Genomic DNA, 269,662 nt, shown 5'->3' on the forward strand with positions numbered 1-269,662 from the left:
TCCTGCCTGTGATTCATCTGTTCAAAGCATGCAATTCAGCCGGGGGTGGTGGCACATGCCTGTAAACCAGAGACCCAGGAAGCTGAGGAAGGAGGATGGCGAATTCAGTCAGCCTCAGCCACTTGGCAAGGCCCCATGCAATTTAGCAAGACCCTGTGTCTCTAAATAAAATATAAAAAGGGCTGGGGATGTGGCTCAGTGGACCCTGGGTCCAATCCCCTGTACCAAAAAAAAAAATAAATAAATAAATTATATATATATATATATATATATATATATATATATATATATATATATAAAGTGTGCTGATCGATGGCTTTATTATATTCACAATGTTTTTGGCAATCACCACCACTACCAGCTTTAGAACATTTCATCAATCCCAAAAGAACCTTGCAGCCATTATGACTGGCTTCTTCCACTTTGCTTAAGGTTGTAGCATGTATCAATACTTTATTTCTTTTCATTGCCGAATAATATTTCTCTTTATGTGTCCACCACATTTTATTTATCTGTTCATTAGCTAATAAACATACAAATTGTTCCCACTTTGGGACTCTTATGAGTAACACTCCTGTAAACGCTGTGTACACATTGCTGTGTGAATATGTTTTCACATCTCCTAGGTACATACCTAAGATCGGAATTGCTGGGTCGTGTGCAAACTCTATGTTGAACACTGAGAAGCGCCCACACTGCTTTCCAAAGTGACTGCTTCACTCTATATCCCCACCAGGAGCACATGACAGTTCCAATTTCCCCAAATTCTCATCAACACTTGTTATTATCTTTTAAAAAAATTATGGCCATCCTAGTGGATGTGCAGAGGGATCTTAGGATTTTAGTTTGCATTTCCCTAATGGCTAACGAAGTTGACCATTTTCGTGTGCTTTTTTAGCCTTTTGCATATCTTCTTTAGAGGGATGTGTATTCAGATATTTCACCCATTTTACAAATTCAGCCAGTCATTTTTTATTATTGAGTTGTAAAAGTTCTTTCTATATTCTAGATGCAAGCTCCTTATCAGATGTATTACTTGCAAATTATGACATTTGAATAATCTTCATTACGTTGTTTGCAGCACAAATGGTTTTAGTTTGATGAAACTAACTTCATCTGCTCTTCTCGGTGCTGTTGTTGGTACTTATGCTTTGGGAGTGTCTATGAGACTATGACCCAATCCACGGTGATAACGATTTGCTCCTGTGCTGAGAGCCATAGCCAAGTAGGAATGACGCATGGCAATTTCCTTGTCAGCCTACCCAATGTTGCTTAGAGGGAGGACTCTCCGTTGTGGAAATGGGCTTGCCTTGGACCCAGGTCATTTGCAGTGACATTGCATGAATGTTTGAGAAAGGTGACCCTGCTCAAGGACCAGGGTGGATCCGGGTTTAGGGAGGATCCTGCTGGATTAGGGTGGGTTCAGGTTTAGGGTGTATCCTGCTAGGAATAGGGAGTATCCTGCTGCCTCAGGCGCCCGCCTGCTCCTTGAGTTCCCGTTGAGTTTTCGCGGGATTCAGAGAGTATTTTGGGATGCAGAGCCCGGTGGAGGTGTGGATTTTCCTAGAACGTGAGTGTAGAGTGCCGGTGACAGTTCGGGAATAAAGAGTTGCTGTTTGAATCTACAAGGCTGTGTGGTGGTTCGGTTATTTTGTGCCCAGCTAGACTGCGGCACTCCTGTGACCTCTTCTGAGAGTTTTAGAGCTTTCCATTAGGACCATGATCCATCTTAAGATGATTTTTGCATATGAGGTGAGGCAGGCTCCAGTGTCATTCTTTTGGATGAGCATATTCAGTTGTCCCAGCATCATTTGTGAAAAAGACAATTTTATCATCATTGAAATTTTTGTTGAAAATCAATTGACCACAACTGTAGGAGTTTACTTCTGGACTCCTGTTTCTATTACCTTGGGCTGAATGTTGCTCACATACCACACCATCTCGATTACTGTGGTTTTGAAGTAAGATTTGAAATCAGGAAATGGGACTTCTCTAACTTTGATCTTCTTTTACAAGATTGCAGTGTCTGTTTGGGACACTTTGCAATTCCATATGAATTTTAGGATCATTTTGTTATTTTCTGTTTGAAAACATCCAGGTGGAGTTGTTATAGGAACTTCACTGAACCATAGATCAATCTGGGGAGTATTGCCATCTTAAAGATATCGTTTTGGGATTCATGAACATGGGATACCTTTCCACTCATTTGGTTTTGTTTAAAATTTTCAACTATATCTTGTTGTTTCTGTACTCCAAGTTTTGCACTTCTTTTGTTGGATTTATTTGTAAGGATTTTTATTCTTTTTAAATGCTATTATAAATGGAATTGCTTTCTTAACTTCAGTTTTGTATTGTTCATTGTTAGAATACAGAAATATAACTGATTTTGTATACTGATCTTACATCCTGCAACCTTACTTAACTCATTAATCAGTTACAATTTTTTTTTATTCCTAAAGATTTTCTATATGCAAAATTATGTAATCTTCAAACAGAGATAGTTATTACGTTTCCCTTTCCAATCAGATGCCTTTTATTTCAGTTTCTTGCCTAATTGATGTGGCCAAGACCTCTAGTACAACATTGAATAGAAGTGGTGAGAGTAGAGATGCTTGTCTTGTTCCTGATCTTAGGAGGAAAATGCATTTGGTCACATTTAAATATGTTAAGTGTATTTTTTGTAGATGACCTTTATCAGATTGAGAAAGTTCCTTTATATTTCTTGTTTATTGAGTTTTTTTTTTAAGTTGCAGTTGGACAAAGTACTTTTACTTTATTGATTTATTTTTATGTGGTGCTGAGGATCAAACCCAGAGCCTCGCACCTGCTAGGTGAGTGCTCTACCACTGAGCCACAACCCCAGTCCTTTATTGAGTGTTTTTTTTTTAATCATGAAAAAGTGTTAAATTTTCTCAAATACTTTTCCTGCATCTAATAAGATGATCATTGGTCCTTTATTTTATTGATTTTTATATTAGTGGATTTTTTTTACATATTAAACCAACCTTGCATTCCTGGAATACATCTCACTTGGTCATCATATGTTCTTTCTATGTGCTGCTAGATTTTCTTTGCTAGTATTTTTAAGATTTCTCATCTATATTTATGAAAGAAATTGGTTTTTTTTTTCTTGCAATGTCTTTAGCAATCTTTTATTTAAAGCTACAACACACTGTTGATAGGAATGTTGTTTGATGCCTGCAAGTCCCTTCCCGTCAGCCAAGATGTTGGGAGTCCTGGCTCAAACTGGGACCAATGTTAACCCATTGTACAATGCAAACTTGAACTTGTGTGCTCTGGACCTCACAGTCCTCTTCTGTAATCATGAGATTACATGATTTTTGCATGTAAAATCTTCAGAGGAGTCTTATAGCTGGAATGGACACCAAGTCCAGTGTTATTTTCCTGGGACCAAGTCTGAAAGCATCTTCATTGTCCTGCTGACAAATAAGATAGATTAGTGTTCTTAAAGCCATGTGTGTCCATAATAGGGAATCTTGATAAAATGCAGATGCTGATTCAGCAGGTCTAGGGAGGGTCCCAAGATTCTGCATTTCTCACAGGCTCTTGCTGCTGTGATCAATGGACCACTCTGTGAGTGAAAAGGAATTCAAATATTTTTTCTCAAACTTTGGTCACATAAGAGCCAACCTTGTATTTTTTTTTTTTGCCATATTCTTCTTTCATCTGTAAAATTAAAAATCTTTTTCTTTTAATTGACTGGAATTAAATACAGCCTTTGGGCAAAATTTAGACTTATTCTAGGCAATAATATGCATTAAATACCATGTTTTATTTCTTAGTTATATTTTTTCCTAATCCACCTTAAAATATCTGTTCGATTTTTAAAGAGTTCATCTGTACACCTCCAGGGAGACTCTCAGGCACCGCTGGTCCCTCAGCCCCAGGGGCGAGTGCGGTATTGGAACTCCTAAGAATGTGGTTCTTGCCCTTTAAACACCATCATGCTTTAATTGGACACTTTTGACTTGCATCTCATGATTTTGCCCCATTTTTCTCTGCTGCAATTTGGCCAGCGATTCCTGTCTTTTCCTCTATTATCCACTCTGATTAACTCAGCTGCACCTGTCAGCCTTTATTCGTTCGAGCGGGTGGAGCGCAGCGTGCGGAGAAAGTCATTAAAATGCATGAGCTTGATCGCTTTCACTCTTTCCTGCCCGGAACACAGGGGGCTGAGTCCCTGGGACCCTACCTCTGCACTTCCCTTGGCAGGCCTGGGGCTCTCGGCCCTGGGCGAGGATGCCTGTGGAGACCTGTAGGACCAACCTGCGGGCGGCCCCCCTGGGGGGGCGCTGCTGGGAGCACAACCTGCCCAGCGCTCTGATCACCTGTGTGCGTCCCCCAGGCTGCCTGACACCATGGCCACATGGAGCAGGGAGCAGGGAGCAGATGGCTTAGTGAATTTTACCTGTGCTCTGCAGAGGAGGCGCTACAAGGACAGAGCAAGGCTGGTTTTGATAACTTTGATTCCTCTTGTCTTCATCTGTAAAATGGGCATAAATACCCATAAGAGCTGGGAGGTGTCCTAGTGCAGAATCCAGGCTTTGATCAAGGGGACTTAGGGAGGGCTGAGCCAGTGACTGGCCTGGTGTGCACTCAACAGATGACAGCAATTGTCATCACCAGTGTCATCACCATTATATATTATATATTTGGGTACTTACAATGTTTCCTAGTCCTCCTTTCTTTCCTGTCTTCCCAACCTCTTCTCTCTCTCTCTCTCTCTCTTCTTTTTCGGTATCAGGGATTGAACCCAGGGGCACTCAACCACTGAGCCCGCTCCCCATCCCTATTCTGTATTTTATTTAGAGACAGGGGCTCACTGAGTTGCTTAGTGCCTCACTGTTGCTGAGGCTGGCTTTGAACTCATGATCCTCCTGCCTCAGCCTCCTGAGCAGCTGGGATTACTTAGAGGCGTGGGATACTGCACCCAGCGGCTCCCTTATCTTCTTTTATTCTTCTTCTCATCTTCCTACCTTCATCTGACCACAGGCACCCACACTGCCACGCTGGATTGTGGTCAGATCCTAGAGGGACTGGAACATCAAAGGAAGGAGTGCGATCTTCAGTCTAAGGGTGAAAGTAAATTGGTTTCAGGGCTGGGGCTGGGACTCAGTGGTAGAGCACTTGCCCTGCATGAGCGAGGCCCTGGGTTAGATCAGCACCACATAAAAATAAGTAAAATAAAGGTATTTTTAAAAATTATTTTTTTTAAAAAAATGTGAATCGTTACAGGTTGTGGAGCAGAAAGAAGGTAAGCTGAGAGCCGGGGAGGAACCTGGCAGCAAGATTGGGATGGAGGGGTGAGGGCAGAAGCTACAGCCAGAGGGCTGAGGCACCTGGGGGTGTCTTGGGGGTCAGGTGACACGAGTGGGGAGCAGAGGCTGCCTCTCTGCCCGGAGCTTGTCTGGGAGAAGCAGCCTCTCTCCACTTTCACCTTGCCCACAAACCCAGCCCAAGAGCCCTGCCTCCCTGTGTGACCTCAGAGGACAGCATAACCTCTCTGAGCCAGCAGTGAGCGACCCCAGCCTCGGTGACACCTCCTGCTTCCCAGCCAAGACTCTGCTGGTCCTCCAGGCTTCCACCGTCCTGCGGGCTGCTCCCCGCCTGGAGATGAATTTGTTTACTCCCTCGCCTGGAGATGAACCGCGAGAGCTAATCGTCCATCAGCCTCCGCTCTCCCAACCTCGCGCCGCCCCGCCCCGAATGTCCGTTTTCTGGCAAAATATGTCCTTGCCACAGCCAAGGCTGCTTGGAAAATGCTAATTTTACCCTCGAATTAAAATTTGTTCCCTTTTCCTCGTTTTAATAAAAGCGAAGCGTCCGGAAACATTGCCACGGCACCGAAGAGAAAGAGCCGACATGATTTTAAAAATGCCTTTAATCACGCTGCCCCGTGGACGGTCTGTCCTCTCGCCCTGACCCCCTCCCCGCCCCCGCCCCCGCCCCCTGAGGCAGCATTTACATTTCTTAATAACCCCTCATTAATATTCATGAGAAGGGTTGGGTAATAATGGCTGAGCGCGCTGCACTAATTCAATTTCCACCCGCCTCGGCGTGTTTACTTAATCATCAAGGGACCGGGGTTACTCAATACAATTATTTATTCGAAATGAGATCTGGAGGCATCTGGGCTGGAAACGGGAACCAGGAGCAAAGTGGAAATCCAATTCCCTTTGTCCGGGCCTCCCAGGCGCCTCCTCCTGACTGTCTGCCAAGGCTCCGGGTGCCCAGCCGCCTGGAGGACAAACCCGGGGCTGGCGGGCAGCTCCTGGAGGAACAGGCGTGTGCGCTGGCCCAGGTAGCCATCTCTCATCAGCTGTGTCCATCTACACCAGAGGTGGCGCCTCCCAGGGTGCTGGGGATCCTGGCAGACCTGTGTGTGCACCTGGCAGAGACCTGACTTCAGGCCCTGGAGAGGGGAGACTTCCTGAAGTGGGGTCCAGATCATGCCTGCCCACCCTTGATCCTGAGTTTAGTGAACCTTTGCCTCCTCCAGGCCCTTGACCCCTGAGACTAGGTCAGGTTCTCTTATCACACACCTCCTATTACAACCAGGAGGGGCTTGCCCACTGTAGGGGTCACATGGTCACCAATAATTAGTTTTTCAAGGTCCCTTTCCCAATAGACCACCAGCTCCAAGGGAGCCAACCCCATGACTGTCCTGGTCATCCCTGGGTCCCCAGCAGCTAGCAATGCCCACTACAGAGTCACTCAGCAAGTTTTTGTGGACTGGCTGCCTGATTCCTGAGCCTCCATTTCCTGATCTGGAAAAGGAAGATAAGAACATGCACCTTGTAGGAGGCTGTGAGGATCCAGTTTTCAGTGTCAAGAGGGCCCAGAGCATTTCGCTGTAGCACGCCAGCTGTTGAGCTCAGTACCTGGCATCTGGTAAACTCTCGGTTAACACACAGCACTGTTTGGTTGCTGTGGTCATTTCCAGTGGTGGCAGGGTGCAGAAGGGTCAAATAAGAAGGCCACAGCAGACCCAGAGGACCTGGGCTGGGACTTTCCCAAATCACACACTAAGGCCAAACCTCAATCCTGGCTTTGCCTGTCATGTTTGAACTAGATGACGTGGGCAAGGGGCTTAACTTTTCTGACTCAGTTTCTTCCTCTGTACAATGGAATGATTGTGGGCTCCTAGGAAGATTCAGTGAGGTCCCTTATGCAACTGAGCCCAGAAACAGACTCACAAATTTAATAAAAAGGGCAACTGTGGTGCAGATGTGGTGGGTAGAATCCAGGCAGTGGGCATGGCACGGGTGTGTGTATCCAGCAACCCCTCTGCCCATCCATCCATTGTCCGTTCATTCAGCATGTCTTCACCAGTCCCTGCGAGGTCCCTGGCCCAGTACCAGGCCCAGAGGAGCAGAGGGGCAGGAGCCGCAGCTCCCTCAGCCCAGAGCTCCCGCCTGCAGGAGTCAGGAGGCAGGAAGGCAAGTTACTGGCACTCAGTTAGTACCCAGCTGGCGAGGGCATGGGATGGTGGCTCCAAGGGAGACTGGAGGGGTGACATTTGGGGCAAGAAGAAGAATTTGGACCAGAATGAGGGGGAGGAGGGTCCAAAGAAGAGGAACCACCTAGTGATAGAAATTGTCTGTTACCTTGACAAAACCCTGTTGTTTTGTTTTGTTTTGTTTCGGGACTGGGGATTGAACTCAGGGGCACTCGACCACTGAACCACATCCCCAGCCCTTTTTATTTTGTATTTAGAGACAGGGTCTCACTGAGTGGCTTATCACCTCACTGTTGCTGAGGCTGGCTTTGAACCCTCAATCCTCCTGTCTCAGCCTCCCAAGCCACTGGGATTACAGGTGTGCATCACCGTGTCTGGCTCGGATACAACTTTTTACACTGTAGTCTTCCCTTACCTGTGGCTTGGCTTTTCTTGCATTTAATTACCTGAGATTAACTGCCTGAAAATATTAAGTGTGAAATTCCGGAAATAAACAGCTCATAATTAAATATTGGTGCACAATTAAGCGTGCCCTGTCCTGAGCAGGGTGATGAACTCTCCTGCCTTACTACCCTTTCCCACGAGGACATGAATCATCCCTTTGTCCAGCGTATCCACACTATATACATTACCTGCCTGTTAATCACTTGGTAGCCATCTCAGCAAAACAGCTGTGGTGATATTTTGTGTTTGAATTTAAGTAACCCTTATTTGACTTTATAAAAAGTGCAAGAATAGCCCTGCTGGCAACTTTATGACAGTACTATCATAATTGTTCTATTATATTATTAATTCTTATTATTAATCTCTTATTGTGCCTAACATATAAATTAAACATTATCATATGAATTTATATATAGGAGAAAAACAGTTCCCATAAAGTTCAGTACAATCTGTGGTTTCAAGTATCCCCTGGCTTCTTGGAACATAGCCCCTGCAGATAAGAGGGCACCACCATATGCCACCCCGACTACCTGGACTGCAAGTCCTTGGGGCTCACCCAACTCCTGCACATCCTTCAAGGTCCAGCCCCAATTGCCCTCTGCCTTATGACCGCTCCTAGAGAATGCGGGGCTCCTCCCGTGTCCTCCAGTGCTGTGCTCCTCCCCGAGCTGCCCAGGTAGGGTCACCTGCTCCCCAGTCTGTCTCCGGCTCTCCTCCTTCTGCTGCTCTGCTCTGTCGTGCAGGGGGCCAGTGGGAGGCACTGGCAGGAGAGCACAGGAAGGAGGAAGGAAACCCCTGGGGGTTTCTCCTCCCGGCCTTGGCCAGCATCTCCAGCCATGAGAGGCTGTGACCTCCTGTGTCTCAGCGCCCCTGTAGCTCCATCAGGGACGCCACGTTCTGCCAAGTGACCCTCTCCTGGACAGGCAACTTGACTTCCTTCCTCTGGGCCTCCAGACTTGGGGTGGAGGCAGCCTCCTGCTCTCCCCAGTCTTTGGGCTGCTTTGCCGTCCCCCCCCCCCCCCGTCGTCTTCTTAGAGCCAAGTTCTGTACATCCTCGAGGGTCTCCCGGCTGGACACGGACCCGATGGGAGGGGCTCCACCTCGCATCCCTTGAACCCAGAGAAATGGCCCCAAGGTGAGCGAGTGGACGAGCAAGTGAGAGGACTTTGGTGGCCTGACTTTTCTCGTCCACCTCTCCTCTTGCTCAGCAAAAGCCAGGAAGCCAGAGGAGGCGCTTCCCGCTGCGGGGCGCAGCCATTTGTGTTAAGACCACATCAGTAAAACAGTAAGCCCCGAAGTGAGGTGTGACAGGACAGGGCCGAAGAGGGGCTCTGTGGACGTGGCGGAGTCCGGCACCCACACTCAGGAGGCCACAGGACGGGAGGCAGAGGAGAAGGAGGTAGGGATTAGGGGGCCATGTTCCAGCCCCAGAACGACAGGCGGGAGGAGCAGGGCAGACAGCAGATGATTTAATCATCGCAGACTCATTTAGAGATGCCCTTCCCTCCCTTCCTGCCGCCAAAGCACCTGGACCCTCCGGTGCCCGGCCAAGTCCCTTCATTACAGTGTCCTGGAACCGGGGCTGGGTTGGAAGCACATCAAGGCCCCCAGCTTGCTGCCAGCTGAGGCGAGGGTGCGGGAGGGGGCTGGTGTTCCCCAGAAGTCAACTCGGAGGGGTCAGAAGGACACTTGGGCTTCCAAAAAGGGAAAGGACCCGAGGGGACTGTAGAGAAGCAAGGGAGTCACCCGGCCTGTCGTAGGCTGGGTCCCCCCAAAGCAGCCCCTGAAGCAAGGACTTGGGGCCAGGGAATTTGCTTGGGAAGTGCTCCCAGGAGGCAGAGGGAGAGGCCCGGGGCAGCCAGGCAGGGAAGGACAGGCCGTTGCTGGCTCATTGGGGTTCACTCCTGGGCGGGGGCCGGGGGGCTCTGAAGATCACACAGAATGGATCTCAGAAGCGTTGCCCAGAGGATAGCAGGGCCAGGCCACAACCACCAAGTCCTGTTGTCCCAGGAGCTCACCCCAAGTGGGGACCAGGGACAGACATTAACTCCCCTGCACCTGGGGCTGGGCCTCAGGCTTCCCCCAACAGTGCCCCCTCTGTGGGTGCTCCCTTGTCCTCCTCCCCTCACCCAGGACCCACAGCCTTGGGGGGCTGCAAGCTCTTCCTAGAGGAATATGGTCCTCACACATGGGCTGCTTGGTCTCACCCTGGGTTTAGGGAGACGGAGGGCTGAGCAGGGAACAGGGCTTCCCAGACAGCATGGGGGTGGGACGCTGCTGGGGTGCGTGGTGGCTGTGATCCGACTGCAGCTGAGTTCAGAGGCTGAATGAGGGGCTGGGGCACAGGGGCACCCACAGCATCCACTGCAGTAGACAGCCCGGGGTGTCCTCTAGCCTGGGTCCCCAGGTCCATGGCCCATCCTTCCTTCCATCCTTCTTGACTCCAAAAATACTTATCAAGCCCCTACAATGTGCCAAGAATTGTGCTAGGTGCTGGGGAAAGTGTGAGAACGAGATGGACATGGCCTCCGACCTCCCCTGCAAATGTACTTGCATATTCAGAGCGCAGGCAATAAATAGGCACATATGCAAACAAACCAGGTGCTGTCTGAGTTCCCTTTTCACTGCTGTGACCAAAGACCTGACAAAAACAATGTTAGAGGAAGAAAAGTTTACTTGGGGGCTCATGGTTTCAGAGGTATCAGTCATGGATGGTGGACTCCATTCCTTGGAACATCATAGTGGAAGAGTGAGAAGGAGCAAGTGGCTCAAGACATCACCAAGAAGCAGGGAGAGACTCCACTGACCAGGGGAAAAATATATACCCCAAAGGCACATCCCCAACGACCCACCTCCTCCAGTCCACCAGCCTTCAGTTCCCACTCGGTTACTCCCTGTCAGGGGATCAATGCACTGATTGGATTAAGGCTCTCATAACCCAATCATTTCACCTCTGAACCTTCTTGCGCTGTCTCACAATTGCTAAGGCTGGCTTTGAACATGCGCTTTTGGGGAACGTCTCACATCTAAACCATAACAGATGCTTTTAGACATGTCACATGTTCCAACAGAAAGAAATAGATATAGGTATAATGGGGATCGCAAGTTCAAAGCCAGCCACAGCAAATTTGCAAGGCCCTAAGCAACTTAACAAGCTCCTATCTCAAACTAAATTTTTTTCCAAAAGATTTTTTAAAAAGGGTTGGGGATGTGGCTCAGTGGTTAAGCACCTCTGGTACCAAAGAAGAAGAGGAGGAGGAGGAAGAAGAAGAAGAGGAGGAGGGGGGCAATAGAGAGAAAATGATGTGGGGAGGGAAGGGAGAGAAACTACCTTCCACCAGGCTGTGAGTGAGGGTTGCTCTGAGTCAGACCCCTGAGCAGAGCCCGAATGAGGGGACCGAGTGACTGTGCCCATCTCCAACCACCCATGGCTTCTGATTCAGGGGCTGAAAATCTGAGGTTTCAGCCACTGGTAAAACATAAAACTTTCATTTTTGAGAATCAATGTAAATTTACTAACTTTTTATTTTTTTATTTTTATTTGGGTTTTTCGTTTTTTGTTTTTGTTTTTTAATTTTTGTATTTGGGTACCAGGGATTGAGCTCAGGGGCACTCAACCACTGAGCCACATCACCAGCCCTATATTGTATTTTATTAGAGACAGGGTCTCACTGAATTGCTTAGCGCCTCGATAAATTGCTAAGGCTGGCTTTGAACTCTCGATCCTCCTGCCTCAGCCTCCCAAGCCACTGGGATTACAGGCTTGCGCCACCACACCCAGCCTACTATAAACTTTTTTTTTTTTTAATGGTGCTGGGGATTGAACCCAGGTCCTTGTGCATGTGAGACAAGCACTCTACCAACTGAGCTATATCCCCAGCTAACTTTTTATTTTGGCCAGTAAAATCTTAAAAAAAAAAAAAATCCAACCAACAAAGGCCATTTACTATCACCATTATTTCGATATTGAAAAGACACTGAAATACCCCCAACATCAGAAGAGCTAAGCTGGTGACAAAAAAGAGTCCTGCAGGTGAAATAAATTTAACTTTATCAAACACTCCTTTATTTTCATCACTTTGGTCTCGGCCTCTTGAAAACTCCATCAAAGTTGAACTTAAGTACAGGACATATTATTATCCCCTTTGTTTTCTTGGCTTGGGGACTTGGACAGCCAGAAATAACCGTGAATCTTGCATGGATATGTCCCTATCCTTGCATTTTTCCATTTGTAAGGTTGGGGTGTAGTTGCTTGAATTCATCTCTAAGATAAGGACTAGAACGTCAGAAACCTTAGAAAGTCACTGAACAGGCACAGAAAGCGTAGAACTCCCTTCAGCCCACCACCTTCTCCACCTAGTGAACGCCTCTCCTCCTCTCAAAACCCAGTTCAAAATTCCCCTCCCTGGGCTTCACTCTGCAAAAAGTCATCCATCCTCTCTCTTCCCACAGCGGAGTCTTGGCTTGTATAGTGCACACATCCCCCAAGATTGTGAATTCTTCCTGGGTGGGGGAAATTGCTCTTGTGTCTCCCTCCTGGATAAACCATTTTCATCTACCCCTTCAGGGCAAATGTGAATAATGAAGAAATACAAGGAACAGCTGGATACGGTAACACTCGCCTATAATCCCAGCAATTTGGGAGGCTGAGGCAGGAGGACTGCAAATTCAAGGCCAGCCTCAGCAACTCAGTGAGAACTGTCTCAAATTTTTTAAAAAAATTAAAAGGGTTGGGGGTGTAGCTGAGGGGTAAAGCACCTCTGAATTCAATCCCCAGTGCCAAAAATAAAAAAGAAGAAAAGGGGGGTGAAGTAATGTTTATCCCCAGTGCACATGTGTTTACGTATTTTCATTTGAAGTCCTTAAACAAAAACAGTCCTTCCCATAATGACTACTGCTCCTTGCCCTGTCCCTGTGCACACAAAGCTCTTTCTCTCTGTGACACTTCTGCTCTGAGACACTCCCTCCTAAGTCCTTCCCTCCCACAGGCCCTGGCAGCCCCGGGTGGGGATGGGGTTTGTCTGCTCTGTGTAGAAGAAGGTGGGTGTCACTCTCAGGGCGTGTGGTTAAGGTCTCACCCTGAGTTCCCTTCTGGCCTGAAAACAGGGATCATTGAACCAGAGACTCAAGACTGGTTCCAAGACTCAGGCGTTGTCTGCAGCTGGGAGTAGTGGTGCACACCTATAATCCCAGCTACCCAGAAGGCTAAGGTGGGAGGATTGCAAGTTCAAGACCAGCCTGGACAACTTAATGAGAACCCGTCTCAAAATAAAATGAAAAGGGCTGGGGATGTAGCTGGGTGGCACAGCACTGGCCTAGCATGCAAGAGCCCCAGGTCAATCCCCAATACTGGGGGCAGAAACAAAGATGGGAGAGACAGGGAGTGGTCAGCAGCTTAGTGATGATGGCTACCCCTGGATGCTGCTTCTCCCTAACATTCCAGAACTCTCAGATTCTCCAAACAAGGGAAGTGGCTTCGGCTTTAGGACTTGAACTCTCCGTCATCTTTCCAGGAGCTACCTGGCCTTGGGACCCTAGCTAGGACCCTGGGTCTGGCACCAGCCTAGAAGGAAGCCTAGCTTGTCCCTGTCTTCAGGAGGCCTCATTAGAACTTGATCCAGGTGTTTGGCAAACGGGGGGCTGCAGGTGACTGGGGCAGAGAGGATGCCCCCGAGAGACGCTCCTCTCCCCAGGAGGAGGCAGCTGCTCCCCAGCCTGCAGGCCCCTTCCAGGACTACAGGAGCTTGCCCGCTGGCCATCCCCATGCCAGCCTCTCCCCCCTGGGCCCCGCTTTCCTTCTTTCCTTCTCCCAAGCAAGGAGCAATTCACCCGGCCAACTTTACCAGCTGCCTCCTTCCTACCAAGCACTGGGTTAAGCCTTTGACACCTGTCCCAGATTAGGGGCTCATAAGCAGAGTTGGGGTGCTAAAGAGGAGGGGAAAGCAGGACTGGGTAGAGGGCGAAGTCCAGGGTGATGCAGGTTGAGCAGCTCATCCAGAGCAACTTCCAAACGGTGGGAGCCAGACCAGTACTTGAACCCAAGGGCTGTCCGTGGCCAAAGTTTCAGGGTATTTTTATCATCTCACGGTGTCCTCTGCTCCAGAGACCTATTTTTGTCTGCTTCTTTTGTACAAATGGTAACCTTGGGGACTATCAAGGGTCATTTCCCCCAAGCTGCACCTCCAGAAAGTGTCCTTTGTATCTAGTTCCCTTGTTCCCCATTTTTCCTTGGGAGGCCCCCCAGCTTTCAGGCCTTGGGGTCCAAGCAAGGCCCCACCTCTCGCCTGAAGGAAGCACGTGACTCAAGCCGAGCCAATCCTATCCCCCGGGCCCTATGATTGGTTCACAGCCGGCACATGAACCAAGGAGAGCCAATCAGAGTGGATTCCAGGACATCGGGAGGAGCTGCCAGAGAAATCTCGCTCTTCCTACCTGAACTTGAACCTGTACTTGAACAGTTAGAAAGGGAGCTTCCGGGGTGTTTCAGGTATTCCTCTCTACATGACAAACCCTCCTAAAACCTAGTTGCCTAAACAACAATGACTCATTATTTCTCATGATTCTGTAAGTTGACAAGGTGGGGGTTCCTCCTGGTTCAGCTGGTGTATTTCTCATGGTTGAAATCAGCTGCTCTGGCTGGGCTGGATCCAAGGACAAAGAAGCAGGTGTGTGTGTGTGTGTGTGTGTGTGTGTGAGAGAGAGAGAGAGAGAGAGAGATGGGGGGTCAGCAGGGGGAATGGCCTGCTCCAGGTGTAGGCAGTAGCAGGTGCATATTTTGTAGAGAGCTAAAAAATGATAGTAACACCAACTAAAAGTTGATTTGCTTTCTGTCATCAAAGACTGCCATCTAAACTATGAGGTCCAATCCCCAGTACCACACATACAGAAAAAAAAAAAAAAAATTCTAAGCTGTTAGTGATCAGATACCCCAGTCCCCTAGGGCAGCTCACCATCTCCTTAGCTGCAAAGGCTTTTCTCAGGGCCTGGAGCTCACAGTGACAATTAGCTGTGATATCTCAGTTCTCCTCCCATAAACTTATTTTCCTCGTGGCACCTCATCTTTCAGGTCCTCTGCACAAGGTCTTTCTCTTCAGCAAGGAGGCCGAGCGTCCCTACCCTGTGTTGCAGGGTTCCTAGCGGGAGCAGTCCAGTCATCCAGCACAAGTACACAGGCTCAGCAAGCCTCTTCCTGCCTCACCCGTGCTGATATCACAGGAGACAAAGCAAGTGACAAGCCAAGCTCAACGCAGGAGAGGACTGGAAGGACACAAATCCTGGGAGGCACATGTGGAAGGCCACCAATGTCACCATCTACCAGGTGGTGCTAGCCTACCAGGAGAGGAGTCTAGCAGATCCTCGAGCTGCCAGGGTGGACCACGCAAGGTCCCTGAAGGACTCCGATGCACTCAAGGTGGTCATTTCAGAAGAGGGTAATTCAGGACTCTTTACAAAGGTGTCAGGAGAGTTTCAGGAACTCAGTGAAAGGAGATGCGGTTCCTCTAGGCTGGTAATAGTGGGGAGCCTTTACTGCACCCCCCCTCCCTGGGACCAGAGGACAAAGGCCGGGAAGGAATGGTTTCCAGAACCCAGAGAGTGGTGACCTGAGAGAGCCTCCTGTCAGGAGCTGGGCCTGGGGACAGGGACTGGCAGGGTGGAGCCTAGGGTACCTCCACTCTCTCCCTCGAGAGGGCTGCCATTGCTTTCCACTGGCCAGGGGAGCTGCTTGACCATGCCAGCCATGCAGCCCAGTCTCCAGCCACAGAGCGGGGGGACAAAGGCAGAGAGCAGAGAGGCACAGTCCAGGGGCATGCTCAGCACCCAGGCCCACCCATGGGCGGCACAGCACAAAACACAGTGGCTGGGCAGGGAGCAATGGATCCTGAACACACCACCTGGGCCCCTGAGTCCAGCAGAGAGCAATTCTATTCTGAGGCCTTTTGATACATAAGCTGTTTCAGTCGCCATTTCATTGCTGTGACCAAATAGAGGAGGAAAAGTTTATTCCGGGCTCATGGTTTCAAGAGGTCTCAGTTCACAAGGGGCAAAGTCCATTGCTCTGGACCCAAGGCAGGCCCATCATGGTGGAATGTCCATTGGAGGAAAGCTGCGCAGTTCATGGCCGGGTCAAGAAGCAGAGAGCAGGAGGGGGGAGGGGCCATCCTTCTGGGGCACGCCCCCAGTGACACTTCCTCCAGCCACGCCCCACGTGCCCTCAGTGACCCCCAGTCCATTCTAACTGGGATGGACTGATTGGATTACAGAGCTCACAGTCCCATCACTTTACCTCTGAACATTCCAACATTAACACGAGAGCTTCTGCGGGATACCTCGTCCCCAAACCATAACTTAAGGTAACAGTTGCTGAGGCCAATTTGGATGGGTTTCTGTCTCCTGCGACTGGAAGTTCCTTGATGCCCATGCTCCAGTCCAGGAGCTGGCCTTTGAAGGCAGTGACAGCATCTCGGCCTCAGAGAACCACATGACAGGTGAACAAAGGCTCAGGGACAGCCAGGGCTCAGTTTAGGTCATCAGGCTCACAGTGGCAGAGAAGGGATCTCAACCTTCCAGCCACAGTTAGCCACTCTCTCCCCTGAATACGCTCAATCTACTTGCCTCTGGGTCCGCGGTGGATTGATAGTGTCCCCTCCCCCCAAATATGGTCAAGTCCTAATCCCAGGATCCTGTGGGCGTGATCTTATTTGGAAATAGGGTCTTTGAAGATGTGATTAAGTCCAGATGTGATTATCTCAAGATGAGATCATCCTGGAACTGGGTGGGCTATAGATTCCATGACTAGACGTTCTTATCAGAGAAAAGAGGCAGACGTGAGACAGCACAGTGGCCACGTGAAGAGACAAAGCAGAGTGCAGGGGCAGTGACCTGTCCACAGCACGGTGTCCAGGGAGCACCTGGCTTGCCCACCACCACCTGAAGCTGGGAAAGAGGCAGGTTCTTCCTGGGCACTTCCAGAAAGAACCACCTGCTGATCCCTTGCCTTTAGAGTTCTGGCCTTCAGAGCTGGGAGTGAGCACGTGCTGCTGCTTTAAGTTGTTGTTTGTGGTAATTCATTGCAACAGCCCCGGAAAGGAATACGGAGCCTTTCTACATGCCATTCATCCATCTGGAACATGTTCCTCTTGCCCTCCCCAAATCTCTCCTCACCTCTGTCCTGCAGACACACTTGCAGAGAAGAAAGGAGACCTTGCTGTCCCTGTCCCCACTTTGCATGGCTTTCCTCCCTGTCCTGCAGGCCTCAGCTCAAAGGCCACCTCCTCCAGACCGCGTCTGCCATGCTGGGCTGGCACTGTTGACCTGGTTTGCTGTCCCTCTCACACTGGACCAATGTTCATCAAGGGCAAGGGCTGAGCTGGACCTAGACTCCCTGGGGCTGCAGAGGCGCCTAACAGCTTCAGGCTCAGTAGGGACCTTTGCTAATGTTTGCTGAATGAATCAGCAAAGGGACAGTTCCCTTCCACTCTGCTCCACCTGGGGACCCCTACTCCACAGGGGAGAAGCTCACAGGGAACAGCCCAAGATCAGCAGTGGCAGTGGGGGTGGGAGGGTGGGAGGGACACCCACCCTTAGGTCCAGTCCTGCCTTAGCAGGCACTCCTGCCTGCATTGCCAAGGCCCTGTCAGAGGCGTGACAAACAGCTTGGCTGATGGCTTATAATGTCAGGGATGATGGAAACAGGGAGACGACGGCTGAAAGAATGGGTTGGGGACGCTTGTCACAACTTTATTTGTGGGAGGTGAGTTCCTGCTGGCCACATGATGGATGGTGGCAGGGCAGGCACGACACAGACCCCGCCACTGCACCTCTGTCCCCTCTCTCTGAGCCAAATGACTTTGGGGATGAAAAATGACTTTCTTGGAAGAGCCCGGGGGGGGGGGGGGATGTCACCAGGCGGGGGCTATGTGGTTGGCACCTTGGAATGACTTCCGCTTTCTTCTTGCTGAGAGTGGAATTTTAGCTAATCTGGCCTGAGAGTTGTTCCCTCCACCCCATCCGGTTCTTCCTTCTGTCCAAGGAGGTTATTAATAATAATGTCAGACACACTGTCTACCTTAATTCTCAAAACTACCTTTCAGAGATTACACTCTTTTCCAGATGAGGAAACCGAGGTTTTTAAGTTCCCCGTGAAGGAAGTGGATGACCTGGGATTTGAACCCGGGGCCCAGTTGCTCTGAAGCCTGACCCTTCTCCACAACCATCTGATAAAGACCACAGGGGAAACATGTGCCAAGTTCCTGAGGGGCAGAGCGAAGAGAGCTACTAATCTGATGAAGGGAAGTCAGGGAGGGTCTCTCAGAAGAGATGACATTTGAGGTAGTCCTTGAAGTGTGAATAAAATGATGTCAGCTGGTAGGAAAAAAAAAGAAGGAAACTGCGTCAGTCAGCTTTTTCATTGCTGTGAACAAAATACCTGGCAAGAACAAGTTAGGGAAAGAAGCACTTATTTGGGTTCAAGGTTTCAGAGGTTCAGTCCCCGACTGGCTGGCTCCGTGGCTCTAGGCCTGACTTGAGGCAGAACGTCATGGTGGGAGGGTATGGTGGAAGGAGGCTGCTCTGTTTATGGTGGCCAGGAGGGAGACTGGGGAAGGACCCAGGGGTTCAAGATGTAATACCCAAGGGTACGCCTCCCATGATCCTCCTCTTCCAGCTACATCCCACCTGCCACATTTATGACCCAGTTGTCTTTTTAAAGTATCCATCCACCAAATGGATTAACCCACTGATTACATTCCAACTCTCACAGTCTAATTGCTTCACCTCTGAACATGCCTGCCTTGACCCAGGAGCTTTGGGGGACACCTCATATCCAAGTCAGAGCAAGCGACTGCTGGGGGAAGAGGATATTGGGGAGCGAGAAGATAAAAACAGAGGATTTGCATATATTGTTGTTTGCTTACCCAAAACAAGTCCCTGGCTCTTTCTCCTTTTGAACCCAGGGCACTCTACCACACCCTTAGTCTTTTTAATCTTTTATTTTTAGACAGGATTTTTAAAAATCATTTATTTTGCCAAGGCTGGCCTCAAACTTGCAATTCTGTCTCAGCCTCCCACGTAGCTGGGACCATAGGCATGTGCCACTATGGCCAGTGACTCTCTTCCTCTTTCCTAACAGAACCTCAATTTCGGGGCACAATTCATTCTCCTACAATGATTCTGGGTTTCACCAAGCTATTCATAAAGTTCCAATTCCCTTGTGAGTTACTGGTTTGGGATTAGGAATGGGAACGTCTGTCCAGTGAAGTGTGAGGAGTGTTTGCTTGAGGGGTTCTGGAAAAGATTGTTTCCTTTTGTTCACAGAAAGAAGAAAAAAAAAAAAAAAAAAACCCTCCTCTGTTGCAGATGGTCACATGTGTACCTGTCTGGAGGTAGTTCTCTGTACTTGTGATCTCGACGACAGGATGGGCAGGCTATCAGGGAGTACTGAATTGTTGACTCCCATAGCCCTCACATCTCAAAACTTCATCTTTTAATAGATTTTTCTATTTTTCTATGGTTAATAGGTTTTTCTCATTGCTAGCCAGTTAGTGATTTCTTTTCCTTCTTTCAATTTTCTTTCTTTCTTTTCTTTCTTTTTTTTTTCTTCTGTAAAGAAGTCAAGAGGATTCCAAACCCAGGGACTGTTCCAACAGCTCAAGTTTGGGGAAGGGATTAAATAAAAATAAAAGCTGTGGGTCAAAGGTACAGGCTTCGCAGTCAGACTGAGCTGGGTACAAGTCCCGGCCTGGCCACTTTGTAGCTGTGTGATGTTGGGCAGGTCACTGAATGTCTGTGAGATTCGGAGAATAACACTCTTGTAGAGGACCTTCTGATTACATGAGATACTGCATGGAAGGTGGGGCTCAGAGACATGCAGCTGCCTAAGAACCCAGCGCTTCATTGTGAGGACAGCTGTTGCCATCACCACTAGTGCACTTTTCACTCCCGTGGAAAGCTCTGTGCTGTCCCTGGGCCCACTTCAGAGCCATGCTCGTGTGGCCCCACTTGGCCAAACCCCGTGCCCAGCACTGGCAGCTCAATGGGGGCTGAGGTCTCGGAATTGCCTCCTTACCCGGGAGGAGAAAGGGGGCATTGCAGAGCCAGGTCAAGGTGCTTGCTGCCTCAGCCTCGGGATTCCTGGGAGTTGTCACCGTGTGAACGACAGTCTGGGGCCAAAGTGCAGCCAGGGGTGGATCTACACAGAGGACCTCCCTCTTGGGCCTTTGACATATCAAACAACCAAGTTGTGCCTCCCAAGGTCCTTGATGGCGCTAAGAAGCAGGTGCCACCAAAAGAGAAGTTCACAGCAGGCAGAAGGAGCCATGCACTGCGCCCCTGGGCCTTACCCGCCATGTAGCAGCAGGCAGTACGGCTTAGCCAGGGCCAGGCCTTCGCTCTCTGGGGCTCTTTGGGGCTCTTTGGCCCAGCTGGGGCCTTGGCCCCCTTACTGTCTGGCTCTCTGGCTGTCGCTGTCGGTTTGCTATTTCCCAGGGGCGCTCCTTGACTCATGCTGAGCGCTCTGCTTCCTGCTGGTGGGAAGCTCCCTGCCGGGTTGGGCCTACCCTCACCCCTCCATGCCTACCCCTCTCCCCACCCTGAGCCCACCTCCTTCCTCTATCCCTGTGACCCCCAAGGCGTGGGCCAACTTTTACTTGGCTTCATCTCTTTGGCCATAGTTAATTGGGCCAGCGGTGGACACCTGATCCACCAAATCCTGCCCGATTAGAAAGCTTCCGCTGGACTTTTAAAGATAGGGGCGGAGCCCGTCTCTTCCCAAGGCACAAGCGAGGTTTTCCTCTGGAAGCTGCAGGTAGTCACGTTCCCCACCACGTGGAAGGTGTCAGGATGCAATGAGGAGGATGAAGGGAGGTGAGAATGGGGAGAGGTGGTCCTGGCAGCCTCTGAGTCCAGGGTGTCCGGCTTCCTGAGGTCAAAGGGCACCACTGCCCTGCTCCCGCCAGAGGACGTACTGGTTCTTAGACGCCAGGAGGCAACACATTCTCCTTTTGGCCTTGATTGATTCAAGTTGAATTTCTGTCCCAATGACAAGAACCTGAGCAGCACCTTCCCAAGCCCCCTCCCTGCCCAAGACCTGACTTGTCCTCTCCGTTTGTGGTCTCTATTCCGGGGAGAGCTTTGTGAAACCCCCCCCCCTGCCCATTTCCAGCCCCAGCCAGGGCACTGGACGGGTCTCTGATCCCTGTCAGGGTCTCTGTGCTTCCCACTCCACTCACTTTCCCTGAGTGACCTTGCTCCCTTACGTGCGCAGACTCAACCTATAATGTACCTACAACTTCCCGATCCTGCCTCCATCAGGACCCACGTGAGCTTCCATCTTTGAAACATGGTGGAGACAGATGACGGCCTTCATGAGGGATGCCTGAATTCTTCTTGAAAACTGCTCTTTGGGAGGGTGGATGGGGGATACCTTGATAAACCTCCCCGGGGGCTCCCTTGGCCTTCTTTTAAATGGGGGCAGTAATCTTGTTCATAAAGGCTCTGCCCGGATGGCCCAATTACCTCCCAAAGCCTCCATCTCTTAATACCACTATAATGGGGGGTTAAGTTTTACTATATGAATTTTTGGGGGGGACAGAGAGGAGCACAAACTTTCAGACCAAGGCAGAAAGCATATGCAGGGGTCACATGACCTTGATCTGAAATTAGGTCTCTCCAGTTGTGTGATCCTGGGCAAGTTCCCTAACTCTCTGAGTCTTGGAAATAGAGTGGCTGTCAGGATCCCATAAGGCGAAACATGGTGCTGGAAGATTTTAGGTCTTGAAGCAACAACAATAAAAATTGAAATTCAGGTGTCTCAGGACTTGTCCAAGCTCTCAAAATCCACCAGAATGGTGGAGGCAGGTTGCAAACCCAGGAATGCCTGACCTCAGAGCTACCAGGGAACCTCTGGGCTCTCCCTCCACCAGAAGGCCGATCATGGAGCTGGGCCTGATAATGGGCCCCAGCTCAGGGCTGGGTTTCTCCCTGGTGCTGGCTCAGCCAACTGTGGCAAAGAGTTGACTTTTCTTCCCCCGCCTTCTGCTTCCCTTTCTCCCCCCTCTCCTGGACGGTATTTCCCTGGGGCTCCCGTTACCAATTTGCAGAGCAAAAGCACGCACAGGCAGTTCAGGGGTGGCGCGAGCTCAGCGGCTCTGGTATTGTTTTTAATTCAATATTTTGTCCCCGTGCGCCAGCCTGCTTTATTGGATGAGAACACTGTTATTGGATCCTGCCCTGCAGGAGAAAATGCAGGCTTCCCTGGGACGATGGCAGCTGGGTTGTTCTAGAGTCTGATGAGTCAAAGCAGGGCGAGAAGACAGCAGAGAGTTCCAGAAAATCTGGTGGTTACAAGCTGTTCTGTGACATGCACAAAAATATTAACATATGTATTCTTGACCTTTCCCCTTACCCCTCCCTGTGAGGGAGGACAGGCGCTCTGGAGGCAGCCTTCACACTGTCCTCTCCCTTTCTCTACACGTCCACGGCGCCTCTTGGTCCTGTGATTTAATCTCTACTCTTCTCCCTGCTCAGGAGCATCTCCTGCCCGTACAACTGGTCTACCTCCATCTTCCCCAGCTACCTTCAAACTCATTGTCCTTATTACAGACCGTCTTGTTTGGGATCCCCTCAAAGCCTGAGATCAGGATGTAGTATATGGAGTTTGCGTGTCAGGGGAGATCCCAGGAAACCCCTGGAAGTAGGCGAGTGGGAAGGTAAGAGGCAAGGGAAGGTGGCCGGTAAGTGCTTATTGATCAGGCTGCACTGTGGACACATGGGGCTGGATCTCCCCAGAGACCTCAGGAGCCAGAGAGCAACTCGTGCTCAGAGTTCTCCCACAGAGAGCGAGGGCGCTGGGAGTGTACCTACTAAGTGTTATCAGACTGAGGCCATTATTGAGTGTGTGTGTGTGTGTGTGTGTTGGGGGGTGGATCCTTTGACACCTCTGACCATGGGCAGGTAAAGGGTGTACCAGTTGTAAAGAAATTCAGGCAAAGAAACGCAGGTTCCGGCCACTGAGAGTCTGTGCCTTGTATGTTGAAATGCAAGGCCAAGGGGATGTACAGGGGAGGCCCTGACACCCATCTTCTCTCAGAGGCATTCTTTAACTTAAAAGACCCCTGACGGCTTCCCTCTGCTCTTGGGGGTGAAGATCAAGTCCTTGTCCCTATTCTGCCAGGCCTCTGTGGCTAGTCCTGCCCACCTCTGCTTTCTCGCCTCACCCAATACCCCCTGCTCCCTGGGCCCCAGCCAGCCTGGCCTTCTCTCTGCTCCTCGGATGTGCTTTCTCTCACCCCAGGACCTTTTAACATGCTGGTCCTACTGCCCAGTCCTTCCACTTCACCCAAATAATTGCTACACATCCCTTAGGTCTCTGGGCAGCCCAATACCATCACCCAGCCGGGGTCACATTCCCTCTGTTCTCCACTCAGAGCTGAGCTCCTTCTCTTCTGATTCTGTGCATGTGATTCATGTTGGCTTCCCCACTGGACTCAATCTCAGAGCCCAGCACACTGCTTGGTACCTGGCAAGAATGCAATAAATATTTTATTGAATGAATGAGCGAATACATTAATAGATGGGGATTCTGTGGGGTCTTTCTTGTGCCAATTGGGATATAAGGTACAGAGATGAATCCAAGAGAAACAAGATCCTTAAATGATTCATACAGGAAGAACACAGGGCGTGAAACAGATTACAATTTAAGAGGGATGGAAAAGACATTTGGGCTGTTGATATGCAGACAAGAGTATGAGGCTTGTGGCTTGGATACAGAATGTCCCCCCAAAAGCTCATGTGACAATGTGGGAATGTTTAGAGGTAAAATAATTACATTATGAGTGGCTTAATTCATTTGATGGATTAATAGTTTGGATGGATTACTGGGGGTAGCTGTAGGCAGAAGGGGCACGGCTGGAGGAGGTAGGTCACTGGGGGTGTACCCTAGGGGATTAAATTTTGTTCTTGGTTCCCTCCCTGCTCTGCTTTCTGGCTGCCACCAACTGAGTAGCTGTCCCCTGCCATGCTCCTCTACCATGATGTCCTTCCTCATCTTGGGCCCAGAGCAATGGAGTTGGCCCACCCACCATGGACTGAACCTCAGAAACTGTGAGCCCCAAATAAACTTTTCATCCTCTAAGTTGTTCTTGTCAGCTATTTTGGTCACAGTAATGAAAAGCTGACGTACAGGGCTGTAGATAGGCAAGAGAGATTGTTAGGACATTTTTATGCTTGTTACTCAACCATGTCCTTTTACTATTTTGCCAGAAACTTCTCAAGGCTTGTTTTTGTATGTTCCCTCCGATGTACTTCTTCACGAACTGGCCCAAGGCGGCTCACAGTCTGTGATCCCTGCCTGTGGATTCTGTGATGTTCCACTGGTATCATAATTCGGTGAAAAAGTCACAGGCTGTTGAGTCACACTAACTTGGGTTCAAATCTCGGCTCTGCTCTTGTTAGCTGTGTGGTCTTGGGCAAGCCCCTCACACTCTCTGGATCTTAGTTTCCTAATCTGTAAAGAAAGGGAAATCTTTTGGCTTTGTGTAGGTGTTGGGAGACTTAAGGGATGGACAGAAGCCCAGTGCTTAGTACATGGTTTGGGTGCCAAATCATGAAAACTACTATTGATCCAACATGGTATATTAGCACCAGGCCCTAACATTAGTGGAGCATCTACCCTAGGCCAAGCATATCCAGCCTTATTGAGTCCTCTGGCCTCACTGTAAGGTAGGTGCGAGAGGCAGACACTGTTCAGACCATGCTCACTCCCACCCATCTTCTTCATGGCCCCAGAGAGGGACACATTTCCTCACGTTTCTTGGACTTAGGAGCAGCTCTGTGCCTGCTTTCTTGGGAATGGGACAACGTGGCAGTGAATGCCACGGCTTATAGGCTCTCCGCCCCCCCCCCCCAAGATCCTCCATGCACACTTCCCACCCACCAACTAGAGGCAAAGGTCTCCAAGGCCCTTGGGGATGGTGAAACCAGAAAGTGAGAAGAACCTGGAGGCCCGAGTCAACATGTAGAAGGCCACATGCCCAGTGTCCTCGTGAGCAAGAGACCAATATCCATTTTGTTGTTTATTACAGTAATCAGACTATTCCACTGTGGCATTTCTGTACATATTCTACAGATGATGGAAAGAAGGCTCAGAGAGGTGAAGTGTCTTGCATAAGCTTCCACAGCCAAACTGTGGCAGAGCTGGAATTCTGACTCCAAAACATAGAGAGAATCCAAGTCTGGCTGCTCTGTGCTTAGACGGCCTTCAACGAACACTTGTTGAATGAATGCAATTAGGAATCTTGACCCCCTTGGCTTCCTGTTAAGCATAAAGTAATTCACAGATAAATCAAAATGACACCTCCCTCTCCCCCTAATTAAGACGTATGGGTCTCCTCCACTAGATTCTAAATTCCTGGAAGATATATTTTTTTGTACTCATATAAATTTTTTTTTACTACATCCAGCACAGTGCTTGGTACAGTGTGGGTGTTCAGACATGGTTGAACTTCTTTTTTTTTTTTATAAATATACCAGCTTCTCTTTGAAAAAAATTATTTATTTTTATGTGGTGCCAAGGATCGAACCCAGTACCTCATATGTGCGAGGCAAGCGCTCTGCCACTGAGCCCTGATCCCAGCCCAGTGTTGAATGTTTATAGATAGAAGGGACTGGGTGTTCATAACTTTTTCAGCTGGTGGTGAAGTACCTTGAAATCATTGTTCCCCTTGCAGAATACCGTGAAAGACAAATTCAATTACAAATGAGTAAATAAATGATTGTATGCAAAAAGTCAAATACTATCATGTATTAGATTCCACTGTAAAAAGAGGCAATAAGTGTCAAATTTGGGGAAAATACAGTGGGGTTTTATTCACAAATGAAGGTAATGCCCCCTATTCATTCTTTCCTCCTGTGAACTGGCCCATGACCACCAATTCTCCACAACTGGATTTGAGTGGTAGAACAGCTGTGTCCAGATCCCACAAGTATTCCACGGGTACATTCATTCCAAAACCACTAAATGAGCTGGTTGGGGTTGGAGGGATCAGTTTTAATTAGTGGCCGAGTTTCCGTTTCCATACTTGTTAGTTAGCAGCGTGAAAACAACCCGTGGCCTCCCCAGAGCGAGCCGGGCAGGACTCCACCGGCGCTTTCCCATTAGCTCTGTTTCTGTCCCTGTTTTACAACCTTTTCTATGCCTTTTGCTTTTTCTCATACCTTCTTTTAATTTATGCTGCTGTGCTGTGCTTCATGCATCTTTGTAAGTCACCTGAAATCCTTTCTGGAGTAAGGTGGTGATATAAATAAAAACGTATAACATAAATATAAATAAGAAATGTAACACGCTCTATAAAAGTCTGTTCCTAAAATACCAACAGTGGCTGTTTATCACAGAGAGAAATAGGATGATCAGAGGCGGGTGGGGGTGGGGAGGTGGTGTGCCTCCAAAGGGGACAGGGGTGGGTAATTTTACAAAGCCCAAGGTAGGGACATTACCATGCACTTTTAAAAAATATGAAGATTAAAAAATGATTTTTATTATTCCCTTTTATTGATATTTATTTTACTACATCTGTAATACTGGTTCAAGATAAGAATTGAGAAAGTACAAATATGCAAAAAAAAAAAAAAAAATAGCATGAAAGCCTCCATCTCTTGCTGCTCAGAGAACAGCACCACCGACAGGCGGTAGCAAAAGCCTTCGCATCTTCTCTATGTAAGGTTTTGAGAGAGGGTCCCTGAATGTCCCGCAATGGCTTAGAGTCTGGTGGCCTAATTCTACTGTCTCCCAGAAGAGGGGATGATGATGAAGAGGAGCAGGAGGGAAGTGAGGAGGGAGTGGAGAAGGGAAAAGAAGAGGAGAAGAAACGAGGAAGAGGAGGGAGAAGGGAAAGAATCTTTGAGGTTCTGGGTCGGCATCTGGGGATCGGGAGGGCAGGACAGGGTCTGCTGCCTGGCCTGGCCCAGAGAGGACACCTGACTTGCAGAGGAAGAGATACTGTGGACCACAGAGCTGAGATGCGGGGTGCAGGGGTTTTCATTGTGGCTGGTGATCATTCCACTGATACCTGTTAGGAATGACTCGGGGCATCCAATGAGTGTTAAAAAAGATGCACAGTCGATCAATGGGTCACAAAGGCTGCTCATGATGGGAATGGCATTCTCTGGTTCCTAATCTGCTTGGACTTTGTGGTTTTCTTGCTTACACAACACATTACCTAAAACTTTAGGAGGCTTAAACAACCAAAAGCATGTATTAGCTTGCTGTTTCTGTGGACCAGGGAGGTAGAGGTGTCTTGGATGATTCTTGCTCCGTGTGTCTGTCAAGGCTGTGGCCCTCAGAAGGCTTGGCTGGAGTTGGTGACTCCATTTCCAAGGTGATCCCGATGAATCTCTCTGGTATTCAAGCCATGTGAATAGCTTGAATCTATCCAAGTCCCACGATGGATAGATCTGACCTGTGAACTCTGTGGGACGTTGTGGAAGTGATGGACAGCGAATTTGAACACTAGGTCACTAGAGACACTGTGGTTTCCTCCCTGCTCCCTCTGGGATCACTTGCTGTGGGGGAAGTCAGTTATTTTGTAGGAACACTCAGTCAGTCTGATTTAAAAAAATAAAGACCCACTCGGTGAAGAACTCCAATGGGGCCTCCAGTCAAGAAGCAGCATCAACTTGCTGGCCACATGAGTAAGCCATCTTGGAATGTGACTAACATCTTGACTGCGACTTCACAAGAGACCCTGAGCCAAAACTATCCTGCTAAGCTGCTTCTAATTCCTGGCTCACAGAAATTGTGTGAGACAATAAATGTTTCTTGTTATTTTAAGTCACTAAGCTTTAGGGCAACTTGTTACACTGCTGTTGATCACTAATGTACATCCTCGGTGCTAAGCTGGATTAGTAAACAGCTGGTGCAGCTCATGAGCTAAGGAACCTGCTTATTTCCTGACTTTGTGCATTTTCTGTTGCTGTAATAGAATACCTGGGGTGGGGTCATTTACAAAGAAAATAAGTTTATTTTATTAAATAAGTTTATTTTATTAAGTTTACTACAATCATGGAGGCTGGGAAATCCAAGTTCAAGGGACCACATGTGGTAAGGGCCTTCTTGCTTCCCCAAATGGTGCAGAACATCACATGGCCGGAGGCTCTGGAGTGACAGTCACACTAGTTTTTTATTACAGACCCACCTGTGTGATAACTAACCTACTCCCTTGATCAATTATTGATCCATAAATGGACTCATCCATTCATGAGAGGCAGAGTTTCTGTGACCCAATCACCTCCCGAGGATCCCACTTCCAAACACAATTCCTAGGTGGCTTTGAGGATTAAGTTTCCAACACATGAATTCTCGTGGAGAAACCACAGTACTTCCCAGGTCAGAGTGGTCTGGACTAACGTGGATCCATTGATTCCCCAAGAAGTTCCCCCGGCACCGTATCATTAAAGCATCTCGAGAACACGGGACACGTGAGGGTCACTGGTGTGGGGAGTGGATAAGAAGAGCATCTCAGAATTAGGGACTTAATGAGACTCGTCACATCCTGTGAGCCACTGCCAGTGCTAGTTCCGTAGCTTTTCCAGTCCAACACACTTGACCATGGAATCCTTCCATTGTGCAACAGACCCCACTGGCCCCCACCAGCCCCTCTCTTCCTTCTCCTTCCTTCCAGAGAGAAGCAGAGCCCCAGAAAAGATGATTCCTCTTTGGTGTTGTTGTGCCTGGAGCTGCTGTTACCATCCCGTTGCCACCAGGAAAAGAGCAAATTGAGCTCCAGCGAAGCCATTGCCCACCTTCAGCCATAAAGTCACCAGAACCCCCTCATCTGTACTTGACCCACGTCCACACCCACCCCAGCTCCCATTATTTTGAAGTAAATTCCGCTCCTCAGATCGTTTCATACATACATGTCAACATGTTTAAAAGGTGAGATCCTTTTACAACGTCATCCCAATTCCACTGTCACATGCCACCTCCCCGCAAAATAATTATTATTGAATATGCACGGATATCGGCTCTTACTTGGATCCCAGTGTATCTGAGAACATCCGTTCTCTGTGTGTCTTTTCGAGACCAGTGCCTTCTGGGAGAGGAACGACCCTTGAGGACTCAGGAGTACCCTGTGCCTGGATCACAGGCGGGAGCATTGTTTGAAAAGGCAACGAGTCCAAATCCCTGCCGTGAAATGCCAGTCTTGCCAGTTACTAACCATGACTGTGGGCAAGGACTAAGCTCTCTACATCCCAGATTTTATAATTATTTTAAAACATTAGAGTACAGAGCATCCACGTATATGGATCTTGGGAATGAGAAGCAGGGGGAACACAGACTTGTCCCTCTGAGCCTCAGAAATTGCATTTTGCTTCCCAGAAATCATATTTCTCTTTTCCTGAGACTCTTCCCTACCCAGTTGGCGCCTAAATGGAGGGACAAACTTTCTGTAGCAATGTTGTAATGTCTCAAGTCAGGCCAAGATTGCAAGGTAGGAGCTCGATATTGGTAAGAGCTGGGCATGATGGTGCATGCCTGTAATCCCGATGGCTTGGAAGGATGGCGAGTTCAAAACCAGTCTCAGCAACTTAGTGAAGCCCTAAGCAACTCAGCAAGACCCTGTTTCTAAATAAAATACAAGAAAGGACTGGGGATGTGGTTTAGTGGTTAAGTGCCCCTGAGTTTAATCCCTGCTAATAACAACAAAAATTTGGTGCTAAATATGCTTCATGTGTTTTTTAGAGTATATACTTAAAGGCTGTTTCAATAAATAATTTACCAGGGCAATGAAAGATGAAAGGGACTGATTTTATGGTGAGGTACCTAATGTCTGACTTAAGGGACCTCATTTAGCCCACAGCTTTTTAATTCATGTGGATAATTCTTCCCCGTTACATTTTTTTTTTTAAAAAAAGGACAGAGTCCTTTTGTCACAATGAATCCCACTATTATGAATAATTATAATGAATCAATAAAAATAATTTTTAAAAGGATATAGCCTAGCACCTGGTCCCCAGGGATGCCCTCCTTTCAACCTCCTTGTGGCTGGCACTCTGAAGTCATCATCAGGACATGTTTCTAGATTGCTTGGTACATGTCACATAGCTTTTTGAATTTCCATGTCCTTATCTTTAAAACTGGAATAGTAGCATTGCTAGGATTCAGGGTAGGGGTCTGAAAGTATCGGATAGTATTGGGGCCAGGAATGAAAGAATCAGTGGATTGGTTGGCTCTTATTAAATCAACAGCTATTCAGTGGGTGTTAAGTGCCAGGGATTGTGTTAGATTTTTAAGGTTGTCTTGGTGAACAAGACAGCGATCTCTAGCTTTCTGGAGCTTGAAATCTGGGAGGGAAAGTAGATGACAAAAGAGAAGAAGCAAATAAATGGAGAAACACCCACGATCTTCAGATAATGGTCAGGCATGCTGATGGAGAAGCTTGAAGAGAGGGGCAGAGCTGTCTTAGAAGGATGCGTGTCCCTGGAGGGATTCCCAAGGAATCATGAACGGCCTTTCTCATCAAGATAAAATAGAAATACCTTAATATAGTGTTCAAGATCTTTCATTGATTAGGGTTGTCAGATAAAGTGCAGGGTGCTCTGGGAAACTCAATTTCAGGTAAGCAACAAGAAAGTTTTGAGTATGTTCTTAAATACTGCGTGGGACATACTCATATGGAAACATTCACTGTTTAGCTGGGTGTCCTGTATTTATTTTAAGTTTGAATCTGCTAAGCCTGTCCCTGAGCTTCCCCAGCCACTGTTTCCTGACCACGTGCTCCCGTTCCTTCTTCAGGAGATGGTCCAACTTCCATGTCTTTGCTCATGCTGTTCCTCTCTGCTGGGCCTCCATTTCTGCCACCACGTCCTCTTGGAGAACTCCTCTCATCTTTAAACTCCAGTTCAAATGGCACCGGCTCTGGCTGTCCATCGTCCCATTTGGCAAGCCTGGGTCTCACAGGATTCTGCCTTTGGTTCTGTGTTTAAGACATGTAGACTGAACACCTGAAGGAAAGGGATTGAGGAATGCTCTCATCCTCGCCCCCATCTCACCTGCCCCATCCCACTCGTCTCTGTATCCCATCAACATCAGACATGGACGGAGCACTTTTCCGTGCTAGGCACTGTGCTTAGTGCTTTGAACACAGCATCTCACGAGACCTCTGAGATAGATGCAGTTGAATCCTCACTTTGAGGCCAGAAAATCAGGCATGCAGTGATGAGATTGCTCACTACTGTTTCCCCATCTCTTTAAAATGAGACTCAGAACAATATTTTCTCTATGAGGTTTTTCTCTGTGGCGAGAATGTAGACTCCAAGAAGGCAGGAACTTTGTTTTATAAGCTGCTGTATTCTCAGAACTCAGAATTGTGCCTAGCATTGAATAAGCTCTCAGTATATACTGAATGAATGAGTCACTTTACAGATGAGGAAACTGCAATTTAGGGAGATAGGAAGTAACTTACCTGAGGGCAAATACCTAGATGTCTAGAACTTTGACTAGCACCCAAACCAGGGGTGTGGCGGTAGGTGTTGAACAATTGGGTCTCTGGAAGAGTGAAAATAGTGACAATCCCTGTTTATCCCAACAGACAAATCCTCCCATCATGACTGATTTCAAGCTGAAGTCAACCAGCTTACATGCAAATGTCCTAAAAATGTAGCCATGAGTTTTTGCAAACCTGTCTATCCAAGCTGGTCTGTGTCTAAAAGTTATATTCTCACATTACTGTGTCCTGCCTCTCAGAATGATGCAAAATCTATATTCATATTAAGTAGGAGGGGAAAAGATACCCAAATAGACTGAGTTCAAAGTAGATCACCTAGGTCATCTTTGAAAAGCATGAACCAGATCACAGAACTTCCCTGGTTAAAACATTTCAACAGCTTCCAAATGCTGTTAGCATAAAATTTGTTCTCCTTTCCCTGGCCCACAAAGTCCATTGTGAAAATGTCTCCCTTCCAGGCACTATACTAGGCTTTGGGGATATAGCTGTCAACATGATTTACATAACCCCTGCTTTTGTTGGGCTTGCGATCCAGTTAATGAGGCTGTCAGTAAATGAGAAGGCAAGTAAAAAATTACAGACTGAGATCTGTAAGCAGTGGAGAGGTGCCAGGCATGAGACTAATGAGGAAAGAGATTCCTTACTTGGAGGAGAGGATTTGGCATTGAGGAGTATAAAGAATTTCTGTATAATTGGAGACAGTTGAGATAGGATGGGGAAAGTGATTTACATACGAATGATAATGGCAGAATGACTTTTAAAGATGTTCCTCATTTATGCCCCAGAAGATCAGATGCACTCTTTGAATCTCTTCCAACCATGGGCAACTTTCTCCTCCAGAAAACCTTTTTACATAGCTTGGGAAGACACAAGATCATCCAGTTCCCACTGGGCCTTGCATAGCTGAGTAGAAACTCAGACCTTGGACAAGTCATTTTCTAAGCAAGCACGGTTCAGTGAAGTTATCATGGGGACCACAAATGACATCCACATGTCCAAGCACATTCCAAAGGTAAAAGGAAAAACAGTAAAGAGAACAGGTGAAATTGATTTTATAATATATTTTATTTGATTCAATATATCCAATGTATTATTTTAACATGTAATCAGTATAAGCTTTAGACATCCAGAGTATATTTTATTTACATTTGTTGCACATCTCAGTTCGGGTGCCGTACGGTTCTGAGTCTCAGTTTCCTTATTTGTGAAACGAAGATAAAGTTGTCCAGGTCCCTGGAATGGTTTTAAGAGCGCACGGGAACCGGCACTCCACCCTGCACAGAGGGGCGCGCAATAAGTCTGCTATCCTTTCAGTCCTTTCTCCCGCTCCGTCTCGCCCCTCCTAGTCTCCGCCCACTTTTAAAGGCTCTAGGCGGAAGAAGTACTGTTACAAATGCAGCGCGCTTTACGGTAGCACTGTCTTTTACCGCAGTGTGGCCGACTCGACGGTCTCGAGCGCTTTTACCCCATTGGCTCTGAGGCACCTCTCTTGCTACTTCACGGCTGTGTGGCTGGAGCAGCTGCTGAGCGGCCCGCGGTTTGGTTGTGAGTGGAGGGAACTCTTGTAACCGGCGTTGACTGGGCCAGGAGCCATGGACGTGGGCGAACTTCTGAGCTACCAGGTAGGAGGGGCAGGGAGTGCCGGGGGGTTACCCTCACCCGGGCAGGGGTCCCTGGGCCAGAGTCCCTTCAGTTCACCTCCTTTCATTCCTGGGCCCCTCACTTGCATGCCACCTGGGGTTCCAGCCTCTCATTTCTCTTCACTGGAAGATCTCCTGGGCCTTTTGGGTTCTTTTTTTCTCTGGGCCTGAGCCCCTTCTCCTTTTCTCACCCCACTCTCGGGCCTGCTTCCCTCAGCTCCTCGGAAGCCCCAGACTTTACTAGGTTCACAGTCATCTGCTCCCCCCCTGGACTCCGCATTGAGCTTGAGGGGAGTAGTGGTGGGAGAGCCCTGATTTTGCTTGGACTTCCCTGCCTGGGTGACTTTTGGACAAGTGATTGCCCCCTCTCTGAGCCTCAGTTTTTGCATCTATAAAGTGGAGGCAGTAGGGTTGAGGACCAAACGAAGTGAGGGATGCGAAAGGTGATTTTAAAGCATGTGCCCTTGTTAGCTGCGTTTGTTGGGAGATGTTTGGAATTCTGGCGTGGGAAGGGTCCCTGGGAATCTTCCTGCCCCACCTAGCTCAAGGTACTTGTGGGGAAAAGGTGGTCCAGAGGGTAAAAAGACTTGGTTAAAGCCACTCAGTTCTGTAAGAGCTAGGATGGAGCTCAGCTGTCCTGGCTGTCAGCCCCACTGTTTCCCCCTTCTTTTGAGTTTATCTAAAGAGGCTGATTGTAAGAGGCAGTAGGGCTGGGCTGTCTAGTCTGGTGGTCAGTAGTTAAACATGGCACTGCAACGTGTGAACTGTGACTGTCTGACTTGAGAAATACTGTAATTGTAAAAGCACACTGGATTTTGAAGACTTACTGTGAAAAAAATCTTTTTATATTGATTATGTGATCATGATCACATCAGCTGCATTGATCATTTGACTCAATGATCATTTTAGTTAATGGGTGAAATGAAATACATTTGATGCCAATCTTAGTTGTTTCTGTTGACTTTTAAAAAAATGTATCTACTAGAAAATTACAAATTTTAGTGTGTACATTTCATGGATAGTTGGCCTCATGTTTTTTACTGGATAGCTCTGAAGTCAAAAGTAGATGGTTAAGGACCCTGAGTCTGGAGTCCCAGGTTGCTTGCCATCTCTGTTTTGCTACAAACTTGCTGCTGTAACCTTGAACTAAAGTCTGTGCCTTGTTTTCCTCATTGTAGATGGGGCAGTGATGGTACCTACCTCAAAGAGCTGTTGAGAAGCCATTGAGAAATGTAAAGTGGTTAAACCGATGCTCATGAAGGAGTAAACATTCAATAAACATTAGCAATGATTTTTGTGCCACTCCCTCATGAATTATATATATATAAAAATAACCCTGGAGACTACAGACATCCAGGGGAAAAAAACCTATAAGCAGTATGGAGGTAAAAGGCCAAGATCTTTTTCTTTTTACGAGTGTAACAAGAAAGGAATAAGTGATTGTGTGCTTGTTTGGGAATTGTGGAAAGGCTAGTCTATGGATTCATTCATAGAATGTTATTATTAGAAGAGGTTCATTTGTTTGTGCACAAATATTCTAGAACACATACTGTGTGCAAAGTGCTGGGTTCACTAAGTATACAACTTTGTTATGGTTTAGCTGTGGTGTCCCCCAGAACTCATGTGAGACAATGCAAGAAGGTTCAGAGGAGACCTGATTGGATTGTCAAAGTCTTAACCCAATCAGTGATTTAATCTCCTGATAGGGATTAACTGTCAACTGAAGTGGTGGGGTGTGGCTGGAGGAGGTGGGAATTAAGGCGTGGCTTTGGGTATATATTTGTATCTGCCGAGTGGAGTCTCTCTCTGCTTCTTTTTTTTTTTTTTAAAGAGAGAGTGAGAGAGAAAGAGAGAATTTTTTTTAATATTTATTTTTTAGTTTTTCGGCGGGTACAGCATCTTTGTTTGTATGTGGTGCTGAGGATCAAACCCGGGCCGCACGCATGCCAGGCGAGTGCGCTACCGCTTGAGCCACATCCCCAGCCCTCTCTCTGCTTCTTGATGACCATGATGTGAGAGTTGTTTCCCCCTGCCACACTCTCTTGCCATGATGTTCAGCCTTCTATGGACTAAGACCTCTGAAACTGTGAACCCTCAAATAAACTCTTCCTCCTCTGTATTTGTGCTGATCAGGTCCTTTTAGTCACAGCAGCAAAAAAAACTGACTAAAACAAACATTAAATGAAACAGATAAGGCTCTTGCTTTTATTTGAAAGAAAAGTCTGATGGGGAAGTCACAGATAATAAATAAGCAAACATGAAATGTGCTATGAAGGAAACATCCAAGAGTCTGCCAGAAAACTGTGATTTGGTGGCTGCTAGGCACATATGACTATTGAACACCTGAAGTGTGGCTAGTCTGAATCGAACTCCGGTATATGCATAAAGTACACACGGATTTCACATATTTAGTATGAAAATAAAATCTTACTTTTTATATTGGTTACATGGTGAAATGATAATACTTAAGATATATTGAGTTAAAGAAATTAAAGTTAATGTTACCTTTTTAAAAACTTTTTCAATGCAACTACTGGAAAATTTAAAGTAAATTCAGTTGGTGGCTTTTGTTATATTTCTTTTGGACAGCACTGTTGTAGAAGGCAATCCCTGAGAGAGGGGGACAGGACCTATTTAGATAACGTGGTCAGGAAAGGAGCCTGAGGAATGGATATCGACAGACTAAAGGTTGAGAAGGAGCCAGTCATGTGAAAGAGGCAGAGGGAGCACGAGAACAGGCACTGGCTCTAGGTAGAAGCTGGTGCAGCTGTTAGAGGAGCCCTGTGGCTGGAGCCTGGTGATTCTGCAGGGAGGGGAGGTGACGAAGTTGGAGATGTAGGCAGATGGCAGCCCATGGTTGGGCTTCTGTGTGGCTCATGATAAATTTGAAGTTTATCTGAGAAGTGATACAGATTTCTTCATCAAGTCACTTGTTTACAGATAAAAAGTGAATCCCACTATGATAAGGGACTTGGTTATAGGCCAGGATTGTGGCTGATTTGAAACCTGGACCCTTGGTCTTCTTTCCAGCCTGCTTCATTGCCTACATGCGCTATTCATGCAGTTTCCCCTCTAGTATGGTCTGTGTTCACTTCTGTTTGTAAAGGATGGTGCAGTCTGGAATCTAGTCCACACCAGCCAGATGGACTCATGCCCTTGTGGAAAGTCATAGAGACCAGATGAATTTATGGATGTGAACTTTTTGGAAACAACACTTTCTATAGACAAGAAAGACAGATGGCTTACCTGCATCATCTCTAAATTCTCATAGCAAACCTATGCGGAAGGAACTGCTTTTAATCTCTGTTGTTCAAAGGAAGTGCCACCTGAAGGTAGCTAGCCAGATAGTGCTAGGCCAGGGTACTCAGTCTTATTCTGTAGCTGGAGCTCCTGACCGTTGTACTATACTGCCTGTCTCCTATGTGCCAGCTGCTGAGCACTGGTGCTTTCAGATAAGTGGTCACCTTTGATTCTCAACATGCCCTGTGAAGCAGGGGGCATGCCTGCTTTGTAGATAAGGAAGGTTAAGCTTGGGAGGGCAGCCAGGAAGGAGCAGAGTCAGAACTGAAGCCCCCTGACCACCCAAGCGAGTTTTCCCTTTTGTTTTCAGATTTAACAAACTTTTAAATTTGATGTATATAGTACACATATAGAAGAATGCGTGGATCTTTTGTTTTTGGTGATGCTGGGGATTGAACCCAGGGACTCATGCATGCTAGGCAAGTACCCTATCATAGAGCCACATCCCTAGCCCTAAGAATGTGTAGATCTTCAGTGCTGTTGATTGTAGTTATCATTTACAAGTAAACTCAGATGGCTATTGAAGTTTACTTCTTGCAACATAAGGGACTGAAGCTGTCTGCTTTGAACATGCCAACCCCCAGAATTTGACTTAGTAAGTCCCCTGTGGGAACCTAGATTTTGCATTTCTAACTAGATCCCATCTGATGTTAAAGCTGCTGGTCCAAGGCCTATACTTTGAGATCCCCTGGTGTAGAATAAAATACATTCCTTTTAAGTTTTTCTCCAGCCAAGACATCCTTTTCTTCTCCTGGGCATTGGTTTGCAGATTTTTCAGCTTAAATTATGCCTTTCCCCTGCCATTCAAGATATCGTGAGCAAATCTCTTAATCTTTCTGGGCCTCAATTTCCTCATATGCCTAATGAGGGGATTAAGTAAGATGCTCTCTAGGCTCCTTCTAGCTTTAAAGTTCTGTGGTACTAATTATTTTGACTAAGGGCTCCAGAGATTTCAAGGGATAAAAAAACTTGATGAAGTAGAAGAAATTGGGGCTGAAAATCTGGGAGATTTGGGTTTTAATCCTGCCTTTATCATTACTTATCTGGTTGACTCAGGACAAGTCACTTCCCTTCTCTGTACATCATTTTTCTTATCACTTGCAAAATGAGGAGTTTGGGCCGTAAGATATCCGGGTCTTTCCCTTCCTAAAATTCGGGGACTAAGGTGAGAAGAAAAAAAAATATATATATATATACACACACACTCACACACACATGTATACACACACATATGACATATATCATTAAATGTCAAGAAAAATGTTTATTAAAGCTATTTAACTTTTTGTGTGTGTGCTTACTAAATTTCATTTTTGGGGCAACTTGGTGGGAAGATTCCAATTTTCTGCTGAGATTGGTTCTTCTAGTAATAGAGTTAGACACGAGGTGTGCCTTATATCCTTGACATATGTTAACTATTCATTTGAGAAGACAGGAGAATTACAATGTGGACAGGAGGTGCTGGAAAAAGTCTTAAAGAGGAAACCGTTATGTTCCCAATATGGAAATGTACTTTTTTGATGCCTTCGGGCGCAGACATCTCATCAAGAAGTGTGCCCAGCAGTTGCTTGGCGGAGAAGTTTCTGCTGCATAGGCGCAGCTCTGAACTCCAGGGCACTCTCATTAATACTAATTCCACAGATGTCTGGAAAAAGTTCTTACCTCCGAAGTTTTGCAATAAAGAATTCACATTTAGTGTAGCTTGGCTCAGTGGGAATGACTTGCTTTGTGTCATGAGAGGTTTTCTCTTTGAGGCAGATTGGGGTCAGGGACCCCAGTTTTGGCAATATTGCAGACACCCACTCCTCTTGCCCCCTGTCAGTAATAGCATAGCATCTCCTTGGACTGAATGGGCTTATAGGAATTTCTAATCTTGTTCCTCTCCCACTCTTATTTCTTTCTTTTGAAATAAAAAAATTTAATGATAATAAACTGACAGGAACAGTATTAAAATATTTGAGAAGAGGAAAACGGCCACCCTAATCCAGTCAACATTGTGATATTTCTACAGCCTTTAAATATTTTGCATGACTGTAACCATTGCATGCAGACTGTTTGTGTTCTGTTTTTAACTTAACGTTGCCAGAAATATCTTCTGTGTTTCCACATAGCCTTCACGTTATTTTTAACATTTGCATACTTATTGTTTGAGTGATAGACCATTTTTACCTAAATTATTTCTCTATAATTGGATATTTAGGTGGTTTCCACGTTTTTGTTCTTGGAGATAATATTGTGGTGAACTTCTTTGTTCATGTGGCATTCCCCTGCCCATCTGTTAGTGGGAAGTATTGCATGTATCAAAATTATTAACACATGATCCTGGGCCTTAAAGAACTCATAATTTGAGGAGTGAGAAAGCCATTTAAGCAGCTCGGTGTATGAATGGCAGCACTGTGGGAACGCGGTGGGAGGAAGGAGGGCTTGTTCTTGGGGAGGGATTGTGTCTCTGAGCATGGATTTGGTTGTTCATTGAAGGAAAGGGAGATGATGGCATTGGAATCCCAGCCTTGATGAGGGACTAGGCATCCTGGGGCTGACAGAGGAGGCTAGGGAGAGTCGTTGACTCTGGGGTAAGAGCAAAAGCCTGGTGGTGGCGGGGCATTGTGGGGCGGGGGCCAGAGATGAAGGGGTCTCCTCAGCTGCTGGTGTTAAGCAATACCTGGTACTCATACGGAATCACTCCTTCATCAGTTTGCAGTGTTACCAGCAGTGTGTGTTTCAATTTTACTGCAATCTTGATAGTACTAGTTGTCATAATTTATTTTTTCCCCATTAATCTAGCAGGTATATAAAGTGTTAGTTCAAGGTCACTTTAACATGTATTTTTTTTTCTTGTGTGCGTTTATCATTTGTATTTCTTGTTATCTGCCTCTTTCTTTTAAGGCAGTGGCTGTAGTTTGTGAGTTTTGCTGTTGGGTTTTGTGGTGTGGTGTTAGGCACACTATTGTAAGCCTGAGTGCCTGTGCTCCGATATAGCTGTCATTCCCTGGTGGTCTCATCTTACCTTATAACCCTAAGAATATTACTTTAATCCTGATGTCATTTTATAGCATCATGAGCTAGGCTCCTTTTTGTATGACAATTTAGTGCTTTTTGAAGTTCTTTTGTTAGTAGTGTGGCTATAAATAACAGATAAAGAGCTGTTCTCACTGATAACTCCCATTTCCGGGTGTTTTCGATTTTGTCTCAAGTGATTTCTTTTCTCTTAATTTCATGTCTTCCCTCTACCAACCTTCTCAAGCTCTGTCTTTCCTCTGGCACATTTTTTTTTGACACAAAACACATGCCTATGTGCCTCCCTAACCTTCGAGGTGGGGACAGCCCCTTGCAGCAGCTTCCTCTGTAGCTGATGTCCAATAAATGGCTGCCCAAGGATGGAGCCAGCGCGTGCCCTCAGGTGTGCCCTCAGGTGTGCCCCCAGGTGTGCCCCCAGTTGTGCCTTCAGGTGTGCCCCCAGGTGTGCCTTCAGGTGTGCCCTCAGGTGTGCCGGCTGCCTCCCCTCTCCCGAGGCGTTTCTCGGTGCCCAGTTTGCTTGCTGCCACAGATGCCCTGGTTTTCCTGCAGTCTTCAGGAAAGTTTGATCCAACCCAGTTCTGAGTTGCTTTCCTCTTGTTTCTCATCTGGTCTTTCTACTCATGCCACAAATAGATTGTGTTTTAAAGCTTTTTGTTTTGAATTAATTTTAAACTTAGAGTAAGTTTATAAACATGGTAGAGTTTCCGTGTTCACCTCCTCCAGCTTCCCCTAAACCTAATATTTTATATAGTATAATGATCAAAAAGGAAGCATTCACATAACACCAGAGACTAAACTGCAGGCTTAATTCAGATGTCGCCTGCTTTTCCACTAAGGCTTCATCTTGTATTTGAGGATCCTCCCAAGGAGCCTGCCTCACAGTTAATTGTCATTGTTCCTTCTCAGTCTTCTCTTTGTCTTTCATTTTTGAAGTATACTTGGCAGTTATTTTATAGAATGCCCTCTTTTGCTAAAGATTTTTGTGGATTTTGCTATTCTTGACTCTACTAGATTTTGACTGTGTAGCCCTGTTCTCCATCTTGGAAGACCTCAACTTTTCCTTTTGGCCCCTTTATGTAGACAACTCCCTGCCCCTTGACCCTGACTTATGTCTCATGCATCTCCTGAACATTCTGGCCAGATGTTCTGGTATCACTTACTCTGCTTCCTCCCACCCCCATGGCCAGCTTTGCAGTTAGTCAGGGTGTTGCTGCTCAGCAGACTTGGGAGAAGGCTTAGAGACCAAAGGGCTTAAAGATGAAAGGCAAGCGTCTGTTTCTTATGAATTGTCCAAGCTCACACTCAGAAGGCCAGCTTTCGACTCAGGACCCAAGGTGTTAGGATACAAAAGTGTCCAACTCTCATTCTGGATACGTAAAGAAGTATGTCACTGTTCTTGTCATCTAACGGGTGGTCCCAAGATTTGCAATCCATGTACGGAGCATCAGGGCTGGTATGCAGGCGATATGAGGGCTGAGCAGCTCCCCTGGGGAGCAGGCAGTTGGAAGAAACTTCATAGGGAAGAAATCTGTCCCTCCTGTTCTATTCTGGCCCCCACAGATATAGTTGACACTCTCAAGGCTTGTCAAATAGATAGCCTCTGGGAGGTCTTGCTTTTTATCATGTGTCCCTCTACGGGCTTGAGGGTGTGGGTCTGCTTCCTCTACAGGTTAACAGAGAACAAATAGCTTCTCTGGTCAGACTTCAGGCCCACCTACTTCCACCTCCTTGAAGACAGGTTTTATTGAGCAGCCTCCCTAATTTTGGAGGAAGACAGCATACTGGGATTTCTGGGATCTCTCATTAGGTGTCATTGTTTAAATGGAAGATTTAATTTATAAGTTTTAATCCAATAGGGAAGTTTTCCTAGATAAAAATGACTACATTAGAGAATGTGGGTAGTTCAAAATAGCTGTCAGCACTGTCGGAGAAAAGAATTCAAAGCATGTGCCATTCTGCCTGCCTGTTAGGGGTCTTTTAATGTCTAATAGATGAATACAAATTCTGGGTCAGACAGCCTGTGTTAGAATCCCAGCCCTGCTGCCTTCTAGCTGTGTGACCTTGGGTCAGTTAATTAACCTTTTAAGGCCTGGTTTTCATCTTTGAAATGGAGAATGTATAAAAGTGTCTATCTCTAGTCCACTGTCTTTTTAAAAAAGTCTCCACTTTATCATTTTTTTTTAAAAAGAGGATTAAATGAGACAGTATGGGTAGTATAGTGCCTGACACATAGTAAGTGCCTTGTGAATGTTAGTTATTTTTATCATTGAAATCATTCTAAACAAACATACTACAGAGTGTGGGGGGTGGGGAGGTTTGTCTTGAATTCCACAAAGCTGCCTCAGTATTCTCAAGGTCTTTGGTCCCTTGGAGATTAAGGTTTAGAATGCAATAAAATGAAATGAGAACAGTTTGTCACCCACACATGCCACAGTGTAGAATGTTCTCAATAGGTTAAAGCACAGTCCCATTCTGCCACAGTTAGCAGTCATTGATATCAAGAATTATGTCATCAACAAAGTCATTCTTTTCCCCAGGTCTCTTTCACATTACTAAGAAATCTCAGTTTTCCTCTCATCTATGCCAGGAATCTCATTTACAAATTACTCCTTTCTTCATCTCTCTCTCTCTCTCTCTTTTGTTCCCTCCTAATCATCCTGAGGGAAGTAGTTGGTTTTGATCTGAATCTTGTCTGTGGTAGAGAGATTGGAATCAGGAGAAGGTGTAGCGGGAATTCTGATACTTCTCTTACCTCCTCCAAGGTCAGCCATTTGGTTCTTCAGTATTTCTGCTGAATTGTTCAAAGCCATTTCCTTTTCCATAGTTTCAGAAGTGTCTGATCTCAAAGCGTGCTCCTTTGTGGGTTGGTAAATAGAAACTGGGTTATCTTCATGCTGGAGTTCAAAGTAAGATCTAGAGAAACTCCCGCAGTGCATTTCCATCTCTTACTTCCTGTGGGATTATCAGTTGCTGTGAACACATTACCTTTCCCTTGGCTCTTTGGGCTTCTCTTCACCCAACTACTCAGCAACGTCCAGAGTCACTGACTGAACTGAGAAGGATTTAAAACCAAGCAGAGTGTCTTGATGCTTCTGTCTGGATATATTTGACTTTATTCCAAAAGCGGGTATGATTGATTATTGAACAGTTTGTTTGGCATTATTCATGTGCTCATGCTGTTAATGCATAAAATTGAAGGTTGATTACATTACATTACTTGAGCTCCTTCTCAGTCAAGAGCATCTGAGTTTAAAATTTCTTTTTGGACTTTGGATGGATTCTAATATTAGCATACATCAGTTCTGCTGGTGTATACTGTTGGAACGCTATTTTCTGTGCCGCTTTTGGTTTTGTCACCTTATCTTCTACTGCTAGCCTCTCTGAACACTAACGCTTCCCTTCTAACAGCTATTAGCTTCTCAAATTAATGGAGGGGGAAACTTTTTGAGCATTTCAAGGTTACATAATTACAGAGTGAGCTGAAACCTGGTGTGGGGGCTCTGGCAGGGATGACTTGGTTGGGCTGGGAAGGTGGCAGTGTCTCAGAATCAACAGAGTGCTGAAGCTCAGCAATAAAGGACCAGAGAAAGATATTACCATCGATTAGTTGGGGGTTGTCATGGGAAGGAACCCATAATCAGGTTTCTTTTTAAAGGTGTTGTAAGTTGTATTGAATTGTGCTAACTTCTCTTTTATTTGGAGTCTTTGGAAAATGTAGTGGTCTTCATAAACCGATTTTTTAGATTGCTGAGGTCAGTAAGTGAGGGGAAAGTGTGGAACAAGGAGGAACCCAAGATGGTCTAGCCTCTTCTTACAGAGGGGAAGCCAGAAGCCAGAGGGGGAAAGTCACTTGCCTCAGGACCCCAGGTGCCTGGTACAGTGGGATTCAGAGCAGTGCTTGTCCATGGTCATGCCTCCTGTGTTTTCCAGCATTTTTTAATGCCAGTCCTTCTAAAACACAGGCGTTCTGGCCTTTTCTGTAGGTCTCACTGTGTCTCAGAATCATCATCATGGTGCACGTGGTGTCCAGATTCTCTGCTGACCTTTTTGAAGTGTGGAAAGCTCTTACCCCTGCGTGGTAGAATGTTAGGGATTTTGAGTTCTTGTACCTACTTTAGCACTTTTTTATTCTTCTCCTTGGTGTCAGCTGACCCTCCTTGTGCTGTTTCTTTGATGGAATTCTCTCGAACCCTCAGGCCTTCTTCGGCTTTGCTCTAATGGTGTCATGAAAGTTGAGGTTGTTGGGTGAATGAGGCATGCATATTCTTGGAGCTCTTCTCCTACACCCAGAAGTCTGTCAGATACTAGAAATCCCAGCACGGTTTGTTTTTATTTTCTGTAGAGCTTTTTCTCTAGCATCTCATTGCCCATACAGCCATCTTGGGGACCGGAGAACATCTTAGCAATTACTGTTGGCCACTGGTCAAGAGAATCAGCATCCCAAATAGGGCTGACCCCGTCCTTCTGTGGAATGCCCCTTTCTTTCATGGCTGCTTATCTTCTTGGAGGGTGTGTTTGCCTGTCCGATGTCTTGGTTTTGTCTTTTAACCATCCTTTTAACCAAATTCACACACCTACTGGCCCTTGAAGTCTAGCTTATAGCAGCCATCTGAGACCCTGTGTCCTTGTTCTTGACCTCATTTTGCTTTTCCCCAGTACCTTTTTGGCACTCTCCCTCTCATACCCAACCTTTCCTTTTCCCCTGCCCTCCCAACACACACACACACACACACACACGCACACACGCACCAGTGACTTTTAGACTTGGTATGTACATGTGCTCACTGGCTCCCAACTTCTGACTTGCCATGACTGGGGACTCTGGGTGGCAGGACCTGGAACTGTCTCCTGTGGTGTATCCTGTCCTTGCTGGACCTTCCAATGACCCAAGTTTTGGGCCCAGCCCGTGTGACTCTTTGTGAAAGGGCAAAACCCTACCCCAGAGGCCAGCAGATTTTTCAGTTCTGCAGCAAGGATAGTCCGCCGTTCTCCACTTTGGTTTTGTCTCTTTGCCATCGGGTTTTGCCCAGTCATTTACCAGAGGTTGGCAAAGAAAGAGCATGTTGTTTACCGTTGTTGGTAGGCCCTGTGGCATATGCTTGCAGTCAGGCTGTGAGCCAATCCAGACTTGGGGGGTGGTTAGTAAATTCCATTTGGATTAGTGATCCATGTTGAACCTTTCATTCTTTAATCAATCCACACGTATTTATTAAACGCCTACTAAATGTAAGGTATTATCCTAGACACTGGGACTAGAGTCATGTGCAAGACAGCTGTAGGAGTCCCTATCTTGATGGAACTTATATCCAAAATAGACAATAAATGAGAAACACAAATGCAAATAAGAGCTCCTAAACAAGCCAACACATACCAGATAAAAAGATAATTTCAAATGCAATATGAAGGAAAAACAGGAGGACCGTAACTGTGATGGGGAGCTTTTACTGTTATTTACTTCAGACAGTTCCAGAAGGCCTCTCTGAGGAGGAGGCCTGTGAGCTGAGGACTCAGACCCTGTGAAGGGCTGTGGGAATAGCAGTGCAGGCTGAGGGGAGAGCCACAGAGGCCCTCAGGTGGGAACAGGCTTGTCACATGTGGGTTAGATGGTCAGAGCTTGTCAGTGAAGACGGGACCATTGAGATGAGGACGGAGAGGTGAGCTGAGGGAGGAGGGAGACCTCTTAGCAGTATTGGGGGAAGCTCTTAGGGAGTTTAAGCTGTGGAGTGACACCACTTGGTTTATGTTTCAAGAGATCACCGTGTCTCTGACATGGAGGCTGGACGGCAGGGGGGCAGCCTGGCCAGCTTTACTGTAAAGGGGTGTGGCGCTCCCCCGGGAAGCTGTGCTCGCCCTGGGATAATTGCTTTCCCACCTGGGTTGTTTTCAGAATCTCCCAGTTCTAAACACTTAATCTGTTCTGGCTTAATCAAGAAGCAGCTCTCTCCTAATGCCAGGCTTGGCGCAGGAAATATGGGCATGGTGCCCTGTGTTGAGTACCCTGGCCTGGAGAGAGTGAAGGCAGAGCCCCTGGTGGACCCCAGGACAATGCAGCTGACCCTCGGCACCTGGTGACTCATCAGAAGCTTTGGAATCCTGTAAACTTTATGTGCTTCTGCAAAACAGTTGCAGATGGCCTGGACTGATGATTAAATATCGTGTTTTGCCCAGATCTGCTGCGACTCTCCTCTCTGTGTCTGGTTTTACTTTACAGTGGGTAATTAAGGGGGCACAGCCAGTTCTGGTTACTTCCAGCACATCTTTCTCATTTGGCTTGGGGGCACATTTCCATTTCTGCCAGTTGTGTAAGTGACTGCAGTGAGTGGTGTCCAGGAATGGCTACTTTTTGTTTTCAAAATTTTAAAAAGCGAACTTAAAAAGAACAGTCCCTAATGAAAGGACATAATTGCCTGCCTTTGCTGTTCCACTGGTTTTCCAGTGGGAGTTCTGCCGTCAGAGTTGGTTGGCAGGGACTTTTCCTCCTGAGTTAGCACGGAGAGATCTGAAAGGGCGGCGATAACACAAATTAGCAAGGATACAAGCGTATCTGCACAGGAACAGATTTCCTTCTGACCAGAGGTGCCATTGGTGGGCACCACCCTAATTCTCCACGCATCTCCTAGCGCCGATGACAGAACTGTTCAGTAAATGAAAAGAATCGCCTAAGCACCACCTGAGCTGGGCGTTTTTTATAAGACTTCAGAGTTTCAAAGGGCCTCAGGCTGCTTAGCCTGCCAGTGTGAAGTTCCTGAATATTATCTCCCTGGCTTCTCTGGGGAGCCTCACTCCTCCCTCAGCATAATGAACTAGGGGAGACAGAGATCCTGATTCTCCTACTTATTTTTGCCAGACTTCTTCACTCTCACAGACCTTGCAAGGACACAGAAGGCTCGGTGGGGGAAGAGAGATGACATCTGCCTCTGGCTGACACGACTTGTGCCAGTGGTCGCGTGGGGATTCCATAATGAAGATTGCAAATCGCTTTCCGTCCTCTTGGAGCCTGTCCCATAATTAGAAGATTAAACATTTTGTTTAAATTAGTAAGTTTCCCCCTCCCTCCTCAGAGTGCTTAAAGGCACCCTCAGAGCAGGATGGAGACTGGCTAGTTGTCTGATGTTGGACTCCACGTGTTAGTTGTGATTGTCAGCTGGAGGCTGAGGAAGTCTGATTTTAATTAAAAAAGCAATTTTTATTCCTGCTTCACCTTGTGCGAGGCAGAGGCACCTCAGACCACGTGAACTTTGTGATGGCCCAGAGCAGCTAGTGCAGATTTTCTCGGAGCACAACTCCGAGTCTAACAGGATCATGTCGTGGGGTAGGTGTGCCAGGCCTGCCCTCCAGTGGGTAGACTATCTTTGTGTTTAGGGGAGAAGGGGTCACTATAGGGATGGTGTATTCCTGATCTGAAGCGGATAATGAGCAGCTCAGAGGAGCGCAGAAGCCCCCCAGCCAAGAGAACAAAACAAAGACCTGGACTTCTAGGTATTGAAGCCCACTCAGAGCTGTGCTCTGTGCTGTTTGATATACATATTTTATCCTATCTCATCTTTAAAAACTTGCCTGGGTTGGGTGAAACTTACCTTAAAAACATTGGATGAGCAAAGGCATTCAGTCTGAGCCCCCTGGGCTCAAAATGCTCAGTCAGCATTTCTGTTCTTATTTTGCAGGCGAGCAAAGGAAGCTCACAGAGGTTTAATACTCTGTCCAAAGGCACCCAGGAAGTAGATGGTGGAATCTGCTTCCTAGATGAGGGCTCTGATAGATAAAGGCAGTTTAAAAAGAAGAAGAGGGAAGCCAGGTTCAGTGGCACACACCTGTAATCCCAGTGGCTCCGGAGGCTGAGGCAAGAGGATACAGAGCTCAAAGCCAGCCTCAGCAAAAGGCACTAAGCAACTCAGTGAGACCCTGTCTCTAAATAAAATGCAAAATAGGGCTGGGGATGTGGCTCAGTGGTCAAGTGCCCCTGAGTTCAAGCCCTGTACACCCCCCCCCCAAAAAAAAAAAAAAAAAAAGGGAGCTTGGAGTAGAATGTGGCAGAATGGTCCCATCATTTGGCCTTGCTTGAACGTGCTTCCCTATACCATGAATACCGTTCTTTACTGGACTTGATTGGTTGTGTGCCTTCTCATAGGAGTGTGAGTTCCTCAAGGGCAGTGACCAGATCTCTGCCTGCCAGAGAGTGAATGCTCAATAAATGTCTCTTTGATTACAGAAAGGTCGCAGTGGTGAGTGAGTGAAACAGCATATTGATTTGGTGACTGAATTTGGTCCCTTCTACCTATCTTTCTTTGTTGCAGTTTAGCATCTCCCCAGTTGCCCTCTTTTCTTTGCCTTTTTTTCTGGATGGAGAGTAGATTAAGTTGTATTTGTGAAGGATCATGGCCCTCCTCCTAGGAAACTCGCTTGGGTTGGGTGAAAGTTACCTTGAAAACATTGGATGATCTTCATAAAAGCCCAGTTCTGTTCCTGTAGTAACCCAAGAGTTGATTGGCATTTCTTTTAAAGACTGGATTTCTCTCTGACCCTAAAGCAAAAGATCGATTGCTTCATTTATTTGCCAGAGATTTACTGTAAGTCTACTGTGGGCTGTAATTGCTGTTTTCTCTTCGCCCAGCCATGCAGGCAAAAAATAAGAGATCATACAGAACAAGATTAGTTTTTATTTTGTGTTGGTTGGGTCTGGCATATCCATTTCCATTTTGATATATATATTTTTCTTTTCTTTTTTTTTAAAAACTCTTATGGAGTACTTTTTTCAGGTTAGGCACTTCCACATATTATCCCTCAACGTTGAGAAAGATTTTTTCCAAGGATGAAACTAAGGTTGAAACTGGTCATTTGTTCAAGGTCAGCACTACTAACAACCCAGGTGGCTTGGTAGGTGACTTGGTCACCAGAGTCCCTTCTCTTCTCACTGCATGTTTCCCTTTTAATGGGACTAATTTTAGCATCAATTTCTTACATGTTTTGTGTTTTGTATAGGCTGAAGACACATGTGGGCTTCTAAAACATACTGGAGCCTCTAACAGTTTACTCAGGTGTTAAGAGTCAGACAACAGATCTGTAGTAAGCACAGAAACCAGACGGACAGGCTGATTTCCCAGCCACGTGTTGGTAACATGATGTTGTCAACTTAGGCTGCCTGTCCCTGGTTGAATCCGTCTACCATGTCCCAGCTCTCTGACCTTTGGTGATTTGCTAACGAGTCTCTTGCACCTTGGCTTCCTTGCTTTAGAAATGGGGAATGGTATTGCCTACCTAGAAGGGTTGTGAAAGGATTAAAAAGAAAATGAAATGTTAACTTTCTGGGGCAGAGCAGGCACAGTTGCAGTAACCGTGTGTGGTTTGGGTAGTCACTTGGCGAGGAAGCTTCAGGAGGAATTCTTTATGTGCTCTTTAAATCCCACAATTCTGTGACATTAATGCCTCCTGTTGTTGAAATTTGTGTCTGACTTTGCCTTTAAGGTCCAGCCTGGTTTACAGGTGCATCTTGTTTGGAAGAGGTGGCCTGATTCCCTTGTGTACAGGTGTTTCGGGCAGTTGTGTCTCTGTGCTTTTTGGTATGTTTACTGGAATTCTCAAGTTTCTAAGTAATTTCAGTCTGAGACAAGTGAGTAGAATTGATGTCAGGCTGCCTTAACACAGGTGTTATAAACAAGATTAAGAGGTTGTTGAAAAGATATCAGGGGAGCTCTGGGGCTGGCTTTCTGAAGTCATTCTAAATTGACAGCTAATGGGTAGCTTGCCTTGATGGCTCGCTCTGAGTTGGCTGTAACTGACTGGAGATTCACCCACAGAGGAAACTTGCTTATGAAGATTCACGTTCCTTTTTCATGAAGTGAAGCTATAGTAAGTAGCATGTAAAACTTTCTGCATCATGCCCCACATATTTGCTTTGCACTATTTAGTTACTTTTTTCTAAAGGCTACCAGTTTCAAATTTGGTACTCTAAGCCTGCTAAGCTGCAAAGAAAACTTGGTGGGGGGTGGTGGTGGTTCAAAACAATTCTTTTATTCCATTATATATGTTTTTTTGTGTGTGTGCATAAGACATTTCTTTACCTATTTATCTTACCCTTGGTAGAGTTCTTCTTGCCCATTTTGCCTATTTGATTCACTGGATGCTTCTGCCAGGAAATTGAATAATTTAAAATGTTCTCAAAGTGAGCAAGTTATTAGTTTAAAATCACTTTGAAATTGATTTTATATAGCCTCCCTGAGAGAGAGATGTGGAGGGGTGGGGATAGGGCTTGTATGGGGAATTTGTAGGTGCTTAGGGCTACCAGAGAATTTCTTTGGATCATCTTCCACATGGTCGGCAGACAGGGTTCTCTACTGTTTTCTAGTGGAAGAAGCATTTCTGACACTGAATTGTCTTATGTAAGAATAATTCATTCACCATCGTTGTCTTTATTGGGAATGGAGGTATTTTGCTAACTCTGTAGTTTATATAGCTTCTAGAAATGGTAAAACCTTTGAGTTGAAGAAAATAAAGTACATCTGAGACAAAAGCAGGCACGAAACCATCTCTTTTCATTGTCTGTGATGGACTCATCAGCAGGCATGTATTGAGGCCATAACACCAGGTACTTCATTCGGGCTGAGAGAGGTAGGTAAATCAGCACTCAGGTACTGGAGAGTCTATTATATAGTCGTGTTATGTTTTCAGACTCCACAGTATCACCCATAACGTTGAAAAATATTCTTTCTTAACAAGATACTCAGGATAAAGTTCCATCTGAGTTCTATCTTCCTTGAAATAAATGTGGCAGCTATTGTGTTAACAGCGTTATGTGGGTAAATTCTAAGGTTTAAAAGAAGTTAACAGTAATAGCTAAGATCCTAGATTCTCAAGACCAAAACTGGGTCAAAACCCTTAAACGATGAATGAGACTTATTTATAAATGAAAAAAGTGGTTGGTTTCTCACTCATGACCTGGTTTGTACTCACCCAGGCCTGGATCATTCATTCTACCTGCTCTTTTTCTCAAACATCTTTACTTTTCTCTCTTGTTGTTCTGTCTTTCTGGTAGTATATACCCTTCCTCCCAATAACTCCTGCTTGAAAGAAAAGTGCAATTTTGAGTCTTGGCATTGAACTCAGAGGCACCTTATAGATAAAGTAATTAAAGGTCTCCTTGCCCCACTTTAGTCTTAATGAAATCATCCATTGCTAGAGGCAATATCCCACTGGCTGGAGGCTTCTCTGGCATGATTGTATGTAACAGGTGTGTTGTGTAACTGGTAGAACCACTTTGTGCTAAATGTGTATCACACTCAGATTCTTATACAGTATCGGGTCTGTGTTATCCTTAAAAGTAAGGTGAATTTGTTGTATCTTAGCCTTGGTTTAAAACTAATTTGAAGTAGCATTCCCATATTAATTTGTTTTTTTAATGTTTAAAAGTTCTGAATGGAGTGGTGTTAATAGTAGGTAACCTGGGGCTCCATGTGGGCTTCCACAAATGATCTGGAGGCAGGTTATGAAATGAAATCCCCCTGTGGATGAATGACACTAAGTTCTCCTGGGTATCAAAGTGCCAGCAAGCAAGGAGTAACTGCAGAAAGAGGTCACCTGTTTGGGCAGAAAAGCAGCAGAAGGATTTTAATGCTGGCTAAAAGATGATGGCAGCAGGCAGAGATGGTGAAGTATGCCTTTAAGAGCGTTTCTGAGGTGGTGACTAGGAACGGGGTCTGGATGGAGCCTGTGTGTGCTGAGAGGGGAGAGAGAGAGGTTTCAGGCCCATTTTGGCTTCAGGCTCGAGTCTGTTCACCGGTAAGTGGTGGGGTCAGGCTAACAGTGAATGTCTGAACCTGAGTATTACTGTGTTACCTTCCGATTATCAGTTGGTGCCACCATTAGAAATATAAGCTATAATGTAAAATATTGACTGGATGGTACAAAGTGATTAAATATGTAGGTGCAAAACAAGTAAGTTCTGTCTGGAGTCACTGTTAACTGCCGAAGAACTGTGAGCCTTGCTAATAATTATGATTCCTGGCTGGCCCGTCGACGGCTATCTTCTCCCATTGAATTAATTATACTGGTTCCAGTTGGGTGTAGATGTCCCTGTCATGGTCTCATTGTTTCTTGCACATACTTCAGCCACAGTACTAACCAAAAGGTTTGGTGTCCCTCCATTCACTTTTTTTTTTTTTTTTTAATATTTTATTTACATTTTAGTTCTCGGCGGACACAACATCTTTGTTTGTATGTGGTGCTGAGGATCGAACCCGGGCCGCACACATGCCAGGCGAGCGCGCTACCGCTTGAGCCACATCCCCAGCCCCACTCCATTCACTTTTCTATGTTGTTTCTCATCAGATGGAAAGGTCCTCGAGGACAGGAGGACTCTGTGTGTCTCTGCTGTTTTTAAAGCTTTGTTCTCCAGCCTGGAGCTTTGTAGGTGTGTAGTAAGTCTGCCCTGGGAGCTCCATATGGGTGGCTCCTTTCTCTGTCTCCCCATTGTGTTCTCCACAGGTTATTGATCAAGTGGGATTATCTTACTTTTTAAATTTTATAACCCTGGAAAATGTTAGCAAGTATTTTATTATATTTGACATAGAATATAATCTGTAGACAAATATTTTTTGATTCCTACATTTATTTGTTCATGGTTGGTATTTTTTTAACAACTTTGAAACCTTATCAATACAATGGATAAAAAAATTACTTTTTAAATTTAAAAAAGCAGTGGTTATTATCATTTTGAAAAAGTCAGAAAAGATTAATTTTTATTTAAGTTGGGTTAAGGCTCAGAAACAGAATGTCAGAATCTTAGAAGTCTAGAGAGTCCAGCTGGAGTGGCCCATGACACATAACTCAGGCTCTCTTGGGACACTTGCAGTGAAGGGGGAGCCTCCTGTGTTCTTGTTCACTCTAGTGGTGTGTATGTGCTAACAGTTAAGTGAGCACGGCGTAGTGAGATACTGTTTATCTGCAGCAAGAGTCAGATGCCAGAGTTCCTATCCTTGAGGATTTAGTTCCTGGTTTACTAGAGGAGGTGGACATTTATTAATGCACACGTTGTGTACTAATAAAGATCTAATTCACTGCCAAGAAAGCTCAGAAATCCTTCTGGAGTCCTTGGGAGAACTCTCCAAGGAGTTGATGTTCTAGTTGGGGTTCCAGGCTGGGTAGGGTTTCTCTAGCTGGGATGAGGGATTACAGGTGTGTGCCACCATGCCCAACATGTAATGCCTCTTTTAAGGTGCTGGAGCTAACTCAGTGTTGTGGGACTATGACTTTGGTGGATGTCTAAAAGTGCAACCTTAATAGTATTAGCTTTTTTTTTTTTTTTTTTTCTTTAAACAAAGCTGGTCATCCTGTTGTCTCATTGAATTTGACATTTATGAAAACTCTCAACTCTGAATGAACTGTTTTTGAGTCACATTCACCTGGAAGGTACTTTTATATGTCTACTATTTTGAATTTAAAGATAATTGCACGTTTGGTTCCACCAGTTATGGACCTGCCTGTCTGAGCTACTATGCAGCTACAGCTTTCCAACTGTTGACTTGAATAACTTTGTAAAAGATCTTATTGATTTTCAGGGACCCTATAGATATTATGGGCCCTTAACCTTATTCAGTAACACTATCAAAGGTCCTCAGGCTGTTGGGCATGACTCTTCTGTGGCATCCTCTGCTAGATTCTGGTGGTTCCCCTGTCTTTTCTCCTCAACTCTGTGTAAAACCATACATTTTGCCAAATTTATTTCAAATCTTTTTCTAATGAATAGAATATTAAAAGTCTCCTATGTTCTGTAATTCCACTTCATTGTAAACCCCTCCTGAACATATTTTCTCTCTGTATGCCCACCCCAGAAGCAGTTTTTATTCTGAATTTGGTCATTATTGTTCCCATGTAATTTTTTTTACTGTTACTATTTGTGAGGAGCCACAATGAATAACCACACCCTTCCAGTCCTGATGCCTCAGATTCTGACCAACCACTGCATTCCATGTGGCTTGGGCGGGGTCTAGCTCCGATAGCAAGGGGTCTTCTTTGTGGGATGTGCCCCTAGGGTTGAGTTACACTCACCTGTCCCTTAGTCCTGCCCCTTCTGCCCTTTTTTGGATAGAACTTTCTGCTTCTGCTGCTGCTGCTTCTTCTCCTTCTCCGTATATTTTTAGTTGTAGGTGGACACAATACCTTTATTTTATTTTCATGTGGTGCTAAGGATTGAACCCAATGTCCCACGCATGGAAGGTGAGCGCTTTATCCCTTGAGCCACAACCCCAGGCCCATTGGATAGCACTTTCTAAGAACAAGAGTCCCCCCAATAAAAGCTCACTTCCAAATACGCTCTCTGTCTCGCCAGCCTCTTACGACTTTCTCTTGCTCTCCCTTTTGGGGAGCCTGAGGTCGAGAGCAGGGAAGCCGTCCTGAAGCTTGTGTAAAGGTAAATTTTATCTGTGTTTTATTTGGTGTCCCTGCAGATTCACACAAGCAATCTTAAGTTCAGCTGTCCACGCTGGTTGGGGGCAGCAACTACTTAGGTGTGATCCATTGATGATGATTTCTCCCTTATTACAAATATACTCCAGTGAACATTTTTTAACTCTCGGTGCATGCGTGTGAGAATTTCTCTGATGAGTATATATACCTTGGAGTAGAACTGCTGGGATAGTCGTAGAATATATGCATTTTCAGTGTTATTAGGCATCATCGCGTATGTTTTCATTTTTGTCAATCCAATGACATGATTTCTAGTGAGGTTGGGCCACTTTTTTTGTGTGTTTATGGGCTACTCAATATTTTTCTTTTGTGATCATCTGCTTTGTTATCTTATTTAATCTTACTGTCTTATTAAAGGCAGTCCTCTGAGGTAGCAGCAAAAGCTGGCTATTTTTTAATAATGTAGCACTGATTATCTGAGTTGGTGTGACTCTTAAGTGATTCACTAGAACCCAGATTTTTCTAATTATTACTCTGCTACTTTTGAACCATGTTACATCTTTTAGATTAATACTATTCTGTTGTTATTGTTGTTGGATTGATGTCTAATATTCCTTCCAGCACCTAATAGAGTGATGTTGAGGCTCTATTAGCTCAGTAAATACTTCTGAATGAATGAATGAATGAATGAATGATGATGGTTCTGGTGTAGCTGACAAAACATATTTGTAATAATTCTGCTAAAATGGAGATGGTTTACCTTCCAATGGTTTTACAAGTATCTGCCTACGGTAGTTTTGATAAATAAAGAAACCAAATCAACATTCAGCTTTCTGAGGTAGCTGCAGAATTAATCAGAGAAGATGTCAAAGTAAATCATGGACATAAAAATATAGTTTGTACTTCTAAAAGAGAAATCTGTGCAGCTTTTGGAGGTGAGAGGAATGTATATTCAGGCTTTAACAAGGAGTAAGAGTTGGGGGGGATTGATGAAAGTTTTCATGACTAGTGATTTAAATCACAGAGGTCTTACCTGTCAGCCAATCAGATTACAGATTGCAAGTGAGATTGCAGTTTTGATTTCTGATATATTGATATTTCCCTTCATTGTGGACATTATTGAAAATCACATTTAAGCTGGGCGCAGTGGTGCACGCCTGTAATCCCAGTGGCTTGATACGCTGAGGCAGAAGGGTCACGAGTTCAAAGCTAGCCTCAGCAAAAGCAAGGCGCTAAGCAACTCAGTGAGACCCTGTCTCTAAATAAAACATTAAAAAGACATAAAAAAGGGGTGGGGGTGTGGCTCAGTGGTCGAGTGCCCCTGAGTTCAATCCCTAGTATCCCCAGCCCCCTGCCAAAATTACATTGGCCTGTAATTACTATGATCTCAATATTTATAATTAAAAAAAAATAAAATTGGGAATATGTTGAGATTCTGTTTTATATTTTGTTGTGACTTTATTTTGGGGTTTTAAGAAGTTCTTGGTACTTTTTTTTCCCTCCAGCAAAAAGGTAGTAGGTTGCCATGATTCATTGATTTTTGTTTGTTTATTTTTAAGGTTAAGCCTTATAAATTTGCAAAGGCATAATATATAATTATATATGAATGTCTGAAATGTTCACTCAGATGTTCCCTAAAATATGATTATGATAATTCCTTTCATTGGTGTAGCACTCTATGGTTTACACAGGACCCCTTTGTGAAGTGTTCTGTTTAGTCATCACAACAGCCCTTTGGTGGGTGGAATTTTCTGTCTCTGATTACTTTGATCTCTAATTACGAATTTTGGCTGATGGTAGTTGCAGCATTAGAGATCATGAGCTTTTTCAGTTGTGCCTTAAGCAAATTTGCAAGAGAGTCCTGATGTTAACTTTGGCAGGTTTCAAGCCTGCAAATATTGATTGAGCCAGAAGTCCTAGTTGTAAAATGTCACCAGTGAATGTGCAGCCAGTGAAGGCAAGGGAAAACTCATTACTGCAGCTCATCTGTAACTTCTGGGTCAGGCCACTCACTACCATCTGGCAAAAATGAGTGTTTGAAAACTCCCTTTTATTCCGACAAAAGGTAATCAGGAGAGGTTAACAACAGATGATTTCTGAGCATTTCACATTGGTTAGACCATTCTGTCCATAAGCTTGGGAGACATTCCATATGTCTGATTATCTCAAGAGGTATTAGAAAGTTTAAAAATGATGAAATCCCAATGTAAGGGTAGGAAGGAACTTAATTAAGTGTTTACTTCCCTTTCTTCCATGAATTGCATCCGCTTCCCATTGAAAGTGCATTCTGAAAAGAGTAGGCAATGGGAAAGGAAGAAGTAAATAGGATTGTGATCTTGAAGTAATACTTTATTTTTTTTTTCTTTTTAATGTGAGAGCAAGACTAGACCTGTTTTTTAAGGAGAGGAATTAGGGACCAGGGAAAGAAAGTCTAACTTGATGTGGCTCAAGCAGTAGTGCGCTCACCTGGCATGCGTGCAGCCCGGGTTCGATCCTCAGCACCACATACAAAGATGTTGTGTCCACCGAAAAATAAATATTAAAAAAAAAAAAAAAAGAAAGTCTAACTTGAAAGGTTTTCCTCCATGTAATGAACTCTCTGAAGGATCCAAAGGTGGAGGGCACAGATTAGGGAGGAGGGGAGCGTCTGGTCATCGCAGGTGTTGGAAGGTTCCTGTCTATGCCTGACCAGAGAAGCTTTAGAATGGATTCAGATTTCAGGTGGTTGATTGATTTAGATTGAGGCTGCCTCTAGTCTGGACTGATTCTAGTGTCTTAGAAGAATTATGGCAAGAGATTGTGAATCTACATGTACACAAGCGTTTTCTGTAGAATGAATACATAGCCTCTCGTCGATGTGGATGTTAGAACACAAATCAAATGAAAACACTGCCAAATAGATATTACCAAATAGAAGTTATTTGTTGTCATCTTGTCTGTCCTTGGTCATTGGCTACAAAAAATGCAACAGGGGCGGGGGCGGGCGGTGTGTGTGGGCGCAGTGTGGTGGTATCTGTCAACATTTTGACACTAAAAAGGATCCACAGTGTAAAACTAGCTTCTAATGGTCAAAGCCCTTTCTAGCCTCAAACCTCATTAATTTGGAATCAAGTGTGACAGAGAGAGAGGGAGAGAGAGAGGGAGCTACCCTCCATGTCCTGTCTGTTGTGGGCCGAACAGCCGTCTGTGTTTGGAAACGTTCTCTGCATGCACAGGTTGATGTATACGGAGGTGTCTGTGTGACTGAGAAAACTCAAACCTGGAGAGGGAAGGTTACCTTTCAGGGCTGTTAAGTAGAGGGGACAGGATTTAAATTTAGGAATATCAAACTCTTCATTCATGGACATTTTCCATTTCCTCAATAGAATTAGACATCTTTTTTTCTTCTGTTGTTGTGAAAACGTTTTTTTATAAATTATCCCCTTTTTACCAGGTAACTTGGAATGTTGAGCTATTTAGACACACACTCTCATACACTTACCTTGTTATATCCTGATACAAATGTGCTCTTCACATTAATAATTGCACTGTGTGTTTTCATAATTTATCATAATGATACCATTATTGCTTATTATAGAAGTTCCCTTTCTTCCCTCTACCCCTAAGTCTAATTGAGGTCAGGACAGACCATAAATGCGATAATATAGATTGCGTGCTCAGAAGAAATGGAGTTGGTTTCATAGTGGAGTTTAATTTAGGTTTCGTTCTGGTGATGTAGCCTCTTCCTATGGTACATTACTTTGAGCCCAATATAACTGCATGTTCCCACAGCCCCTCATTATAGCTACAGCTTCTCACTGCTTTTTAATTAAAAAAAAAAAATAGAAGGGAAAAATGAAACCTAAAGCTTAGGTTGGATATTGTCTGGGTATGCAGGGAGTATCCTAGGCAGATTGCTTATTAATTTTTTTAACTCTTTCCAAGCTTTCATGGAGACGTCTTGATTTCTCTTTCTAGTGGGATGGATGGAGGTACACACACGCAACAAGATCATTCAAAAGCTAAGGCATCGTGTACATTGTCTCGAAGCCCACTGTGGGCTTTGAATAAGCAGGGGCCCATTGGCATCCTAGAAGGACTACCAGCTCTGTGGTTGGGTGGTGGCAAATGCTTTTATTCCACTCGCCATGTTTGGGGAGAGGCAGGGAGCCTGGAAGGTTGAGTCCCTTGAAGGCTGATGTTCTGGCATATCAGAAGTTAAGAGTTTTTTCTCTAGTCCTGTGGGCACTAGCAGCAGAGGAATGACTTTATTAAGAGTGGTTGCTTTTGTCATTCCTTCATCTTGAAGGATTCCAAATACCTTTCAGAACCCAAACAAATTAACCTCCAGAGGTGACTGGTAAGAATGGTTTAAGCCTCTTGGGATTGGTTGTATGCGGCAGGAAGAGCTGGGCCTCAGCAGCTGACTCTGGAGGCTGTGTGATGTCTTGTCTGTCTGGTCAGCAGCCCTTTCCTTGGCTCCCCTGGAGTGAAGTCGTGGAGTGCCATGCTGTTTCCGCCCTCACAGCTCTAGTTTTGTTTTGTGCAACCAGTTGTTCTCACGGTGAATGTTGTATAAATATAATCAAGAAGTGTTTTTCTGGGAGAGGATGTGGAGTCAGCTTCATAATAGTGCTAAGAATCCCTATTTCACTCACTGTTGCCGGAAGGATGATAATAGTTTGGTTTTATTAGGGAGCGGGAAACTCTCCAGACCTGTGCTGTTCAGTACTGTAGCCACTAGCCCCTAATGGTTGTTGAGCACACAGAATGGCTCTACTCTGTATTGAGCTGGTCCTTACTTGTAAATGCTACCAGCTTCCAAAGACCTAGTGTGAAAAGGGTAAACTATCAAATTAGCAATTTTTTAATATTGACTGCATAGTGAAGTGATAATATTTGGCTATATTGGAGTAAATAAAATACATTATTAAAATTAATTTCCCCCTTTTTATATTTTTAAAATGTGGCTACCAAAAAATTTCAAATTACATCTAGGGCTTGCATTTTATTTCAGTTGACCCCTCTGTCTTAGACTGAAGAACTCTGATAGCAAGTGGTGTTCGTCTTCTTCACACTCTGCCCAGTACCCAGAGCAGTGCCTTAGATGTAGTTGGCATTTGATATTTGTTGAAGAAATGAATCCTTTATTACCCAGAGTGGTGAAATCTCAGGAATGAGTATAAACTTTTCTATTTGGATTGTTAGTTTTAGAGACAGTTGAAGGAATACAGAGCAAAGTTCTCTAAATTTTGCCTTGGGAGAGAAGAATGTTGAAATAAGGTACGCCAGGACCTTTCACAGCTCCTAGACCCTGGGAGATGGAGGTGGGAGCAGCGGCGCTGGCCCTGGAGCCACATCAGTATGCCCTAGAAGGCCCTGCCCTGCCCTGCCCTAGCCTCATGAGAGGGAGGGGCTGGGGACACCATTGGACCTAAAGGTGGCTTTCTTGGGATGTTGCCATAGGCTATTCATAAATATTATGAGGTCTGTTCTTAAGAATCTTCACTAGCCTGTTCTGTACCTTTGACCCCATTTAGACATGGCCCAACTGGAAGCCTGGGACTGCTCCTGGGCCAGCTGATGACTTGATGATGCTTCTTTAATAACTTATTTGTGAAATTAATGAATTAACAAATAATTGTTTTAACTTAACCACAGTCTTGTGCAACTTATGTTTATGGCTATATATAAGTCCCTCAGATCTCTGTCATCAGGGTCCTAGAATCATGGGAGGTGAGCAAATGTTCCAGAGGTCAGGTTCAAGTTTTAAGAAGGAACCCAGTTGTCTTTGCAGGAATTTATGAGAGGGTCTTAGGCATCCTGTCTCCTTGCTTATAAAGCAGAACTGTTAACTACTTCTGGTCCCCAGAGATGTGGTGGAGATTAAAGTTCTGCAGAAGGAAAGTGCTATTTCAGTGAAAATTGTTAGATGTGAAAATGAAACCCCTCCCCTGACCTCTGCAGTGTTTGTTTTAACAGGGAGCCGAAGAGGTTCAAAGAGACATCGACAGTGTTATTTCTGCTTTCATTTCATGACTGTGGCAGTATTTCGCTTTCTCCTCTTAATTGTGGGTACTGCCTTTTCTCCCTGCCCTTGGAGATGAACCATCAGAAATCTCCTCTCCATGGAGAACTCTGGAGCTCGTGCCTTGCCTTGGCTCTGCAGCAGGCTCTTGCTAATCAGAATCACAGCAGGGCTTGTTTTATGAGCCTGAAAGAATTCGTGTTCCCAGGGGGCTGAAGTTCTTACCTGCTGGTGAGCTACAGCTTTCTAGTTTGAAGCCTGCCCCCCTTCTGGATGAAGCTACCTTTTACTTCCCCTCCTCACATGGAAACTGGTACCTCCTTTTTCTTGTAAACTGTAGTTTCTGAAATGTTGGTTTCTTTTTTTCTTTTTTAGGGTAGAGTAGTAGTGATGATATTAGATTTTTGGATTTAAGAAAATAGAGTTCATATGAGATTATAATCTATCCCATGGAGACTAGGAAGAAAATGAAAAATAGCAGGTGGTACCCTACGAACGAAATTGTCTCTAAGCAGTGTCATATGCTCAGACTTGCTAAAGCACCTGGTCCGTAGAGCCAGCAGGATACACGAATATTAGAGGGAATGACTTTCCACCCCGGCATAGTGCAGTTCAGGGGTGGTTGTCATAAGGCGAAATGTGTGATGTGCATGATAGAAATTTATGTTATTACCAAACACCTTACCAGGCTGGCAGTGGACATGGCATTTTCTTCTGTTTGGTGGTAACATACCACCTTGCACTAGCACACTGTTGGTGAGGGCAGTTGTATCAGGTAGAGAGAAAGAAGCTCAGAGAGGAACCTAACACAGTGTTTTGCTGGGGGAGACACAATCTCTTGGATAGGCTCATAATGATAATTTTTACATATTTGTTTAGTACTGTTATTATTTAGAGTTTTTTTTTTTTAACTTTAAAAGGAGCTTTCATGAGTCCTTAAGGAAAAGGGTTATTACCTCCATTTGCAGTTATGAAAACTAAGGCTTGGTTAGAAGCATGCTCCAGTCGCACCAGTAGCCAGTGGAGCTGAGTGGTGACATTGGGTCTTTTGATGTCTGCTGTAGGATGTTTTCCCTCAGTCCGAAGCTCTTTCAATAGTGCCCTGCTTTATTCTAATTCAGTGGAAAGCAGCAGTAAGAACTCCATCATGGATTGTGTTGCAAAGGTAAAATGAGGTCCTATCAGAGCGTTGGAAAGAGCCTCAGAGCAGGAGTCAGGAAGTACCACTTCTGTCTTCCAGGATGCCAGTGGTTTGTGACCTTGAGTGCCACCTGGCCTCCAGGTCTTTTACAAATTCTTTAAATTTTTTAATTAAAAAATTTTTTAATTGACCATGATCGTTCCAGGGTAGAATGTGATCTGTGTGTGTGTGTGTGTGTTACTAGGGATTCAGCCTTACTGCCTTGCACTGAGCCACATCCCCAGCTTTTTAAATTTTTTATTTTTGAGATGAGGTCTTGTTAATTTTTTGAGGCTGCCTTTGAGCCCTTGAATCACCTGAGTAGCTGGGAATTAAGAGGCATGCACCACTGCACTTGACTCAATCTGATATGTTTAGAATGTGGAATGTAAATCAGACCGATCAACAAAATCCATCACCTTACATCCTTTTCTTTTTTTGGTGGAGAAAACACCTGGATTTATTTATTTATTTACTTGCAGTTTTGAACTAGGCAGTACATTGTTTTGTATTGTAGTCACCATTCTGTGCAGTGGACTACTAAAGCTAATTCCTCCTAGCTGAGGCTTTGTACCCTTGACCAACATCTACCCTCTCCCTTTGGTAACTGTCCTTGTGCTCTCTACTCCTGAATTCAACGTATGATTGCACATATGAGTGAGATCATGGGATATTTGTCTTTCTGTGCCTGGCTTATTTCACTTAGCATGTTGTCCTCCAGGTTTATCTGTGTTGTTGCAAGTAACAGAATTCCCTTATTTTTTTGGCTGAATAGTATTCCATTTTGTGTGTGTGTGTGTGTGTGTGTGTGTGTGTTTCTTCTTTCATTTGATGATGGACACCTGGGCTGTTTCTGTATATTAGCTACTGTGAGTCATGCTGCAGTGGTCATGGGAGGGCAGATATCTCTTTGGCATAATGATTTCACTTCCTTTGGATATATCTCTAGACTGGAGGGTCACTGGCTCATATGGGAATTCTATTTTTAGTTTTCTGAGGAAACTCCATAGTGGCTGTATTAATTTACATTTCCATAAAAGGGTTCCCTGTTCTCTATACCCTCATCAGCAATTGAGGTGATAGCTCTTTGTGGTTTTCATCTGCATCTCCTTGATCAGTGCCTATCAGCATTTTTTCATGTACTTTGTTGCCCATTTGTATGTCTTGGTTTGGGGAGTCCGCCTGGGTTGCCTGGCCTCTGGCTGCCTTCTACTTTGTATAAAATAGAGTTTGAAGTATAATAGATCTTTGGAAGTCACCTATGTAATATCTTGTTTGAACTACTTCTGGGTAACTATTAAAAAGACTTTATCATCTTCCTTAGACATGAGTTAAAACCGTGTTCTAAGGGGTGGTTGTTTCTTGGTAAGTGAATCTAACCCAGTGTCCCCGACTCAAGGTGGCTTTTTTCTTTGAGATTTCTGAATATACAGGAATGTGTGAAGTGCTAAAACTCCATATAAAGAGTTCTGTTGAAAAGAAAAAAGAGAAAGCCACTGTTCCTGGTGTATTTGTAGAATCACAAAGGACCTGAAAAATAACCGCCTGGAGCTTCCCTCCCTTCCGGAGAGTGTGCTCCTGGCTCTTCCCATCAGGAGTCCTGAGAAGTTCTTAGGATGTTTGCCCTGGGTGCCTGTGTCCATCTCTTCCGCTCTAACATCCTGTTTCTTTTCTCTCCTTCTCAGCCCAACAGGGGCACAAAACGCCCCCGGGATGATGAGGAGGAGGAGCAGAAAACCCGTCGGAAACAAGCTGGTCCTCGGGAGCGTGGCCGCCATCGGGAGGAGGAAGCCGCTGTGGTGGAGGAAGCCGATGACGACAAAAAGAGGCTGCTCCAGATCATTGACCGGGAGGGCGAGGAGGAGGAGGAGGAGGTAGTCCAGCAGGGCCTGGGCGGGGAGCGGGCCTGGCCCTGTGTGTGGCAGGGCCACATAGTCCTCGAGCTTCTCCCTTCATCTGTAAATGGGGTTGACACTTCCTCCTTTACAGTGCTGATGTGAATGTGAGGGGAGAAATGGAGTTTGGGAAGCCATTTGCAAAGTGTAAGGGCAACGCAGAGAGAGTTTCTAAAAATTATCCCAGATTACATGGGAACAGAGAGGAAGGCGATTGGGTGGCTGGAGGGGCCTGGGACGCTTCCTAGACGGCTGCTCCGAGGACACCCAGAAAACACTCGCAACTCTGAATGTAGCCAGGAGTCTTTGAAAGCAGAGTCAAATTCTGTCACTTGGACAAGTGGAGAAGGGCTTTTGGGGTAGAGGAAGGAAGTGGCATCAGCAAAACAACAAAGGTGGAGACGTTCAAGGGTGTTCTGGGATTAGCTGTTTGGATGTGACCGGAAAAGCAGCTTGTGGCCTGGTGTGGTGACGTGGGTGGACCTTTAGTCCCAGCGCAGGTCGGGGCCGAGGTCGGGGATCGCGTAGGCCCAGGGCCTTTTATCTCCCAGTCCCTTCTGGAATGCTCTTCCCCGAGTGCTTCGCGGCTGGTTTCCTCCCACTCAGGTCTCAGGTCTGGTGTTTCCTCCAAGAAGCTGCCTTGCTCTGAGGTAGCCTGCGAGCCATCCTCGCGTCCTCTGTCACTTTCCTCGGTGTATTGTCTTCATAGCAAGTGTCAGGGTTTGAAATTCCTATCTGTTTATTTTATTCATTGTTGCCTGTCCTCAGCCTCCCATGGGACAGGGGCGGCACTGTGCTGTCATAGTGGAACCCCGCACTCAGGACGGTGCCTCGATCTGGGTAGGCCTTTACCAATATGTAGTGAATGAATAAGTGAATGAAACTGAGAAGAGTGGAGGCAAAACACCAATGATTACAAACAAAATGACCTTACCGTTGTGCCTTTTTAAATCCCGAGCACTAACTTCTGTGTTATTTCACTCTGGCATTTTGTTCACTATGAATTATGGAAATAGATTCTTAAGAGCCAGCTGTTTTCTACTTCCCTCAAAGACATGATGCTAAGTTTGGATTTTAAAAATGAGGCTGGAGTGTGAGTCGGAGGGAAAAAAAATTGATTCATATTCCAAAAAGGTCTTTGCTGTGTTGTGACAATAGCTCTCTCCTCATTAGGATTTGTACCAGTGCTAATTTGGAAATCAGCCCTTAAAAGATGGTGCCACTTTGGCAATGTGTGGTGGGGGACGGCGTGAATTCTGCTTCCTGTCTGAGGGCAGCAGCCTCTCTAGGGCTTGCACCCACAGTGCATGCACACACGTCCCCTCCCCTCTGCTTCTGCCCAATCTGTTCGCCCTGCAGCAGCAGTTAATTGGCAGGTATAATTCCCGTTTAGAGCAAGGCTGGTCCTGGAGGATTAGGACAGTAGCTGTCATGGGTAAGTGGTTTCTAGCCCGGGAGACAGAAATGTAATGTGGGACCAGGCCTTCTGTTAAGGGACAGGGAAAAAGAGATCGCTTTGTAAAAATGACACATGGACGGCTACAGGTCCAGGAGTTATTTTCTCACTGCCACCAAAGTCCCATTTGATGAAAAACAAGTGATGCTTGCCCCTGTAAAGTCACGTGAACTTGTAAAATATTATTGTCCTTTTTGTGCTATATCACCAGCATTCATCTTTCTGAAATCTCCCTCCGGTTTCTGACATTGAGCTATTGGAGATACTGCTGTGGCTGATGACTAAGACTGATAATCCAGTTTCCCCCAGTGTTGGAGAGAAATTAAAGGGGGGAAGGCCAGACCCTGAAGGGGCTGGTGTTTGGGAATCCCAGGAGAGCTGCTTGGAAACTGACACGGTTTTCCACAGGGTGGGCAAGGGGTTAGCACAGGGAAAGAAAAGCAGTGGTTATTGTTTGCTTTGTTTTAAGTTTGCTTGAAAACTTTCCCCGAAATTTTGATTTTTGTAGTTAAACCCTAGTGGTATGATATGTTGGGTACACTGAGCTTAGGAACAGCTCACATCAGTGTGGTTCACCAAAGAGTTTTCTGTACATAATTTCTGTAGGCCATCTCTGTGACCTTGAAAGATGCAGGAAACATTTTCATTTAGCCCTTCCTGCCTCCCTTCCTCCCTTCACTGGACCTTGCCTGGGTAACTTCTGTAAGCTGGGTACTGGAGAAGCTGCAGTGAACCAGGAGACGAGGGCCAGCAACTGGTACTGCTCCAGCGTGGGGTTGGAGAGATTATCTGGGCCAGGTCTTGCCTGACCATCTTACGCAGGCAATGTGAAGGATTCAGGATCTTATTGTAGGTGCAGGTGGATGAATTCGGAAAAGACTTATGAGGGAGAATCGTTTGGTGTTAGGGAGGGTTTGAGGAGTAATTCAGCAAAGTTACATTGCCACGTGGCTAGTAAGAAATGAAGGGAGGCTCTCAGTCTTGGCTGAGCTAGGACAGTCACTTTACTTTCTGCCCTATCAGGGAATCTCTCTTGGAATTGTTGATCCTAGGGAGAGGGGAGAGTCCAAAAGAGTACCTCAGGATGCTGGTGTCATTGACACGATCTGAGAAATGTGTTGTGCCCAAAATGTATAGGTATCTTTCACTTAAAACCCAGTATGTGAAAATTGAAATTTACTAATAAAATAAGAGCTAATATTTTCAGGGTACTTACAAAATTATGGGATAATTCAGTGCTTTCCAGAAGTATCTATTTCAAGTTCTCCTAACAGCAGATTTCTTTCATTGCTTTTAGGTGTGAATTATAGTCAGTGACTACAAAGCTTTGAAGCTGGGAGTTGGGTGCATGTTAGAGAGGCAAGATGCACTGCAGCTCATTAATTTAAACTGGAAAGTAAACTGAAGAGAAAACATCTCTGAAATTTTTGTGTAGATGGCTTTTGGCAGGGAGTTTTCAATTTTCAAATATTCACTTTATTTACCTTTGTTGGTATTATTACAGAGTATGAAGTAAGACAATTCTATATGGTCTAGTAGCTTTTTGTTGTTGTTGTTGCTTACTTTGGGCAAGATTACTAGATTCTTTCTTTCTTTATTTTTGGTACCGGGGATTGAACTCAGGGACGCTCGACCACTGAACCACATCCCCAGCCCTATTTTGTATTTTATTTAGAGACAAGGTCTCACTGAGTTGCTTAGAGCCTTGCTTTTGCTGAGGCTGGCTTTGAACTCATGATCCAATCCTCCTGCCTCAGCCAGGATTCCAGAACTTGTTCTCAGCAGCTAGTGAAGACCAGACACAGTAACATGGGAGAAAGGTAACACAGTGGCTCTATCCAATTAACCATTCTTTGCTGTGGGCTGTGCAAAAACAGGCAGTTGGCCAGGCACGGTGGCACATCCCTGTGATCCCAGCAGCCCAGGAGGCTGAGGCCTTAGGATCACAAGTTTGAGGGAAGCCTCAGCAATTTAGTGAGATCCTGTCTCAAAATTTAAAAATAAAAAAGTACTGGGGATGTAGCTCAGTGGTAAAATGCCCCTGGGTTTACTCCCCATTACCAAAAACAGCAACAACAATAACAATAAAACACATAAAAACAGTAGGCAGTGGGATGGATTTGTTCTGAGGATAGTAGTGGGCCAATTCCTGGTGTGGGCAGAAGATTAGGAGCCACTGTCAGTGCCCCTGGACTTGATCTTGAACAAGTTCTTTTGAACTTCTTTTTTAAAATTTTTTTCTTTAGTTGTCAATGGACCTTTATTTTTTTTATTTATATGTGGTGCTGAGAATCGAACCCAGTGCCTCACATATGCGAGGCAAGAGCTTTACCACTGAGCTACAGCCCCTGAACAACAACTTCTTTTTTTTTTTAATATATATTTTTTTAGTCGTCAATGGACCTTTATTTATTTTTATGTGGTGCTGAAGATCGAATCCAGTGCTTCTCACATGCCAGGCAAGTGCTCTAACACTGAGCCCCAGCCCTAGCCCATGGAACTTCTGAATCTTACCTGTACAACAAAGGCAAAGAACAAGATAAATGTTAGATAATGATATCTAGTACTATTGCTTACTCTGTGCTATATGGTATGTTCAAGAAATATTTGTTGAAAGAGTCTCTTTGTGCTTTAAACTGAATTCCCTGCATTATACAGACTGGGCTTTAAGTGAGACACCCAGAGAATACATCTGATGTGACCCCTCAGCCATGATCCTCATGGGGGAGAAAAAGTGTATACTGTCCATCAAACCCAGGAGAGCCAGTGGCAGAGTGAGGTGGATCATCAGAGCCACAGGAAAGTGGTGACAGTAAATGTGAAATTCTTGTGCACTGAAGTTGTTGTGTTCGTCTCTTTGAACCAGGAGGAACCGCTGGATGAAAGCTCAGTGAAGAAAATGATCCTCACATTTGAGAAGAGATCCTATAAAAACCAAGAGTTGCGGATCAAGTTTCCAGACAATCCAGAGAAGTAAGGCTCTGTTTGGCTGATGCCCTTCCTCCTCTGCCGTGTTCTGTTTGCTGATTTTGTGTTTGTTTGTTTGTTTGTTTGCCTTGGCTTTTTGGTCTGGATCAGGAGTCCCAGGATGACCCCCATATTTGGGAAATCACTCATAGGACTCAGAGGACTAAGAATCACTGTTACTTAGGACTGTGGTTTATACAGCGACAGGGTACACGACAGGATACTCGACAGGCAGAGTCTGGAGAAATTCATGTGCAGGCTTCTCGCCACGGGAAAGGGCCAGACAGACACACTCCTTTTTCCAGCAGTGAATCGCCTCAACATGGTGCAGCGTTGCCGTCCTGGGAAGCTCGTTTGAGACTCCAAGTCCAGAGTTTTTAATTAAGATTGGTTATGTAAGCATCTCTGGCAGGAACAACACCAGAATTCCAGACTCCCAGAAGGAAAGCAGCTGTTCAGTGCCCCAGGCTGGCAAAACAACCTTATTACTTAGGGAACATTTCAAAAGCCAAGCTCCCAGCTGCCAGCCGTGGGCAGCCTTGCAGCAGGCCCTTCTGAAGATCAGGCCGCTATGTTAATTCTTTCCTGCATCATTCTTCTCATGGCTTCCAGTAGTGAGAGCTCTGCTGCTGAGAAAATGTCAAAAGCTTTGGGGTTAGACAAATATGGATGCGACTCCCAGATGATCTTAAATAAGTCACTTCCCCTTTCTTGGCTGTAGCTGTTTTGTCAATGTAAAGAAATAATAGCTTCCACGTGGAGTCGCTGTGAAGAGGAAGTGAGAGTGATCGTAGCATTCCACTCAGTGCCTGCACGTGCTAGATGCTCATGAAATGCCCTGGTGTGATTGTCACCATGAAGTGCCAAAACAACAGATCCTGTGTCTTTTGGCCAGTCTTGAGTCTTCACTAAAAGCTCTTTCATATTTATAGAGAATTCAATGTGCTAAATCTCTTTCCCTCCCTGTCTTTCTCCCTTACCAGATACACAGTTTTAATGAATCTTATATGCTCAAAGCCCCTGGCGAGTTGAACAGTATGGTCTTTGCACTCAGGACCGTAGGTTACCAGGGATACTGACTACAAATGCAAGGTAGAAGGTCATACAGTCTTTTAAAAAGATAAAAGTAGAGAGCTCTGGGAGCACAGGGGAAGAGACTGGAAACTCCAGTTCCAGGCTATCGAGGACTTCACAGAAAAGACAGTATATGAGCTGGGCCTTGAAGAATGACTTTAATTATATTAGGCAGAAAAGAACACAGAAAGGCACACAGTGTAAAGACAAAACACCCAGGTGTCAGACTGAAGGCTTCACTGCAACCCGAGGAGGCCAGTGTGGTCCACCCTGCCAGGGAGCAGAGGAGGGAAAAGCTGGTTACCAGACCAAGCCCACTGCGCTCTTGGACAGTAGTAGCTGGATCAGAGCTCTGCTGCCCAGCACCTATCAGGTTCTGTGCTGACCTTCACCATGTGGTAGCACTTAGGTGTGTGTGTTTAATTACACAAGTAATGTATAAATAGGTTGTCATTGTAAAGAATACCAACAGAGCATAAGTAGAAGGAAAAAGGAAAGTTCTCCTGCACTGCAATGACTCCCTTTTCATTCCCCTACCTAGATATAACCTGTGAACAGTTCATGAATATCTCTCGGATTATTTTCTGTATACTTAGTAAATGTGAGAATTTTTTCCTACATAAATTACAGTGGGGCTGGGGTTGTGTGGCTCAGTGGCAGAGCGCTTGCCAAGCATGTATGAGGCTCGGTTCAATTCTTAGCACCATGCATCAATAAATAAAATAAAGGACCATTGACAACTAAAAAAATATTTAAAAAACAAATCATACTGTATGTATTCTGTACCTTGGCATTTGAATTCACATATCAGGAAATGTTTTCATGTTAGTTTTCTGCATATCTACTTTATCTACTTTTTGTTTTAACTAGTGCATGATATTTTGTGGTTGGGAAGTATCATTATTTATTTAGTTATTTTCCAATTGATGGACATTTGGTTATCTTAATTATTGGCTTTTATGAACAGTGCTGCAGTGAATCTTCTTGTACATTTGTCTCTTTGTATGTGTATCTTTTTAGTGTAGATACCTAAATGTTGAATTCCCACATTGAGGGATGTGTACATTTTAAACTTCCATAGCTCCTGCGGGGTCTCCCACTGTATCTTTATTCTTCCTCCAGCCGCCTCTCTCCCTGTGTTCTTATGCACAGTAACTGTGATGGGTCTTTAAACACCTTTGCCATTTGTTTTATTGTTATTTCTCTACTCAGTGATTCCTGCCTGAGACTCTTCCTCTAAATACTCCTCCTGCTCTTGGCTCTGTAGTGCCAGCCCAGTACCTGCCGTGCTGTGGGTTTTTGGAAAACATGAGGACTATTGTATGATCCATTCCATCTTCATTTTATCTCCATCACTTAGAACCTAAGACCACATTATGAAGAAGCTATGCTGTAAACTGTTATCACTGGAAGTGTAAGAAATCAGTTTACTTCTTGGAATACCGATATTCCCTTTGGTAGATATCCTGGCAATTCAGAATAGTGAGTTTCTCTAGGCTGTGGTCACCTTTGGAAGCACTGTGCTTTGGTGTTACAATTTATAAGCTGTTTTTAAGAAAATGTTTTTTAAAAAATTAACAATGCTTTCTGTTCAGACAAAATTGATATACTATTTTAGTTTTAAAATCTGAACATGTGAAAATTGAAATTATGCATAAGGAAACCTTTTTGTTGTGTCAAAAAGCAATTAGGAAACTGTGTTTCTGACCTTGAGTTCTTGGATTCTTTCTGGTGTGGTGTTTTTCATAATTCTTGAGACTGGCAATGCTCAATTAAGATGAAAATTGCTAGAGCATATTTGAATGAAACTTTCCAGATGAGATCAAAAACATTCCCATTTATTTTCCCGTATGTGTAGTTGTCATTTTGATCGCATACCCCAAACGCCTATTCATTTGGCTGCATTTCAGATTCGATTGACAGTCCTTCCACTGCCTCCGCTTTGCACCGAGCAGTGCTTCTCCCAGACACCCCTGGAATAGCGTGTGCTGTCCCTAGGAAGTCCTTTCATCGTTCTTCTCTTCATTTCTGCAGAGTCATAATTATCTAGTGTGTGATTCTCTGGCTGTTTGTACTTTTAAATTATTGAGTACCCCAAAGTGCTTTTGTTACAAAATTCTCAAAAATAGAAGACCATACAAGCACATATGCCATTAGCCATCAGGATATTGTGTAACTGTCTGGAAAACCCCACGGGACACCCTCGAAAGAGAAAGAGTGACGAAGGCAAGTAACAGAATTACTATAAAATAGTTTCGGTCTGACAGACCCCTGGAAGGATCCCCCCCCCCCGCCATCTCTGTCCTGTGTCCCAGGACCACACCTAGAGAACTGCTGATTTAATTGGTGGAGGGAGCATTGCGCTCCCCCACTGTAATTGCCGGCTGTGTGGTTGCAGGTTGCACTCTTTGGTTTCTGTTGCTTTTCTGGTCCAGTGGTTTTGAACTTTGCTAATGTTCACTCTGGTGGTAGAAGGTGAATGTCCTGTCTGTCTGAAGCAAATGTACAGCGGGAGGATAGGAGAATGTTATGTCATGTCAGATGGAGTCCATGATCCCCTCTCAGCCTGGGTTACTGTTTAAATATGTTGCTCATTGCTTTCCCATGGCCTCTTTCCCCAGCTAGGAGTCAGTTATTGCTGAAGGTGTGCCAATTCCCCACAGTAAATAGTAAGTCTGTGCTGTAAAATTTTCTTCTGTCAGCAAAACAGAAGAAAATTGTCTTTGTCACAGCATGGCCAACTTGAAGGTACACAGATTTGTTTGCCACCTACTCTGTGACAAAAACAATATGCTTAGGCACTTTAAATAGAGTATTTATTTTAATTCTCACTGTAATTCAGCTAGGAAGGTAAGGAAGTTGAGGTTTAGAGATAAGTGGTTAATATTCTGCTTCCTTGACCAGGTTGGGACCCTGTGTTCTGTGTTCCAGTGGCACTTCTTCTGATAGTACTGGGTGTCCTTACAGTTAATTGTTGTAGATTGTTATATTCATGCTAGACGGGGACTCGATGAAGCCAAAAACTGGGATTATCTTATTATCTGTTTTAGCCAGTACCTAAGATGGTGACTGGCACCTAGTATGTGCTTGAAATCCTTATTTATTTACAGCCAGTAAATAGTATGGCTGGGAGAATGACCCAGGCGTTTACCTCCGTAGCTCATTACTTACATCACACTGGACCCAGAGGTAGTTTTGTGATGTTTTTTATCTTGTAGTTTTGTTTCTACTGGTTTATTTTGTTTTAATAGTTTTCTGACTTTCTAAACTTAAAAATTTGGGTTAATACCATATATTTGGAAGAAGAATTGCAAAGTTGGAAGAAACCATTTAGGTCTTGGCGTGTTTTTTGTTTGTCTTAGTATTATCCTTAAAAAAAAAACACAAAACTACCCTCAGTCGCAAGGATCTTGCTTTCAAAGAAACCTATTCCATCATTTGGCAGTTCTGACTCAAGATTTCAACTGAAGAAGAATTTCTTTTTTTTTTTTTTTTAATTTTTTATTGTTGATTGTTCAAAACATTACATAGTTCTTGATATATCATATTTCACACTTTGATTCAAGTGGGTTATGAGCTCCCATTTTTACCCCATATACAGATTGCAGAATCACATCAGTTACACATCCATTGATTTACATATTGCCATACTAGTGTCTGTTGTGTTCTGCTGCCTTTCCTATCCTCTACTATCCCCCCTCCCCTCCCCTCCCCTCCCCTCTTCTCTCTCTGCCCCCTCTACTGACATTCATTTGTCCCCCTTGTATTATTTTTCCCTTTCCCCTCACTTCCTCTTGTATGTACTTTTGTATAACTCTGAGGGTCTCCTTCCATTTCCATGCAATTTCCCTTCTCTCTCCCTTTCCCTCCCACCTCTCATCCCTGTTTAATGTTAATCTTCTTCTCATGCTCTTCCTCCCTACTCTGTTCTTAGTTACTCTCCTTATATCAAAGAAGACATTTGGCATTTGTTTTTTAGGGATTGGCTAGCTTCACTTAGCATAATCTGCTCTAATGCCATCCATTTCCCTGTAAATTCTATGATCTTGTCATTTTTTAATGCAGAGTAATACTCCATTGTGTATAAATGCCACATTTTTTTTATCCATTGAAGAAGAATTTCAACAAATTTGAGAGGATATCTAAACTATTTATAATCTTGGTTGCTCCCAGGGTCAGTTTCCATATCCCCTCAAGTAGGACAAATTTTTACAGAATTCAAGGTTGTCTGACTGGCACGAGAGCTCGTGTCTTCTTTTAAGCGTTCTAAAACCATAGTGGCATCTGTGGTCACTGCTTTCCTCTGCTCCTTCCTTTGGCAGGTGCCTGCCAAGTCTCTGTGGTGGACGGTAAGTAGGGCAGGTTCTGGTGGCCAGAGATGAGTAGGGAGTAGGCCCTGTCCTGGCAGAACCACCTCATGGTTCTGATTTGTGTTGCAGTTAGGGTTGGCTGAACCATCAAGTCCTTTCTACCCACACATACTCCTGTGAAACGTTCCTTTCCTATCGCAGACACTTATACTTGGCTTTTTGGTTCAATGCTTCAGTTTTCTTCATGGATCCCAGGTAATTTTCCCCCGGTTGGATTTGCTGCATCATTATTACCTGTCTGGAACTTGGGAGTTGATTCTGTTAACTGGTGTGTTCTCTGTCTCTTTAAATTGTGTTAATATGACATTTGTAAAGTTCGTCTTTTTTGTATGTTCATGTTCACTCAATTCACTGATCAAAGAGTAACGATAGAATAAAATCATTGATCTAAACAGTTCCAAGGACAGAGCCCCACAGGAGTTTTTGGAGGCTTCCCTGAGTCTGACACTCATTTCCCGATTTCCACCCAGATCCCCAAATCTTGTCTTGTGCTCAGCACAGTTTTGTTTATTGTTATCTAGGGCTCAGTCTCCTTCACTAATTCTTCTGGATGGACTAGAAAACATATTTATATTAAGTCAGCTTACTATTTGAAGTTGTTTTTGTTTTTTCTTAAATACCATGTAAGACAAATAAGCCTTACAAGTTTGCTAAGCCCATTGGGTTCAGGGATTATGCTGTTTTGCTGCCCTGGAATAGTTGAATCCTTCTGCACCAGCCTTTTTTTTTTTTTTCTTTTTGCAGTTCTGGGTAGGGAACCCAGGGCCTTGTACGTGCTAGGCAAGCGCACTCTCCATAAGTTACACCCCCACCCCCGCTCCTGACTCACGATTCTGATTTGGCTTCCACATTTCAGGTGATGGGGAATAGTGACTTTAAAAAGTACTCTATATTTATAAGCACAAAGGAAGGAGTCTTTAAAATTAAAAAAAAAAAAAAAGTATTGGGGGAGAATCTTGATTTAAAAAATATGTTATTTACTTTGAAGAGCAAGCAGGTGAGAGAGAAGGTAAGGAAGCATTGAAAAAGTTTATCAAGGGAGTGTTTTGCAATAAGAGACATTAAACATACTCTAAAGCTATAACCATGTGGAGGTGTGGTCCTGGCTTAGAAATTACCAGATAAACTGGTGATGTGGAGTGAAAAGTTCAAAAACAGACTAAAATTTGCATTAAAATTTAGTGTGTGATAGATGGCATTTCTTCAAATGAGTGGGAAAGGATAGAGTATCATATTGGGGTAGATGGCTAAATACTTGCAGAAAATGAAATTTGACCTTTGGCCTATATGATATATTAAATTCAGATAGATTAAACATTTAAGTATATATAAACACAAAAGTAAACCATAAAATCTATGTGATCTTAGCATAGAAAAGTCTTTGCTCGAGGTATATGTAAAATAGAGTTCATAAGGCAAAATTTGACCACCTGAACTTTTGAAAACCATCATGTCAAAAAGTAAGCAAGTAAGTAAATAAATAAATATAATTATGTCAGAAATCATAGAGAACAAATTAAAGGGTAGTACTTTTGTTTTTCCTTTTTTGCAACATATGACAGAGCTTCATTTCCTTAATATAGAGAGCATTAATAAATCATTAATCAAGATGAACACCCTGATTTCAAAATGGACAAAGAATAAACCCAAATAGTAAACATTAGAAGAATTTTAACCATTTTAGTGTGTGAAGTGCAAAAAGTTTAAAGAGCCTTTCTGATCTTGTACTGGAGGTGGTTTGAAGTGAGTGATGCTGTCCCGTGGAGAGGGCAGGGGAAATGGGCTCCTCACATGCGCTGCCACCTTTCTTGCAGAACATGTCAACATCTGTTAAGTCATGTGTACTCTTTTGCCTTGGCACTTGCCTTCCTGGGAATTTATCCTAACACATTCATTAGAAATGCTTGCCTCTAAGTGTCATTTGTTATGGGGGAAAAATTAGAAGCCTCGCATGTCTGACAAAGGGGGATTGGTTAAATAAATTATGGTACACCAACACAAGGGGATATACTACGTAGCTATTTAAAATTTATGATTTAGAACAAGAATTGCAGATAAACTCAGCCTCCGCTGCGCTGTGTGGCTGACTGCTAGACTGTTCTTGGAGCACTGTGGCGAGGGCTCTCTTCTGCAGCTGTGTCTGGGCTCTTCAGGGAGGAGCGCTTTTGGTCAGTGCGAGGTTTTGCCCTGGGAGAAAGAGAGCCACCGACAACAGTTGGTCAGGTGGCCTGACCTGCTGTCAAAGAATGGTTAATGAAGGGTAGATTTTTCAACCTGTGTTACCAACGACAGCAAAACTCGAGTTTAGAACTATACATGCTCTGTAACTTTGGGGGAAAAAAAGGCTGTGAGTTGAGAAAATGACTTAAACACATAAGCATGTTGTCAATGAGAATTTCTTATTTATAGGGTCATGAATGATTTCCATGTAGTGTGTATGTGTGTGTGTGTGTGTGTGTTTTAGCAGGGTTTGAACCCTGCGTGCTAAGCAAGTGTGCTGCTACTAAGGTAACCCCCCAGCACCATCCCCCTTTTTTTCTTTTTTTTTAAGTCAGGGTCTTGCTAAGTAGCCCAGTCAAATTTGCGACCCTCCTGCCTCAGCCTCCAGAGTAGTTGAGGTTACGGGTGTGCACTACCACATCCTGCTTCTTTTGACTTTTTGAGATTTTGTCATTCTTTTTCCTGTTTTCTATAAAAAGTAGTACTTTGTAATTAGAAAAAAAATATAAATGTTATTAAAAATAATGGGGAAAAACGATGGTAAGGGATGTCATCTAAAATATGGGCAAATTTTGAAAAATTATAATCTCATATTTTGTTTCTTATAGAATCTAGATGTCTAGATTCTGGTATCTGCCCAGGCTCAGTGTCTGGTCGCTGTTGAGTCTCATATGACTTTAAGAGTCCCTGCTTATGTTCTCTTTCTTTTGGACCTCTGTTAAGTGAACGTAGGCATTTGTACATATATGTACAAAAGATAGGGTTCCTGACTTTAAGAAGCTTATGTTCTAGAAGAGAAGATGGATGTGTTATGATAATAGCAGTAAGTGCAGTGTAGTCGCAGGGACTCTTCTATGCTGTATGTCGTTGTAAGTGCTTTATGTGTTTTAACTTTTATGCTTTACAGAAGCCCTGTGACACAGGTAACAGTATTGTCCCCATTTATAGATGAAGAAACTAAGATGTAGAGAGGCTGAGTAGGTGGGTAGGCCAGGTTCAAACCCAGGCAGTCTGGCCCCAGGCTCTGTGTAACTGCTGCTTCCTCTGGTCACTCTCAATCAGGTATCGTTTGATTGCTTTACACGGCTCTGCTCATTTCCTTCTTAGAACAGACCTTTCTGCCTCGTTCCTCTGAGGCTTAATGATGTTCCTTGTGTGTCAGGCACTAGGGGAGGGTGTGCAAAGTGAATGCAAAGTAGCTCCATCTGAGAAGTTCCCGTGTAGAAGTGTGAGTGAGGAGCATGCTGGGTGGGTGTGGTGGTGGTTACAGATGCCCGAGATGAGGTCAGCCTCAATTAGCATGAGAAAAGAGGAACTTTGGGGGAGCTGCAGAATCCCACTGTCCTCCTGTGGAAGAGGGGAATAATTGACTTCTGACCTGAAGAGGGGAATAGAGAAGTCCCTTTGGATTGGTGGGATAGCTAGTTCAGGGCCAGAGTGAATTGCCACACCAAGGGGTGTTGGTAGCTGCTAATCCATAGCACTGGCGTGCAAATCATTTAATGCTGCAAAATGCTTTGAGAGCCTCTAAAAGGCAGCTTGTGACCGCAGGAGTAAGGGGGACCCTGTAATGAGATCTGAACCCAAGATTGATTTTTGTAATGAGGAAATCGATTTCCCAAGGAAATTGTGTGACAGTATGATGTTTGGATGAGTGTACTTCTTGGTTGGTCTGTCGTAGACACTTTGACAGATTGTCTCTTTGTCTGGATGTGTTGCTGTTTGCTCCTCGGCGGCAGTAGTGCCCCTTCCTTTTAATGACGCTGTCTTGTTCTCCCCTCCTAGGTTCATGGAATCCGAGCTGGACCTGAATGACATCATTCAAGAGATGCACGTGGTGGCCACCATGCCAGACCTGTACCACCTTCTGGTGGAGCTGAATGCTGTGCAGTCGCTTCTCGGGTTGCTGGGACACGATAATACAGATATCCTTTCAGATCTGTCCTCAGTAGAAGGCTGACTCGGGGAGGGGGCTGTTTACGCTCCTCCCCTGTCTGTCTCTGCTGATGTGTGCTGTCACGTCTGGTGTTCTATTTCCATTCTAATTATCTTCCATCTTGAAACACACGCTGCTCTTTACTCATTTGAAAATCCAGTTTTTATCTGTTAACAAACCTTGGGCAAATCCTTAATTGTCCTATTTGCTTTTATTAGTACTAGAATTCATAATGATGTATCTGTTCAGACATTAGCAGCATTAATTTTCAGGAACTGAATTTGGAAGCCCCTTATTGAGGCAAGGCCAGACAGATTTGAATGTGTTGATCTAGACATCATTCCACTAGCAGATGGCCCAGTGGATCTGACCAGGGGAGGCAGTGAACCGTGGTGGAAAGCACACTGGGATGGCCTGAGGACAGGGAAGCTCGTCTGTTTTGTCCACTGCTATATTCCAGTTCCTTAAAGAGTCTGTGTGCCCAATAAAGAGCATTTCCTATTGGTTGGAAGTGCATTAGACCTAAGCAGACAAGCTAGGTCTGACTCCCAGCTTCCCTTCTTAGCTAAAGCATGGTGCCTCCCCTCACCTGCACAAATAGTTGGCTCTCAGTGTTAGTGAGAGGACCAGAGAAGCTGTCAGAGTGCCAAGTAGGTTCCTGTTGCTCAGTAGGCACTTGGTAAATGTTCCTTGTAAGTGAATTTGAGTCATGACTTCCAAAACCATTTCATACTTTGTCTTTGCCATCAAGTGTGCAATAGCTTTAATGTAAAAGATTTTTGATGTGTCTGTGGACAAGGCTATGTTCATTAAACCAAAATTTCCTCTTAATAGTTGTTCTGTTTGACTCCAGATTTCCAGTGGTAAGAGACAAATATAGTTAGTCTGCTTGAGTGATATTCATGGGAAATCCGCTGCTGCTTCACGTTATTTCATCCTGCTGGTAATCTCTCTCCTGAGAGCATGTCTGACTAGGTTCTTTCTTGCTTGATAATTCTCATAGAAATAAATCAGTGAATAATTTTAATGCCGACTTCTTGAAGGGCAATCTGAAGACATTTCTGATGCTTCCATGTAACGTTAGACAGTGTTAAGAATTGCTCTGCTGGTCCCCAGGTTGAGGACTGTGTTCACCAGGGGTTGCTGTGGGGGGCGTGGATTAGATAAGAGAGCCATGGTCAGTTAGCTTGTGTCCATGAGCTCCGTGGAAGGTCTCCTGGATTCATTCCATGGACATGCTTTGATGCCTTGACGTTCCAGGCACCATGAGCTGCGCTGGATGCTCAAGCAGTGTTGTACAGTGGGCACTGTCTTGGTCAGCTTGGGCTGTATCACCAAATACCATGAACTGGGTGGCTGAGAAGTAGTGGGAATTGGTTTCTCATGGTTTTGGATTCTGGGAAGTGCAAAATCCAGGCACTGGCAGCTTTGGTATCTGGTGAGGGCACCTGTCCTGGTTCATAGACAGCCTACTGTGTCCTCCTGTGGGGAAAGGAGTGAGGGAACGTGCTGGCTCTTTTATGAGAGCACTAATCCATCTCATCCCTGAGGTCTCTGCCCTCGCAACCTGATCACCTCCAAAGGCCCCGCCTCCAAACTGTCATACTTTGGAAATTAGGCCACATACAGATTTTGGAGAGGAGGTAAATAATTATTCTGAAGCCATTACCTGCCATATGAGGGATCCTTTCAGGACAAAGTGGTTCTCAAAGATTCAGCGATTGGCATTTGAGTTGTGACTTCACTTTCAAGTCACCTATAGAATGGAAGCTTCCAAAATCCCTTAGACCTTAGCAGTAATTTAGCCTAGTGCCCTATTTGTTTCTGTAGTGACAAGTCTGAGGCCAGGTGCTGGACGGCTAACTGTGGAGGCAAGACTGGCACTCTAGGTGCTGATGTCCCGTCCAGCGTTCCTTCCTGCTCTGGCTGGAGTCTTCCCTGTGGGCTTCACCGCATCTCCAACAGAGACGCTGAGGCACACCTCATCCTGTGAATGAATACCAAAGTCACCTGCTATGTTTCTGGAAACACAGCTCTCTCCTGCCAACCCAAAATAATAGTAGCAGCTTTCCCAGGATACTGACATTTTGCTGATTCACCAGCCAGTTCCCGCTGGGGAGAAGACTGTCTCCGTCCCACGTAGGCATGCTCGGGAGAGGCAGGGCGCAGATGTTCTGCTTTGTTAAGTCCTGGTCTTTAAAAAGGAAGAAAACACATCCCCCTATAATATCTCTTGACAGACTGCCATTCCCTCCTGTTTTCTGAGAGCTAATCTGTTCCCCACTCTTGTATGCTAACCTTCACCCAACTGCCCTCACGATATTTTTAAAAATCTAATTATGCCCTACGTCACATTTAAAGTGCATTGAAAATTTTTAATTACCTTAATTTTAATTAGATGCAGCAATTAGGGTAAATGTCATCGTCCTCACAGTTCAGTTTCCCGTGATTTCAGGGAAGGATGGGCCCTCTTGACTCGCAGCTGACACATCCTCTGCCGGCGGAACCCCATCTCCCTGCCCGCTGCGCTCTGCTCCTTGTCTTCTCTGTGATCTATAATGGAAATTTTTCTTCAGGAAATGGTTGTTAACAATTTACTGTTGTACAGCTGTAACTGCCCAAAACACTGTACCATGAATAAACAATTTCGTGGCAGTCATGACTTAAATTTTTAATTTTTTTTAACTCTTCATCTATCAGCCAGCACCATACCCTACTGGTTGTGTTCCCAGCAAGCTCGTGGGTCATCTGTGCTTTGTCCTTCTCGGAGAAAACATGAACTGGAGGGATTTTAATTGGATCAGAGGCTGGTTTGTTGTAACCTTCAGAGGCAGAGGATGCGAGCAAACAGCTCGTGCCTCGTCCTTTCAACCGGGAGATGCTGCTAGGAGTCGCTATCTCTGCTCGGCTGCTGCGGTATGGTGGTCAGTGCTCCTGGCCAGCTCCCCAGCCCCAGCCCCAGCAGGGCCCAGCCAGCGCCCTAAGTGGATGCAGAATGAAATTGTGGTCTGCGAAGAGCTGGGGGTAGCACAACCCCCCGGCATTGAAGGGTTGCTCAGAGGGAGCATAAGGGGTACCCGACAGCTGCTGCCTTTTCAAAATATTGCTTTTTAAAACAGTTTTCTGTAAAGCAAATCATTTAAACATGTTTAGGGCCCCTTTTTAATGAACTGTTTAGAGTGTTTCTACAGAGAAAATAAAACCAAAAGTACATCGAAAGATGTTTTTCTAAGGTATCACTCAAAATGCCAGTTTTTGTGGCCTGGCTTAAGTGAATTTTTCTGTTTGCCTAAAGGAACGAGCAGGAATAAAACAAATAGGGGAAGGTGAAACTCCAGATGGTGGCGGGTCACCCCTTCTGCTACAAAAAAATAAGTAAAAGTCACCATGGTGCCATATTCATGAGTGTCCTGGTTTGGTCATTTTCCATGTTCTCCTCCTGCATGACAAGTCGGCAGAGTCCCCTCTAGTCTTCTTTGGCAGATCACTGGCATTTTGGAGGTTCCTCCTTTGTGTAAGTGTGTTGTGTGGCACTAGGGAAACAGGAATGATAACTGGAATCGAGAGCAAAACACACAGGTAAACCACCCCTGTGGCTCTAGCTGTTAAAGTGCTCAGGAAATGTCATCAGCACTCTTAGGAGGTGTAGGTCACTTCTGGCGTGGGGCTGGTCAGGGAATTGGGATTGGCGATGGAAGCCTTTGATAGATGTGGAGACTAGAGGGCACTTCCGGTCTGTTTCCACGGGCTCTATGTTTGCAAAGGAAACTGCCATTCTTCATATGTTGGAAGCTGACATGGCCTTGCTGGCCGCTTATGTTGTCTTTACAAACCTGTCAGGGCATCGGGTCCATGGTTTTGTTTTTGTTTTTGCTATTTGTTTATTTTAATCATACTATGGCTCCCTAGCTAAGTGCCTTATTCTTTCACTTAAAAAGAAAGAAAGAAAGTAATCTAAATCATATTTCATTCAACTGCTTTCTCTCCACCCTTTGTGATTCAGAAAGATGAGGTGTCATTGTAGTGTTGACTTAAATCATCGGTACTGTGTGTGCATACTAATAGGCAGGAAGAGAGAAATTGTATGTCAGTTATTGAGATCATTGGTGCAGGTGGTACAGCTCCTTTTTTCTGTGGAATAATTTTAGGGAGTGGTCATAGCCAGTATTTTATAAATTACTGTTTAGTTTTCTCAGACTTTAGAAATCCAAGAGGACTTGTAGATTTTTTCAGTTGGATTTTTTGAAGAATTACCGCGGGAACTTAGAAAAGAAGGAGCAAACGGTTTGTTGTTTTTTAAGGCAAAAAGGGATCAATTGAACTTTGGTAGTTGGGGTCTGATAACGCTAAAGTGGAACAAGCTGACTAAGGCATGCCATAGCATCCCAGAGGGTGTGTAGGGTAGAGCAGAGCAGGGTGCCTCGGTTACAGACCCGGTGATAATGAGCAAGATTTGGGCTGGGAAGGGTTTGAGCCTCCTCAGGGGCTTTTTCCTAATTGGACTGGGGAGGGGGTGTTGCTGCATTGCTTTCCTGCAGGCACTAACAAGACTTGTATATCTTGAGCTGTTTTGCTAGGAGTTATTCTCGTTTTGATAATTCCAGAATCAAAATTGCACCTTAAAGATTAGACTTCTTTTTCTCATTTGCCATCTGATGCTCTTCATAATATGTATTGATAAGCCACTTCTCCTCCCCCTTTTTTTGGATCCAGTTAAATATGCTCTGAAGTAAGGCAGATTAGATAAAAAGGTGCCCAAATGGCAATTTATCGATCTTGTTTATGGGGTTTAGGTGATATCCATGTCTCTGGAAGGTTAGCCTACCTTGGGCATCTTCCCTGCATCATAATAGTGTCCATTAGCAGTTAATGGTACTTAATGTTGAATGAATGCATCTTCTTCATATTGGTTTGATCTAGGATTGGGATAAAATTAAGAGTCCAGGTTCATTATGGGTACCTTTGTGCCACCTATTTTAAGAGGAGAAAAAGACCACCCTGTGTTTGAAATTCATCTGCGTCAGTTAAACTGTATTTAATCACTGTCCTATCTAAGAATAAAAGAAAAACAGTTTTAAAAAGCCCACATTTGTTGCATTAAGTCATTTATATTCTCTGAATCTACACTGGTTCATTTTCTTAAGAAACCCTTTTTGAAATTACTTGTAAAAAGCCATCTGCTGAATTCCTCTTCCTCTTTTTTTTTTTTTTTTAAATAACTTTATTCTTTGTGGACACATCTCATTGGAGATTACTAAGATTAACACTCAGTTTTTGTACCAAGGCTACAAGTGGTGGTAGGCCAAATAACAAATATGCAGAGCCAAAAAGTAGAGGTAAACACTGTTCTTTCCCCAAGATCCCTTGTGTTATGGACCATTTTGTGCCCAGCTGGTCTTTTCTACTTCACTGTTATTGTACCATCTTACTGCCCCAATAGTGGACAGGTACAGAAGAAGTGAATTGGGGTGGCTTTTCTGCCCAACGTGACAAGATGGGCTATCAGAAACTGTGTTTCAGTAATTCACAGAGAGACAGGCTCTCTGTTCTCCTATTATACTTGGTGAGAGAACCCTTTACTTGTGAAATGAAATTATAACTACTGTGGAAAAGCCTGTCACCCATGCGCAGCCTCTGCTTGTGAAGAAAGGCTAGGTGGGTGGCAGAGCGAAGCTGAATTTCCTCATCAGGATTGAGAGTTCGTTTGTCTGTGGATCTTTAGTTCTGGTTCTCAGTCCCCTTTCTGGTCTTCAAATGATCTTCTGTCTTCTGGGTCATATTACATTACCTGAGGGTTGACGATCATAATTAGGGACTCTTTACTGCCTTGCTGAAATGGTATTTTTGTGAAAGGCGGGGATTTATGTAAAACCACAGGTAGGATTGATGAGCTGTTTGCCAGGCCTGGTGAATAGGTGATTTCCTGTTTGATTTCTCCACTGAGACAGAAAAGTAGAACATAATCCACTGGAATGTTATATCAAACCACTTTTCTTGGTAAAAGTTAAGACACTTATCCTTTTCCTATATAAGATCACCACTATTGTCAAAAAAAGTCTTTCTTCCTTTTTTTTTATTTTTTATTTTTCAAGTTTCTAGGTTTAATGTGACACATTGTGAGCATGGTATAAGTCTAATCAAAGAAAGAAGTGGTAATTTGGCCTGCAGGACCTCAGAGACTGAACGAGGACTCCATCCATCTGAATGTCTGTGACGTGGCTGAAATAGAAACTCAGCTCTTCAACCCACGGTGACCCAGAAGTGAGGGCCACTCTGCTGTTAGCTTGAATTTTAGATTTTAGAGAAATCTTTTGGAAAAATGAAGGCAGTAATGAGGGCTTTGGACATCCTGTGAGAAGACTCGACTCACAGTCAGTATTTAGGGCTTTCATATTTTGTGACTCTCTTTATCTGGCCTTTGACGGACCTGATGATTTTGTTTCCTGTAGGTCTGCAGAGGGCTAAGCTGGGCAGAGACCATTACCCCCATTTTACAGATAAGGAAATAAGCTGCAAGGATGTAGAGGGGCTCACACAGACTGCTTGGCTAATGACAGTGATGGCAGCGTTCAGCTGACTAAAGATGCAAAGCAAAATGCCGTGACAGGACCTGTCCTCAAGCTTGCCCTGGCTCCTCCTCTGTTGCCCTTTCAGATATATAGTTGCCCCTTCGCTTAGAGAGGGGTCATATCCTGAAAAACCCACCAGCTTGAAAATTCACGTAATGCCCCTGACCTGGCGCACACAGCTTGGCAGCGGTGCACTGCAGAGTGTCTGTGTGGCCCGTCATGGCGGCCGACTGGGAGCTGCAACCCGTTGCTGCTGCCCTGCATCCCCACAGAGTATCAGGCTCTGTGTCAACAGCGTGGGAAAAGGTCAGAATCTAAGTGTGGTTCCTACTGAACACTATCGTTTCTGTACCATGATAAGACCAAAAAAATCGTAGGTTCAACTATCACATGTTGGGAATCATCTATACTCCACTTGTCTCTTGAAATTACTTAATTAGTAATTATTGTATACTAGTTAGTAAGTACTTAATCATGCCTGGTGCTGCTCAAGGGATGTGATGATAATACTTATTGCATGTCTTTGTTCCTTGTCCCACAGCTATCTGACACTGTAGTGGATGATGGATGGACGGATGGATGGGGTCATACACATGTGCATGTGTGTGCACGCGCTAGATGAAATGTTGCCTCGCATATCAAATAAGCATGTGAATGGGTTTTTAAGTGTTTACAACTCTTAATGTAAGAAGTTGTCAAGAGAACAAATATGGGAGTTTCTCAGATGAGGGGGAAGAAGGGGAGATAATTAACATTTTGCTCATTTTCCTAGGAATAATTAATGACTTATGTTGGAAGTAAGTGACAATTTTTTTCCTCTGTGATTACAGCAACATCAAAGCTAGAATTTACCTGAGTCTCGCCACATTTAATCCTGACATCTGTGCTCTACCCCGTGCGTTCATATGAAGTGGAGTGTGCTAGGTGGAATCAGGTGGACCTAACATTCTCCCTTAACGGTCGCAGTGACTTTAGTTAGCTGAATCACTCTGAGCCTTGGTGTTCTGGTCTGTGAAGTGGGGATCCCTCTTAACTTTCTAATACTGCTTGAGAACTCGGTAACATGGCACTTGGCTTGATAATGACTTTTAACAAGGGCCACTATTATGGTGGCTTTCATTTTTTAGAGAGGGAGATTACTAATGCCTGCCAAGAGGGTAGTTCAAGGGCTTTTAGGAGCTAGTTTGATAGCTCGTTGAATTTTTTTAAATTGATTTGAATGGTTTGTGTGTTTTGGTTTGCTGTATGTCAGATATAACACACGGTCTTTTGGGTCAACAGCTTTACTAGTTACTTGGAATTTTCATTCCAAGACCTTTAAGCTCTTTTTGCTCTTTTAGCACTCTTATGGTTTGGGTACATATCTTTGAGAGTGACAGGAATAGGACATGGAAGGCTTACTTACTCATCGTGGTCAGCTGGTCAGTTAGAGATGAGGAAAGCAAACCAAGTAATGTTTTTTTTCAGCAAAACATGTTCATAAAATTCCCAGAACAGCAGTTAGCCATTAGCAAGTCCGTGGTACTTGTTTATCTATCCTGCATCTTTTATTTTTTTCCAAGTACAGGTAAAACTGCCCTGCTTCTGATCCCTGTCGCGCATTTGGATCCCACCTAGGAGGCAGCTTTGGAGCAGGACGTCCCCCTTCAGACTCCTCCTACCCTCCCCAGCTACCCAATATGTACCCACTCTCTGCCCAGCCGCCAGCACTCGAGGTCATAGTGCATCTGCACAAGCTGAGGTTATTCTTTCAGAGTGTCAATCTTCACGTGATTATGACTTGCTCCCTCCTCTGGGTCCTCTCCCGTCCTCTGCAGATGCCGTGGTGTATTCTGGTCTCTTTGCTTTTGATCCTGTGGTTTGGCTTTCTAGCCTACCTACCAGCTCTCGTCTATAGTTGCCTGTTTTCTGACCACTCTTTTTCTAGTAAGTTATTCCTCATCTCCCAGCTCAATTCAGGAGGCCTGCAGTCCAAGGTGTCTGTTTTCCTTGTTTGTCACATGTTGTTATTATCTTTGCTGTATGATTTTTAAAAATTGGCTTTGATTTTCTAGCTTCATCATTTCATAGATGAGGAGACTGAGACCCAGAATGAAGAACAGATTTGCCTTTATCACCATACAGTGCCTTATTTATTCAGGCAGTCACTGAATACAGGTTGATGGAGCGAGGGGAGAGAGTGTGTGTGTGTGTGTGTGTGTGTGTGTGTGTGTGTGTTTCCAGGTCAGGGAAGGGAAGCTTAGTTGGAAGTGCAGTTTGCCTTCCAGGTTCCTGATATAACTCCTTTTTTCTCTCTTTTGTGCTCCTTTCCCTTATACTTCCCTCTCTTTCTCCTGTTTTTACCTGGGGCCTGGTTCCCATGTTCACCTTCCCTTTACGTTCAAGGTGGTGTGGAATCTGAGGGGAAGACGGTGGGGAGCCAGTGCTGCCCCTGTGTAAACCTTTCTTGCTGTTTCTCCAACCCATTTGTCCTGCCTGATCTCTGAGAATTCCTTGGAGAGTGTCAGCCACCTCCGCTGCCTTTCAAGGTGAATAGTACCAGGTAGTAAAAATGACACTGAGCTTCAAGAGTTTAGATTATGAGATAGGGTTAAAGATGTTGACCTGTTTCTTACTGGAAAAGTGACCTCCCAAGTGATCTATTTAAAGTTTGGAAATTCATGAAAAAACAGTGAACCCTTGGAAGAAGTTGCCAGGAAGGAGCCTGAGCCGGTCAGTTAACTATCGACCGAGCACCCCCTGGGGGAGGATCCTTGTTGAAGAGAGGCTAATAAATCCAGAGTGTATTAAAGGTACATGGTGATAAAGCAGCTGATGAGGAAACGGGGAACTGCAGATTTAATAACTCATCATTGGGTTTCATTCTGTGCGTGATCCCTTAACACTTGCCACATGTGTCCATCGCCGTGGTTGACTTGCTTCAGGAACTGACAGATATTGACACCCTCCACGAGAGCGAAGAGGGAGCGGAGGTCCTCATTGATGCGCTGGTAAGTTGCATGGTCCCCTGGAGTTTTGCAGGTTTGCTGAAGGCACAAGTGGCATCCCCCCTGTTGTGTCTGAATGGCGTCCCTAGGGTTTTGTGGCTGGGCTGGTTGGAATGAGGTGAGTCGGATATGGAAGTGCATCTTGGAGGGGACCCGTTAGCTGAGGGCCATGGAAGGCCAGCATTTGTCTGCTGTAGGCAGCCGTTGCTCATCTGTTCCCTGTTTAATCCCTGCCTCATCCTGCCTGATGGGTTTATTCCTGAGGCTTAGAGAGATGGACGCCTTGCCTGTGGTCACAGAGCTGGATTTGAACCTGTGCTCTCATTGACTCCCTGCTCCCCACCCCCTATGTGCCACCACTGACCTTTGTACTAAGAGCTTCCACTGATGTTTGTTTTCTCTTTGGGGTTTTATAATCCCTGGTCATGGAAAGGTATTGTTCTTACTTATTTTGGAGATGGGTCATCAAAGAGGCATTGGAGAATGTGGAAGGAGAACAGACCTTAGCACTCATCTGCCAGGGTTGCATCTCCAGCCTCCAGCAGATAGGGCCTCGTGACTTCTGTGTTCTTTTTGTGGAGCGAAGCAGGGCCTCGGACTCCTCAGCCTTTGGGTCAAGCAGCAGCTAGTGCAAGGTCTAGGTACATGGGGTGAACCCCGTCGGCCCATTCCCCTCTGTCTCATCACCCGGCACTGAGGAGACCCCAGAGGCAGATGTGAAGCTTTCCTTTGGGCCACTTGGCCAGTCCTTTGATCCCTGAGACTGCAGCCTGCACCCCAGGCCTCTTCCACCACACTAGACTCCCTTGTCAGAGAGGGCTCCGGACTGAAAAGGCACCACAGTAGGCCTGTGGCGGAGGAGGGTCTAGTCCAGTCTCCTGCCCTGATTCTGCCCATGGAGTTCTGGCCAGCTCCCACGTTCTCTCCTTCCTCTGTGGATCTCCCTTCCACTCTGTCATCTTCTCTTGCCTTTTTTCTCTGGTACTGAGGTAAGTGCCGATTTTGGAGCAGTTTGCAGAGTTTATCTAAGATCATTGCAGCCGCTTGTGTTGAAAGCACACAGGTACTTATTAGGCTGCTTTCCGGCCCCACCCAAGACCACTGAAGCAGAACTGCCTGACAGGGGGCCCAGATGGGTCTGAGGCGCACAGCTGCATGACCCAGCCCTCCTTACCCTTTCTCTTAAGGTTCTTGACACCAGAAGTTTCCCCTGTGCTGTGCTGGCTGCTGGCATTTGGTGTGAATGACAGGGTCGTGAACCCACTGGATATGAAGAACTGTCTCTCCTGGAGAGCAAGGCTGCAGTCCAGCACTGCCATGTGAAACTGTGAGGGAGATTTCTGTGGCCATTTTTCTTACATGCTCCCTCCTGGAGGGAACTGCCACTTTGGTAGGATCAGGGCCTTTATTTTTCCTTGGGAGCACTGTGCAGAAAGCAGGGGACGTTGCTGGGGTGTTCTTTTGTTTTGAGGAGCAGCTGAGGGGAGCTGTGGCAGCTGCTCCTGCACTATGTCCCCACAGTGCCATTTGTGCAGGCTTACCTTCCAGAGGTTAATTACAGTGGCCCTGGACGAGCCTTCCTGCCTGGTCCCTGGGCTGATTTTAATTACCTTCCTTGCCCGTGTGAATGGAGAAGACAGGGGAGGAACAGCTAGCCTGGCTGCTGCATGTTGAACCTACCCAGAAGCAGCGGTTCACACAGAAGCCCCTTTTGTGCTTTCTGTGTCGCCAGGCCCACCAACAAAGGCTGGATCTTGCAGAGTTTATTGTCTGTGTGGAAAGAAACAGTTCATCCTCAGTCTGGGGAGTCATTAGGTGGCTGCTATACAGGGTTTTCTGTTTGTTTAGTTTCTTTCTGATTATATTATTTTAAGATTTTGATGCTTACAGCTTTATCCTGGTGGGGCTGGTGTGAATCACAAACACTGAACATTCTAGACTCCAATACATTATTTGCTCTCCTGCAACCAGTCAGAGGCAACAGTAAATATCAGAGGGCAGAACCGGCAAGTGGTGTTCCATTTATTCTTCGCCACCCTTGTGCCACATTGAGGGAGAAGTTTGATAAGTAGTCTCATATTACAAGGGTTGAGTTGTCTTCGTAGTTTTAATTTGGGGCCAGTGTCGGAAGCCTGGAATTGCTTGAGCAGAGGCTAGAGGGCATGTGGCAGGATTTATTGTGGAGTGCAGTTTGCAGTTATTGCCTTGGTCTTTTTTCCCAGTTGTAAGTCTCAAGTAATAGAACAGCTCATTTGTGGGGAGAGCGTGCTGTTCTGGCATTCTTGGGGCTCTGCACAAGCTTTCCATGTTGGCCACACCCACCGGTGTTCCTCATGCAAAAGGTGAAGACATGTTTGTGCTTTGGAACAGGTGGATTTGGCAAATGGACTCCTTTCTAGAGAGTAGTAATTGTGAGGGTATATTGCTTTGATGGCATTTCTGTGGCTTACTCCTCCGAAGGTGGCTTTGGAGTAGTGATTAGACTGCTGTGATTTCTCTACTTACTACTTGGCATGCCTGGCTTCTCCAGGTCACCTGGAGCACTCCTGCTCCTCCTCCTCCTGTGAAGCCCAGCTTCAACCTCAGCTCTTCTGAATTTTTCCAAACTCATCACCTCAGTGGAATTTGTGTTCCCCTAGCACTTTGAACATCCTGGAACTTGTCAAATTGCATTATAGATTTCTAAGTTTGTCTTTTTTGAGTTGTGGTCACTGTTGGGAAAGCAGTCAGAGTGGTGGCTCTGTTACTTACCAATTGTGTGTCCTTGGGAGAGCTACCCCACCACTCCATACTCTGCTTTTTTGTCTGTAAAATGGAGATAACAGTAGGCCCATTGCATAGTGCCAACGTGAGGGATGACTGAGATATTTAAGTCTCTAGGACAGTCTGGCACAGAGTAAACACCCGATAAATGTGGGTCATTATTGTTGTAAAGGTATCGAGCCTGGCAGATATTAAGCAGTTAGTAAATGTCAAGGTAAAATGACAAGTGTCATCTGCCACACAGAGGGATATTTGTGAAGGTTATTAAACTCAAGTATTTTTTCAGTTCAAAAAATGTTTCAAAAAACATTTTTAATAATTATTCAGAAACTGTTCGGATGGCATAGGCCTAAATAAGACATGCAAAGATAGAGGTTTAGGGTGTGTGTGTGTGTGTGTGTGTGTGTGTGTGTGTGTTGTGTGTTTGTTTTAATGGAAAAAAATAAGCAATTCGAGGTCGAGTATCGAGAAGGGCTGAGAGAGATTCAGGCTTCTGTGAAATGAAGAGGATGCAGTGGTCACGCCTCATGGAGAAGAATCAGAGTTGGCTGCAGAGCTCAGGTTCTGGCCACGGCCTGGAGGAGGCTTATCCACGAGAGGGTATGGGGGTGTCGCAGCCAGAGCAGGTGCAAGTATGGCAAAACTGGCTTTGATGTGAAGAGCTGGGGACTACCCTCCATACCGTTCTTGCCCTTCATTGACCCCGTGTAAAGGTTAAGCTTGGAGCTCCAGATTGGGTTGGCTGGAACTTGGTTGGTATCGTATTTGTGCTGCTCAGGTGAGACCCAGCTTAGCACGTCTCATGTTGCTTTACGGGGGCTCGCTGTCCATTTCTGGCCTGTTCCTTCCCATTTCCATTAATGTTCTTGCCTTCATCTTTGTTCCTAAGCAAAACTCGCTTGTTCATTCATTCACTCAGTGCTTACTGAATGCTCGGCATGTTCCTGATCCTAGGCACTCAGGTGTGTAATTGTAAGAATGAAAAAGTCTCTGCTTTGGTGGAGATTATGTTCTGGTCTAGGGAGAAACAGTAAATAAATGAACAAGAAAACTATCAGAGTGATTGTCTGTTACGCAGAGAATTAAAATAGAGTGATGTGATATTGGGTGACAGGAAGTCAGGAAAGGCCTGGATTCTGGGTGACAAGAAACCAGCCACTCAGAATGAGCTAGAGCAAGGTGGAACAAGGGCAGAGACAGACAGGAATGAGCGTGACATAGTGAAGGAACAGAAAAGGGCCATTCTGTGGAGTACAGCCAGGCTCGTGGGGGAAGGTCGGGGCCAGTCCACCTGGGTGCCAGAGGCATTATCCGTCATGAGGCCAGCGTGCACAGGGTCATAACAGTCTGACCAACACTTCAAAAGATCACTGTGGCTGTGCAGATAGTGAATCCGAGGGACAGGAATGGAAAGGGCACTGCTGTCAGCTGCGGTACAGTAGGCCTGAGTCCTGCCTTATGACCATGTCACCATGTGTATCGTCAAGATTTGTTTGATCGAGATTCAGTGGGTGTGGGGTTTTATATTTATTATTATTTTCTAAATCTGAAATTCCTAGTAGGTGGAAAAACTCTAGTCTAACTCTGGGGAAAGCTTGTTGGCAGATTGTACCAGACAGAAAAAGAATCCTCCCTCAAACCCTCTCTTCTGCCTCTCTCTTTATTTTCTCCTCTTCTCTTATATCCATCCTCTTTGATCTAGTGGAAAACAGTGCCTGATCATGCCCTTGAACTTTGTGTGATTAAGACCTTCTGGAATGTTGTCTGGGAGACCTGCTGATGGGCAGAAATAACCTGGGACTTATCAGAAAAGGACAGGTGGAGAGTCCTGATTTTCAAGGCCAGGGTTGCTCTGGCTGATGCTTTAATCCCGTAGCAGGATCTGTTTTTAGTTTCAGACTTCGTCACAGGTTCCGAAAATTGAAGGTAGACCCAAGTGGTTAGCGGGAGTAGGACAGAATGCTAATTTGTCCTTCTTACTAGGCAATATCCAGAGCTATACATAATATAAATACTTTTCCAAGGGTTTTCTGAGCTAAATGTATTTTGACTGCTTTTGGCCCTTCTGCAATCAGATAAAATTGCATTTAACCCAACTAAACATAAAGTTTCACACTTTGCCAAGCTTAAAAAGGCTGCCTGTTAGAAGTTAGATTTCCGCAACAAGAAAAAAGATTTTCCTCCAGCCAGACGCCCATTATCCATAGCCATTCAGCTCTAGGATTTGAGCGCGTCGCTCACTGCCACTGTCCCCGCCACTTTGCAGACAGCAGAGATGGGAAGCATAACTAAGAATCAAGGAAAAGGGGAAATAATGCAGATAAAGAGCAATAAGCAATTGAAGCCCGTGAAGCAGTTTGCAGAACTGACAAGCAGTTTGATACACAGCGGAGTCACAGTGTCTGCTGCTTTAGGATTCAGAGAGATTATAAGTCAATCAGGGTGATTTAGGGAAAAGCAAACTGTGACATGGTTCATACTCTTCCCCCAGATGTTTTTCTGTTTTCTCTCACATACCCAAATTGTCCAATTAATTAAGAAAAACATTGCAGTAGATTTCTTCGGTGACGCTCTTGTGAGATTTGAGAGCAAGATTGTGTGTCTCCTGGTATGTGAGGGGAAAGCAGCTCTTTCCTGCGTGTGGGCGCCTTCAGCTCTGTCATCGGTGTCCCCTCCAGGAGTCTCTCCCACTGCTGCGCCCACCAGGCACAGAGGAGAGCCTAGAAAGGTAACTCGCTTGTGATTCAGGTGGCGCAAATTGGCCAGTCATTTCAGGTTTTTTTCTCGAATAGGTGTTTCCCTGGAGTCTCACCCAGAAAGAGCGGAGTGGCCTTGTTCCACGTCTGTCCCTCTTTCTGAGCTTCCTTCCGCAGGCCGAGTTTGGACCAGGTCTGTAGAGTGCCTGTCTTCCTCAGAGTGCTCAGGAAGCGCAGCTGAACAAGATCATTTCCTTCTCTCTTCTCACCAAAGTAATAGGATATAATAGGAAAAAATGGTCTTTAGAGCTGGTCGTCTCTGTCACCGGCTTTGTAACTTTGGACCAGGCCAATTAACCTCTCCAGGCTTTTGTTCTCTTATCTGTAAAAGCGAGAGAGGACTCCTTGAGGCTAAGTGGAGCGATTTTGCACAGAGCAGGCGTCCGTCAGTGCTCCCATGTGGTGAAGTGTGTGGGAAGGGTGGGCTGGACCCAGGGTGTACCGAGACTAAGGTGAGGAACCTGCCTTTGAGGTACTTGGCTTTCACCTAGGGAATGTGAGCAGGGAATAATCAGGCCTCAGAAGGGGTGAGGGCTGGATTCACACTCTCTACTGAGTTTCTCAGCTGCTGCCTTACACCAAACCCAGGGTAAGGCCTGTCATATTTTCATTTAATCTTTGCAATTTACCCCCATTTCCTGAGTGAGGACACTGAGGCTCTGGGGATGAGGATACACCACCAGCATGCAGCAGACTGTGTCCTCATGACTGCCCACTTGGAATGCTGTCACCCGGTGGCTAGTCACTTCTCCTTTTTAATTTTTGTTGTTTTGGTTTTTGAGTGGTTTATAGTCCTGGAGATTGGAATCCAGGGCACTGTACCACTGGGCTGCATCCCCAGCCCATTTGTTTATTTGTTTATTTTTGAGACCATTGTTGAGGCAGTGATCTCAACCTGCAGTCCTCCTGCTTTAGCTTCCCCATTACACTGCCACCATTCCTGTTTCTTCTTCTCCTTCTTCTTCTTCCTCCCGCCTCCCTCCTCCCTCCTCTCTCCCTCCTCCTCCTCCCTCCTCCTCCTCCTCCTTTGTCCTCCTCTTTCCTCTTCCTCCTTCCTCTCCTCCTTCCTCCTTCCTCCTCTTCCTTTTCTTCCTTCCTCCTCCTCCTTCCTCTCCTCCTCCCTCCTCCCTCCTCCTCCTCCTCCTCCTTTGTCCTTCCTCCTCCTTCGTCCTCCTCCTTCCTCTCCTCCTCCCTCCTCCCTCGTCCTCCTCCTTTGTCCTTCCTCCTCCTTCTTCCTCTTTCCTCCTTCCTCCTCCTTCCTCTCCTCCTTCCTCCTTCCTCCTCTTCCTTTTCTTCCTTCCTCCTCCTCCTTCCTCTCCTCCTCCCTCCTCCTTCCTCCTTTGTCCTTCCTCCTCCTTCGTCCTCCTCCTTCCTCTCCTCCTCCCTCCTCCCTCATCCTCCTCCTTTGTCCTTCCTCCTCCTTTGTCCTTCCTCCTCCTTCTTCCTCCTTCCTCTCCTCCTTCCTCCTTCCTCCTCCTCCTTCCTTCCTCCTTTAAAAAAAAAATTTAATTTTTTTTAGTTGTAGATGGATACAAGTGCCTTTATTTTATTTATGTATGTGGTGCTAAGGATTGAACCCAGTGCCCCGTGCATGTGAGACAAATACTCTACCTCTGAGCCACAACCCCAGCCCAAGAAAATTAGGTATTTCCTCAGTTTCCCTCCGTGGCATGGCTTGGGATCCCCCAGGGCAGTCTGCCCACATTACAGATTGTGCCCAGGAGGAGACAGGGTCGGAGAGTGCTGCTTCTCCCAATCTGAAGGGAACCCGGCTTGTTCTTTTGTTGCCCCTGCTCTCTAGCTCTGAGGTCCTGGTGAAGTCCCCAGCTCTCGTGAGTGGCTCTATCTACCGCATGGCTGCTTCAAGTTTCTTATTTATCTCCAAACATGTTAATCAAGTAAGAGAAGCACAGTGGCGTTTCTGTCCATTAAATGTGGTTCAGATACCACACGTTTTGTCCTGTTAAGATTCTTCTTTTTAAGAAAGAAGTAGAGAAAGGCAGCAGAATACAACAGACACTAGTATGGCAATATGTAAATCAATGGATGTGTAACTGATGTGATTCTTCAATCTGTATACGGGGTAAAAATGGGAGTTCATAACCCACTTGAATCAAAGTGTGAAATATGATATATCAAGAACTATGTAATGTTTTGAACAACCAACAATAAAAATTAAAAAAAAAATAATAAAAAAAAATAAAATATATCTATATTAAAAAAAAAAAAAGAAGTAGAAATTCTTTCATAAAAGCTTGGCATGGGAAGAAAGAGTGTTTTGAGTTTAACCCTAAATTTTGCGGTCAGTGGAGTGTGGCTGGTGAACCTGCCGACTGCACAGCTCTGCGCTGTGCTCCAGGAATGCGTTTGGGCTTGAGTGAGCCATTGGCCTGGCCCCAGCTGGCCCTCTGGTGAGGTGTGGAAGCGCCACTGAGGAGGAGAAGGGCACCGGCTTGGTGTCAGGTCTGGGTTCCAGCACAGCTCTGGTCAGCATGCCTTGTGACCTTGACCTTCACTTTGCCTCCTTCAGCTCCAGCATTCTCCTGAGTGAGAGATAAGGCTGCTGCCCTTTCCTTGCCTCAGGGCACTTAAGGGCTCACAGGGAAGGGGTGGGCGAGCACCGGGCAGCGCAGGCTGCTGATTAAGTGCTTGCTGTGTTCACAAAGATAGAGGAGATGTGAGTGTGGGAGTGGGAACATGTGGGGCCTATTTGTGACATGTGTCCCTCTCTCCTTTTGCTTCCTTGTTCCTGCAGGTGGATGGGCAGGTGGTAGCGCTGCTGGTGCAGAATCTGGAGCGGCTGGATGAGTCTGTGAGGGAGGAGGCGGACGGCGTCCACAACACGCTGGGTAAGCCGGAGGGCCCGCTGCGGGCCCTGTGCTCCTCGCCCTTCCTCCCTTATAATCGAGTCAACACGGAGTGTTTTCTTTCCTGCTCTTCCCAAACTGCCTTTTCAGAAACGAAGACTCGTGTGTACATTTCATATAACTGTAGTTTGGGTTTGGCTTGCAGGTAATAAAAGCAGAAATCCACTGAGGAGGTATATACCTTCCAAGATCAGAGCATGGGCTCTCTTTGCAGGCCTTTGCCTCCAAAATAGGATGAAATCTACTAAGGATTCCATCCCCCACCCTGGAAAAGTGTATATTTAAAATTTTTAAGTCATTTTTTTTGTGTTGGTTTTTCTAATCACTCTCCTTCAGTGGAACTAGAAACTTTTGGCCAGCTGTGTACCTGTAGAGGAAGGACAATTCTTTGAAAAGAAAATTCTTTGAAAAACAGTGTTTATTCTTCTTCTTAAATATAGATTGCTTTGTAAACTCTGGGTTGAAATACTGCTGCTGACTTGGCTGCCCCTGTATCAGATGAACATTTAAGTGGATTCCTCTGCAGTATTTCTCCTCTTCCTTACCCTCCTCAAATCTCCCAGTCCTTTCTTTTGCAAAGTTGCCAAACCAATAGCCTATTTAAAAGTGTGCTTTTGGGTTGTCCTCTTTATCACTGGTCCTGCCATATAAGACCAGAGGTGACATATCTGTGAGCCGAGTTTGAGACACGAATGAGGCCCAGTGGAAGCAGGAATTTTGATGAGGTTAGATTTTCTCTCTGCTCCTTTGTGTTTGTCACAGATTTCTCTTGTAGTTCTAGACTTTCTTCAGTGAGGATTATCATAAAGCAGAGGGGAGATGGGCACCCAGGGAGTAAGAGAAGAGAGAATAAGCGCTAGTCTACAGCCAGAATTTGGCATCATTCTCTTTTATCCTAGTGCTGGATTTTATAGAATCCTAAGCTTACCAAAAGAAAAGTCAGCTTACCGTTAATAAAAAGGGCCTGGTGTAGTGGAAGAGGCCCCAGCCTGGACGTCTACAGAGATTGTCTGCTTTCAGGTTGGGCACCTGCCAAGAACTGGGAGGAGATCATCCCTGTCTCCTGTCCTGGGTGCCCCACAGGCACCATGCTAGGCCCTGGGTAGGCATGGCCTTCCTCCTTAAGAGGTGAACTGTTAGGAAAGCCTATCCCAGGAGAAATGGTATAATGGGAGCCAGAGGAAAGTTCTGTGGGCACCACAAGGAAGGGTCTCCAAATTGCCTCCTAGGAGCAGGTGGGGACCAGGGCTGAGTAAGAAGGGAGGTGCCTTTGAGGAGCGGGGCAGGGCCTCTGAGTAGGAGTGTCCTCTGCAGTCATGAATTGGGGTGGGGGGGGCTTTGGGAACAGTTAGATGTGCACTTGGCAGTGGGAGATGGAAGTGGTGGTGGACATTTTGTCCAGGTTTTGGGGAGACCTTATAAACCTGCCAAGAAGTTTGGGTGTTTGTCCCAGGGGGCAACGGAAACTGTCTAAAGTCCAGGAACAAGATAGAGCCAGGAGACTGAAATGAATGAGTTGATTTTCTTAGAAAATGTGAAAAAGTAATCGAGGGTATTGAAATGACCTCACTTTCAGGCTCTTGTTGCTACTCTACATCCATAGTCTTGTGTTGTGTCACCCTCCCCCAGGGACCGTCTGGCCTTTCTTCACTTGCTGTTGGTGAGGCCAACCTGGGCGGAGGAGTGAGCAAGAAGTAGGGGTGTGGGGATGTTTTGAGCCTTTTTCTTTCAAACTTCACACCCAGTATAGTGTGTCTGGGCATTGTGCTTAGAAAACACGGAACTGCGTTGCTTAGTGATAGTAACATATTCATAACATAAATGAAGCAAAAGGGGCCCTGAAGGGAAGGGAAGGAAAACATCTGATGTATTAAGGACTATAGGTAATATTTTAAAAAATATCATAGTCATACAATACCTTCTATTTTTGCTTCTCGTTTTTAATTTTTCTGTGGTGAACATTTGCTGTGGTAGGAGATAGCAGGACTGATTATTTGCTTCCTAGTACCTGGAAGCTACTTCTGCCAGCCTGGCCTTTCCCCTCTGTGCATATTACTTTGTTCAATTAAGAACATCGTGCTTGCCTTTTTGTAATGTCCTGGTTCCCACGATGCAGGGGAAGAGAGCTGAAAATGGGTGAATCCTGCTCTGAGTCCCCACCCCTGGTTCTTCCCTGAGGTTTCTGCCTAGCCCTCTGCCTGTGGTTCCAGGTCTCGGGGACCCAGCATACCAGCAGCCACAGGGCCTTCCCAAGCACACAGCCACCCTTCTGTGGGCCCCATTAGTGCAGAGCGCCTGTCACTCTCCCTGTTGTGAGTGTCATCATTTTCAGCTGTGACTTTTGCTTGTAATGTAACTTGAAGAAAAGACCCGCAGCATCTCCCTAGTTAAATCTGAAAATGACAGCACAGCATCTGGCTGGGAGGAGTATAGGGAGGTGGGAAGGGAATCCATGCCTGTCCTGGGAAGCCAGCTTGTTGCAGATGGAAACAAAGTTGCCCAACCCCGCCCCCGCCCCCCCAGTGATTGGTGCCTGTCTCCTTTCAGCGATCGTGGAAAACATGGCTGAGTTCCGGCCTGAGATGTGCACGGAGGCCGCCCAGCAGGGGCTCCTGCAGTGGCTCCTAAAGAGGCTGAAGGTGAGTGTGGCTTGGTGGCACTTGCTGTCCCGCCTCTCTTTGCTCTGGGCCTGGCTGACCCTGGGTTGTTGATACAGATTATCTTCCCCAAGCCTTAGGATCTAGTTTGGGAAGCTTCTAGTGCCTCTTAGCCCTTTCTTTGCTTATTTTCTTCTTTTTTTAAAAAAGATCCCTTCCAGTTCCATTTCGCAGAGGCAGCTACTGTTAACAATGTATATCTGTTCTTCCAAAAATTTTCTGTGCTTATATAGGAGATTGTTTTATGTGTGTTTCACAAACAATTCTATAACGTCTTCTTTTAAAAAAAAAAAATATTTTTTGTAGTTGTAGATGGACAGAAGGCCTTTATTTTATTTGTTTATTTTTATGTGGTGCCAAGGATTGAACCCAGTGCCTCACACATGCTAGGCAAGTGCTCTACCACTGAGCTACAGCCCCAGCCCCAGCCCCTATAATGTCTTCTTAATGTGAATTATTTTTTCACTGAACTGATGGTTGCCAGGTATTCCATTGTACAGATGTACCAAAGTTAATTTTGCCATTCCTGGTTGATAAGCATTTGCCTGGTATAAACAGTGATGCAGTGAAATTCCTCATATACACACACTCATTTTTTTTCTTACACACTTGCCTCAGCTTATCTGGGTAATAAATTTCTAGAGTGGAACTGAGCCCAAGGGTAAGCGGTAAGCACGTTAATATTTTTCGAGGTATTGCAAAATTGTCCTCTGTAAAGACTGCCCCATTAATTTGAGAATTCCAGCTACCTATAAACCCTCGAGTATTTTTCTTATGGTTTTGTTAATCTGATGAGTGAAATTGGTATTGTTATTTAAATTTGGAACGTGAAAATCAAGTCAAGTATTGGCTTTGTGTAGTGTGTATCAGGCATTTGTATTCATCTCTTTTAGCGTCATATTTATATCCTTTATCCATATTGTGGTAGGATTGTTTATTCTCTTTCCTTGTTAGCCATCAGAGCTGTCCATATAGTAAATGGGGAGGTCAAAGGTATTTCAGATTCGCCTTGACCACAGGTGTGTTGGTAGGTAGTTTGGAACAGCTTGTATGCTACTGCAGGCAAGGATTTCAACTTTTAGTAAGCAGGAGGTACTTATTTGTAGCAGGAGTGAAAGGTGGTCCTGGACTTGCTGTGGTTCAGTGTTGTAGAGATCCAAAGACCGGGGTGGACCACCTCCACTGTCTAGGCAGGGCCAAGGATGAAGGTTAGCGTATAGCCACCATTCCCTGCCTCTCGGGCACCCTAAGTCTTCCCCAGCCCTACTTATTGGACCATTGGTCCCCATGACCTCTGTCACAGAGACTTATGCGACATGTGGATGAGGATACTCGCTAGCCTAGCTCTCACCCTGGCAGGTGTGGGTGCATCTGCCTGGCAGGCTCAGTGCACTGAACCCCTTGACCCCACTCCCCTTTCCTTTCAGCCCTGCACTCAGCGGGTTACTGATCCGTGCATGGACATCTCCTCCAAGTCGGGACTTCCCTTGGTTCCTGAGTTGCATTTGTTTCCCCATGAATTCCCTTCCATCTCCCTACACTCCCGCCCTTCTTTTCTCAGTATTCACATGTCTTCATTCTCGAACACTTTGAAACCTTTTGGGAGTCAGGGGTAGGGAAGAAGGAAGCAGAAACCAAGTTAAGGGGAGAGGACAGCTCTCAGTGACCACCTAAATTGGAGCAGCAGCTGTGGGTCATGACCCCAACCTTAAACATGTAAAATCCAATAGTTTTTGTCTCTAGGAAGTCAGGACAAATTTCTCTGTCAGATGTTGAAACTTGCCGGTCTTTTTTTTTTGGTGGGGAGGAGGGACTGGTTATATAGGGAGGTAGATTGAGACCTTTGGGCGTTTACCTTGGATTTCTTTACCCTTATGACAGTAATAAAGAGACCCATTTGATATTTGAACAAGCTGTTGACTCACGCCTCACAGGCACAGTGTTTGTGTATTCCTCAGGGCATACATAGTCACATCGCTGTCTCTAAAACAGGTTTTCAAGGTTTCAGGGTATTTAAACATCAAAATGCTATTTGGTTATGTTACTAGTAAACAAGTTTTCTTAGAAAAACCCTGTGTTTCCCAGAACATTAATGAAAGAAAGTCTTCCCGTCTTTAAATGCAGTGCCTTGCGCTTACATTTTTTCACACTCGGGGAAAGTGCTTGTTATAATCTTCTCCGGCATCAGCATCAGATGAGTCAGAGTGAGTGCTGGACCTAGATCCTGATTTCCCTTATTAGCCACGTGACTATGGGCCATAGTCCCTTCACTTATCTTGTCCCTGTTTTCTCTTTGGAGAACCCAACTCACAGGATTAGGATTACACTGAAGACCAAATGTGATGATAATGCTGAATTGTGAAAATCCAGATGGCCATGTGTTGCAGCTGGTGATTGTGTTAAAACCACTTGTGGATATTTAAAACTTACAGATTTCTACACTACAACCCCCACTGTCTCAGTCTCAGTCATGTTGTCTCAGTCTACGTTGGTGTAGTTAGAAGAGTTCCACATGTGTTTCTGATGTACCACCCTCGCTAAGATCCACTGGTCTCTAGAAATGTAACCCTCTTGTTACCTGTCCTAGTTCTGCAGACTGATGTAAAACTCCATTTTCAGTTGCCATCACTATAAAAGCTCTTCCTCCAGCGATGCTGATGCCCCTACACCAGAGCTCACCTCTCCTACCTACTTTTAAGGCCCCTTAACCTGGCCCGGGATAGCCTTTTCTTTTCTCAATTTTGAAACCTTTTGACCTTTGTAAACAATTTGATAACTTACCCCTCCCCTGCTCTGCAAAGATCAAAATGTTTTACCCTCTGCTGGCTCACACTCCAGCAGACATGACCCTTGTCTTCCTTCTGTGTTTCTGATTGAACACGGCCTTCAGGACACTGTTTACACCCCTGCCCTTCCATGGAGCCTTCTCCCTTTTTAGAATTGAAAGGAAATTTTTATGTTGTAGATTTAAAAATTCAGAATTGAGACCTATAGATATCAAGTGCCTTGTCTAAACCCAGACCTCAGCTCTAGCCCTAGAGCTGGAAGTGAAGCCCCTGCCCCAGCGCGTCCTCCTGCATGCTTTCCATGGTGGTGCTCTGCCCCAGCCCATGCAGCCCTCTTTTCTGAAAACCAGCCTCTTCATTTTTTTTTCCCTTATGTTTTTTGGTGGGAGCTCATAGATCTGGGTTCCATTGTGTACCCCTAACATGTGACACTCACCTCAATGGAGCACTGCAGCACCTGGGAAAATTTCATGTTTTGTGTGCTAATTTTCTTCCTGCCAAATATCCATGAATTCCATATGAAGGTCTGGGTCTCTGTCTTCTCCTAGATGTTCCAAAAATGTGGCTTCTAGTCAGGAACTTCAGTATCACCTGGCAACTTATACAAAATGCAGATTCTTGTGTCCCCCCAGAACCTGTATCTTCAAGGCTGGGAGTGGAGCCCAGCATTTTGTACTTTACCAAGCCCTTCTGGTGGCGGGGATGTGAGCTGAAGCATGAGAGCCAAGGTTCTAGAGTGCTTATGTCTAGATTGCTGGGTAAAAACCTTGTTCTTTGATCATCCCATATTATTCAGTAATCCTTGAGTAATTCTTAAGTGAGTGACACATTGCATTTTAGTCTTGGATATCTCCTTTTTAATGGTAGCTAAGCTCTCAGTATATAGAGATATTCATGGATATTTTTTCATCCACCAAATGAAACCTCACTAATTTGTTCTGATGAGGATAAAGCCCATTGCACATGATGGCACTAAATGGATTAGTAGGTAAGCAGATCACTAGTGGAGCGACAACTGCGTCACAGCACTTTTTAAAATGGGGAATACAAACTTAGTAGGATATTATGTGCTGTTGAAAATGGCACCAACCCAGAAAGTTTTTTCTTTTTTAAAGAAACAAAATTAAGATTCCCAATTTATTTTCCCGTTAAATCATGCTCCAGAAGCAGTTGTAGTATTCAGCATATGTGTTAATGACTTGAGAACTACATGTACAACTGGTTGATGCAGAAGTCCTTTGCCTCTGATGACCAGAGGTGGTGATTTTGCAGGGCCCAATCTGCTTCGACAGTTGTACGGAGCTGTAGATGTGTCTGAACTTGCCCCATGTGTTCCAGGTACCAGAGGTGAACTGCAGATATAACCTACAGCTTCTGACTGCAGGTGGTAGCATAATTGTTTTGTACTTTCCAAAAAAGCAGCAGTTCCCAAAAAGGTGAAGTTTAATTTTATTCAAGGCTAGTACATGCTGAGTACAGACCTATGCTTGATTCAGTAATTACTCTGACAGCTGAAAGATTTAGGATCACCAGGCTCCTGGATAAAGAGAGCCCTACACGCTCCAAGTCCCACTGGTTAGCTTTGCAAAAACCAAGAGTCTGTACCTGCCACGTTCATTCTCCTTTCTCCTGGTTTTGATGAAATGCTTTTGTAATTTGGCAGTTTGGTGTTGTGTAATATCTGGCTGAGATTTAAACAGAAATAAAGTTTTCTTGATAAATTCATGGCTAGACATGAAAGAAAGGGTAGACTCCTTCCTTCCTTCCTGGCTGGCCTAGATTCTTTTATTTCTTACTACTAGATTAAAATGTGGTTGTCATCCTCACCATTACTAGAAGTTTCCCCCATATGATAATGAGTTTTATGTATTAACTGCCCTCTGTGTGCACAATGTTTCTCTGGATCTTGACATACATATTTCTAATCCTCACAAATAGCTCTTCCAAGAGCATGAAGCTGTCCCCAGTTTACAGATAAGAAAGACTCCCAGAGAGGGGGAATACCTCACCCAACCTCATGGAAGTAGATGAGAGAGCCAGTGAGAGCTGGGCCTGGTGTGGTCACTTGGTTTCTCTGGAGGGGCCTCCTCTTACCAAGCGGCTTCCCAGCTGGTGCAATGCTGAGAGCTCAGTGTTGGGAGTCGTGGGGCCTCATCATTTTGTTTCCCTGATCAGGTTTCTCTTTCATGCCAATTTTTCAATCAGAGGGCTTGTATCATAAGAAAAAAGTGGTGAACTGGGCGTGTTGGTGCACACCTGTAATTCCAACAGCTGGGCGTGCAAGGAAGCTGGCAGAGGCAGGAGGATCACAAATTCAAAGCCAGCCTCAGCAACTTAGCAACACCCTAAGCAACATAGCAATACCCTGTCTTCAAATAAAAAATTAAACAGGGCTGGGTATGTGTCTCAGTGGTTAAGTGCCCCTGGGTTCAATTCCTGGTACCAAAAGAAAGAGCACTGGGGTTGCAGCTCAGTGGCAGAGCACTTATCTAGCATATATTAGGCACTGGGTTTGATCCTTAGCACCACATAAAAATAAACAAATAAAATAAAGTCAGGCATTCTGTCCATCTATAGCAACAACAAAAATTCAAAAAAAAAAAAGTTGATGAATTTTTTGGTTTTTAAAATGTTATTTTGGGTAAATCAGGAACTCCTTATATGATCAGACCACACAGCTGAAGCTGGAGGTGTCTTGGGCAACTAGGAATCCTCAGCAGAGGGCAGCTCAGCCTTGAGTGCCTCTTATGTATGTGCCATTTCACTTAATGCAGCCACCTCATAAAGAAGATCTTATAGCCCCAGAAAAATTAGGTTAGAGAGGCAGGGCTATTCGGCTAAGACCACATAACAGGTGACCATAAGAGCATTTTGGGGTCTAGTTACTGGAAGAGCTTACAGTATATACTATCTGTTGGGTCTTTCATCTTTTATCTTATTTAATGCTCATAGAAATTCTCTTAAAGAAATGTTATTTTTAATTTCCATTTTTCAGATTAGGAAACAGACCAGGAAATGTTGCTTGGGTCATAGATTCCCACTCATGGTGCTTTAAGTACTCAGTAATTTTGTTTTTAAAGTGCCTCCATGCCAAAAAATTCCTCACATTCTGTTTATTAAGTAGTTAGGCCCAAATAATTTAACATATATGCATAATCTAATAGTTCAGTAACTATTTGAAAAAAGAACACACATAAATTGAAAGAAATGTTTTATTTCATTCTGTGTGTGAGTGTGTGTGTGTGTGTGTGTGTGTGTGTATTGTATAAGGACACAATACATTTATTTATTTATTTATTTGTTTACTTATTTATTTAATGTGGTGCTGAGGATCAAACCCAGTGCTTCACATGTGCTAGGCAAGTGCTCTACACAGAGCTCCAACCCCAGCCCCTTATTTCATTTTTGTTTGCCACGGTTACTAAATGGCTGAGTGTGTGCCTTTTAGATCTTGTCATCAGGTTGACTACCACCACCCTTGTTCCTGTTCCTTGCTGATTTTCACACAGTTCTTTTATCAACTTTCAAAATCTAGCTCCATTAAGGTATAATGTCATAAGAAATGTACTTCACGCTAGTAGTTAGTGCAGTGCTCAGTAGATGTCATGAGTTACCATATTTTTCTTGAAAATTTCAAAAATACCCCGAGGTGAATTCAACATGGCACCCCATCTACCTGAGCACACAGTTTGTAAACTGTAGACTTTGTGGCACATAAATGATGGCACATTTGTGAGTAAATTCAGGTGTATATCAGATACATCTCTCTCTTTCTTTCTTTTTGACTGTACTACTTAATAACATTAATTTGAATTCAGTGTAATATTTTTAAATGCTCTAATAGAGGGGAAGGTTCACATTGTTGGCTGTTGTGTTTAATTCTGTGCCTTGCATGTACCAGGTGCCCAATAAATGTTTATTGAAAGGAAGAGAGAAACTCTAACTCAGAGATAGGAGTTTATAAAGTCAAATGAAAGATGAGAAGCACTCAACAGTCATCACAGATAGGCTGTTGCTGTGGTGGCCTGCATCTTCAGGCTTCTTCAAGTCAACTGCATCTTGTTCAAAGAACACTGGCCCTTGAAAAGTTGCGTATAAGTTGGTGTGGCTAAAACCAGTTAAAATATAGTAGCAGTGCTAGGGATTTAAATAATTTGAGTGATCTTTTAGCAAATCCTTGATTCTAATGGAGATTCTCACTCCTTGGCTTTTCACCTTAGTGTTTTGATTTTTATAAAACCATTTTTCTTAAACTGAAACACCGCAGAGTATATTTAAGCCCTAGCTATTATACAAATTTTTTGAAAGAGAGCCTCCAGCTTGCCCAGGGAGCATCCTGTTCAGTCAGCACATGTAAGACTTTGCACTTAACAGATCTTTTAACTTACGCTGGGTCAGACCTGGTCATCCTTCTGCAACCCTGTGGGCTACACTTTGGCTCAACAAGGATAACGTGTATAGAAAACTGAAATGGTGCTGGGTGATGCTTTATTAGGTGCCACTCTTCCTTCCTAAGTACAAAATCAATGTCCAAACATAACTGTAAGTGGTGTGAAGGTGATGGAAGTGTTAACTCCAAGATAAACACTTCCTCTGTCCTTTGCAGGTACAGAAATTTCAAAAAGCCTGGATACATAGCAAAGGCTGCTGCTGATTAACAGTCATTGTCTAATGTGCTGCATTTTGAGGATCATAGATACCATAAATAAAAACATAGCAATAAGCTTGCTGCTCTCTGCACCTTTATCTAAGGGGCATTGTTAATGGGAAGATATCTAAGTCTCACTATTACTGAGGCAACCATGTGGATAGCCATCAAAGACAGTCAGTGCGATAGATGTGTCCCCTCTGAATCTCCAAGTAGCAAAGCACTCAGCATGGAAAGAATTGTGGGTAGTAATTTCGGTGTTAAAATATTAACACGTTTTTGCATATTTAATGTGGTTTCCTTTTTAAATAGTAGGCAGATTATGGCATACAAGCAGATAGGTTTACGATTTCAAATTAAATTCCAAGCATTAAAAAAATCCAAAGGAACTACTTTGTTATAAATACATTCAGCTAATCTAAACAAGAAATTGCTTCCTTTTCAACTTCTATGATCATGTATCAGCTAATTTACAACCTAATTTTCTGGTTCTAACTTGTGAATGACACTTCATGGGCTTTAGTCTTAAAAGATCAAAACTTTCTGTGTTTTATCTTAGACATGTATAGTCTCTGGACTCAAAAATGAAGGGTCTGGGAAGGCTTCACAGAGGAGGTGACATTCAGGCCTTTGCAGTAGGGGTGGAGAGTCATTGTGTCTGTCCACTGTGTGCTGTTCAGCACGTGGGTTTAGGCTCTGGAGAGCAGAGGCAGACTTTTACCTTTAACCTGCCTTTTCCCTAACTCCTGCTTCTCTCTAATGTGTGAAAAATTTGTCCTGGGAAAGGAAGCAAGACCCCTTAATGGTTTTCTCATTTCTCCTATTTCCCCACAGGCAAAGATGCCTTTCGATGCCAACAAGCTCTACTGCAGTGAAGTGCTGGCCATATTGCTGCAGGACAATGACGGTGAGGCTCCCTCTCAGTATTGATATTCTGTTAGGATAGGAGCCAGGCTTGTTTCAGATCATGACAGCAAGCTCTCTTGCCTTTGGCATCCCCTGGCTTCCCCTCTCGCTCTCTCTGCAGCTTTTGTACTCTGTCAAGCTGTATTGATTTTGTTTGCTGATGTATCAGTGTTAGACGGCTGTAAAATCTGACAGTTAGCTTCATTTTTTTTTCTTCCTCTATTTTTTTCCTCTTTTAGAAAACAGGGAATTGCTTGGGGAGCTGGATGGAATCGATGTGCTTCTTCAGCAGTTATCCGTGAGTAATTCTTATGCTTCCTGTCTGCCTTGAAGATACATGGCCTACTTTAAATGGGAGGCGGAGCTGGAAATTGCCGGACGGAGTAAGCCGTGGTTCAAAACACGTGGGTCGTGTTGGCAGGTTGGAGGTCACCGTGCTGGCGTGGGGTTTGCCTCCTTTTCTTGGTCATTCGTCTTTCTAACCAGGCATCACTGGGATCTTGGTCCAGCCTTTCCCCACCTCTGATAACGAGATTGCCAGTCCAGAGGAGATGAGCTTCCTACTTCACGTAGGTTCTTGGACCAAGAATATCACATGACTTTCACTTGAACCATTCCCACGATTATTCACCTCCTTTCCTGTCAGTCTGCCATTAAACATTCATTTAGGAAAGAGGTCACCGAGGATGGTAGGGGCACTGGAGGCTGGAGTGAGAAATCAGAAGCTGCCATTTGCTCACTGAAAGAAATGTAAATGCAGTTGAAATGCTATTCTGCTGGCATTCTGAAAGCACTGTTAAGATTTCTCCTAACAAATCTCATCTGTGTTATTCCAAAAACAGGACTGAAAATAGATCATTTGGATAAAATCTGAAGAGTGTTGGGAGTGTCTGAGATGTCAGTTTGCATACAGCTTCTATCTTGGTGCCAGCAGCCTGAGTGGCTTGGCCTCCACCCCAAAAATAGAGCTTTCAAATGTAAATCTGTTAGTCCCTTTCCTGCAAGATTATCGATCATCAGTAGTTGACTGTATATACATACACTGCTGGAAGGCTCTCCTCTTAACATGCCCTACAACTCTGACAAAGACAAAACTCCAAGCCCTTTCCCTGACTTGAGCCCCGGCTATTGTATGAAGCTGTTCTATGAAGCAGTTCCGAAGCCCTGTTAGGAAACTTCCTTTCATTAAGCCAGGATTTGCCCCACTGGGTTGCAGCTTTTTAAGAGGGGGGAAAGCTTGATATGGTCAGGTTGTGCCACTAGAGGGTTTGAGGGAAGTGAACAAAGTTGTTTCTATTATATTTCAATTAATGGGTCTTGGGGTTTTGTTTTCTTTCCTTTTCTTTTTTAAAAAAATCTGCCCCCTTAGAACTGAGAGTCACTCATGGATCCAGTGTGTGTTTTTGCATGAACTGGCATCCATGTATTTTAATACCAATGAATCGGAAAGGTCAGTTTTTCCAAAATGGAAACTGATGAGATTTAGTATGGTAAATTTGTGTCCTCAGTGGTGGGGTTATTGTGATGGCAGGCGTTGGAAGTTGGTGGGTGGTGTGTGATGAAAAGACATTCTCTTAGGACTCTGTGCTTTCTGCTGTCTTTGCTTGACAGGTGTTTAAAAGACACAATCCCAGCACAGCCGAGGAGCAGGAGATGATGGAGAATCTGTTTGACTCACTGTGTTCCTGCCTGATGCTCAGTTCCAATCGTGAACGTTTCCTGAAGGGCGAGGGCCTTCAGCTGATGAATCTCATGCTCCGGTATGATTCTGATCTCCTAACTCTCCCAACTCTTTTACCAACTCCTTACTGTTAGCCTGAATCTAAAAACTTGTAGCTGTGGTTTTTTAATGCCCTCGAGTTTCCCATCTGTACAGAACAGTCTTCAGGTATGGGTGAGTTTGGGCAATCCTGTTAGAGCAGATGAATGAATGGATTTTGGTCTGTTGGTGCCCCGTTGTGTGGTAAGATGTGTGGTAAGGTGGTAAGATGACCCCTGCATTGAAGGGTGATTTATATTTTGTGCCTTCCCTTACTGTGTTGGTTTTGGGAAAATCTAGCCATTAATTTTTAAACATTTCTTTTGTTCATTCTAAGCTTAGTACCATTTTTTGTATATCCCACATAGACCTATCTATGCCATGTTGGTTTTATTTTTGTTATTGACAACAAGTCATTCATATTTTCATTTACACATTTAATAATGGGTTGCACGTGTGCTGTGTCAAAGCATAGAAGTATGAAAACGTGTAGGACAACTCTAGAATTTTTGTTTGTAATACTTTCCTTGTATATTTTATTATGTATGCCCAAATTCCTTAAAGAGGACATCATGCTAGTTTCTCAGTAATTTCCTAAAGTTGGAAACAAAAGAGGAAGATCATTTATATTGATAATTCTTTTCAAGATCTCTAAGAAGGAGAATAGAGAACAAAAGGTATGGCAGGGTAAGGGATGGCAGTAAGAAGAGTGTTGTTCAGGGTCAGGGACAGTTTCTTAAGCTGAGAGACACTGAAGCATGCCTGAATGGTTGAATGCTCTCTAATCATTGTAGAGTTATTTTTTAAAAATTGAGCCAGAGTCTGCCATCTTGAAACTACCATTCATATACAGTGAAAAGTCTGTTGAAATTTTTTTCAGTTTGATGTATATTAAATATATATATATATTTAATTAATGCTATACATTAAATATAATTTAGACTATAGACATGCAAGCTTGGTTAAAATATTGATAAGGTACTATGTTAAGGGTCAGGCTTACACGGAAATAAAAAGGTCAGGATTTCTGTATCCAGAAGCTAAAAAGACAGTTCTGTCACCCATACAAAGGTTTATTTATAACAAACTTGACAATGACCGTTTTGTGTTTAAAATTATTTTATGACTATTGAGATGTGTTTTTAAAATTTCTTCTTTGGGTATATATTTTCTTTTGCTCTTTTTTTTTTTTTTTTTCTTGGTTTTAAGCTTGCCACACATAGAATTTCCTATAGTGTTTCTTACAAACAACCTGCTGTTTCCCATACCTTGACATTATCTTCAGGAGAGTTCAGTAACTACTTAATGGACTCTAAGGGAGTTTGTATTCTATTGGTGATTTGAGGTTTATTTATAACAAACTTGACAATGACCATTTTGTGTTTAAAATTATTTTATGACTATTGAGATGTGTTTTTAAAATTTCTTCTCTTTAAAAGACTTGTGAAGGGTTGGGGGAATTCTTTTGCCCAGCACATTCCAGACTTCAGATTGACTGAAAATCTTCCTTCGAGAAAAGCTTTTAAAAATGAATTCTTTTTCAATGGGCAGACAGGAATATGGGAAATTAACCAGAGGCCTTTTCTGTTCTGCTGATGCATCCTACCTTTGCTCTCTTGAGTGCTGTGTTTGTTTACCTGCTTTACCCTTCTAATTGCCTGTCCTTTTGTTGAAATGACCCACCTTCTCTCAAGCAAATAGCATATATAGAAGATGCTTTTGGCTTTTTGGGTCTTCTAACCTTAAAACTACACTCTGCAGGGACTTTCCCGTAAGCTTCTTAAAGGTCTGAACTGCCAATGTCTTTGGATGGTTGAGTGCAAACATGAAGTGATGTATTTCTGTAGCATATGGCTTGGTAATGTGTAGCAGTGGGGAGTTGAATAAATAACCAGAAATATGGATTATTCAAACAGGAATGCTGAGATTCTGGGAGGCTAATTAAAGAAGAATCCAAAAGACATAGAAACTGTACCTCTGTAGGATCTTGCCTCACTTTTCATTTTTGAATGCTGAAGTTGCAATTAGATCCTCCTTTGGCATTAGTTAGCTATATTAGCAGATTCAGCATTTCCTTTTGTCTCTTTGAAATGCTCTTTGTTCTGCATTGTTTTTCTTCTTCAGAATCCCAACTAAAGTTTAATTGAGAGGAGAAGGGTTTTTTTTTTCCTACTATATTTACCCTTCCTTATCTAGTAAGATCTGCTCTGTGTAGAGGGAGCTCATCCAGTGAAGCTGTAATATTAGAAGGTCAGGAAATCTTCTGTGGTTCCACTGCCCCCAAATACAAAATTTTACTTTGATTTGGTCATCGGTCAGGCAGTTGTGAACTGCTACCTGGAGAGGTGGCAGGGTAGTAGAGAGTGAAGAGGGTGCTGTGGAATTGAGGTGAATGGGAGTTTGGAATACAGATTTTTGCTTATTACCTCTGGATATTTGGTGAGTTACTTTAACCTTTCTGACTCACTTTTTTCACTTGAAAATGGGGTAATACTGCTAAGTTTGCAGAGATTTGAGGGAATTGGACAATATAAAATGAGGCAGTCTGCAGCTATTAAAACATTGATAAGGTACTATGTTAACTTTCTGTCTTAAGTGTTAGGCTTATATAGAGATGAACAAGACAGGATTCTTGCCCTCAAGAAACTCAAGAATAGTGAAGGCAGCAGATGTTAAATAACCAATATAATTTAATATGGTGACTATCAAGTGGAACAGTTAATTTTGCATGTAGATAGCCTGTGAATTTTTCATTTCTGATTGTTGACAAGGAAAGGTCACAAACAAGATAGTTACACATACACACATGCAGTCTCTTATACGCACACATGCACACACAAAAAACACGTATATACTACCAATTTAACGTTTTTACCAAGTTTATTGAGGCATAATTCATATGCAATGAAATGCCCCAAATTTAAGCTGAAGTTTTAATTTTAACAGACATACTCTTTTGTCTTTATACCACAGACGACATCACAGAAGAGTACTGTCTAGTAGAAATGTGATGCAAGCTAGATATGTAATTCATATTTTCTATTAGCCACATTAAAGTGGGTAAAAGAAACAAAAGGAAGTTAAGTTTATTTCAATTTAATTTAATAATTAGCTCCTAATTATTAGCTCCTCGTTTGTATCGGCTACATTTCAAATGCTCCATCGCTATACATGGCTACTGGCTACCATATTGGACACTGCATATATAGATCGTTTTAATTATCCCCCAAGTTCCCTTGATTGCTTTTTGTAATCAGTTCCCACCCATCCATCCCAGCCCCAGGCAACCACTGTCATTCTAGAATTTCATTTAAGTGGAATTATAGGGGATGTTTTTTCTCTAGCTTATTTTACTCTATAATAGACTGTTTTGGAGATTCATTCATTTTGGATCTATCAGATGATTGTTTTCTTTTCATGCTTAGTAGTAGCCCAGTCATCTTTACATTCCAGTCTATCTCTTTATTACCTATTGATGAACATTTTGTGTTGTTTCCAGTATTTTGCATAATAAATAAAGCTGCCACAAGTCTTTGTATAAACGTACTTTCATTCCTCTGGTAAATGCCTAGGAATAGAATGGGTGGGTCATATTGTAAGTGCACGTTTATTGTTAGAAACTGTCAAGCTGTTTTCCAAAGTGGTTTTGTGATTGTATATTCCCAGCAGCAAAGTGTGTCACATTCAGACCAGCAGTATTGTAGGACTTTGATTTGGGCTCTTAAGTGGGTGTGTATTGTGACGGTTTGCAATTCCATTTCCCTAATGATTAATGATGCTGAGCATCTTTTCATGTGCATGTGACCTTTCTGAAAAAATCTTGAAGTTTTAAGTGTTCTTTATTCTACATACAAGTCTTTGTTAGCTATATGGTTTGGAAATATTTTCCTCCTAGTCTGAGGCTTGCCTTCTCACCTCTTGGCAGTGTCTTTTAAAGAGCAAAAGTTTTACTTTCAAGTCCAATTAATACATCTTTTCTTTAATAAATAGCTTTTGGTATTATATATCAATTATGTTTATCTAACCCACAATCTAAGAGTGTCTTCTATGTTTCCTTTCGAAGTTTTCAATTTTAGGTTTTACATTTAGGCCTGTGATCCATGTTAAGGTAAATTTTGTATATGATGTGAAGCATGAAATGAGGTTCGTGGTTTTATTTATGACTTATTTTTACATATAGATGGCTGATTCTGGAACCACTTAATGCAATTGCTATCCATGTTCCATTAAATTGTCTTTATAGTTCTTGTCAGAAACTAATTTATCATATATGTGTGGGTTTATTTCTCTGCTTTCAGTTCTGTTCCTTTCATCCCTGTGTCTTTTTTGCCAGAGTCGTACTATCTTGATGATTCTGACTATAAAGCTGAAAGTTTGGTTTTGATACCAGATAGTATAAGTCCTCTGACTTTTGGTCTTTTTCAAAATGGTTGAAACTATTCTAGTTCCTTAGTTCCTTTGCCTTTTCTTATAAAATTCAAAGTCAGACTGTCAAAAATCCTGCTGGGATTTTGTACAAAAACCCTGCTGGGATTCTGATTGGATTGGGCTGAATCTGTCATTTGGGGGAGAATGAACATCTTGTAATGAGTTTTCCAATCCATGTACATGGTACATCTCTCCATTTATGTAGGTCTTTGATTTCTTTCATCAGTGTTCTAATTTTTCTTGGCAATTTGATGTTTTATATGTTCCTAGACATTTTTCAATTTCTTGTAGATTTGCAAGTTCATTAGTATAAATTTTTCTTGTATTATTAACATTCTTTTTCATTTTCTGTACTTTATGTCCCTTTTGTATTTTCTTTTCTTTTCTTTTTTTTTTTTTTTTGTATTTAAATGTATCTACTTTTCTCTTCAGTCACACTTTTCAGAAGTGATTGGATTTTTTTCTGTTGTTTTTTTGTTTTTACAGAGGTCTTATTATTGTAGAGAACTAGTTCTTAATCTGTTTATGTATCTGTCAAAATATAGCTGGCAAATAAAAATAGCATATTCTTGTGATCCACAATGTTTATATTTTGATTTAGCCTATTTTTTGCATCCTTGGGAATTTTTAAATCCCTTTTTTCTAGATTCTTTTCATTTACAGTATTGCCCTTTTCCTAAATTTCTGAGTTAAATGCTTAATGCTCTTAAAAATAATTCTATTCTTTAAAAACAAAAACAAGCCAGGAGCAGGGGCGCATGCCTGTAATCCCAGTGGCTCAGGAGGCTGAGGCAGTAGGATTGTGAGTTCAAAGCCAGCTTCAGCAAAAGCAAGGGGCTAAGCAACTCAGTGAGACCCCGTCTCTAAATAAAATACAACATTGAGCCAGAGATGTGGCTTAGTGGTTCAGTGTCTGAGTTTAATCCCCAGTACCCCCCAAAATAAAAAAAAAATACAAAATAATAACATTCAGCCTATTGCAGTAGCAGATGCCTATAATCCCAGTGACTTAATAGACTAAGGCAGAAGGATCACAAGTTCAAGGCCAACCTCAACAACTTAGTGAGACCCTGCCTCAAAATTAAAAAGTAGTAGAGTAACCTGGGTTCAATCCCCAGGACCAAATAAATAATTTTTAAAAAGTGTTTAAGGTTAAAATTTTTCACTTTACATTGCTTAGCTTTATCACGTATGTCCAAATTCAAGTTGCCTTTTCTTATTACAGTAACAGAAAAAATAGTCTAAAATGTTTGCTTTTCTAAATTTGGGATTGTTTATTTTTAATGGCCTCATACATGGCAAGTTTTTAAAAAATAGCCTGAACATTTGAATAAAATTTGTTTCTGGGGTATAAAATGCTATGATTATTTCCTAAATCAGCTTTGTAAATATAGCCAGATTTTGTCTTTTTAGCTATTTTGTTCTTTCTCTCACTATAATTGTGGATTTTCTCACTATTTCTTTTTTAATTTTTTTGTGTTCATTATGTTCTAATTTGCTCATTCAGCAAATAATGCTGTTTGTTTATCTTAATCTTGATTTGCATGTTTTGTCAATGTGTCTCCTTGCTGTAGGTGGTGAACTTTTGTTGGATTCTTTTATAATTTTATATTTATCTATTTTATTCCTTTTCATCATTTTGTCCTTATTTTATCATGTCATTTTGTTATGTGTAACTGTTGTGAAAAACTGATGAAGTACTCATTTAGTCCAGCGTAAGTTCAGGTCTTGCAATGATCTTGACCTATTTGTTTTTATTGTAGTGACTCCATGGTTCGCCCTCTTCCAGTCTATTTTATTTTGATAGTTTCATTGAGGTTTTTATTTTGTTTTGTCTTTTCTTTTTTCACTTGTTCATTATTTTCCTTTGTAGATTTTTCCTATTTTTTTCTATTAATGATTAGCTTTACTTTTTTTTTTTTTAAATTCTGCTTTTTTTCTTTGCTTTGAACATTTGATATGGTACCATGTCTCCTCTCCCCTTTCCATACCTTTCCATTCTGTTCTCTAAACCAAACTGTCTTAGCTCTCTTAACACTCACCATTGTTTTTTTCTGGGGGATTACCCCTGGATATTGAGCCTTAAAGGTCTCTCAGCAGCCTTCTGTCCCTGTCACCTCTCCCAGCTCTGTCCCCAGCTGTCTTCAATGTGGGGGTTAAATTCTAGCAGCCATTGCTCATCTTTGCCTGCACACTTACCACCCGGTGTGGTGTGGTACCACCCGGTGTGGTCACAGCTGTGGTCCAGATCTCCAGCTGTATCCTAGGACTTTTGAAAGCAGAGCCAGGGCTTCCTCTTTGCCTCTCTGGTGCCCAGCAACAGATACACACATTGGGCTTCCTGTAAATCTGATGAATGAGAAAAATCTGAAAAACATTTTTGTTTTTTAGAATTATTGATTCATACAATTTCTGGCAAATCCCATAGATAGACCCAGGAAAGAACATCTCATTAAAAGCTTTATAGCTGAGAACTCAGTCTCTTGTTTGAAGATATTGAGTCCTGTTTTTTCTTATTAAGAGCCAAAAAAGGGCCATCAAGTGGTTGTGAACCTGATCCTCAAGGCTCAGGAAGGCCTGGATGGGAGGCACCTGTAGTCCTGGGCTTGTGATCATTTAGCCTGTGCCTACGGGGTTCAGAGCAGAGGCCACCATAGGTGTCCACGCTGTGTAGTCCTCTTTGGGTATTTAAACTCTCCTCTTCGTTCCTCATAGGTATCGCAGGGTTACGTTTTGTGTGTTGAGTTCTTATAACCTTTCGACTCAAGGTGCACAGAGGCCCCCACACAGGTTCCTTGCCGCTCGGCTTTTATTTTCTGGGTCTGAACACTAGCACCTTCCTACCCTCATCTCCCAGGCCTTTCCCCTCTGTCCACCGCCACCCTGGGATGAGTTGACTTGTCAGGTAACTTTTTCTCATTCCTGTGTTGACTGTCTGGATTTCGCAGTGCTTGACAGAATCAATAAGAAAAGACCATTTTTTGTTTTGCTTTGTTTTTCTCTCTGCCAAAGAACAAATGAAGACATCTTGTAGAAGAAGAAAAGATTGTTGAGGTGATATTTAAAAGTGAAATCCATGCTGTGATAAAAGAAGCAGGTAGCCATCCTGGAGTACAGACCAACCCTCCCGCCCCCCTTGGCAACACACACACCCATATACTCAAAGAAAAGGAAACAAAAACTTTAGAAAGAAAGCAAGAAAAAGGAATTTCTCATTTGGTCAACCTAGTGTTTTATTTATTTTTTTCTTTTTAGTTGCCCATAACAATAGAATGTATTTTAACATATCCTATATACATGGAGTAGAACTTCCCATTCTTGCATCACCCTAGCGTTTTATAAGGAAAGGAACACTGCGGCGAGATGGAAGGTCAGACCTCTTGGGCAGGGGGAGAACCAGTCCCCTCGGAGAAGACACTGCCCGTGTGTGTGTGTGCCGGGCAGCTTGGCCTCATTCTTTCAGTGTGATAGTTAAGAAGGGACAGAGAAGCTGTTTGGAGGGTCTTCAGTGAGTAGCAGTAGAGTTAAGATAGGAACATGAGCCAGGTGGTATTTTTATAGTCAGGGATGGTTGAGAGGAAAATAAAATTCAGGGAAGACACAATTAATTGTGCAGTTTAGAAGAGTGATCCCATTCAGAAATTCCACTATGCAGAATAAGGCTAAATTATACTTACCCGGGCGGGGTGGCCATTTTAGAATTTGCAGGAAATGAGGATGGTGCTATTAACAGTGCCCTGGGTGGGGACTGGTTTGCCATTTCCACGTTCTTGGTGACAGATGTCTCTCTTTGGTAAGATGGTTGCTGCAAATAGAAGATTCCAGTATCTCAGGTTTAATTTTAGCCCAAATCATCTGCTTCTTGTCACCACAGAGCACTTTCTAACAGTATGTCCTTGTATCAGAATAGTTCCGGGTTCTTTAAGAAGCAGCAAAGCCAGTGGGAGACAGAAGAATTACGTTGTCAGTTTCCTTGAAAATGTTGACATGAAGCTTATTACTTCTGTTGTAAAACCCAGTTGCAGTTAGAAATAGAAGAGACCACCATGATCCCAAGGGATGTGTACAAATGCAACCTTGGGTCGTGAAGCAGAAATGCAGTGAACGCATCTTGGTTATTAACTGTAAAAGCAAAAGAGAATAACACACAGTCACGTCCATTCCAGGAACCAGCAGTGTTTGCACTGGTCTGGAAGGTTTTTCAATAAGATTTTCCTTAATCCAAAGAAAAGTTTCTCTAATAAAGAAAACAAATACAAAAACAATGACATACCATCTGCAAAGAAAGTCTGCAGGCCCACGTCTGGGTTGTGGGTTGTGACAAAGCAGGCAGGTCGATGGGCCAGCATGTGGAGCTCTGTGGTCTTATTCTCTAGTTTTTTGACTTGTTCTACATTAGTTTTGTTCCTAGTGAAAATCTGAAAGTCCAAACTGTTCTGCATTTTCATTCTTGAGGTCCTGTAAGATTTTCAAGAGCCGGAGTCTTCCAGCCCCTAGTCTCTTCCAGGTTTCAAGTGCAAAAGCCGAGGAAGGGTGCAGACCTTTAAGGAGTCAGCTGGGTTTCCAAGCTGCGCACAGTTCTTGTTTGTGGTCTAACGACAAACGTTGCCTTCCCCACAAGCTGAAGATTACAGTTCTTTCTTAGATGGATAATAGTAGTTTGCACCTGTTCTCTAGGAACCCGAAAAATGCTTCAAAGGCACAAAGTAATCCTTCCAACATCCCCCAAGGCTGATGTTACCACTTCATAAATGGGAAAGTGCTGTGTTGGTGGAGAAGGCAGATGAACTGAATCAAGATTACCTGGCAGGAAATGGTATAGAACCTGTCTGAGCCCTCCAACCGACTTGCTAGCTGTTCATCATCCCAGTGTAGTTGAGTTGCACACCTCTGCAGTATACAATCCGATGAGTTTTGCAGTATGTACATACCCTCACTGGCAGCATGGCAATGAATGTATTTATCACACCCAAAATGTTTCCCTGTGCTTCTTTGTAATCTGTAACTCCTCTCCTCTGCCTCATTGTCTCCAGGCAACTATTGATTTGCTTCCTGTTCATTTTATTTTAGTTTGCATTTGTAGAATTTTATACATATACAATCATATGGTACCCCACCCCCCGCCCTTTGGTCTGGTCAGTTTGATTCACTGTAATTATTTTGAGATTTGTCCATGTTGTGATCAATAGTTTTGTTTCTTTCTCGTGGCTGAGTAGTATTCCACTATATAGACATATCATTCCACTATATATAGACATATCTTGATGGACATTTGAGTTTCTAGTTTTTGCTCTTGAGAATAAAGCCTGCAATAAATATTCATGCCCAAATCTTTTGGGCAAACATGTTTTTCACTGCTCTTGTGTGAATAGGAACTGAACAGCTGGGTCACATGATATGTACATGGTCAGCTTGCTAAGGCTTTGCCAAACTGTTTGCAAATTGATTGTACTGTTTTTAAATTCCACAACAGTGCTTCAGAATTCAGTTGCTCTACATTCTTGCTAATACTTGGTGTGGTCAGTCTTTCATTTTAGCAGTGACTGTGGATGGGTAGGGATCGTCTTCTGGTTTGGATTTGTTTTCCACTTGTGACTAAGGGTGTCTGGTGTCTTCATGTGCTAATTTGTCATCCATGTATCTTTTTTGGTGGTGTCTGTTCAAATCATTTGTCCATTTGGTGATAGGCGGTTGTTTATCCTATTACTGGATTGTCATGGTTCTTTCCATATCGTAGATACAATCTTCAGATAAATGCTTTACAAATATTTTCTCTTAAGTTCATGGCTTGCCTTTTCATTTTCAGAATAGATTCTTTTTTTTTTTTTTTTTTTTTTTTTTTAGTTCGTGTCTTTTATTATCTCAAATACATTACTTGTCTTCTGGTTTGTTGAAGCAGTAAGTCAGACAACACTTGCCACAATAGTGTCTGTCAAAGTGGCTGGTCATAAAAACTCCAGCAGCATATTCATCTGAAGGGCACTTATGGTGAAGGCGGCTAATTTTGCCATTTTCATCCTTATAATATTTCAGGACAGCCAACTTAACCTTCTTTCTCCTAGGCTTATTCTTCTTGGGAGTGGTGTAAGACGACTTCTTCCTTTTCTTAGCACCACCACAAACCCTCAGCACAAGATGAAGGGTGGACTCCTTCTGAATGTTGTAGTCCATCTTCCAGTTGCTTACCAGCAAAGATCAGTCTCTGCTGATCAGGAGGAATCCTTCCTTATCCTGGATCTTGGCCTTTACATTTTCTATAGGGTCCGAGGTTCAACCTCGAGCGTAATAGTCTTCCCACCGCAGATGGCGGATTGGAAAGCCAGAATGGATTCTTGGAAATTTTTAAATTCTGATGAAGTTGAATTTATTTATTGGTTTGTTCCAGTAATCTTTTTCTGTTTGAGAAAATTGAATCATTTACATCTTTTAAGGAATTTGTTCATGTGGACTGTTGCCGCATTCAGGGCAGAAAGTTGCTCGTGACTTAGAATCTGGAGTGGTGCGCTCTCTCTTATTCCTGATGTTTGTCATTTGTGCCTTTTTCTTTTTGCCCCTGATCAGTGTGGCTGGAGGTCTGTCGGATTTCACTGATTCCATCGGGGACCAGTGTCCGTTTCTCGATGTTTCCTGCCACTTTGCTGCTTTCTGTCTCTGTGGGTTTTGCTCTGGTCTTCATTATTTATGTTCTTTTGATTTTGGGGTTTAATTTTCTGTTCATTTTCCTGATTTCTCAAGACGGGAATTTAAAATTATTAACTTGAAGGCTTCTATATTTTCTAATACAGTTTCTCTACTATAAATTTCCCTGTGATTGCCACTTTACCTGGGTTAATGCATTTTGATATGTTGTATTCTCATTTTTATTTAGTTTGAAATACTTTATTTTAATTTCATCTTTTGAGTTATTTAGAAGTATATTGTTTAGTTTCCAAATATTTGAGGATTTTATTTCTGCTTCCATACCATTGTGATCAGAGAACATACTTGGTGTGATTTGAGCCCTTCTAAATTAATGAAGACTTCTTTTTGGCCTAGAATGTAGGTAGGTAGACGTGTTTATGTGTGTGCTGCTTGGATGGAATATTTTATACATGTTGAGTAGGTTCATTTGGTGATCATGTTGTTCAGATTTTTATATCTACTTATGGTATCAGTTATGAGAGGGGCGTTGAAACCCCTGACTAATTGGGGGTATTTCTGCTTCTCCTATAAATTCTATCAACTTCTACTTCATGTATTTTGAAGTCATTGCAGGTGCATAAATATTTTGGATGATACGTTCTCTCGTCTATTTGACCTTTTGTTGGTATGGAGTGACCTTTTTCATCCCTGGTAAGGCCCTTTGATCAGAAGTCTACTTTGTTTCATGCTAATGTCACCCCCACGGCTTTCTCTTAATAACATGGTGTATCTTTTACCATCCATTTTCATCTTACTCGTGACATCCCCTTCTTTGCCTTCTGCCCTGCCCTGCCACGTTCATATACTGAAGCCCTAACACTCCCCTCCACCAAAGTGATTGATTATATTTGGAGGCAGGGCCCCAAGGAGATGGTCAGGCTTCAGTGAGGCCATGGGGTGGTCCCTGCTGCAGCAGGACTGGAGTCCCTAAGCAGGTGGAGAGATGCCAGAACTGCCTGCACACACTTAGCGCTGAGCCTCGCCACATGACTTCCAGTCCTGCTCCTGGTTTAGTGCTGTGGTTGCTGCACCTTTCACTCCAGCATGTGTTACACGTCCCACTGGGCACTGTTTGTTCTCTTTAGGCAATCACTTACCTTTTAAAGAAGAAGAAAGTCTTTCATGTTACCTGCACATCTTCCATTGCCTGCTCTCCATTGCTTTGTGCAGGTGTCTGTCTGGCTTCCATCCCCTCTGCCAAGTGGCTTTCTCCAAGATCCTGTGGTGCTGCCTCCTGTCGGCTCGTGCATGTCTGAAAAGGTGTTTGCCCACCTCTCCTCAGGTGTGGGTTGACAGAGTGTTTTCTTTGAGTGCCTTCGGGCTGGCTTGGCTCTCAGCAGGAACTCTACTATGTGTGTTCCTCTGTGTGTCGTTTGCCGCCCCACTTTTTCTGTTTTTAAGGTTTTATCATTAGTTTTGAATAGTTTGATCATTATGTGCCTTGGTAGAGTTTTCTCCATGTCTCTTGTGTTGAGGGTCTTAGAATTTCTTAAGACTATGCCTTTATAGTTTTTATCAAAGGTGGAAATTTTGGGGGTTGACATTTTTCTAATGTTTTCTTTGTCCCCATCTGCCTACAGGGCCTTTAATTACATATATATATATATATATATATATATATATATATATATATATATAAAATTTATATTTATGCATACAAAATATAGTTATATTTTATAACTCTGTGTACTTATAAATTATCATATAATCATATATTATAAAATATGACTCCATGTCTGTTAGGTGGTTTGCAGTTGTCCAGCCGTAGCTCCCTGAGGGTCGGTGTCAGTCTTTTTCTTTCTGAGTCTCGTCTTGGGCAGCTCCTGCCTGTTGTTGCATTGTCAAACTCACTCTTTTCCTTCTGCAGGATGCAACCTGTAGTTAATTGCCACTGTATTTTTTTTCTTTACCAGACGTTGTCTTTTCCTTCCTGTGGTTCCGTTCATCTTTACAGTCAATGTGCTGAAGATTCTCTCTACTTCCATTTTACATTCAAAACATAGTTATAAGAATTGTTTTAATGTCCTCATCTTTTAATTTTGTCATCTGTTATTGTTACTAATGATTTTTCTCCTCTTTATGGCTCATATTTTTCTGCTTTTCAGAGTGCCCTGGTAATATTTATTGAGATTCAAATATTGTAAATTTTACCTTGTTAGCCCCCGTTTCTTTCTTTCTTTCTCTTTAGGTAATCATACATATACATATATATTTAAATCTCTGTTGTAGGATATTAAGGTTCTTGGAAATAGTTTGGCTCTTTGGGGGCCTACTTTTCAACTCTGTTGGGCAAGATCAGACTCATCTATAGTCTGGCTAATTTTGTCTCATTACTGAACTAGAGCTTTTTGAGGGCTCCTCCTGGTGCCCTGTGAATTTCTAAGATTTTTGTACTGTAACCAGGGGACTATGCATTAGTTAACCTTTTGGTTGCTGAGACAAAATGCCTGACAAAATCAACTTAGAAAATGGAAGATTTATTTTAGCTCCAAGCTTCAAAGGTTTCAGTCCATGGTCGACTACTTCATTGTTTCTGGACCTGTAATGAGGCAGAGGACAGCATAGTGGTCGTGTAGAGGGTAGCAAAGCTGTTACCTCTTGACAGCCAGGAAACAGAGGCTGGGTCGGGGGGCAGATTGAAGGAGCCGGAGACAAGATGTGCCCTTCCAGGGCACACCCCCAGTGACCTACTTCTTCCAAGAGGCCCTACCTACCTTTTGCAGTTTCCACTACTTCTCCCTAATGCCATCAAGTTATTTATCAATGGATTATTTCACTAATGAGATCAGAGCCCTCACGATCCAGTCACTTCCCAAAAGCCCCACCTCTGACCACTGCTGCATTGGGAACTAAGCCTTCAACACGTGAGACCTTGGAGGACATGCCAGATCCAGGTCATGACAGTAGAAACTTATTTCTGGTTCTCTGTAACTCTAGGGATTGTTCCCCTCCTCCCTCCAGGTGGTTCCTTTCTGCAGACCTGGTTGGTGTCCTCACCTGTGTGTGCTAGTCACACTCAAGACGGGAAGGCCCTGCGCACCTCTCTGCAGCTTGCCTTGGGAATTCTGGCGGCATTGGTCTCCCAGACTCCCATCTCTGTCTCTTCTGGTCTGAGCCTGTTCTCGCCGTGCCCAGTTGGGCCCATTGCAGCATTACCCTCTCAGAGTTCCCTGACCCGAGCTGCCTGCTGTCAGGTGTCTGAAAACCATTGTTCTGTATCCTTTCTCCATTTTTTCTCCCTGCCTTGTTACCAGAAGGGAGAGAATAGTGTAAATTCAGTCTCTGTCATTGCCATTTTAACCTGGAGTGGAAGTTCAGTAGTATATTATACTTTTTTCCTACATTTTCTTATTCTTTATTGCTGGTGGATACTAATACAATTAACCTGAAAGTATTATTATTAAACACTGAGCAACTTTTCAATATCGTGGATTTCATCAGTCAGGTTTCGTTGAAGCAACAACCTCAAAATCTCAAGGACTTTCAATGACAAATGTTTATTTTTTACTCTTGGTATATTCATCACCTGCCACCAGAAGCTCTGTGTTCCACCTGATTTATTTGGGGACTTAGGCTGAAGGAGCAGTGCTTCTTGGGACATGCCTCTCATCGGGCAGAGACTGCTTGATGCAGTAAGCCTTCCAGCTCTTTCTCTGAGGATGCCTGTGGGGCACTTACATTGTGTTGGCTGTGGAAGGTCACGTGGCCAAGCCCAAGGTCTGGTGGGAGGAGCTGTGTTGAGTGGTGCTGCCTGGGCTCACATAGCCTGGTGAGGACTGATTGGCACCTCTCCCCAGCCGACATTTAGGGCGTTATGTCAGTAACACGAAATTGGCTATGATTATTGCTTTGGTTTGGATGAGTGACCCCAAAGGTCTGGATGTTAAAGGTCTGATCCTCAGGGTGGCACTGTTTGGCGGTGATGGGACCTTAGGCTAGAAGACCTAATGGAAGGTCCTTGGGTGCATACCCTTGAAAGAAATTATGGGATCCGTCCTCTTCCTCTTGCTTCCTGGCTTATGGATATAACTGGCTTCACTCTTCCACATGCTTCTCACCGTTGCCATCAGCACCTCCACCAGAGACCCCCAAATGGAGCTACTTGATCATGGATTGGAACCTCCAAAACCATGAGCTAATAAACCTTTCTTCTTATAAGTTACTTGCCTCAAGTGTTTCATTATAATGACAGAAAACTGACTAATACAGTCATATTGATCCCATTGTCTTAATTCATATGAGTCCTAGGTTCTGTAATCTTTTATTTTGGAAGCTTTAATGGAACTGAACCTTAGCATGTACATTATAAAGCAAACAAAAATGATCTCATGCCATCATCCAATTTCATGCCAAGATTAATTTATGATTCACAGTATTCTTTAAAGAATGCCTATCACTTTATTACTTTAATTTTTTTTTTTAAATTCCTCAAGCTCCTTTGGCCCAAGAGGGAAAGAACTTTATCTCTCCCACTTGTCCTCCAGAAAGTTTCCTCTAGGGTTCCATTCTTCTTCTTTTTTGATTCTTTTTTTTTTTCTTTTTTTTTTTTTTGGTACCCTTCATGGTAGTCTTATACTTCATTACAACTCATAGATTCAATGACTTCTCTGCACTTTCTGCCATTGCTGACTTCCTTCCTGGACTTGAGACAGTTCATTCCTAGCTGGACGTCACTGCCATTTTCCAAAGGCTTCTTGGCTCAGTGGGAGCTCGGCCCTTTCCGTCCTGTTCCCTTTCTGCTGCCTCACCCCTGCTTTCCGGGACACTGGCAGATGCAGTTCTTCAACACAAAACCAACAGGCTCCGTGTGCTGCTGCTGCTCGCCTGCTCTTCATGTTCTAGCAGTCTCGTGTACCTCTTCCCTGAGTGATCCATGCTACTCACGTCCTTGCACATGCAGTTGCTTCCTTCTGCTTGAAGCACCTTTTCCCTCTTCACCTGACGGAGGAAGACACCCACTGACGCTCAGTTCAGGCCTCATCGCCTTTGTGAGGGCAGACAGCCAGCCCTCCTTCCTGCGTTTCCCACCAACTCTGTATAAAGGCTCTGTGTAGGACTCAGCTTTTCCCATCTGCCCATTTTCAGTATGTCTGTGTGCCCTATGAGCCAGACTCCCCAGAAGCAATGAGCTGTGCCCTGTCTCTGCATCCTTGACATAATGTCTCACACCTGTCTGGTAAGTCGTAAATGTTTGATGATAGAACAAATGAGCTAAAAAATCATACTCAGAATCCATGTTCTTTGCAAAAGTGTTTTTGTGTAATAAAGAAGAATAAGCTAATTAAAACTACAACAGGAAACGTTTTGCCCGTGTCACAAGGCTCTGTCACAAGGCTCACTTGAGCAGATTGGTAGCAGTAGAGAACCCCCAGTCATCTCCCACAAGCACCCCGTTTTACTGAGATTGGCGTTCACATTGGTCCCAGCATGATCGACAGCCCGATGAACCCAGACAAGACTAAGATAAACTACTTGTCCTCCTGTAGAATAAATATTTCAAATAAAGTCAACCCAAGAAAGTCAAGCCAAACAGCTATTGATTGCTAAAAGCCTGAACTTAAGCCCAATGAATATTCCAAAGTTCACCTCCATGCAGCTTGCCTAAATGGTGATCAATATGCAATTACTGCCCCCTTTAAATGTGTCTTATGCTGCCTACCTGAAGAAGGGTTTCACTTTTAAATCCTTTGTTTCTTGAATTTGCTTAGGCAGGAGAAAAGAGAGAGGCTGCGCTACTCCAGAGGCCTTTGCCTTTAGTATATCAAACAATTCTGTCTTGTTCGTGAGATGGTTTCAATGTATGCTGAATGGTAACTGAAGGTGCTCTGTGCTGTGACCATTCATTTCAAGAGGCCTTTTCCTAGTGACTAAACAATGAGTATTTTGTATCTCAGTTTCCTAATTTCTGCCCTAGTCATCACCTTTGTAAATTCAGATTTGTAAAGTAGGATGCTAAAGTCTAGCTACAGTGAAAACAAATACATTATTTGTCTAGTTTCCTGTTAGAATTTCATCTTGATGCACAAAATCCTTTCCTGCTGAATTTGGAACGTTGTTTACTCTGCTCCCGATGTTTAAGATTTTTCTGTTCCTCTCAAATGCACCTTTTTTATACAGATGCCACACTTAGAACCGTTTGCCATTTCTCACTTGCACTGTTGCCACAGTCTCCTCGCTGTCCTCCCTCCCCCAGACCCCGTTGCTGCAGCCCCTTCATCTCGCTGCTGTCAGGGTGAGCCTTTTAGAATGTGTCCATCTGCGGTCTCCCCCACTGACGCCTCTCACACCTTCTCAGTACCTATGGGATGAGCAGGTTCCCTGGGGGCAAGTCTAGAGGCCTGAGGTGACAATGTTCTTGCCACCTGTCCTCAGTCATCTTCTTCCTCTGGCCATTCACATCCACCTCTAATTCCCAAACCACGTGCTGTGTATCCACCACTTCCCCAGTGTCACCACTGTCCCTTCCCTTCCTGGCAGATATGCTTTAGATTCAGTGCAAATGTCAGGCACCTGCCATTTGACACGTCTACCTCTCACCTTCTTGGACTTAATTTCTATTACTAAGGTTATAGAAAATTACTTATATTGCTAAAAGACAGGGACCTTGTAATCCCTGGCAGCTGGACTAGTTAGTGTCTGCTGGGTAAACATGCCTACTAGTAGCCTTCTTTTTCTCAAACTCAGAGACCGAACTAAAGGTCATTTGTGAGTATCTGTGAATTGTTGTGATTAATCCATAACAAGGAGAAGAAATGTAGGACTGTTAATAATACACCCTGTTTTATTTCCTTGACAATATTTCCTATCAAGCACTTTAATTTCTCTTTGTCTCCTGCAGTTAGAACATAAGGTGCATGAGATCTTTTATCTTCACAGGAGAGGTAGCCAGTAAATATTTGTAGATTGAATAATACAGGAAGATAAATTATATGTTGATTTGTATTTTTCCCTGATTATTTCACATTAATTTGGTCTCCCCAAATAGATTTAAATTTTTTTAAGCAGAAGCCATGTCTTTGTTTTCTCTTGTATCTATCACAATACTGAGTAAGTGCTCAGTAAACATTGTGTATTGGCTTGGTTGATTGATTTGCCATCTGTACCAAGATAGGAAATGACTGATTTGCTTCTTTCTACCTCAGAGTGTTAAAGGAAAAAAACTAATGTTATAGAAAAGTATACTCCTGTTATGGTTTGGATCTTAAACGGTCTCTGAGGGCCCATATGCTAAAGGCTTTGTTGCCGGTACTGTTGGGAGGTGGTAGATCTTGAAGAGGTGGGGCCGAGATGGGCATGGCAGCCCACGCCTGGGATCCCAGCTACTCAGAAGATTGAGGTTGGAGGATCATAAGTCTAAGGCCGGCTGGCCAACTTAATGAGACCCTGTCTCTAAATGAAACTCAGAAACAAAAAACAGCTGGGACATAGCTCAGTGGTAGAGCATCTGCCTAGCACATGCCAGACCCCGAGTTCAATCCCCAGTACCACAAAAGAATAAAAGGGGTGGGCCTAATGGGAGAGAGTCAGACCCCCACCCCCGGCTGCCATGAAGCGAGCAACTCCTCCATGGGCCCCTGCGGTGACATACTGCGCCATCACCGCCCCAAACATGGGTCCAGCAACCATGAACTGAAACACCTGACACCATGGGTCTGAATAAGTCTTCCCTCCTGATAAGTTATCGAGGGTTTTGTCACAGCAGTGGAAAGCTGGCTACACTTAGAAAAGTGTCTGCAATCGCCAGTGGTGGGATGATTATCCTGTGATCTTTGGCTTCAAAGGAGGGATTCCCTTTTATTTTTATTTTTTTAGTAGTTAAATTTTTCTAATTTTAAAAGTATTATATGTTTATTATGGAAAAAACATAATAAAATAGAAAAGAGATAATATACCAAAGAGATATACCAGTAGCTGATAAGTGCATGAAAAATTGCTTGATATCGTTAGTTAGCGGAGAAATGCAAATGAAAAGTGTAAAAGATACCACTTCACATCCACTAGGATGAGTAGAACCAAAAATTCAGATTAGTGTTGGAAAAGTATGGAGAACTCAGAATCCTTACATGATGCTGATGGGGATGTACACGGTGCAACCACTTTGGAAAACAGTGTGGCAGTTCCTCTAAAGGTTGAACAGAGTTCCCACGTGTCCCAGCATTTCTACTTGCTCAAGAGGAATGAAAACATGTCTCCATAAAAACATATACACAAGTATTTATATCAGCATTGTTCATAAAAGGATAAAGGAGGAAGCAACCCAAATGTCCATCAGCAGATGATAGACAAATCCTGGGTTAGCTGTAGTGGTCAGCCAGAGAAAGGAATGAATCACTAATGCATGTGCTACAGCATGGATGAACCTGGACAATAGTATGCCAAATGAAAGAAGCCAGTCACTGGGCTCCAAGTATTACATGATGTCATTTACTGGGAATGTCCAGGCAAATCTGTGTAGACAGAACGCAGATCAGTGATTGCTTAGGGCTAGAGAGAGGACCGCTCAGGGTGTGATAACTAAGGAGGATGTGGTTTCTTCTCAGGGTGATGAAAATGTTCTATAATTGGAATAATGGTTACCTTTATCTGGAATGGACTGCAGTCCATTGAGTTGTGTATTTTAAATGGGAGAATCATATAGCATGTGAATTATATCTTGCTAAAGCTATTAAAAAGAAAGAAAAAGGAATAATAAGTCATCTATAATACCACCATCCTGAAATAATCTCTCTTAGAATTTTGATCACTTTTCTTTTTTTTTAATATTTATTTTTTTGATTATAGGTGGACACAATGTCTTTTTTTTTTTTTTTTTAACGTTATATGGTGTTGAGAATCAAACCCAGGGCCTCACACATGCTAGGTGAGCGCTCTACCTCTGAGCCACAACCCCAGCCCATGATCTCTTTCTTTTTAACACACCTTCCATATAATTGTGGAAATGCTTTGTATGAAATTTTAAATATTACCTTTTGTGTTTACTGTAAACTGTAAGAATTTATTTGTACTTTTACAGACTCTTGATTGTTAATAAGTGTGTAATATTCCATTTCAATATAATATAATCATTTTCTCACTTTGGGCGTTTTTTTTTTTCTTTCCTTTTTTCCCTCATTTATGAGACTGAAATAAATACACTTTTTTTTTTTTTTTTTAAACATTGGAACTTCCCCTTTAAATGTCTCACATGAAACCTCTTCTTTTCCAGTGAAAAGAAGATCTCCCGGAGCAGCGCCCTCAAAGTGCTGGATCATGCCATGATCGGACCCGAGGGCACGGACAATTGCCATAAGTTCGTTGACATTCTTGGCTTACGAACCATCTTTCCTCTTTTTATGAAATCTCCCAGAAAGATCAAGAAGGTGGGGACCACGGAGAAGGAACATGAAGGTAGGAGGAGTTGGCGGGAGGGGTTGGCCTTGTCGGGGCTTGATGAGGAACTGGGAAAATGGATGTTACTTTGAGAAACTGCAGGCATTTGGGAGTAGAGTCTCGAGGGGAAGAGCTCTCCTTTCCCTTTCTGTCTTCTGATTTCTGTACACGTGGAGCAGCAGCTCAGACCCGGGCCCTCACATCACACGTTGGGCTGCTGTTTGAATCCTGGTGGATCCAGTTGCTTCCGGCCTGTTAATAAGTCTGTGCGGGAAGCTTTGTTTTCTTCACTGCAGTTCGTAGCGAGGTGTCTCTCTGATGGAAGACCCTTTTGAAAAGAGTAATGAGGTGGCAACACATGTCACCTCTGGAGTGGTGCTTTCATGTATTTCTGTATTAAAGTATGATTCAGCCAACATCAGGAATTGCCGAAATAAACTATTTACAGCCCAGGTTCCCCTTTTTATGTTTCTCCTCCCTGATGGTGCACACTCCCAGCAAAATGCTGCCATGAATTGCGACGCTGTAACCAGAGTAGTTACTGCTGGGCCAGTCCCTTCCTGCAACTGTCTAGTGGCCTGCCACTTCCCTCCCCCAGTAAAAAGCCACAGTGCAATCCAGAAGGCCAGGATTTATGAGCGTTGACAGCTCCTCTGGAGGTTAGCAGACACTTGCACCAGGCAATTTACATGGTTGGGTGGTTATTTTAAAGTGTGGGAAGGGCGAGGAGGGGCAGAGGTGGTATGTGAGGTGGGAGGAGAACGCACCCAGCTCGGGAGCTTGGTTGTCAGAAGCAACATTGGTCGCGTGGTTGGGTGAGCCGTGTGTCAGTGACTGGTGGAATTGGCATATATATCTAGTATCTTTTGCATTCTTTACCCTCCTGGATAAAAGTTTGAGAGCTCTTGTCTTTGTCTACTCAAATTGACTGTGTTTTGTCTCCGCCATCTTGGAGTAGCTAAAGGGAAACTAGTGTGACCCGTCTTCAGAGATCACCTCTAGTGCTATCCTCTGTGATAGCTCTCCAGAGAGCGGAAAGTCTGGCAGGGACAGGGAGGAAGGGGCAGAGTGAGATCAGGTGGAGACTGCAGCGTGCCTCAGATCACACGTTGACCAGACACTGCCTGGAACAGCCTAATCCTCCGCCAGCCTTTTTCCTTTCCCAGTGTAACTTACTGGGGCTGTGGGGCAGGGCATGGGGTATCTGGGAGATGTAGGAGATAAAATTGTGCCCTTCTCGGCAGACCTGCCACCTTCCTGCCCCGCTGTGTAGGCCCCACAGCCTGTGCAGTTGATCCCTGTTCCTTCAGTTGAGGAAGGAACCAGACTGTGGTTCTGCGCTGGCCAACTGCGTGGCTTTAGAACCTCTGTTTGCTCCCTGGACTGCGTTGTCCTTCCTGATCGATAGAAAGGGAATGAGACTAGTGAATGGGGAGCTCTGCTGTCTGCACTTTCAGACTGTGAGGCCCAGGCCCTACTGTCAAGTTCACTCTGAAAGTCCAGGTGACTCCTCAAGGACTGTGCTGTGACTGACCTGCTGGCTTCTGCTGAGAGACTCGTGCTGCATCTGAGCATGCTTGAAGAGGGTGTGAAGGAAAACAGCCCTTAGCTGGCTCTTGCTCTGTGTTGCTGGTACTGAGAAGAAAAAGAAGTGACAGATTCAGTGAGCAGCTGTTTTCTTTCTGAAAAACGTGCCCGGTGGCGTGCTGGTAACAGTACATTGGCTTTAGAGTACCCACATTAGGAATTTGATAACATTATATTAGTGAGGGCAATGGCTTGGCGAGACAGCTCCTGGAAGGCGTGTGGACGGTAATGCTGTGAGGCTGAGCTCTGCATCCTGAATGCACCCCACCCCGAGCAGAGCGGGCCTCTAGGAGAAGGCACAGCCCCCGCCTCTTGCCACCTCTTCCTGCTGCTGCTGCTCCTGGCAAATTAGTCCCCAGACTGCAAATGGTAGGGCGAGAGGGAGGCAGAGCCGGACTGGGCACATCGAGTGAGGTTTCTTTGTTCTGTTGTGTCCTCTAGAGAAGTCCTGTGCTCCGTACCTGCTGGCCATGCTGACGTTAGCACACCAGGATCGTGTGCTGGTCTGGAGAGCAGTCGCCTCTGGCCAGTAGGAGGACTTGTGCCCTGCCCAGCTTATCCCGCCCAGGCTTCCACTGTGCTTTCCTCCGCCTGCAGGGATTTTCTCTGACCTGTCTGCCTGGTGCCTTAGTCTTCCCTCATTCCTTAGTTTTGATGTCACTTTCTCTGGAGTGCATATCATGTGCCCCTAAACTAGGTTAAAACCTAGGACTTTATCTCAATAGCAGTTGAGGTTATAGAACCAGCGGCCTTGTTACTTCTGGGTCCCCTTGCCTAGGACCATGCTTGACATGTAGTAAATGCACAGAAAATGTTTACTAGGTGCACAAATGAACAGCTACTTCCCCGAAGGATTGTCCCCTGAGGACAGACATGGGTTTGGGACTCTTCCCCAGAACCACACAGGTCGACGTCCACACGGTTGACTTTAGTTTACTGACAGTTGTCCGTCGTCTGCCTGGAGTAAGTGGTCTTTTACCCGCTTGCTTGGAAGCAAATATGAGTAGGTCGCTAGCCCTGTTTGCCTTTGTCACGTTGGTTTGGTGGTGATGATGAAGGCCCACTGGAAGCCATGCCCTTGAGATACCTGCCATGCGCAGGACCTCCCTATAGCTGAGGCTGTCTGTGTGGGACTCCTTATTTCCACAGGACGATTCTTCGGTCTACCAGCCCAGAGCTCTGCACAGCTGCCCTGCACGCTTCCTTTTCCTCATCAAGCCTCAGGGGCTCGTCACCCATCCTGGTTTTCCTTTCTGAGTCCACTCTGGTCCATTCTCAGCCCCTGTAACCTGAGGACCTTCCCAAACTTCTGCAGTAGCAGCGCAGCCCACTGTGGCACAGAGGGGTCTACTGCTGGGGAGCAGCGGGGTCCTTGATCTCTAAGCTTCAGTCGCTCCGTCTGTAAAATAATGAGGCTGAATCTACCACACAGGAGTGTTGGGAGGTCCAGGCGACACATACAGCTGGGCCACCCTTTCGGTCATCCATGTGTTGATTTTTGACTAAGGGTCAAAAATAGTCGGGAAGAAAGAGAATCGTGCCTGCTGGGCGAGCCTGTGCTCCTCCTCTCCTTATTCCCTGAGCACCAGGGCAGCTCAGCTATTGACATAGCATTTACATTGTGTTAAGCACTATAAATAAGTAATCTGGAGGTGAGCTAAGTATATGGGAGGTGTGCCTAGGTGATATGCAAATGTTCTGCCATTTTACATAAGGGACTTGAGCATCCAAAGATTTTGATATCCGCAGAGGGTCCTGGAGCCCGTTCCCTGCAGGGATGACTTCATGTGCTTGTCATAGACCCACAATAAAACAGGTACCTTAAGAAGTGTTACTTCTGTAGCAGAACTGCCTCCATCCTGGCCCGAGTCACATCCATTCCTTTTTAGAGGTCAAGGGGAAGGCTTGGCTGTGGGAGGTCTGGAGAGGGGCTTCTTGCTCCATGATAATGTGCGGAAATGGGCAAACTCCTCCTCCAGAGCAGCGTCAGGAGTCATACCATGCTAAATAGTGAGGTGACATAAAACAGCTAGGTTCCCAAGGCCAGCAAAAGGGCTCGAGAGAGGAGAACTTCTAGATTAAGGTGACTCTAGAGAGGAGGAAATAGCACAAACTGCCTTATAACCTAGAATTGCTGCTGATTTCGTTCCTCTTTTGTGAGTTGGGGTAGAGAAGGAAAAGAATTATTATAATTGAAATCCATTCAGGTTTGCATAATAAAACCTTCAGAAATAGATCAGGGGAGGCACTTAGCTTGGGGGATGGGTTGGAAAGAAGTCATTTGCCCTTGGGTGCAGGAGCGCGACTGGCTGCCTCCTTGGTTTTATAAAGAAGGCACAGTGTGTACGCCTCCTTGGTGCTCACTGCTTCAGAACAGGAGGGAAGAAGAAAAGAGCTGGGATCCAGAAATGGCATCTGACCTTTACTTCTCGTCTCTTTATAAAATTCTTATTAAAATAGGTCCAATTTTCCTTGTATTGCCTCATTAGGTAGGTGAGTTATTGAGTTTGTAGCAGTTCTAGTTAATTGCGCTGTTTTAACATGGTTCCCCTGGAGGCTGTTAAGAGCTTTGGGGGGGTGAGCCGTGCAGCAGCATGTAGGTGTGTGGAGTGCCCGCCAGGCGCGTGCGCACGTTTCTACCTTATCAGCAGTGACAGCAGTTGATAACAGGTCAGTGCTTTAAAGAATACTTTTCTGTCATCCGCCGAGAACTGTGAGTGAGTCTGGGGGGCCCCACGTGTCAGGAAGCCTATAGTTCCCTGGTGCTTCTTGGACTCCGAATGTGCACCACCCACCAGGGTTAGAAGAGAGAAATGGCAAAACCTTCCCGAATCAGAGGAGAGGGAGGTTAGCCAGTGCAGACGGAAGAGAAACACTTTACAGGTCTCCGTGGTGGGTTGTGCTGATGACCTAGCATTGTTTGGGGACAACTATTATCTGGGCCCCTGCTATGTTCGAGATAGGACAAAGACCCAGGGTGTGGCGGGTCCTGTGTGTACAGGGAGTAGATGGAGTGTCCGCCCTGGGAGGATGCCCTTCCCAGGTCTCCCCCTCTGGATCCGCGTCCTCCTGCCCCCAGCCCCTCGTTGTCACGTGAATCAGTGGTGTCTGTCACTCCACACGCTAGCACGGAGGTCTCTAACCTCCTCTGTGCTGTTGACTCCCAGCTCTTCAACCCCATTTTCTTTGGCATAGCTGATAACCAGCAGGTAGCGCCACACATACTCAGACTCAGCCTGTTCAAGGCCTTACCTGTCCCTTCACTGTCCATCCTTTTCTGCTTTTCCTGCCCTGGTAAGTGGCACCACCCACAGCAGAAATCAATGCACTGTGCTTAATTCTGGTATTGCCTCAGGTCCCCGGTCTTAGGCCCTGTGGTTTCTGCCTTATAAAAACCTCTAGGTCCCATCCTCTCCTTTGCCACTGTCTCTGCCCTCATCATCTCTCTGAACTTGACTTACCAAGTCTCCCCGCTGGCCCAGTCGTCATGCACTCTCAGAGTCTCAAAGGCACCAACCTGGGTGAGAAAGACGCTCCCTCAGCAAATTTACGGTTTAAGGAAGGGGGAAGGTGGACATGGGAGAAAGTGATTTGGGGGATACTTTTCACAAAGCTGCATTAGCAACTACAAAGACGTCAGACTGTGCTTGGTTGTTCAAGGCGGCAAGGAAACAGGGCTGCCGAGAGCAGAAGGTGCTTCTGGTGGGAGGGAGACGTGACGTGAGCTGACCCTAAGGGCACTTGGCGTTTCCAGAATGTCTCTACTCATCTGGTCACATTTGAGCCTTACAACAGCCCTCGAGGTCAGAGTTCTTTCTCATTCTGAAGATGGGGAAATTTTGAGCCTCAATGAAATCATGACTCTAGATCCCACAGTGGGTAAGAGGCAAATGGGGACTCGGACTCCCTCAGTTTCTGATCACTTCAGAAAGACTCTGCCATTGGTCTTTGTTCTCCTGGGTCCAGACCAGCTTGCTCCTCTCTGAATTGCTGAAGACTCTCTGATCCGAAGACCTTGGTTCTGATGTTGGTACTGTGACACGTCATCATGGCGGTGGAGACTCACTTATCCCTTCAAGTTGCACAGTTATTAGAAGCAAATGGCAAAGTGACTTGGTGAAATTTTTGTTAGGCATTTCCTGTGTCATAGTGCTTGGTTCATGGTAGATGCTTAGTCAACATTGGATGAATTAATATATACATTTATTTAGCACCTGTGGACCATGTACCGGGATTGATGGGATTAATATCTACCTTTGGATATTGTGAGAATTAAGTCAGTTGACTTCTGCAAGTCTGACGTAGCATGGGAGTTTGTAAGCATTAGTTTATTACAGATCACTGTTTTATTTATTTACTTACTTACTGGGCAAAGAACTTTAGTATTGCTTCAAACTTTATTCCTAGGCTTCTTCAGCTTAGTTAGCTGCAAAGACTAAATTGTGTATAAGCAAAAACTGAAAAGACTTGCAGTGTCCAACGGGCTTGGGCTTAAAAATATTAGAGATCTAGATCTTATCAGATCCATAAACAAAACAATTTTAAATGAAGGACTTTGGATCCTTCAGAGAATTCTGAAATATCAGCTGCTCTCATAAGCCTTCCCAGAATTCCTAGGACACTCCTTCTTCTGGGATGCCACAACCTCTAATGTAACTTTGTCCCACCGTGATACCTGGGGTATTAAAACTGATGCAGTGGCCATCCTGCATCCCTACGTGTGCACCTGATCTCTGCTGGTCTGCCTGAGACTCCCTGAGCGTATAAGATAGAGCTCCCGGCAGCAACTTCTTCAAATTTATCTTCCTCAGAAGTTAATCAGCTCGGTTTGCCTCATTCTTAGAAGCCTCAAGAGAATTCTCCACACGATCTGGATCCTCCTCCTCTTCCTCCTCCCCGTCTCCAGTGCAAGTGGTGCTTTTCCATCCACAGATGACTTGGGCAGAGCTTCAGCTGGTGTCCTTAAGCTGGTCAGACAATCTGCACCAGCTGCTTTAGGGCGCTGGGTCACTTTTCTGTCAGTCCCTTTGTCCCAGCATGGCCTGTGACAGGGAAAGTTCTGCCAGAGGATGCAGGATGGCCACTGGATCGGTAGGGTGGTCACAGTGGACCGCTGTTCCTCTTCAGTACCAGGGACACTGCTCACCCCTAACTGCTTTAAGGAGAACTGAAGTTCGTACTCGTCTTCTGCAGCTGCTCTGTGAACGCCGCCCTCCGTCGCCAGCGGTTCCTTCCCACGGTGCGCACTTGTGCCTGCGGTCTGGCAAGCTTCTCCTGGCTCACGACGGTTTCTTTCATCTTATCAGTGCAGAAATGGGACCGTGCCGGGAACTCGGGTTGGCTCTCAGGGAGTCTCAGGCCAGCAGAGATCAGTGCATACTCAGGGATGCAGGATGGCCACCGGATCAGTTTTAATACCCCAGGTATCACGGTGTGACAAAGTTACATTCGAGGTTGTGGCATCCCAGAAGAAGGAGTGTCCTAGGAATTCTGGGAAGGCCTATGAGAGCAGCTGACATGTGAGAATTCTCTGAAGGATCAAAAGTCCTTCATTCTTACACCATTGAGGGAGTGGCAGAGGGGACACGGGCAGTGGTGGAGACGTGTTTAGCTAGTTATTGTGACATGGATGATTAAGAACATGGGCTTTGGAGAAAGATGGGGCTCGAGTTTGTGTTTTGGTCCTGTCATTTACCAGCTCTGTGACCCTGAAAAGCTGCTTAACCTCTCTGAATCTATATTTCCTCAGTTGTAAAACTGGGATAACCTTAGAGGATATATCTCATAAGGGTGACATGGAGACTAAATAATACAGATCAAATGTCAGTACAGTCCTTGTTTCACTAGTGTTAGTGGCTAGAATAAGGATGGGTTTCCAATTTATATTCCTCTTCCTTCTACCACGTTGGCAGTTGGAAACACAAAAAAATGCTCTTCCTACCCCAAATCTGCTAGTCTACTCTAAACCAATAGTATATGGAATAGAAAATAAAAACCTTATCAGGGAGGATATACCAGGGAGATCCCTGCTGCTCTGTTTAATCTATAACAGAGATTTCAGGGATTTTTTTCTTCCTTTTTTTATCCCTCGAGCTTGAAAGTCACCGAAGTTAGTTGTAGTCAGAACAATGAGCAAGTGAGGAGTGAACGGTGTCTAATTTTGAGAATGGCACTAAGCTGTGTACCAGCGGACACTTAATGTTAAACAGGGGTGAAGTGCTTTGCCGTTGCTTTTTGTGCGATTTGAAAACCTCATAATTGAATAGTTTGTGGATCAGTTCCTACATTCTGCCTCCAGCTGCTTGTCTCATTCCCGATCTCACACTACAGAGTGAGGGACGCAGCAATCACAGAGTGTTTGGATTTGGGGTTCCTGTCATCGGGCTGGAGGCGATGATTCCCATTGTGGCACATCTGCTTTGCTAACTGGCCCAGGTCATTAAGGGCTTACCCACAGGTCTTTCCAACAGAGCGTGGCATACTTGTTTGCCACTGAGGAAGACAGTGAGACAGGATGTATCTGCCATCCTAAAAGCAGCTCCTAGGGCGGGGAGTAGACAGGCCAGCACACATTTATTGAGCATCTACCAGTACACTCCTGCTCTGTGGATTAGGCATTTCTGTCTTCTTTTTACAGATGAGTGTTAGGTGGCCACTTATCAAATACTTTTAGCAGGTAAATGACACAAGCAGAATTTGGACTTAAGTCAGCTTCTAAAGCTGCTTCCAACAGCAAGTGCCTCCCGGGATCTTCTGGTTAGTAATCCAGAGGTCACACAGGGTCGTGGGGGGATTTATATAGACAGGCAGACCTGGTTTCGGATCCCATCTCTACCCACAAACTGGCTCCTAGCCTTGGGAAAGTTGTTTCTCTCCTGAGATCTTGAATTCTTCAATCAAACAGGTCTGATAAAAACTTCCCAAGATGTTGTTCAGAGTATAAAGAGTATGAGTGTCCTATATGGTCTCTAGCCTGGACACTGCATATTAGCTTCCTTTCAGGAATATCCTTCTCTCTCTCTCCAGTTTCCATGTTTCCATGTGGGGTCCAAACTCTTTTGCTTTTGTGGGTGTAAATCCCAGCTGTGAACTGGGACTGTAGGAGAGCAGCCTGGATCACCCAGAGAGAGGGGGCAGCCACTGTTTATCATGATAGCCTAGTACTATCAGTTAAGATTCTGGCTATTGTTGCCCTGTGAAAATCCAGCCCTACCTCGATGAGGTACCAGACTCCTTCTGTTTCAAGTTCCCATTCTAGACAGCTTTCTCAGAGAGTCTGTTTCTATGAATATGTACCCAAAAGGATGGTTAGTGAGGCCTCATTCATTCTTTTATTAGACAACCACTAGTCCCTGCCTTGTCCCAGGCTTAGAGTTCTAGGTAGAAGGTGACCAAGCTACCTGTCCAATAGGGAGGCATAGAAACCCACATTTGTATTACAAGGTAAAAATGGAAGATGAACGAGCTCACAGCCCCGCTAGGAGACCAACACAGGAACCTGCATTTCTATTCAGGGTAACGAGAAGGGAGCGTGCGGCACCCTGTGAGGTGTGACACCAGAACAGCTCCTCATCTAATCTGGTAGCTATTGGAAACAGCCCCACCCGGGGAATGTGGTGTCCTGGGCCAGACCTGTGGCAGAAGGTAGCCAGGCGAAGGAGTGCCAAGTGCAACAAGCAACACCTATAAAAGTTGGAGGGGCGGGCTTCAGTGAGCCTGACCCCCGGCTGCCCATCAGCGTCATGTGGAATCTCGTGGGCAGCGCAGTCTTTGGGACCTGTGCTCAGAGGGCCTGACTCCACCAGTCTGTATAAAGCCAGTGGGTCCGTATTTTCCCTCAGCTCCCCAGGAGTTACCCTCTGAGACCAGCCTGGCACCAGGCCTTGGTGACTAGATCATGGAGTGACTAGGTGATAAGCAGAAGAACCCTGCAGGGCTGAGGACTGACCGAGTTAATCTGCAGGGGACTCAGGACAGTACTGGCAGCTGGAAGCACCCAAGGTGTCAGTAGTCATTGATGTGGGGGTACTTATTTGTTTACTTCATACTAAAAAAGGACTATCACATTTTTACAGGTCATAGGTATGACACTAATTTCAGATATTCTGACTGTTTCAGCTAATTTAGCAAAAATTCAATTTTGATATTGAGAGCCTGGGTGGGAAGGGTGAAGGAGAAGCATTTATTACTCCTGTTTTTCTTTCACATTTTTCATTTTGCCAGGTAGAAGTATAGTTCTATAGCGCAGCATTAGCAGAATTCTTATTCTGGAAGTAGAAATTTCTACTGATGTGTTTGTTATTTTTTCAAAAAGATTCTTGTTGATTTTCATTTATAGTCTTAATAAAGTTTTATAGAAGTGGCTTAGTTTGTAATTATCTTCTTTATGCAAGTAAAACAAGTACTAGCAGAAGAGAAGCAACAGGACATTTTAGGTTATTTCTCTAGCCTTTTTAGGTGGTGCCAAAGTAGAGAAATAATGTAGGAACTAGGCAGTGATTAACTGTGGGCCATGTTTTATTAAAATTCAACTCATAATCTCAACTAGGATGTGCTTCCCGATGTTACCATTTGGGGGCCGTTTTTGTTCTTAATGCTCTAATAGACATTAACATACATTATCTTATTTCACCTAATTCGCACAGTGACTCTGAGCTGTCTATTATTACCCACACTCCGCAGGTAAAAACCCTGAGGCACAGAGAACTTGTCATTTTTCCGAAGGCTGCAGATATGCATGGACCTGCTAGATATTTTCCTGTGGTTTCCAAAAACTGAATCAACCGACAAAAGTCTTTTTTTTTTAAATTATAAATGAAGGTTGCTCACTTGTAGTGAGCCTAATTTAAACTGCTTAGTGTCTTTTCCTATATAATTAGTCAGTAGTCCTGCCTCCAGTACTGCATATAAATAACCTCCAGGTGGACGTGAGGCTAAGGCAGGAAGATCTCAAGTTCAAAGCCAACCTTAGCAACTTAGCGAGGCCCTATCTCAAAAAAGGGCTGGAGACGTGTCTCAGTAGTTAGCGCCCCAGGTTCAGTTCTTCATACAGAATAATAATAATAATAACCTCCATGTCTGAGTCCCAAATACTTTGCCATGATGTAGTTCAGGTCTTCAAGATGTGTGACGTCTGCCCACTGTATCCTCTCTGCTCATGGCCATGGCCTTCCATGCCCAGGCTCAGCACTGTTACAACTTCAGTTTCTGCTCCTAACAGGCCTTGTCTGGTTACCTGTTACCTGCCCTTCAGAAAACATGTTCCTGACACTGGCCTCTGCCCTCCCTCTGTTGGCGCCTCTTTCATTTTCAAATGAGACATCCGTCTGTGGCTCTGCCACCTGCCTGGCCACTAACTCCTAAGGAGCTTTGACAAACTGCACAGGCCTGAGCCCATCTCCAGAAATTCCAAGGACTGGGCATCATATTTTTTTTAAAGTCTCCAAATCTTATTGTTCAGCTGATGTTGAGGACACTGGCCAGAATGCCCAGTGCACAAGCCTTAGTCAGCCTCCCTTTTTACTTTGTCTCTCTGCCAAGAGATGCTCGACATGTGGGTCCTTTGGGGAGGCTTACTAAGAACAGCTTTACTGCTTTTGCTGAATATGAATAAAATTATATAAAAAATTCAAATACTGTGGAAAAAGGATGGAGGAAAAGTAAAAATCACCCCCATGCCCCCCATCCAGAATTAATTACTGAAAACATCACGAATGCCATCCATTCAGCTATGCGCTGAGGGTGGGAGTTGTGTCTGGGCTATTTTGTATAAATGGAATCATGACGTGTATGCTCTTTTGTGACTCCTGTTTTTACTCACTGTTTGGGGACATCAGGCAGGAAAGAGCCTTTTAATACAATTAGCAAGCTAGACCAGATTTTTAGAAGGCAAGATAACTTTCAGTTGTTAAAGGATTAGGTTGTGGAGGTGACAGCAGTTGAGAGAGGTGATCTCTGCTTGGCTGGTAATTGTGGCTCTTCTGAGTATTGAGAACGCAGAGACTTCAGGGTGGTAAGGAAATGAGTTGAGGACTGAAGGCTAATGTGTCCAGGTTCATTTGGTTATAGCATAAGAAGAGGAAGTGAAGATGCCTCTCAAAGGGTATTTTTTTTAACGTGTGAATATTCCAATGTGTTAGACATGTTGGCATCTAACAGAAGATGTAATGTGGAAGAGAGAAAACAAAATAACTTGTATGCATTTCACTGCTCATAAAGAACACAATTACATGTGTGAGACGTTTGTTAGTGTCCTTCTTCCTGGGCTCCTGTAATATTGGATGTGATTTTTATATGCAGCAACCTGCAGGTTGCTGGGGAAATGCTCTGTGTATTTAATCATGTTGCAGTCTTCCTTGTTTGTTTGTTTTTTTTATAGTAGGAAAATGTCTTTGGCTTGCTTCTGTAGCCAGATTGATTTTGCTTGTGGGTGTCCAGATGCTGATGAGCTGTAATTAGCATAAGAAGGAGGCTGGAAAGATGTTGAACATTCTTTCCAGGTAGCCAAACAAAGGATCCCCAAACGGAGATTATTCTGGAGATTATTCTTCAGTATCAGATTGGAGAGAAGCAGCCCTTTGCTCTTCTAGATGAGTCTACTAAAGGATATGCGGTGGGGCTGACAGGTCCCCACTGAGGCTGGGGTTGGAGAGCCCTGCTGTGAACTGGTATGGGCTGATTCTCCACAGCTGAACTCCCCTTGGTGAGCAGTAACTCTGAATCCCCTGAGGAGTGCAGGAAAGAGGAGCCTGGGCTGGCTTCGGAAGACTGGGCTTGTGTTTGTGCCTAGACTCTGTTACTTGGAAAGTCATTTATTCTCTCTGAACCCCAGTTTCCTCACCTTTAAAATGGAGACAATGGTGTTTCACAGCGTGTGAGATTTGAGTAAGATAAGTCTGGGGAAGGGCTTGTATCCTGTAAAATGATGTGGAGGTGCAGCGTGGCCGTCCTCGGTTTCCCCATTTCTTCTACATCCCTTACACTTTTCCTTATAACACTTTTTCCCCCTCATCCCTGACTCCCAAGTAGAAAGAAAATGATTGTTAATTTGTTCCCTGTTTGCTTCAGGGTTACCATAAAATAAATAAAGCATATCATTTTGATAATCACTAAAAAAAAAATATGCCTACAACTTTCTTAAATGTATTGATTACTAATAAATCATGTCTATGTTAAGTATGCCTGCTGGCTGGCAAACTCCGGGAACAACCACGTTTGTTCGTCTGGTTAACAGGGTGATTTTCCTACTAATGACACGTCTGCTGGTCCAAGGCTGCTATTGATGGTAGCGGTGGTGACTCACAGTTATTGACCATTGCTTTGTTCCAGGACGATGACACAGATGTCATTATTCCTTACACCAGCTCCTTGTGGGATGTCTTTCTCTTGTATTATCACTGAGGAAGCAACCCCAAAGTAATAAGTGCTGTCTCAAACTCTACACACAGTTTAAATTAACATCTATGAGAATGTAAAGGCTTAAATTCTTATACTGTACTTTGTCTCTTAAGGAGACATTGAAAACCAGACGGTTAAATGACTTTTAATCACCAAGGCAACAATCCAGTAACTAGCTATTTCTAGAAATAGCAGAGGAAAATTTATGATCCTGGCATGGCAGGGCAGGAAAGCTCTGTTGCCAAGTTTTTGGTATTGGGTAATGTGGGATGTGAAGGGTTTTTTTTTTTTTTTATGACTTTATTCTTAATTTTTGGAATAATGAACCATGTTCTGATCCTTTTTTCTATATACATTAGATGTCATATTACATTAGATGTGTTTTTCTAGGCATTAGCTTGCAGGAGTCTTGGTAGCTGGGGTGGGAAAAGCACAGCCTTATGGAGCGTACAGACCTGAATTCAGATCTCAGCTCCCGCCAGCTGTGTAGCCCTGGGCATGTTAGCGCTGGCTTCTCGGAGCCCAGCTTCCTTATCCGTAGCATTGCTTCTCAAAACTTATTTGCAGATCAGTCACCTGGGATCTCGCTGAAATGCAGGTTCTGCTTCAGTAAGTCTGCAGTGAGCCCAAAATTGTATTTTTTTTTTTTTCCTTTTTCCTTTTCTTTTTCTTTTTCCCAGATAGGGGCTTGCTAAGTTGCCCAAGCTGGCCTTGAACTTGGGATTCTTCAGCCTCAATCTCCCAGGTAGCTGGGAGTGCACACTGTGCCCAGGAAAATTGTGTTTTTAACCAGCCCCCAGGGGGTGCCAATGCTGCTGGTCCTGTGACCATGCTCTTTTAAGTGTCAGGGAGTGTGAGATGGAATTCTGGTATCCATGTCTCAGATTTATTGTAGCTTATGGTAGATGTTTAACAAACGTTAGCTCTCTCCTTTCAACATAGCTAAGAGTCTCTTAGGGTTGGCCTTGATTTAAGAGGTGAATATCTGTTCCCAGCATGTCTTTTCTCTGTCAAAATTCCCAGACAACTGAGGGCATTTTGAAAGCGAAGAGCTGAGGATTAAGCTTTGGATCGAGAGAGGTTCACACCTGAGTGTCCCTCCTAGGTTGGGAGGATCATCTTAGGGCAGTAAGCCAGACGAGGAGGCACGGAGGAGGTCTCTGTGAAGACCTCTGTGAGGGGGCTCCGCTGACCTCTCCCATGAGTCCCTGCGCAGTCTGGTTCCCCTGCAGTATTTGTTGAGCACTCAGTGGGCCTGGGCAAGGTGTTAGACCCCAGAAGCCGGATGAACCCCTTCAGGCCTGCCCTGGAGGCACTCTCTTCTGTGGGGAGACTAGGTAAATAATGCTCATGACACAGTACCCTAGAGGTCCTGAAGGAGGCAGGTGGAGGTCGCAGTTGAAAGCACTGAGGGAAACAGTCCGCATCTAATCTACTCGGGGAGAGCCCTGGAAACCTTTGCTGAGGAGACTCAAAAGATTGAAAGTGAGTAGGGATTTCCCAAGTGGACATGAAATGGAAGAGCTTGCAGGCAGTGGAAACAGCACGGACGAAAGGCACAGCGAATGCAGTGGGACTCTGAGGTGGCAGTATTCCGGGGTTCGAGCACAAGGCAGTCAGCCACACTGCACAAGATACTGTGCCGAGACTGGGAGGCGTGACACGGGAGGAGAGGACCTGGAGCAGGCCGGCCTGAGCAGGCTCTCGGAGCCACAGTGCCACAGCTCCTGCATGTACCCCAAACCTTTAAAATGCAGAGTCGGGAGGGGGCTACAGCCACAGACTGTTGACCTGCTTGACTGTCATCTGCAGTGCCACCAAATTCATTTTATCTTTTAAGATCTAGTGTGGATTCTGCTGTACTAATCCCAGTTTGGGTCTCTTTAAGGCAGATCTCTCATTTTCTTTCCACTTAGAAGTTCATTTGATGGTGTCAGTTATGACGGACACTATAGCATGGATGTCCCTTGAACCTGATCTCCTTGTGGCTCCTGTTTCACCCCCAAGGGCCCCTGTGGCCCTCAGTTCCTTTCTTAGTTCCTCTCATTGGCATTCTTGCCTCTCTCCAGGACATACTTGGCTCCTTCCAGAATCACAGGAGACGCAGATGAACTGCCTCTGCAGGTGTCTCAGAAGTGGGGATCCAGACGCACTTCAGCTATAATCCTCTGGTGCTTTCTTATTGCAGATCTAGAATAAAACCTAGCCTGGAAGACCCGCCCACTTGGCCTTCTGTCTTCCTTGTGCCTCTGCTGCCCTTTCCAGCCGGCCTGAGCTGTCCCGTTCCTCCTAGTGCTCCTCTTTCCCACCTCCACACCTCGACATTCGGTGCTTTCCTTGTCTGATCTACTTTCTTACCTGCTTCTCTGTAGGACCCGCTACTTATTTTTTCGAAATTTTCCCCACTCCTGACCTCCTTGAAACCCGTGCTGACTCTCCACCTCCCTCCTGGACTGGCCCCTTTCTTGCACTCCCAGCAGCACCCTAGGGTGCAGTGGTTGTTGGCTTGCTGTTTCTACTTGTCTGTGTGTCCTGCCAAGAAAGGACGAGCCTTATGCTTGGCAGGGTGAGCGGTGGGGGTAGGAGTCCTTTTTATCTTTTATATCCCTTCAAGTAGCTTCAGAAGGAATAAATATACTTTATTATGGAAATTGTCAAAAATATACAGAGGCAGAAAAAATTACATAGTGAACCTTTCAGTGTACTCATTACTTGGCTTGAGGATCAACATTTTGTTAATCCCCTTCCCTTCCTTTTTTCCTAGAATATTTAAGGCATCCCTAGACATGTAATTTTCCCCCATATAGATTTTTAATTTACAAAATGAGTAACTGATATGAACGAGAGCCTGGAATTTAGGCATTTTTCTATGTTAACATTGAGACCTTTTGGCAGTTCAGCCTCATGCAATTAGATGCCAGAAACAGCTCAGGTCAGGGTTTCCCAGCCTTGGCACTATTGACACCCTGTACTGGATAGTTCTTTGTGGAGAGGGGCTGTCCTGTGCACTTTCCTCCCCGGAAGCCAATTGTAAGCCCACGTCTCCACACACACACACAGGTCCCAGGTGGAAGCACACCTTCTGATTATGGCTGTGCTGATTAGTATCATGCCAGAGAATAAAGTCTGTTTCTGCTCCCTGTGTCAATACATGCCCTGCTCTACCAAACAGAGTTTCTGGGAGCTACCAGGGTGAAGTCAGAGGCTTCCTAGGAGCAGAAAGAAGTCCCCTGGTCCCTTGGGGAGAGGGGGTGTCCCCTAACAGGGAAGGCAACGTGGCTAGGCCGAGGAGAATTCTAGAATAATGCCTCCAGCAAGGATGCATGCTTCCGGTTTGTAGCCATGTCCAGCATCTGCCAAAGCTTTCATCACTCCCCATTTTCCAAATATTATGATGAAACTAGCTAGGGAATTCTTCTTGGGAATGCATCTTGGATTCCACAGTGGTAAACAAGGAGGATTTGTGTCACAGAAATTACTTTGAAGTCAGTTTTCACCAGAAAACACCTGTTTTGTATAAAGCAAAGGGACATTGGAGTTTCGTTTTATAGCTTTGTTCAAAATGGGCTCTCCACGTATTTCACAGCTCAGCTGGTCAAGCAGCGCCCTGGAAAGGTGGGTGTTAAGGAGCAGTTCACCGCAAGAAAAGCAGCTGAGGGCGATGGGAGACAGGCTGTCCTGTGGAGTCAGGTCCGTCACTCCTGGCTCTTACCAGCTCTGCACACACGGGCAAGGCACATCACCTCTCTGGCCTTATTTTTCCTCATCTGTAAAGTGGAGAGAGCAGTTCCCTGCAAGGGTTGTCACGATCATGAAGAGAGAAAGCAGGGCAGGGATGTAGCTCAGTGGTAGAGCACTTCCCTAGCATGTGCAAGGTCTTAGGTTTGATGTCCAGCTCCGCAAAGGAAATTTTTAAAAAGTGAGAAAGGGTGGGCGAAGCAGCTAGCGTGGTAATTCGGCACACAACTCCAGGAAATATTTTTTCCCCTCTTAAGAAAGACCCATTGGGAAAGACATGTGGGTCTCACAGGCTCTTAGTGCTAGTTCTTCACTTGTGTCCCTGTGAGATGTTCTGGGCAGATGGAAGACCGGCCTGTAGGAGAACGATGATGGCAAAGCCCTCCGTATATTTGCCAATATATATTGTGGGTTTCATCCTGTTAGTAAAGCGAAGCGTGGCATCATCTCTCTCAAATGCAGGATGTTTTTAGGACTAATAGGTTCTTTTATCTCCTCCCACAAGAGTTCTCCTCCCTGTTAGAATGGGATCCCAAGGCATTTTCACAACCAAAATGACTGCCTGTTTCCCAGTAGTTTCTGCATGTGAGGATTTCAGAATGGGTTAGTTCCATTTGTCTCAGACCCGAGCTCTGCTGGTGCAGCTCTGGCGTCCCTTCCGTCCTTTCATCCCACCACATGCCTTGCAAAAGGAACAAGGGTTAAGAAGTCAGACTTCAAGAAATGGAACAGAAGGCCACCTTGGGTCTGTGCGCAGGTTTTCCTCATCTCTGAGGCAATCAGCTGAAGCCCTGGAGCCTGGAGGAAGTGTGTGTGGAACTCAGTGGTTGGTGTGGCCGCGGCAGCTTGAAGAGGACTTTGCTGCTAATGCAGGAAGAACAGGAGGAGGGGACTGGCCGTGTGGACAGCGCCAGGGCAGGTGCTGGATGAGATGAAGTGGGGCAGAGGTGCTCACATCATTCTCAGAAGGCCTCTCCCTCCCCAGCTGCGCTGTGTCCAAACAGGCTTCCAGGGAGGGTCACATGACTCCCCGGCTTTGGGGCTGATGATCAGCTCTCCTTTATGATGCTGGGAAAGTGGGTGGTTGGGAGGGCGGAGAGATACTGGTGAAGGAGAAGATGGGGTCACCCTGGCACCTGTGCCTCGCCTCGGGAGGGAGGTGGATCCAGCCTGAGTGTGTCACGCCCTGATGGCATTCTGGGCTGGTTTCCCACCATCTAGGGCTGTTTGAGAACACACTGAGCTGGCCATTGAAACCAACCCCACAGAAGAGGAGTCATAGTACAAATATCCAGGCTGCCTCATTTTAGGATCTAAGGATTTTTTATATATATATATGTTTTGTTGGAGAGAGAAGATTGGTAACCATATAATGTACTTTTCAAATCCCGAAAGAGCTTCTAGGCCCCAGAGTCAGTTTAATTTAGATGAAATACCCCTAAAAGCGATGGGCTGAACGGAACCAGCCTGACAGACAGCTGTCTTCATCAGAGGACACCACAGGCCTCAGCCAGGGGAGCAGGAAGCTGCCACTGTCCCGTGTAGCTGCTCTGGGGAGTGTTGGTGGGGTACAGAGAAAACAAAGGTGCAAAACACTAACAGGAATTTCTGCCATTACAAATTTGAGGGTTAATTTTAAGAAGCTGTGTGTATCCTTCCAGTCTCTGCATGTAATAATGGAAATGTGTTCTAAGGAGACCCTTCGAGACAGTGCAGGGAAGGAAGAGAATGTGCCTTTGTGCCAACAGTTGCTGCTTGTCCTCAGACTTTCCCCGCTGAGATGTGTTGCTGCTTGCAGAAAGGAGTGAGGTAGTACCCTCCCCTGTGCCTGGGGGCAACACCTGGACTCTGAGGACTCCCAGTCTCTCCTGTGGCCCCCCCGAAACTTGTTGGAAAGGGCCTTAGCAATTTGCTTGTCGGCTAGGAATTGTGGGTGATGGCAAATAAGACGCTAGAATAACAATGGTTAAGCAAAACAAAACACAGGGGTTTATTTCCCTCTCAGGTAAGACAAGTGCAGGGGTCCGCGGGGCTGGAGTGGCAGCTTCACAGTGTCTTCAGGCACCCAGCTTCCTTTTGGCTTTCTATTTCCATCCTCACCACAGGGCCAGGGATGCTTCTGAGCTTTTAATGTGCCCCAAGCACCAATAAATGCGCCTGGCTTCTATTTTCGAGATTGCCTTATGGTCCCAGATGACTACTAGAGCTCCGGTTATTGCATCTCTATTCCAAACAGCAGGAATGCAGAAAGGGCAGAGGGAAGGGCAGAAGGGGCCGTGTCCCCTCCTGGAAGACCCAAATATCAGTTCCTTCTAGATCTCTAACCTGAAGTTAGTCATGTGGTACTACCTAGCAACAAGGGAAGCTGGAGGTTTTTCTGTTTGGTTTTTAAGCTGGTCAGATAATATTAAAACGTGTTCTAGTGCCAAGAAATCAGAGGAGAGCCAGTCTGGTCACTGGCCCTTGATATGCACAGTGTCTCTCGTGCAGAGTTTGGCCAGGCCTCCACTGAGGTCCTGAAGTCACGGGTGCCCCAGTTGTTCTTGGTGGTCCCAAGAACCAGCCCCATCCCCCGTGGCCCCCTGCTGCTGCTGGAGTGGTAGGGTTGGTGTCACTGACAGCACGTATTTTAGGTGCTATGGAAAACAAGGTAGAGAAGTAGGTCGGAATCATTTTCCAGGGAGGTTGCTCTGTGCGCATGTGGCAGGCGGCTGAAGCCACGCGGACTTCTTCAGCCCATCTGAGATGTGGGCCTTCCTGCTATCTGAGCACTCGACCTGCGTGGTCCATACCCTTCCCGCTCCCTTCCCACGAGGGCGTGTTGGGTGCCATGCCATTCTGGCCTTTTCCCTCAGGCTCTCAGAGAAAAGCGGTCCAGCACGCAGAGGCCTTGCCTGCGCATCGCATCCACTTCTTGCTGCAACACACGTTTCCCACAGTTACAAGGCTGTAAATTTGTTAAGATAGCACTTAAATGCTTTTTAAATCCATAGTGCTGCTGGAACATTCTGAAACGAGAAAAAGGAATCCCACGAGAGTGGTGCACAGGGTGAGTCATCACCGCCCGGCACCCAGTGGGTGCTCTGTCAGCGTCGGAGCCTCGGCACAGCTGAGCAGCAAGACTACTAAGTTAATTTTGGCTATATTTCAGGCAAAACAGGTTTCAGTGGGCCTATTTCAATGGAAAAGACATTCAACACTTCAAACAACAGACATATAAAAACTGCTTTTTGGAAAAAATCACCTTCGGGAATCTCATCATTTATATTCCAAGTTCACATCTCTCTTACTTCTTTCTTGCCTTCTCAACATTTTCTTAAGAAAAATCTCAAGCATACAGAAAAGTTGAAGGAACTGTAAAGCAGATACTCATGTGCCTACCACCTAGATCATAACACCAATGTTATGGTTTAGATACAGTTGCAGAGTGAAAACACACAGCTCTCACGGGTGTCATTTAATAGCTTTTGACAAACATGTAGGCTGTCAAGATGTAGAACTTATACTCCCCCAGAGAGTTCCCTGGTCCCCACCCTAGTCAGATCCCTCCCCCTACCTCTCAGAGGTGACCACCATAACCAGGTTGCCTTACCCAGAACCCAGCTGGACAGGCTTATACATAAGGTACAGACTTTTAAAAATATATATTTATGTATATTTAGTTTTTTAGGCGGACACATTATTTTGTTTTTATGTGGTGCTGAGGATTGAACCCAGTGCCTCATGCATGCTAGGCGAGCACGCTACCACTGAGCCACAATCCCAGACCCATGGTGCATAGTCTTTGGGGGAGGTTTTCACTGAGCATTCTGTGTTTGAGACTTGGCTGCGGAGTATGTAGGTAGTCTGTTCTTTTTATTGCTAAATACATCGAGTAGTTTTCCATTGTTTGAATGTATTTTTCCATTCTTCCTCTTATAGTTTGTTTGAGGGTTTGGACCATTAGGAATGTGAAAATTCTTGTACAAGTCTTTTTGTGATCATGCTTTCTTGACATCTTGGGGGCCAAGAAAAACACCTAGGAGTGACATCGCTAGGTCACTTAATAGTTGTTCACAGCTTTTGATGACTAGCATCTTGGGGGTGGGGATTGCTTGGGATTAAACCCAGGCTCTCTGGCATGTGAGGTGAGTGCTGTACCACTGAGCTATGTCTCCAGCCCGCTAACTAACTCTTACTAAGTTTAAGGAGGACCTTATACGTTCTCTAGTCCTCATCATTTAGACAAGGATGTCGAGACCCAGAGATTAGGTATGAAAGAGACCTCTTCAATCCCATAGAAGGTTTTTCTTAAAGTGCAGACTAGAATCCATTCAACAAACTCCTTGTGGTCTTCTTTATATCATGACTTCCTTCTTCCCTTGAGAAAGGGGGAAAGGAACTGGTACTCTTTCTGAAAGGTGGTTAACTGTTTCAGTTTTGCTGAGGGTCGTGTAACTATTAGATACACGCAAACGCAATTTGCTGTGTGTGTTGCCGTGTTTCTGTGAGATCTGGGTCTGATCCTGCTCCTCCTCCAGTGTACATCCCTGTCCCTTTTCTAGAATGATCTTTCTGGAACACAGGTCCAATCACAGTGCTGCTTCTCCACCATCTGTCCTGTAGGTCCTTTGGTATGAAGTCCAGATTCCAATCAAGTGGGCAGAGGTCTTGTGTGCTTCTCCTGCCTCACCTCCCATCCCATCACCCCGTCTGCAGCCTACCCTGCAGATTGTCTGCATGGCACTAAAGCACTCGGGCTTCCTCTGGGACACCTTCCTCCTTGGTGTCTCTTATGAACTCCAACTTCTGCAGAATTTGGCTCATCACAACACTCCCAAGAGTCAATCTTCCTCCTGTCCTTTTTTATCAGGTAATCAGTTATTCCCTTTTTATATGCATGAGCCTCTAAAAGCTAACTTTCACCATGTGTTATGACGTCAGCATTAGTGGAACTCCTGGCACAGGACCAGGAACAGAGATGACCAAGACACCGGCTGGTCTCCTGAGAGGCGCGGTGGCAGCAGTTTGGGTACAGCACAGCAGGCACACAGACAGGTAGCCTGCCTAAGAGTCCACCTCCAGTGTCCTTCCAGGCAGGAAGTAATTTGAAAGATTCATCACATTCACTGTGTCAGGATTTTGTTTGCATTACTAGTGAGGTTGAATGCTGCCCCCGACACACACACTGCTGTCCCATACTCCTGTTGGAAATTCTTTTAATTGAGGAAAATGATCAAGATTTATTATTTACTGAGAGGGGGCTTCCTTTCTCTGACCCAGTCTCTTATTTCTTGTCTGTAAAATGGGGAGGCTGATCAAATGTGATCCACAGGATCGTTGTGAGAATTCAGTGAGGCAGCGACACGTGCCGAGCACATGCAGGCACACGGAGGGTCTGCAGTAAGTGTTGTCTCTGCAAGTCCCGGTCCCTCGCCCACTGCTTGCCACATAGTGGATGTTCAGGAAGTGTTTGTGAAGAACAGGAACCCGTGTATTTTGTGTATGTGTTAAAGGGGGCTATATATAGGTACTCACACAGTCCCATCTGTCTTGAGAAGAACGTTGGATCTGACTTGCATCAATATTCAGCTAGAGTGGCTGAGCACACACGCATGACTCTTCTTGGGTTGCCACATCCCCTGCTAGGCAGATGTCCATTATCATGAAATATAAAAAGAGAAAAAATAATAATAAAGGCAGAGGAGTGTAATGTTATGGCTTGATTTGACAGGGCCTCCTGCTTCGTCAGCTGCCAGGGCTGGGCATGGAACAGATTAATCTGTATTCCAGCCGCCGCCGCTGAAGTCAAGATCCATCTAATTAGGGTATTTTAAACATCCTGTTTGCATCTCTAGTCTTACAGAAACCAGGATGTCTGTCCATCTGGGGAGTTGGAGGGAGCTGGGCAGTGAGGTTCTGCAGTAAAGAGAGACTGTTGGAATCTTAGAAGTGTGAACACTGCTGTGTGATTTCCTTAAAACAAAAGAGCTAATGGCCTTGGATGTTGCACGGAAACAAAGGTAGCTCTGCGGTATGGCCTTGAATTTTAAATGGCCCTGCAAGATCCTGCCGAGATATGGGTCTGATGAGTGAAGTACAAGGACCATTTCCATCCTAAGAATAGAAATCTGGCTGACCCATGCACGTCTCTCTTTAACCATTTGGGCTACTGGAACCAGGTACGGGCTCTGAGGCTAGCTGAGCAGAACAAGAAGCCAGGCTAGGCCGTAGTCAGATGCCAGGCTGTCAGGATGGTGTTGGTCTGCCTTCATAGCCCAGCATTCAGAGTATCCAGTCTGCCTCCGCCTCGTGACCTCTCGTCCTTCCCTTTCCTGCCATGCGATCTCTGCCCAGCTCTTTGTCCAGATCTGTGCTCTCTGTTTGGTAGCTTTGCCTCATGTTTACTTTTTATTTTTTAACAACTTTGAGATGTCAGTGTTTAAGAATGTTATATATTGGGGCTGGGTATACAGATCAGTTGGTAGAGTGCTTGCCTAGCATGCACAAGGCCCTGGGTTCAATCCCCAGCACCACACACAGAAAAGGAGTGTTACATATTTAAAGTATATGGTTTGATATTTTAATATAGGTAAACATTATAAAGTAGTCACTATGTCAGACTATTTAACATGTCAATCACCTCGTGGGTACCATTTTCTGCCATGTAATTTATGTGTAATAGACCACTCAAGAGCCTCAAGGGCAGAATCCATGTCTGGTGACCTCTGCTCCCAGACACAGTGCCTTGCAGTGCCTGTATTATGAACAAACGAGCGACTCCGGTGCCCGTTGTGCCAGCGCCTCTCCTGCGGCCCAGCTCTACTGTAGCACCTTGTCTTCCTCCTGGTGACCTCAGGCTCCCTGCCCACCAGACTGAAATGCCAGCAGATTCTGAAGCTAGAGTCCCTCTCTTGATGCAGAAGGATGAGGAAGTCAGGTTTAGGAACTATCACTGTGCAGTTGTCCCCTTCTTCTCTGCCCCCCACCCCACCCCATCCTACCCCCATCTTCTTGATATAAACAGCACTCCATTCATCCCGACTTTGGAAACATGATCCAGGCTTGTGGTAAGAGAAGTAAATGTGTCTACAGGATCCAAACTCCTGCCTCTGTCTCCCAGCTGCACCTCTGAGCAGGTGAAGCTGCACGCTCACGGCCACTCGCTTGCCAGAGGACACACCAGCTCTGCCTCTTCCCAGAAGTCTGGAAAATGTTTTCCTTTAGTCTCAGTTCTGACCCCCGTCCTCGGGTCTGTTGAGTCACTCTTCCCTGTCCCTCTTTCCTACACAGTTGAATGCTGTGCATATGTGCCATGTCCCCTTCATGTCAGTTAGTTATGTGCTCTGCTAAGGTGGCTATTTCTCAGCCCTTCCTAAGTGGACCGTCTCGCCTCTCCAGTCCCAGTTCTCGCCTGGCGTAGAGCGGGAGCTGAGAATTTTATGTCGGGAATTACTGGTAAACGTACCACTCCATGCCCTGTGATTGTCCTGAGGTTACACAGCTCAAAAAGCAGCAGCTGTTTTTCATTTCCTCTATAGATCACGTGCTGCATTTTCAGCTTTTGCAGCAAGACCAAAAGGTAAATGATCATCGTGGCCAAGTACATTTATTTTTATTAAAAGGTAGGACCATCACTGCGTAGATGTGCTGTGTCCTTCAGCCCAGTAGTAAATAGCCCCTAACCACCTCGGGCTGTCTGCCGGTCTCCCACAATCTTGTATTATTTGGCTTTATAGGCAGCCACGCGCCAGCACTTTATTTTAATTTACTGTCAGATTAAAGAGTCTGAGTGAAGTTGGCCTTGCTCCATTTTAGGGTTAGAACAAATCTTGAGTTATAGAAAATAGCTGTACCAGCCGAGAAAGTCAACCGATGTGGTGCCTGCTTTTCTTAGCAGGGCGAGTGGTTGACCCTGGCCCACTGAAACATGCTTGGGGTCAGGATGCCATATGGAAGGAGGTGGCTGGTTTCTGGCAGGTGTGGAGGTGAGAGACTCTTTCATGCTGCCCTTGGTGGCTGCAACAGGTCTCAGACTACCGTCTGCTGAACGCTGTGGGTGCACATATCTTACTCGAAACCCTGGGTTCCGTCGAGGGGCAGGATGGTCCCATTTTACAAATAAGGAGGTGGACTCGGCACCACCCCAAGGTCCACCAGCCAGTGCGCTCCAGAGACAAGACTTGAATTCACACCTGGCTGAGCCTAAAGTTCACAGAAGGTTGAATCTTCACTGTTGTCACATCTGGAGTAGATCCAGGAGGAAGTTCCCTCAGTGTCGTGTGTCTTCTTCAGCAGGGGACCTGAGAGGCCACTTGTGAGCAGTCCCATCTTAGGAACGGAGCTCTCCTTACGGAAGGAGGTGCTGCTAACCCAGCGCCCGTTGGGATTTGGACCATGCTCATTTTTAAGAGTAAGAGGGCAAGACGCTAATCCGTGGCACACACTGTGCATCTGGTTGCAGTCACTGCCACCGTCTGGCTATGCCGTTCTGGAGAGACCTGGTCTGGGTGTAATAGATCAAGGGTTCCCTGCTGAGGAGACATCACTAAGACGCGAGAGCCCTGGGAAAGCATGTTTGTTACACGTGTTTTGCGGGGCATAGCTCACAGCAGCATTCATCAGATCCTCAACATTGTCTGTCACGACTTGAGGGAAAAAAATGAAGATTTTAGATTCGCAGCCCCACAGAGGTGCTTTTAATCCGAGGCAGATCGCGTGCCTTCCCAAGGCCCTTGTTGCCATATTCAGAACCCCAGAGGAGGTGGCCAAGGAGCCTGACTCCCTTCTGGCTCTGAAAATTGGGAGGCTCTCAACTGCCCCAGTCCCCTTGCTCTACACAGGCTAACCTGTCGCAGGTCACCCTCGAGGCCCCGAGGAGACTGGAGCCAGTGGACAGGTAGGCCAGAGCCACCCTCAGGTAGGGTCAGTAACTGGCGTCTGAGGCAGGCAGGGACAGTTCCGGCTTTCTAACGCCACCCCGCCCTGCGGCCCACCGCCCTGACTGGCGGGTTGAAAGTCGGCCCACGTTGCCTTGCCCTCTGTGGAGCTGCGGGTTCAGGGATGTGTTTTCTCCTCCTCTTGGGCCCTGCCTTGAGCTCCTTCTCTGCTGTGGCGCTCCCCCTCCCCCTCTGCATTGACAGCTCCATGGCCATCCTTCACCTCCATTTTATCCTGTCGAGATGACAGAGCAGCTGAGCAGTGCTGGCCAGCAGATAAACCTGTTATCTCCTCTGCTCTCTGGGCCAGCAGCTCTCCCCATCTCCTTGGTGCATGAAAAATTGACACCACCTTGGGCTGAAATCTGTTCTTAGGGAAGCTACATTTATTAGTAGCTAATGAAACTCTGTATGTGCGTATATGTGTAAAACTTGGGGTGGCTGGAGTGCTGCCCTATCTGGCGTCCAGTCAGAGAGGTAGAAGGAACAGAGGTAGCTGAGGTCTCCCGAAACCGACAACCAGTCCTTCACTTAAAATCCCCAACAAGTAAATGTCATTTGTTCTTAGGACACCACCACCGTCCATCAACAGATCTCCTGCCCTAGGCTGGGATGAGCTGTGGAAATGCACATTGAAAGGATCTGGGTGTCAGAAACAGCAGTTCTTTATATATTATATTTGCCTCTTTGAAAAGTACAGCTCCTGATACCCACTCTCTGCGCCATCAGCACCACCCCCTTTTTGAGGTATATAAAGAACGTTCTCTTGGAACTTTCTCATCCATCTTAATCAGCAAGATTAAAAGGGAAAATTATTGCAAAGTTCTGGTTCAGTATTTGTGGAACTGCCTGAAATCCAAAGTCTCTTCTTTATTTAGACTCTGGAAGAAATCGCTTCTGGAAAGACTAATTTAGTAAAATAGAGGAGTTGTTATTCATGTCTTACTCCATATGGCCTTTTGCTTCGTTTTATTCTCATTAAAACTGTTGATTTTTTTTTAATCCACATTCACTTCGTGCCTGTCTTTTGGGCACACTGAGCCCCACATGAGACATGTTTTCAGGCTTTGCTGGTTTAATTTCTGATCTCTTTTATCTTTCTTCTTTAACAGTGTTGATTATTGCCTTTTATAAGTGGGAAACATTTAACATGGTAGGAAAAGCTAACAGTTTGGAGACAGACAACTTGGATTCAAATCTAACTTCCCACCACTTACTCAAGCATGTGAGGAAGTCAGTCAGCCTCTCTGAGGCTCACATTCCACATTCATAAAATGAAGCTGAGAATGGCATCTTTCTTGAAGCTTAATTGTCAGAATTCAATGAAAAATGTACATACAGATTCAAATAGGCCTACTCTGAGAGATAAATGATAAATGTGTTGACACTTATTATCATACACTATCTACTTTAAACAGGATGTTTTCCCCCCTTTTTGTCTGGGCTGAGGCTCAAACCCAGGGCCCCAAACTTTTTTTTTTTTTTTTTTTTTTTAATTATAAGGCCTTTATTATTACAAACCAGAGCAACATGAGGAAGTACTTCTCCAGGCTAGATGACTTGGGAGGCTGAAAACATCCATTGAAATTTCAAGTAAAAGCTAGGCACAGTGACATGTGCTTGTGATCCCTACTACTTGAGGGCTGAGGCCTCAGAATCATTTGAGCCCAGGAGTTCAAGGCCATATTTTATGTAAGATCAACAATGTCCATCATGAAAGAAAACATCTGAAAGCCACCAGAGATGGGTCATATTCACACCCACTCTAGTCACACAGAAGGGAATGAGGACCCTCTGAACTCAGATGTCCCACGGCTCACCCTGGGCATTGGAGAGAGTTACAAGTGCTACTGTCCCTGAAGATGTTGGGTAACTAAGCTGGAGAAGTTGAGATGAGTTCAGGCATGAGTTCTGGCAGAAACTTGAGGTGGTCAGGAAGTGCAACACAGACCTGGAAAGCCACTGAATACCTGGCAAATAAGGTATGTCCCTGTGTGAATGTTCATGTGAGGCCTGACATCTCACTGGCGAATCCTGCTGTGTGAACAGCTCAGCTAAAGCCTGCCTGCAGCATGTATTTTCTGGTGCCGAATGAGGTGGGAGCTTAAGCTGTAGGCCTTCCCACACTCACTGCACTCATAGGGCCTTTCTCCCGTGTGCACTTTCTGATGCCGAACTAGGTGGGAGGTCCTGATGAAGTCTTTCCCACATTTACTGCACACAAAAGGCCTTTCCCCTGTGTGAACCCTCTGGTGTGCAATAAAGTCAGAGCTTCGACTAAAGAACTTGCCACATTCAGTGCACTCAAAAGGCTTAGTCTCAGTGTGAATTCGCTGATGTTTAATAAGAGTATATTTGTGGCCAAAGGATTTCCCACAATCACTGCAATCATAAGGATTTTCCCCTGTATGGATGCTTTCATGCTGAACAAGTGTGGATTTGTGTCTGAAGACTTTCCCACAATCATTGCACTTGTAAGGCCTTACTCCATTGTGTACTCTGGTGTACAATTAGGTTAGAGTGATGGCTAAAATATTTTCCACATTCACCATACTTATAAGGCATTTCTCCTGTGTGGATTCTCTTGTGCTGAGTAAGATTGTCTTTTCGACTAAAGGCTTTTCCACATTCACTGCACTCATACGGTCTTTCTCCAGTGTGGATCCTCTGGTGCTGGACAAGTGTAGCTTTGCGACTGAAAGCTCTCCCACATTCACTGCACTTGTAATGCATTTGTCCAACATGCAGGATCTCCCTGCTTGCAGTTCTCTGGGCTGTCTTCCTCTTGTTTTGGGTGATCTTTTGTTGGCAACGGCCCAAGCTAGCCTGGAAGTTCTTCTGCTCCACCTCACATTTAGAGGGGTTTTCTAATAAGTGAGCGCTTCACAAACTCTGCAGTTCTTCACCAATGAAGTCTTGCCTTCATCTCTTTGTGAAGGTTTCTCTACACTGTAATGCTCTAAGTTCCAGTTAAAGTCTGTAATGAACGACAACTGTCTCCCATATACCCCACATGTGTAAATTTGAAGTCCACAGTGTGTGCCTTCCAGGAACAAAATATGTTTCAAGATGGGGCCACATAAATCACAAGGGTGAGCTGCTTGCATGGCTGCACCTAGTAGATGTAGAAGTACTACCATGCAATACTCCTACTACAGAAATGCTCTGCTTCCATCCTTCACTCTGCACAAAAAAACCCCGTGGGTTGGCGCCAGCAGCCCCTCGCCCAACGCTCGGCCGCACTCCGGCCCGGCGCTCCGCCCGCGAGCCGTGGTGAGAGGAGCGCAGCACCCACCCACTCTGCGGCGGGTACAGCGTCCCCTCCTAGTCTCCCTGCATCGGTCAGCGCGGAACCGCCCGGCGCTGCAGAGCCCCGCCTCCCACGGTCCGCTGTGTGCCCCACAAGATGTCCGCCCAGGGCCCCAAACTTGCTAGGCAAGTGCTCTAGCACTAAGCTGTACTCCCAACCCCTCTATCAGCAATTCGAAGCACTTATAGAAAAACAATATGGTGGTACTGCATCTCAGCTTTGATTAAGAATTTGCCAAAAAAACAAATGGAAAATTAGGGAAAACATTTGCAACATATGTGGAAAAAAAATACATTCTTCATTTACAAAGAGCTCATAGTGTTGTGGGGCAGGTCGCTCAGAAAACACACCAAGTCCCAATTTTGTCCAAATGGAAGAGTCTTTATTTAGCTGGCTAGAGACTGCCCCTGCCCAGGACCCATAACTGTCTTTGCAAGGAACAGCCCTGAGCCTGAGCCTGAGCATTTAGGATATTTATACAAAAACCACATCCAGATTGACTCAGCCGCAAGCAAGCAGGTACAGAAGCTGGACTGGGCAGTTAGCGAGACAATGCAATGGGTACCTTGGTATTTCCCATGGGACTCTCCAGGTTGGCATGGCAGCAAGCAAGCAGAAGGGAAGGGGGTCAAAATGACCCTAGTTCAGTATAAGTTAGAGAATGGTCACTAACGTCTGGACAGTCAATCTCTGACAAAGTAGATTGCCCAAGAAAAATGGAAACCAAAGAGAACAATTTTGTACTGTATCAGAATTGCTGTTTTGCATTGCCAAGTATGTTATGCTAGGTCACTATTAATGGGTACAGAGGCAGGGCTTTCCCACCGGAGAAGCATTTCTTACATGATATGGAGTCTTAGGGTAAAATGGCGTCTGTTTGGTAATTGCCCGTATTAGCCTGGCCCATAACATTAGAAATCAAAATTAGACAAAGGATAAGCTCATGGGGAAAAGCAACACAAATGGAACATAGTGTAACCCAGTATGATGGTACTTACCTGTAATCTCAAAGACTCAGGAGGCTGAGGCAGGAGGTTCTCAGGTTTGAGGTCAGCAAGTTTGAGGTCAGCCTCAGCAACTTAGTGAGGACCCATAACTGTCTCTGAAGGAAGAGAGACCTCATTTTAAGTGAGGTCTCAAAATTTCAAAGGGACTGGGATGTGGCTCAGTGGTTAAGCCTGGGTTGAGCCCTGGGTTCAATCCCCCATACCTCCGACCTCCAAAAAAGAAACAAAAAATAGCATAATGGTTAATTTTATGGGTTAACTGGGCAAAGGGATGTCCAAATGGCTGGTAAACCATTATTTCTGGTGTGTCTGTGAAGGTGTTTCTGGAAGAGACTGGCATTTTAATCAGTTGGCTGAGTAAAGAAGATTGCCCTCACCCAGTCTGTTGAGGGGCCCAAATAGGACCATGGAGAAAGCAGGGCAAATTTGTTTTCTTGTCTGGGACAGCATCTTTCCCTGCACTCGGACACCAGTGCTGTACTCAGACCTTCATATCAGACAGGCACTCACACCCCTGACCTTGAATCGTGGATGAGACCTAGTTCCCTGGCTTTCCTGGGCCTTCAACTGCAGACAGCAGACTGTAGGACTCGCCAGTCTCCACAGTCTCACAATCCCTCATAACAGATCTCTCTCTGTCTACACATCATACTTGCTGTCTGTGTCCAGAGAACCTACTGCTGTGCGTAGCAGAAAGAGTGCTGAGTTTTTACATGACAAGAAGAAAACTTGCTAATCATAAGATCTCATTTCCACCCACCTCGTCCTCACAGTTTCTCCTGGGTAATATGCAGTTTGATTGGGGTCGTGGGTAAACAGATATTCATGTATACTGAGAGCAAAAGTGTAATTGATACAGTCTTTTTGGAAGACAATTTATCAGTGAGTTTTGTTGTTTTGTTTTGTTTTTATACTGGGGATTGAACCCAGGGGTGTTTTCACCCCCAAGCCACATCCCCAGCCCTTTTTATATTTTAGTTTGAGACGGGGTCTCGCTGAGTTGCTTAGAGCCTCACTAAGTTGCTGAGGCTGGCTTTGAACTCATGCTCCTCCTGCCCCAGCCTCCCAGCCGCTGGGATTACAGGAATTGTCAGTGAGTTTTAACAATCTAAATGCAAATTCATTTTCATCGCTAATTCTACTAGTAGGAATATGCTGTAAGAACAAGCGTGCAAAAGTATACCAAAGCTTGTAAACAGTAGTGTTTCTAGTAGGAAGACAGACAGCCCCAGACTGGAAATGAAGTACATTTTGTGTGTTTGGTTTGCTTTTGTTTTGGGTTTTTTGTTTTGTTTTGTTTTTTGGTTTTTTTGTATAGTTTAATTTTTACCCTGTGCACCCATTGCTTTTATTGTAAATTCCAGTGCTAGAGGATGAGGGAATCAGTAATAAAGCAATGAAAGGAACTCCTGTTTGTGGTTGAGTGTAAAGTCATCTTTGAGCTTCCCGATAGCCCAGGCAAAGAGGGAACCTTGATAAGGAGATACAAAAAAAAAAAAAAAAATCATCAGAAGAGAGAAACATTTTCCTGATGTTGATCTCAAAAAGGACTGTAGCTGCTAAGGAGATTGGTCTAAAGGCCATCTGATCTTGTCCCTCCCGGGCCAGCAGAAAATGCACTGAAGGGTCCTTACCACCTTCTCTGTGATCCAGATTGTGCCCACCTCCTGTCCTCCCGTGCCTCCCGCGTGTGTGTGACACTCAGGCCAATGATGGCCTTTGTGGGGATCACTCCTTCTGCTCTACCTGGTTCTTGGCTTCGGCTTCTTTTGTTTCCCCCAGTGGGGGTCCTCCTAGGGCCTATGGCCCTCCTCTGTGCTCCCACAAGCCCCCGGGGCCTACTTCAATGATGGAACTTGTCACACAGCACTAAATTGTTTTGTTCTCTCTACTACACAAGGTTAGGGGTACCTGTTGTTTGGGCCCCAGCACCCATCTCCTAGGCACAGAAGCAACTGTCAGTGAGCGCGTCTGTGGAATCGAGCCCACCTCTTCCACCAGTTGGCCGAGTGGACAAGCCGCCTCACTCTGGGCCTCCGTTTCTCCATCCATACAATGAAAAAAATGGCTCAGATAAATCTCTGAGAACTCTGGCTCTTTCTTTTCCCCTCTGTGGTTGTCAGGTGTTTCCCTCTCTGTCTCTCTCTCTGTCACACACACACACACACACACACACACACACTCACACACACTCTCACACACACTCTCACACGGAGGTTGTTACCAGCTGTCATGCTAAGTAATTTCAAAGTTTCAGAACTGAGCTTGTTAGAATCCCTGCTTCATTACGGCCTGCCTCACACCTGTTCACAGCCCCAGGGCGCGGAGCCCGGCCCACCTGGCTTGGACCAGGACTGCAGAACTGGCGACCCGTCTTCTGGGCGTGCCTAGAGGTCAGAGGGCTTTCTGACGGCCTCCAGCGACCTCCCCTCTTACCCTCCTTCTCAGGCTGATCTGGAACTCCCTGGCCTGCTGCCCTCCCCCGCGTTCCTGGTGCTCCTTGCCTTCCTGTTGGGGTGGGTCCTGTCCCCTCCACTTCCCATCTTACCCCTGCTCCCCTGAAGTCAGTTAAGGCAGCTGAGGTCACACCCTGCAATCCCAGCTTTTCAGAGAGTTGAAAGAAAGATGCTAGAGGTGAATCTGGGATTTTTTTTTTAAATATATACTTTCATTTTATTTATTTATTTATTTTTATGCGGTGCTAAGGATCAGACCCAGGGCCTCGCCCGTGCTAGACAAGTGCTCTACCTCTGAGCCACAACCCCAGCCCCGAACCAGGGGTTTTGAGAAGGTATATAATACCTCTGTGCAAAGGGTATCTTAAGAAAAACATTGTATTTTTTTATACTTAAAAAATTGAATCTATCAATTAATTGAAACTGACAGCTCCTCAGGAAAAAGCCACCCAATTACTCTCAAATGCAAATACCCTTTAAGGATCGTTTTTTAGCTGAAGGTTCTGAGAACATACTAGTAAAACAAAGGTAATATTCTCCTGAATTTAGGATAGATACTGTATACAGAAGCGGGGAAGCCATTTGGAAGATATCCAGAAGTCAAGAGTAGTCTGTCTGGCCCTGCTACCTAATGCGAGCCTGCTTTCTTACCATTCATTCAGCGGGTTTTTTCTCAGCTCCTGCGAGGTGCCAGACATTGTTTTAGAACTGTGGATGTAGCAGTAAACAAAGCAGGCTGAGACCCCTCCTGTGTGGAACTTGCCTTCTAATTGAAGGGAGGTGGTGAGCAGGGTGAGGCAGTAAGAACGCGCCTTGAGAAGGTGGCGCAGGCTGGAAAGTAAAGCAGGTGAGGCTGAAGGGCAGCCAGTGCTGGGCAGAGCCTCGTGAGACAGGTGGTCCTAGGACAGGTGGTCGAGGAGTGGGCCCAGCAGGTGGGGGGTCTTCCAGGCAGAGAAGACAGCAGCCTGCTGGGGGGTTTTACCCAGATTTGACTAGGTTTTAACTGAAGACTCATTCCGGCTGCTCTGGCGATTGGGCCAAAGGGGGCAAGGGCAGAAGCCGAGAGAGTCGCTAGGAGGCTCCTGACCATCCCGAGCAAGAGATCAGGGGCTGGGGGTCAGAGTAGCAGCGGCAGCGATGGCGAACGAGCTGGAATTCTGGGTATAATCTGCCAAGGTTTCTCCCTCAAGGACATCACCGTGTGGGCCTTGGGCAGTGGGAGAGCCTGGTTGCCACTAACTGGAGGGAGAAGACACGGGAGCAGGTTCGTGGGAACTAGCTTTGGGACCGTAAGTGGAAGGAGCTGCTCCATGGCCAGAGGGAGTGAGTGAGGGGTCGAGTGAGGGGTCGGAGGCCAGCCTGACCTCCAGGGCCCCGCTCGAGTCTCCCTGTGGGACAAGATGAGATCACCAGGAGGCGACTATAAATGAAGAGAGACACTGAGGCCCGGCCCGGGAACCCGGGAATTCCGTGCTCAGAGGCTGGGGAACCAGGAGGCAGGGAGGCTTATGGTGCAAGTGTCGAAAAGCCACAGGAGGGCAGAGTGACACCTCCGCAGTTGGGGAGGTGAGAGCGCTTCCTCGGGCCTCCCTTGATAGTCAAGAGGCTCTCCGGGAGCGCAGGGAGCTTGGGCACATGAGGATGCTCTTCAGTCTTCAAATAGAATCTGTTGTTGCACTCTGAGTGTTTATTTCAAAACAAACTGCACCATTTCTCCTTGAGTAGACTCCTTTTCAAGGTCACTATTGAAGGATTTTTAAAAATTCTTTTTAAAGAAGGGGTCTCTGCGTGACTGAAGCCTACACTATCCCCTTCAATTGCCCCTTTTCTCTGGGTAGAAAAGCGTTTCATGAGAGAGCCGCCGGGGTGCGTGGACTCGCTGGGTACTGGGGGGGCACTGGTTCGAGGCCCTCATAGCCCAGCCACCTCACGTGGGAAGTGGGGGTTTTAGCTGCATCAGAATGCAGGTGATCATATGGGAACCCTATCATATTTCTTATTTAATTGGGGGGCATTTACTTGGGAAAGTTATAAGGAAATTTGAGAATTCTGTGGAACATTTCTTATTCGTGATTTGCTCGTGTCATGGCTGGTATTCATATTCTGTTCACAGGTTATTTCTGTAAGTGGGGGATTAGTTTAAGGTTCTGTTGTGGACAATAAAAATCAATTAATTCCAGGCAGGGTTGAGATTCTTTCTGAGCTTTGATTCACTTGTGAAGTCGTCCTTGAGGATATCATCCCTCTTGACGACGTGTCTTGTGCGGGGAGTGCAGATCAGTTCAGTTTTCCAATGACACAGTTGAGGTTCTTGTCTTATTAATCAATAGCAGCAGTCAGAGAAGGCCTACTTATTCCTCCTTCAATAGAACCAGGCCAGGCTTGAAGAGAGGTAATAATTACTGCTCTGATCTCAGCATGTTCTCTTTTCTCCTTCCCAACCCAGAGCATGTCTGTTCGATCCTGGCTTCCCTCCTGCGCAACCTGAGAGGGCAGCAGCGAACCCGGCTTCTGAACAAATTCACTGAGAACGACAGTGAGAAAGTGAGTGACTGGGATTGTGAGGGTGGCAGCAGCACTGGCCTGGGTAGAGGGCTCCCTACCTAACGTGACCCCTTCCACGGATCTCGTTTCTTGTGTCCCAAAGCTCTCCTGAGGGAGGGGTGGTAACCTGAGAGTGAGAGCAGGGAGTGAGTTGGGGTTGGGGCAGGGCGGGGCGGGGCGGGGCGGGGCAGGAGCGTAGGGCACAGCACAGTGGTCGGCAGCGTGGGCTTTGGTTCAGAGGCCTGGAGTTGAGCCTGGTATTTTCTGCTTTCTGAACCACTCTGAACCTCACTTCCCCTGGCTTTAAAATGGAGCCCGTGGTTCCCGTCTGAAGCGTCAGTGGGAGGTGAACTAGATGAAAACAGGTCATGACAAGGGCCCGCCCTGGTGGGCTGTGGAAGCTGGCAGTGATCACTCGGTCAAACGTGCTTAGGTGGATGTTCTATGTTGTTGTCACTCCTGCGAAACCTAGAGATTCTAACCGCCCCGAGCTGCTGTTTGTGGAGTGGCCGCTGCAGAGAAGGTAGCCGAGTCTACATTCCTGCATCGGGTAATGCTCTATTCATGCTGGATGGACGTGCACATTTTTAGGTAGGGAAGTTGAAGCTTAGAGACATCATATGACTTGCCCGAGATCACACCACTGTAATAGTAGATCTGGGACTTGAACCCAGGCTCCTGAGTGCAAAAAGCCTGCGTATTTTATCGCTCTGTATGTAAGAAGGCAATTCCAGGTGAGTAAAGGATCAAAGGCCCCTTTTAACATGCAGTCTCTTTCCTGCCACAGTAAGGCTGAAACGTTTTCCTCCCTGGGAGAGAGGTCTAGGACTGTCTCTTTGAGCCCACCTCTGGCCATTTTGCTGCCCTTACTAGCATGGCAAAAAACTATCGGTTTAGAACAAAAAACATTTTAGCAGTCACGTGCATTGTGACATTTAACATCTGTGCTCCTGTTTCCTCACCTTTAAAATGAGGGTTGCTCTTCAGCTCTTCTGCTACCTTATGAAGTTTTTTAGTGGTTTTAGAAAATAATGGATGTGGAAATACTCTGTAAACTGAAGTACACAAAGTCTTCAGGTCATCATTGTTAGCTGCGGAGCATTTGGACACCGTCTCCCTGGACAATCTGAGGCCATATTGGAGACCATCTCCAATTGACCAATATCAGCCCCTCCGAAAATAAATGCCAGGTTGGCAGGAGCCGTGGTGACAGATCAGAAGTCTGGGCTGCTTCGCTGCACCCCTTCAGTTGTTTGGAAGTCTTGGGGGAAAATGAAGCTTCTTCAAACCCAGGGAGTATTCCTTAGGTCATGCTTGAAGCATGACTTTGCTCAGCCTAAAACTGATTTTTAGGTTATTCCCTTGCCAAAGTCAGGGCCTGTTTTCAAGTTGCTGAAGAAGTTTTTCTAGCACTGACTCAAAAGCAACTAAGGAGATTTTACTCAGACTTTTTTTTTTTTAAGATCAGCTCTGGGGCAGAATCTGAACATGAAAGGTTTCAGTTTGAAAAAAGGAATTTCTGTAAAGTTCTAAGTGAATATCAAGTATATAACTTCAAGCGCCTTCTCTTTGCAAGAAGAGACATGAATTTTTACTTATTTATTTGTTGTTAACAACTTGACCACCTGGGAGTCCTAGGGGGGCGCTGGGAGAGCGCAGTCTCCTTCGGGGAGTGGCCCCGTGTGGCTTTGTTCCCCTGGCTCTTCCTCATTCTGCTGTCTCCCTAAGCAGAGCTCGTCTCCATGTCAGAAGTGGCAGTGTGGCCCCCATGCAAGCGGTGGCGTGGGATGAGAGGAGCCCCACCGTCCTCTCGCTTTCCTTCTACTCCTGCCTGTGAATCTCTCTCTCTTTCAGGTTGACAGACTAATGGAGCTGCATTTTAAATATCTGGGTGCAATGCAGGTGGCTGACAAGAAGATTGAAGGAGAAAAACATGTACGTATCCCGCCTGCCTTGGCCAGCTATTGACCAACCCTCCATTCGGTCCCTGTGTACCTCCCCTGTCTGCCGTGTGCCACGTGAGGTGTTGTAAGAGCAAAGCAGATGACAGTCTGCCAGCGGGTAGAACTACTGTCCCAACAGAGTGACAAGCTTTCAGGTCTGCCCTGGACACGAGAGGGTAACACAAGCACCCTAGACAGGAGCTTCTCTCAGAAAGTCTGGCTGGAGCAGAGCTGAGTCTGGGTGCCGTTGGCAAAGTTGTCTTGGTGCCCGGGCTTGCCAGCCATCGTGACCTGGAGGGAGGCGGTCTCAGGAAGGGCGGTCTCAGGAGGTGATCCCGGGCTGGAGAGTGGGAAGGGAGCTGAGAGCTTACCCAATCCAGTCCCCCTTTTACAGATGGAAAACCAAAGAGCTAGGGAAGGGGGTCCCAGGGGCACCACAGCCGAGCTCAGCCCAGGGGTCAGCACGACTGGTTTTCTTTCCCCAGTGCTCGCAGGGGGAGCGACACCGCCAGGTTGTTTCTTGAGGGGCTGTTCTTCCATGTGACTTTCCTGCCTTCTGTATTTTCCACCAGCTTCCATTCCATCCCCTGCCACCTCTGGCCTCTGCACTTCTTAATCAGGCTAAGTTTTCATGTCTGCTGTGCAGTGCCCAATTTGCATGCTGGCCCCAACAAGATACCCCTCAGTCTTTGGTCACATTACAACATGATCCCTTTCTTGCTTTTTTCCCCAGCCTGTAGGAGACCATGTTTTCTTGTGATCTTTATTCCCAGGAGCGCCCCGTTCTTTTCCCAATGTTCTCGCTTTAAAAACACATTTGAGGCTTTTGAGCCTCCTGGTCGGAGAGCCCCTTTCAGCATCGCCGCCCCCAGCTGTGGAGATGCCCCTGTGCCCTGGGCATTGTGCTGACACCTACTCCCCCCCAGGTGTGCAGGCCGGGGTGCCAGACTAGAGCTAGGGAGGCGCCTGCCTCCCCCCAGCCCCCCGTTTCACTTGATGAAGACCCGTAGACAGCAACTGTGTTTCCGTGCTTGTGATTTCCCTGTGATCTCTAAACCTAGTAAGTGCTCAGATGTTTGCTGATTGATCGGATTGATCGGCTGGGACTTTCTTCTTTTACACAGTGAGACCACTGCAAGATAAAAGGCAGAGTCTCTAAAGCCTGAGCTGGACTTGAGAGACGAGCATGTCCCACACACGGCTCTTTAATCCACACCCCCACCCTCTCTGTTTTGTTCTTTGATTACCTTTCCTTTGCCATCTTTTCTTCCCTGTCCAGTAACTCGTCTATCCAGGGCGCCAAGCAACTGTTGAAATGCCAGAGTAGGATGTCCAGGAACAAATTTCAGTTCCCCCGGACTTGTGCAAGCAAATAGCCACCAGACCACTGGAACTCCAGCCCTGACAGGATCCCTGATGGACTCTGTAGGAGCAGAATCTGAGAGGCCTGAGGAGGAGCACCTGGGAGGAAGGTGCCTCCATCTTGAAGTCACTGCCAGTCACAGCTGTCACTCTGCATTGTCACGCGGCCTCAGTTTCTTAGCTATGAAGTGATACTTGCCAAAGGCTCTTAGGTCCCCTCAGGCTTGATCTTTTCCTTAGATTCAGTTGAACATCCTTTAACAGTGGTTTGAGAAACGCAGTGAGGAGTGGTGCGTGACTGGGCGGTAGCAACAGTGAGGGCAGCACACTCGGGAGTCAGAGAGCCCAGGGCTTAGGGCCAGCTCTGCCACTGCGTCACGCAGAGCTCTTGGCCAGGTGAGCTGGCCTCTGCCAGCTTTGGTTTTCCCGTCTGTTAAATGGGGATAACAACTTCCTTGCCTGTATTGTGAAGGCTAGATGTGAAGTATATAAAACACCTGACTCAATAAGCAGAGGCTGCTGATCCTGGTAGATTTTCTAGCTTCCATTGCATTTCTTGTGTAGCCTTCTAAGTAAGCCAGGCCTTCCTCTCCCCAAGCACATCCCCCTTATCAGATGTCCCAGAAGGAGCCGCCCAGCGGAACAGAACGTTGGCACCATCGAGTGCTCTGTTTGAGGGAAGCATAGACATGTTCTGTTTTTCTGGGCTTGGGCTTTTGCTTTTGCCTGGCTGGGGGTGGACTCAGGGTCTGGCTAGTCAAGCACTCTACCGCCGAGCTGCGTGGACATGTTGAGGGAGAGCGAGTCAGCAGTTGGACCTCAGGGAGTGGCTTGCAGGTCGCTGTTGGGAAAGCTGGCCTGCTTCCTGCAGGATTATCTATTATCAGCACTGAAGAGGGCATGAGATTGATCAGCACTGATGGAGGGTGAGCACGCAGCCGCCCCCAGCATCACAGAGCTGCGTGTGCCACAGGCACTGGCCCTGCCATTCCCTGACAAACATCTGTCTCCTTGATGCCAAGGCCGTTTTGCTGGGCACTGGCAAACATTCCAAGGCCATTAGTGCTCAGCAGCCCGCCGTGCTGCTCAGGAGCCGGGTGGGCGGGGGAGGGAAGCCTTTGTGAGCAGATTGCTGGCAGCCTCGGGCTCCGCCTGGCCAAGGATGCCCCTGCACGGGGAAAAGGGCTTAGAGCAGCATGGCTCCCTCTCACCCCCGCTCCTTGCAGCACCTCTCTGAGGCCCAACTGGTTTGTCTCCTCGCCCTACCCCACCCATTCAATTTAGATGTCCTGCACCAGTTAGAACTCGGCAAAAGAATGACAACTTGAATTGAATGCTTATTTCTCAGGCATTTTGGTGACATTGACAGTAAGATCAGTGATGGAGAAATACCCACTTTATCAAGTCTGCCAACAAACAAAACAAAACCAAACCTAGCTGACAGATTCAGGCATTGATATTTGTAGTGTCCCAGCCACCCACCTTCCCATAACCCTCCATTGCTCTGGACATGATGCTAGTGTCTCTGGTTCGCAGTTGACCAAGATTCACCAGGCAGGATCTAGTCATTTGGCAAATGTTGATGAGCACCTGCTCTATGCAAGGCACTGGGCCAGGCCCTGGTGGGGGGCAGGAGGCCAAAGTGCCAATAAGAGAGGGGGCCCAGGAGGGTGCTCCTGCTGAGGGCCAAGGGCCTGGGAACAGCTGGAGGCCCCAAGTAGTTTTTCAGGTGGGTTAGCAAAACTGCTGATACCAAACCTTGAAAGATGGAGACCTAGGAGGCATTTCCAGCTTGGGCAGGGACAGCCGAGGAGGGGCACTGGAGCCGAGGGGAGAGCATAGGAGTGGACAGCGTGAGAGGGAGCGCGTGCCCTCTACAGCCAGGCCTTTCCCAGGTTCTCCAGCTCCTGGCGAATAGCTTAGCTGCCCCAGCCTGTTTCCCTCCTTGGGGGCGTTTTAGTCTCCTGGTTGGTGTACTTTGAGAGCTTGCACGGGCAGCGATGGGGAACCACGAATGCCATACACGGAAGCTGCTGCTGTCCCGGCTTCTCACCGGCCCTTCCCCCTCATGTTGGTTCAATGTCCAGAGCCTGCCCCGCTTCTGACTGTCGGGAGTAAGACGTAATTGGATAGGTGCTGGGAGGGACTTCTGATGGAGGAAGGGGGAGAGCCTCCGAGAGGCTTTTCTTTTTTAGTTCCTTGGAAAATTATACTCAGCAGGTTTATTCAGTAACGTGTTCTCACCACATACTTTGCACCATAATGACTTACAAATTGCATGCTAATTTTGCCACAGTTAAATCATTGCAGGCTTTTTTCCTGGAAAGAAAAAGATGGACTCTGTAATGAAACAGTATCCACAGGACTTGATGTCTTAAGCAGACTTTGACCATTTCCTCGGCATTTTGAGCTCACTCAGAGATTTGTGTGAAAGGGGCTGAAGTGCGGGAGTGAATGGGGGGGTGCGTGTTCCTGAAGCACCAGGTGAAGATGCAGATAGTGAAGTGTGAGGCTGCCGTCAGTTCATCTGCTAACTGCGCTACAAGCTTCCAGGGCAAGCTTTAAAAAAAAGAGAGAGAGAATCCTGCCGAGAGGTCCTCTCAGCTCTTCTTTAAACCAGAGGTTCCCAGACTCCCATCTGATGAATTTGCCAGAACATAGCTTTCTGCCAATAGATGCAGGGGAGAGGGAGTCATGGGGTGTCTCCTCTTCTCTCCCTGCTTCTCTGTCTAGGACACCTGCGGTTTCAGCCATGCACCCCTTCATCCTCTGCCAACCCCCTTTCTTCTAATCCTCCTCTTTCTGTGATTGGAAGAGAAGTCAGTTGACCTGAGTTCTGGTCCCCCACCTCTGCCTCTTGCCTTGCAGTGTGGCCTTCAGCACTCCATTTGGCTTTTCTGACCTCTGTTCTCAGTCAGGGGGCTATTAGCTCCCCTCCCCCACCAGCCTCCCAGGCTGGTGGCAGGGTCTGCTGTGATGATGGGGTCTGGGTGACAGACCCCCCCACCTCTGCAGACACGAGCCAGCCGCAGCTGAACACCACCATGGGCTTTGCTGACTCAGTGAGTTCAAACCCAGGCTTGTGGCCCTAACCCTGGATAATCTGCTCTCCTCTCCCTCACACCAGGGCTGTTCAGTTTGACCAGGTCAAAAGCCTGGGTGTCAGCTGCCTGCTCCTGCCTCCCGCCACACCACCATCTGGTGAGCTCCGCCTGCAGAATCTCGGCTGCCCACCTCCTTTCCCTCCCTTCGCTGCCAGCACTGAATTGCAGGCTACCATTATCTTTTCTTCTTGTGCTAATGCAGCATCCACACTGCACTGTGTTGACTTCGGCGTGCTCTCTCTGTCTCCCTTTAAACTAGTTCCAGGTCTTCAGGAGTCCTGCCTGAAACTCTGGTGGCATCTCACCCTTGTGGTGTGCACAGGCCATTCCGCACCCCTGGTGCCTCCTGAACCTGTGCCTTCTCCCCGTTTGCCCATTGCCCTTTACTCTGCCTGGAACCCTTCTCTGTGCCCGCTTTTCCACATCCTTTTTCAGCAACTGGCCAGTCCCTCTGATTCCCTCAGGGTTGGGGCATTCAGATTGGTCAGTCAATATGCACCGAGCGTTAGCCACACACAGGCATGCTGCCCAGTGCTTCACTGTCGGTTCCTGCAGAGAACCCTCCTTGAGACCCCTGGAGCCCCTCTAGGTGCCCAAGGGCACCCTGTGCACCACAGTCTCGGGCTGAAGATCAGGTACTGGGACAGGACTACATAGTCATCAAGTCTGGCTGTGCCTCCACCAGCCCGATGACCGGAGGCAAGCCACTGAGTCACTCTGCTTCAGCTTCCCCATCAGTAGAAGGATGAGACTAGCGGTGCTTACAGGGTTGTGGGGAAGAGTGAATTAGAGCAGCTCCTGGCACAGGGGAGGAGGCCACACATGGGAGCTGCTGGCACAGCGATTTTGGCCTGCACTCCTTTGGTGGTTGTTGTTCTTTTTAGATGTATATATGTCATCAGAGTGGATTTGACATATTATACACACAGGGAGCATAACGTATTCTAATTAGGATCCCATTCTTGTGGTTGAACATGACGTGGAGTGTCACTGGTGGCATATTCATATATGAGCATAAGGAAGTCATGTCTGATTCATTCTGTTATCTTTCCCATCCCCCTCCCTTCCCCTCATTCCCCTTTGTCTAATCCAGTGAACTTCTGATCCCCCCCCATTCCAACCCTCACCTTATTGTGTGTTAGCATCCACATATCAGAACATTTGGCCTTTGATTTTTGGGGGGGATTGGCGTATTTCACTTAGCACAATAGTCTGCAGTTCCATCCATTTACCAGAAAACACCGTAATTTTATTTTTCTTTATGGTTGAGTAACATTCCATCATGTATATGAACCACATTTTCTTTATTCATTCATCTGTAGAAGGGCATCTGGGTTAGTTACGTAGCTTTGCTGTTATGAATTGAGCTGCTATAAACATTGACGTGGCTGCGTCACTGTAGTATGCTGATTTTAAGTCCCTTGGGTATAAACCAAAAAGTGGGATAACTAGGTCAAATGGTGGTTCCATTCCAAGTTTTCTAAGGACTCTCCATTCTTCTTTCCAGGTTGGTTGCACCAATTTGCAGTCCTACCAACAACATATGAGTGTGCCTTTTTCTCCACATTATCTTGTCCTGTACTCTAGTCTGTCTCCCTCTAAACCAGTTCCGGGTCTTCACAAGTGGGACTGCTCTTATTCGCTTTCTCTGCTCCTTCAGGGGATCTGCATTTCATGGCCTTATGTTGTCCTGTCTACTGTTGTGGAAGCTGTGGTTCTCTCCAGACCGGCTTGTATGTTGTCGATATTTAAATGAGCAATTCTGGCCTTTTCCTTACAGGGAATATGTTAAGTAAATTAGAAACACAGACCCCTGTGACAGGCAGAATGGCAGGGCAGAAGGAGCCGTGGCGTCACGTGGCTCAAGGTTAAGTGCCAGCTCTGCTGTGCACGAGCTCTGTGCACTTGGGAGATGCCTCACCTTACATGGTTTTTCTGGGTAGCTTTATTCCACGGTCACTTTGAGGATTAATGAGAGTGTTAGTGGAAACCTGGCACAAGCTCTTGTGCTGAGGTGACCTGACTTTTAGTCAGTGTCTTCTCAGGAACAGAGCTCTGACCCGAGACCCTTGGATGCTTGTTTGAGCTGCTGTCAGCTAGCTGCCTCCCCCTTACCACCTCCCCAGCCTCAGTTTCCCCAGCTCGCAAAGACATGTGGTCTCTAGGACCGCCCTCCACAGTCTGCCCTATTTTAGAAGCTTTTGGAGGAAGGTGTGGTTTTGCTGGTGTTCGTGCTCCTAGTCTCTGTGCGCCTCTCTCTCTCCTGTGGTTCAGGTTTCTCCCCTTGCTTTGGAACATACAAAGGAGTAGGCGTTTTCTGAATGGTGGGGCGTTCTTACCCATGAATGCAAACAGTCTCTGATGGTTGGGGCTCCCTGTTCCAGCAGTGAGCTGCGTCCTCTCTTATTGAAGCAAGAGGGATTCCTATCAGCTTCACAGAAGCCTCTTTTGACTGTCCCCTTCTGTCAGCCTGGGGTAGTTTGCTGCCTGTCAGGGGCAGATTGGAAATGGCATCAGCGTGCTCACTTGGACGGCTTGCAACTGACTGCGGAGAGATGGAGGCGCGCGGGAAGCCGGCGATTTGGTAGTGCTCCCAAAGACAGATTAACATTTAAAGTGAAGATGTGCTGGGAGCGGGAGGCAACACAACCCTGTGGAAATGGCACCTTGATGCTCCACATACCACCTCCCTGTGTATCTTTGGAGATGAATCTGTTTATTTTAGCAGCCCCAAAACAGGCTTATGCTGCCGTGAATTGCAATCTGTTCTACTTAATGCGCCATTCACTGAATTACCATCTAAGTTTTTATTCTAGCCCTCTCTATGGAATGAACAAAACAAAACCTATCAGTGAGTTTTTTGGTGTGTTTTTTGTTTTGTTTTTATTTATTTATTTATTTTTAACACTTTCGAATTGCATGCAGAATTTGCTGGCTGAGCGATAGTGGCTTCCCCGCATCCCCACCCCCTGCTTCATTTTAAATTTCTTCAATTTATAGGGAAATGATAGGCCAACAAGCTAGGTGAGCTTACATTTAATGCTACTGGTTTGCATTAGTTCCCAGATATGGCATAAAGAAAAAAAGCCCACTTAACCACTCATATGCTAATACTGAGAAAGGTCCATAAAACAAAGACTCTGTCTCCCTTTGAACTGTGAAAGTGAGCCCACACTTGGAGTCGGATTTGTGTGAATTTCTGTTCTTCCTCCGCCACTTACACCATGAGCTTTGTGAGCATAGGACGGACTCATCTCTCTGATCCTCAGTTTCCAGTTTGAGAAGTGGAGACAGTAATCGTTCTTCCTCTGGGGTTTTGTGAAGAATATGAGAAATCCATGATGGTGCTTCACTTGGTGCCGGCCGGGCAAGGGGCTCAGGAATATCACCGTTTTAGTCCCTCTTTACCGCCCGTCCCTGGCCACAGTGAAAGGACGAGTATAAAAGGTGTTGGGCTAGGGAAGCATTTTCCGCTCAAGTCTCCAGCTGGAACTCAATGACAGCCGTGTGATATCTGTCTCCATCTTTCCATCTGAAATCAGCAAATGATGTTTGCCATGCACACTCAACACGGGCAGGTACCGAGTTGAGAAGTGAGCACTGCTGTGTTGTCACCACTTCACAAAGAAGGCGGTCACCTTCCCTCTCCTCGCAGGGGAGGTGGTGGATCATTCTGTGGAGGTCTCTCTGAAACCTCAAGCCTCCTGTCTTGTTCCAGATGCAAGCTGACGTGGGTGGAGGTTCTCGCCCTCAGTTTGTGTGAGGGGAATATGTCAACCGGGCTCTTGGAATTTCTCTGTAATCCCCTGTTGATCATAGTCCCATTTGAGAGCACTTGAGTTGCAGGCCTGTTTTTAAGTGGCCTGTCCAGTGGAGCAGCAGATCCAGGGCCATGTCTCTGTTAGAGGGAAGTTTAATTGAGGAGCTGAGCTGACTGCCAGCGAGGACCATCACGTCCTGTTGGTGCTGGGTTGCTCCAGCTGGAGACCTGTCTTGCGTGGCTGTCCTGACGGTCATCGGCTTAATCCATCTGTACACCCAGTACAGGAAGGAACCCGTTACCCGTGAGGTGCCTCGTCCCTCGATTTGCCACAGATCATCTGAGCCAAAAGGAACCCTCTGGAGCACCAGACCAGGGAGACCAAGGTGAGGCTGGCTGCCTCCCCGCTGTTCTGCAGTCAGCAGGCAATGCTCACTGACCTCAGGGCTCTTCCCCACTGAGTCCCACTGCTCCACACCCTCTGCCATGTTGTCCTCTGCAGCCTCTATGGTGGGTTAGAGTTGACACTCGGGACAAGCCCGCTCTTCTTTGCCTGGTCCAGAACAGGCTTCTCATTTTCCAGCAAAGAAGCTGAAGCCAAAAAGGTTGATTGACTTGCCTAAGGACACTACGAAGTCAGTATTAGAGTTGGGGTCTGATCCCATTGGCATAGTGTTCTGTCCCGCCTTGACAGAGGAACTGGTTGTGGAATTTATATATTATATTTCCAGGAAATTTTACCATTTTACTTAAGTATTTTTGGTACTGTCAGAGGGTCTCTAGAGACAAAGAAAGGGGGTGGTCTGCGACCTTCTTTAGAAAGGGGTATTTGTGCCAGGGACAGTGGCCCACACAGCTTGGGAGGCTGAGGCAGGAGGATCACGAATTCGAAGCCAGCCTTAGCAAAAGCGAGGCACTAAGCAAATCAGTGAGACCCTGTCTCTAAATAAAATACAAAATGGAGCTGAGGATGTGGCCCCTGAGTTCAATATCTGTTTACCCCCCCCCCAAAAAAAAGGGGGGGGGATATTTGTTATTTGTTAGCTCAGTGTCCATGTACTGAGGAGGCTGTGCTGCCGGATGGGTCTCTGAACAGCCAACTGGCTGCACTCTGTTGCTGGTCACTTTTAAAACCTGCTACCTCAGTCAGCTGGGCTCCTCCCTACCATCACGTAGGAAAGGAAGCGAGGCCGTTTGTGTATTGCTAGTGCATAACCTTTGGAGTACCTGAGCTCACACTTCTTCAGTTTGGGAACCTTTTACATGGGACAGAATAGGGTGGCAAGAAGCTCATGATGAATTTCTCTTTGATTCTTACAACTTTTACGTTACTGAATCCTAGCCAGCTGCAGGAGTTGAGTTATACCAGCAGCCATTGGGAAGCCTCAGATACCTTAAAAATTGTTTCAGAAGTCTAGATCAGCTTCACCATACAGAGAAACCCTAGGGACCACATCAAGTCCTTATCCCAAGGTCAATTTTTGTCTTAGGAACCCAGAAAGGCATTAGAAATTCATTAATCTGTTCATAATAAGTTGGCTCTGTGCGTACATAGTAAGGAAAGGGTAAAAGAAAAGTGACATGCCATCTCACTTCCTTTTAAAGATACCAGAACTTGAGAAGATGTACCTCTTAAGAACTGGGCCCAGACTTTCTCACTGCCTTATTCTGCATCACCTCCTGCTTCTTTTTTTCCCCTTAAACAGCGAGTGTGCATCTGTGCTCAGCTAACTCGCATCCTCCCGGTAGTAAATACTCCGTGCCGCGGTGTCGGAGCCAGCAAGATAAGGTGCTGTCCTGACAGCACTCATCTTCCCTGCGTGCCATCTCCCCAGCGCTCTGAAACTGCCAGGGCAGAAGCTCCGTCTTCAGAAGCTGATCTGCTTCTTGCGTGCTTCCCGCTGCTATGGTGAAGTCTTTCTGGGAGATGAGCTATCGTCCTATCTCAGATCTACATTCGAAAATTTCGCTTTCAAAACATAAGGCCGTACATCTCAAGTAGAATGTCAAGTTGAATGGTGTCAGGGAAGTTCTGAGGGAAGAGGGAAGAGAGGGGAACACGGAGCTTGGCATGGCTCTCATGCGTCCTGGGTCCAGCCTCTCTAGAGGACACAAGTCAGAGGGCCCAGTACAGCCTGCCAGGTTAAAGCGTCAAGTTGGTGGGAAAGTGCGAGAAAGGAAGAATTGCCAGGGTACTTCTGACCTCAGGAGAGAAACTGGAGGTTGCTCACTCCACTCCTGAGCCTTCCATTACTCTCCTTGACCTCTTCCTTTGTTCTCTGGCCAAGTCTGCAGTTAGTAGCTGCACAGACGTGGCAGTGTAGGAAGAGTTTGGGCCAGGTCTGCTGCCCCAGCATGGCTTGAACCATATTCTTTGCTATCATGGGTAAGAATTCCCACCTCGCAGTGATGGATTGTGGGAAGCCCGGGAGTGAATATACGTAAGCCCTGTGCCTGACGCAGAAGCAGTCCTCGGGGACGCTGGCTGCTCCCTTCGGTGGGTGGGTGAAGGTAGCAGCCGTTATTATTCACTCTGCCTCCCACAGTGCCTCCCAGGTAGTCATCAATCAAAACTAACATGATCTGCCGATAGCACAGCTCAAGTAAGCAAAAAAAAAAGATCCTCCCTGCTCCTTCCTAATGTTTGTGTTAGTGATAAGACAGTCCCCTGCTTTCCCAGAGTTGACTTCTCTCTGCCGTGATTTCCTGTGCTCCGGATGCCCTTTTCCATCCCTGTCAGACTCAGGGCCTTCCATCTGCAGCTCCAAGGTTGCATTTCTGGAACTCTCCTGACTGCCCCCGACAGGACAAGCCCGTCTTCCTGGGGGGTTCCCACAGCAGCTGGTACAGCTGAGAAGTCCTGTGTAATTGCAGCTATTTTTTTCAGAAATTATTTATTCCTATTTGTTGACCTCTCAGACTTAAGCACCTTGGTTGTGGGAACTTTCATTTGTCTTTGCTGTCCCTGCGTATCACACAGCGCCACGGCACACGCGGCGGTTCAGGAAGTCCTTATTGGGTGGATGTGTCCATGGGTTCCGCTCTGGGTCCGGTGTTTGCAACTCCAGAGGCCTCCTCTCTTCTCTTCCTCCTCCTCCTCACATGGGCTGAGGCTGTGGCCTCCCAGCCATGCCCTCTACCAGCTCCCCGTGCTCTAAGCCGTGTGTCCATCATAGGACCGTGGACATATTCTCAAGACATTTTCCTACACGGTGCTGACATTCTGCAGTCCCTGGCATCTAACTTCTGGCCAGCACTCCAGCTCCCACCTGCGCCCCTCCCAGCACCCTCCCTCACTACGTCCTGGTCTTTCTACCCCGACCACTCAGCTCTTGCTACACCCAGCTCGTTAAATGGCTTGAGGCAGTGCCTGCCTTCTTTTCAGCCCTCTGACTGATGCTCTCCAAGAGCCAACTAAACCCAAAGTCCTTTGCGAGGTGCTCCCCAGCACCCACAGCTCTTGCCTTCAGGATCTACAGGAAGGCGGCCCGCATGTGAGTCGCCAGCACAGTGGGCCACGGGAGGTGCCGTGACAGGTGCACTCCCAGGGCGTGGGTGTCTAAAGCTGGAAAGTCGTATCTGCTTGGGGATCTCAGGAAATGTGAGAAGTGTCACATTGTAGACGTGGGTATATCATGGGGTGGGGAGGGTAGGACCAACCTTACAAGGAAAGGTGAGGAGACCAGAAAAGGGAAGCAGGCCCAGCTGCGTGGGTTGGGGAGTGCTAGAGGGCAGGAAGCATGGACAGCTGGAAGCATGTCCCCTGGGGGTGGGACACTGGGAGACTGTGCCTTTAAGGCATTTGCTCTGCTGTCTGCCCACCGGGTGCCCCAACTTGTCAACTGAGCTTGATCAGCACTGCCAACTTACAGCTGTAACTTGTGTGTCCCTTTACTTTATGTCATTTCCTGTCTCTATGACCTCCCTAGACAGTCTGCTCCTGGGTGATCAAGACCAGGGCTTCTCCTAACCTCCATTTTCCTTTTTTCTTTTCCTTTTTGTGCTTTAACTCAGCACTTTGGATTGTGTCCTTGCTGCCAAGCTCTCAGTAGGGCCAGGAGTCTGAATTCTCTGCATCCCGTAACTCATTTCCCTTCAGAAATGAATCAGGGAGCCCCGTCCCCAGGGAGTGCATATTCTAGTAACTGGTAATTAAGTAATTATGGGCAGTTTTGCCTCTCTGCCCTGGTTTCTGGTCCATACAGTGGGATCAATAATACCTCCCCGCCATCTTTACGTTTGCTAGTAAGGACACGTATGTGTAATGACACTTTAAACTCTGTAGCAATACAGAAATAGGAAGTGTTAGCCCCAGATGCTTTTCGTGTGGTCAAAGTCAGAAGAGATTTGCCTTCCTGGGCCCAGTTACTGAACACTTTGGAGTGGAGGAGCAGGAAATTAGGATTCTGAGCACACGAGAAGCTAGAGCGACTCCTCTTCCTTTAAACTCCTCGGCCGTCAGGCCAGTGCTCCATGACCACCTTGTGAACGTGGGCGGAATCACCAGCTTACCAGGGAATCTGCTGCCAAATGGAGCCAAGAGTTAGTGGCAGCGACTGGCAGGGCACAGTGGCCCTGGCGGGCTGCGGCCCTCTGCCTCAGAGACAGGCCTTCAGTGGGGAGATGAAAAGTAGCCTGTGCGGCTGCAGGCGGCCCCCAGGCAGATGAAGAAGCGGGTTACCGCGCGTCAGTGGTCCCTGAGGGGTTCTTGTGGAGATGGATGACCACAGTGCTGAGCCCTTGCAGTTCGTGGGAGTGGAAAACAGCGTCCCCAGGGCTCTGTCAATGACAGGAGCTGAGCTGTCAGAAGGAACCATGGCCATAAAAATACCGCTGGAATTAAGTAATGGGTTGTTGTCATGAGAAGTGTGGGCAGGCACCTGCCGTCCTAAGTGTCCACTAGAAGCGTCCACTAGTCATGTGACCGAGGCTCTCCTAAGAGCTCACAGACTGAAGTACAGATGACATTTTTCTCTCATTTGCTACGTGAAAGTTTACTGATCTGGGGACAAACCAAATTCAGGCCCGCGGTCTTCCCACAGCTCACAGTTGGCAGGAAGTAGATAGTGATGAAGTCGGAGTGTGTGTCCCTTTACTTCATGTCATTTCCTGTCTCTGTGACCTCCCTAGACAGCCTGCTCCTGGGTGACCGACCAAGACCAGGGCTTCTCTTAACCTCCATTTTCCTTGTGTGACCATGGTGGGCAGCCAGAGGCCTCAAGCAGTGGCTCACCCAAGGTGCTCAGGGATTTGGGGAAGGGCCTTGGGTGAGGCAGTTGAAAGGTCGTGTGGGCTTGAGCGACACCCAGGGTCCGTGGCAGGAAGGTGGCGGGGGCTTGAGCTGGGGAGAACAGCTCTCCCAGGAGAAGAGCCTGTAACCTCCTGGGTGGGGGCGAGGGTGACGGCTGCAGGGGTGACGGCACAGCTCTGAGCACACTCAGCTGACTGAGAGCACGCTGTGAGCGGTGGATCTCCTGGTGTGTGGACTGTAGTGCTATGAAGATGTTTTTAAAAAGAATCCCCTGGAGAGGAAGAGGGGCGGGGTTCAAAGGACTGGGAAGGAGACCCACGCACTAGGCCTGTGGCAGAGAGGATTGTTGGGTTGTGAGCTGCAGTGGCAGCGCTGCACCCTTGGCAGTGGACACAGCGTGAACGAAGGATGCATGGGCACAGAAAGGCTGCCTATACCTCGGCTTCACTAGGCACCCAGAATCATGGAGAAAGGAGGCCTTTCTTCACCGCCAACCTGACTGGGAAGGGGAAGGGTTAAGGGAGAAGTTATATATGGCCGCCCAAACCAAGCATCAAGGAGTGGGCCAAGAAGTTAATTTCCTAGTAGGAGAGGGTAGAATAGTGGTCACCAGAGGCGAGGAAGCGGAGCAGACCAAAATAGTTAGATGGGCTTGAGCTCCAGTGTTCCACAGCACAGCGGGCGACTGTGGTTCACAATTTATTACATATTACATAGAGAACTAGAATAGAGTTCAGGGTTCCCTACAAAGAAGTGATACATGTTTAAAAGGAGGTAGAAATGCTAATTATCCTCATTTGATCATTATACTTTGTGTACATGAATCGAAATATCACACTGTACCTCATAAATATGTATAATTGTTATGTGTCAATTAAACATCTTCTAAGATAAAATAAATTTTTAAAAGACTGAGTGGAAACCAATACATAGCTTAGATTTATATCCCTTCAGCTTGTTTTTTTAGTTTTAATATGTGGATAAGATCATTGTGGCCCTCATTCATCAGATAGAAAAGAAATGGGGGCGCTGGGGCTGGGGCTCAGGGGTAGACACTTGCTTAGCATGTGAGGCCCTGGGTTCGATCCTCAGCACCGCATATGAATATATGAATGAAATAAAGGTCCATCAACGTCTAAAAAACAAATTTTTTTAATGGCTTTAAACTTGACTTCTGGGGCCTCTGCAGTCCATTAAATGAGGAGCCAAGAAAGACCCTTCAGGGCAGTGGGAGAGGCGAGTCAGGACGAGGTGGTTTTCCTGGGCATTGGAGTTCCTGTTCTTCACATATTAACCGTGGCCAGGTGGAAACCCACTCTGCGGATCCACTCACCGTCCAGCTTTTATGCCCACATGCCCATTTGATTCTAGGACATTGTGCGGCGTGGAGAAATCATAGACAATGACATGGAGGACGAGTTCTACCTCCGGCGCCTGGATGCGGGGCTCTTCGTCCTCCAGCACATCTGCTACATCATGGCTGAGATCTGCAATGCCAACGTCCCCCAGGTAGCAGGGGCCTCCCAGATGGGCCTGACCTCCCTCCCTCCTTCCTGGCACCTGGTGGGTGGAGACTTGCAAGGAAAGAAGTGGGTCGTGCTCTCCTGGGATTCCCTCCCTCCGTGTGTACCCTTGTTTTCAGGGGTGGGTGAGGGGATCGAGGTGCTCTACTCTGGTGTTGCTGGGACAAACGCCCCCTTTTCCTTCTCTCCTTGCTCTTACCCCTCCTTTCAGATCCGCCAGAGGGTCCATCAGATACTAAACATGCGAGGAAGCTCCATCAAAATTGTCAGGCACATCATCAAGGGTGAGTTGGATGCGCCTGTGTCTGGGCTCTGGGAGTCACGCTCCACTCGCTTCCCAAGCCTCTTCCGTGTCCCTGGTGTCTGGCACTGAAAGCATCAGTGGGTCTTCTTGTTCACTGTGTCCAAGTTGTCTTCATCAGAACTCTGTGAAGACTAACCCTGCGTGTCTCTGCCTCTGCCCCTCCAGTTCTAGAATGTAAACACACACCAAATAAGAAGCAGAGGGCTCAGAAATATTTGTTTAAAAAGCAAAATGAAGGGCTGGGGCTGGGGCTCAGTGGCAGAGCCCTTGCTAGCACTTTTGAGGCACTGGGTTCAATTCTCAGCACCACATAAAAATAAATAACAGTATTGTGTCCATCTACAAGAAAAATACATATGTAAAAGCTAAACAGGCACTCTAGTTTCTGACTATATAGTGGAATGAAAGAAAGCAAGGATAAGACGAGAAATAGCTGGAAACATGCAGGCCAGGAAGCAGACTTGGGGCAGCGTGGTGGAGTGGGAAGGGTAGTCTCATGTCCTTTGCTGAGTGCACTCACTCACTTTTCCTTGTGAGAAGAAGACATTTTGCAAATGTTGCATAAGGTACTGCCTAATGTAAAGTGAGCACTCAGTCACTTTGAGTTGCCCTCTGTCCTCTGTCACCCCTTGGACTCCCCGAAATGCTAGACCTGCCCCAGCTGGAGTGGCTCTGAAGCAAGCAAGCCTCGGTCAAAAGCAGGGCCACGTGTGTCCTTGAGCTGCACAGACTGACACACCTGGTGGTCGGTGGGAGACACTGCAGTACGGGTGGCATCGGGGTTTGTAGAGTCAAGCTGGCCCGGATGACCAGAGTCTCCTTCTCTGGCCCTTGTTCTGGCCCATTTCTAAGATGAGGGACTGAGCTGGGCTTCCAGGATTGGCCTTGAAGTTGCTCCTGGGCCTGCATCCTGACCCTGCTACTCACTGGGATGCCCTGGACAGGAGCCCAGGTGCTCTGTGCCTGGCAGAGTGGGCCTGAGGTGTGGGTGAGGAGCTCGAGGGCTGCATGGGCCGTAACAAGCTCTCAGCAGACCCTAGCCTGTGGCACCATGAGGCGTTGTGATGATCCTCCTCCTCATCATCATCATCAGTGAGGTGTAGCTAAAGTCCTGTGAGAAGCCTTTTGAGAGAAGTGGCACTGAGCTGGTCTGTGGGTCTGGGACAAGGACATTCCACAAAGATGGAACAGTGTGACTGAAGGCACAGGGCTGGAAGTCGTGTGCTCAGCACCGCCCTGCAGGCAGGCCACACGGCAAGGCTGTGTGCCCGTGGTAGACAGGGCACGAGTCCTCGGGTCTGTTGTTCAGAGAGGGCAAGCGGCGAGCCTGCCCTGCTGTGGCTCTTGTCGGGACCCAGGGTGCTCTCTTCACGTGGGCACCAGATCCACAGAGATTCTGCTGCCGCCTCCCTTGGGTGTAGCCGCAGTGACGCGACTACAGCCTTTAAGTGGCATTTACTTTTAACACCCACGCGTGCAATTAGAACTTTCATTATTCCGGGCTCTCCTGTCTTGCGTGGCGGCTTCTCCTGCACTCCATCCCTGGGATCCGAACAGTGCTGCCGGGGGGGGGGGGGGGGGGGGGGGTGGGGGTGGGGTGCTTTTTCTTCCTCGACCCCTGCTGTGCGTAGCTGAGGTGGATCAGAGCTCCCCGCTGCCGGGAGCCAGCCCCCCCCCCCCCCGCCGGCTCATTCCCCTGGTGCCCACTGAAGTGCTGGCACAGCTGGAGGCTGAGTCTGTGTTTTCCATGGGGCAAGCGGGTGAGGGGCCTGCACGGACGCCGTCTCCCTTCCCACTGCCCTGCTCCACCAGACCCTTGTATCCCTCTGCCCCGAGTCCAGTTCTCTCTCTTTGAAACCAGCCCCTCGGTTCTGCCTCTAGACTCAGGCATGAATCTAAGCGCTCCTGTCTCTACTTCCCCATTTATTTCCTTCTGAGCCCTTATCACAACCTGTGATGGCTTTATTTAAGTAGTCTACTCACTTGATCTGTCTCTTACATTACAATGTAAGCCCCGTGACGAAGGGACACCGTCTGCCAGGTTCACCCCGTCTCCTCAGCTTCTGGGGCCATAATGGGAACCCAACAGATATCTTAAACATTGTATGGATGTCATTTGGCCAATGTTCCCTGGGCCTCCTCCAGACTAGCCAGGTGCAGGGCTGGGTGCTGTGTTTCAGAGGGTCTGCCCTCGGGTGCTCAGTCTCCTGGGGTGTGTGATAAAGGACACACTCCAGGAGCCTCTCAGCAGGCATTGCTCAGCGCCAGGTGCTGCATCCAGTGCTAGAGACACCAAGATGGTGCTAGAGACACCAAGCCGTGCAAGCGAGTCCCTGTGCTTGCAGCGTTCACAGTCTGGTAATTATAAGGTGATAAGTGTTGGGTTGGAGTTGTGAGTGGTGCTAAGGTAGCAGCAGCAGCTGAGGAGCAGAGGCTCAGCAGGACAGGACAGGACTGGCGGCTGTAGTTAGAGCTCTAGAGAGGGATCAGGAGTGTGGCTGGAGCATTGTGGGAGGGGCTTGCTGGGCAGGGATGAGTTTGGCGGGTGCATAGGGGGTCTGGGGTACAGGTAGTGACTGTGTCCCCTTGTTGGCAGCAGCCAGTAGACATTCTCATTAGAGCTCAGGAGAGAGGCTCTCTGGGACATTTGAAGTCATTACAGAGAGGTGATATTTAAAGCTAGGGAATTGAATGCCATTGCTGGGACTGAAGTGGCCCTCAACACGATGCTGACCATTACAATAGTTCTCCACAGCTTGAGGGTTGTGATAAAGGGTTCTCGGCCCCCTCCCCCTGGCATGACCCTGACCCATGCCAGGGGAAGCCTGTCTCTGGTGCCATACGGTCTGGACCCTGTGCATCGAGGCTGCCTCAGAGCAGCCCCTGGACACAGCAAGCGAAGACCCTCAGGACAGGTGCCTCCGCCATGGGAGGGCCGCGCGGGGGTCCAGGGGTCTGGCTCTGCAGGCCCCCTCCAGCCGCTCTGGTTCCTTCCCCTCCTCCACCGTCCTCCATCAGAAGGCCTGAAAAAAACAAAGCCTCATAAAGAAAACCAGCTCGTCAGCCTGTCCTCTTTGATTTTAATTCTGTTTTTCAGTTTGGGTTGCTTCCTTTTTTTTTTTTAACGTACTAATTAGATGCAAGCTCTTTTCTTTGATTTTATGGCCTACATATTTCCTCAGTTTTGCTGGCAGGATGACAGCTGATGTATCCCTTGAGGTCGCAGGAAAACGCTGACGGGGCGGCCCAGCAGGGGCTTTTCCAGGGTTTTCAGTCCCCCCTTTCCTGTGGGGCTGCCAGAGGAGCTGGAGAGAAGGATGGACTCAGTGGGTCCCTGTCTCCGCAGCTGCCCACATGGCTCCTGAGATGGCCCTCCTTGGAACAGGTGGCAGCTCTGGGCCTCAGGACAGTGGGTCTAGGGACTGAGACGCCCACCAAAAAAGGGATGGCAGGCTGGGCGCCCCCAGGACAGCGCAGGCTTCCTGCCTTTCCCTTCCCATGCCCGGCGCCGAGCGGGGCTCAGGTACTGCTGAGAGCGGCACATGCCCAGTAGGACCTCAGGCTTCCCGTTGTTCCTCCAGAAATGCAGGATCCCAGTAGGCAGAGTGGACCCTCACTGAGTGCCTGCTCTGGCCAGGCTTTCGATGTCCATATTGATCTCCATTTTGCAAATAAGGAAACTGAGGCACTCTGCAGTTAAGGGATGTCCTCTGCATCACTAGTAGTGTTGGAACCTGGGCACAAACGCAGATAGGTCTACACAGTGGTACTTCAGTCTTGCAGAAAGGAGGGCTCCCGCTGTGTCACCTGCTCACGTGTGCCTTAAGGGCTTTGAGAAGGAAAAAAAAAACGAGGGCATCCACCTTCAGAGAGCACCCCTTGGCATCACGGGCAGGAGGGCTGCCGCAGTGAAGGAGACCCTTAGGAGGCTGTCCCAGAGGGGCTTCCAGTCCCCTCACAGGGTCACAGAGCAGCAGGAAGCCAGTGCCGGGTACGGAGCTGTGGAGAGAGGAAAGCGTGGTTGTTCACTGTGGCAGCGCCGTGGCCTGAGTCCTCTGCAGCTCCCCGCGGTCTGCGCGGACCTTTTCATCTTGCAGACCTAAAGCTCAGGGTGGAGGCACTAACCCTGCTTCCCTCCCGCATTCCCCAGCCCCGTGCCACTTGCTGCTTTTATGATGGGATGACACTAGGTCAGGAGGTGGCTATGTCGCGGGCAGACGTGAATGTACGTGACTCCCGCAGCACAGGAGCTGTGACCTGGGAAGCCTTGTTAGTGTCAGTGATTATCAGTGGGCGCCCTGGCCAGTCTCGCAGGTGCCTGAGTCCACGGGTGGAAGTTGTCCACAGCCCTTTGACCTGCTGGTGCCCTTATGGCTTAAAATCCCTCAGAAGCCCATAAACCTGCACTTCCTGTTGCCTTGGGGCTCTTGGTAGCCCCAGCCTTGCCTCCTGGTTTTAAAGCTGCAGAAGCTGGTAGAATTAATCTTCTAATGACACGATGTGTGTGACTTGTGCCTGGACATGGCTCCTGTGGCCACCAGGTCTGTAGAGGCAGGAGAGGATCCTGAGGAGAGGCCTGTGTCAACCCTCTAGCCAGCTGCCTTGACGGGACTGAGGCTTTTTAGGGACGCCTTAAGCCTGCTGCCCCCTGGACCCTCCTCCCCCCAGTCCACCCCAGAGGGCTCCCAGATGCGCTGCCTTGGACAAGGAGGTATGGTGTGGAGGAGGGAGGGGAGGAACCCCCCAAGAGCCAGCCTGGCAGGACTGTAGGGTCTGCCTGGCTCCCCAAGCCCCTGCTTCCTGGCTGGCTGGTCCTGGGCAGCTACCTGCCCTCTCCCAGCTGCAGTTTGTTCATCTGCAAGAGTCACGGGGAGAACCAGGGGAGCACCCGAGTGTCAGATGCTAGCACATGGGCCAGCACCCGGGAGCTAGGAGAATGCCAGCCATGTCACTGTTGAGTAGATGTCCCCACTCACCTGGTGGCAGTGAGCACAACAGGGACACACAGCCCAGCCTCATCTCCATCTCTGTGTAACTTCAGGCAAGTAGCAGATGACATGTCTGAGTCTTGGCTTCCTTCTCTGTTAAAAAGCAAACCTAGATGCTGCCTCTCTCAGGAAGGCCCTGAAGCTGGGTGACGGGGACCCAGGACCTGCTCAGCAAACACTGTCCTGCCTGCCTCGGCCAGAGCTGGTGGGAAAGCCATGGGCCACCATGCAGGCCAGACTCGGGGGCTTCATGGGGGCTGGCTGTCAGTGGGTGCTTACCAGACAGCTGACATGTCCTCAGGATTCTGGGGACATGACCCTGTGAGCACTGTGAGCCAAGAAGGACCTCCCATAGCCCGCAGAGTGCTCTCTCTCCTAGAGAGGCGCAGCCTTTCAACCTTGCAAGCTTGTCGTTGTCATCCAGGCCCCTGTTAGACTCAAGAGTCTTCTTTCCACTTCCTGTTTTGTGATTACTTGTTTGTCTTCATGGGTATTTGGTGTGAAAACACTGGCTTTCCTCTTCTCTTCCGCTCCCTTCCCCCTGCGCTGTGAGGGGGGAGCAGTCAGGCCTGGGGCCCGGCTCTGAACCAGGCTCATGAGAGCCCTGGAGAGGGCTGGGCGGGCAGCGCAGGGTGGCTGCGCCCACCTCGTCCATCCCACCCCATCTGCCTTCGTCCCTCTCTCCCCACCACCTTGGCTCTCTCTTCATCTGCCATCTCTCCCTACACACACACACACACACACACACACACACACACACACACACAAATGAGAGCTCTTCCCGAGACCCCTGGGAAGAGTCTGTTCAATATTCATAAACCCTGCGCAGCTCTATAACCAGGAGGCAGCGGCTCTACCAGGACGGGCCCAGCAGGGCTCCTCGGGAGCAGAGCCAGGGCGGGCGCAGAGCACAGGCGGCTGCTCAGACTTGCCGTCTGTCTCCTCTGGGATCCTCAGGGCAGTGGTCAGTTTCTAAGAGCCCTGCAGCCCCCACCCCACATCTGTCCTGAGTCCCCTTCACTACCACACAGCCCCTCCAGGGGGACAAGGGGCAGGTGTGGCTCTGGAGTGCTCATGGGCACTTCTCCAGGGGCTGGGAGCAGGCAGGCAGGGTAATGCTTAGGGCAGAGGGTGCCATTTGGGGACCTGCTCCACCAGAGGGGCTTTGGGGCGTGTTTCTCCACTGCGTCCGGCTCCTCCGCCAGCCTAGGCGTGGGCAGGCTGCTGCTCCAGTGGCCTCGGTTTCCTCTGAGCCGAGTGACATCTCGCCCCTGCAGTCAGTGCTGGGGCCAGCCCAGGGTGTGAGGCGCTCCCTCCACAGATCTGTCCCCACCTGTGTGAAAGCGACCCCTCCCAGAGGACTGGCCGTCTGGCCTTGCCCTCTTCCCATGGCCTGAGTGACCACGGAGACTGGCCCAGAAGGTGGTGCTCTGTGAGCAGGGCGGCCTGCGTTGTTCCTGGGCCCTGGAGGGGAAGCTGGCTTTACTCCTGGAAAACTGCTGTCCCAAAGGCCCAGCCCTCCCTCCGCGTCCCTCCCTCCTGGATCCAAGAAGACATTAGAGAGCGAAGTGTTAGTTCAACCCATTAAGACTCCTGCTTCCCGACCGTGCCCCGGGGGGCATTAAATGCTCTGATGGCCATTTCTCTCTCTCCTGGGGCAGCGGCAGCATCACTTATGTGTGAGTAACTTCCACGTGGCCTCAGAGCTTCTCCCGAGGCTCCCCGCTGCTCCCCGTCACCCCAGCCCTCTCCTCCAGGGGCTGGGACAGGAGGCCTTGGTCATTTGCTGTTGGAGGTGATGGGTGGGCCTAACAGGAGGGTTTCCGTGGGGGAGTCACAGCAGGCACGTGTCGGAACCCCAAATCCCGTTTTCCAGCACACGTCCAAAGCACTACAGAGGAAGGGGGCAATGACGAGGTGGCCGGGGCGACCCGTGTCCCGAGCGTGGGGGGTGGTGGGGTCGCACTCCTCCCTCCCTGTCTGGATTAGCGGACGTGTGATCAGGCCGCAGCCTCAGATCCAAGAGTTCCCTGTCCTAGCCGACTGGTGTGCGCTTGGCCACCACGCCCCTGGCCACGTTAGTTACCTTGACTTCATGAGGCTTCCGCGTGGCCTCAGAGGCCGGCCCGCGTGTGCAGAGCCTGAGCAGCCTGAACACAGAGGGGGGACGTCTGTCGGGGTGGCCTTGCAGGGTGTGTGGATGTCCCCGTGATGTCACCAGGCTGGGAGGTAAAGAGTGTTCCTTGAGCGCCGTGTCTGCCGGGCGCTTGGGCTTGTTTTCGGAGTGGCTCAGGGTTGAGAGCAGACCCGTGCCAGCTCTGCCCAGGCCTTGCCCCGCTTCCTGTGAGTGTCGGTAGGGGACCCTCAGAGGGCAGTGAGGAATTGGAGCACCTCGTCCCCTTCCCTCCATCTGTTCTTAATACCTGGTCGTGAGAGTCACAGCAGGAAGCCCAGGCCGCCACGTATCGGGAGGTCACGGTTGTGAATGAAATGGTGTATTGCCGACACCGAGCTGGGATGACAGGGCAAGCCAGAACCTGGTCACTCTCCATAGTGCCCTGAGGGTCTTCGCCCTCGGGCCTCCTCCCCACAGCCTGGTCCTCCTGCTCCCTGGAGCCCAGCTCCCCCACCCTCAGGGTGCTCTGCTCCCCGCCCTCCCCGTGGCCCGCTAGCCCCCTCCTCCCCTCCCCCCCTGCAGCACCCGGCTGCTTGAATCTCTTGTGGGTGGCCCAGCCCCCCACAGCTCTCCCGGTCAGTGCAGAGACCTGCCCTCTCCATCCTTGGGGACCCCACTCGTTGTCACCTTCCCACTACTTTGTCACATGTCTGGGTGATTTCGATACCCCCCCTCCTCTCACACCCACTTCCACCCTCTCACGGCTCCTGTTGGGTCCTCCTTCTGAAGGCGTCAGTCTGTCTGCAGGTCTCCCCTCCACCACGGCCTGCTTGGTCCCAGGGCACCCAGTCACCCCCTGCTCCACTCCTCCGCCCTCAGGGCAGATCCTCGCTGCTCGGCTCAGAACCCGGCCAGACGCCCCTCTCGGGAAAGATCAAGGTGCTCTCAGCCTGGGCTCCCCCGGCCCCGGGCGCTGGACACACGGACCCGGCCAGCCCTCCACGGGTCAAGCAGGCCCCCCTCGGAGCCCCCCTCCCAGCCTTCCCACCCTGGTCTCCCTCGGGTCTTCAGCCTCTCCTTCCCCAGGAGCCTCTGGCAGCCATCTTGGGTGTATTATTTGCATTTTGGTTTATTAACCTCTCTAGAAAGTAGGCTGTGTACAAGCAGAGATTTCCGTCCATGTTGGTCATTATTGTGTTCCCACTGCCACAGATAGTGGTTCTCACAGGGTACGTCAGTGTCACCTGGAGGACTTGGTAAATGCAGGTTGCCAGCCTTACCCTCTGTTTCCTGTTTAGAGTGGGCCCAAGATCTGCATTTCTAGAAGGTTCCCACATGCCGCTGCTGCTGGCCAGGTCCACATGCTGAGACCGCTAGCCCAGGATGTGCTTGCCCAGCAGGCCGGCCTCTGCCCATTTGTGCCATGATAACAAAGCACCTGAGGCTAGATAGTTTTATAAAGAACAGAATTCCTTCCTTACAGTTCTGAAGGCTGGGAGGCTCCAGGGTCACAGTGCTGGCCTTTGCTGTCTGGTCAGGGCCAGAAGGTCAAGGATGCCGTGTCCTCACATTGCAAAAGGCAGGACAGAGGCCTAGTGAGCTCCCTGGGATCTGTTCTTGTCCCTGAAGGTGGAGCCCAGTCACCCCCTGCTGGGGATTGAGTTTCAGGGCGAATGTTGGAAGGGACATGTTCAAGCACAGCAGCAGCCATTAGGCGTGTGTTGGGGACATAGGCCACCTAGCCCCCCAAGCTCATGCCTACAGTACAGCCTAACCCTGCCCTTGTCTCCCTAGAGTATGCAGAGAACATCGGGGACGGCCGGAGCCCAGAATTCCGGGAGAGCGAGCAGAAGCGCATCGTGGGCCTGCTGGAGAACTTCTAGAGCCCCAGCCAGCACGTGGACAGCCGCTTCCCGCCCAGGAACTGTCTCTACACAGCTCTGTGTGGCTCTGGACAATTAAAGCTAGTTTTGGAAACCTGGACTGGCCTTCTTTGTAGCAAAGCTCCCCTCTGACCCGTTCCCTACGCGCTCAGAGCAGAGCCGGGCAGTGATGGCGTCACCACCGCGGTTGCCCTGGTGCGTGCCGGAAGCTGCCTTCTGTCTCTGGGCAGTGGGGAGGATGTGGACTGGGCCTACCTCGGACTTCAGCCACAGCACAGCTCCTGGTGTCAGAGTCACTCAGGGACAGGGCACAGGGGACAACAGACACACAGTGGTCCCCCCACCATCCACTTTCTGTGGCTTCAGGGACATTGTCAGGTCAGCAGTAGCCTGCTGCTACATCCTGGCACCTGCACCACTCACCTTGCCCATCTCACCCTCGGGTGACGTCCACGTCACTCCAAGGAGGGGGTGGCACAGTTAGACGTTTTGAGAGCAGGGTCACATCACGTAGCCTTGATTACAGTGTATGGTTGAATGCTCTTTCTTACCACTAGTTACTGTTGTTGATCTCTATAAATGAACCTTGTCACCCGTGTGTCTGTATTGGAAAAAACCACACAAGGTTCAGTACTGTCCACAGGGTCAGTCGTCCACGGAGATGAGGGGTCCCCACCTGGAACAGTGGCAGCAGATCTTGGTGTGGCCTGATGCTGGTGGTTTGAGCTCCCGGGTGGTTCTGAGCATGGGAGGGAGGCCTTGGCCAATCTCAACTGACCACCTGCCAGCAGCATCACGCTGGGTGAGTGGCTCCGACTGAGTGTCCCGAGCATCCAGAGCAGATGGGTGGTGCCCAGACAGGGCCACGGGAAGGCCTCCCTGGCTGAGCCACAGCATAGCCACAGAGGCACAGGTGCCTTGGACGCGGGCCTCCAGGTCTCCACACAGGTAGCTTCCGAAACGGAGCCTCACCGGTCTGACCCGGATCGAGAGCTGGTCACCTCCTCTTCAGAAGGCGGCAGTGCTGCAGCGTGGCCCAGTCTGGCCTCAAGAGAGGAGTCCTCGAGTGTTCGGAGGCATCAGGATGGTTGCAGGGGCTGCTGCACCTGGTTCCAGGCCCAAGGGGCAGCTCCCATCACGCGCTGAAGCCCGAGGGCCACCACCTGCCAGTCAGCAGGACAGGTGAAGTCAGCTTGCCATCCCAGCCAGTGTGCACCCTGCTTCAGCTGCTGGTGAAGAGCGAGGCCAGCCCTGCCCACCTGGGCTCCGGGGCAGCCAGCAGGTGGGCGGAGCAGAGGGCCCGGCCCACTCCCGAGGCAGGGAGTTCCACCAGGATGCCTGCCCCGTGCCCCTCACTAAGTGCACCACGTCCCTGCTGGCATGGTCACCCCTCATTCCAGAAAGCCAGGACAGATCTCACAGGGTGACCAACAGACAGCCCAAGATCCTGCAGCCAATAAGCAGCAGAATCTACATTCAAAGCAAGTCTGCCACTGCAGAGTCCCTGTGCTCCCCTTCCGAGCCACCTCTATCGAGAAGACAGTCGTAGATTGCTGGCTGACACTGCTCTTCGATCTGCCCCTCTGTCAATATGAGAATTGATGAATTCGCAGCGCAGAAGGGGCCCACACGTAGCGGTGGAATGTGGGCTGTGCAGCTGGGGTCAGTGCTCAGAGGTCGTCACCCCTGGGCTGTATTTTCTTCCGACACTGTTGGTTTGTAAGCAGGTCACTCTGGCCCGTGGTACAGAAGCTCGGAACTTAGCAAGAGACGTGGGGAGAGGAGTCTGCCCACCCCCCGGGCTTGCCTGTCCCTGGAGGCAGCACCTGCCACCTGATGTCCTCCCAGGGTCCCATGCAGCCCTTTTCCAGCTGTCGGCTTCCGCAGCCTGTCAGAAGCCAGCACAGGGAGAGGGGCTTCATCATCTCCGGGCCACTCACGCCTCAGCTGTGCCTGGCCTTGCCTGCTGGGTACACTGGGGAGCCTCCCTAGATCCTGTGTGGCCCAAAAGTCCCTCTGCTAAAGCCTTGTTTGAAGGCACCCCTCTTACAGTTGAGGAGTGTCCCCCTTAGTTCTGAGAGCAGGGGGTGCACAGGTATAACCCTGGGGCCCCGAGGAGCCCCATCCCAGGTGCGGAGAGGCCAGCAGCGCCCTGCTCACGTTAACAGCCACTGCACCTTTAGTACCAGGTCAGCTGGGGACTAACCCATCCTGGCCGCCGGGCTGGGTCCCAGCCCCTGAATCTGCTCGTGGCCAGCTGAGCTGCTGAAGGCTCCTGAGAGCAGCCCCCTCGCTGGAAGATTCCCTGGGCTCCCAGGGATGGATGTCCTGGCCTCAGGGTGCTGAACTCCACTCTGCTGCCCACTGGGGGGTCACAAGCTCTCCCTTCATGTCCAGGGCACCCCAGGGGGCCAGTGTTCCTTTTCCCACTGAACACAGCCACCGTGTAGCCTTGCAACAGTGTTAGCCCGGTGTCCTCACAAAAGAAGTGGGGGTCTCATTCTCCACCTCTGCAGCCACAAGATGACCACGTTCTAACTGAAGGGGGTTTGCCTGCAGGCCTCGGGGTACGTTATCAGGGAAGCCGGAAGCCCTCCTTCAGTGGCCCCTGCAGCAGCCCCAGTGCCCAGGTGGCATCCTTCGCCATCACCAAGAGTGTCACCTTAGTGTCAACAGGGAGATGAGACTCGCTTTCCTGAAGGCAGGGCTCCTTGATGAGGAGTCGCCCCCAGCAGCAGAGGGACAGGCAGGCCCACGGTCTCCAGTCTGCCTGGCTCCTGGGTGCGCATGGGAAGTGCTGACGTCACAGCGGGGCCTCCCTTATCTGTGCTGGGAACAATGGCGTCCCTTCCTCAGTCACCTCTGGATCAGGCAGCATGGGCCTCGCTCTAAACTGGAGGGATGGAAGGACGGGCAACGTGCCAGTCTCCCTGCCAGGTGCCTCTCCTGGCCACCCGGCCCCTCCCCAGAAGCTGCCGCGGCTGATGAGCTAAACGCACCTTCCCCAAGGGGTGGCCTTGGGTGTTTTTCAAGTGCATAAAAAAATATTTTTAACACAAAGGACAGGCGCCTTGCTTCTCACGCCAGGTCACCGCACTCGGGGCCACCCAGCTCCTGCAGTAGCCGAGCTCCGTCGCGAAGCTCCACTATAATCTACTAATGGACTAATCGTGTTAATGGACATTTCAGTGGTGTCTGGTCCTTGGCTATCACGGTGCTGCGTGAGCCTCTTGTAGAGAACGTCATTTCACACATGTGTGAGCTTAGATTCCCAAGTAGAATCGCCAAGTCAAAGAGAAGGGCCCTTTTCACTGTGATATAATTGCCGTGTCGCCCTCTCTCCATCAGCGGGTGTGCCCGCGTCCCCCGCCCACGCCTCCCCAGCACAGAGGCCAGTGCCTCCCGTGTGCCCTTCTGAACCGCACGTCGCTCACACGAGAGGTCACTCGGGTCTGGGAAGAACGGGTTTACAGGTGTGTGCCAGGTGAGCCCTTCCCCTGAGCCGGTCCCACCCTCGTCCCTGACAGGGAAGCACTTCCATCCACGACCCCGTTTCACAGATGAGGAAACCAGACCCGAGCGTCCACTTCCCCTCCTCACTGGGCGCCCCCAGGGCTTACGTGAGCTTCTGGCTGTGACACCTCCTGGCAGGTCGCGCAGGAGCGGGGGTGACCTGTGTCCAGCTTCACCGAGCCTGCAACAGGCCAAGTCCTTGTTCCACTTCCCCCAGGGCTTTCAGTCCCCAGAGGAGGCAGATCCCAATGGCGGGTGAGGGAGCCACAGTTCTGACCCCCCCACACTGCAAGAGGCACCCTCTCAGGGTCCTCCAGGAAGTGCCCAGGTCCCAGAGGGAGCTCTGGGCCCCAGTCCGTAGGAGGGCTGTGTGAGCTGGGTCTGTCCTGGGTCCCCAGAAGGAGCTTTGCTGTCAGGGCCCGGCAGCAGCTGGGGGGAAGCCATGGGGGACAGATTCTAGCCACAGCTCCCAGGGCTCCCAAGGGGCCCCATCCAGAACCCCCCAGGAGCACAGGGACAGGAGACCTGGGCCCTCAGCTCAGCCCTGCCCACCCTCTGGGAGCCGTGAGATGTCCCTCACACTCAGAGTCACTTCTTCAGTCACCAACTGAAAGCAAGAGTCTCTGAGGGGCCCAACCTGGGGAATTGCACAGAGACCAGTCCCCGTGGCCGCTCTTGGTACCCAGGAATCATCCGCCACCATCCCTCCGTCCTTCACCGCACACCTGTCGTGAGCAGCACCACCCCTGTCCCAGGAGGTCACACCTGTGGGACAGACCAAGGCAGTAAACATGGAAACAAATGTGGGGGATGATTCCCAAGGGCCACCATGGAGCAAACAAGGGGCACGGTGACCGAGAACAGGGGACTGGCTTTGGGTCCAGTGGTCTGGGAAGTCCTTTCTGAGGCATAAGCTTCCTTTGACCTGAGCTAAGCTCTCAGTGGTGTCAGGGAGCCTGGCAGCCAAAGAGCTGGAAACAGAGGGGTCTAAGCAGAGGCTCAGGTGCAAAGGTCCTGTGGTAGAGACAGAGATCACCATCATTCTCTAGAAAAAAGCCAAAGAGGCCATGGCAGCTGGACCTAAGGGTGAGGCAGGGGCCAGTGGGAGACAAAGCCAGGGCTGTGGCAGGGGCCTGCGGAGTTCTGAGCAGGAAGAGGTGCGATTTGATTTGAAAGGATGCCTTTGACTGCTTTACGGGAGACACAGTGTGGAGACCAAGCAGGGCAGGGGAATGGCCAAGAAGGGCTAGAGCACTCTGTTCCCGGCAGAGGTACGGAGGCTTTGGGCCAGGCTGGGGACTGGGAGGTGTTGAGGGAGGACTAACAGGTCTCAGTGCAGGCAGCACACCCCCCCCCACTTCCCCAGCGCTAGGCCTGGAGGTCAGGTGGGGCCCTTGGAGGGAGCTGCTCAGTACATAAATATCCTTAATGAATAAATAGAAGTGCTTTTAGGGCTGGCGGGGCTATCATTTCCACCTGCCGTAAAATTTCATTAGAAGCAGGCGCTGCAGGGGAGAGGAACAGCGCAGTAAATCTGCCCGCCCACCCCAGCCCTGCCTGCCTGAGCCACCGCTCCCCACGGAGGCCAGGCCCCGTGTCCCCAGGCCTTCTGCGCCCTGCCCTGCCCTCCCCTTCCTGCACCCTAGGGAGCCAGAGGCCGCAGTGGGCGGAAACCCAGGGGCCTTGCCCTCCTCGGCTGGGAAGTGGGTGCCCTAGGCCTGCCCCATCGGGGAGTCCATGTTCAACAGAGGAATTCCTGCAACAGAGCTGTGGGCTGGCACCCGGTCTACAGGTGAGGAGACGGTTCCCACGGGACCAGGTGACTGCTAACATCACACAGGACCAGCAGGCCCAGAACTCAGGGCAACCACAGCAAAGCTACGTTCCTCAGCATCAGCTCAACGCCAGGCTCAGCACCAAGACCTGAACAGGCGCCTTCTCGTGGGGTCCTGGTACAGCCCATCCTGCAGACGAGAACACTGAGGCCCGCCACCCCACGCAGTGACAGAGCCACCCAGTCTCCACTCCTTGTTGTTTCTGGTTCTTTCCAGTGTGATAGGGCTGGGGTTATTTTCTAGAAATCATCAAACTATGAGCCTTTGGAAGGACCAGGGTAGAAAATTCCCTGTGTGACAACCGCATACCAGTCTCTGAGCTCCCTGGGCCTCTTCCTAGGTTGCCACACCCACTTCCACTTGACAAATCAGAATAGGAAGCACAGAGAAGTCTAGGAATTCGCCCAAGGCCACACAGCTCTACCTGGGATGCCTGTGGTTGAGTCCGCCAGCCCCTCCCCTGGCCCCACTGCCACCGTCCCCTAACTGGAAGGTGTGGAGCCAGGAAGCCTGGCCAAATGGGCAGGCCCTGCTGGCGGCCTGCCTGGGCCGTGGTCATCAGTTAAGCTCATTCAGTGGCCATGACAGGACATGGCCTGGGCCAGCTGCTTGCAGCCCTCCTGGGGCGAGGCCTGAGGACAGGCTCCTGCTCACAGCAGCTTCAAGCAAAGGCCTCTCTGCAGCTGGGGAGGACCAAGAGGTGCTTGGAGCAGCCTCCACCAGGCTGCTCCGTGGACTCCGCGGCCGGCAGCCGTGGGACTCGGGCAGCAAACCCGGGGCTTGGATGCGGGCTCCCTGGTCGACCCCAGCCCTGCCGCTCCCCACGGGCCACCCCAGGCAAGCCACCGCACCTCTCTGACCTCAGTGTCCTCATCTGTTAACGAGGGCTGGACCTTAGCTGCTACGGCCAGCTGAGGCGGGGGGGGCCGGCTGGCTGCCCAGGGCTGAGCAGTGTCCCTCTGCACTACCCTGGACCTGGTCTCACGGTGTTTCCTGTTCACCTCCCTCCCAGGCTGTGAGCTGACTCGTCTTTACTTGTACTTTCCAGAATGACCCAACACATCCACGAGGGCAGCCAGTAGGGGCAGGGTGAGCAGTGGGCCTGGACACGGGGCCTTGCGGGGGTCAGGGAGTTGGGCCCCAGGCACCGGCCGTCCAGCTGCTGCCCACAGCCCCCCCCCGGGCTCCCTCACCCTGTGCAGCCCACCAGGCTCGCCCGGCCGTCCACACCCTGCTCTCCGCCTGCCCTGCCTGCCCTGTCCCCCTGGGTTGCTCTAGACGAGATGCTGCCCTCCCTGGGAAGGAGGGACCCTGAGAGCCCAGGTCGCCCCCTGCACAACTGCCCTTGACTGGAGGCCCCAGGTCTGAGCAGCCTTCCCCGGGCTTGGGCTGCAGAGGAGGGGGCTGCATCCCATCCACTCCCCCCAGGCGGTGCCCAGCCTGGGGCCTGTGCCCAACAGCTGCCTCCTCACCCTTTGGCAAATAGCTTCTGAGCTCTTGCTAAGCGCCAGGCGCTGCGCTGGGATTGGGGTGAAGCAGTACCCCTGGCAGAAGCGCTGGAGGGAAGAGCCTGGTCTGGGTGGACAGGGAAGGCCTTTCGGAGAGGGGCTGTCTGGGCTGAGGCAGGACTGACCAGCCAGCAGCTGCGAGGGGGATTGGGAATTTCTGAGCAGGGAGTGCAAAGGCCCTGGGGCAGGTGTATACTTCACATAGTCAAGCAACAGCCAGATGTGCCCGGAATGAGGAAAGGTGGGTTTGCCAGGTGAGTAGGGGTCAGACCACCCAGGCCTTGGCAGCCCAAGGAGTGGCTGGGTGTCTGCCACTCACCTCAGGGAGGCAGGGTTTCCAGGGAAAGTGACCCCAGGGGGTATGTGCAGGAGATGGCGATTGAGCCATGGAGGGAGGGAGGAGAGGGAGAAGATGGAAGGAGCGGGAGGCAAGGCTGGGAAGTGCCTCCGTGGCGGGGCAGAATCCAGGCTCCTCTCACCCTCCAGTTCCTCTGATCCTGTCTTTGGGGACCAGCACCCAGCCTGGGCTCACAGTGGTCAGAGCAACATCTGGATGCGAGGCTCTGGCTGGAGGTCCCTGCTGCTCAACCTGACCAGGGACCTCCAAAGAGACAATGCGAGGACCCAAGGCACGAGGTAAGGTCAACTCTGTGCCCAGGGCCTACAGACCCGAGGTCACCGCACCAGGAGGGGCTTGCTATCCCCAGCCCGAGGGCCAGAAGGGGCGGTGCTGGATGGTCACAGCCGTTACAGGCGAGGGCTGAGACCTGAGCTCCAGCCCAGAGTGGTCAGTCACATCCTGACGTTCTGGGTCCTGGGGAGCACATGTGGCCGCCAAGTGGTGGGGATGCAGAGACCCGACGGGGCGTAAGAGCGCCCATGCTCCTGGGGCATCAGGAAGGGCGCCATGGAGGAGGCGGCCTCTGACCCAGCCATGAAGGCCAAGTGACCTCTGGTGGTGGAGGATGGGGCGGGGGGGGGGGGCAGAGTGCAGAGGTGGCAGCAGGGTGGAGGCTGGGGGAGGAGGCTGGGGGAGGAGGCTGCAGGCCCCTGGAGGCACCGGGGTGCTCTAGCTATGCAGAGCACTGTGCAGGGGACCTGGGACAGGAAGGGAGGAGGGAGTCACAGGAAAGGCACCTGGGAGGTGGGCAGGAGCCAGGGAAGGAGACCCCAACGCCAAGGACAAGCGTCCGCAGCATCCCGAAGCTTTCGAGGGACCCTGGAAGACCTTGATCCAGAGAGAGCTGAGCCTCCCTCCTGTTCTGCGCACCTTGGGTGGAGAGAGGGCAGGGCAGGAGGCGGGGGAGCAGGGAGGCCGCTGGTGCGCCATCCACGGCAAGCCACGGACACAGCTCCAAGTGGGGAGAGGCCTCGGGGCACAGAGGACGCTGAGGGCCATCGTGAAGCTGGAGAGGGCCAGAGCGGGCTGGGGGGCGGGGCTAAAGGCAGAGGTTGGATCCCCTGGACAGTCAATTTGGTCACCTCCCCTGGCCAGACAGGAAGCCACTCGTTATTCACCCATCCATCTCTCCTGTCATCCATCTGCCCGTCCACCCATCTGTCTGTCCACTCATCCTTTCTTCACAGTCCCTCCATGTCCAGGGGACATGGGAATGACAGGACAGGTCCCTAGCTCTCTGGAGCAGTTCAGTCTAATGAGGGAGGCCACTGTGACAAGAGGTGAGCACAAGCCATGGGATAAGCACAAGTGACCAGGGAGACAAAGTCAGGAGACAGAGCGGGGAGGGGCCTCATTGCAGCGCAGCTCCACCTTGAGACAGTGGGTCTGCAATGTCATTGTCCCAAACAAAGGACAGTACATTATTAGTGTTATTAATTATCATTAATCTAATTAAATGGCAATTACAACTAAGAACACAGTGATAAAAATGCCACCTTGGATTTAAACGGCTCTTCTTCTCCAGCACAAGAGTGAACGATGTCCCCTGCGCTCAGCCCCACACCCCGCTGGGGCGCTGTGCATGCAGTAGGTGCTCAGTCAACCCCCGCATTCAGGGTCACAGCTCAGACAGCACAAGTCCAACCCCTACCCCTATATGACAGATGGGCAAATCACCTCCTGGCTGTGGCCTTCCAGAACCCTCCCAACACCGCTGCGGCACACCTTGGAAGGGGAAACGACAGGCAGATCACCCATGAGTCTGGAGAAAGTAGATTCCAGTCACCACCCAACCCACTCTGTCCCCCCTGGGAAGAAGCAGCTGTCAGACGCAGCCATGCCGTTGCCATTAAACAAGGCAAGTTCTACCGGAGCCCAATCGGAGGCACCCTGGACACCGAGTCACTCAGTCCAGAACGAGAAACCCCTGGGCAGGGAAACGGAAGTAGGAACAGACAGAGCAGGAGACAGCACAGGTCCCCTCCCCGTCACCAGAGCCGACGCCTCCTGCAGCCCTGCCTGGGAGGTGGGTCTCCTGGTCCTTAAGTGAGACCTCTGCTCCGAGAGGCCAAGGGGGGCCTGGAAGGGGCTGTGGCATCTGGGCCGGGGCAAGAGTCATGGAAAGAGTCCACCAAAAACAGGTGTCATTTCAGGCTGCCAGCAGGGCCGTGAGGGCCCCTCCAGGCTGGACAGAGCTGGGCTTGACCAGGAGCCAGGGCTCTGTCCGGGGCCTCGGTCCTGGCCAGCCCACCCAGAGGCCAGCCCCAGGAGGCTCTGTCCCACTCAGTAGTGTTGTGTTTTGCAGGCTGGCTCCGCTGTCCTGCCCACCAGAGTCCTGTGATTCCATCTTGGGCAAGGTTGTGAGCAGGGAGGGCGAGTCCCTGTGTGATTCCACACCCCGCCCACGGTCGTCCCCACCAGGGCAGAAGCAACCGAACGGTGAATTCAAGACTCAGCCTGTCCTGTTTGCTGAGCTCCTCTCTGGGCCAGGCATGACCCTGGGCTCCAGGAGAAGAAGGGGACAGACACTGACCCCTGCTCTCGAGGAGCTCACGGAGGGGGGGAAACGCCACCAAACAAGCCACAAGCCAACCCAGAGGACAGAAGGGAGTGGGACAGTGACAGATGGGAACGAGTGGCAGGAAGAGCATCCCCGGGGACGAGTTCAGGAGGGAACTGGGGTGTGCCGCCGCGGTGTTGGGCGGGTTCTGGAAGCCCACTCCCGGGAGGTGATGTCTGACCTGGGATCTCAGGAGCAGCCATGAGAGGAGCTAGAGGAATGTTCTAGAAAGACAGAGGAGTGAGCCAACTGAGAGGATTAGCTTATGGCCAGGCAAATGGGAAAATGAAGGAAGGGGGCTGCTGTGGGGGGACAAGCCTGAGGCCAGCCCACCAGGCTGGTGTCCCCAGCTCCTGGAGGGGTCACAGGGCCTCATTCCCCCTGCCTTGTCCTCCCGTAGCCCCGAGGTCCCCTCCACTCTCCCCCCTCAGGACCCCGCCGTCCTGCAGCACTAGTGGCCTTCTCCCGGTCACTGCTCGCTCTCCACTGGTGGCTCATGGCCGTGCCCGAATCCCCATCACCCCTCCCCTCCCCTGCTCTTCGCTTCTCGTCACCTAGGCCCAGAGGACCGAGGAGCAAGCTCCCAGGCTCGGGTCGAGACTCTGAGTGACGAGAGAGCACCGTCCGCAGACCTCGGGGTTCTGCCTCCTCGAGGCCAGGGGCCCTGACGTCAGCCCTCCTGGGAGACGTGGAACAAGTGACCGCTCTCCTGAGCCTGCACGGCCACCCTGGCCGCCATGTTCCTTCCCACGCATTGGTCCATTGCCACCACATGCCAGCCTGCGGGACGGGACAATTAATGGCCACCCCCTCTACAGACTTGGAAACTGGGCCTGGGAGGGCCTCAGGTCAAGGCCCAGGAAGTGGGGCGGGGGCTGAAAACCTCAGGCTCCCACGGGAAGGCACACCGTGAGGTCTCCACCCAAACCCCCCCCATGCCCAGCCGCCACGTTGCCTGAGGAAACACTGCAGCCCCCGAGGGCAGGGCCCAACACAGGCTGTGGGTTTCTGTAAATTTGAGAGTAATCAGTTCAAAGTTTCCAAAAACTTACAATATACAAGAGGCCAGTGCTCCTTCCATGCTTGCCTGCGTGTCCAGCGTCCCTGGGGACCCACTGCCCATGGGGACTCAGGTGCACTGACCGGCCCTGCCAGGGAGGGGTATCACTCTACCCCTCACTTTGCAACGAGGTCACCAGTTCAGAGTTGTCCAGCCATTTTCGGAGGCCACACAGCCGTGAGGGATAGGAAGCCGGCCATGCACGGTCCCCAGGGGATAGAAAGTCCAGGAGAGCAGGCCAGGGGCGGGGGAAGGCGGGGACCAGGGAGGACGGGCCTCTGGGGCCGCCAGCATGCTGGGCAAGGACGCTGACCGGTGGAAGCCCAGCCCTGCTCTTTGGGGCTCCCAGCCCTACCTGGGAAGGGAGGGCAGCCTGGGGCTCCCACCCCAGTCAAGGGTTGATTGATCCTCCACGGTCCCCAGAGCTGGTCCCCTGGTCCGTACCTCAGGCTGCTGCGTGTTTTCTTGTCTCTGATTGTAAACAGATTTGACTAAAGAGGTAAATTAGAAGTTAATTAGAGAGAACATGATTGATGAGGCAGTTTGCCGTGATTGGGAGGCGTGGAAAGGATGGGGCTCCCCGTGTGGGGCGAGGGAGCCGGGAGGGGGACCTGCAGGGGGCTGCATGACCGGGCCAGCTCAAGGCTGCCTTTCTCCTAGGCTCCGGGGTCAAGGCCAGGGTGTGTGAGGTCCAGGTGGAGCCCTCCATGAGACCCTGTAATCAGGGCCCAGGCCCCTGCTGGACTCAGGATGAAGCCGCCCACCTGCCCTGAGTATGCAGGTGACGCCCGGGGACACACAGAGGCTTAGCAGACATTTGTGCCGCCCCAGACATTTGCATTTTCTCAAACCCTTGCCAGGTGGATGCTGGGTGGGCCTCCATTTCCCAGATTAGCTGATGCAGATTCGTAGCTGAACCGATTTTCCTGTGTCACGGCCAGCGAGGACAGAGCCGAGGCTGACCCCCAGAGCTGTGTCCTGAGTTCCAGGCCTGGCCATGCGGTCCGGCCCCTGGAGTCCCTCCTGCAGCGCCCAGCGAGCTCACTTCCTGGCCAGGAAGAAGGACCCTGGTTACATCTCTTCATCCATTCACCCCCCGCCCGCCACCCTCCCTCGTGGATTCCGCGAGATCCCCCGAGGCCCAGCTTTGTGCCAGGCTCTGAAAGTACCACAGCGAGGACAGGGACTGGCAGGCCTGATTCTTGCCAGCAGGAGCCGTCCCTCCAGGAAGTGGCACTGGAGCCAACCCAGATGCTCCGGGCAGAACACCTGCACTGGAGGGAGCATGGGGTATGCTAGAAGCTGCCCGAAGGTCGAGTGGCTGGAAAAGAATACGAGGGGAATGGGGCTGCGGGTGGCCCCAGGTCACGTAAGGAAGCCCAGGTCGTACTAGAAGGCTCCTTGGATTTTACTCTAAGCGGCGGACGTCACTCAGCCGTGAGCAGAGGACAGTGGGCTGCTTCTGTAGAGGAGCACCCGGGCTGGGTGGGGTGTGCCGGCCTGGCAGAGCGGGGATGGGTTCCGCAGCTCGTAGGCAGAGAGATGAGGGGGGTGAGAGAGAGGTCCCGGGGTTCAGGGGCAGGTTTGGGGATGGACAGAGCTGGGGGTGTGGCACTGTGGGTCCTGAGGTGGGGAGGCCCCAGGGAGGCCCGGACTTGAGAGGAAGGTCAGGAACTGAGGCTGGGCACCATCAGGAGGCATATGAGGTAGGCAGGGGGGGGCCTGGGTCCCTGCTGACAAGACCTGGAGACAGGTGACCACTGTCCCCGGGTGCTGACCACCTCACTAGGACGCACTCATGTGACGTGCAGGTCCCTCCCATCCAGATGTCCCCTTCCCTGGGCATCAAGACGCATCCTTAAACAGGCAGAAGGACTTGGGCGGGAACCAGGGCCGGGCAGACACAGCAGCACAGCAGAATGCCCTTCTCTTGTTCTAGACCCTGTGCTGCGGTCAATGCCACCAGCGGCCATGTGTCCTGGCCGGGGGCCTCATCCCAGTATCAGGGAACCGGAGGTCTCCTGAAGGCCTTGGCCCACGGGACAGAGCTGAGGCTGACCTCTAGAGCCGTGACCCCCCTGAGAACTCCCACTAAATCCTCCAGGGACCCTGGAAGTCAGGCCCTGATCAGCCTTGGCAGGGTGACAAATAGCCACAGGTGACCCCATGCCCACTACAGGCCAGGACTACCCTAAGGGGTAGACGTGAGCTTGTACCCAAATCTTGTGCAAGAGCTGATCTTGTTCCCATTTTACAGATGGAGAAATAGAAGCTCAGGGAGGGAAAGGGCCCCAGGTCCCAGAGCTGGGGAGAGGCAGAGCAGAGGGCCAACCCCCGCGCACACTGGAGCAATCCACCAGCCATTCTCTTCCTGCTCTCCCAGAGCTGGGGACCCAGGGCCTTGTGCAGGCCATAGGCAAGCACTGTACCCCAACCTCACCCCAAGCCCCTCACTGCTTCTAGAGTGACCAACTGAGCCTTTCCGGGTTCACTGGGGCGGGGCAGGGGGCAGAGAGAGCTGCTGCACAGGGAACCTGGTCCCCATCTTCACCACCCTGCACGTACCTCGCCCAGCTGAGGGAACAGGAGCGCAGGAGAAAGGGGTGGTGACCTGGAGGCTTGCTTTCAGAATCGGGGGCAGGGAGAGATGGGGCAGCGAAGGAGAGTAGTGGAGGCGGCAGACGCTGAGGCCAGGGCTGGACCAGGGCTCGCAGGATGCACACTGGACCTTGGGTCAGAGGCAGCCTCCCTGGGGCTATAGGCCTCCCAGACTCTTTCTTGGCCAGTGCTGGGGCTTCCGGTTTCTTTGGTCAGTGGGGGCACAGGATGGAGGACCGTGGTGGAAGGACAGGGTGGAGGACTGAGATCCAGGCCATGTCTGCCTGGATCAAGTGATGCGTGGCCTCAGAAGTCTCTGCCCTTCCCTGGGCCTCAGTTTCCCCACCCACACAATGAGAGAGCAATAAGAAAACATCTAGAGTCCCTGACAGCTATCGATTATCCTGGAGAGAGCAAGTACAAACCAATCAATAGCTCACATTTATTGCGCTTCTCCTGCGTGCCAGGAGCTGAGGACGGTTTCTATTGCGTATCTCATTTAATTTTCGGGGAGCAATAAGGCAGGTGCGTAATGTCCACTTTGGAGATGAGGAAACAGGTTCAGAAAGGCGAGTAACGTCCTCAGGATCCCACAGCTGGGATGGGGTGAGGCTGGCTTGAGCCCTCTTCTGTCCGGCACATAGTCCTGAGCATGTGGACCCAGGTGGGACCACATCCTGCAATCGCAGGCAAGGGGGTGGGACTTTGGGGACAGGAGTGCACAGGAATATGGGAGGAAAAGTGCAGTGGATGTGGGTAGAAGTAGCAAGAGTAAGCCAAGGTACGGCGCTGGTCAGCTTCCTTTACCCCTCCAATAGGTTTATCCATTGGTAAAATGGGAAAATAGATGGCCACCTCGGGGCAGTTTAAATGAGATGATACACCTCAAGTCGCTGCACAGTGCCTGTCTGCCCCACGGGTGCCGATATTCTGTTCCATCTGCTCAAGGCCTGGGGCTTGGGGGTGGGGGGAGGCACACCCCTCCCAGGACAGGAAAACTGAGATTCAGACCAGACGCTTGCCCAAGGCCACACAGGGGCAGAACTTGAACCCAGCAGTGAGTTCTTACCACCGCGCCCCACCGGCAAAGAGCAGAAATCGATGGACGGTCAATAGTGGGCTGATGGACAGGAAAATGAGAATGCGCATGTGGTCCTGGGACGCTCTCCGGGAGAGCTGGCCGGGGAGACAGCCTGGTTTCTCAGGGGCAGAGAGCAGCCAGCGGCTCCAGGGGTTGCTCTCCACACCCTTCTGTGCCCCCCGCTGAGGCTGTGGTCCCCGGGAATATGGAGAGACTCAGAAAACCCCCAAAGTGCACTACCTTTGGGATCACAGCTGGAGGTGTTCCCAGATTAGGGGGAATTTATCCCCTCCTTGGGCCACAGCGGCCTGATTTACAGGCCTTGGCGAGTTCCCGAAGGACTGGAGCCGTTCCAGCCATCTACATATAATCACTGGGCACCTCGATCCGAGTCTGCCGGTAGATCATTAATATAAGGGGCCCAGGCCACCCCAGGATGCCACCACTCCGGCAAGGGCCCCTACCCAGCCTGGGTCAAGTGGGTCCAGCCTTCTCTGCACCCCACTCCTTTTTCCCTTTTCTGAACTGGGGGTTGAGCCCAGGGGTGCTCTACCACTGAGACAAAGCCCAGCCCTTTCTTTGTCTTTTGCTCTGAGACAGGAGGTCACTAAATTGCTCAGGTTGGCCTTGAACTTGCGATGGGCCAGCCTCAGTCTCTAGAGTTGCTGGGATTACAGGCACGGCTCTTGCCTAGAATTTCACCATTAGAAAGTCATTCCTTTGACTCACTCTGCAGCTCTGGCTTTACAGGGCCTTCCCTCAGTGGGAGAACGTCAGCCTGCCCTGAAGGTTTGGGTGGGAAGCTTGGGTCCTTGGGTCAAGTCACTATCGCCGCCTTCTTCTTGCCCCTCGAGGCTGGAGAGAATCCTCAGTGGTGATCAATTGTGCCCCTTAATTTAGAGACGGGGAAACACAGCACAGAGAGGACTGCTGCCCGAGGGGACCTGGAACTCGGGAAGTGGACACAAGGCGTGGCCTTCCTGACTCCCAGGCCCAGCGGGTGGGGAAACGGAATCCCAGCAGCAGAAAGGGTGGGCATCCTGAGCCTCACCTGTCGCTGGGCTGAAGTCTTGCTCCCGAACAACACCCTTGAAGCTGAACTGACCTCCTTGCTGTGGTTGAGAGCTCAGGCCCTACAGAAAGGCCACCTGGTGGCCACTAGCCATGTCACCTGATGTGCACCTCCACAGCCGTGATTCTCAGGCTCCTCTGGGGTAAATCAGGGATGTTGGGCTGCAGCCTCACAGGGCCACTCTGAGATTTCAAGGACAAGTAACCAGGTGCTCAGTCAGTGGCCAGGTCAAGGCCAATGCAGGATGTCACTATCTGGAATCAGGGACATCTGAACCTGCCACTTCCCAGCTGGCACCTCCCTGGGCCTCAGTTTCCTCATTTGTAAAATGGGGATGCACCTACCCACCCTTCGGCATTGTAAGGATTGAGTGAACACACGTCCCCACTGGCTGCGTGGCCTGAGGCGACCTAGACCCTCAGTGAGTGACGGCTGTGGCCCTGGTGACGCAGACCTGCAGCCTGCCAAGCTGTGGCGTATCCAGTTTCCCCAGCTGATCCATGCCAAGGACCCTCTGTGTGCCGGGCCTGCAGCAGGAAAGTGACAAGCTGGGTCTCTCGTGGATGGACAGTGCCCTTCAGAGATGGAAGGAGGGAACCTCTGAAGGTGCTGGGTCCCTCAAGGGGAGAAGTTCCAGAAGTGGCAGGTGGAGGCCTGGAGGGTGTGGTGACTGGCAGGAGCTGCGTCGGGCTGGGAGGGAACGAGAAGGGCATCATCTTTGCCCATGGAGAGCTGATAACGGGGTCAGGCTCTCAGTGACTGGTTGCACAAACAGTTATTCAATTAAAATGGCGATAAGGCAGGCACCAGCCTGGCCGGGCCCTGCTGCCTCTCTAAAGCATGGAGGAGGCTGGGAAGCCCTTGCACAAACTCGCTTTGTTCTGCGGCAGGAAGTCACAAAACCTCCCTGAACTCAGGAGGGAGATCAGGAGGGAGGCAGCCCCCAGGGTCATGGGCACACGCGAACTAGCCCAGCTCTGTTGCCATCTGGAGGGTCTCTCCAAGGCTGAAGCCCTGTCTTCTACCAGCCTCCCCCTGAGGACTCCAACCTCAGGAGCCTGGGACAGGGGACCTTGGTGTGGCCTTCATCTAGTCACTTCACCTCTTTGAACCTCAGTGGCCACAGCTATAAGATAGGGGAACATCCTCGCCTTTGCGTGAGGATTTAATGTGATCAATTGGGTGCCTGGCACACAGTAAGTGCTCAATAGATGCACATTTCCTTCCTCTATGGGGGGGGGCAAGGAGATGCCAGCCAAGGTCTTCTCTTCACCATTCAGTAAGGCAGTCACGAGCCGCACGGGGCCAGTGAGCACAGGCAAAGATGTTCTGTACCTCAGGTTGAGATGAGCTGTAAGCGTGTAATTCACACCAGAGTTCAACGCCTTGGTATGTAAAAAGGAATGGGAAACAGCTCATTAATAATGCTTATATGGCCGGGCGAGGTGGTGCACACCTGTAATCCCAGCAGTCAGGAGGCTAAGGCAGGAAGATCGCAAGTTCAAAGCCAGCCTCAGCAACAGTGAGGTGCTAAGCAACTCAGTGAGACCCTGTCCCTAAATAAAATACAAAATAGGGCTGGGGATGGGGATCAGTGGTTGAATGCCCCTGAGTTCAATCCCTAGTACAAAAAAAAAAAATGCTTATATGATGCAGGGTGCAGTGGCACTTGCCTGTCATTCCAGCTACTTGGAAGGTTGAAGCAAGAGGATTGCAAGTTTGAAGCCAGCCTGGGAAACTTAGAATCCCTGTTTCGAATCACACCCGTAATCCCAGCAGCTCAGGAGGCTGAGGCAGGAGAATTTCAAGTTCAAAGCCAGCCTCAGTAACTTAGTGAGGCCCTAAGCAACTTATTTAGAACTTATCTCAAAATAAAAATTTTTTAAAAAGGGGGGCCAGTGATGTGGCTCAGTAATTAAGCACCCTGAGTTCAATCCTCGGGACCAGTGAATAAATAAATAAATAGGGCTGAAGATGTAGTTCTGTGGTAGAGCATCCCTGTGTTCAACCCCCAGTACCAAAATAATAATAATAACAACAACAACAACTGTGTTGAAATGATATATTTTTATACACTGGGCTATAAAAATACATTATTAAAGTTAATTTTACCTGTTTATTTTTACTTTTTAATGTAGTTTGTAGCTGCTAGAAAATTTTAAATCACACATGCAGCTCACATGGCCAGGGCTGGTCTGGATCTTAGAACCAAGAAGAGACCGGCAGCAACCACACCACTGAAGCCACTTCAGGACTTTGAAGCACTCCCACAGCACGGCCTTGTCACTGGCAGAGAACCTGCATTTGACAAGTATCTGGTTGGAGGGTGAAAGGCCCTGGGACCCCTGCCTGATGTGGTCAATTGCCACTAGTGGAGGTTCCATCAGGATTCTTGCTGGGACAACTCAGACACAGGCCGCATGTGCTCTCTAGCCTTGGTAGAGAGCAGCTGGGTCAAGGCCTAGAGGGGCTGCTATCCATGGAATTTTTGTCCCCCTAAATCCATATATTGAAGCCCCAAATCCCAGTGTGGCTGCATTTGGAATAAGGAAGTAATTAAGGTTCAACGGGGTCACAATGGTAGGGCCCTGACCTGATAGGGTTAGTGTCCCTGTAAGAAGAGACACCAGAAAGCTCCATCTTTTCTTTTCTCCCTCCCTCCCTCCCTCCCTCCCTCTTCCTCCCTCCCCCCCATGCCTGCTTCTCTTACCCACCTCTCCCTCTGCATGTGCAAGGGGGCAGCCACCCCCAAGCCAAGAGAACAGGCCTCAAAATGAAGCCTACCTTTGCTTTCACCTTGATTTTTAGACTTGAGAAACAAACTCAACTGTGAGAACTGACTTTCTGTTGTTCAGACTCCTGAGACGAAGTGTTCTGGGGCCCTCAGGGGAATCTCAGGGGCTGGGGGTCTCTGGAGGAGCTGCCCAGTGGCAGGGGTGACATTGGATCCCGCCTCCTCCTCAGGAGACCTGGGTCCTCGGTGCTGCCAACTCCCTCCCTGTGGGACCCTCGGCTGTGTCACCACTCCTCTCTGGGACTCAGTTTCCCCATCTGTACACTGGGGACAATGGTGGCAGATTGATGACTTCTCTGTTAACAAATGAAGATTCTTTAAAAAGTTTAAGTCGTAGCTGATGTCGTCCGTCTAGATGGGCCACTCAGACTGGAATCCTGAAGAAAAGCCTTGGGAGGTCCTCCCAGTCCTCATGGGTTGCCGATCTGGCAGAGGCAGGCACCGGACTGGATGGCCTCCCCCATCCCCTGGCCCCTAAGCCTGGGCATGACCCTCAGCCTGGATAGGGCCTTGCTGGGAGGCCCAGCAGTGAGGCAGGTGAAGGCCCAGAATCTAGCTGGAAGGGAGGACTGGGTCTGCACCAGGGATGGGCCGCGAGGGCAGAAAGCTCAGAATCTGGAGGCTCAGGTGTGGTCTGTCTCCAGAGGCCACTCAGGGCTCCTGTCCAGCTTCAAGGGGAGCAGACAGGAAGCCAGTCATCAGAGGGGAGCAGAGTCCCAGCCCAGGTTCCTATACTGTGCTCCAGAGGAGAGTCGGGCAGGTGGCTCCCTCACTCCAAGAGGCTGGCTGTTCCCAAATCAAGGAACAGGAGAGGAGGACCCTGGGTGTTCTCTGCCCCCACTGGAATCTCACAGTGGCCCACTGAATCCTGTAGACCCCACCCAACACCTGCACAGAAAGAACCCCCAGGGGTGGGGCTTGGGCCTCTGCAGGCACAACCAGCCTTCCAGGAGATTCCAGAGCCTGGGGACATCTCAGAACTCTGTGTCTAGACCAGTGGTACTCAACCTTGGCTGTCCACTGGGATCACCTGGGAATTCTTAAAAAACCTAATACCCACACCTTGCCCCAGACCAATAGTGTCAAAATCTCTGGAGTGAGCTGGGTGGGGTGGCACACCCCTATAATCCCAGTGGCTCAGGAGGCTGAGGCAGGAGTTCAAAGCCAGCCTCTGCAAAAGCGAGGCACTGAGCAACTCAGTGAGATCCTCTCTATAAATAAAATACAAAATAGGGCTGGGGATGGGGGCTCAGTGGTTGAGTGCCCCTGAGTTCAAGCCTTGATACCCCCCCCCAAAAAAAAATCTCTCTGGTGTGGCCTGGGCATTAATCATTTTTATAGAGCTCCCCAAGTTCGCACAGATGTACCCCAGAATTGGTCCAGCCTCAGATCAATTCTCAGCCCCTTAAGATCACTGTCTGGGGAGAAGGAGACGTTGGGAGGCTCAGACAGGAGAAGTTCAAGATCAAGCTCACATAGAAAGGGGACGGCGACACCAATTCTGGAGCCAATTTCCCTCCCGAGACTGAATCTCCTTTTACCAACTAGAGCCCAGGCAGGCCAGACCCACAGTATTTCACTTTAATAATGTTGGAACCTGGTACAGTCAGGGCCACCACTGTGAGGGGCCGGGGAGCCTCGATGACGATTAGTGGAGCTGTAAGTCTTTTGCTTTATCCAAATCTTGGGCAGTAATTTAGGAAATTTAATTAAAGGGGGAGAAATGGGGACACCTCGCGCTCCCTGCCTCCTGTTATAATGAGTGAAATACTCCAGGCTGTAAAAGGGAATGCTGTCTGAGATGCAGTTCTGATGTTTTATTGCCAGGTTTTATTCGCTGATGTAAACGTAATCGTTGGAAACCAGAGCCCTATTAATGCACATATTTTCACACATCCGGGGCCCCGCCTGCCCCCCCTTCCCTCTGGGCTTGTTCCCCCACCTTCTGGGGTCAGCCCTGGTGCTCTCTGGGCCTGTCTGTGCCAAGTCTGGATTTCCCTGCCGGTTTCATACCCTCCTGTGGCAGATAAGACTTTAATAGAATTCCATTACTCCTCGGAGCTCAGTAATGCATTCTGGAAATTAGGCAGCTACATACTAAAGCCATTGTTCCCCCTTATAAATGGGCTCCCTCGAAGCCAGTGACCATGGGATCCCCGATAAGCTCTCATGGAGCCTCGCTCCACATGTTATTGGTGTGTTAGAAGGTGCGACTCTGGGCTTCCATTGCTCATTGTTAGGGGCTGATACATTTAAGTAGTTTCTCCATGAATCAGGCAGCTCAGGTGTTTCCCCCTCCTGGCATTGATAGATGATAGAAAGGAAGCCATTTAGACGGTGCTCTATAGGGCCCGGGCCCACACGGTGAATGATTTCCAATGCCTGGTTTAATTTATTTTTAAATGAAATTTGTTATTGATTCTGGATTAAAAGGACAAATCTTACGGCTGTTACCACTGACACAGTCACAGGGCTCAAATGACACCTCTCAAGGAGGGGAGGGAGGGGCGGCCTCCCAGAGTCAACGGGAGGGTGGGGACTCTCCAGGGAGCTGTGCTCCAAAGTAAGGACCCGGGCCAGAGCCCCTGCTTGGGACAACTTGGAATTATCATCTTCGCCAGCTGAAATACATGACTTGGTGTCGCCCTCAGAGCCTCATTTGTGTAAGGGAACAGCCGTGAATTCGCCTCATGGCATCTGTGTGACCGCTGGATGCTTGTGAGTTGCCTCCAGGGACAGGAGGCTTACTCTCTCCCAGAGCATTCCCGAGGGATTAGAGGCAGCCACCCCCATGAATTCCCACACACAGTTTCCTGGGACAGCCTCTGGTTACCTTCCGCATCCACGACTCTCGAGTTTCCACGGTGTCTGCAGGTTGCATTTGGATGAGAGGATCACACAGGCCAGGAGCACGGGATGAAGATTTGTCCTTTCACATCCGCGCCTTGCTGTGGAAACTTGCGCAGGTTACCTCCTCTCCTGAGCTCCCCTTTCCTTACCTCTAAAAGAAGGAAGGCGATAATATTGGCCTCAAGGGTTGTTGTGTGCATTATGTGGGATCGTGGATGTGAATGTGATTTGTAAACTGTAAATTGCAGGTTAGATGATGCTGTAGAAAATACAAATGGTACAGTATGGTATTATGAGAACCCTAGATCTGAGACAGAGAACGAGGGTCTAGTTCTGGTATGGTTGGCTGTGTGACTCTGAGGAGGTCCCTCACCCTCTCTGGGTCTTACTTTTCTAAGCTACCATGGGAGGGGCATGAATAAGAGGTACTCAGCTATTAGGCCTGATAACATGGGCTCTGGAACATCTAAAACATCATTGCCTTATCACCGCCTTACTTTGGGCAAGATACAACCTTTCTGAGCTTCTGTTTCCTTATCTGTAGATTATGAGGACATCATGGATTTGCCACGGGCCAGGAACTGTTCTAAGTGCTTTCCATGTAGCCACTCATTTAATCCTCACAATAATCTTGTGAAGGTGGTATTGTTATTCTTATTTTACAGATGAGGAAATTGAGACACAGAAAGCCCAAGCAAATTTTCTAAGGTAACACAGCTAGTAAGTGCTACCTTACGCTATGTTACCTTAATGTCTAGGGTAACATAGCAGCATTCGGAACTCAGAGTAAGGCTCTAGAGATCACACCTATGACAATATGTCCTACTCCATGTGGCCTAATTGTCCTGAGGATTAAGTGGGATAATTAAAGTTCTTAGCATGGTGCTGGGTTCACAGCGATGGAACGGAGGCTTGGGACCGGGAAGAAGGCAGCAGACATTTCTTCTGCGTGGCACTCAGGATGGATGGACCTTTGCCAAAGGGAGAGGCAGCTAGACGGGGGGAGGCCCTCACAGGAGGAGCAATGAGAAGGGAAGGACATACCGAAGATAATCGTGCTGAAGGAGGGAGCAGAGCCTGGAGCCCAGGGCTGAACAAGAGGTGAGGCTGAGACTGCACACAAACAAGAGAGGTCACCATCTCACAAACAAACATGGCTGGCAGGGGAAAGAGCCATTACATCACAGCCTTTCCAAAGTCATATAGTCCCTCGAAGATTGTCCTTGAAGGAACCTTACTCAGAGGCTGCAATGTTTAACTTTGTTCTAGACTCAGAGGAGAGAAAGATCCCTGGAGGTCGTCCACTAAGTCAGTAGCAGAGCAGCAGTGTGCTGCCGTTGACCCTGACCTTCTCCCCCTGCAGGCCCAAAGTAGAAGACTAAGCCCTGGGTTTCAAGCCCAGTTGTCACCAGGCTCCTGGAGAGGCCTCGGGCTGGAGTTGGAAGGATCCTGGGTTTCAGTCTTGGCAGTAGGAGGTGACTTGAAGATTCTCGGTTTCCTCATCTTTACAATGAGTGACAGGGAAGTTCAAGCGAATGAATGAGCACTTTGTAGAGTCCAAGGCGCCTGTCCAACCCAGGATGACCGAACTACCACTTCTCTGTGAGAAGACGATTAGAAGTCACTGGGCACAAAACGGCTCCTCCCGCCAATGAATGGAGTCCCGAAGCGGCGGGGGCAATGGCGGGATCTATCCGTGGTGCTGAAGGGAGAGCCTGTGGGCCGAGGCGGTGACAGCTGTCCGTGGTGCTGAAACAGTGCTCATAGGCGCGCGACTCTTGGAAGGGCGCTGTCCTTAATTTTGAAAGAGCTGAATTGCTGCTGGCGACCACAGGCCCCGCCAAGTGTGTTGTCCACCATGATATTGGAAAGAGAGGGTTGCGAAGTCAGAGGAAAGACGGCGAGGGGCGTTGTGCCCTGCAGGCTCTAACCGCATTCTCGAACTCAGGGCGCTGTCCACAATGCACGATCGTGGATCAACCTGTGGTCTGGAGCCGGGAGCCGGCCCGCCATCTGGGTCGCCCTTCGACGGGAGAAGGAAAGGACATGGGAGAGTCTGTCCGCGGTGCTGAACTCTCGCATCACAGAGCCAGACGGGGAACCGTCCTTGTGCTGCATAGACGTCTGGCTTTGGCATGACGCTGAAACAAGGCGCTCGAGGGCTGAGGAAGGGCAAAGATCAGGGGCAGGAGACGCCCTGCGCCAGCTCTCTCCTGGGACCTCGAAGAGGCTCCTTCTCTGATTCAAAGTGTTTCCCTACCTTTTAAGAGGAACACAGCTCTCCCTTCTCTCTTTACTCAGGGTCTGTACGAGGAAGGAATCAGGGGATCTCAGTGGCTGCCTGCTCTTAGGAATGGGAGTACCTCCATCCCCCGACCCAGATGCACGCGCACACTCCCCAGCTAGGCTCATCAGTCCAGGGAAGGGAGCCTTACAACCCAGAAGGGGGAGATCCAATTCACTGCGTAGGCGGCCCAGCACCTCTAAGCTAGAAGGAAACCGCTAACTGTGCCTCACTCCCATTATGTAGGCTTGAAAACTAAGTCCCAGAGTCCAAAACAACAGTGGTAACTATGGCGGCGGCATGTAAGCAATATTATGCTTTATCTGATTTCTCAAATCCTCCCCCGACCCCTGGAGGCAGCTATTCTTGTCCCCATTTCTCAGATGAAGTCCCTGAGGTTCATTCAGAGGTGGACATCCAGACATGCTCACACACGGAGCCAAAGGTCGCGGCAGAGCTGTAACCGGGTCTCCTGGGTCTCGGTCCTACCTCGCCCACCTGCAGCCCCGTCTGCCCCTGACCCTGGCACCAGCGAGCTGGCAAAGTTAAGGAATCCCTCTGAGCGCGCCGGCTCTGGCGGCAGAGGGAATGATTTTTCTCCTGCTCCTGCTGGATAGTATTTTCATTTCTGAATCCTGTTGTGTTATGTTTTGCGGGAACCAGGTCCCCGGGGTGCTTCCTCCTCCGGATCGCGCCCCCACCCCCGCTCCCGGGAGGGGGGAAAGTTGAGAGTACCGCTTTAAAAATCCCAGCCTGGGCAAAACTTTGATGATAAATCAAGCGGCAGATCCCTCCGCCGCCGCCTCCTCGGGGCGGGCGGGAGCGAGTGGGAGGAGGGGGTGCGGCGCGGCGGCGCGAGCGGAGTGGCCTTCCGCGCAAGGGAAGAGTCCCGCAGTCGGAGGCGGCCGGCTGGGCGTGCGCTCGCTACCCGCAGCCAGGGCTGGGCCAGAGCCGGGCGAGAGCCGGGACCCGGGCCGGGCCGGGGCCAGCTGGCAGGGGCAGCGGCGGGAGCCGAGCAGCCAGGCCGCGCAGGGCAGGGGACAGCGGGCGCGGGCTCTAGGGCTCCTGAGCCCCGATGTGAGGCGGCGGCGCCCCCGGCCCGAGCGCGCACCATGGGGGCCCCGCTCGCCGTGGCGCTGGGCGCCCTCCACTACCTGGCACTTTTCCTGCAACTCGGCGGTGCCACGCGGCCCGCCGGCCACGCGCCCTGGGACAACCACGTCTCCGGCCACGGTGAGTTCGGTCGCCGCCCCCACGGACTTCCCCAGCAAACCCCACCCGGGGCTGTGCGCCTCCAACTTGGCCGCCCCGGGGCTGGAACCCGCGCCGGCGGTGGCGGGAGTCCCAGAGCTCCCCCTGCTGGGTCTGTGGACCCGCCCTGGCATCCTGGCCAGCCCTGCGGAGGAGGGGGCACCCGGAGCGCACCCCCACTGCCACTGTCGCGGAGAAAACGCCCCCCGACACACACACACACACACACACACGCACACACGCGCACACACGAATACACACACCTCCACGACCCCACAGATATTCACAGCCACGGACACACTCGCAGCCACATCACACCCACAACTGCCCTCCCACGGCTCCGCATGCCCCTCTCCCTCCTCTCTCATAAATACTTATGCCCACTACACACATCAGGCGCTGCGCCGGTGGGCTCACACCCTGCCAGTTGGCACCCAGGCACCATGCTTTGCCACAACTCTTGCCTGTCTGCTTGGAGACACACGGGGACACACACACACACACACACACACACACACACACTTGTTCACGCACTTTGCCCACCCACCCCTCTCTGCCTACCTGCCTTTCCCCTTTGAAGGCTTCACCTCGAGCTGCTCTTGTCCCCTCCCTCTCCATCCTACCCCTTATAGACCTAGGGGACCCCTCTTCTGAGACCTGCTAGCCTGAGGGCAGCCTCCCCCTTCAGGTGGGTGACATCTCAGGCATGAAGCCTCCTGATAGCTCCCTGAAGACACTGGAGTAGTTAAGGTTGCTGCTTCCAGCCAGAGGCAGGGGGTGGGAGGGGAATTCCTGCTGCTTTTGTCTGTCTCTGGGGCAGCAGAAGCCCCCTGCCATCCTTCCACAAGGTGCCCCCATCCCCAGTCCTGGCCCCAGAGGTCTGAGACTGGGAGACCTCAACTCCAGCCACTGTGGGAGCTGGGAGCAAGCAGACGTCCCCAGCACTGCTTGCTCAAGTGTCAGAAGCTCCTGCTCACCCCAGAGGAGCCCAAGTTGGCAACAGAGTTGGGCGGTCTGAGGCTGGCAGCTCTGGGGGCTCCCCTGTCCCTCTGAACCAGGCTCAGGTGGAGGGGACAGCACACGGATGAACCCAGAGGAGACTCTTCCTCCCCATTCCTCCCCTGCAGGGCTGCATCTCTCAAGGGGCCTGGAGCACCAATGCTAGGCACTGTGTGCCCGTGGCTGGGGCAGGTCTGCACAGAGGTCAGAGAGCTGAGTGAAGACTGTGTGGCGTCGGATAGATAACCAGGGAGGGCCTTTCTGGGACATGACGCATGAATGGGATTGCTCCAGGGGGAGGGGTTTCCGAAGCCATTCTCAGGGTCTCTGCTTTGGGGAGACCAGGACCTCCCACACCCTTCTGCTTCTCCATGTTAGATGGAATTTGCTCTGTATCGTTCATGCCCCCTTCATACCCCTTACCTTTTGCTACTGATCTGGGTGGAGTCCCGGTAAACAGGGAAAGGTTATTTTGATCTCCACTTAGAGATGGGAAAACCGAGGCTCAGAGAGGTGAGGGGAATTGCCCAAGGTCACACAGTGAGAGAGTGGTTGAGTCAGGACAGGCCCCAGGGTCTGTCAAGCGGAGAGGATGCTTTCTTCAGGACATTCATCTCCCTGTCAGGTTCCCTCCCGTACACGGGGAACTGGGAATTCCTTCCTTCCCTCCCCTCCTTGCTTGCTCAGTTCCTTGGCACACTTGGAACTTCTGCTAGGAGGGTTTTCCAAGGAAGGACTTCCCTGAATTTGCAGTCCCAGGAGATATGAGCCCTGGAGCTCCTAGGTTTATGGTCATCTTGTCTTTGGGGCAGCAGACTCATGGGTCTTTCATTCCCAAGGAAGCAGGCTCTGCCCTTTGTGTGACAGGCTCTGCCTGCCCCCTGGTGCCATGTATGGTGAGAGGGCACAGCTCTGCCCCCCTAACTGCAATCTCCCATCGGCATCCTGAGCAGTCCGGCTGAAGCAGGGGAGGGGCTCCATGGAGAGGGGCTGGAAGCTGGCTTCTCTCTGGACCCCATGTGCATCTCTGGGCAAGTGAGTGGCCCCGCTTGAAACTCCCCCTCTGTCCCTCAAGAAATGAGGAGGCCAGGCTGCTCTGCAGGAGCCAGGCTGCCTTCCCCCGACATTGCCAGGTTCAAAGTCACCAAGTAGTGGCTGCCGAGGAGCCCTCACAGCTACCCCTGTGCCGGGCCAAGCACCCGCCGCCACAGGAAGGGTCTGGAGCCACTCACTTAATCACAAAAAGAAACTGTTATTAATGATAGTGAGACGCAGTGAATAAGTGGGTCATGTCTAATAAGCCATTTGTGTTCAGGAGGAGAATACCAATTTGATAAAAGCTGTGTGTGCTGAAAAAGCTCCGAAATTGCTGTTTAGCAGATTGGAGCCTGATCGTTTCATTATTCCTGGGCTGCATGTGTCCTCAGCTGATTCGGGAAATGTGGTCGGGTCGGGAAAGGTGTCTCTCTGGGGTTGGGGTGGGGGCTGGAAGCAGGGACTCCTGGAGAGGAGCTCACTGACCCCACCGCTAGGTCGGCTGCTCAGCGCCCCAACTCCATCTGAGCCCAGCCCAGGTACCAGGCAAATGCCTGCCCTGGGGCTTGTCACAGGGAGAGCCTGCAGTCAGGTGGGTCAGCAAGGACATCTGTTTTGCTTCCCATCTCCCTCCTACCTCCACTCAACCCCCTTCAAAGAGGGCTTTGTAAAGGCAGGAAGAACGAGTGGTGTGTGGTTCTCAAGGTGTCGACTTTGGAGGCTCAGTAGTGATGGTTGGGGGCTGCACCTAGTAGGTGCTCAGGAAATGGCAGCTGTTTTGATTTTCTTTATCAGAAAGGGATAGCTCATTGCCAAGAGCACAGCAGGGTGGGAGGAAAGGGAGCTCACATTTGTCACTATGTGCAAGGTGCCACCAAGCTCCTTACCAGCATGGACTCAGTCGGGCTGCAGTCGTTCCTGGGAGGACATTGGGCACAGGAGGAAACTGAGGCTGGTGGGGGGGTCACTGATTTGTCCAAGGTCACAGAGTCTGTATGGAGAGTGGGAGAGCCATGTCAGAGGGAAGGTGACTGGTGGTTCAGGACCTGCCTTCTCCAGGACAGCCTGGAGGCAGGTTGGCCCAAACCTGTGACAAACTTCTTCCCTGGCACAGCCCTGATCCAAGCACACCCCCTCCAGCTCCCCGGGGAACTGTCAAAGCGGCAGTTTTCACCAAGAAGCAACAGCAGCTCAGAAAGGTGACAGATCTTGCTGAGGCCACGTGCACCTTAAAAACAGGCTGCCGGCCTGGACTCCTTGTCTAGTGTTCCTTCCAGATTTTATCCAGGGCAGGTGTCCACGAGGTGGGTTTCATTTCTTTCTTTCTTTTTAAAAAATGTTTTATTTTTTTATGTTGTTTGTTTTGATTTTTTGGTTCTGGGGATTGAAACCAGGGGTGCTTTACTGCTGAGTTATATTCCCCGCCCTTTTTTATTTTTCATTTTGAGACAGGGTTTTACTAAGTTGCTGAGGCTGGCCTTGAACTTGCTGTCCTCCTGCCTCAGCCTCCCAAGTCACTGGGATTACAAGGCAGGTCTTTGTGAGGATCTCTGCAGACCCTCAGAAACCCCCAGGGAGTTTGTTACAATAGTGATCCCCCACAAGGCCAGTGGTCAAAAGGGTTATTGACAGGATGTTGGAATTTGCATTTTAATAAGCTCCAGCCTGATTAGGAAGCCCTGCCTTAAGTCTCACCCATACCTATTGGGAGGTGGAGGGGTGCGATCCTCTGGCGCTAGGGGCTTCGCTGTCACGGGGAGAAGTGGTCCAGATGGGGTAGGTGTATGGATCCCGAGAGGAGCCCCAGGAAGCCTCCCCCTGCAGCAGCCCACCCCCCACTCCCACCTCCCATCCCATCACACACACACACACACACACACACACACACCCAGGCCAGCACCTTCAATTATTAATGCACCCAGTGCAGACAAAGGTCCTGGCGAGGCCTGGCGCTTCGTCCACTGAGTGATTCACCAGCCTGAGGTTCTCGGTTGCCAAGAGGGAGCAGCGGGATGCCGGGGAAGGGGGAGGGGGGAGGGGGAAGGGCCCCCCCCCCCGCCATTTGGCAAGCAGCCCCCCCCACCACGGGCCATTTGGCAAGCAGCCTGTGTGCTGAAAAATGACCCTGGCTTCCTTGTGTTCCTCACCGAACTGTTGGTGTCTCGCCATCAATAAGCCGGCTAGTTTGGTGGCTGGAAGATGGAGAAAATTGAGTCCTGTCTTTCAGAGGTTATGATGTTAAAAATGTGTTCGTCTTCGTCCCGGGCGTTGGTGATGATTCTATCAATTACTCCCGTAAACACCGTGCCTGGGGCTGCGGGTTTCCAGGCCTCCTGTGGGGAACCGGCCCTCACCCGCGGTCTCCCCAGGTCCTTCACACCAATTGGTTCTGACACGGTGCCCATCAGCAGCTCCCGGGGCCTCTCTAAACAGGGCCAGCTGCAGGTGGTCAGCAGGGCACAAGGAACTCTGCTTCTTGATATGGGGACAAGCAAGGATGGCGGGGGGCAGAGTTCCCCATGGCCGACGAGCAGGGAGGGCAAAGGGAGCCTGTAATGGTCCCTGCTGGCCCACAGCCTCTGGGGTAGGAGACAGAACACCTGAGTGAATCATGGAGGCCCCCTCAGGGTCCTGAGCTGGGAGGCCTGAGGCCTAGGGCACGGGGGAATTTACCCAGACTCTCCTGGGCGGTCCTGCTTGGCATTGGGGGTCACCTTATCAGCCCTGTACAAATGGAGATTCAGTGCTCAGTCGGGAGCACATGTCCTGCCAGTGCGTAATGGGACTGGCTCAAGAACCCTGAGCCGAGAGTACAGTCCCAGGCCCAGTGTATAGATAAAGAGAATGGACTCAAGGTCACACCCCTGACAAGTGTTGGGGTGCGATATGAACCCAGGAGTCTTGCTGTAGGCCCTGCGTTCATAATGCTGTTCAGTTTTAGAAAAGAAGAGGGAGGGGCCTGGTCATGGTGGGAGGACGAGGCTGGGCCTGAAGACCTGGCCCTGTGGCGGAAGACGCTTAGTGACCTCTGTGGTCCTCGCCTGGACGCTGGGCAGCAATGGAAGTGGCAGCCCCCATAGCCCCCTCCCACAACAGCCCTCTACTTCCCAAGCTGGAAGGAGAAGACGTGCATATGTGAAGAGTGACGTTGGTGTGACGGGCGGGCGTCAGAAAGGAGCAGAAGGGTGGTCAGAAAGGAGCCCCTTCGGGACTTAGGAACCAAGCCAGCAGCTGACAGGGCGGGGAGTCGAGGGGCTGAGCTCCAAAGGGAGTTTGGAGCCAACTGGGCAGCCAAGGTCAGAGTCCCTGTGTCCTGGGAAACCAGCACAATGCCCAGCCGAGGGTGGTGGCAGGAAATAAATGAGCGGATGCTGAGGGTCTGAAGGGTGAATTCTGAAACTTCTGCTGATTCCAAGTTCATGCATCTTTAAACACTCAGGTAATTTTAATTTCATAAGGAATCCCTGCTTATAGTGAAACGCCACGCAGTCAGAACCTCTCCCAGGCTGCTGGCTGCAGCGAGGACTTCCTGGGATGAGTAGGGCTGATTCCATCTGACCGTGGGGACCCAGGGCCCAGCTCCTGGGATGCATGTGAAATGCCTCAACCACAGGGCTAAGGCGGCCAAGCACTGTGCCCTCGTTCCCGACCCTGAGGAGACTCTTCCATTAGGAGAAGGGACCGTGGTCTCACTGGGAGAGGAAATCTACCCCGCGGCCTGTTTGGTGATTGTGGAATTCACAGCCCACCCCAGTGGGTCCCTCTGGTACCCAGTGCTGCAGAGAAGTCAGGTGGGGTGAGGAGGTCCTGCAGGTCCCCTTCCCACAGCTGTGCCCCTCTCCTTCCTCAAAGCCATCACGGAGGTCTCTGGGCCTCAGCTCCACACCTCCCCCACCCCAGTTAAAATCCTCCTTCAAGATCCCTCAGCAAGACTGGGCCCTACCTGAGAGATGATCTCAGGCAGAAGCCAGACAGACCTCTTACGTTTAATAGTTAGGCATTTATTTTATTGGGGTTGGAAAAATATAACCAGCCCATCAAAACTGATTTCATAGACGTGATTGCTTAGGATGAGTCTAACGGGGTATTAGAAACTAGTGGGGTTTGTTTATAGGAAAACATTAGGGACATAATAGCGCAGGTGGTACATAGCATGTCCAAGGGGGATCCACAAGTAAATGATGGGACTTGGGGGACACGTTAGTCCATAGGCCACGCCTTCCCCCCTCATTCCCCATATGCTGCATACTGGGAATGCTGGCCTAGTGAGGACCGTTGGGGTGTTTGGAAGCTTAGTCATTCATTCACTCATTCATTCACCAGATACCATTCGAGCACCTGCCCCCTGGGAACATATCAGTGAAGGAGAGAGATAAGGCTTTTGCTGTCTTGAGTTCTCAGTCTAGTGGGGGAGACAGACAACTAAACCCATAAGAATATCAAAAGTATGAATTGTGGCTGGGCACAGTGGCACATATCTGTAATCCCAGTGGCTCAGGAGGCTGAGGCAGGAGGATCGAGAGTTCAGAGCCAGCCTCAGCAACTTAGCAAGGCCCTAAGCAACTCAGCGAGACCCTGTCTCTAAACAAAATATTATAAAGGGGTGGGGATGTGGCTCAGTGTTTAAGTGCCCCTGGGTTCAATCCTTGATATATATATTATGAATTGTGGCAAGATTTAAGAGGCAGGGGTGAGTGACAGTTAACTCGGAGAAGGGCATTGGCCTCTGGAGCTGAGGGTGCCGGGCAGTGAGCTCTTCATCACAGAAGCTGTGGAGCTGGCCCCAGGCAGCTGTGAGCCAGAGCTGCTGTAGAGGGAGGGCTTTCTGCCTTATCCTAAAGGAGCAAAGGCTGGTGAGGTGGGCAGAGAAGCCAGGGCACAGTCGGGGGTGAGTCAAGTCCCACAGGGATTTAGGGGTTGTGCTGGCTCAAGGGCCCAGGTGGGTGGAGCCCCCAGCAGTGAGGATGCCACCCGCAGGGGACCTGGCCGGATGGGACCTTCTGTCTCCAGTGGCTCCTTTCCGCCTTTGCTCCAGCTCTGAGGGTAGGAGGCTAGGGACACTGGGCTTTGTCTCCTTCCACCCTTGCTGGGTGACACAGCAGGTCCCCACCTCTCTCGGGGCCTCAGTCCCCCACCTGAGCAGGCTCAACCTCTGGAATTCTTCCCTCTGTGTCCTCCTAAGTCCTGCCTTCTGTCCTGCTGTCTGGAGTGGGACCCGAGGGTGGCACATGGGCCCGCCTCCTCCCCTCCCCTCCCTCCTCCCCTAACCACGACCCGTGAGGACACACAGATGTTGAGTGGCAGAGCCAGGCCCAAGCCCAGCTTCTGGGACCGCGAGCCAGAGTGCCCGACCCGTCATCTGTCCTGCTCGCGGTTGCCAAAGCGCGGTGGGCAGGTGCGCTCCCGAGCCCTGGGAGCCCTGGCTGCCGCAGGTCCTCGGGTCCTCGCAGAGGCTGTATGGGACGCAGGGAGCGCGCTCTGCCGGGAAGAGAGGCCCGGTGGCTGAAGTCCAGGCCCTGTCTGTGGGGAGTGGGGGCCCTGGGCTGCTGGCACCTGCGTGTCCCTGACCAGGTGTTCTAGCAGTGGGCCCGTGTCTGGTCCCAGGGCGTGTCCAGAGTCTGGGTGCCTGACCACCGTGTGTGGCAGCTGGGAGGGTGGGGGGTCCCTTGTCCTCCCAGCCTGAGGGACTGAGCAGGTGCCCTCTGCCTTGCGGCCTTTGCTTCTGTGCCAGCCTCCTCTCCCCTCCACGCTGGGGCCCTTGGGAGGCCAGGGGAGCCCTGGGAGCACCTGGAAGGCCAGAGCTGGGGCCGGTTGGGGCCGTGGAGAGCCGCTGGCCAAGGGTGAGCAGGGCCCCCTGGGACAGGGCCTGTGCCTGCTGCCTGTCCGGGTCCTTGTCCCCCGGCCTGCTTTCCTCCGAGTCTCCCTCCAGGTCCTCTCCTCCTCTGGTCCCTTTCCCTCCGTCTTGGCCCCTCCCCTGTTGCACTGTACCCTCTCTCACGCCCCGCCCGCCCGCTTCTCTGTTTACACACTCACACTCACACCCAGTTCAGGCGACATCTCCGATTACGCATACATATATTCCATACATCAAAATGACACCCCCATGGGGCAGGCATTCAATAAGTGTCAGCCAGGGAGTGAAGGAGTGGCCAAGCGGCAGAGCTGGAAGACCTGAAGCTTCCAGGGGTCACCAACCTCTGCAAGCAACTGGTCACATGGTGCCTTTGTGCCCATAGTTTCCAAGGGCTTGTTGAGGCCCCAAAGCCTCCCTCTGGTCACCAGGGGAAGCAGCCTTCATTTCCCCAGGGAGGAAACTGAAGCCCAGAGAGGTGCCAGGTCTGGCCTTTGGACATGGGCAGGTCTGTGGCAGAAAGGGACGAGGAGTCCTTGCCCTCCTCTGGGACAGTCTCGGGGACAGAGCTTCATTCATTTCCCCGGCAAGTCTTGCAGGGGCCTGGAGGTACTGGGGAACAGAGACGAGCTCAAGGACGGGGCTCAGCACTGAGCCACGGGGTGGTGGCACTGGGTGTCCTGGTGCAGTCAGGGAAGACTTCCTAGAGGAGGCAGACTCCTGGAGGCTTGTTTCCAGGGACAGCCAGGACTGGGAGAGGTGCCTCACCTAGCTGCTGGGTCTGATGGGGGCTTCACCTGGAGAGTCCTGCGTGCTCATTTGGAAAGGCAGGCTGGAGCCGGAGCTTGGAGAGCCGGGTTTGGTCTTGATCCACTGGGCAGAGGCCACCTGGGTGCCTTCTGTGTGGGGAGGCTGGTGGAGAGACAGGAGGAGAGGCTGCCTGCTGGGAAGGCCGGGAGGTTGGTTGGAGCCTCGCTGAGTCTGTGGGCTCCAGGATGGTGGAGACGTGGGCTGGGAGGGGGTGGGGGTTGTGTGTGTGCACACGCGTGTGCGAGCAGGCGTGTGCGTGTGTGCGAGCATGCTGGCCTCCTTGCAGTCCTTGGCCACATGCTCCTCCCCGTGCTCTTTCCTGGCCTGGTGCGCTCCCTGACGTCCCCCGGCAGGGCCCAGGGCCCTGTCGGTGCCTCCCAGCCGGCACCCTGGGTGCCCATTGCCTTCACAGCGGGGAGAGGAGGCTCAGGGGTGTGGTGGCCTGGAGCCCACAGCGCTTCAAGCAAGGGCCAGAGCCCAGGGTCTGCCTCCCTTAGCCTGGCACGTTAAGGGTGTCTCCTGGGCTTGGGGGGCCCTGGACTGAAGCCCCTTTTCTGGGATCCCCAGGCCGGGTTCCCGGCTGAGGCAGGAGGGCTGCGAGCAGGCGGCAGGGTGTCTGTTTTGCTTTGCAAGGTTTTAAAAAAATCATTTCCGGCCTTGGAGGCAGCAGCAATTACTGCCGGCTCACTGGGGAGCTGTTTGCCGCCTGTCATCGGCCCAGGGAAAGGGTCCCTAATGGAGGCCCCGCGGCCAGAGCGCAAGGTAGTGGAAATAGCGCTCAAAACAAAGCCACACTAATGGTCTCCTAGCAGGCAGGCCCAGCAGAGCGGGGAGGGCTGAGGCCAAGGGAGGCCTCCAGGGCAGAGCCAGGATTGGCCAGGCAGCTGCCTGGTGTCCCCCAAGGTCCCCACAGTGGTCACTGGACTCCAGCTAGGTGCTGGAAGCCGAGGCTTCCCCCTAGATCTGCTGCTTTCTGGCTCTCTGCCTCTGGGCATGTTAAATCCCCTCCCTGCAGAGGGAACAGTGTAAGTGCAAAGGTCCTGGGGTGGGGATGGGACAGACCCCCTGAGCTTGAGATTCCCTGGTGCTAGAATTGTCTTTGTGTTTAAAGAGTCTAGGCCCAGGTCAGGCCTCCCAGCATGAAAAAGGGGGGCTGGAGCTTGGAGAGGGAGGAGCTAGAGCAGGTCCACCCTGCTAACGCACACAGATGGTCATCCCCAGCAAGGTAATGCCTCTGGGAGGCCCTGGGCCTGGTATTTACAGGCACATGTGCCCATTGGCTCCTCACAATGCCCACTTTACAGATGAGGAAACCGAGGCTGGGAGGAAGTGTCATGGGGCTCAGATCCAGGTCAGCCCAACTCCAGAGCCCATCCCTTCAGGATGCCAACTGGGGTTTCCCAACACAGCGGGCAGGGCTGGCAGGGGCTGGAGTGGGGCAGGCAGTAGGGCCTGATGGGACCAGATCTGACCCAGGCCAGGTCCTGTGGGGCCACAGCCAGCTGGACACCCCAGAAGCCCTGCTGGAAGCATCCCAGGCTCTCCTAGCCTCTCCCCTCTGCTGCTGGTCCCTGCGCCCCGCTTCCCTTGCACCCTCTTGCCTTCTGCCCCTTCCGGTGCCTGGGCCTCCCTGGCCTCCCTGGCCTCTCCTGCCTCCTGCTCTCCTGCTCCCCTGGCTCTGGGGAGCGTCTCAGGATCCGGGGCCACCTGCACCCCAGGGCTGGAGGGCCGGCCTGGGCCCCCCACTCGCCGCTCCCCGGAGCCTGCCAGGGTTGGGGCGGGTCGCGGAGTCCCGGCCTCAGCCACCGCGGCCTCCCGCCGCCCCCTGGCGCTCCGGCCCTGACAGGTGGGAAGAGGTGGCGGGAGTCCCTCCGGGGACCTGCTCGGCTCCACGATCCTGCAGGTGCCAGGACATTGTCACTCTCCCTAAGTCTCCCCGGGGTCGTGGTTCCACCGCGGTCTCCTCGGTCTGAGCGGTGGCCGCCCGCGCTGCCCTCAGGGGCCAGGGCCGCCCGGCGGGTCCCCGCGGCTCCGCTCCTTCCCGAGGCTCAGCGTCGTCGCCGGTGAGAAGCAGAGACCCCGAGCTGCCCCTTCTCGGCTGCCGGGGGACGAGGAGGGGTCTTCTGCTGCATTAAAAAAATCCCTCGACCACAATCAACGAAGCGCCGTCCCGAGCCGCCCCCTGGGAGAGCCGCCCAGCGGGCAGCCGGGCTCTGCAGGACAGCGGGCGAGGTGGCCGGGTGTGGCCGGGCGGCCGCGGGGCGGGGGCTGCCTGCTAGGGTGGAAATGTTGGGGACTAGATGAAGAGGGTCGTTGTCCCTGAACTGTTCCCGTTGAAATGGTTGATTTTAAGTTTGGTAAATTTCAATAAATTAAAAGTCAATCGAGGACACTCCCCGCCCCACCACAGCCTGTGCCCGCAGCCCCGGGGGGCATTACCACGCTGAGCCCGACAGCGAGACTTGGAGGCCTGGCGACCCTCATCCCCATCTCCCAGGCGAGGACACTGAGGCTCAGCATCAACGGGCCCTTAGCACCCAGTTAAGTCCTCAGAAACGCTCTGTCTTTTGGTTTGTCTTGGGCAAGCACCCGCCAGGGCTGGCAGGGACCCCGCCTGGGGATCCTGCTTTGTGTGGCTGAGACTCAGCCCCCAGAGGGCTCCACAGGTAACAGTGGGGTCTTGTGACCTCCTGTGTCCTGCTCACTGCAACAGCCTCTCCACCTGTATTGGTTCGTTTATTTCTTTTTCTTTTTCTTTTAAGTGTGGATGGATCCTTATTTTTATTCATGTGTTTATTTGCGGTGCTGAGGCCTGAACCCAGTGCCTCACACTGATAGGCAAGCGCTCTACCCTGAACCACAACCCCAGCCCCTGCATTAGTTCATTCAGTCCTCTCACCCAAGCTCAGAGATGTGTAGTAGCTCACACAAAGCCACATAGCAAGTCTGGGGAGAGTGGTAGCTTGTGTCCTCACCTACGCAGCCTGGGCTCCCCTTCCCCAGCCTCTTGCCTTCCTCCTGGTCCGGTTCCCGCTTTGGTCAACAAACTGACATTTCCTGTTCACAGATGGGGATGTGTGTTGGGGGGCGTGGGGTTGCACTTCTGAGGAGCAGGAGGCTGCAGAGAGGCGCCCTGGATTGGAGGGACAGGAAGCCCCCACCTGGTCTGTTTGCCTGTGCGGGAGAGCAAACAGCTCCCCCCAGGGGCAGCCTTTCTTTGATGTGTCCCAGTTCGTTCAAAATTCATGAATTCTGTCTTCTGCTCCATAATATTTCCACATTTGTTCTAATACACACACAACCTTCTTTCTCCATTTTTCTGGAGTGAAGCCTGATTTCTCTAGAAGTGACTTCCCTGAGCCAGGCATAGTGGTGCCCGCCTGTAATCCCAGCAACTTGGGAGGCTGAGGCAGGAGGATCACAAGTTGGAGGCCAATCTCAGCAACATCGTGAGACCCTGTCTCAAAATAATAAACCACAAAGGGCTAGGGATGTAGCTCATGGTAAAGTGGTCCTGTGTTTGATCCCCAGGGCCAGAAAAAAAAAAGTGGCTTCCTTGGTTTGACCTTTCCGACTGCAGAGGAGTCTCCCACTCCACTTCTGAGGTATCCATTTGGGCTGCTCTATTCCTTCATCGAGGCTTGTCCTCACCCGGTACAGGTGTAGGGGCACTAAGCGGACACAGACAGGAAGAATCAGCAGGACTCAGGATGCCTCTGGGTGTCTGGTCCAGAGTGGGCGGGGCCTTGGAGGTGGGAACTGGTGATGCATGGTGGGGCTGGTGGCCAGGGGTGGCCAGGCTGGGATGGTGGCGGGCGCCGGCTGGCGTCCACACATCAACAGGACCTGCATCCCAGGCCCCTTTGGATCAAAAAGAAGGTCTCTGCTCGGGGCTGGCTCTGAACTTAACACCGCATCTTTGCCAATATCCTTGTTAATGAGAAAAGTTGGGGTGGAGGCCCAGGGCCTCCGCGGGCCTCCTTCCCTGGCTGGGATTCACGAATGCCGTTTGGTTGTCATAGTGTTGATTTTTACAGTCACCCTCTGTTTATGGCAAGTGATGCTGATTTTCGGTTTATGGCCGTAATAAAAGCCTCCTTTTAAGCTGAATTTATTTAAGTAAAAACGGAAAGATGCTTTGAAAATAAATATTAAGCAAATACTAGTGCAGGTCCAGGGAGCCTGTGGAAACGGTGGAGGCGGTCCCCAGAGGCTGGTTTAGGAAACCCTGTCTCTGGCACCCTTTCCTCCTCAGAGTCTCCCCGACCATCAAGCCCAGTCAGCCTCCAAGTTGAGACGTGTTCCCTCCTCCCAGAGCCTTCCGACTGGGCAAGGGCGGGGACACCTTGGGGAGCCTGGAAGAGGGCGTGGCCTGGGGGAGGGGGAGGGTCCCCGGGTTAAGCCTTCACTACTTGCAGGAGGGAGGGCCCAGCTCCTGTTGCAGGCCCGGCTCCTCCTGCCAGGGCACACGGAGGTTCCTTAAGCGTTTTTCCAAATGACTTCCTCTTCAACAGGAAGAAAGCTGTTCCTGTTTTGTGGTTGGTGCATCCCTGTGATCCTAGAGACTTAGAGGGAGGCTGAGGCAGGAGGATGGCAAGTTTTGAGGCCACCCTCAGCAACTCAGCAGGATCCTGTCTCAAAAACGGGGAGCGGCACTTGGGATGTGGCTCAGTGATCATGAGCCCTAGGTTCAGTCCCCAGAACCAGAAAAAGAGGGGTGCTCTAGCTTCTCCACTTAGCCTGGCCATCTCCAGACGCAACACCTTCCTGAGCTCCCCCATCTTGGCTCTTGCTGAGTGCCAGAGTGGCCACCGAGGGAGTCCGGCACAGCCAGGGCCCGCAGGCTTTTCATGTCCAGCCTGGGAGACTGACCGTGACCCCGAGAGCCAGCAGTTTCCCAGCTGGGCCCAAGTAAGGGGTTCCCAGAGGCCCCTAGGCAGCCCAGAGAGGGGAAATGGGGTCCTTCCTGTCCCGCTGCTGGACCTGCTACCTGTGTTCACTGAGCACCTACTATGTACCTGGCATTGTTTCAGCTGTAAACAGACCCAGGTCCACAGTCCTTAAGGAGCTGGTGCTCCAGTTGGAAGACAGACAGGAATGAGATGAATAAGCACAATCGAGAAGGTGGGTGTGAAGTGGTAAGAAAAACACGGGTCAGGGCAAAGGGAACAGAAAGTGGGCACGGGGAGGACCTCGCCAGGAGGACGTGTTTGAACAGGCTTAAGAGAAGTACAGAGAGGGGTCCAGACCCAAGTCAGGAAATTGTTACATTGTTGTGTGGACAACAGGCACTTCCTGCCCAGGGGAGCCCCTGGGGCCTTTTTAAAAGTAGTGCCAAAATGGGCTTATTTCACTTCACCTGACATTCTCCAGCTCCATCCATTTACCACCAAATGCCATGACTTCATTCTTCTTTAAGGCTGAGTAATATTCCATCATATCTATATCTATGTCTATATCTCCACATTTTTTATCCATTTGAAATAAGCCAATCCCCAAAAAACCAAAAGCCAAATGTTTTCTCTGATATGCGGATGCTAATTCACAATAAGGGGGAGGGTCTAGGGAAGAAGGAGTTACTTTAGATTAGGTAGAGGGGAGTGAAGGGGGAGGGGGGAGTGAAGGGGGCGGGGGGAAGGAAGGACAGTGGAATGGGTCAGACACTATTACCCTATGTACACATATAACTCAATGTGACCAGTGGGATTCTACATCATGGACAACCAAAAGAATGAGAAATTAGGCTCCACTTATATCTAATGTATCAAAGTGCATTCTACTGTCATGTGTAACTAATTAGAATAAGTTTAAAAATATGCGTAACAGGGTTTAGCATTTTTACCTTTTCTTCTTTTTCTTTTGGGGGTACTGGAGCTGGAACCCGGGGTGCTCCACCACTGAGCTACAGCCCCAGCCCTTTTCATTTTTTTACTTTGAGACAGGGTCTCCCTAAATTGCTGAGGCTGGCCTTGAACCTGTGGTCCTTCTGCCTCAGCCTCCCGGTCTCTGGGATTACATTTTCACCATGTCCCTTACGAATGCCAGGCAAGTGGCTACGCCCAGCCACCTCCCCAGCCCCATTTTCACGGTCTTTAGGCGTCCTGTTTGGTGGTGACAGGTGCAGACAGTGGCTCTGTTGCCATCGCCAGGACCTGTGTCACCCCAGAGGGAAGCTCCAACAGCAGCTCTGTCCCCAGCCCTGGTGCCCACCCCGCCTCCTGCCCTCCCTGGGGACCTCCTTTGCCGGCTCACTTCCCTTGGCCTCAGGTCCTCAGGGCGCCCTGGGGTGGCTCAGGTCAGAATCGCCCTCCGCTGGGGCTGCCCTGGGGATGGACTGGACTCTGTGAATCCGTCCGTCCTGGAGGTGTGGCGCCCGAGCATCTCAGTGTGGCCAGGGGGAGGACCGAGGGGCGACCGAGGCCGCAGGCCACACTCTTCTCTTGCTGGACCCCTCCTCTGTCTTAGTTTTCTGGAAAAGGATCTGCCTTGTCCCCAACATCCCCGGGAGCCCGCTTCTTCTCCGCAGAGCTGCTGGCTGTCTGGGGACCGTCCTTTGCAGGCCCCCAGGGGGCCTCACACCAAGACCCCAAGAGCAGGACAGGGAGGGCCGGGCAGAGGCAGAGAGGAGATGTGGGGCTGACCAGGGCGTCTGGGATGGGAAATCTCAGCAGAGGTGGAGTGAGCCCGGGGGCCTGGCTGCTGCTGCCCATGGGGACAAACGCCCTGGGCCTGCAGGAGTCCAGAGGCTTCTGGGAGGTGGAGGTGGTAGAGCAAAGGCGGCCGGAGAGGAAGACGGAGCTACGTGGGAGAGGTCCCTGGTCCGGGGAAATACAGATGCTGTGCCACTGTGCCATCTGCCAAGGCAAGAAGGAAGCATCTTTAAAGATCTTTCTGGAAGGCAGCCATGGTGGTGCACACCTGTCATCCCAGTGACTCAGGAGGCTGAAGCAGGAGGATCGGAGCTAGAGGCCAGTCTCAACAATTTAGGGAGACCCTGTCTCAAAATAAAAAGTAAAAGGAGCTGGGGACGTGGTTCAGTGGGAACGCACCCCTGCATCCCTGTCCCCTGTCCAGGGCTCCCTATGTCCCTGCACGCAACCGATGGCCTGCAGCTGCACTGTCCTGTCCACCCGGGGTGGATGTGCACTTCGCACCCCTAGGTTCAACCCCCGGAACCCAAAACCAGCAAACAAACAAAAACAAGCTCTTCCTGGATATGTAGGAATTTTGGAGTGAGAAGATGAGAGAGTGTTATTGATTGAGCACCTACTGTGTGCCAGGCATGAGGCACGTGTCACCTGGTGTCTGTTTCTCATCAGCCTCTCATTCTCCCCTTTCTCAGGAAAAGAAACAGAGGCTCAGAGAGGCAAAGGGCTGCCCCCGTCACACCCCCTTCCTGGGGACAGGACTGAGCCTGAAGCCCTCCCTGTTGGTGTGGACGAGGGCCTGGGAGGTCGGGAAGGCCCCAGGGCGTGGGGTTGAAGGGCCAGCCAGGTCCCCAGGTCGTCTCCTGCCTGGGGCAGAAGCCAAAGCCCTTGCTCGGGCCTGCGCTGGGCCGGTCCTGCCGCCGCACTGTCCTGTCCACCGGGGTGGATGCGCACTTCGCAGGAAGGAGAGGTTGCGGCCACTCAAGCTCCTTGCTCCTCCCCTGCAGGATCTAATTTGTCCTCCCAGAGAGCCCAGCCCGCTAGGCAGGCCCTGAGGCTGGAGGGCACAACCCCCTCCTTCTCCCATATCCATAACCACAGCAGCCCCTGGGCCGGGAGTCGCCTGGGGATCTGGCAGAGAGAGGGATTTTGTGTCCCCAGCTTGGCTCTGATGCTGCTGTGGGGCTGGGGGCTGGGTGGCTGGAGGGAAGAAGGGGAAGGGGTCATGCGGAAGGTCTAGAGGTTACAGGTTCCCTGTCTGGGTTCATTTAACCTCTCACTTGCTCTGTGGCTTTGGGCAAGTCACTAAACCTCTCTGAGCCTTGGCTTCCCCATCTAAATCAGGGATAATAAGGACCCCACCGTACTGAGTGCCATGCTGGGAGCAGGAGGGAATCTGTGTAAGAGGCTGGCGCTGCGGCTGGTGCAAAACAAGTGGCTTTTATTTCTTCAGGATTATTCTTATTGCCACAACCTTGTCGTCAGCATCATCAATGGTCGTCGGGACCCCCCAGTCCTGGGCTGGTGCGGCAGCCTTACAGGTCCCTGGAGGAACCATGGGTGGTGGGGGGGCTGAGCCCAGCGAGGGAGTGGCTGAAGGGGAGCTGGTGCAGAGCTCCATGGGGCGAGGCTGACCCAAGCCCAAGGCTGAGCCCGGGGATCTTGGTCACAATGGCAGGTCAGGCCTAGGGGCCAAGGGCAGCTCTGTGCAAACCTGTTCTCTGACTTTGCTCTGCTCTTTCTGTGGGAGTGCATGGGGCGCTGGCCTTGCAGCAGGCGCCCGCTGGGCAGCAGGTGCAGGGCGGCCGGCTCCGATTCTCACACTCGCAGTGCCCACACGCCTGGCACCCCTGCCCCTGGCCTGTCCTGGCAGCGTGCGCCCAGCCTTCCCTGCCTGGCTGCGTGCCCCCTCCTCCAGGAAGCCCTCCAAGGCAGAGACACCAACCCCCAGGACACAGGCCAGGGCTCCTGGCCATCAGGGTGAACCCCCATTATACAGAGCGGGAGGGACGCTCGGGAGCCGGGGTGCTCCCAGGTCGCACAGCAAGCCTGTGGGCAGAGACGGGCTCCATCCTGCATCCCTGTCCCCTGTCCAGGGCTCCCTATGTCCCTGCATGCAACCGATGTCCAGCACCCCGGCTTCCCTGCCTGTCCTGCAGACACAGCGTCCCCTTGGCCACCAGGTTGGAGCCCAGGGGATTCTCAGGGGCCACCCCACCCCACCTGGGTGCTCCTGGCAAGGTCAGGGGGCACTGGGAGACTCTAGGGCCAGGGTAGCCCAGTGGGTGGGACAGCTGGTGGCTGTACCTGCAGCCTGGCTCCCACGAAGCTCAGGAGCCTGCTCCCTGCTATGGTGACCTGCCCTGTGGGCTCACGGCAGGGTCACGCCTCCTCAGGGAAGCCCCCCGGTAGCCCCTGGCTGGGTGAAATGCCCCTGATGCCCGGCCTTAGCGGGCAGTGGAACAGACTCCTCGGCTGCGGTGCCCAGCAGGCTGTCACTCAGCAAGGTGAAGGCTGCTCCGCTTCAGAAAGAGCCCCAAGTCCCCTGGGGAAAGCAAGGACCCGGAGTGGGCGGGCCTGGGGTTGAGTCCCCACCGCTGTGATAAGGCTGCTGCCTGGTGCTGGGCAGGCTGTGCCCTCTGAGCCGCGGCGCTCGGGAGGCCACTGGGGCTGGTGCTGCTGACCGTCTGCTGGGACGTCTGCAGGTCCAGCCCCCAGCACCGGGAAGGTGGCCAGTCCAAATTGAGATGTGCGGGGAGCGGGGAAGACTCTCCACTTTCGTGACTTTGCACGAGAAAAGAATGTAAAATGTCTCATTAGTAATCTTTATTACATGTTAAAATAATAATTTTTTGATAACTCAGGTTAAATAAAATACATTATTAAAATTAATTTCCCTTTTTTTTTTTTTTTTAACTTTTTCTCATTGTGACGACTGGAAAGGGGACTGCTCCCTCTGTGTCTCCTGGAGGGACTCCCATTCTGTTTCTGCTGGGCAGCGCGGCCCTCGATGGCCATTGCTGGGTTCAGGTGGAGAAGCTGCTGTCCTGTCCTGTCCTGTCCACCCCAGGCTGCAGAGCTCGGGGCTGTTTCCAGGGAGAGGACCTGGCAAAAACTCCGAGCCCAGAACCAGCCTCTTAACCCCGGGATGCTGAGCAACTCCAGGGCAGACACTGTCCTCTCTGAGCCTTGCTTTCTGAGGTAGTGGAAGGGGCCTGGTCAGGGTTTTCAGTCAGTCCTGAGACTTAGGTCCCGCCTGCGGGGCTCCCCGGCTCTCCCACTTCCTGAAGCACCAGGCCACCTCACCGGCCTGGGATCCTGAGCTGAGCTCAGCCCCTCTTCCCCACCGTGGGAGGGGAACCGCGGTACTTTCTGATTTCTGTGGCTCAGGCCATGGCACTTGGAGGACGTCACAGCCATGTCCCTCCTGTCTCTTTGCCAGCCAGGGTCACACTCCTGGCCACCTCAGATCCAGCTGGGGGCCTCGCCACTCTCCTTCTTGCGTTTGCAAAGCGCTGGGGAGAGGGGCCTGGGTCAAGGCAGACTGTCCCAAGGCCAGGGCAAGGGCTTACTCCTGGCCCAGGTGCTCTGTGGCCCCAGGTACAGCTGAGCCTCGGGGGCTCCAGAGAAGGCTGGCCCAGGACGCCCAGCGTGCGGCCAGCTCTGGACCTGCTGCCCCTCTCTGCCCAGCCATGCCCGCCATTCATCCCTTCATCCCAAAGCATCCACTGAGCACCTACTATGTGCCAGGCACTTTCCTTGTAAATAGAGGTAGATCTGCAGACAAGACAAGCAGCTGCTGCCTCCTGGAAGGACGGGCAGGTAAAACCATAAGTGAACTAAGCGTATTAGCTGTCCTGTCCAGCACAGTAGCACGACCTCTGAGTGACTATTTGCATTGAAGTTTAATTGATTTCAATAAAATCAAATAAAATTCAGGTCCTCACTCACACCAACCAGCTACCACCTCTCTTTCTTTCTTTCTTCCTTTCTTCTTTCTTTATTTCTACTGGGTATTGAACCCAAGGGTGCTTTGGCTCTGAGCTACATCCCCAGTCCTTTTTTTTTTTTTAATTTTTTGTTTTGAGGCAGGGTCTCACTAAATTGTTAAGGCTGGCCTTCAACTTGCAATCCTCCTTTCTCAGCCTCCTGAGTTTTTAGGATTAACCGGCAGGTGCTACACTTCAAGTGCTCAATAGACATATGTGGCTGGTGGCTGTTTGAGTTCAGATACAGACCATTTCCCTCCTGGCCAGCACTGATCCTGTTAGAAGGGCAGGGTGATTTAAAGTGCTGGGTAGGTCTCCTCGAGGAGGTGAGCAGAGTTCTGATGAAGAGGAAGGAGGGAGCCATGTGGGAATCTAGGGGAAGAGTGTTGCAGGCAGGAGGGATCAGCCAAAGTCCAGAGGTAGGATCTCCACGGCAGTGGTCAAGGAGCAGCAAGGAAACCACTGAGTTGGGACTAGATTGGTGAGGGATGGAGTAGGAGTTCACACCAGAGAGGAGCCCAACCCGAGGGCCTCCCGGCCACGGTGAGGACTTGGGCTTTACCTGGGGAGGAAGGATACCGTGGGAGAGCCGGGAGTAGAGCGGCTCAGGGGCTGATTGTGTTTTGCCAAAACACCTCTGGGGTGGGCGGGGGCTGAGTCTGGAGATGCTCTGGGGGCAAAGCCACAGGGTTCGCTGGAGACCAAACCTGGGGCATAAGGGGAGGAGGCAGGGAGGGAGCCCGGGTTTGTGGCCCTGGAGGGAGTGGCCGTCGTGTGATGGCCAGGGCGGGGCTGGGGAGGGACTGCCCTGCCGCCCCCCACGGCCCCTGTACTGGGGGTCAAACCCAGGGCCGCTCGCGCTAGGAGGGGCTCTGTCCCGGAGCCAGGTCCCGGGTCTGGGAGCTGGTTGTCCCCTGGGGTGGGGGGGCACAGACGTCCACCTTCAGGCTTGATGTCCCCCCCCCCACACACACACACACTGTGCCCGGAAACTCAGGCCACTTACCAAGCAGCTCTGCTCACCCCGGTGGCCAGGCCCTGCAGATGCAGAGCCCTCTGCCCTGGGGCTGGGGACGGCCAGGCCCTGCAGATGCGACCCCCACCCACTGCTCATGAAGCCCTCCCCAGGAAACCCCGGGGAAACCGTGAGCGGTGCAGAGCAGAAGCCTCCCGAGGGCGCCTCCGTCAGCCCAGGTCATCCAGAGCCCCGTAGTTCTGGGGAGGGACAAGGTGGGTGGCCCCAGAGCGGAGGCTGAATCCAGGAGCCCCTCCCTCCCAGCGCAGGACGCCCTTTCCTGGAGGCAGTGGAGGGCAGCGGACCGGGCTGCGAGTCCGACGGGGAGGGCGCAGGGGGGCTGCCGACGACGTCACCTTCCCCGGGCGCCTCCGAGGATGGGATAATCTCTCTCGAGAAGAGGAAAGAATTCTAATTACACCTCAGGACAATGTTTGTTTGGGGGGATGAGAGACAGGCATATGGCGGGGACGCGCGGGGCCACACGCAGGGGATTTGCCTTCTCCTCCGCCTGGTGCTTGTGGTGCTTGGCGGGCGCCGGGCTGGGCTCTGCGAGGCGGGCCAGCTGCGGGCCCTGGGAGCTGGTGGGGGGACCGCAGGCGGCGGGGGTGGCTCCCATGGCACCCCAGGTGCCCTGAGACGATAGAAAAGGATCTCCCTTCAATGTAGGCAGAGTGCCAGGGACCGTGCAGCCCGGGGAGCTGCCACCGCTGGTGACAGAGTGAACACAGAGGGGTGGTAGGGGTCCTGCCCAGAGCCGGCCTCTCGAGGGGCCAACTTGGAGCTGAACAGGACTGAGGTTGGCTGGGAGTGGCTCCAGCCTCCGGGCCTCCTGGCCTCCTTGCTCACCAGGTCCTGTGCAGCCCCTGCCCCCATCCTGCACAGCACAGGAGCTTGGGGAGAGGCCCAGGTCACAGTGTGGCATCCAGGGCCTGAGATCTCCCCTTCACCCCATCCTTTGCCGGCACTGCACGCTCTGCCCGCCCCAGTGGCCTCGCCAGGTGCCCCACCTGAGGCCGGCCACGCCCACCAGACCCCCCTGCAGCCCTCGGTGGCACTGTGGGTTCCTGAGCGGCACTCCTCCCCCGTTTCTCGCACAGCCCTGTTCACAGAGACGCCCCACGACATGACAGCGCGGACCGGCGAGGACGTGGAGATGGCCTGCTCCTTCCGCGGCAGCGGCTCCCCCTCCTACTCGCTGGAGATCCAGTGGTGGTACGTGCGGAGCCCCCGGGACTGGGCCGACAAGCAGGCCTGGGCCTCCAACCAGGTAACGCCCTGAGCCGCTGGGCACTGGGGCCCACCCAGACCCCTGGGCCGGTGTCCGCTGCCCCCACCTCCTTGAGGGACCCAGGGCCGCCTGTCGCCTTCCACGGCACCCAGCTGTGCTCCTCTCTGCTACCCCAGCCCCGGGCCCTCATAGGGGTCCAGTGTGGGGGCTGACAGTTAGGAGGGGGCAGGAGGAGACCTCGGCTGAGCCCCCAGAGGCCACAGGGAAGGGCCCTCCAGGGAGCACAGAGGCCCTCCCCTCAGTGCAGGACGGGATACCTGGCCAGAGGGACAGCGGCTGGTCCAGGTCATGGGCAGCTATTTTGTAAAGGGCTCTGCAGTCGCAGAGTCCCCTCCCAAGTTCAAGCTCCAGCACCCATGCCCACCCCCTGTCACTGCCCACACCCTGTCTCCACGTGCATCCCCACCACAGCAGACCTGGGCCACCTCGCACACTCCTGCCCACTGCTGTGACTGCCTGGGGGTCCCTCTGGACTGTTGGCACAGCCTGCTGGCAGCCAGCACTAGGAGCAACCCGCACCCGGGGCTGGCAGGGCTGGAGGGGAACACCCCCAGGTCCCTCGATCTAAGAGTGTCTGTGCTTCTGCAAAGGTGCCCCAGTGTGACTGGTGCAGCCACCCCCACCCGCCGCCCCTCCCCACTGACCCTCCTCCCCTGCCATCAGCTTCCCCCCTCTGTCCTCTCACCCCCTCACACCAGCTGCTACTGGAGTCCCCTCCTGCCACTGGCCTGTCTTCAGTGGCCTCCCAGATAAACCACGGGCATCTGTGTCTTTGTCCCCGGGGCTGCTTCCCAAGTCACATCCTCACACGTGCGTGGGTGGCGCAGGTGGGCGTGCAGGGGGCCTGGGCCCACACACGGACACATGCGGTCCACGCCCTCACAGCCACCTCCCTGTCCACACAAGTGCACGCTCTGCCTTGCTCTCGTTCCAGTCCCCGGCTCTCCAGCCACACACAGGCTAGGGGACCTGACAGCCAGAGAGCCTGTGGGAGAGGAGCTTGGCTGGTCTCTGCAGGTGGCCGCTCCAGGTCATCCTGCGAAGACTCGCGGGGGAGGGGCTCCAAGGGCATTGGGGCACCTCCCCACGCAGACCCGCTGCAGAGGGACCAGGGACAGACACAGGTGGTGTCAACAGCCCTGCTGCCACAAGAGCAGACACTTGCCCTTTTGCTTGTCCACACCCCTTTCCGACCCAAACACCCGGACAGACCCGAGCCCTCAGGCTGCGTGGTCAGTTCCTTGCATCTCCTTCATCACCTGTGTTCCGACCCCCACCCCTGCCCCTGAGGGACACAGAGCTGGAAGACTCCTGGCTCCCGCCCTGGTGGCCCTGCGTGTCTTCTCCTGTGGCTGACCACCATCTCTTCTAAGTCACTTTCTATTAGGATTTTAATTTTTGTCTGAAGCTATTGCCTGCGCAGCTGACGGGGCTTGGCAGGCTCCCCCCCACCCCCAGCATGATCAGCCTCCCTCTGCCACCATCTTAACTGTCCCCTGCACCCACCCTTGATGTGTCCCTGACCCCCACCCAGGCTAACACCTTGTCTCTGCTCTCTCTGCCACCCCCCCCCCATCCCACAGCTAAAAGCTTCTCACCAGGAGGACGCAGGGAAGGACGCCACCAAAATAAGTGTGAGTTCTGATAATGACGTCTCCCAAGGGCTCTGGGCCAGGGCGCCGGGAACTTTAATTTTTTTTTTTTTTTTTTTTTTTTGTTGTTCATTTCCTTGGGGAGGTTAGGCAAGAGGATGGAGGAGAAGAGAAACAGAAGGGGGAAAAATGGCCCTGCTTGGTTTTTTAAAAGCCAGATATTTTTCAAGTTCATTGAATGACAGGCACAAAAAATGACAAGGGAGAGAAGACGCATCCCTCTGTCGGCTGGGCCGCGCCTGCGCTTCATGGGAACCAACAGCACCTAACAGGACTGAGTGGCTTCTGTGGGCCCACATGACTGACAGCCACAGCATCTCGGGGCCCCTGACTCCCTGGGTCCCTTGGATGATCTGGCTCCAGGGGCGGGGACTGCAGGACCCCGTGGCCTTCTTAGACATTCACCTTTTTTTTTTTTGTAGTAGGGACTGAACCCAGTGGCACTGAACCACCGAGCCACATCCCGGCCCTTTTCCGTTTTCATCTGGAGACAGGGTCCCCCTGGGTTGCCGAGGGCAATGCTCCCTCACTAAGTGGCTGAGGCTGGTCTGGAACTTGCCATCCTCTGCCTCAGCCCCCCACATCCCTGGGATTTCAGGAGTGCGCCACTGCGTCCAGCTTTCCAAGGACAAATGGGGAAGCTCAGGACCCCAAGTCCACTTAGACAGATGCACGGAGAAGCTGTCGTGAGCCACAGGTCGGAGCTTGGAGCATGGACACCAGGGTGGAGTCTGGCCTTCAGGGTGGAGGCCAGGGAGGAGGCTCCTGCAGCCACTCAGGCAAGAGGTGGGTGAAGGCCAGAGCAAGGACATTCAAAGTACCCTTGGTCCTGGGTGGCCTTAGGCAGAGCTGAAGTCCAGAAATTCCATCCAGCCCAAGGTGGCTAAGTTCCACTCCCTCCCCTCCGGCTCTGGCTGTCACCCTCTGCCCAAGGCACATCCATGTCTGATGCCCCATTTCTTGCCCAAATATACATCAGCTGGGCAGATGGAGACCTGTGGGGGGGGCGTGAATGCACCCCCTTATTGAAACCCCCTGTTTTGTGATTTTGTCTGTGGGTTCAGAGCAGCTCAGGCAAAGGAGACACTAATCTAATTGATTTAGAGGATTATAATTTGAGGCTTCTGGGCCCACGTGAGGGGAATGCAACGATGCTAATTAGTGAAATCAAATAAGTGCGCTCAGCGTGAGGGTGGCAGTCACCCCAGCCCTACCCCCTGCCCTCCTGCCCCAGCTGGGGCCCTGAGGAGCTGGTCAGCAAAGCCACAAGCAGATCCCTGCCCAGCCCTGGTGCAGGGACTCCGCTGTCCCTAAACCCCACCGGCAGAGTTGGCAGCACCCGCCAGCCGCCCCGCACCCTGGGTTCCTGCAGTCAGTCGCAGGAGAAGGCTTGGACTTCTCTGTGGCCTTCAAGGCTCTGCGTGATTGCTTGCCCAGCCTGGGCTTGTCCCATCCTGCTTCACGGCACTCCCCCCCTGCCCCTTCCCATGCCCCTTCCCATGCCTCTTCCTGCCTTTGCAGGGAGAAAGCTTCCTCCCCCTCCCCCCACACCTGGCGACAGCTGCAGCCCCTTACTCTGCCCACCTCTGGCTGCATTTCTATCCATAACGATCCATCCTGGGCTTATTTGCTCCCTGTCCCTCTCCCCAGAGACGGTGGCCCGAGTCTGTGTCTGCCTGATCCCTGGCCACATTTCCAGGGCCTAGAACAGAGCCCGGCACAAAGTAGGTGCCCATAAATGTTCACTGGTGACAGTCACACTCACATCCATGCAGCCAACGTGCATGTAGCAGATGCTGTACAGGGACACGCCACCATGGCTCGAGTCTGCCATGCCTGATGCGTATGTGTATGACTAGGCAGGGACCTGGGGGACCAGGCCCCTAGCTGCAGGGGCAACGGGCAACCCAACCAGGCAGGGATCCAGACCTCACATGCCCATGTCTTCTAAAAACACCAAGTTTGATGGGATATTGCCTGGATTTTTTTTTTTTTTTTGTACTGGGGACGTTGAACCCAGGGGCACTTTTGTCCCTCAGCTACACCCCCAGCCCTTTTTATTTTCTATTTGAGTTAGGGCCCTCCTAAGTGCTGAGGCTGGACTTGAACTTGCGTTCCTCCTGCCCCAGACTCCCAGGTCACGGGGATTACAGGCCCACCCCAGCGCCTGGCTTGAAGGGAGATCTGGCTTGATTTTTAAGTGTTGTGACCTAATTTGATCTTTTGAAAAACACCCAACAGAGAAGTCTAGAATTTGGGCAGTGGCAGAGCCTGTGGGGTTCCGGGTTCTTGGAGGAGGAAGTGCGGGTCATGTTCAGTGAGCCTGGCTGGGGGTGGGGGTCATCTGACCTGTAGCTCAGTGGTGCAGGCCGATAATTCCAGAGACTCAGGAGGGGGCGAGAGGATTGAAAGTCTGAGGCTAGTCTGGGCAATTTAAGGAAACCCTGTCCAAAATAAAACAATAAAAGGGCCAGGGATGGGGCTCGGGCCTTGCCTGCCATGCACGAGCTCTTGGTTCCGTCACCAGGACCACCACCAAAAAAAAAAAAAAACAGACCCCTGTAGGGGTCACCATGTGAACCTTGGGAAGGTCCGGCTGTAATGAAAGCAGGGTAGGGATGGCGAGGACATTGTGGGGTTAGCACTTAGCGTCCCAGGAGCTGTGTCCTGGCTCCACTCTGCCACCTCCCTGTGCCTCCATTTCCCAAGTTAGCTGTGGTCTAAGCCATAGAAGAAAACACTTTGGAGTGCTGTGGGTCTGGCTGTGAATGGCAGGGGTTACCAGGGTGGAAACTTGTTAACACGTATTTATGAATCCTAAGACTCCTTTTCCTACTGTGAGAAGGAAACCAGACAAGGGAAGGAGAAGAACCCAGAATCTTATAGTGAGATCATTCATATGGGAGGGCAGGCATCTGTGAAAAAATAAGAATAATACAGTAATAATAGAGCAGCTAACATTTATCGAGTGCTTACCATATGTCAGGAACCTTGATGAGCACTTTACATGAATTATCTCACTTAACTCAGGCCCAGGGAGGGACCCCTGGCCTAGCAATGTCTCCCCTGGTGGCCTGCAGATGCTAAGGATTCCACCGGTGGGATGGGCCTCATCCTGCGGCTTGGACAATCCCTTCTGCTTATTGGTCATTTTCAAGCTCTGGAAGTTTCTCTCTTTATCTAACTAAAGTCCTTTGTACTGGAGTTTAAATTGATTTCCCCTTAGTCGGTTTTGAAAGTAGACTCTGATTTCCTAATTTTAAGAAATTCTCCACCCTCCCCAGGGGGACTTCATCACCCTAAGGTGATGGTTGAGGACCACAGTAAATAGGTTCCTCCAGGAAGGCCCTGGCCACCCGCACAGCCCCTGCCCGCTGTGTGCTCCCAGGCCAGGGTGGGAGACAGGCATCATCCAGTCACCACACACCACAAAGGAAAATGAGTGGCCATCAAAACCCAGGAGGGGAGCTGCTGGCCCGAGCCTGCCTGGGGTGAGCAGGGGTGAGTCCCCATGGGTCCCGTCCACCACTGTGGGCAGCCATCGAGAGTCTCCCAGGCTGAGGCACTTTGACAGGCTCTGTCTGGCGTCAGGGAGGAACAGATGGAAAGGGCCAGATAGCTCTGCAGAGACAGGAGAGGCTGGGGCGGTGACCCAGATGTGAGGAGGTGGACCTCTCCGTGGCCAGTGCAGGGGGATTGGTTCTGCCATTTGGAGGAAGGTCAGAGGTGGTGTGGGGGTTAGATTTTGTGGAGGGATGAACCTGGCTGGGTCTGGCTGGAGCAGGTAAGGCCTTCGGGGCCCAGGATTGGGGAGACCCCAGGTGGGTTCTGAACATGCCGAGGGGCTGGTGAGACAACTGGGTGTGTTGGATGGAGGCTCAGAGCAGGGTAGGCACCTGACCCCTGCTCCCCATCCCACACTGTCCCTGGGGCCACACAGAGGCAAGGTTGGCCCCAGGGGCACAGATGGGCACCGCCCTCCTCCCTGGGGGAAGGAAGAGCTGGCCAGGGTGTCTCCACCGGGCCTGGGCCGAGGGTGAGCAGGAGGGAGCCTGAGCTCGGTCACGGCCAAGACTTGGCCTCATCCCTTTCAGCATAATTAGGTACTTAATTGCACCAGGAAGGCCTGTCGATGCCGGTGCCCAGGTGATTATGATTTACAGCCAGGCTGCCGTGGGGGCCTCCGCTCTCCCTGGCCACTCAGGCCCACTGGAGGCTGGGCCAGGAGGTTTTTTGTGCAATTTGTGATGATGAAACTCAACGGACTGTTCCCCTACCCTCCAAAAATATCTGGCACAGAATGATGGAGCCCCTCCAATGGGCTGGGCTCCCCAACACGTGGAGCCTGGGGCCTGGGAAATGAGGTGGGGATGGGAAAATGGGCTGTTCATAGGAGGTTCCCAGGCCGAGGCTAAGGCCTGGCCTCTGTCACCAGCTGGTGGCCTTGGGGAAAACCACAGCCCTCTCTGGGACTCACTCTGCTCCCCCATACGATGGGCTTGCTACCCGTGCCCCTCGTGGGGTGATGGTGAGGTGTCGGTGAGATGGGTGGGGTTGGCGCAGTGCCCAGTGCTCCATGGACATCAGTGACCCGCTCTGCCAACCCTGTCCTGGTGTCCTGACCGAGGCAGACCCCGGGGCTGCAGGTCTGCACGTCTTGGTCTCTGGCTTCCTTCGTCAGCCCTGGAGGCGCTGCTGGGTGTGGCTGGTTCACAGCTGGGTGCAGCTGGGAGGAGGCGCTGGCTAAGTTGTTGAGTGAATGTCTGAACGCAAAGCCCAGGCGAAAGGTCGGGCGCGGGACCAGGCAGGGTCAGAGAGCCCGGCCCCTGCGCAGTGCTCCCGGCCCCGCCTCCCTCGGAGGGGAGGAGCCCCTCAGGCAGGGCGGGGCCTGAAGGGGCGTGGTTGTGGGCGGGATCTGGAGTGGGCGTGGCTTGGGCGTGGCTTGGGCGTGGCTTGGGCGGGCCGGGCGGGGCGTGGCTGCGGGCGGGGCGGGCGGCGGCGGGCTCCTTCCCTGGGAGCCGGTTCCCAGCGCCTCGCATTATTACTCCATTAGCGCCTTGTAGGGTTGACAAATGAAGGATAATTAATATCCGTGAGGGAAACAGCTGTTGAGGTAATTCGCTCCCGCTGCGCATTTGCAACAGCGGCTCCTAACTCGCCCGGGAGCTGAGGACGCGCCCACTCGGTGCCCTTGGTCGGGGTGAGCGAGTCAGGGCGGGGTTGGCTCCACTGGGCCAGCCCTGGGGAAGGGACACCCACTCCAAGAGGGACAGCTAACAGAATTCCCCTCTGCTTGCCATTGGGAAGTTCTGCCTGTGTCCCGCCTCTGTACCTCCTGCTGTACCATCAGCCCATGTTTTCCTCGTTGGAAGGGGTGATGACCAGCAGGAAGGCTCTGCCTAAGGGAGGTTGGGCCCTGCTCCCTGCTGCAGCCCACCAACCCTCTCACCTTCGGGAGCCAAGGAGCTCCCCTGTGGCCCTGCCAGCTCTAGGTGACCCTTTGTGGGCCTGGCACACAGTTTCAAGGGTGAGAGTGCATGGAGTCCAGGCTGGGTTCAGTCCTCAGCTCTGCCACTCACGGTCGGGGGCTCCTGGACCAGTCCCCCCCTCGGCTTTCCCCCCTGGGAAGTGGGTGTGCTTGTGGGCATCAGCCGGCAGCTGGAAGTTTGCTGGCAGCTGGAAGTTTGCTGGGGCCCCTTCGGTGGGAATGTGGGGAGCCCACTCACTCAGCAATTTACCTGGCCCCTGGCTTTGGGGTGATAAGCAGGGGCACCCACCCAGGGCCCAAAGCTGGGCTCCCCCCCCCCCCCCCCCGCCTCCTGGAGATGGGGCTTGGCAGGAACAGGCCAGCCTGTAGCCACAGAAGAGAGGGACCAGCAGAGCTCAGGGCTGGGCCTGGTCTGAGGCCCCCAGACAGCCAGTGGGTGTCAGATCTTAGAAGGAAGTGGCTGGGGAAGGGGCTCACTAGCCGAATGTTGGGGACTGATCTCCATCACTCTGTCCAGGAGGAGCTGGGCTTCTTCCAGCCATGAGAAGAGGCCCGGGAAGAACGGAAGCCCCTCCCACCACCACCACCCGCTCCAGAGACTCAACTTTCCCCTCCTCTTTTCTAAAACTGTTTTTCAGTCCTGGGGATTGAGCCCAGGACCTTGGGCATGCTAGACAAGTGCTCCACCTCTGAGCTACATCCCCAGTCTTTTTCTCTAAAACTTTTTATTTTGAGTTATAGACTCACAGAAAGTTGCAAAAATAGATCACAGAATCTCCTGTACCCTTTGCTCAGCTTCCGCAATGGTGTATCTTACTTAATTATCCAACTCCTTTTTCTCTCTGAATTGAAAAGAAAAAAACCAGCAGGGTTATATTCATGGCATATTTAATCGTAAGAGTACTAATCTGGAAACTACCCAAATGTCCATCATCAGGTGACTAGATAGGCAAGTTATGTGGTCATCCAATGGAATAGTACACACCGATGAAAAACAACTGACAGACACATGTACCAACACAGAGCTATCTCATGATATTATGTTGTGTCAAGGAAACCAGACACAGCCAGGAATCCCCTATCAAAGAATTCCAGAAAGACTAAGCTCTGGTGATAAAAGTGGCAATAGTGCTTGGCCCTAGTTGGGGGTTAGTATTGACAAGGGAGGGGCACCAGGGAATGTTCCAGAAGGCTACAGATGTTGCATGCCTTGCTCTGGATGGTTGCTACACAGGCATACAAAAAATTTCATTAAGCTGTGTGTACCTAAGTTCAATTTTAAAATACAAATTAAAAACCCTGGGCTGGGGCTGTAGCTCAGTGGTAGAGCACCTACCTTGCACGTCTGGGGCCCTGGGTTCCGTCCTCAGCACCACATAAAAATACATAAATAAAGACATTGTGTCCACCCACGACAAAAAAAAAAAAAATTAAAAAAAAAAACCCCAATCAAATAAAACCAACCAACAAAGCCAAAGCTTCACAAAGACAGACATAAAAACATTCTTGCCCCGACCCTTGATAGCGCCCTGATATATTTGCAGTCGGTCTTTATTTTAAAGAACTAGTACCTTTCAGGTGAGAGGACTTCACCTTGACGACTACCCCAGGCCACCCCTCCCTGTGCGGCCAGAGTCACCCCTGCCAGGAGGCTGCGGAGGCCCTGGGTTTCCTTCTGTTTTTGAACCTCTACATACAAAAGACTGGGGAGCCAGTTTGTTGTTTACTTACATGGCCTCCACCATGGAGCCCAGGGCCTCGCTGCTAGGCAAGCAGGTTTTTTTAGCCATTCTGTTGGTGGACATTTTCCTGTCTGTCTGTCTCTTTCGACGGGGGTGGAGACGGGTATTGGGGATTGAACCCAGGGACACTCGACCACTGAGCCCCATCCCCAGCCCTACTTTGCATTTTATTTAGAGACAGGGTCTCACCGAGTTGCTGAGCGCCTCGCTCTTGCTGAGGCTGGCCTTGAACTCGCCATCCTCCTGTCTCAGCCTCCTGAGCTGCTGGGGTTGCAGGCGGGCGCCACCTGCTCATTTTCCTCCTCTTTTCGTTTGCAACTTAACTCGCTCTCGTGCACACCTTGGCTGCCCTCGTGGGAGTCCCCGGGGTCCCCCACGTTGGGTTGGGACCCGGGTGGCGCCCCCGGCCCTGCCCCTGCCGCGGGCGGAGGGGTCACGGTCTCTCTGTCGCCCCCAGGTGGTCAAGGTGGTGGGCAGCAACATCTCCCACAAGCTCCGGCTGTCGCGGGTCAAGCCCACGGACGAGGGCACCTATGAGTGCCGCGTGATCGACTTCAGCGACGGCAAGGCGCGGCACCACAAGGTCAAGGCCTACCTGCGGGTGCAGCCCGGCGAGAACTCGGTCCTGCACCTGCCCGAAGCGCCTCCGGCCGCGCCCGCCCCGCCGCCGCCCAAGCCGGGCAAGGAGCTGCGGAAGCGCTCGGTGGACCCCGAGGCCTGCAGCCTCTAGCCCGCCCGCGGTACAGAGTGCATGAGGGCCGCCGGGCGCTGGGGACAGGACTGCCTGCGGCCGCCTCCCGGCCCGCGGCGCCGCCGGCCTCTGCCCAGCACCCCGCTCAGCATGTGACCCCGCCCGCCCCCCAGACCCCGCTCCCCGGCTCGGAGAAGGTGGTCCAGGGCTCCAAGGGGACACGCTCTGGGCGCTGGGATGGGGACCATGCCAGGCCTGGGCTTCCCCTCTCTGTCACCAGCTTCAGTGGAGTCCCGTGTTTTGCTTTGCTTGCTTGTCCCCACCCTGTCCTGAGCCGGGCCTCCCAGCCTTATCGCCCTCCCTCCTGTGGTCCCCGCTTGGCCCTGGGGTGTGGACAGTGACCCCTCCCGACTCTGGCCTCGAATCCTCTGAGCAGAGCTTGAGCCTCTTCCCTGGTGAAGAACTGGGGCGGGAGCCCCCAGGAGAGCCTTTCTGGGGTGGGGTGGCCCGCAGCAGGGCCACTCACAGGACCCTGGGAGACCCGTGGAGTACCCTCCCTGAGGCCCTTCCTGGTCAGCTTCTTTATTCCTGAAGACGCCCCGGCTGCCCTTCCAGGGCGGTGGGATCCAGGGACCTGCCTGATCACATAGCCCCTGGGAGGTCCCCGTTGCCCCAGGGCCCCACGCAGAGTTTGCACCAGCCGGACCCCGTCCAGGGTCTTCGAGGCTCTTAGGAGCCCCCCTCTGCCAGCCCCCAATGTCCCAGCCCCCTCTTGGATCCTGCCAAGTCTACCCAGGGGCCTGGGACTGTTGAGAGCCAAGGGCCCCCCTCCACCAATTCCCTCACCATTCCAGATCAGGGGGACACCCACCCTGGTGAGTTGTAAATATTTCTATTGGGCCCACCACCCCACCCCCACCCCGGGAACTGGCTCAAACCTCTGGCCGCCCTCAGCGATGGTCGGGGTGTGGGAGAGGCCCAGGGCTTGCCTAGGGGTGAGTGGGTCGCTCTGTACACATGATCCAGTCTGTGACTACCAGCCACCTGAATAAAGCTGTTTAAAACAAATCCAGGCAGCAGCGTCTTCCTGGGAGACTGTCAGATGGAGCAGGGAGGTGACAGACAGCCAGTCCCCACCCAAGCAGCATCTGGCTCTGCTCCGTCCCCATGCAAGCAGGGCCTGGCTTCTTCACAGAGCATAGGAGCTGGCGGGGGCTGGAGGAGAGTTCCAAGGGGAATCCACACTTGTCCAGCTCCAATCCAATTACCCGACACTCGGATTATTATTTGATTCTGAGATACGCATCCAGGAGAGAGCACACAGCATGTTTACACTGTTTTGTGAATAATTATAAAGAAAACACACACGTAGCCACCACTTGTCAAACATATCCCACCAGCCCCGTGTTTCTTCCCAATCATTTCCCCTCCTTCTCAGAGGCAAACACAATACTGACTTTTTTTGTTTTGTTTTTGGGTCCTGAGGGTTGAACCCAGGGGCACTTAACTCTGAGCCACATCCCCAGCCCCTTCTAGTTTGTATTCTGAGTCAGGGCCTCACTAAGTTGCTTAGGGCCCCTCTAAGTTCTGAGGCTGGCTTTGAACTTAGCTCCTGAATCAGCCTACACTATTGACTTAATCACCATCCCAGTATTCTTTTTATAGGTTTAATACCTATGTGTATGTCACTTTAAACAAAATATTTTCTGATCTGTTCATTTTTTGCCAACTTACTTGTCTGCCCTGAAGTTGACAGGAGTGTGGAGTGTGTGCCCTCGTTGGCCCATTACCACACACGCTCTGGCCCATGAGTCCTGTGTCTTGGTGCAATCCCTGTGCGTCACCGCAGCAACCTCCATTGCACCCTGAGTTTTCAGATGAGGACACCGAGGTTCAGAATGGACGGGGGCATGGATGGAGACGCGAGCACACGGCTGGGGACAGGCAGGGCACTGGGCCTGTTGCAGAACACAGATGTCCCAGGGCTGTCTGGCTACTCCTCAGGCCAGTAGCTAGCCTTTATCCAACAAATAGGGTCCCTTCCAGAAATGTCCAAGAGCAAAGCTGGCCCTGGCAGGCCCCGGTTCCTCTGAGAGGGCCTGGGGGGACCTGGCTTGTCTGGAGTGACAACAGCTGTCACCCAGCCCCAGACCGACTCTGCTCCAGGTGAAGGGCTTTCTACAGGAAATGCCAAGATTACCAGGATCCCATCGGAGCTGCCCGTGTCCCCTCTCCAGCCCCTTTCTCCCCTGGAAGGATTTTTTTGCTCCCCTGGGAAGGTGGACCTGGCAGGGTAAAGGGCTGGGTTAGAACCCCGCCCCTGCCCCCCTTGCCGCAGGGCCTCAAGCAGCGCTCCTAACCCCTCTGGGCCTCAGTTCCCTTTCTTGTCAGCTTCCAGGGAAATAAATGCAAGTCCATACCCAACTGAGCTCACACAGAGCAGCAGGGCTGGGATCACAAAGGCAGTGAGTGCAGGTGAGGACGTGGAGGAGCTGGATCCTTCACCCGCTGCTGGTGGAGACTTGACCCAGCGGCTGCAGATAACCTCAGACAGGTCCTGGGGGTGTCAATCGCAGGGGACTGAAGACAGACAGTCTGCACAAACCCTATGAAGGAATATTCAAGCAGCATTATCACGACAGCCCGGGATGGGAAGAACACAAATGTCGGGGCACTGAGAAGTGGCCAAATAAAACGTGCTCCATCCAGACAGTGGAGTATTACTCGGCAATAAAAAGAAGAGGTATTCTGAGCCATGCTCCATCACAGATGGACCTTGAGAGCATCGTGCTGGGTGAAAGCAACTAGACACAAAAGCCGCCATACATGGAGTCATACAAAATGCCCAGAATAGATAAATCCATAGAGAGGAAAGTCAGGTGGGGGGCATCCCGGATGGAGGCGGAGCGAAGCGCCTACTAAGGCAAACGGGTTTCCTCTGGGGGCGATGCCCGTTTCTAGAGTTGACTGTGGTGGCGGCTGCCCAATGGTGTGAATAGACTGAAAGCCATTGAGCGGATTCCCCAGATGGGTGAGCGGCAGTGGGCTGGGAATTCCATCTCAGTAAAGCTGTCACAAGACACAGGGTGCTCCTCACGGCGGCCTGTGCGCATGCGCCCACACTGGGCGCTTGGCAAGCGCTTGGCAAACCCCGGCTCCTATGGATACTGCTGTGGTTTTATGTAAAGGCTAGAGCCACGTTGGGCTTGGCCTCAGGGTGCAACTGAAGGTGACCGCTGGGGGGTGGGGAGAGGGTAGAAAAACACAAGGGGGGCAGGGGGAGTTCCTGAAGGTGGTACCCAGGCCAGTCCCGAAGGGTCAGGAAAACCTCTGCGCACCGCCAGGGCAGCTGCAGGCCTCTGTCCCCTTGAGCCCCAGCATAAGAATAACCTAGTATGGCAATATGTAAATCAATGGATGTGTAACTGATGTGATTCTGCAATCTGTGTATGGGGTGAAGGTGGGAGTTCATAACCCACTTGAATCAAAGTGTGGAATATGTCAAGAAATTTGTAATGTTTTGAACAACCAACAATAAAAAATTAAAAAAAAAAAAAAAACAAACCTAAAGAAAAAAAAAAAAAAAGAATAACCTGGGGAGGACCAGGGGTGTGGCTCAGGGGTAGAGGCTCACCCAGCTGCCTAAGGCCCTGGGCTCAAGCCCTAACACTGCAAAACCCGAGGGCCCAGGCGGAGTGGCATGTGCCCATAGTCCCAGCTACTTGGGAAGCATGAGCCTGGGAATTCAGGGCCAGCCTGGGCAACTTAGTGGGGTCCGTCCCACAAAGAAAAGAAGAACCCGGGGGCTGGAGTTGTGGCTCAGCGGCAGAGCGCTTGTCTAGCATAGGAGAGGCCCTGGGTTCGGTCCTCAGCACCACATAAAAATCAATAAGTAAAATAAAGGTATTGTGTCCAATTACAACTAAAAAATAAATATTAAAAAAAAAATAAAGAATATCCTGAGGCAGGGTGGACTTGCTGTAAAATTCAATGTTCAGAGCCCCTCTTGGCCTTCAGACTTCCACTTCTATAGACAGCTTGTGACCCCGAGGTAATGATACATCTTGATGACGGCTCCCCATGTTTGTGTGTTTTGTGGTGTTGGGAATTGACTCCTGGGCTTTGTGCATACTAAGCAAGCACTTTGTCACTGAGCTACATCCCCAACCCTTCACATGGGTTTTTAATGGCGGTAGATCATCCCATCAAAGAGGCAAAGCAAGATTTAGCCAATCCCCAAATGATGAACACTTGGGTTGTTTTCAATTGTGTGCTCTTATAAATAATGTTGCAATGAACTTCCTAGATGATCAATCTTTGCACAAACCTGCAAATGCATTTGTAAGATAAATATTATCTAGAAGTTAGAATTTCTGGGTCAAAGGGTTTGTGCATTCTTAATTTTGGCAAATTACTTTCCATAGAAGTTGGACCAATTTACACGCCCACAAACAGTGTGCAAAAATGTGTACCTGGTCCTCCCCCCTCCCCTCCACCTCGACTGCCCCAGAGTCAAGTGTTTTGATCCTGGGTCATCTTCTGAGTAAGCTGTCATCTTACAGTGGTTTTGATTTGCAGGCTTCATTTTTACCCTTTTCCTCCCTTCCCCTCCCTCTCTCCCTCCCTCCCTCCTTTCTCTCCCCTCTCCTTCCTTCCTCCCATTTTCTCTCTTGTGCTGGGGGTGCCCTGGCTATGCTAAGCCTGTGCTCTACCCCTGACCACACCCCCAGCTCCTGTTCTTATCAGACTGGATTTTTTTTCTTTCCTGCTGGGAATCAATCCCAGGGCCTCAGACATACTTCGAAAGGCTCTGTCCCTGAGCTACATCCCCAGGCCTGCATTTAAAAACAAATTTTTTAAAAGAACCATTTGTACTTCTTTTTCTGGGAACTGACAGCTCAGAATCTTTGTTTCTTTTTCTATTTGCTTGTTGGCTGGCATCTTATTGATTTGGGGCAACTCTGTGAGATGAATTTCAAACATTTGTCTGTCCCTTTTTTTTTTTTTTATTTTAACTTGGCTTTTGGTATTTTTTTCCCAAGTAAAATATTTCTTATTGTTAAGTACTCTATACCTATTTATCTTTTATCGTTTCTGAGTTATCTTTCACTTACATAAATGTAAATTTGACCTTTGGGAATTTAAATTATTTTATGGTATGACGTAGGGTCCTGATTAATTTTGTCTAGGTTTTTAATTTTTTCTATATCATCCCAGTTTCATTTATATTTTTCCCACTGATTTGAAACCCCACCATTATCATACCCCAAACTCCTACCAGAGTTTGGACTGACTGCTTTTCAAAACTTTTTTCTGCTTCCTTCATCTCATCCAAGAGTCAGCACCATACTGTTTTAATTACTACAGTTTTGTAACAAATTTCAACGTATTCTAAGTCCTTCTGTTTAAATTTTGTTTCCAGAATTTGCCTGCATTCCTCCTCACTTTTCTATGTGAACTAAAATCATCTTAAGTAGTTAAAAAAATCCAACAGTTATATTAGTTAGGATTACATTAACTTCATAAATTAACACAGCAAAAACTTGCATATTCATGGTTTATGTCTCAACATTCCCCTCCCTGGTGGGTCCTCTCACTTTAAGATTTCTCTCTGTGGGCTGGGGTTGTGGCTCAGCAGAAGAGCGCTCGCCTCGCACCGCACCGTGGGAGACCCTGAGTTCAATCCTCAGAACCACATACAAAAATAAACAAGTGAAATAAAGGTGTTGTGTCCAACTACAACTAAAAAAATAATAATATAAAAAATTAAAAAAAGGTTTCTCTTTGTGTGTTTCTTCCAAGAGTATTTTAGGAATAATATGGATGTTTGGATGAAGAGAAGGATGTACAACTGCATAGATGTGTGATAGACATGTGGTTTGGTATAGATAGTGTGTTTGCGAAATAAAAATATGTTAATTGTAGAATCAAGGTGGTAGTTTTATGGGTGTTCTCTGTACCATTATTTCAACTTTATGTTTTATGTTTTAATAATGAGCTTTTGAGGGAAGAGAGAACATTTAGAAGTTTTCTTCCATGCTGAGTGCAGTAGCATATGCCTGTAGTCCCAACTACTGGGGAGGCGGAGGCTTGAGACCCTTTGAGCCCAAGAATTGGAGACCAACCTGGGCAACATAGTAGGGCCTCATCAGAGATAAGTCAGGGAAAGAAATTTTCTTTCTTGAAATTTTTCTTGTTGTTGTCACTGTTGGTTGATGTTCTGTCTTCTAACAGGTTGTTGTTTATATAAATGTGAAGGCATTTGGTTTCTGTATTTTAGTTTTTTTTTTTTGTGTGTGTGTGTATGTGTGTGCTAAGGATTGAACTCAGGGCTTCTTGCATGCTAAGCAATGCTCTACCATAGTTTTTGTATTTTAATTTTTGTATGCAGCTACTTTCTTGAGTTTTTATTGTTTGTAATAGTTTTTTTTTTTTTTTTTTTTTTTTTGCTAGATTGCCCCCACCTACATCCCAGTCAGGTAAATGATATCTGCAACAAGATTAGCTTCCTCATTTCTTCATGATCTATATACTTTTTATTCCTTTCTCTTGTCTAATTGCATTGGCCAGTAGCGCCAAAACAATATTAAATGACAGAACTGCTAGAGGACATATTTATCTTGCTTTTAATGTTAGTGTGAATGCTTCCTTTCTTTCCAACGCTGGCTTTGAATATGTCTGGAGTCTCCTGTGAATGTTTTAGGAGACTCAAACCTTATTGACAAGGTTCCCAAACACTTCAATGTGAAAGTCCATTTTAAGTTGGCACATCCAATCCAGGTCCCAGGAATATGCCTACACCCCTACCCCAGTCCTCTGCCCAAGGGGGGAAAATTTTGGAATGATGCTAAGTGCCTTGCATTAGTCACCTTTAGGTACAACTCTGGAAGCTAATGGGTACAATATTTAGAGCATAGGCTTTGGTGTCTGACAGATATAGGTGCAAATCCCAGCTCTGCCACCTCTGAGGTATGTGACATTAGATTCACCTTCTTTCCCTAAACCTCAAAGTTTCCTTGGAGACTTTCCCAGGACACTGTGAGCAGCATCTGTCATAGTGAGGTTGCTCTCTCTCATTTACCAGCATGGGGTGGGGAATCTGCACTGCTAGTGAGCTCCCTAACCTTCTAAGTTCCCAGATTGTTGGACACCCCCTGTGCACACCCAATTGTTTGAAAAGCCAGACCCGAGCTGAGAGCTGTGGTCCTTTCTGAGAAGTGGGATAGAGGAGATACCTCCTCAGTGGCTGACTATTTGCAAAGGGCAAGTATCACATCTGTACCTTGAAACACATAAATGTTTAGAGAAAACCAATCAGGAAACAAAAGTAAATAGAATGGGGGAAATGAGAGAAAGCCAAGGTGGGCAGGAATCCTAGCATGTGCGCCATCTGTCATCTGAGTCCCCTTGACAACATCTGTACCTCCCGAGCTGAGAAGCACTCTCCTTCTGAAGGAAGCCCTTGCTGACCTGCTGAAGCAGACCCTGTAGCCCTGTCTGCCCACCCTCCTCCAGCCTCCTCCACCCTCTTCCCACCCCCACTTTTTTTTTTCCTGCTTCCTTTAGTCTTGATTTAGCTTAGGTTTCTGCATTCCTATCAGACCCCTTGCTTCAGAAAAGACTTGCCTGTCTCAGCGTGTGACTTTTGATTAGTGGAAGCCAGGGGTTCTCAACATGAAGTTCAAGGGCTCCGTGGATGCACTGCATGAGGTTTACAAACTTGGATGTGGGGGGAAGAAAACCCTACATTTTAATTTTCACTAAGCTTTAGCATTTCTTTCTCCTTGAATGTAAGGAACAAGCCACAGTAGCATTAACTTTCTTACCAATAAAATCACAAATATTCTTCGTATCATAAAACAGTTGGTTGCAGGCACCTCAGAACATTGTTTATGCTCATTGCTGCTTTGAAATTATGGTTGTTTTAGATCGGCTGTTAGATTCTATTATTTATTGCCTTAATAAAGAAACACATTTATTCTTGTATTGTACTTTAAAAATATATATTTTGAAAACTGTATTTCAGTATAATTGGTCTCCTTTGTAGTACGCTTCTTTTGTTTTATTTATTTATTTTATTTTAATTTTTTATTTTTTCTGGGCTGGGGATCAAACCTGGGACCCTCGTACAAGCTAGGAAAGTGCTCCACCGCGGAGCCACACCCCCACCCTTGTTTTTTCTCATGTGGTTACAATGATTCTGAGAAGTCTCCCACAGCTTCGCCATTGGCCAGAGGGGTGGCACAGAAGAGGCTGAGGCACCTGACCTAAGCTGATCCTGACAGTTCCACTGTCCTAGCCAAGGACGGCTTAGCAATCGTCATGTGACCTGGTGATGGCCAATGAGGCGTGAACCCTGCTGGGGGAAGGGGAGTCCCTCCTGGAAAGTTCCTTGACTGTTAAAAAGAGACTCTCTTGGTGTCTGAGCAAGGGAGGGCTGGGAATTTCTTCCGCCACTGGGCTTCCATGAGGAGAGCCATGATCCTTGTAGATGGCAGGGATGACCAACAGGAAAAGCCTGGGACTCTGAGGATGCCGTTGAGCTGGTGGCTGAGCCAGACTCAGAGCCACCCTCCCTTCAGATTCATGCTGTGACCAACACATCTCTTAAAATCCAGGCCACGGTGTCCGTTGTCTGTCACATGCAGCCAAGAGCACCCTTTTGAATCTACTGCAGGGACCAGCTTGACATGGCTGCAGCCATCTTGGTTGTAAGTGCCTTTGGCTGGCCAGGGGACTCTGGCGTGCATTCCAAACCCTTTTGGGCAAACAAAGCCATGAAGATGGTTGCCTGGGTGCTTAGGCCAGCTGCTGACGCCTGGACTGTTTCTTAACTGTCGTTTGATGTAGTCATTGGTTCTGGGAAGGCCCGGTACATGCTGGTGCCGCAGCCCAACTTTGTCTAGCTCGGCATACAAACCCCTTCCACGTGCGTGCCTTGGGGTGCAGGACCCTCCTGTCTGGTTGCCACACAAGACACGCTTCTGTCTGTGTCCCTCTCTCTTTTTCTGTTTCCCTTTTTTGTACTGGGGTTGAACCCAGGAGTGCTTTACCACTGAGCCACGTCCCCATCCTTTTTTTTTTCTTTAAATTTTGAGACAGGTTCTTGCTAAATTGCCAAGAGTCTCCCTAAGTTCCTGGGGCTGGCCTGTTGTAGGGACAAACAAGGCAAGGCACCGAGGACAGCAGGAAACAGTTTTATTTGGCTGAAGCCAGACTCAGAGGGCACAGCTTTTGCTGTAATCAATCAATCCCCTGAACCCCGAGTTCAGGCAGTTTCAGAGTTTTAAACCCAGCATGTAGGGGGAGGGGCTCAGAAGTTCCCAGTCTGCAGAAGTTCACATAAAAGCAGCTTTTTCTTTCTCTGTTCTGGGCAAGTTAACCCTTCAAGGACAACACCTGAGTAGGGAGAGCTGCTTCTCCCCCTTCTTTCCTCCCCCTGCCAGCTGTTACCATGGAGCCCAGTTGGTAACTTCTCTTAAAAATGTAGACATCTCTGTGAAGCCCAGCTCAAGGCCAGAGGCCTTACACATTTCTACAAACTACTATACTGGACACATGTTTGTGAAAACCTAGTAAGGGGGTGGCCCGCACCTGGAGTGCTGATTTCTTCCCAACCAGTGGCCACGTAAAACAGGGCAACACGAAAATAGGAAGTTTATCTACATTGAACTCTTGTAGAGACTCTTTTGCTGACAGTCCTAAAATCAGCCATGGTGGAGATTTCTGGAGAAGCCCAGTTAAGACTTTTCTGTGGAGAAAGGGGGTGCCACTTCAGGCCTGGAGCCTGCGTTGGCCTCCCCAGTAGCTAGGTTGTAGGCGGGTGCCACCACACCTGACTCCTTAAGCCTTGAATAATTTGCAGTTCTGGATTTCTGTGCCTCTCATTCTGGTCTGTCAACATCTTCTGCCCTCAGTGGCCCTGGTGTTTCCAAACACCCCCAGGCTACTTTTGTCCCCTCCCGTTTTCCGCAGTTGGTCCTAGATATCTCTGGGCGACATGGAGGAACAAGCAGGCTCCTCCTTCTGTTATCTGGGTCGCTCAGGTCCTCTTCTCTCAAGGTTGGGCATGGCCAGGTCCTTCCACTAGGCTTGAGACTCAGTCTCCAGGCCTCCACCCCTAACCTGGCGTCCATCTGGGTCAGTGGTTCTGAACTGTAGCACGCAGTAGAATCTTGCTAATGGTTGTTACCAGTAGCTTGTTAAAACCCAGACTTCTGGGCCTGACTGCAGAGTTCCTGACTCAGTAGACCTAGAGTGGGGCCCAGTAAGCTGTGTTTCTAACAAATCCCCACACGATCTGCTGCTGGTCTTGACCACGACAGTTTGAGAATCGCTGTTCTAGGGCCCTATGAAAACACAGTTCCCCAAAATGACATTGATACTCAAGGTGAGCAGAGGAGAGCTATCACCTCCCTCCACAGAGACAGCATGTTGCCGCCGTTGCCAGAGCCCAAGTTGCAAACTGCTTACTGCACTGTTGAGCTCTATCTCCACCCAGACTCTAAAACCCGTTTCAGACACGTGGCTCCTGAACTGTCTCACTAGCCTAAAACTGGGAGGTATTGCTTATCGTGTGCTTACTGTGTGCCAAGTGCTTTAATGAGTTATGTCATTTAATCCCTCCAAGTACTTTTGAAATAGGCAATGATCACTTTCTGGAGAAAAAGAAGATAAAAACTCACCAAGCTCATCCTGTCGGTAAATAATTTAAGAAACCAAAGATTTGCTTCTGCACTATAGAACTCCATAATTAAGAACAGTCCTGGGGCTGGGGATGTGGCTCAGCGGTAGAGCGCTCACCTAGCATGTGTGAGACCCTGGGTTCGATCCTCAGCACCACATAAAAATAAATGAGTGAAATAGAGGTATTGTGTCCAACTAAAAAAAAAAAAAAAAAAAAAAAGGAACAGTCCTGCTCAATAGCATCTATCAATCAGTTGCCCTTTGGGGCTCAAGACTAATTTGTCTACTTGTGCCTCATCTAGCTCATTTCTTTCTCTGGCCCACAAGGTCATTCCATGATTTTTGTCAAATGCTAAGGTTTCTTGAGCCAGCCCCCCTTATCTCCTTCATCTGTCACTCAGCCCTTCCACTGCCCTCACCCCTGACCCCCAGCAGAAGGAGGCAAGACTTGCTAAGTTGCATTTGGAGCCACACAAATTTGGTATCTGAAAGTGTTAACTGTGGGCATTTTAATAGAGACCATTTTCTAAGCTTTATCTACATAAATGTTCCAATTTAATATGCAAATAGACTGCAGATGATTTAGGGTGTGCTGGGCCTTTATTGTTCTGGTTGCAGTTCTGTTGATTTAGCCCGTAGCTTTGTGGTTAATAATTTAGTAAGCAACCTTATTTTTTCATGTCCTTGAGTCCTCATGCCTCATCTTTTTCCACATTAAGGGACTTGGTCCTGCATGAAGTTTTGGTTTAATGAACAATCAATCCTTGAATAAATGTAACCGCAAAAGAACTCCTTCCAAATTTTAGGGAAGGCTTTTTGTTGTTACCATTAGATTTGCATTTTTTTTTAGTTAATTGTTTTATTTGTTCCAATTAGTTATACATGATAATAGAATGCATTTTGACATACTGTACACAAATGAAGCACAATTTCTTTTTTTTTTTAAGAGAGAGAGGAGAGAGAGAGAGAGAATTTTTAATATTTATTTTTTAGTTATTGGCGGACATAACATCTTTGTATGTGGTGCTGAGGATCGAACCCGGGCCGCACCCATGGCACGCAAGCGCGCTACCGCTTGAGCCACATCCCCAGCCCCGAAGCACAATTTCTTAGGGAAGGCTTTGAGTTCAAGAATTTTACCTTTTTGGGGCTGGGTATGTGGCTCAAGCGGTGGCGCGCTCACCTGGCATGCACGGGGCTCTGGGTTCGATCCTTAGCACCACATACAAATAAAAAGAGTAAAGATGTTGTGTCAACCGAAAACTGAAGGATAAATATAAAAGAAAAAAAAAGAATTTTACCTTCTTGGTGGGATTTTTGCTTTTATCATAAATACATTGACTATCTTTGGGCTGGGGATGTGGCTCAAGCGGTAGGGTGCTCGCCTGGCATGCGTGCGGCCCGGGTTCGATCCTCAGCACCACATACAAACAAAGATGTTGTGTCCGCCGAAAACTAAAAAATAAATATTAAAATTCTCTATCTCTCCCTCCCTCTCTCTCTCTCTCTCTCTCTTTTAAAAAAAAATACATTGACTATCTTTATCCCCATGGGTGCTTATTGCATTATATTCTATTTCGCCCAATATTAACATTAATATTTTTTTCATTTAATGTTGTTACTTGAAGAGTAATATTTTCTCAGTTTTTAAAATAGTATTTTCCTAGGACTTTTTAAAATGTTTGTTTTCAACATTTACTATGTCATTATCTTAGTATATTTCATATGCAGCTCATAACTGGATGTTTGTTATGTTTTTAAAAGTTTCATCTCATAGTCTCTGCCTTTAATAGATAAGTCTAACCATTTATATTTATTGTGATTGCTATTTGTTTGAACTTTTTAAATCATTTTATTTGGTGCATATTTTCAATTACTAGGATATTTTTTGAGGGGAAGAGGGACTATGTGTAATTATTTAGATTTTTTTCTTCTTTCTTAAGTTTTGAAGGATAAAGTCCTTTGTCACCAGATTCAACTACCCTCTCATTTAAATGCTTATAAAGTACATTTCTTTGGGTGGTTTCATTTTAATTTTTAACGTAGTTACTTAACCATCTATTTGCCTAACAGTGCTAAGTTGTTCAATGTCTCTATTTTTCACCTGATAACAAAACAGCCTGACAGAATGTACTCACAAATTGAACTGTTCCTTCCATCTTCTTTATTATTGTCTAGAATTCTAGTTCCACTGTTAACCATTAAAGTAAATATTTAGGGCCAGGGATATAACCCAGTGGTGCATGCTTGCCAAGGTTCAATCCCAGCACCACAAAAATGAATAAATAAATTTTTATATGGTCAGAAATTAATTCAATTTACCAATGTATTTATTCAGTTTCTTTACTAAATGCTTTCTTTCACTTTTCATTCTGCTGAAGTACATGCCCTAGTAATCTTTTCAGTGAAGGTATGGGTGGTAAGCTCCCTTACTCTATGAAGTCTAAAAATGCCTATAGTTTGCTCTCCTTCTTCAGTATTAATTTAGTTGAATTTTGAGGTAAATTAATAGATTTTTTTTTCCTCTGCATGTTCAGGATATTACCTCTCTCTGTATCTCATTCATAGTCACTAATGAGAAATTTGTTGTCCATTCTTAGCACACTTCTGGTGTCCTTTGTAGACAATTCTTTATAGTAATGAATTTGTCTTTGTTCTCTTGTAACTCTTTATCTGTGACATTCTGCCCTATCTTTACAGTGGCCTGGTTGAGATTTACTTTTCTTCTTTTCTTTATCACGTGGTACCTATTTCCCACCTGAGGCCTTCCTGAAATATTCTCAGCCATCATTTTCTAACTACGGCACTTCCCTTACATCCTTAGTCAATCCTTCTGGAATTTCTGTTACACACTTAGTGGAATCTTTCAATCTGCTCACTATGTCTTAATGACTTTTTAACATTTTCTACTTTTTAATCTTTTTGTGCTGCTTTCTGAGTAAATGACTCAAGAATATCTTTCAATTCACCAATTGTCTCTTCAACTGTGTCGTCTGAAGACTTCCAACTATTTGAATTTGCTTCAATTATTTTTTTTTTCAGGATTTATCATCATTTCCTTTTCATATGAACAGTTAATTATTTTGTTGGCTATCTTTCTTAGTGTCCATTTTCTTCATGTGCTCAAGCATTTGGGTTTGCAGGCCTATTTTGAGGAGAAATATTTTTGTCCTTTTTCTTCCTCTGCACTTGCCTTGAACCCAGTCCCTCAGTACCCCAGTCCCTCACCAGGCTTACTCTTGGCAGCTCAAGATTCCTATGGAGTCAGGGCAGCTTGGCTCAGGAGCCAGTTACCGGACCTGCTTCTGCTCCTTCTAGTTACCTAAAATGTGCTTTCAAGCCACAAGTCGGGTACTAGACTTCCAGCTCCAAAGGACTTGTTTGGCCCCTGCTTACTCCACAGGTCTTGAATCCCTGGTCACTGGTGCCTGTTTCCAGATGGTGATCAGCCTGAGTTTACAACCTCTATTTATCTTTGGATTTCTATTTTCTTTTTGTGGCAAAGGAAAGTTTATCTTGTTTATGAGGATGAGCTCCTTTAAATTTAAAAGATAAAAAGTATCTGTTACTATAGTATATAAACAGAGGTCATTTTCTCCATTAATTCACAAACCTCTGTTATTTATTTATTCATTTATTTATTTTTACAGCTCTGGGGATTGAACCCAGGGCCTCATGCATGGTAGGCATGTGCATCTATGACTGAGCTACATCTCCAGCCCTTTTCTTTTTTAATTTTTTCTTTGAGACAGGGTCTGCTAAGTTGCCCAGTCTGACCTTGAACTTGCTATCCTCCTGCTTCAGCCTCCTGAGTAGCTGGGATAATAGGCACGAGCCACTGCACCTGGCTTTTTACTTTTTTTTTTTTTTTTAATATCCATTTCATTGAAGTATGAATAAAATCACCAATTGAGGTGCATCATTCAGATCATTCAATAAGCTTTGATAAATATCTATAGTCATGTAACCACCATTACAGCCAAGGAAAGAATGTTTTATTTGCTTCTCAGAACATTCCTTGCTCCCTTCGCAAATAATCTCCTTCTCCAGCTCCAGCCCTAGATAACCACTGATCTGCTCTCGATATATTAGTTTGCTTTTCCTAGAATTTCATAGAAATGCAGTCTTACAGGATGTATTCTTTTGTGTGTGGCTTCTTTCACTGAGCACAGTGATTCCGAGCCTCACTCACGTCTTGTGTATACCAACATGTGTTCCTTTTTGAGCAGTATTCTCTTGTGCAGATTCGTCACAATTCGCTTTTCGATTCTTCTATTGATGGATGTTTGAATTGTTTCCAGTGAGAGGATGCTATGCATCAATCTGCTGAGAACATTTGCATACGAGTCTTTGTGTGGGCCTGCCTTCTCCTGGGTGAATACCTCAGTGTGGGAGTGCTGGGTGGATGGCCAGTGTATGTCTAACTTCCCAGGAAACTTCCAAACTGCTTTCGCAGCGGCTGCACCAGTTTATGTTCTTATCTGCAATGGAGGAGAGTTCCGGAGAGAAGCAGAGCTTACTTTCAAAGCATGAACTCAATGCCATTTTGACTGGAGGTGACTGTAAAAACACTTTGGAATAGAATGCCAGGAATGGTAATGAAGGTTCTTTAGGGCACAGACTCCAAGCGACCTGTTTCCTGCTGCAGCCCCAAGGCCTAGCCCAGGGCCTGGCACCCCAATGAGCCAGCCCATGAACAAGAGGTTTGTCTCTCACAGACATTAGGAGCTTTTAAAGTGCTGGGTCAAAGTTGGGGCCGACTGCATCTCTTCTAATCAAAGGAAGTTTTATGGCCCTTTTTGTCCTTGATCCCCAAAGTTCACAGGATGCTTTGCTTTGAGCCAGTTGGCGTTTCTGCCTGTTATCACAGTCTCTACTGGGTCTGAGTTTCAGCAGCAGGGAGGAGCCACAGTGGAGAGAAGAGCACACAACTTCTCTTTGAGGCTGCTTGCCTGAGGTTGCAAATCATTTTAGTGGGTCCATCATGGCGGAACTTGTGCACCTGCCACATCTAGTGCAAGGGAAACCAGAAGATGTGGCCTTCGTTCTGACCAGGCAGGTGCCTAACTGGCATAAGTACCAGGGTTCTTTTGCTTTGAAGAAGCAGAGCGTAGATACCTCCTGTACCACCTTGAACGGGACTGTGTCTTAAATGGCTCAGAGCTCCCTGAACTCAATATGCCATGTTACCCAGAAAATGTTCATTCCTCAGCTCGGGGAGAACCCTTTCAGCTCGAAGCACCACAGAACGTCAGGCTGATGGGAACAGGAGGTGTCTCAGTCAGCACCTCCTGTCCCTGCCCCTGACCACTGAGGTGGCCACCCTGACTCCTTCCCCAAGGTCATCTGCACCGGCCACAGGGGCCAAGACAGTTGAAGGATGGAGCATTCAAAGAAGGGGTAATGTTCTTCAGAGGAGCTGCGGGTGGGTGCATACCCCTGGCCTCCCTGGGACGCTAGTGGCTACCCTCTGGATGATCTGTCTCAGGAAGATCTGCTGGGTTCTGTAATGGAGGTGGATGCAGAGAGCTGGGCCCACTGGCTGCCCTTCCCACAATTCATCAAGCTGAGCCTTGGTCTCCAGGAAACTTAGCAGCTACCAGGTATAGGATACGGCCCAGAGCTACATAATCAATACGGTTGCCACTAGTCACACACACCTATTTAAATTTAAATTAATAAAACAAAATATTCATTCCCCAGTTATACAAGCTGTATTTCAAGGGCTCAATGGACACATCTGGCTAGTGACCACCATATTGGATAACTCAGGTCTAGAACATTCCAATGAGTGAAGAAAGTTCTATTGGACAGCACTGCCCCCAGAGGAAAGCCAGCTCAAGTCTTGTTAACAGCAGTAGAAAACCAAGAAAGGGACAGGCCATGGGGCCTATATGCACAGTGTTAGGTGGACCCATCTGGGCCACCACGTCCCATGGACCCAATACCCTGTGAAGGGAGCCAACACGGAGAGGAAAGCATGCAGGCCAAGGGACCAGGATGCACAGGGGACACGGAATATGCCTACGTCCTGTTACAAGGGTGTCTCAGTGTGGCTTCCTGCAGAAACCGACCCTGGGGTAGAGATTTGAAGGCAAGTAGTTTGTTTGGGAGGTAACCCCAGGAGGCACCAGGGGAGTGACTCAGGTAGGGGTGTGGTCAAGCAGGTATGCCACTGTGTGCGGGTGAAGCTCCATACTACGGGGGACTCTGGGAAATAGTAGGGAACATGCGACTTGGGCTGGGGGTGCAGCACAGTGGTTGATCGCTTGCCTAGCATGCACATCCCAGCCCCCCCAAAAAGTCTAGGAATGTGGCTTAGTGGCTGAGTACTTGCCCAGTATGCAGGAGTCCCTGAGTTCCATTCCAGCCTGAAAAAACAAAATCAGTAAAAAACAAAACAATGAAAACAGAAGGCATGCGGCCCAAAGTCACCCTGCGGAGAGAGCCAGAGTTTATAGCTAGAGCCCGTAGACTTCAGCTTCCGTCTGTCACTGCTGAGGGCTGCTCCTGCTTAATCCACCAGGACTTCGGGTGTGCCGAGTGTGCAGGTACAGACAGAAGACCTGCCTCACCTGTAGAAGGTTACCAGGCAACAAAAACATATTAAAATAAACTAAAAAAAAAAAAAAGTTACCAGGCAACAAAGTAACACGAGGCAGCTGGCACCTGGGTGAGCATGCTGAAGCAGGAAGCCCCGAGGGATGTGGCGGGGCACTCAGTCCCTTCAGTGACAAAGAATGAAGACCAACACGCCCCATCTGCTGCTTTATTACACCCAACACCCCCACCCCCCTTTGCACAGCTCTCCCACTGGCCTCTTTCTCATTCCTCAGACTCATGATGCTCTCTCCTACAGCAGGACCTTTGCACGTGCTGTGCTGGATGTCTGAATTTCTCTTCTACTCCTTCCCTTCCCCCTTCATCTAGTTAAATTCTTTTATCAAATGTACCATCCTCTAGACGGGCTTCTCCAAGGGATACCTCATCTCCACCCCAGAACAAGATCAAGTCCCTTCTCCCTGTCCTGTAAGTGTGTCACTGTGTGTTTGGGGCTGATGAATGCTCTCTTCCTCATCAGACCATGAGGAAGGGATCTGGCTGGTGTAACACACAGTAGGTGTTCAGGAAATGTCTGTTGAGTGGATAAATGAATAAAAGAATGAATTCTACTCTGATAAATGGAGGGCCCCCAATGGCCAGAGAGAAAATTTACCAGCTAAAGAGCCTAGGAAGAGGAGGCGGCGGCTAATTAGCAATTCATTAGGATCCATTTTCACTGTCTATAGTCAATGCTAATCACTTGTTTGTTTAAAACAGGAAGTTCTGAACTCATTAAACCCATTAGTAAATGAAAATGTTTCTGGGGAAGTCTGGCCTCCCACACTGGAGTGTGATCTCAGGGACGGCACCCCTCTTTGGTAGACTTGCCGGGAGTCAGCAAAGCTGTTGCTCACCAGCTGGAAATACGCTGGGCTGGGACCCCAGTGTCCCTCAGCAGGAACTTAGGAACCTGCCCCTCCGTCTCTCTGTGCTCAGTTTCTGCTCCTGTAAAATGGACAAAATATTCGATGTCATGGCTGGTCGCAAAGGTCAGAGAGAACTGTGCAGCCAGGATGACCAGCTCAGACCTTGTGGCATCCTCCCTGACAGCCCTAATTTGAGACTAGCTGCCCGGCAGGCCTGACAGTAGTCTGTCCACTCCTTGATCTCTAGCTCATTAGTCGGGCGGCCCCTCTCGCCCCCTGAGCAGCCCACATTTGGGGGGCACACTCAGGCCAGGCTGTGCTCACACTTGCCTGGAAGCTGCTCCTTCATTGGGAAGACAGCGAGGCAGCGAGGCAGCCACGATCGCCCAAGGCTTGGCGCCCGCCCAGGCCTGGCCCCCTCCATGCCCAGCCCCTTCTGGGAAGCTGTGTCAGAAATGGTCCCTTTCCCATGCTGTGCACCCCTGGGTGGGTCTTCCCTTCCCCAGGGCTCCCAGGGACCTGACGCTGCAGGAACAGAACAGCTGTCTTCATCTGAGTGACAAACACTGACCTCAGGGCACAGTTCTTTGCCTGTGGTAAACCATGGGTAGCAATTTTATGGGGGTGAGCGTCTGTTATTGCCCCCACTCACAGGTGAGAAAACTGACTTGTCAGAGGTCACAGAGCCGGTAAGTGTGGCAAATGGAAGAACCAGGTCCCAAGTCCTGTCTAACCAGAGCCCTGAAGAAGACACCCCAGGACAGCTGCCCCCGGTGAGTCCACCACCGACTCCCGGGCTCCCAGGGAGCACCCGGCAGAAGCAGAGCCAGGCCCACTGTCCTCCCTCCCGAGCCTCGCCCTGCTCCTCCTCCTCGTCACCTCAACACGGGGAACCTGTTCCTCCCACTGTGCCCTCTGCCCACAGGGGTCCCTCCCTTTGTGCCTGATGGGCAAAGGCTGCAGTGCGAGTTCCAGGGCCTCTCCTCCACGAGGCCTCCAGAGTTCTTCCACTTCGACCTCTGGACTTTCCTTGTGTCTCTGCACATCACCGTGGGGCTGACTCCTCCAGGGCAGCCAGCCCCGGAGGCCAGCTCTGTCCGTCAGGCTCTCAGAGTGTCATGAAGGCACCGTTTTTTTACTCCCATTTCATCAAGGCTCAGAGGGGTGGAGACCCTTGTTCAAAGTCACACAGCAGGGGCAGGGTTCAGAGTCCTCATTTCAGGCTGCTGCCCATCCTCCTCCCAGTCCCAGACTGCCATTGCTGCCTTCTCATCTTCTTTGGTTCTTCTCTGGGTCCTGGGAGGCAATATTTATCTCTTTTGGTCTCAGGGCCTGGCTCATAGGAAGCCTCAAGAAAAAAAAGGCTTGTCGGGATGAAGTTTCCTATGAGCAGAGTGTGGGTCCTGTTCAGTGAACCCTGATATAATACTCGGTCAGGTGATGTTGGCAGCTGCAGGTTCAAATCCCACCTCTGCTCTTAATGTCGTGGGTCACTCAGGGGATGCGCAGCCCTGTGTGAAGTCAACTAGAGACAGAGGCATGCCGTGTCCCTGTCCAAGGTGCTGACGATGCAGGCGCGCGTACACCTCCTGCGACCAGAGCGGGGACAGAGGACAGCACGCAGGCCCTAGAGAGCCCAGAGCCCTGCATTCAGCCTGGGCAGTCAGGGAGCCTCCAAGGCCTGACGTGCCTCTCTCGGGCTCAGATGAGCCAGCGTGGGTGGGAGATCATCTTCCTGCATGCCCACAGGGGCCTTGGTGGCTGCCTGTGTCGCAGGGCACACCCCACCCCCCACCCCTAGAGGCATCCTCTCCAAGACCCCTTTGCTTGTTTAGATCACATATTGTCCCCCAATCCTCAGCCCTGGTTCCTCTTGAGAAATGCAAAGCTCAAGGAAGGGGTCCCAGATGACAATAGGCCCCTGCCACCAAATGTGAGTTTGAAAAGAATTAGACTTAAATGCTCCTATTCTAATGATAAAATATTTCCTAAGTTACACGTGTATATGGAAAAAAAGTCGAGCTTATAAAGGGGACTCTGTGAAAAGACTTCTCACTGTTGATCGGGCTCTCCTCCTGGAGGCTGCCACCAGGGGTCCCAAGATTCCCCCCAGGGCCTCCCCTCCAGGGAAACAGCAGCACCTGTCTGCCCACCTTCTCCTCTGGGTCAAGGTCGACCTTATTCTTTGGAAAGGCTGCACGGTTCACTACACCCGTCTAGGGAGCCCTTCCTTAGCCAGTTTTCTGTGGATGGACTTTGAGGTTGTCTGCAATTTTTTTTTTATTAATGCAAACAATGTATCACAAGCACCTTATTCATCATCTTGTACAAGGGCAAGTAAATCCCTAAAAGCAGGACTGCTGAGTCCATGTATGTGCATTTAAAACTCTGATAGCTTTTACTGTTTTATTCTTTAAAAGTGCAGTGCAGCAATTTGTTATATGGACGAACCAAACGCCATTAAACAGCCCACCCCCGTCCTCCCCACCCCCGTCTTTCCCTTTCCTCTTAATTTTATACTTATGTTTAGAAAATAGTTCCCAGCAACATTTCCTGGCTTTTGATACAATGGCTCCTCAGTACAACTCAGTGGGATTTCTGGGTTGGAGGGGGAAGAGGAGGGCCATGTCCATCTCTCCTAGATGGATGGTTAAATGCCAGGGTTGGGTTAGTTCCTAAATTTGGCTTCCAGTCTTTGAGATATTAATATAAGGCATTAAGCCTAATGCCCGACACACACAGGACATGAAACATTTGTGAGTTTTTGTAAATTAAGAACAGGGTCACAGCAAACAGCCTATACGTGTGCTTCTTTGTGTGCATGTGTGAATCCAATTTGGAGTCCAATTGGCCTCCAAAGAGTGTGTGCCATTACACACCTGCCAACACTATTAGCCAACCCCAGATCTTTCAGGAGTCCAAACTTTTCACCTAGCAGCCAGGACCACCAAGGCTCCCCGGCAGTGCCCAGGGTCATCTGTGAGCCATGGCACAGTTTGATTCCTATTTTTGGCTCCTCTGGCCTCCTCCGGGCCCCTGGGGCAGGGTTCAGGGTGGAATGAGAGCTTCGGGGTGGGGTTGTGAAGATGGCACCAATGGGGGTGGGTGGGCTGGGGTCCGTCTCTATGTTCTATTTCAAGAAAAAACGCCTGACGCTTCTCCACTACTTCTTCTCCCGTCCCCTCCCCCATCTTTTCCCTTGGAAACGGGCCCCAGAGATTCTGAAAGGTGCTCTCCTGACTTCTGAGCCGCCTGTGTGGGAGGGAGCTGGGGACGTGAGGGTCCGATTGAGGGAGCAGGTGGAGACCCAGGAGCTGTTGTGCACAAAGAATGGCAAATGACATAAGGAGGGAAGAGGGAAGGGGGTGGTGGCAGCAGCTATTTTTTTCCCCCAGGGCTTTTTAACCCTTCCCTGCCGCAGCGCGGGCAGCCCGGATGCTGCTGCTGCCAGAGACATTCTCATAAATGGCTGGTGCTGGACGCTTTGGGGCGAGGAGGGCCGGCTCCTGCCTTGTCCTTTGCAGACAGGTTTTGTACTCTGGGCAAAACTGTCGGAAAAGGTAGAACAGCTCCTAATCTAGGAGATGATTCCTGTGGGAAATCAGGCTGCTTTCCAAGCGTAATTTGAAAAGCCGCTGCCTCCAAACTTCAGTGGCGGTGGGGTGGGGGAGGGGCGCGGAGAAGAATGCCATTTATAAAGCAATCAGCGCCCCGACAGCGGCCGCCATCACTCAGAATTATTTTCCGAAATTTGGCCTCTATTCCTTACTCTGGAGGAAAAGGCAATACCGGCACTTGGCTTCCAATCAAGCCCGATGCCGAGGACTGGGGCGAGCCACACAAAGGGAGAGGGACCCTGCTTTGTTCATCACAGCTGGAGCTGCTCAAAATCCTTTCCAGGGCTCCTGCACGCTCAGGATGGAGCTGGAGGAAGCCTCATCAGAGGTTCCATTCATCTCACTTCTTACTTTTAAACTTTAAAGCACATATTTATGTGCCTCAAGTTGCTCATGAACCACGGCATGTCAAACAGTTTGGGGTTGATGGAAGAGGAACATTTTCTCGTCCTGGGACTTTCGGAAACACAGTTTCATGGCCAGTCTCTCTTCAGTCCAATTTCTCCCGTTGGCTGCCACGAGATGAATATTCCTAAAATGCTGCTTTCAATACATTACTCACCTGTTCAGGAACCTTCCAAGGCTACTTCTCGATCCCTTAAGGCTGGGGCATCAGACTGGCATTCAAGGACTCCCTCCAAATGTGGCCTCAGCTCCTGAAACCCCAATCACACCCTCCCAGACTGCCAGGCCACACATGTCACAGGTCACAGATGTGGGATGGGGAATGCCTGATGACTTCCCTCTTCCCACGCTGGCATCTCTTTTCCTGGTAACCAAATTCATCCCTTCCTGTTGGGGAAGCCACACCATCCTGACTTTCTCCACAGGTAACCATGTGGACAACTGACCCCCTGCCTCCAGGCCTGTCCCTGAGGAAGCTGGTGAGTGACAGTCCCGGGGAAGGAGGGAAGCAAGCCCTTGTCCTATATTCATGAGGCCTTTGAGCTAAGAATGATTTTTACATTTTTAAAAAAGGTTGCAAAAAAGTCAAAGGTGACCCAGAGACCTGGGACAGAGGAGCCTAACTGAGTTCACTACTGGCCCCTTATGGGGCTGTTGGCCCGCTCATGTTACAGATGGACGATGTTTGATCTGGGGCTGGGCAAAGGAATGGCTGAGCTGATAAAAACAAATCCTAGGATTTTAGCTGGGCTCTCAGAAGGAGGTACACACTCTCCTAGTTGTTTTTATTTATTGATCTATTTTTGTGGTACTGGGGGTTGACCCCAGAGACGCTTTACTACTAAACTACCTCCCAGCCCTGTTTATTTTTTGAGATAAAGGTCTTGCTAAGTTGCCCTGGCTGGCCTCACACTTTTCATTCCCATGCGTCAGCTTCCCAAGTAGCTGGGATGACAGGTGTATGGGCTGCCCCTGGCCCCCACTGTGTTGAATAGGACAGAATATAAGCTGGAACTGCTGTTGGTGGCCATCCTTGACACCTGAAGGAGAGAGCTGCTAGACAATGAAGGAGCACCTGGAAAAGTGGAATCAAGACAGGCTGAAGGGGGCAGAGCCAGCTGGCCTTTGGTTCTATGAGCAAGACATTTCTTTTGCTCCAGCCAGTTTGGGTTGAGTCTCCCATCACCTACGGGAGGACAAGTAGGGATACCAGCAGCTGCAGTGCAAGCCTTTGAGCATATTTATTTTCCCTGGCTGGACACTTTCAGTCTCTGACTGCCGAAAAGTCTACCTTTTAGGCTTCCACCTCCTCCTAGAAGATTTCTGGGGCTCCCTTTAGTTCTGGGGTTGTTCATGCTGAAAGATAACCATAAACTCACTCAGCTAAACTGTCTGGAGGGGCATCCTTAATAAAGCCATGGACTATGGGCTAGGAAGCCGGTGGAGAGGGTGGTGGGAGCCCCAGGCACCCGGATGGATGCTCTATGAACGTTACGGCCTTTCTGTCTCCGGATGTAGCTGCCCAAAGAGGCAGAGGCAGCAGGTCCCCTTCAGAGATGAGGAAAATGAAGCTCGGGAATAAGATGACTGGGGCTGGGGTTGTGGTCAGTGGTAGGGCACTTGCCTTGCATGTATGAGGCACTGGGTTTGATCCTGGGCACCACATATAAATAAATAAAAAAAGGTATTGTATCCATCTATAATAAAAAAAAATATTACAAAAAAGAAGATGACTTGCCCAAGGTTACACTGTGACTCAGAGGTACTCAGAAATCAAATCCAGTTCTGATGAATTCCCGACTCCTCCCTGGATCCGGCTCTACACTTTCCAGAATCCTCCACTGCCTGCAGATTTCAAGGTCTTTCAGGTTCTGCCTGTTCCTACCCAAAGTCCAGCCACAGCTGTGCTGGTGCCCCCTGAAGGGAAGGAGAAGCCCTCACTGCCCCCGCAATTTGCAACAGAGGGGAAGGGTCACTTGGTGATGTCCATGTTAACAAGGACTCTACTCTGAGTCAGCTGGACAGGTTCAAAATTAAAGTTGCCTGAATATAATAATAACAGAAGAGGTGCTCTAATTAGTTTTTTTTTTTTTTTTTTTTTTTTTAAATCAAGAGCAACAATCTGCCTGCATGAATCAGAAAGCAGCTCAGCTCAGGATATCTTCACTCTTTGAAGAAGAGTGGGATTTTGGAAGACCATGGCAAACCCTCCTACGCTCA

At 48.8% G+C, this 269,662-nt stretch overlaps 2 protein-coding genes and 2 pseudogenes across 2 annotated transcripts; 2 read left to right on the forward strand and 2 right to left on the reverse strand.

The window, feature by feature from the left end:
* The first annotated feature begins 32,853 nt into the window (after positions 1 to 32,853).
* Ctnnbl1 (catenin beta like 1) lies at positions 32,854 to 189,347 on the forward strand. The gene is made up of 16 exons (XM_027945163.2): positions 32,854 to 33,044; positions 62,650 to 62,838; positions 67,182 to 67,288; positions 76,732 to 76,871; positions 86,344 to 86,441; positions 94,713 to 94,806; positions 97,372 to 97,463; positions 105,750 to 105,822; positions 106,061 to 106,119; positions 107,433 to 107,581; positions 127,895 to 128,076; positions 162,918 to 163,015; positions 164,870 to 164,950; positions 179,807 to 179,944; positions 180,170 to 180,242; positions 189,161 to 189,347. Exons 1-16 carry the CDS (start codon positions 33,015 to 33,017, stop codon positions 189,247 to 189,249), a joined length of 1,692 nt encoding a protein of 563 aa, XP_027800964.1. The 5' UTR covers positions 32,854 to 33,014; the 3' UTR covers positions 189,250 to 189,347.
* On the reverse strand, positions 117,838 to 119,833 carry LOC114100412 (ubiquitin-ribosomal protein eS31 fusion protein-like; annotated as a pseudogene).
* On the reverse strand, positions 155,753 to 156,825 carry LOC139704595 (zinc finger protein 134-like; annotated as a pseudogene).
* Positions 189,348 to 213,916: 24,569 nt separating the features above from the next.
* Positions 213,917 to 245,304, forward strand: Vstm2l (V-set and transmembrane domain containing 2 like). The gene is made up of 4 exons (XM_027945135.3): positions 213,917 to 214,037; positions 235,502 to 235,671; positions 237,276 to 237,326; positions 245,032 to 245,304. The coding sequence occupies exons 1-4, from the start codon at positions 213,917 to 213,919 to the stop codon at positions 245,302 to 245,304; spliced, it is 615 nt and encodes a 204-aa protein (XP_027800936.3).
* The last annotated feature ends 24,358 nt before the right edge of the window (positions 245,305 to 269,662 follow it).

The sequence above is a fragment of the Marmota flaviventris genome, chromosome 2 (assembly GCF_047511675.1).
Source record: "Marmota flaviventris isolate mMarFla1 chromosome 2, mMarFla1.hap1, whole genome shotgun sequence".
NCBI classification, from domain to species: domain Eukaryota; kingdom Metazoa; phylum Chordata; class Mammalia; order Rodentia; family Sciuridae; genus Marmota; species Marmota flaviventris.

Bases quoted from the DNA above. Each gene is read 5' to 3' on its own strand.
- Ctnnbl1 (XM_027945163.2), top strand. From the start codon at position 33,015: ATGGACGTGGGCGAACTTCTGAGCTACCAG. The intron at 67,289-76,731 runs GTAAGGCTCTGT...CTCCCCTCCTAG, and splicing joins TTTCCAGACAATCCAGAGAA to GTTCATGGAATCCGAGCTGG. The intron at 128,077-162,917 runs GTAGGAGGAGTT...TTCCCAACCCAG, and splicing joins CACGGAGAAGGAACATGAAG to AGCATGTCTGTTCGATCCTG.
- Vstm2l (XM_027945135.3), top strand. From the start codon at position 213,917: ATGGGGGCCCCGCTCGCCGTGGCGCTGGGCGCCCTCCACTACCTGGCA. The intron at 214,038-235,501 runs GTGAGTTCGGTC...TTTCTCGCACAG, and splicing joins CAACCACGTCTCCGGCCACG to CCCTGTTCACAGAGACGCCC. The intron at 235,672-237,275 runs GTAACGCCCTGA...CCCATCCCACAG, and splicing joins AGGCCTGGGCCTCCAACCAG to CTAAAAGCTTCTCACCAGGA.